This window comes from Staurois parvus, unplaced genomic scaffold (assembly GCF_062004578.1).
Source record: "Staurois parvus isolate SC_StPar_1 unplaced genomic scaffold, SC_StPar_1.0 ptg000012l, whole genome shotgun sequence".
Lineage (NCBI taxonomy): Eukaryota > Metazoa > Chordata > Amphibia > Anura > Ranidae > Staurois > Staurois parvus.
The window spans coordinates 1,084-289,441 of record NW_028317808.1 but is presented as its reverse complement, the minus strand read 5'-3'; the positions used below and the strand labels follow the sequence as shown (position 1 = coordinate 289,441).

Here is a 288,358-nt window from a genome sequence, read left to right as displayed (position 1 = left end):
ATGTTTATTTAGAAATCCTTTTTGTATCTATTACCCCTGAAGAAGATCAAAAAATGGAATGAACGAATTCTGTTGGGGTAATTTTTTGGAATGTTGTTTTGCTGTAAATGTGAGGGAAAATATCCTTGCAATAGTTATCAAAGCTAGTGTTTTTAAAGATAATGTACGTCTTACTAATACCTTTGTGTAATAACGTATACGATCAAAAGAGTTCCTTTTGAGTATATGTGTGATGATCTGTTTGCTGCTTTAAAGTCCCATAGTTCACAGTGAACTAAGATATTCCTCGTTCTATGATAAAGATGTCACAAATCCCAATGGACCAAGGGTTATATCCAATTATTTTATATATAATAGAAATCAAAAATTATAAAAATACTGTCACAACCACCTATAGCAATATATAGATCTCTTCATTAAAGCTACTAACCACAATGCTTACCGAACTGTAAAGATGTCACAGATCCCAGTGGACCAAAGGCTATGCCTAGCTATTTTATCTGTATTAAAAGTCAAATAGAGCTATGAAAATACTTTTACAGCCACCTATAGCGGTATATAGATCTCTTCATTAAAACAACTGTTATTTTCGTCCATATTCATGTTTTGGGCAGTAGAGTTTTCCACAAATGTTGCACTGCAATGTACTTGGCCCATAAGAGTCAAAAAGGGACTTGATAAAGATGGACACCATAAATCCCTATAAAAAAAATACATGCAGTATCCATAACATTAATCAAACACATTGGAGTTGATTTACTAAAGGCAAATAGACTGTGCACTTTGCAAAGTGCAGTTGCACTCTGCAAGTGCAGTTGCTCCAGAGCTTAGTAAATGAGGTAAGGCTTCTCTTTGCAAAGAATACCAAATCAAGTGCAAGGAAAATAAAAAAAACTGCATTTTCCTTGCACATGATTGGAAGATGGAAGTCAACAGAGCTTCTGCTCATTTACTAAAAAACATACTCACCATCATGTACAAAAGGACTTTACTAGGTGGACTAATGAGTCCCACATTAACCCAAAGGAATGCAAATATCTAACAAATGATCTTTTAGTGATGTATAGCAGGACTGAACAAAACAGCCAAGGAAAGTCAAGCAATCCTTATACATGTTATCAATATAATTTATAGCACACATACAGGTCCGAGGTTTGTTGAGCAACCTGGTTGTATCTACCTGGATAAAGGGGGAAGATAGAACAGCACAGCTACAAAGCTACAAATACTGTGTAAGGAGATGGTGTGTCCTGACAACCAACTAGGTTGTAGTAGCAAATGGACGTAGTAGCAATTCTCAAGCTGATGCTTCTGGGAAATCAGGGGTTAACCATGCTCAATAGGTTTCCTGGCCAGTAAATAAAAGAAGGGAGCTGTCTTTCTACAATTAAAAGGTATGACTACCTCAACTTAGGCTAGGTTCACACCTATGCAGTTTTCATTTGTTCCATTTCTGCAGTGCTTTTTGCGTTTTTTGCACATGCGTTTTTGACACATTTTTTATGCGTTTTGCATTTTTTTTTTCAATTTGTTGCTGGGCAGAATAAAACTCAAAACTCATCAAAAATGCATCACAAATGCATCAAAAACGCATCAAAACTGCACTACATGCTTTTCTGCAGCATCTACATTAAAGTCTATAGAACCAAAGACACAACGTTTTGTGTTTAAAAAAAGTCCCTGACCCTTTCCAAAAACGCACTGGGTGAAAACGCAGAGATGTGAACATGTCCCAGAGGAAATCATGTTAAATGGACTGCTGTGTGTTTCTGCAAAACGCTGCTGAAAATGCATAGGTGTGAACCTAGACTTAGGATAGGAGATGGAGGGCCCCTGTAGTGAAGGAACTTTTGTGCTTGGATTCCCTTCCTAGCAATCGGTACCCCAATCTAGGTCCGACTTGCAGTTCAGGGTGTCCTAGGGACCCAGTCTGGAGGTCACAGAAGATGGAGCGAGGGGAATAGAAAGCACGGGTTATGTACAAAGTCGAGCTTCCTGACAAGTTTATTCACACGTGGAGTAAAGAGTTAAAGTGGAAGTAAACCCAGTTTTGTATCTTTTACTGACAGGTAAGCCTTTAATAAGGCTTACCTGTAGGTACTGCAAACATCTCCTAAACGTGCACCATTTAGGAGATATTTACTGTAGAAGCACCGGCGATGTCACTGGCGCATGCACACTGTTGCACATGCAAACTTTATCCCCATTGAGGCTCCTCTATCTGTAGGTTCCACTTGCCATCGAATAGCAAGTAGTTGTGGCTACAAAGAATAACACACCCTCCAGAATAAAGTTCTTCAATCTCAAAGAATAATTAGAAGAAAGGTTCATATGGTGTTGGAGAGCTCTCATGTCCAAATCTTGGGGAACAGTAAAATATAATGTCCTAACACTGCAGGTCATCCACATATACTGAGTACTTCACTGTACGTTCTCCAATTTCCCTATGGCTCATGCACCTTTTTAGCTTTGCATGGCTTTTAACAGCAAATTTTTCAGCATTTGTTGTATGTTCTCATTCTCAAAAACATGCTACATTGCATTTGGGATGTCTTTAACCTCCTCGGCGGTATGATTCTTTCCGATTTTTTGTGCTGAAAGCGGTACCATTTTTTTGCATGGAAATATGTAGCTTTTTATTGTAGGCTGTAATTTTTAGGAATAACTCACTGAAATCTGTATGAACAAGAGTCTAGTAAACATTCTGGATGTGATAAAACTTGAAACACGAAATCATAAATTATAATTTAATAATCATAAAAAAAATTAATATAATAATAATACATTTAATTCAATAATATAATCAAACCAAAAACACTGAAATTTGAAATACAGAGGCAAATTCGCACATCGCTGAGCAAAGTTGCAAAATCGTTTTCAGTGTCTGATGACGAATTTCCCCACGAATCATTATCAATCAATTCTGCAAGTGGTTCTGATTTACTATCACTGTTCTAAAACCGCTTTTGACATAAAAGGGACGCTTTTTGGTCGCCATGGACTTTTCTAAGTTTCCAGGCAGAAAGAACATTCAAAATGCAGGCAGGGCACAGGACAAAGCAGTAGGGACAAAATGTATGTGAAATGCATTAAAACAGCAATGACAGCAAAAATGAAATTTTTAAAAAAATTTCAAATTTCCCACCGGTTCCGGCGCCCGTACATCCCGACGTCACAGGGACCAGAACACGAAAGCTGGATGCCGGCATCGGCCGGAGGAGATGGCCGGGGACGCTGCAGGGGACACATCGCGGAAGCGAAGGACAAGGTAAGTGCTGCAGGGACCCCCTGAGCATGGTAAGCCCAAGTGTAGCTCGGGGTTACCGCTCTTGGTATTGAAATTTTACCCCGAGATACACTCGGGATAACCGCTAAGGAGGTTAACAATGAATGGCACCACAAGCGCAACTTACATGTTTTTGTGTGTTTCACATGCTTTTACAAGCTGTGTGAATGCGGGTAGCACTTGCAAGTGGATCTGTAAGAGTCTGGTGCTGAAACACAAAAACACCAGAAGGGAATAGAGCAGATGCAATGCTTTTTTTTCAAGGTGTATTCACACGTGTGAATGCACACTTCACACTTGTGAATGCACTGCCTGTGATTAGCTGCGAGAAGCAGCCCCATTGAAAGCAATGGGAGGCTGCTGGCTCTCGCAGCTATTTGTTCCCCTTGCATGTTTTCGCTCATGCAGCAATCACATGTGAATGATTGACTCTGGTGTTCAATCACCCCAAGATGGTTAGAGAATAGAGATCAGAGGATAACTCTGCTGGATAACACTCTTTTATGTTGCACAGCCAATTACAATTAGAAACATCACTGGGGTTGGATGACATGTACATTACATTTAAAAGGGATTGAAAGTTAAGAGTTTTTAAATATTACATTCTCAACTGAATCTCCAAAATATTTTTACACTACACAGCACTTCAGTTTCATCATAATTTATTGATTATGAAACAATCATATTTTCATTGTTAACTTGCCTCAGGTCAATTATGCCAGGTCAATTAAGAAAAAAAATCAATTCCTTCTTATCCACAAAAAGCAATCAGATCAATGTCTTGAATCCAAATTTGGTCTTACTAATATTATAAATGTTCATACCTAATGATGCCATACACATAATCAATTGTATTATCTATATTCTGTTGTGTCAATCAATCATTTTGAGTCAAAGATCATTTAAAAACAGCTAATTTATATTTGATTGATTATTATGTTATAATAACTACATGGTCCTCAATAGCTGAAGGAAAATCAATTGTGTCATAAGTTTTATTATTGACATTACCATTACTACCCCATGAGGTAGGACGTTCCCAAGCCTAACTACTTTTATCATAAAAACTCCCATCTATACTAATAGTAAAGCATCCTTTCCTCCATAAGCAATTGATGGTATACTGTATTTACACTCAGTGTATCCATAAGTTCACTTCTAATATTTCAGGGTAAACAATTCTTCAGGCTTAAAAAATTCCAGTTTTTCTCAGTTTTCTCTACTCGCTCACTTAAATCTCTCTGTATTGAAGATGGGACCTTATGCATGATTTATGCAGAGGTAATGCTATACTTGACTCACTGTTTGTTTCCTTTTGCAGCTGCTACTAGGCTTTTTGTGGTGTTTTGAGCTTTACTTAAGAAGGCCATACAGTAGTAGACTTTCAATCAAAAATGCTTGTTTTAGGAATATTCTTTCAATTTTCTAATCGTTAATGGGGTCAAATCGACAATTATTTTCTACCACAGTGAGGAGAAAATTCAGATAAGCATCATGGAATTTTTCTCTTGCTTGAAAGTATTTCTAACAGTGAGTGTGGTTTTTGTTCAGGAAAGTCTATTCATTACAAAATTGAATGTAAAAAGCAAATGTTTTTGTAAAATATATTTGAATAGCATTTGTGATGTCATCGTATGTACTGATGAGAATTTTTGTACAAATGTTTCTTCGAAAATATACTAGTTTATGGCTAGCTTTAATATTCCCAAGTTTGTTTAAAGCTCTGTGTTACTCAAATGTACTTTACCTAAAGCAGAACATCCATAAAAGTCCTCCCTTGCAATGAGGCTGTGGTTAGCAGAACAGCCAGGTAACTACCATCTTGGTATAGATGAGCCAAAAGATTGTCTTATGAGTCCAAAGTCCTAAAACGTTAGGTCCTTTAAGTAACTAGCATCTTCTGAAATTGCATCCTGATGAAAGGTGTCTGTACCTTAAAACTATTACTCTATATTGTGTGTACTGTATGTTTTTAAACAAATATACAGTAGTGCAAAGTCTAATAATAAGCAGGTGGTAGCAGGAGGAGGAGGAGGCAAAAAATGAGGTAAAGGTATGGGAGGTAAAAGTATTTAATAGAAAGAGATGAGGTTAGATTGATGAAAGCTTCCTGAGCTTGTGTTAAAATCAAAGTGATCAAAGATGCAGGTCAGTTTCTTGCATAATTAACAAGAATTCAGAGAAGGGTTAAAGAAAGAAGCAAGATGGAAGAAAACAGCAGAGCCCTCTGATCCCAAAAATAAAGGTTTAAAGTGATACTAAAAGTTCATTTTGTTTCTATTTTGTTTTTTAAATAACAAACATGTTATACTTACCTTCTCTGTGTAATGGTTTTGCACACAGCAGCCCCAATCCAGCATCCCCTGCCAAGTGTCCCTATAGCAAGCTGCTTGCTCTGGGGGCACTCATGCATGCTCTCTCCTGAATTGGCCTTATGTGTCCATAAGACACAGAGAGCATGGCTCAGCCCTGCTCCCTTCTCACTGGCTGTGATTGACAGCAGCAGGAGCCAGTGGCCCCCTCTGCTGTATCTAAGCCAATGAAGAGTAAGAGAGAGGACATTTTGCTGAATCAAAATCGAGTTCAGGTAAGAATAAGGGAGTGCTGAGGGGGGGACCTGCCTGCAGAAGGTATTTTATCTTCATGCACAGAATCCATGCATTTACAACCACTTTAAGTCTGTCCTAAAAGGGGATTTAATAAATCTGAAACCTGTATTGCACATGTATTTAGTGGAAAAGGTAAATCCAAATATTTTATTCCTAATCGAGTTTTGAAAAATTAGACACATAATACTTCTCACTACGTTACTAATCTTGTTAATGCCTGTTTTTTATACAATGAATGGAAAGAATGGTAATAAATACCCTCAGTTTTTCAATCCACTTCAAAACTTTTTATTTAGAAAAGGTAAAATGCATGCAAGACACAATAAGACAATTTTGAATAGTAGTAAATTGGTAATTATACAATAAATATTGTCCAAAAGTAATTTAGTGGGGGTTTTTTACGTATACAGTACATCATAAATTGTTATGCAACTAGGGTTTACATTAGAACACAGCAAAATATATATATTATATATACACTATATTGCCAAAAGTATTGGGGTGCCTGCCTTTACACACACATGAACTTTAATGGCATTCCATTCTTAGTCTGTAGGGTTCAATATTGAGTTGGCCCACCCTTTGCAGCTATAACAGCTTCAACTCTTCTGGGAAGGCTGTCCACAAGGTTTAGGAGTGTGTCTATGGGAATGTTTGACCATTCTTCCAGGAGCACATTTTTGAGGTCAGAGACTGAGAAGGGGCTCGCAGTCTCTGCTCTAATTCATCCCAAAGGTGTTCTATCAGGTTAAGGTCAGGACTCTGTACAGGCCAGTCAAGTTCCTCCACCCCAAACTCACTCATCCATGTCTTCATGTGCCTTGCTTTGTGCACTGGTGTGCAGTCATATTGGAACAGGAAGGGGCCATCCCCAAACTGTTCCCACAAATTTGGAGCATGAAATTGTCCAAAATCTCTTGGTATGCTGACGTCTTAAGAGTTCCCTTCACTGGAACTAAGGGGCCAAGCCCATCCCCTGAAAAACAACCCCACACCATTGTCCCCCCTCCACCAAACTTTACACTTGACACAATGCAGTCAGGCATGTATCATTCTCCTAGCAACTGCCAAATCTAGACATGTCCATCAGATTGCCAGACAGAGAAATGTGATTGGTCACTTCAGAGAACACGTCTCTACTGCTCTAGAGTTCAGTGGTGGCATGCTTTACACCACTACATCCGATGCTTTGCATTGCACTTGGTGATGTAAGGCATCACTGCAGTTGCTTGACCATGGAAACCCATTCCATGAAGCTCTGTATGCACTGTTGTGCTAATCTGAAGGCCACACAAGGTTTGGAAGTCTTTAGCTATTGACTCTGCAGACAATTGGCGGCTTCTGAGCACTGTGCGCTTTAGCATTCGCTGACCCTGCTCTGTTATTTTACGTGGCCTACCACTTCGTGGCTGAGTTGCTGTTGTTCCCAGTTGCTTCCACTTTATAATACTACTAACAGTTGACCATGGAATATTTAGTAGCAAGGAAATTTCACGAATGGACTTATTGCACAGATGGCAACCTATCATGTTACCATGCTTGAATTACTGAGCTCCTGAGAGCGACCCATTCTTTCACAAATGTTTGTAGAAGCAGTCTGCATGCCTAGGTGCTTGATTTTATACACCTGTGGCCATGGAAGTTATTGGAACACCTGAATCCAATGATTTGGAGGGGTGTCCCAATACTTCTGGCAATATAGTGTATCTAATCATATGGATAAAATATATACAGTATATTTTCTTGGAAAGTACTCAAACAGCATCAAAGCCTTTCAGTTTTAAAAATCTTTTACTTACCTTACTTTCCCACTCCTCTGCTTTCATTCATTAAGCTGCTAGTAGCTTACACCAATGTGTGGAGTGCAAACATGACAGCACTAACTGGCTCCGCACTGTCACATAGAGTATATTCTTTGGCTTCCAGTGCTGAACAGAGTGGTGAGGGAGCAACAGAAAGGTATGTACATGCTGGGGGCATGTAGAAGATTTAAATAAAACCATTGTTTTGCCCTAAAAGGGCAAAGCAAAGATTTGTGTTTAGCACATCACCGGGTGATGTGGAAAGTGAGGGAGATCCTTATATCCCAAATCTGGTAGAATTTTCCCAAAGAGCCATATTTATAAGATCTTCAAAAATTCCTATTATTAAATCTTACACCAATCTTTCTCTCCCTATCATCCTCCTTTCTTTCTGGTAGAACATGTCATGCTGGTAGTTTTTTGGAAAATATTACTTTAGCGTTACTACCTAATCATTATGAGGGCCTTCCATTTTTCCATTAGCATTTGCCAATGTGCACCATTATAGCTTTGTCCCCCACATCCTTACCCAAAAATCTGTGCATTCAATCTGTAATATAATGGACCTGAAGAGCACACTGTCATAATTACAATCATGGTGGCACATCATTGTTTTTCTCAATCAGTGTTATTAGTATAAAAGCAATATATAGTGAGCGCTCTCAAATGTATACAGCAGCTAGAACACTTCAGGTAACCACAATACCTTTAAAATATACGCATATCAATACAACAAAGAACAGTGCAGCGCTCAAGAATTATTAACTGGATGAAGACAAACAAGTATATATAAATGTACACATATAAAGTCTATGCAATATCCGCAGTATTGTCTGATAAGATGAATATACTTCCGAGGTATGTACTGCCTTGAAATAACAGCAATGCGCACTCACCAGAAACGCATGGATTATGCGCATATAGGAATAATCATCCCAGGTATCCGATCCAACGAAGACCGAGTGGTGGGCGTCCTGTTCACTGTGGGTCATCAGAAACAACAAGACAGGTCCAGAGGTCCCCTTAAGGCTATTCACACTGGTAGTGTTGATCCCTCTTCTGGCTGGTGAGGGCACCCTTTCTGTTGGAGTAACAGCTCCAAGAAGGAGCCCCAAAAAACAGGTGCCAGAGATAGTGTAGTATGTTCTTACGGTGATTTTATTAGTCAGACATAGCAATAGGGCAGTATGCACATCACAGCAAATGTGTATAGGTAGAAGACAGCATTACTGACCCTAGTAAAGATGGCCGCCGGGCCTCCTCGTGGCTCCGGCGGTAGGAAATGACGTCACGCTCTGCACAGCTCCTCCTTAGGCCTTTCGTGCTACAGGCACATCATCAGAGGGGAGGCTGTACTATGCATATGTCTATGCATACAAAATATAAAATATGGGATAAGGTAACACTGAATACAGAACCACAGTTTTCATTAAGAGCCATTGCCTTCCATATCGAGACCTCCCTTTATGACTTGCAGATAGCCATCTTCTGCAATTTGCTTTTTGAACATCTTGCACTGAGAGTGATTTCCTGCATCAGCTCTATGTCAGATCTTCTCTGATAAGCTGTCTAAAATACATGACATTAAAAGACCTCATCTTTGACAAAATACCAAGGGCAGATAAGAGATTTTCTGAATCTGCCAGGCTTGTATTCTCTGTCGCCTGATATTTTTCTTAACAAACATGTTTAGACAATTCAGGAGGTTTAAATGACTAAACTATCTATAAGGTAGAATGACAACTTAGGAAAAAGCTTTTTAGTCAACTGTGCTTTTTCTTTTATACACAGTTTGTACATGGTCAACATCAATGGCCAAAAAATCAATGTAACCTTAGCTGCGCACAAATATTTTTGTTCGAAAGATTTGTCAATATGGACAAAGCTGGCATGAGTACAGGTGAAAACCTAGATGCAATACTTTAAAGTAGAACTGTGCACTCTGGTTGAAAAAATATTTGTGCTTAATTATAACTGCTCATATGAGTTGAAAGCACAGCTTCAAAGAAAAAAAAAAATTATCACAAAGGAAATGACTTAACCAGGTCATAGATGGGTCAATTTTTTTTCGTTCAAGCAATGGGTTGAATGAAAATAGATGTATATGGCCTAAATGTGCCACATCCCTGCTTAAGTTAAGTTATTATAACAGTTTTTACATGGTGGGACTTTTGAAGCACAACAAAAATGTATATTTAAAACCTATGAAGTTTATCTGTACAAACAATTCCTTTAAAATCAATATCTCAAACAAATGTTATATAAAACCATATTTGGATCACATTACCCCAGGTTTACATTAGACTCAAAATAGCACATATGTATACATGAGCATATTCAGATATTGTTCTCCAAAATCTCGACTCATTTCTTGGAAAAAATCTACTTCATCAGGAGCTATAGGATGAATCTTTCTACATATGAAAACATATACCATTAATACATGTACTTAAAATTACATATCATCCAAACACATATATATAACACATGGTGCTCACAATTTACCTGGTTAGGCCTAAAGTAAAAAAAATGGAGAACTGCCAGAGGCCCAAGCAAGGGGTCAGATACTGAGTGATGGAGTCACACCCCGGATACTGCATGTCAGAAAGCTCAACACAGGTAAGTTAATTAAATGTGTTTCATATCGTGCTAGCAAATTCAATGAAAGGGATATTTACAGGCAAGGTTATCTATGATATAAAAGGAAAGAAAAACAGAAATCTCATAAATGTGAGGAAAGGGGCTTCTTGCTAAACCAGTTGAATTTTCTAAAACCGTGTATTTTTCAAAAACCATGTATGGCCAGCTTTACTATTGATCTGATGTGTCCCCTGTGCTGCTGACTCCTGGCTTCTTGGAATTCTTCATCATCCAACCCACCCCAATCTTCTGATACTGTGGGTGTTGATTGAACGGAGGTAGCTGTGACAGGCTTTCTGTGCCCACCCTTTCTGCTCAGCACCCTTTCTGCTCAGCTCCTCTATTCATAGAAGACATACTACAGCTGAAAGGTCCGCCATCTCCATCATATACAGTGGGCACAAAAGTATTTAGTCAGCCACCAATTGTGCAAATTCTCCCACTTAAAAAGATGAGAGAGGCCTGTAATTGGCATAATAGGTAGACCTCAACTGTGAGAGACAAAATGAGAAAAAAAATCCAGACAATCACATTGGCTGATTTGGAAAGAATTTATTTGCAAATTATGGTGGAAAATAAGTATTTAGTCACCTAAAAACAAGCAAGATTTCCGGCTCTCACAGACCTGTACCTTCTTCTTTAAGAGACTCCTCTGTCCTGCACTCATTACCTGTATCAATGGCACCTGTTTGAACCTGTTATCAGTATAAAAGACACCTGTCCACAACCTCAGTCACACTCCAAACTCCACTATGGTGAAGACCAAAGAGCTGTCGAAGGAAACCAGAAACAAAATTGTAGACCTGCACCAGGCTGGAAAGACTGAATCTGCAATAGTTAAGCAGCTTGGTGTGAACAAATCAACTGTGGGAGCAATAATTAGAAAATGGAAGACATACAAGACCACTGATAATCTCCCTAGATCTGGGGCTCCACGCAAGATCTCACCCCATGGGGTCAAAATGATCACAAGAACGGTGAGCAAAAATCCCAGGACCACACGGGGGGACCTAGTGAATGACCTGCAGAGAGTTGGGACCAACGTAACAAAGGCTACCATTAGTAACACACTACGCCACCAGGGACTCAGATCCTGCAGTGCCAGACGTGTCCCCCTGCTTAAGCCAGTACATGTCCGGGCCCGTCTGAAGTTTGCTAGAGAGCATTTGGATGATCCAGAAGAGGGTATGGGAGAATGTCATATGGTCAGACGAAACCAAAATAGAACTGTTTGGTAAAAACACAACTCTTCGTGTTTGGAGGAGAGAGAATGCTGAGTTGCATCCAAGGAACACCATACTTACTGTGAAGCATGGGGGTGGCAACATCATGCTTTGGGGCTGTTTCTCCGCAAAGGGACCAGGACGACTGATCCATGTACAGGACAGAATGAATGGGGCCATGTATCATGAGATTTTGAGTGCAAACCTCCTTCCATCAGCAAGGGCATTGAAGATGAAACGTGGCTGGGTCTTCCAACATGACAATGATCCCAAACATACCGCCCGGGCAAAAAAGGAGTGCCTTCGTAAGAAGCATTTCAAGGTCCTGGAGTGGCCTAGCCAGTCTCCAGATCTCAACCCCATAGAAAACCTTTGGAGGGAGTTGAAAGTCCGTGTTGCCCAGCGACAGCCCCAAAACATTACTGCTCTAGAGGAGATCTGCATGGAGGAATGGGCCAACATACCAGCAACAGTGTGTGCCAACCTTGTGAAGACTTACAGGAAACGTTTGACCTCTGTCATTGCCAACAAAGGATATATAACAAAGTATTGAGATGAACTTTTGATATTGACCAAATTCCTCTTTTCCACCATAATTTGCAAATTAATTCTTTTCAAATCAGCCAATGTGATTGTCTGGATTTTTTTTCTCATTTTGTCTCTCATTGTTGAGGTCTACCTATGATGCCAATTACAGGCCTCTCTCATCTTTTTAAGTGGGAGAACTTGCACAATTGTTGGCTGACTTAATACTTTTTTGCCCCACTGTATCTTGTTTGTGCTGAAGACTGTGCTGGACTGACTAGATCAGTCACTGGTCATAAGTGGGTGGTTGTGTGGGTGAACAGGGGAAGTCCCTCAAGTCAGTTGTACACAATGGTGGATATTGGCGGTAAACCCTCCTAGGGTTTGGGCTGCTGCCTTTCTGGTATGGCCTTGAGGTCAGTTCCACACTTATACTTGGAATAGTAGAAAAGAAGGAGCGCCCGATGTCCAAAAGAATGCACTCTTGATGGTAGATTAGGAGGCATTTACTGAGAGTAACGACAAATACATTAAGCCAACATATTTTTGGAGAAAAGACTCTCCCTTCTTCAGGGCTGTTGCTGCACGCTATTAAATGGGAAAAATTCCCACGTCAGTTATATATTTTTCAGGTTTCAGAGGAAAAAATGACAGAGTGACCACTGTCATTCCTGGGGCAGCAAACCTCCAAAGTTACAGTTATGACTTTTAAGAATAGAGGAGCTGGGCTGAAAGGGCAGGCAAAGTTGGGCACTCCTGATGAGTGCTTATCACAGCTTCCTCCATTCTATGAACCCTTGATGCATCATAAAATTATGGAGGTAGGGGTTGGGGAGGGATTGATGGAGGAACATTTCAAGGAATCCAGGAGCCAGCAGCACAAGGGGCATATCAGATTAATATTTTTTTTTTTTTTATTTTGTCTAAACCTAGGCTTTAATTATAACAGTTTTCTCTTCAATTTTCACAAATACCTGTCAAGCATACCAGTGGAGTCCATCTATTGCAGCTTCCTGTGATGGTGCGGCAGCGATACAGGATCAAAATTGTCTCAATCAAACCTTGCAGAAAAATCAGCTTCACAGGAAATTACCATGGTTTCAATATTTTTTTTAATTTGTTTGTTTATATTTAGGAGGTCGATTGGTTGTGGTTTGTGGGTAGTAGTTGCTAGGTCTCAGACTACCATTTTTGATCATAAGTTCATTCCCTGTTGATTGAAAGTGTTTGTAATTGCCTGACAATTGACACTTTTATGGCCAACTTTCAGCAGAGTACCACCTCACCATGCTCAGATGCAAGGTCAGGCCCCTTGATGTTCCTTCCTACAATTCCTTGAGTTCCTGTACACACCCAAGGAATATAGGTTTCTCTCTATCTTTCCCCTAAGAGCTCATAGAGATGACACCTAATGAGACAGAAGCAGCTGTGCAAGTGATTTGGAACCAAGTCAGAGGCCCTCCACAATCAGGAATGGCGTGTGGGTATAATGCATGGATCAGTATTCATTTCCATTTATTGTCAGTCCATGTATTGTGTTACTTTGCTTTTATTCATATATACAGTACATATCAATGGGAAAGATTGATAAACGCATCTCAAACACACCCTCAGCTGACCTTAACAGGCTCTCAATTGCAAGTTATTTCTACTTTAAAAACATCTCAAAATATGTTCCTATGACTTACTTTTTTTGGTATACATACACTTTAACTTTAACCTTAAAAGTCCATTTCAACCAAAGTTCAAAATGAAGCCTTGAGATGCATACAAGGAGCCTCCCTGCTGAATAGTACAGGTTACATTTCTGTAGTGCTCCAGTTTACTCTATTGCCCAAGGAAATCTGCTGATCCTGGAATACACTTACTTGTGGTGCTGGTACACCCCTCTTGCTGCCCCTAACATACAGAAAGCCTGAAAAAAATGACATACTAAGATTTTTCTGACAGTCACCAATCAGTCATTCTGCCTTTGAAGTCTAAATGTGACAGATTATGCAAGAAGCTGAGAGAGAAGATGTTACTAACCACATACTTCAAAAGTACATTGAAACTGCTTTCCTACAGACTCTGAGGTGGTCTGTATCTACTGTTGAAGCAATGACTCACATATCAGAATAAGGTAAAGAGTGACATTTTTTATATTAGTACAGCTGCACTCTGCTAGAACACATCAGTCGTCAATATCAAAAACAAAAAAAGGCGCTTATCTCCAATAAATGTGTTCTCCCAAAATCGATAAGATGTGGATTAAAAAAAAATATATATATAATAACTGAGATAGTTAATATAGGCCGTAATCTCTAAATAATCCAGAACACATGCATAAACATTATATATATCAATTACTCGTGAGTGAACCAAATAAATCAGTGAGATAGAAAAATTCAATGAGATAACAAATTCATACAATTACCCCCTTGTGTATTGAACTGTATTGTTACCGTATTGTCTCGTGTACTGTCTCCCATTGTAATGTACAGCGCTGAGCAAACTGTTGGCGCTATATAAATACTCTATAATAATCATAAAATGCATAAGTGAAGTGTCCATTCATATAATTATATAAAGTAAATAAATGAAGGGTCCATTGAATAAGTAATCAGTGCGGTGATGTACTGATAGATAACTTATTTTCCATGTGCCCACAAAACACATGCAATACTGGTGATCCAATAATCCTTCACCATGTGTACTGAGGTTGGCAACGTTCCAGATGCCCATCATAACCAGTGTGTTCAAAATCCACATAAGATTATCATATTGAAGGGGAATGGAAAAAACAGCAGATACTCTCGCAATATTCTGATGATATAGATAAGTGTATCAACCCCATATGTGCTCAAAAAAGAAGAGAAAAGATTGCTCCCATAGTGTGATATGTTTAATGGAATCAATATAAGTACATAAAAGTATTGCACTTACATGGTACAGTGCCCCCCAGGCACAAAAACAAGACACAGATCGAATCAAAGACACAGTGCCACACCGCTCCCTGTATCACAGCCAGCGTGCACTCCACAAGTCGGAACCAATCACCGGAAGTGACGACAGCAGCCAGGCCTCAATGCAATTTGTGGAACCGCGTCATCAGGAAGCACGTGTTTCATGAGCACATGGAAGAGAAATTATCTATCAGTACATCACTGCAATGATTACTTATTCAATGGACACTTCACTTGTTTACTTTATGTAATTATATGAATGGCCACTTCACTTATGTATTTTATGTAATTATATGAACTTTTTATCTCACTGATTTATTTGGTTCACTCATGAGTAGTTGATATATATAATGTTTATGCATGTGTTCTGCATTATTCAAAGATTACTGCATATATTAACTATCTAAATTATTATATTTTTTTTTTCTTCCACATCTTATCTATTTTGGGAGGGCACATTTATTGGAGAAAAGCTTCTTTTTTTTGTTTTTGATATTGATTTAAGGTGGTGTACACTTTGAAGAGCTGCTGTCTCCTTTTGGTTTAAATTCATTCTGCCCGTTTTTTGCTTTTTTGTTTATATTAATCATCAGTGATTGCTTTCATCTATCAATGACTTGCATGATTTGCATGCTTTTCAAGGTTAATAGAGGAAGGCAAGAAGGCATTTCTAAGTGTAGTAATTACCAACAATTTATTAAAAGATGTAGTTAAAAAACATTTACACATCATGAATCATTCCTTGAAGAAGGAGCCGTTTGCGCATGCTCCAAAACACGTCACCACCCCTTTCCTGCCGTCATTTCCGGTATGTGCGTTCCATGCACACAGCGTGCATTCCACGGTGATCCTGGAAGAGCGGTGGCCATTTTGATCCTGCGCTCCAACCTCCCCCTGCACCTACTGGTCGGTACAGCCGACAGTGAGACAGTGACAGGAGCCCTGCCAGAAATGATTTATGATGAGCCTTTCTTTATACACATTCTTGTAAGTGTTTTAAACCGCATCTTTTAATAAATTTCTGGAAATTGCTGCACTTAGAAGTGCCTTCTTGGCTTCCTCTTTCTTTCAGTGCTCTTTCCAGCCATTATTTGTACAGTGACTGTTATCCTCAGTACATCAAGGTCCGATCACGCAGATGCACCCTATGAAATTTCTCCTTTTCCAGGTTAGTATCTCAAAGTTTTGTTGCCAGAGGCAGTTAAGTTGGCCATACTCAAAGCGATTTTTGGCTGGTTCCTGATGAACCAATCAAAGTTCGCTCACTGGGTTCCTTGCCAACTGCCTCCCACCCAATATCCCTTGATTGAATAGTACCGGTATCCTTTACAAAGGGATTAATGTTGATATATATGGCAGCATCTGGACCAATGCAGACATACAGAAAAAGCCACTAAGTGGAGAAAGTTTGAAGAGTTTCATGGCAAACCCTTTAAAGCCCAACTCCAGTAATTATTTATTTATTTATTCATTTTGGAATTCAAGAGAAGAAGTGAGCCTCAGCCTATTATTTTTTTATTGCTTGTCTGTGTGCTTATGGGGTAGATTTCCCCTCGTTTCCTGTCTGGACAGGAAGTCATGGGAAATTTCTTAAATTAACAAAGACCAAAAACACATTTTAGTAGAACAAGGAACAGTTTAAACTGAAAATATTTTTATTTCCATCTGTGCCTTAAATTTCTAGAGATACTCGCACCCCTCTTTAATTGTACAAATATCACAGGGTCATAAATTGAGTGAAAATAACCTGAGATCACAGGTATAAAACCTGATAAAATATGTACTCTTTGTCATGTTGTCCAAAACAAAACAATAAAATTGGCTAGTTAGTCTTTAAGAAGGTATTAGATGACAACTAAAAACATAGAGAAAATGAAATTAAAACAGAGTTACTAGGAATCTATACAAATAATAGTAGCAACAAAATGTAAATGATTATGCTCAAAAATAATTTTAAAATGTACAAACATTTTCATATATCTTTTCATAAAAAATGAGATACCACCTGATGAGTGGGTTGAAATAATTATATTGCTCTACAGCCCTGAGCTTATTTTAACCCATTAAGTTCCTTGACACATCCCATTTTGGGCAAATTATTATCTCTCTATCTGACAGGATAAATCTGAGGCTTTGCAGTTAATGCATAGTACAACATATACCCATGAAAGCAGAATATGTAGGTTATGCGGCTTAAAAGTCTTAGAAGTCTTTCGTGTAAGTAGCTACTGCCATCAAGTGGTCATACAGCATTTCATTTGGCACAGTACTAGTTTCTATACAGAACAAAATAGTGGCCCTTTGGAATCATCAGATAAAAGGGTTATTGTTAAAAGTGTAAATATTAAAAATGTTTAACTGTTCAAATAAATATGGTGCTATGAAAAATGTAAAACTGAAGAGAAAAGTACCCGTTATATTTATTATAAAGTATTTCATCTGCTGGAACAGGTCAATGCAGCAAGATCAACTGCATATTGATTTTTTAAGTGACATTTTCTGTTGTTTTTAACCAAAAGCAGATGTAATGAGTGTTATATAAAGCTAATTTCAAATTTCTTTAATGGTATATTTTTGAGAAAGCTGCTAAAGCTCTTTATCTTGTGTGCATGCCTTTTAATCTCAGTCACAGATTAGTTTTAAAGTCTTCAGCAAAGAAGCTATCTTCAAACTAGGGTACCAGCATCTACCATTTCCACAGCTAACCAGAATTCACATATTCAGATGAAAAATCTCATGACAAGCATGTGATGAGGGTCTGTGATGTCATATAGTATACAGGTAAAGTTTTTAGCATAATTGATATTCTGGCGTACCCATGAGTGCCAGCTATGTTGGTTGAAAGGAAAATAGGAAAATGGAGGTTGTGAACAATAACAATACCCACAGCCCAAAAAAAACCTGACAGTATCTTCCAAATTAAAATAAAGTAAAAACAAGAATACTATGCCCCACTTATGGTTTGCTAGAAGATCACGGGAGACTTGTGGGATACCCATCAGATCCAGGGGCAGACTGACAACTCATGGGGCCCCCCAGGCAATAGGGGATCATGGGGCCCCTGTGTCCTTGCCCAAACTCAAAAAAACCTATGAAAAAGGTACCAGGGGCATCTCATGGGGCCCCCTACTGACCCCGGGCCCTCGGGCAGTGCCTGAGTTTCCAAATGGTCAGACCGCCCCTGATCAGATCCATATACACTATATTGCCAAAAGTATTGGGACGCCTGCCTTTACATGCACATGACCTTACATGGCATCCCAGTCTTAGTTTGTGGGGTTCAATATTTAGTTGGCCCACCCTTTGCAGCTATAACAGCTTCCCCCTTCTGGAAAGGCTGTCCACAAGGTTTAGGAGTGTGTCTATGGGAATGTTTGACCATTCTTCCAGAGGTGTATTTTTGGGGTCAGCCACTGATGTTCGACAAGAAGGCTATTCTCCACTCTATTTCATCCCAAAGGTGTTCTGTCTGGTTGAGGTGCAGGCCAGTCAAGTTCCTCCACCCCAAACTCACTCATCTATGTCTTTATGGACCTTGCTTTGTGCACTGGTGCGCAGTCATGTTGGAACAGGAAGGGGCCATCCCCAAACTATTCCCACAAAGTTGGGAGCATGAAATTGTCCAAAATGTCTTGGTATGCTGATGCCTTAAGAGTTCCCTTTACTGGAACCAACCCCTGAAAGACAACCCCACACTATAATCCCCCCATCACCAAACTTTACACTTGGCACAATGCAGTCAGGCAAGTACCATTCTCCTGGCAGGGAGATTTTTTGAATGGGCTTATTGCGCAGGTGGCAACCTATCACGGTACCACGCTTGAATTCACTGAGTTCCTGAGAGCAACCAATTTTTCCACAAATGTTTGTAGAAGCAGTCTGCATGCCTAGGTGCTTGATTTTATACACCTGTGGCCATGGAGGTGATTGGAACACCTGATTCCAATGATTTGGAGGGGTGTCCCAATACTTTTGGCAATATAGTGTATATGACAGATACAAAACCCAAACAAATTATTATTAAAATCACTTACCAAACAAGGCAGGAATTCATACTAGTGTAAATAATGGTACTTGTGGTGCAGAAAGTAACTCTTAAAAGGTTCATATAAACCATTTTTTAGGAGTGAATCAAAACAGGAAAAGAAGCATAGACCAAGAAGAGGAAGAAGAGGAGGTAGAAGAGTTAATAGAGTCAAAAAAACGATGAATGTAAGACAATCACAGGACATCTTTAAACGTAGTTCTATATATAAGTTTAGAGTAAGAGTTAATACTTAATAAGGGTTTGAAGTTTGCACCTAAAGCTAAGCTGAACAAATTCAAAACATTTATAGATATTCATAGGTTCACTTGGCAACTAGTGCAAAAAAGTACTTTATGCAGAATCCCATTGTTTATAATAATAGAGATGAAGTATATAAACATACTACCTTGAGAAATACCTCTTTATGTAATCCCCCGAGGGCTGGTAATTCACATATTGGAATCTTTAGAGATGTACTTATGCAGGATTTAGAAAAATTGGAGGTTAGAAGTGTCAAAAATGAAAAAGACAGTTTTGTAGGAATGAAAAATCTTTTGGAGAGACAGGATCTGGTAATTAGACCCGTCGATAAGGGGGGAGGAATAATCCTTGGACAAAGATAAATATGAAAGAGAGATGTATAATATCTTGGGTGATACAGAGACAAAAATATTTAAGAAAAATAGTTAACGAGGGTCATAAACAAGTAATTTTAAATAAAAAAGAAAAACCTTTTCTCATTCCAGCGGCCCCTCAGATACCCATTATCTATTTTCTCCCAAAAGTCCATAAGGACCCCAATAAACCTCCAGTTAGACCTATCATCAGTGGAATAGGCTCTCTAACATCAAGAATAGGAGAATATATAGATTCTTTCTTACAAGTTCTAGTTGCACAGACTCCGGCCCATTTAAGGGATACAAAACAAGTATTGAATGAATTGAAAGGTATTTGTGTAGACAGGATACATTTTGTGACAGCTGATGTTGCTTCCCTATACACAAACATAGAACATCCTGATGGGAGAGAGGCAGTTCAGTTTTACCTGAGAAACTATGATATCCCTTCAGCTTAAAAGCAGTTTATTATATCATTATTATATTTTGAATGTCATACAATTATTGTTGGTTCAACAATATGTTTTTCTTGCAAGAGAGGGGGGTAGCTATGGGGGCAAAATTTGCCCCCAGTCTGGCTAATTTATTTATGTCAAAGTGGAATCTGTGGTTATTTTCGATAAACAATGGGTTCATTTACTTTTATATAAGCAATACATTGATGATATCCTCCTTCTTTGGAAGGGGGATGAGTCATCATTAACTGAATATGACCATAATAATTACAACATTAATTTGTCATACATATATAGTAAGGATACAGTCAACTGTCTAGATTTGAGTTTGAGGATTGTAGAGGGAGAAATTTATACAAAATCTTTTTTTTTTAAAACATCTGATATTCCCTTGGAAAGTCGCCACCACCCAATCTGGCTTAAGAATGTTCCTAAGGGACAATTCTTGACAATGAGACGGAATTGTTGTAACATGGAAGATTATATTGACCAAGCCAATTTACTTAAAAACAGATTTTTAGAAAAAGGATATAGAGTCCTTATTAAATTATACTATTTGGGAAGTAGCAAGGATGAACAGAGAGACCTTGTTAGGTCCTCCTAAACAGAAAAAAGAGAATAACATTTTTTACCCATTTATTACTAACTTTTCTGTTCACCATACCCAGGTCAAACAAATGCTTAAGAGGAGATGGGGTATATTGAAAATGGATCCAGTTCGCAGGGAGATCTTGCTGTATCAACCAGAGGATATTTTTAGGAGAGCCCCTAATTTTAGGGACAAACTGGCCCCACATGTACCGTATTTTTCGCTCCATAAGACGCACTTTTTTTCCCCCAAAAAAGGGGGGAAAATGTCAGTGCGTCTTATGGAGCAAATATAGAGCGGCCGGTCCGGTATTTCCACCGCCGCCGTGTCAGAATACCGGACCGGCCGCTCAGCTCTGCAGTGGGACCTTACCTGTCCCTCTATCCAGCGGCGCGCTGTCTTCCCGGCTTCTGTAGTGTGCGTGACAGCCGGGTCCCAAGTGCGCATGCGCAAGAAGCAGTGCTCTTTGTGAATGGTAAGGCGGTACCTGGCACACATGACAGATCCCAGAAGCCGCCGGACCAATCACAAAGCGCATGCGCACTGGGCATCCGGCTGTCCGACGAGCGCCCACACTACAGAAGCCGGGAAGACAGCGCGCGGCTGGGTAGAGGAACAGGTAAGATAAAAAAAAAACTCTGCGGAAGTAAGAGCGGGTACCTGTCAAATTCAGGTACCCGCTCCCCCTCCCTCCCCAAAGGTCAGCAGTCATCTGTACTGTCTGCAGTCTCTGGTCATCCCTGTGCTGTCCGCAGTCTCTGGTCATCCCTGTGCTGTCCGCAGTCTCTGGTCATCCCTGTGCTGTCCGCAGTCTCTGGTCATCCCTGTGCTGTCCGCAGTCTCTGGTCATCCCTGTGCTGTCCGCAGTCTCTGGTCATCTCCTCTACTATGTCTGCAGTCCATTAGTTCAGAATTTTTTTTTCCTGTTTTCTGCCTCTAAAACCTAGGGTGCGTCTTATGGTCAGGTGCGTCTTATGGAGCAAAAAATACGGTAATTGATCCTCCAAAACTCTCACCCTCTTTTTTTATGCATCCTAAAGGATTTTACCCTTGTAATAGTTGCCTGATTTGTACTGTTAATATAACTAGAAAGAAAAAGGTAGTGACTTTTGCTTCAACAGTTACTGGTAAACAATATTCCATAGATACATGTATGACATGTAAATCTAAATATATAGTGTATCTACTGGAGTGTCTGTGACAGAAACAATATGTTGGTAGGACTACTAGAAGGCTGAGAAATTTCCTTAGGGAAAATGTTTACAATATAAATAAAGGGTTTAAAAAAACATAGGTTGCCAGCACATTTTCAGCAACATCACAATAGAGACCCTAGGGGCCTCAAATTTACGGCAATTACTAAATTACAACCCCATTGGAGAGGATGCCACCGTAGAAGAGAGATTTTTAAACTTGAAATGAAATGGCTGTATGAATTACAATCTTCTGCCCCATTAGGTTTAAATGAAGATTGGGATATTATTTTATTGATAACAGCTAATTTTTATATATTATATAATAATTTATTTTATTTTTTTTTATGTTTCTAATATTGTATACATTTTGTTTAGTTTACAATTTTCCCTCTACCAGAAAAACTTCATACCGGTATGTATTTAATATTGTGATTATTAGCTATAATAAAGATATGTAGCCCATCTAATTATTTGATTTATCCTTTCAATATTTTCTGGATTAATAGAATGGGTCTGGTTTTTTGTTATCTGTTAGAATCTGTGAATTGATCTTCAACATGATGGCAACCGTGTCTTGGTCTTTCGAGACTATAAGAAAATGGCGCTGAAACCAGATGTGATGTAATTACACTTCCTTTATACCATGGGAAAATGGCGGTGAGACCAGAAGTGATGTCTCACAATCTGTATAGATGGACCACATATTGATGGTCGCTATTATTTGTTAGTTTATGAACCCCTGAGGACGAGCTGTCGTGTGTCGTGTGAAGCGGCTTTGGGTTGTTAGGCACTATTGCTGGAGGTTATGCCGCCATTCCTAGTGTCTGGCAGCCCCTTATGTAAGTGAACACACAGAGGTTTCTTTGTTTTTTATTAGCTATTTTATCTGTGTATATATGCACTTTATTAAAACTACTACACTATGAGAGATTTGTTGGTGGTTTTTGGAGGATGAGAATGCATGTACTGACATCTGGTGGAGCAGAATATGAGGACTATCGAGTTTCCTGATACACTGAAGGATCGTACCTTGGGAGTTTATTGTAATACAAGCGCTATGGCTGTTCTTCTAAACAGCAACATCTTTTGATGAATTTTCATGCTAGCCATTGGTGGCGGTGACACGTCTGTTGTTCCTGGATCACTGGGTGAAGATTTAGTTTACAGTGGACATTGGGACTATTCTATTCAATATATCACACTGCACAATCATTGATTTGAACAATATTGGACTTATGTACAATATTTTTTGTCTTATGTGAAGTTTATTTTTTTGCACTTGACGGTATTTATCTATTGACATTATTTAATATTTTTGTGTTTAGCACTGCAACTTCTCTTTTTAGCTCATATAAAGGTATATTCCAGTAAAAATAAAACGTTAATGTAGAACTGAAGGAAAAACTTTTTTTTTATCATTAGATAGGAGCAGAGAATCAGTCAAAAACAGATGCATTGACCAACAGGAATAAGACATACAAGGTATTCAATGAATATTACAGAATATGTACTGATGGAGAGACATAGAAATAAGCTGCATACTTAAGTGCCATGTACAGAAAAAGAGAACAAAAAAAAAGGAGAAAACAATAAGTTGCAAAAATGGTAGACATTTAGAGACCAATGACAATATAAACACTAAGAAAAAATTGGCACTATATCAGCATACAGAAAGCGGAGAAGATATGAGATGGAGCCTCTCTGAATGCAGATAGGTATTCCACACGCAGGGCTCTCGATGGAGTCCAGCATAAGGATATAGTATTGCTAGTGCGGCACTCAAAGCAATAATAACAATCAGCACAAATAGCAGAAAAGCAGACAAAACAAAAGGAGAGGAACGAAGAGTAAGAAGACGAAGACAAAAACAAAAAGGGCTCCAGGGGGATCGCAACAAAAAAAAAAATAGAAAAATAAACTAATATGTAAATTTTATATTGTCAGAAGGGACTGGTCGAATCTCGATGGTTGGGCTATATCAAGCCAGGGACACCATGTCTGCAGGAATTTTGTGTGGGTGTCTAACAATATAGCCATCAGTTTTTCGTTAACCATTATGAAGTTCATCCAGTTTTTGACAGCCTCAAAGCTGAGGAGGGGAGTCTTCCAAGCCCTCGCGATCATCAGCTTGATAGCCAGAAATAGGTGTGATGCCAGCTGCCTTTTCGGGACGAAGTAGGCCCACTAATGGTTTAAATTAAAACGCTTCATACGGGTTGCGCTTAATGTCTGTGTGAAACATAGTGCGGAGGAGGGCATATACTCTGATTTTTTTATCACTTTGCATAGAGTAAGGTAGGATTATAACCCCTCTCAGGTTTTTTGACATCGTTGCCTCGTTGCAAAGATTTCTCTTCACTTTCACTTCATTTTCCCCTCCATTCCTATTCTGGTGACAGCCCAAAATTTGGAGTTTTCATTTATGTGCTCAAAATAAGTGTGTGAAACACATCTGTTTGGAGTGCTGGTGACTTTCCATCCTGGTATGGCACTATCTGTGGCAATCACTTGGAGCACCCATCATCACATGGTCGTGTAAAGCTTATGTTTTATAGGTGTTATTTTTCCTCTCCACTCTATCCGAAACTAAAAAAAACTTTGCATTTAGTTATACACTGCTCAAAAAAATTAAAGGAACACGTTTTAACCAGAGTATAGCATCAAGTCAATTAATCTCCTGGGATAGTGATCTGGTCAGTTAAGTAGCAGAGGGGGTTGTTAATCAGTTTCAGCTGCTTTGGTCTTAATGAAATTACCAACAGATGCACTAGGTGGGCAACAATGAGATGACCCCCAAAACAGGAATGGTTTTACAGGTGGAGACCACGGATATTTTTTTCCCTACTCATCTTTTCTGACTGTTTTTTTACTAGTTTTGCATTTGGCTAGGGTCAGTGTCACTATTGGTAGCATGAGGCCATACCTGGACCCTACAGAGGTTGCACAGGCAGTCCATCTCTTCCAGAATGGCACATCAATACGTGACATTGCCAGAAGGTTTGCTGTGTCTCCCAGCACAGTCTCAAGAGCATGGAGGGGATTCCAGGAGAAAAGCAGTTACTCTAGGAGAGTTGGGCAGGGCTGTGAAAGGTCCTTAACCCATCTGGTCTGAAGTACCACCCACCTACCCCCTTAACAGCTTACAGGTGCTTGATCAAAGAGGCAATACAGAAGAGGAAGGAAGTCTTGAGGAACTTAATTCCTCTATGATTTCCTATGGTCACTGTGGAGCAGATGTCTGGCCTCCTTGTGATCTCTGTGGCCATCTTGGGTGAGGGCAGAGCTTAGTTAAGCCCCTGGCTCCCTGATTTGGCATGTATGTGCTAAGTGGCTAGGGAAAGGTTCCAAAGGAGTAGGGAAAGTGCAGGGACTACATCTGCCTCCTTGCAGCAGCTCTCCTATTGGGTTGGACTGGCCAGGCCACACTTCTACCCCTCTCTGTAGGCGCTGTTATCAGCGTCCAAATGCAGGGTCACTGCTGTGAGTTTTGAATGTGTCTCTGAATGTCTGTGTTTACCTGGTTGTGCCTTATTGGAACATCTTGAATATATCCAGTTTATTGCACTCCTCTTCTGTGTGTGTTCTCTCAGCCACCACACCATGCTGCACCTTGCTCACAGGCTGCTGATGGGATGATTTGCTGCAGTGTTGGGATGCAGAGAGGCAGAGTTGCTAACATCTTCTGGTCTGTGGAAATGCCACTAATTATGAATGAACACAGCACACCAGACAGCTATGAGTGCTTGAAAGGTAGAGAATGGCCTCAGCCACAGCTCCTCCCAATAGCCCACACACTCTAATGTGTTTTGCACTGCCCCTGAGGCTTAGTGATAGAAGTATACCTCTATGACTAAGCCCCAGGGTGAGGTGAAACGCGTCAAAGGCTGTGGCCTATTGGGAATAGCTGTGGCTGAGGCCCATTCTCTACCTTTAAAGCACTCAGATTTGTCTGGCATTTGCCAGAGACTGTCGGAGCACTATATTTGCATTTCCACTTAGTCAGGAAACTCCTTAGTATAGGGATTAGGGGTAATGTAATGTAAAAAATGTTCCACTTGTAATTTATTGAGTTACACATTATTTTGTAACTGTTCCCTTATACTTGTTAAAGTGTTTATTACTGCCTTTCTATAATTTGGTTTATTGTTTTACTGTATGATGCACAAATAAATATTTTTCGCCTCAGTCTTAGTGTGTCAGAGGGTGTGCCATTGCCGGGAAGGATACTGACTTTAAGAGTCAGGGAACCCAACTTCTTCGGGGCTAAGCTCTACATGCTTTAATTCCACTGTCAGCATTATGAAACCAAAGTATTTATTGTGTTAGTTCACAAAAATCCACCACTTTTGAAGTCTGAATGAATCAAGTTTATTTCTTGTATGAGGGAGTTGAAAGTCTGTGTTGCCCAGCGACAGCCCCAAAACATCACTGCTCTAGAGGAGATCTGCATGGAGGAATGGGCCAACATACCAGCAACAGTGTGTGCCAACCTTGTGAAGACTTACAGGAAACGTTTGACCTCTGTCATTGCCAACAAAGGATATATAACAAAGTATTGAGATGAACTTTTGATATTGACCAAATACTTATTGTCCACCATAATTTGCAAATAAATTCTTTCCAAATCAGCCAATGTGATTGTCTGGATTTTTTTTCTCATTTGGTCTCTCATAGTTGAGGTCTACCTATGATGCATGTCTACCTAATACATGTCAAAAACCATACAGAGACCTGGTGGCATATTTATATAATTAGCATATCTTTCAATTTTTAACCCCTCCCTATAAAATAAAATAATTTAATTACAGTAATGAAGCACCACGCTGATTGCTGGGTGTGGCCTTAAAAGGGCACAGTTGTATACCACCTGAGCCTTCTCACTTTATATACAGCACATGCCATAGTTCTCTTAGGCACAGATATACTGACACAAACCTCAGCACAATCAAATTTAAAAATGAAACTCCTCCATTACTTATGTTTTTCTGCACACAGCCTACCTTAGGGAGTATATAGTGTATAGAAAGCAGTGGTAAAGAGAATGAAATGTACAGCATAGTGTCTATAGTGTAGGACTCACGAGTGTATAATGCAGAGAGTGCAGGAATCAGAATGCATACCAAGGAGAGCGCAGGGGCCAGGAGTACGCAATGCTGAGAGAAAGAGTAGGGGTCAGCAATGCATATCCCATAGTGTCCACAACTCAGGAGTGTGTAACACAGAAAGTACAGGGCTAAGCAGTGTGTAATACAGAGAGTACAAGGCTCAGGATGTGTAGCATAGAAAGCAGAGGGCTCAGAAGTGTGTAGTGCAGAGTTCAGGGCTTAGGAGCATTTACCATAGGGAGTATAGGACTCAGGAGTATATGACGAAGAGAGTGCAGGATACAGAATACAACCAAAAATGACCTCCTCCTCCTAATATAAATCCCCTCCACCCATCCAAGTCCATAACCCATAAAGTACAGATCTCCCACAACAGCCCTAATTCCACCTTGGTACAGTTTTCCCTTCACAGACCTAAATTTCCTCTCAGTACAAATCAGGACAGTTGCCTCTCCCCCTTAGTATTGACCATCCTCAGTTTTTTTATGCCAGCCCTGCAGCACCCCCCCCCCCCCCTCTCGAGCACCGGACTGCACCGCTTAGCTATGGCACTGCAGATGCTGACACAATTCAACCGTTCCTAGCCTTAGTCGTAGGAAACTATGCATAGATTCCCTGATCCTCATATTCCATTAAGTCAGTGATAGTGCTAATCACCAATGGGATCCCAAAAGCACACATATCTAAAAACATCAACATTATATACAGACATTACTGCAACATTGCATATGAACAAAGAGAAAGTATTAGGTATGGAGATCAATTTTTTACCTGAAGTTAAGACATACAGGCAATCTGGTTTTAAGCTTAAAGTGGTTGTAAACCTCAGACATGAAATATGAACAAATCATCCCCCTCTATAGTGTGTACTTGTACGAATTAAGAGTGTTAATTGTCATTTCTGCCTGCTCCCCGTTCATCTGCTATCAGCATGAATCACTTCTGACAAGGTTTCCTGACACCAAGAAAAAAATGGTGACGGGGAGGGACCTCATGCAGAGTGACAACCTCAGCTCTGTTCCTGTGTGCTGTGTGAAGGGGGTGTGTCTCTTCCCTCCAATCAGTTCTCAGAGCTCTCCTCTCTGGAGTGTGTAATTTTAGCTTTCTGCTCCCTCTTTTTCTAACAGTTTAGATAAGCTTTATAAATTCTTTGAACTAATGTAAAGAAGAGAAGACTGCATATAAACAGCTTTAACTTATGTTGGAGAATTTGTTTAATCTCTGTGTACCACCTGAGGTTAGCCACATCACTGAGTATATGTAAGGGTTTACAACCACTTTAACAGCTTCTGCGCTGCCCTATAGCAGAAATACTGCTACAGGGCGGCACGGGTGTGCAAAATCACATATATATACATGATTTTGCAGTTTCCTGGCCTCGGCAATTCATGGCCTCAGCTGTCAATCACCAGGTCCTGGCCGGTGATTCCCCACAGATCTCCTTGGATTTTCAACGGGGGGAGAGACCTGTATGTAAACAATACAGATCTCTCCCCTGTCAGCTCCTGCTAGCAGAGCCATGTAAAGCAGTGTGCTTACAGTGAAACACACACACAGCCCACATAGTAAAACAGTACACAGTTAACCCTTTGATCGCCCCACATGTGAACCCCTTCCTGCCCAGTACCATTAGGACAGTGTCAGTGCATTTTGTTAGCACTGATCACTGTATTGGTGTCACTGGAGATGTCAGTGACACCAAGTCAGTTCCCCCCAATGTCAGAATGTCCAGCTATAAGTTGCTGATTGCCATCATTACTAGTAAAAAACCCTTTTTTTTTAAATTCCAGTATATATATACCGCCATTTGTAAATACTATAACTTTCACATAAACCAATTAATTTACATGTAATGGGTTTTTTTTTTAGCAAACACAGGAGAAGAATACATTTTGGCCAAAATTTATGACAAAATTAGATTTTTTTAATTTTTTTACTGGACATTTTTAATAGCAAAAAGTAAAAAATATAGTTCCTTTTTTCCAAATTGTCAGTCTTTTTTTGTTTATAGCGCAAAAATTCAAAAATGCACAGGCAATCAAATACCACCGAAAAAAATCTCTATTTTTGGGGAAAAAAGGACAAATTTGTGTGCAGCATTGCATGGCCACCCAATTGTCAGTTAAAGTAATTCAGCGCCATGTTGCTAAAAATGGCCTGGTCAGGAAGGGGGGTAAATCCTCTGGAAGGAAAGTGGTTAAGAATCGAAAAAGCTTCACATTGAGGTAAACAATGGCCTAAATCTCCCCCACATACAGAACCATCAATATGTTCAATAGTGTGGAAGGAAAAAGAATCCATATTGCACCTATGCATGTTTCAAAAATGTTTATCGACATTGGATTTTCAAGACATGGTGGGGCATTGACATGCACAATAATGCAAATACTGTTTCATCTATAAATACATGCTGAGCTGATCATGTGAATTGCACTGTTTTCTTCTGTTTTCTGGATCTTGCTGCAGTGGAAATGTATTGCTGATGATGATTTTTGAATATAGAAACATAGAGGAGCAGCTGAATAGACAAACGGTCTATGGACAAGCTGGTTATTCAGCTGAACATCTTCATAGGTGCCTGTAGTGTGTAAGTTATTCTTGCCAGATACAACATCCATATTTCTGATATAAATAATTTGAATAGTTGGCAAACAGTTAACCGTCATGTGAATTTACTACCTATTCAACTGAGAGTTGTTTCCGTGTCTGTGCTGCATAAGTCATGGGCTGTATGAGCTAATGATAAATGAGTACACCGTCTGTCTCATTGCAAGTACAGATGAGCTCAGAGGTCCTCTTAACTCATTTCTAGCTGGAACGCCTTACTCCGGCCTGCAGATCATTGGAGTACAAGAAATGGGAGTACAGGTTTTGGGTTAGAGAAGAGTTCAGAGGACGTCTGATGAACTCATCTCTAATTGCAACCTACATTTGTGTCTGTGCGCATTAGCCACCAGATGAGCAGGTTGTTTCCACATGTAACACCCTCCTAGATAGGTTCTATGATACATAGACTATAGTTGGTTCCTCTACTTAACAAGAGAACTGTTAGGGAAATCTAATTAGACTTTCTGCTTAACAGAGAGCTGTAATTGTTAGTAGTGCTTGCACAGTGTGCTCAAGTGCTGCTAGTCCAGTCCCTGACTTCCTCTGTATCCAAGTAACCTAGGAAGGTTCTGGATGTATAGATGGAACTCATGCAGTACACTGTATGAATAATAATGCCACTTCAGCCATCCCAGGGAGTGCAGCCCTGATAAATGCTGGGAGAGTGTATTTATTCTTTGGGCATACTGAGCCCTGGGTCTTTCCTGGAGAGGATTGCATCAGCCTGGGAGGAGGCACGCTGCCTCCCCAGGCACCTGCTGTCATGCGGTCTCAGGTGGGGCCTGAAGTAAGAGAAAGAGTTACCCTAGTTCTTCAGTATGCTGATGAGGGGAGCTTTCCACCAAAGATCTGTCTGGTATCAATGGAGAGCATCGCCAAGGAATATTAGAAGGAGGCTACCATTCTGTCATTGTGTCTTGTGAGTTTATTTTTTGCGCTATAAAAAAAAAACGGACAATTTTGAGAAAAAAAAACTTTTTGGACTTTTTTGCTATAAAACATGTCCAGTAAAAAAAATTTAAAAATCAAATTTCGTCATAAATTTTGACCAAAATGTATTCTGTGACATGTCTTTGCTAAAAAAAAATCCCAATACGTGTAAATTAAATGGTTTACGTGAAAGTTATAGCGTTTACAAATGGTGGTATAGATACTGGATTTTTTTTTTATACTAATAATAGCGGCAAACAGCGACTTATGGCGGTGATCAGCAACTTATGGCGGCGATCAGCGGTACTACGGCAGACATTCTGACACTGGGGGGGAACTGACTTGGGGTCACTGACATCCCCAGTGACACCAATACAGTGATCAGTGCAAACAAAAAGCACTGACACTGTACTAATGGCACTAGGGAGGAAGGAGTTAACATTGAAAGACAATCAAAGGGTTAACTGTGTGAGGGGAGTGATTCACTAGGGGGCACGGGGGTGGGGGATGCTTCAATACCGGAAAGTTAAGTTCTGATCTCCGGAACAGTGTGCTAGAAACTGACAGGGAGAAGAGCTGCATTGAAAACAATCCAGCTGTGCCCCGTCAGTGTTTGCCGGGACCCGGCGGGTAATCACCGGCCGGGACCCGTTGATTGACACCCGCGGCCGCGAATGGTACCACGGGTAGGGTGGTCGCGTGCGCCCCCTACCATGTAAACAGGATGACGTTTATAAATGTGATCCTGACTACAGGGGCCGCTTTGCCACAGTAAATGTACTGTGGGTGGTCCCCTAGTGGTTAATGCCCAGTGTTACATTAACCACTTGAGTACCGGAAGGTTTTACCCCCTTCATGACCAGGCCATTTTCTGCTATTCAGTACTGCACTATTTTAACTGGTAATTGCTCTGTCATGCAATACTGTGCACAAATTACATTTTTATCATATTTTTCAAGCAAATAGAGCTTTCTTTTGATAATATTTGATCCCCACTGGGTTTTTAATTTTTTGCGATATAAATGAAAAAATACTGAAAATCAAAAATCAAAACAAAATTTTCTACTTTCTGTCATAAAACATATCCAATAAAATCAAATTTCACCACACATTTAGGCCAATATGTATTCTGCTACATGTCTTTAATAAAAACAAATCCCAATAAGTGTATATTAATTGGTTTGTGTGAAAGTTACAGCTCCTACAAACTACGTATATATATTTGATCCTGATGTACTGACATCCTATCTCATTTTTTTGAGACCTTAGGACAGTACAAATTCCACCCAAATGATGCCTTTTTGGAAGCCAGTCTGAGGCATTTAATAAGAGGCATGGTGAGTTTTTTGAAGTTGTATTTTTTTGTTTTGAAACTGAAGAAACTGAATAAAATTAGTTTTTTGTTCATATTTGATTTTTTTCACATACTGTCACCAGTGCAGTACAGCATCACTGATGTGGCAGTCATCAGGGACACTTGTGACAGTATATAAAAAAAAAAAAAACTTTTTATTCAATTTATAACATTTTTTTTTAATTTTTCATCAGAGTAGTTCAGTGTCACCATAGTAACAATACGATCAGGGGGTGATCAGGGATTTTTTTTTTTACGCTTTATTAAGTGTTCTTGCATGGCAAGACCACTTACTGTTATCTCACATATATATTTTTATTATTATAGCCAAATTTACCACCCTAACTCCTCCCACAGTTTTTACACTACATAGACAGTAATATACCGAAACGTGCGGATTGTTCCCGATTGGTGTGCTATTACTTTGTGGAACGTTTCGCCGAATGGTTCACAAAATATCGGCATTTTTGTGGTGAAATTGGTCCCATAGGAATGAATGGCAGAATGTTCAAAACTAGAGTGTGAGCTGAAAAATCAGGACATGATTTCTAAACTGCCATCACTCCCTCGTTTTGAAGCCCACCTACACAAATCTTATATCAAAACGTTCAGCTATCCTTGCTGCCACTAAAAGCTAAGCCATAGTCCTGATAGTTTTCACAATATGACCATTTGTTTGCAACTCACGCTGCCCATTGACATTCATTGAAACTCCACTCTAGCCACCTCAAATTTGAAGGGCAATATCTAAACTGCGACTGTGCCTTCATTTGTAATATTTCAGAGACATACTATGCATCAAAATGTAGGTCTGGGTCTTGTGATTCTCACAATATAAAGCTCTTCCGTGTAGGATTTATAATTTTTAAACTACAACCGTTTGAAGATGGCAACCGCCAGTGAAGTGAGCAAGTTAGAGCAGTTTGTTTTTAACCGCTCTTCTCTGCCCTTGCTGTAGAGTGAGTTGCCATAGAAACCCAGGTGTGTGAGCAGGCAGCAGAGTGACAAAAGCTAGAGTGTGAGCTGAAAAATCAGGACATGATTTCTAAACTGCCATCACTCCCTCATTTTCAAGCCCACCTACGCAAATCTTATATCAAAACGTTCAGCTATCCCTGCTGCCACTAAAAATGTCCATGGCTAAGCCATAGTCCTGATAGTTTTCACAATATGACCATTTGTTTGCAACTCACAACGCCCATTGACATTCACTGAAACTGCACTCTAGCCACCTCAAATTTGAAGGGCAATTTTTTAATTTGATCAATCAATTGGTTAGTGTAATGTTTACTATCTTTACTCACTCCAAACACTCCACACAGTTACTCTGCCCACTCCATAAAGTTACTCTGCCCAGTCCAACCTTTTCACAGTTACTCCAGCCACTCCAACCACACAACAGTTACTCAAGCCACTCCACCCAGTTACTCCGCCCACTCCAGTTGTAGACTACTGGTGGAGGCAAGAACACTTCACACAATTTCCCCAGAAATTGTAGCTTTTCTAGTTTACTGTTGCAATGATGATCATTGTAATAGCAACGTTTTCAACTCTCATGAATGGGTTAACCATTCATAACAGCTGTGATCACTACTGATCTGTGATTGGCTACAGCTAATCACATGGTACAGGGTGCTGAGATTGGCACAGGTACCATGTGATAGCTATGGGCCATTCACAGCATAGTCAACACAACTGTTATGAAGGAATAAATTCCTAATAGCTTTGTTGATATTGTGATCGTATTAAATGTATGAGGATCACATGATCACCGGGCCCCGAGTACAGGGATCCACCATACACAGCGGTTGTGGGGGGGCGCTTGAACTTGCATTGTAGCATATGTCATTGAAATTATACAAGTAGGACCTCATTTACATGGACAACTTAGGGCTGGTAAAAATAGTTGAATCAGCTGTGGTTTCATCACCCCCGACCACCTAGCTGCAAGTTAACATGGCCACCAGCCCTTTTAGTCCACAATGACACAGTGCAGTGGAAAATATATAGCAGGTCTCATTTGGTGGGCAGTACCAAACTCACAGTCACCAAACTTTTTCTATATGTGTGAATGAATCATGTCACAACTGCCCTGTAACCGCATGTAATGCAGGGTTGAAAACGTGTTCAGGAGACAAAATATTGCCTTTGAACGGCTTGTCAACTGCCTCTGAAAAGCAATCCACTGTGGATTGAGGGGCAGAAATGATGGTCACAAGTGTAAGCCCTATGTCCTGAAAAAAGGAATCTATTTTGATGCAGTTGTTACATATTCCACACCTAGTTCTTCTAAAGCTATCATCGACCGTACTGACAAGGAGGAAGAGAGTGGGGAAATTCTAATCTCATAGTCTGGTAAATATTTTACAGTATGTTTACTTTCACATTATGTGCCAACAAGAGCGGCAGAAAAAAAAGTTAAACCTTGTTATTATTAACCTTCAGAGACACCAATACCTTGCTCCATTGTGTCACAGACTTAGAACGAAAATGACCTCAACATGATTATTTTCATCATTTTCAGCAAAGGGAAGAGAACATCTTCAGCCATTCCCCATGAATGAAACTATCCTCCACTGCAGCTCCGCATATAACGCAATACGATATAATGGACTTCAGTAATGAAAGGTAATTCTTATCACCCACAAACAACAGTTTAGTATACTATACATTTATGTTTAGGTTTTTTTCTTATTATATGTATTCATTGTATTGTATGCATTATTATTATTATTATTTTTATTATTATTATTATTATTATTATTATTATTAATAATAATAATAATAACAATAAGCAGTAATGATAGACATCTGAATCTGAAGTAGTAAATTACATCAAGTTCATTCACTAATTGCCTTTGGTAGATATTAGCAATTAATTTCTGTATGCTTGTTGATATTTCTGCTAATCTGATGTTGTATGATGGCATCACATTTATTCCTGTCAAGATTGAAAGGTCCATGATCAGGGCCCTCCTATTCCTTCTATATTGAAATGTAATGTAATTTTACTGTCTTCCTTTATATTGTAAAGTGCTGCGCAAACTGTTGCCGCTATATAAATCCTGCATAATAATAATAATAATAATACATTTACTTTGAAGGGGTTTCAGCTTTAAAATTGAGAGCCCGAATAAGCAGCAAAATGCAATTTTTCCAATATAGAGACATTTCCAGTTATATTGCTCTATAAGTTATGGACCTAGTCCATTTAAACGCCAGCCTATAACAGGAATAGTCATGATAGGTAGAGCAATTAGTGTATCCAGTGGTATAAAGTTCAAGCTCCCTGTACTCATGATTTATAAGAGGAATTAAACGTGCAAAGCACCATGTTCATCATTATTTCATAATTCTGCATTTCATGTACGTTCACATGGAAAGAGCCATATAAAGTTTAGATTAAATTTAAAATAGTATATACAATATAAATTAACATTTACATTTTTTTCTTTTTCTGAATTAGTAACCTTGTCACCACAGAGTATGTTTGTATGTTTATGTAACTAAAAAGTCCCATTGATTGGTTCCTTTTTTCTGTGGTACATTTCATTTGATTATTTATGGAGCTGTCAATTAGAAAGCGGAAACGCTCAGGACATCTTTCTAGTTCATTAAAAAAAGAAAATAAAAACCCTTGTTAAAGAGTGGGTGCTACAAATGTCCTTTCCGATGACCCATGTCTTTTTCAGAGGTCCCTGGACACTGCAGGTATTCCACACTTTCTGTTGCACGAATACCTGCTCTTACTGCAACTTGCAGTGGTTTCTCCTGCTGGCTGGTACGACACTACAGAATGTACACGTTGGCAAGAGGAACAACTGCTTGTTCAGTGGGACAGTACAATTACTCTGGCTGTTTAAATAAACTCAACCACAGTAGTGTCAATCCTTCTATAGGTTTCTTGACTCATAGGGCATGATTTACATCAATAGAAAAATACAGTAAATAGTACAGTGATTCTCCTCTTCCACGGGGATTGGCCAGGTATGGATACCATGGACCCATGTAACTATGCAAAAATAGCCATAGCTGGAATTCAATTTGAGGCTCAGTTTACACTAGTACCAGGGGCGGAATGACAACTCATGGGGCCCCCGGGCAATAGAGGATCATGGGGCCCCTGTGTCCTTGCCCAAACTCAAAAAAGCCTATGAAAAAGGTACCAGGAGCATCTCATGGGGCCCCCTACTGACCCTGGGCCCTTGGGCAGTGCCCGAGTTTCTAAATGGTCAGTCCACCACTGACTAGTACAACCCTATTATCGTGCAATTTCCAATGTGACTATGCAGTGCAACTTGCTTGCGACTTTCATTCGACTTGAGGAGTCTATGAAACTCAAGTCCCATGAAAGTCGCATCAAAGCACAGGAACCTTTTTGAAAGTGGCTGCAACTTGAGTCACATTGATAGGAACAGCCACAATTGAAACAAATGGATTTTCAATGGTCATGTGACTTTATGTGTCGCAAGTGGCAGCGGTGTGAATCAGGGCTCTAAGTATAACTAAAGGTAAAACTTTTTTGTTTTCATTGTGGATAGAGTGAAGAGGGATTAGGACACCCATCAGGTTTTATTGCTGTCTGTGTCCCTGTTAGGGAGATTCACCTTCTCTATTTGTCCTTTTGACCATTATTACTGAGAAAGTAAAAGAAAATCCCAAATTCTGAGTTGCTACCAGAACAGGAATAGAAGAGAAATCTTCCAATGGGGTCTCTAGTTTTAGGTACCCTGGTTAATACCAAGGATTCCCTGACTTTGGAAGGATGTTCTCTTACTTCCTGTTGTGGCTACAAGACAGGAAATTAATGGAAATCTAACCAATGGGACAGAGATGCGAAAAAACTGACAGAGTTTATAACCCTCCATTATTCTACCCAAAACTGATTTTTTTTTCCTTTAGTTGTAATTTAATGTTCATTTTTAACTGGAATAAACTTTTAAGATATCATAAACAAGTTACTATCTGTTTCTTTAGTGAAGTCAGCTCAGTTGATTTAAAGAAAAAACAAGCTGGATGCATTCCTAAATATACAGAATATAACTGGATATGAACATTTATAAATAATGACACTGGGGATTGTAAACACCTGCAGTGTTCATCATCCTGAAGGGTCCTATTGTGTGCTTGCAGTTATCAGTGGGAAGGAGAGGAGGGAACCAAGGAGCACTGCAGGGGTGGGCACACAGAGGGGCCTGGGCAACAATGTATGATGCACGGGGGGTGATGGGTGCGGCGGGGGGTAATTACTGGAATCGATCCCCTATATGTCTCTCTGCAGCAGCTGAATGCTAGCGGGAAGGAGAGGAGAAGAAGCCAGCTTTCAGCTGCTGCAGAGAGAGCCATACAGTTCCAGTAATTGCATTCCCACTATGCCGGTCACCCTCCCTACACACATCTGATTTACCCAGCTGCCTGGGCCCCCTTGCTGGCCTGTACAGGAGGACCGGTGGTACCCCCCTTATCCATGGCCCTGGGTATAAGATTCTGTATATGGAAGCTGTCTATTTATTCCTTTTTTTTCTGCTGGTTGAACTCGAGTGACTTTAGTTGTCTTTTTTCAACCTATGTAACAATATAAATTAACCCCATTGAATCAGATGGCTTACAGAAACAAGACACTACTATGGCTGAATTTATCCAAACAGCCACAGAAAGAAAAATTGTCCTATCCCACTGAAAATTTCCTCTACAATTTTCTCTATATTTCAAATGACCAAATATAGTATAGTAAAGGTTCTATCATTAAACTGGATGGACTTTTGTCTTTTTTCAGCCAGGCTAACTATGTAACTATGTAAAGGTACAATAAACCACCAGTGGTATCGGAAAAGACAAGTAAAGGTTCCCCAAAAACTGATATTTCAGTATTTGATAGATGCTGGAGAGTTAAACTACCTGACAATTTGTTAAATTCTGTTTAGCTGCTGTGGCCATTATTACGGGTTAACACTCTGCCTGTCCTTGTCGCACCCAGATTCATGAATGCACATCTCTTGTATTTAGACAATAACTGGTGGTTAGGATTGAATGAACACATGTACTTACTAGAAATAAATGTATGGCTTAGAAAAGCTGTAAAGTCAATAAGCTTCCATTTTCTCATCATCCAGACCTAACCAGGGGCAGACTGACAACTCATGGGGCCCCCGGGCAATAGGGGATCATGGGGCCCCTGTGTCCTTGCCTAAACTCAAAAAAGCCTATGAAAAAGGTACCAGGGGCATCTCATGGGGCCCCCTACTGACCCCGGGCCCTCGGGCAGTGCCCGAGTTTCCAAATGGTCAGTCCGCCCCTGGACCTAACTAAATGGCAAATGTTACTTGATGGGTATATGTATCGAATATGTATATTTATTAAAGACAAAAGTTATCATAGATGGCAAGGTAGAATGTTCCCTTATCAGTTAGACCTTTTGACATGTAGTTGCTATCTTACATATTTTTTTTAATACTTGTTCCTTTAGCCCAGCCTATTTCAACCTTATTACAACAAAAGGTTCCCTTGAAATTATTTCAGGTCTCAGGGAACTCAGCTAAAAATAATTATATCAACAGTTATGAATACTTTAGCATTATCAGTAAGAACTAAGATATACTAATCATAAACAAAAAATATGTTGCATGCCTAAAGTGTTTTACACCCAAGGTGGATCCCCCTTCTCTGTCCTACTAAATTGTTCTCAAAATATATTCACAAATTAAACTGAATTGAATATTAATGGACAGAAAGGAAATGAAGAAAGACCCCCTTACTTTGATGGTCAGCGTAGAGCTCCCTTACAAACGTGTGTTTAAAATGGGCTCACGTGCTGCTAGAAAATATATTAGATGTTTGTGGAGCCTTTGCAACCAAAGTATTCAAACACTAGAAACAAAATTAAACTTTTAACAGTGGTTTGCTGCTCCTTAGTGTGTACAATTATCACTAAAAATATAAAATTAGTGCAATGATCATTTGAATAAAAAATAAATCTCGATAACAAATTATACTTCCTAGTGGTATCACCCAAATAACATATCAATGTGTCCCACATAAAAAACATATTATGTGCTCATTTCTAATCAATACTTCTAAATACAGTATAAAACCACATATAGATCAATTTTAAGTCCTCCTATAATATCCAGTGCATAATGTGTCCGTGATATTCAACACAAAATGATAATGTGCTCCAGTGTGTCATCCAGGGAGTCACCAATCCACCAATGGATGCAATGCTCGTTCACCTTAAGAACTGACCTATAAAGGTCAAAATGCACTTTATGTATAAAATCCTTGCAGATCTGCCATCCAGCTATTTACACCAACTTCACATACATGGTCTCTTTAAGAGGCTGCTGCTTATGCCTCCACTTCTGATGCTGTAGCTGGCATGGTCATGAAGGCTGAGGCTGCCGCTCCCTAACGTGTAAGAAGACAACAGTGGCAGCCTCAGCCTTCACGCTCAGAGTGACATCTGAAATGGAGGCAGCAGCCTTTTAAAGGGATCATGTATGTGAAGTTGGTGTAAAAAGCTAGATGGTGGATCCGCAAAGATATTATACCTAAAGTGCATTTTGTCCTTTATAGGTCAATTCTGAAGGTTAGCAAGCACTACACTCATTGGTGGATTGGTGATTTTCTGGATGACACACTGGAGCACATTATCGTTTCCATGTTGAATATCACAGATACTTTGTGCACTGGATACTACATGAGGACTTGAGTTAAAATTATTCTATATGTGGTTTTATATTATATTTAGAAGTAGTGATTGGAAATGTGCATATAACATGTTTTTTTTAATGTGTGACACATTGTTTTAGCATGTGATTGCACTTTTAGTTTTTCACTTATACGTTTTATTTGTGTGATAGTACTAGGAAGTATCATTTAATATCAAGATTATTTTTTTATTTAAAGAAACATCAAACTATTGTTATATTTTTAGTGATAAGTGTACACAGCAAGGAGCAGCTCACCACCCTTACAAAAGTGGTCTGTAGAGACATGCTACTTTACACGGATGGTAAGTGTGTAGAACAGCCCTTAATCTGAAGTTCACTGGGAAAAATTCATTCTTTATTCTTAGTAGTAATTTATCTACTAGAAAAGAGAGAAAAGAGGAGAGGCCCCACTGATATCATGCAGTTGGTTCTGCCAAGTAACATTGGTTTTGCAACTATGTAGACACCATTAGATGGGAGGTCAAATTACCAATGCTCAAGGAACCCCTAGAAACCACTGTCAGGGGCGTATCCACCGCGAGGCAAAAAAAGGCATTTGCCTAGGGCGGCATTTTTCAGGGGGGCGGCGCCGTCCCCGGAAGAAGGAACACACGAGGCAGCTGGCAGGTGACCGACGATGGGGACCAGGTGAGTGCCGGCACTGCATGAGCTCACTCACTGGCTGCTACACTCCAGATCAGCGCAGCTCTTGGGGTCAGAGAAGGTTTGCTCCTGGGCTGAGCCGGGTGACATGTGAGAGATCTGCAGCAGCAGAGAGAGGGGCCGGCTGGTTACAGCTATGACAGGTGCTGGGTGTCAGTGTTGTGTGTACAGAGGGGATGGGAGAAGTATGAGCAGATCTCGGCAGACACATCATCAGGAGACAGCACAGCAAGGAGGAGGATGGAAGGATGGGATCTGCTGCTCCATGGAGCCAGGGAGGACTACAAGTACCAGCTGCACCCATTATCCTGTCTGCTCTGGTCATGGAGTCATAGATCTGTAATTGTACTATATGCATATTGCATCTACTGCTGTTATATAACGTTATAGTGAACAGATTTATGCAGCCTGGAGGACTAAAAGTACCAGCTGCACTGGGAATCCTATCTGATCAGCCTAGTCTCTCTCTCTCTTTTCCTCTCTCCCTTACTATTTATCTTTCTCTCTCTCTTTCTCTCTCTCTTTCTCTCCTCTCTTTATCTCTATCTTTCTCTCCCTCTTTCTTTCTTTCTTTCTTTCTTTCTTTCTTTCTTTCTTTCTTTTCTTTCTCTCCCTCTTTATCTCTTTCTATCTCTCTTGATCTCCTTCTCTCCCTTTTTATCTATATCTATATCTCTTTTTCTCTCCATCCCTCTTTCTCTCTTTATCTTTTTCTCTCTTGCCCTCTATTTTCTATCTTTCTCTCTCTTTCTCCCTCTTTATTTCTCTCTCTGCCTTTGTGTCTCTTTCTCACTCTCCCTCTTTTTCTCTCACCCTCTTTCTTTCTCTTTATATCGCTCTCCCTCTGTCTTTCTATGTCTCTCTCTTGATCTCTCTTTCTCTCCCTCTCTCTTTATCACTCACTCTTTATCTCTATTTTTCCCTCTTTTCATTCTTTCTCTCCTATCTCTCGTTTTCTCCCTCCCTCTTTATCTTTCTCTCTTTATTTCTCTCCCTCCCTCTTTATCTTTCTCTCTCTATTTCTATCTCTCTCTTTCCCTCCCTCTTTCTCTCTCTATCTTTCTCTCCCTCTTTATCTCTCTCCTTTCTCTCACTTTATCTCTCTCTCTTACTTTATATCTCTTTCTCTCCTCTTTATCTCTTTCACTCTCTTTATATCTCTCTCCGTATCTTTCTATCTCTGTCTCTTGATCTCTTCCTCTCCCTCCCTTCCTTTTTATCTTTCTCTCCCTCTTTATCTTTCTTTCTGCCCCTCTCTCTCTCTTTATCTCTCTTTTTATCCTTCCCTTTTACTTTCTCTCCTTCTTTATCTATATTTTGCTCTCAATTTCGATGGGGAGGGGGGGCGCAGATGTTAGTGTTGCCTAGGGCAGCACAAAACCAAAATACACCACTGACCACTGTAGTAACCCTGGTTGAAAATGGCTGCTTTAGTGTGTTAGTACTTGAAATTGTATGTACCTGAAAAATAAATATTTACTTAACATAGATAAACAATAGAGAGCATGAATAATCATAACTCACATTGGCTGCCTAACAATATTTGTGCAAGAAGTCAGATAAAGTACAAAAGTTCAGTTGCGTTATCTGTAGTTACAATTATGTCATATTCTGATCCTACTATATGTATGTTACAACATCAGTCTAAACAGCTTATAGGCAGAATAGATCCAAGGATTAATTTATTTATTACAAGTACTTATATAGCGCCGTCAATTTACGCAGCACTTTACACATATAATATTGTACATTCACATCAATCCCTAACCCTCAAGGGTTGTACAATCTAAGGTCCCTAACCTACATTCATACATACACATACTAGGGACAATTTAGACAGGATCCAATTAACTTACCAGCATGTCTTTGGAGTGTGGGAGGAAACCGGAGTACCCAGAGGAAACCAAGCAAGCACAGGGCGAACATGCAAACTCCAGGCAGGTGGTGCCGTGGCTGGGATTCGAAATAACAACCCTAGTACTGCCAGGCGGAAATGCTAACCATTTAGGATTCATGCAGTTAATGTCATGTTCTGATCCTACCATATGTATGTTGTAGCAGATTGTCAGACCAGGCAACATTTGTAGTGTTCAATTGTCCTCTTTTGAGGATCTGATGCCCACTTAGTTAGCTAATAAGAGTGAAACCTGGTGTATTGTTCTGTTCCTGTAACCCTTCCTCCTCAAGATTCACTGTGTTGTGTTCTAAGGCAGTGCTCTCCAAACTGCGGCCACTGCCAACCTTTATCCGGCTCTTGGGGTACTATTCCTCCCAGTGATACGAGGCACTATTCCTGCCACTGACTCCAACAATGGGTTAATATCTCCTGCACTGACACCAACAGTGGGGCACTATTTCTCCCATTGACACAAACAATGGGGAACTGTTCCTTCCACTAACATCAATGATGGTGCACTATTCCTCCCACTAACACCAACCATGGGGCACTAATCCTTCCACTAACACCAACCATGGGGCACTATTCCTTCCACTGACATCAATGATGAAGAACTATTCCTCCCACTGACACCAATGGTGGGGCACCATTGCTCCCACTGACAACAATGGGGCACTAATATTTCCCCTAATACCAAAGATGGGACATTGTTTACTCCTATTGACACCAGGTCATTTTCTATTCCCACTGGCCAGCTTCCCTAAAGTCTGAAGCACAGTAAACTGGCCCTTTGTTTAGAAAGTTTGGAGACCCCTGTTCCAAAGGAATCACCTTCAAAGCACCATTTTCGGAATGAGTGTTTATTTGAGCAGTTGTGATCTTCCCATCAGCTTGAACAAGTGTGACTATCCTTTTCCAACCTCTCATTAAAAAAGTGTTTTCACCCATAGAACTGACACTTTCTAAAAGCTTCCTTTCTTCCACCATGCAATGCAGATCATTAAGGCTATAAAGCAGGACATAGATTTGGAAAAAATCTCTCGATTTTCTTCCGATAAACGAAAAATCGGTTGGTCGCAAAGCCAATTAGACCACCAATTAGAACGAAAATCGGCAGATAAATTCTTTGTAATTGTCACCTCTACAGGAAATGATGTCTTTTTTTGGGCGGAAATGCTGTCGTGTCTTGGGCAGAAATGCTGTCGTTTGGTGACCTTTTTGTCCCTCCCTCTTTTCATAATCTGCCGGCAAGACAACAGCAATGTTTCGTTCCTACGAATTTTCTTCATTTATTGTAGTAAAATGCCCAAATTAAACCGCAAAAAAAAACTGGCCCTTATAGCGCTTGCTGTGTTAGCACTGGAGGAGAAAGAAATTTTGTTCCTTAAGTAACTTCCAGGTCATCGCACATGCGCATTAATTTGTCGTTTAGAAAATCGGGGTATATTGCCATCAATGGGAAGAAATTCTGTCGTTTTCTAAAAATTTTCCAGCTACAACGATATTCAAAAAGACAAAAACATATGAAAATCCGCAGATAAAATTGCCCATACACGACTAGATTATCGACGGAGTTTAAAGTCGTCCGAAAAATCGAAGGATTTTTTCCAAATCTATGGCCTGCATTTCTTTTAAATGTTTTGGGAGATCAGAAGGTTCTGAGATGCTGCGACCTCCAGATCTACCATACTCTCCAAGAGACCAATCTAATTGGAAAATACCACTATTTCCACAGCATGCTGCATATAGCCTGGATAGGTGTCACTGTAAAATAATAACCAGTGGGGGTTATTTACTAAAACTGGAGAGTCCAAAATCTTGCTCAACTCTGCACAGGATCTATTCAGCTTTCAGGTTTTATTGCCAAAACTTGATAGAAAACACTGAAGCTGGAAGCTGATTGGCTACCATGCGGAGCTGCACCAGGTTTTGCACTCTTCAATTTTAGTACATCAACCCCAGTGTCTGCTATAACTGCGTTTTATTTATAATATAAGGTGACTGAACATTTCTAATAATACATTTGTTTTCACAGAAATATACTGGAAAATGGCACCTGTAAGCCTCAAATCAATCTGGATTTATGTTTGCATTATTCTATTATTCCCTCAGTGAGTATTTGAGGTTGAAATAATTAAGAATTATACCACATTAAAAGCATAAAACAATTTTGCATCCAAAAAGTTTAGTAGTTGCTCAATATATAGCTTAGTAGGTGGTCTCAGCAATCATTATTTGCTAAGCAGAACAGAGCGCTTTTATTCCCCAGTCACACTGGTGCGACTTGTCATGCGATTTGATAGTTTCAAATCGCATGACAAGTCGTACCTTATTGTCCGCAGTCGAAGCGGTCAAGTTGGTGCGACTCCGACTCTGTTGGAATTTCACCAATTTTTAAAGTAGTTCATACACTACTTTTTGCAAGTTCAGTGTAGACATGTGTGCATGAAGACGCACAGATATCTTTCAAGTTGCACCAACATTCAAATGATTTCAATGTCGGATTTAGTGTGACTGAAGACTAAGTTTAGTAACAAACATAAAAAAGAAGACAGCATCAAAACTAGCTCTCACTGAATAGAATAACATTTTTTAAAGAAGAATATCTGGAGACCTGAGAAAGATACCTACCTTGTTAGAAAATAGAAATGGAGAACTAAAGCAGCCCATAGGTGAGTCAGTTTTTTTTCGTTCAACCAGCTGGTTAAATTAAAAAAACTGACTTCATTCCCCCATCCATTCACTTGATGAGCTATTCTATTCTGACAGTGGGGTGACTTCCTCCCCATCAGAATAAACTGATCAGTGCTGCAGTCTATAGCCTGCAGCACTGATCAGGCAGGGAAAACCTGACAGAGTGATTGTACAGAAATCCATCGGTAGATCTACTTCTGTACAAGCACAGTGCCCCTACATGGGTTGAAATTTCCATTTCAGTCCATGTATGACCAACATGTAGCCTCCCTAGTGGTCTGATTATGTTAGTATTTCTGTGCTCAAAGCGATACATTATTTTGCATGGAAATATGTAGTTTTTTTATTGTAGGCTGTAATTTTTAGGAATAACTCACTGAAATCTGTCCGAACAAGAGTCTATTAAACATCCCGGGTATGATAAAATTTGAAACACGAAATCATAAATTATAATTTAATAAATAATCATAAATAATAATAATATAATAATAATAAATTTAATTCAATAATATAATCAAACCAAAAACACTGAAATTTGAAATAGAGCGCCAAGTTCGCACATCACTGAGCAAAGTCGCAAAATCGTTTTCAGTGTCTGATGACGAATTTCCCCACAAATCATTATCACTCAATTCTGCAAGTGGTTCTAATTTACTATCGCTGTTCTCTAGCTGGTCTAAACCCGCTTTTGACCTAAAGGGATGCTTTTTGTACGCCATGGACATTTCTCAGTTTCAAGGCAGAAAGAACAGTAAAAATGCAGGCAGAGCACAGGACAAAGCACTAGGGACAAAATGTATGTGAAATGGTTTGATACAGTAATGTTTTACTATGTGATTTTAGTTATTTAGTGAATGTCACTTTTTTACATTTTTAAATTTCCCATCGTTCCATCCCCGTACATCCCAACGTTGCAGGGAATGGAACCCAGAAGACAGATGCCGGCATCGGCCGGAGGACATTGCCAGGGACACTGCAGGAGGGGCAACGCTGCAAGGTATTCCCGAGTGTAGCTGAAACTTTACCCTGAGCTACACTCGGAAATACCTCCAGGGAGGTTGATGTTCCTGATGTGCCTACTTTACCATGTACGGTACTTGTATGAAAAAGTATCCTGTTCTCTTTGTATTGCTTCCTTTGTGTGAAATTCCTGGTGTTCCTGCCAGTCCTGCTTTCTTATTAAAAACTGACCACCCTAGGCATGAGAGTACAGCGTAGTAATTATGCTAGCTATTCTGTGAACTCAGCCTGTTCTCCTCCAAGTATTATACTTGTCCTGACACGCCCCCCTGCACAGATATTCACTGGGAGGACCAGTGTACTGCTGCCCCCACCCCCACCAACAGATGGTATGTGCCTTTCATTTCTATTTTAAACTGAATGTGTTGTTTTATAAGGTAAGGGTTTACATACAGTATACTCTAAGTCAAAAAGTATGTTCACAAATATGTTTATTCAGTCTAATTTTTTATTTAGCTTTTGGCATGATACAAAGAACATTTGATACAAACTAAACATTTGTTCTCAGTGTGATAGTAATCTTTCTGCGCATCTCAATCTCTGGGCATAGATACTGTAGATATGAAAGAAAATAGAGAGAAAAATACTATGTGTTCTTCTTTTATCATTTGTATCTCTGATATCATTTTTTGCCCATAACCCACTAGGACCTGTTGGTAACAGGACAGAAAAAAATTGTAAATATCTCCTGAAAGTGGGATCTATAAAAAACTAAAGCTAAACAGTGACAATTTATCATTGCCTAGTGACTAGTGACCATTCTCTGGTTCAAGTTAGAGTAAAAAAACATTGGTTGCTTCTTTATATACAATGTAAAAAACAAATTATGCTTTTCTTTTTAAAGGTACTAATAATACTGGCACTTTCTTTTCTGGAGAGACGTAATAATAGGACACGATTTGATGATAAAATACAATTACTTGATAGAAGGTTTGGATTTGTAATGTAAGTACATACAACACATTTCTCATAAAAGACCTTTCAAGTCTACTACAGATATGACCAGTGGCCTAACCTGCAATGGTTTTGACAATGGATCACTGTATGTCTGTCTAAATTCTTTTCTTCATTGTCATTAATAGATCTGCTATCCATTAAAAAACCTGGAAAATATAATATATGGATAGCTGCAATAACAATAATAAGGAAATATTCACTGCCATGCATGTTCTGTGTTTAAATAAGCTATAGGGTACAGGAAAGGTTTTTGTAGCCAATTATAATGCCTGGCAATAACTTAACGACGGAACAGGCCATTCATGTTCTAACTCATTTTTCTGGTCCTTGCATTTATTTTTGATTTATGATCTATCTGGCAATTATTGTATGTGGAACTGCACCCAAAGCTCCTCAGTAGGAGGAATATGGGAAATTATAATTTACAGTGTTCTGTTGCTATCTTTGTGTTTAAAGAATTCACTGTTGATTTAAAGCTGAACTCAAGGCAAACTAAACACACAGTTGAAATACACATTTGTAAACAGAATTTGCAATTAAATCCAGCCACTTTTGTGATTCATATACTCCTACCAAACAGCACAGTCAGGATGAGACAGCAATTTTTGTCTTAGAGGAGAGCAATTTTCCCCCTCTTTATGCTGCTCTACCCTCCTCTCACCATGTTGCATGTAAACAAATGACAGCTAGATTGGCATTTTAGAGTTCCCCTTCCCTCTCCCAGTTTAAAGTGGAACTAAACTGTATGTGAGCATCACAAACTGAAAACGCAAAGAAAGAAAGAAAGAAATATACATGCCTATTTGTTTACTAATAAGGATTAAAAATAGATAATGATGATTAAAAAAGTTTGGTTCTGTTTTAAGCAGGGGAGGTAGGAGGCTGATATCAAGATTCAGGTACTTATGATAGTTGTATGTAAAATATATTTACTTATTATTAATGCATAACTGATTTAAAGTTCTCAACTCCCCCCATCCCTCATGTTTTTTCTCAAGTACCTATAGTGCTGTAGTGCTCTTAAAGCATATACTCACCTACACAGGGAATCTAGCATTTTCACAATGTGATCCACTATTTGGGTGGTACACGGCAGGTCTTGAGTCGCCATCTTTGACCTCTTCAGTGGCGGGGGAAATGTAGCTGTCAATGCCATTGATTGTCAACACAGGACCTAATGCTGTAATATCAGCAGAAGCTGTCATGTAGTCATGTATTCTTATAGTGTCCCCCTCTGGGTACCACGCGGCTGGGCACCTACCACCACACAGCCCCGAGCCCTGTCCAATCCGGCGGAGTCAAGCCTGCCACACGGCCTTCAGCACCCACTGACACCAGACCCTACCGCTCCCACAGACACTGGGCCCCTAGCACCCTCAGTCGCTGGCCCACAACATCCGCATGCACTGGCTCACTTCGCCCACGGACGACGAGCCCTACTGCACCTACCAATGCCTAGCCCACTCCACCTCCAGACATCGGTCCACACCACCTCTTGACGACGACCCTTCAACACCTCCTGACGCTGGGCCCTTCAGCACCTTCAGCGCCTCCCGACGCCGAGTCCTCAGCACCTGACGCCTGGCCTCAGCATCTCCAGTCACCGAGCTGCCAGCATCACCAGACGCCGTGCCTACCAACACCCCCAAACATCGCGCCCTACGACCCCTCCACTCGCTTAACCACCGTACCCACTGAAGACGTGCCGCAGCACCAACGGACTCCAGCATACTGCACACACAGACTGCAACCAGCCAGCTGCTGACCCAGCTGCCCTCCACTCTCACTCTCCCCCTACAGAAGGACTCAAATGGACTCCTCCACAGCGATACAGACTCTCCACATCACCTTGCCCTGACCTGTATCCCTTCACCTCCCCCGACCTGACCAGCACTCCACTCACCCCAACATGCCACCTGCAATCCTCCTCCTCGTATTCCTCTCCTCCATCCCAAAAATCGCCTCCCTCTACTCGCCTACCCCCCCAAAACAGCTCTACATTGCCCCTTCACTTCTCCCCTCTCCCCACTACGGCACTCACCACCTCCTCCTGCTACTCCACTCCCCCGTCGACCCACGTGCCACCACTATCAGACCCACACGCTCCTGCACTTCCCATTCCCATGCCACCTTCCTCACCCTTCTCCTATCCGCTGGGGACATCTCCCTGAACCCTGACCCCTCACCACCTCACCCCCCCTAGGGACCCCCCTGCTCCCGCCAGCCGCTGCAACCCCCTCAACCTCATACCTGTGCCCCTCCTCCCCGCATCCATCCCCCCTCTCTCAGTTGCACTCCTGAACGCCCGCTCGGTTTGCAACAAGCTTACCGCCATCCATGACCTCTTTATCTCCCACTCCCTCACCTCCTAGCGGTCATCGAAACCTGGGCACAGGCCACTGACTCTACCTCCCCTGCAGCACTCTCCTATGGAGGTCTCATCTGGTCCCATTCACCAAGACCGAGCAGTCGCAGAGGTGGTGGTGTCGGCTTGCTCCTGTCACCGCTTAGCACCTTCCAGGTCCTCCCTAACAACCCCTCTCTATCCTTCTCCTCCTTCGAGGCTCACTGCATCCGGCTCTTCTCCCCCCAAGGATCGCAGTGATCTACAGGCCTCCTGGATCCATACCCCGCTTCCTGGATAACTTCGCCGCCTGGCTTCCCTTCTTCCTCTCCTCTGAGCTACCGACCATCATCCTTGGGGATGTCAATATCCCCATCAACGACAACAACCCGGCTACTTCCTAACTCCTCCACCTAACCTCCTCCTTTGCGCTCACCCAGTACACTCAATCCTCCACCCACATCGATGGGAACACTCTGGACCTCGTCTTCTCCCACCTCTGTACCCTCCAGCAGTTCACTAACACCCCCTTCCCTCTCTCCGACCACCACCTCCTCACGTTCTCCATCTCCCCTTCCCCTAACTTCCCCCCCCCCCCAAAGCGCCAAACCATCACCAGCCGCAACCTCCACAACCTGAACCCGGCCCCCCTCCACTCGGATGCCGACCGCCTACACGACAGCATCCTTCCACTGTCATGTCCTGACCTAGCCACCACCACGTACAAAGACTCACTGTCAGCTGCCCTAGACTCTCTGGCACCCCTAACCACATGCAACATCAAACCCAGACCGCTCCAACCATGGCAGAACGACCACACTAAATGCCTCAAACGTCGCAGTAGCGCGCTGGAGAGACTATGGCGCAAAACCAGGTCCCCTCGTGCGTTCTCCCTCTACAAATCTGCCTTCTTCACTTACATCTCCTCCCTCCACGCCGCCAAGCAGGCCTACTTCGTAAACCTGATCAACACCCTCTCCACCTGCCCTCGCCGACTCTTCTCCACCTTCAACTCCCTGCTCTCTCCCCCCCTCCTCCACTCAGTACCTCACTTACCGCCCACGAGATTGCCACTCATTTCCACAACAAGATTGACGCAATCCGTAAGGACATAGTCAACTCACAATCTACCTCCCCACCTAGCCTCCCCCCCCCCATCACCCCCTCATCTCTGACCTTGCAACCGCACTGCCCCCCACCACACCCAAGGCCCCGCTTACCGTAACCCCCCCAGCACTGTACTCCATCAGCCCTGCTACCACTGAGGAAGTCACCAGGGTCTTCTCAGAAGCCCGCCTCACTACCTGCCCCCTGGACCCAATCCCCTCTCAACTCCTCCAGTCACCCCCCTCTTCCCTCATCCGCTCCCTCACCCACATCTTCAATCTCCCCCTCTCTACTGGCGCATTCCCCTCCCCCCTAAAGCATGCGCACATCACCCCCATACTCAAAAAGCCCTCCCTGGACCCCACTGACTCAAACAACCTCAGACCCATCTCCCTGCTGCCACTCACTTCCAAGCTCCTTGAACGCTTAGTCTACGATCGCCTAAGCGCCCACCTAACTGACAACAACCTCCTTGATCCACTACAGTCTGGCTTCCGTCCCCTACACTCCACCGAAACCGCCCTCCTCAAAATCACTAACGACCTACTAACTGCCAAAGGCGACTACTCTGTCCTCCTTCTCCTGGACCTCTCCGTGGCCCTCGACACAGTTGACCACCCCCTCCTCCTTAATAAACTACTCTCCCTTGGCATCAGAGACACCGCTCTCTCCTGGTTCTCCTCTTACCTATCCCGACGCTCCTTCAGCGTTTCCTACAACGGTGCCACCTCCCCTTTCCTCCCCCTCTCTGTTGGGGCCCCCCAAGGCTCTGTCCTTGGACCTTTTCTCTTCTCCATCTACACCTCCTCCCTTGGCAAACTCATACACTCCCACGGCTTCAACTATCACCTCTACGCTGATGACACTCAAATTTACCTCTCCACCCCTCACCTCACTCCCACATTCTCTGCCCGCATCCCTCACCACCTAAACGACATCTCAGACTGGATGTCGCTCCATTTCCTCAAGCTTAACCTCTCCAAAACCAAGCTTCTCGTCTTTCCCCCTGCCCACGCCCCCCCCCCCCCAACCTATCCATCACTACCAACAACACCACCATCAATCCCGCCCTGCAAACCAAAGTCCTGGGCATCATTCTGGACTCAAACCTTTCCTTCCAACCTCATGTCAAATCACTTACAAACACATGCAGGCTCCACCTCCGCAACATCGCCAAGATACGTACCTTCCTTACCCCAGACACCACTAAACTACTCATACACTCCCTGATTATCTCACGCCTTGACTACTGCAACTCCCTTCTCACCGGCCTACCCCAGTGCAAGCTCTCCCCGCTTCAGACCATCCTGAACTCAGCGGCTAGACTCATCCACCTCACCAACCGTTCCACCTCTGCCAGCCCCCTCTGCCTCTCCCTCCACTGGCTCCCCATTGCCCAACGCATCAAATTCAAACTACTAACTCTGACCTACAAAGCCATTCACAACACTGCCCCTAACTACCTCACCAACCTGATTCCCAAGTACCACCCTACCCGTACCCTTCGCTCCTCACAGGACCTCCTTCTATCTTGCTCCCTGGTCTCCTCCTCCCACGAATGACTGCAGGACTTTTCCAGGTCCTCCCCCATCCTCTGGAACTCACTACCCCAATCCATCAGACTGTCACCTTCCCTCCTCACCTTCAGGCGCTCCCTGAAAACCCACCTCTTCAGGGAAGCCTACCCCATCCTCACCTAACAGCCGTTCTCCTTCATTCCTCCTACCACTCCATCCCCCACAGCCACTTCCTCCTGTACCACTGCCCCCTCCCTCCTAGATTGTAAGCTCGAAAGAGTAGGGCCCTCTAACCCCTCGTGTGCTGTTTGCTGTTGCTGTACTGTTTCATGTATTGTCCCCCCCTCTATTGTACAGCGCTGAGCAAACCCTTTGGCGCTATATAAACTCGATGTAATAATAATAATAATAGTGCTCCAATGCTCCAATGCTCCTCTAATCTACCGCTTCTGTGTGGTCAGTCCTTTAGATCTTATTGGGACCTTTAAAAATAGATGGACATTTGGCTTTGCCTTTGGGGCAATCGCAAACAAAGTAATGTCACTCTTTTCTGAAGAATACCTGCCACCAGGTGTGCCACCATGGGCAAAAGGTAGGTATTTTAATTAATGCAGTGATCTTGATTTACTTTGTCAGTGATCTGGCTCAGTTTCAACAAGCCACAGTGATGCACACTATAATAACAGCCAAGGCTTTAACCAACAATTAACTGGTGTTATCAACAAATGTAATGCCAACCAAGAGGCACAACTATAGTAAAAGGGGCAAAGGTCAGGGATAGAGTCTTGATAGGGATGGAATAGGAGCAGTGTTAGGGAGAGGTAACTGACAAGGAGAGAAAGGTTATGTCTGATGCCAGGATCTTGGAACTGTCTCTCACTGTCAGCTGGCCAAATTGCAAGGACTTTGGGGACCTCAGGGCTACCTAGTAATCTGGATACGTCCTGCAAGAGAATGCTCCTCAGACATTCTGTGGTCTGTAAGACCATGTTATATTGCTGCTGAAAAAGTGTCTTGTTGACGAATGTTATCTTTTTGCATGAATAAGTGTGTAACCCAAAACATACATTGCCAAAAGTATTTGGACACCCCTCCAAATCATTGGATTCAGGAGTTCCAAACACCTCCATGGCCACAGGTGTATAAAATCAAGCACCTAGGTATACAGACTGCTTCTACAAATATTTGTAAAAGAATGGGTCACTCTCAGGACCTCAGTGAATTCAAGCATGGTACCATGATAGGTTGCCACCTGTGCAATAAGTCCATCTGTGAAATTTCCTTCCTTCTAAATATTCCACAGTCAACTGTTCGGGGTATTATAACAAAGTGGAAGCAACTGAAAACAACAGCAACTCAGCCACGAAGTGGTAGGCTACGTAAAACGACAGAGCGGGGTCAGCACATCCTGAAGCGCATAGTGCTCAGAAGTCGCCAACTGTCTGCAGAGTCAATAGCTAAAGACCTTCAAACTTCATGTGGCCTTCAAATTAGCACAACAGCATGTAGAGAGCTTCATGGAATGTGTTTCCATGGCTGAGCATCTGCATCCAAACCTTATATCACCCAGTGCAATGCAAAGTGTTGGATGCAGTGGTGTAAAGCACGCCGCCACTGGACTCTAGAGCAGTGGAAACGTGTTCTCTGGAGTGACGAATCACGCTTCTCTCTCTGCCAATCAGATGGACGTGTCTGGGTTTAGCGGTTGCTAGGAGAACGGTACTTGCCTGATTGCAATGTGCCAAGTGTAAAGTTTGGTAAAGGGGGAATTATGGTGTGGGGTTGTTTTTTAGAGGTTGGGATTGATCCCTTAGTTCCAGTGAAGGGAACTCTTAAGGCATCAGCATACCAAGACATATTGGATAATTTCGTGCCTTTGAGATGAATTAGAGCACAGACCGTCTTCTCGTCCAACATCATTGCCTGACCTCACAAATGCGCTTCTGCAAGAATGGTCAAACATTCCCATAGACATACCCCTAAACCTTGCGGACAGCCTTCCCAGAAGAGTTGAAGCTGTTATAGCTGCAAAGGGTGGGCCAACTCAATATTGAACCCTATGGACTAAGACTGGGATGCCATTAAAGTTCATGTACATGTAAAGGCAGGTGTCCCAATACTTTTCGCAGTATAGTGTTTGTGGTTCTATTTCTGTCAACTACCTTATTCCTGTGATCATTCAATTTCTGCAATATAAAATAATGTGTAAGCATCACCACGTTTTGACTCCTCCCAATCCTCATGTATGCTGGTTAAGCTCCACCCATAAGCTGCTTTAGGCTTAGTGGATTCTAGCATGTGATGCTGAGAAGTAAGGTAACAGAAACAAACAGTCAGACCATTGTAACAAGATTTTCCTCATAATTTTAGGGAAAAATACTATATAACATTTTACAACCTTACAACTAAATATCTAGTACAGTAATATTTTATTGATCTCATTACTGCTCTTGATTGTAGTATAGAATGTGTTTGCATATTTGCCATTGCTAGGAGAGAGGGGTAAGAGAGATCACACACAGTACCTCTCCCTTGTCATAGCACAGCTGGCTGTTTACACAGTAAACTGGCAGAGAGGGCAGGCAGATGAGCTGGGGAGGGGGTGAAAGGATAGGTTTCCCAGCTACACACTCCCCCCCACCAAAGAACCTCTGGTCCCCAAAAGAGGGGCAAAGACCATTTGCGTATAATGTCCATAATCTGGCACAAACTCTCAAAGTACATTGGGAGGCAGGTTAGTACATATATTTATTCTGTTTCTGTTTATTTTCTAGCACTTGGCCTTTTAGTGGGAGCTATTGAAGTTGGACTGTCGTATTACCCAATTTTTGCATGTCTGACTACACATAATAAAATAATCGGATCCCTTACAGGATTTCTTTATACTCTTACCTGGTGTGTATTGATTCCATACTTTGCATATTTTTCTATATCTTATAAAGCTGACCATGCTACCTTTTCTTTGCTTTATGCATGCTTGTTTTTCAAGTGTTTGTCTTTGAAATGAAATTATTACATTTATAAGACAGTATGCAATAATAGAGCAATACTTAAAAAGAAAAAAACAGTTGTGGAGTTTAATAAATTGAACTAAGGTACCTGTAGCGATCGGCTAGTAAAAAAGCTGACTGTATCATAGCTTTTTCAAAGAGAATGGATTATGGTATAGTATAAACAGCCCAGGTTATAAAAATGCTTATTATGGTAATGAAATAATTTTACTTTTGTAATGTTAAGTGGAGCTCTGGGCAAACAGCTAAATGCTGTCAGTTGCTCTTTCCATTTACACATCTCCATCACTTTGCATTTCTATAGCCTCTGCTCTGCTGTTTCCTAATTCTGGCTTCCTGGGTTATCTACCTTCTAATTTGACAGAGGTGGTGGTGATGATTGACTATCCAGTGAGCAGGCTGGCATCAGAGAGGTGACATAGGAAGCTGCAAAGCTCCAGCATTTGTGTCACCTGCCTAGCTATGCAGTATGGTAGGAGTGTGTTACTCACAACTCTTGCTGAATGAAACTTGCAACAGGTAGGACAGTCTGCACATATTTATTAGCTGTTGGCTGGGAGTACCATGTTAAGTCTATGTAGGCATGAGAGTATTATATGGGTTTGAATATAGGGCAATGATGGTAGAATTGACATTAAAGGAGACTACAGAGTTTCCTTCTGAACACATATATGATGTCCTATCAACTTGCTTCTTAGGCTGAATCTAAGTAACTGTGCATGCTGCAGATGCATGTCATATGTAGCGTTGCCCCGAAGGAGCAGCTAGATTTTGATTGGGCCCTCCTAAGCTCTATACAGCCAGTTAAAACACATTTTCAGTAAAACAGTCCTTGAGCTTGTTTTTGTTGGTTTTTTTTAAGGGTTAACAAATTGGATGGGGTGTAGTGATATATGGGATGCCTAGGAAACTGTAGAACTTGAGGACAACTTCTTAGCAAAAACACTGTAAAAACTATGGACCAATAATCTGCAACAGTCTCTTTAAGAAGCACTGAGTCCCCTTTGGTGTACCTCCACAAACCCCAGGAGAAGCTCTCCTCATCCACCTGTTTGTCCTGAGGGTATCCCTGAGCAAGGGATTTCAAGATCTGCAGTTAAGTAGTCCCAGATGAGAATTAGTTGGGTATTGCACCGCTTCTCTGGCCCAGGGAATGCAGAAGTACTCATACTGTCCTGTAGCTTAATGGGTCACAGCTGGTTTCAGGCCTTATGCTGGGCTGGCTCCTTCCCTGTTGACAGACTGTCCTCCCTAGGAGACTGTAATACAATGGAGATCCTTCCGTTCAGCACCAGCCTGTAGGTACGCTCCCCTCCCTGGGACTCCCTCCCAGGCTTCATACTCCAGAACTTTCCTTCAGTCCATCTTCCACCTGACTCCCCTGCTGTTCAGGTTCTTCCACATTTAAGGGTTGCTTTTAGATACAATGCCTGGCCTCCTGCCTGATGATTAGCCAGGTTCCCTTAAACATGCAAACAGGCCTCCTCCCCTTCTCCAGTTTCTAGAAGGGTGGGAGTAAAGTCTCCCAGCCTGTCCTGAGGTAACCTCTCTACCTCACTCTCAGACTGACTCATCCCAGGCTTTTAACAAGCCTCTGACTCACAAAACTCCTATCTAGCTAACCTAGAGGATGCTACACATATATAAAATGCATCAACTTCTACAAGCAGCATGAGGTACTGAACAGAGAATAAATCAAAATGACCAGGGAATACAGCAGAACACCTTTATAAACTTAATGAATATATTGTGTATATATCTTTCATTTTGTACTAATTCTAGAAATATTTTCAGGTTTATAGTCACTATGATTGCCATTGTAACATGCCCTCATGGGGAGGTAAGTACTATGGATTTGTATTAGTCACAGGTCCTCTCTAAATTTTAAATGGTATTTTTGCTGTAGATATTTTTAAATGTCTTCACTTACATACTAGAGATTCAAATACAAAGTAGAAGTTTTATTATTTCTCTTTATCTTTATACAGTATATATACAGTATTAATGTGATACTTTTTTGGGGTTTTTCAGAACGTAGGTCAATATGAAAAGGTCATTTTTAATTGGCCAGCTCTCTTGTGCTTGATATTCTTAATGGGACGGTTTGTTCACATATTTATAAAGTCCATTAGAATACTGCTTGGAGCTGACATCAGAGATGTAAGTATGAATGCACAACATTGAAACAATAACATTACCACTGAACAATTTATCACAAGACATTTATTATATCTTTTTCTCAGCATTATCTGCAAAAAACACTGTAAAGTTACATGAAAATATTGGATTCTAGTCACCAGATCCCAATCTTCCGATCTATGGGAAGATTGTGCGACTGGGTGTGATTCTTCTGTCTGATTGGTTTTGTGCCCCACAGATAAGGCTTGTGCTAAAGATTTCTGCACACTGCATAAAACAGAGAGTGATACAAACATTAAAGAAAACATCATGTATAAAGCAGGAGAACTTGCAATGGACTGCAATCAAAATAACTAGTAAGCTGCAGCTTCAGCATTACTATTGACAGGAAGATGACTTCCAAGAACTACGGCAAGCACAAAGTTTGCCCCTTCGTTAATGCCGTGTGTGACATCAAGACTTTGCATAGTTACATAGTCTGGGTGAACAAATGACAAAAGTCCATCCAGTTCATTCATAAAAAAAAGTTATAATCCTATACCCACAGTTGATCCAGAGGAAGGCAAACAAAACTGAAAAACTGAAATGGGATTTTAATCCCAAACCCTATATCGTTTATAAATATATTAAAAAGTAAGGGTCCCAACACTGAACCTTGGGGTATACCACTGACAATCCTAGAACAATTCAGAGTATGACCACTACTCTTTGAATACGATCTTTTTGCCAGTTTTTCCATCCATATTTCACCACCCCTCTGTCCAAGGTTTTGCTCACCCCCTCAGAAAAAGAAATCAGATTTGTTTGACAACTTCTGTCTTTCATGCATCCATGCTGTCTGTTGCTTAAAATATTTTTTTCCAGCAAGAACTCATCTATGTGGTCTTTTATTAAACTCTCCAGTATCTTCCCAAAAATTAAACTAACAGGTCTATAATTACTTGGTAAAGATTTTGACCCCTTTTTAAATATTGGCACCACATTGGCCTTACACCAATCCAGTGGTACTGTGCCAGTCATTAAAGAGTCCCTAAAAATTAGAAACAATGGCTTTGAAATGACAGAGCTCAATTCTTTAACTAGTTGCCGACCGCAGATAGCCGAATGACGGCTGCACTGCGGCCGGCCAGTTCTGAGTGGACATCATATGACGTCCTCCCAGAACGCGCTCTCCTGCGCGCCCCAGGGGGCGCTCACCCGGCGATCTCCGTGATCGCTGTGTCCAACGGACACAGCTGATCACATGATGTGGTAAAAGGCCAATCACAGCGGCCTTTTACCACGTGATCAGCGGTGTCCAATGACACGCTGATCAGAGGGAAATGCAAGTGCCGGTTCTCGGCTGCACTTTCCTCACGCTGTCAGATCGTGAAGAAAGTACTGCCGAGAACCGGCAGTTGTCAGAGCGAGGATCGGCACCGATCATCAGGGCACTGATGATAAGTGCCCTGATGATCGGTGCCCAGCAGTGCCACCCGCAAGTTCCGCCCACCTGTGCCCAGCAGTGCGCCCACTAGCTCCGCCCACCTGTGCCCAGCAGTGCACCCACCTGTGCCCAGCAGTGCACCCACCTGTGCCCAGCAATGCCCCCAGCTGTGCCACTCTGCAGTGTCACACATCTGTGCCCAGAAGTGCCACCTACCTGTGCCCAGCAGTGCCACCCACCTGTGCCCACCCACCTGTGCCCACCAGTGCCACCCATCTGTGCCCACCAGTGCCACCCACCTGTGCCCACCCACCAGTGCTGCCCACCAGTGCCACCCACCAGTGCAGCCCAGCAGTGCTGCCAGTCAGTGCCACCAGTCAGTGTCCAGCGGTTGTGCCAGTCAGTGCCCAGCAGTGATGCCAGTCAGTGCCGTCTATCAGTACCCATCATCAGTGTCACCTATCAGTGCCGCCTATCAGTGCTGCATATTAGTGCCGCCTATCCGTGACACCTCATTAGTGCTGTCTATCAGTGCCGCCTATCCGTGCCACCTCATTAGTACTGCCTATCAGTGCCCTTTAGTGCTGCCTATCAGTGCCCATCAGTGCCGCCTATCAGTGCCCATCAGTGCTGCCTCATCAACACACATCAGTGAAGGAGAAAAATTACCTGTTTGAAAAATTTTATAATAGAAACAAAGAAACTTTTTTTTTTTAAATTTTTTGCAATTTTTTTATTTATAGCGCAAAAAGTAAAGCGCCCAGTGGCGATTAAATACCACCAAAAAAAAGCTCTATTTGTGAGAAAAAAATGATCAAAATTTCATATGGGTACAATGTTGCATGACCGCGCAATTGTCAATCAAAGTGCGGCACCGCTGAAAGCTGAAAATTGGCCTGGTAAATAAGGGGGTATAAGTGCCCAGTAGGCAAGTGGTTAAGGACCTGTGGGTGTATGCCATATGGTCCAGGTTCTTTATTCGCCTTTATACTGTCTAAATATTTTTGGATCATATCAATTGAGAGCCAATGTGGATCATTTGGAGCTCTGTCAATACCATGCCCATTATGGACAAGAGCTCCCCAATGGTTCTTTGTATACACAGAGCTTGAGAAGGTATTTAAATAATTTGCCTTCTCTTTGTCCCCAGTCACCCACTCTAGATTATTTTGTAAAGGGCCTACATGCTCAGACTGAACCTTTTTACTATTAATATATTTGAAGAATTTTTTGGGGTTGGTCCTGCTATCTTTTGCAATCTGTCGTTCATTTTCAATTTTTGTGGCCTTTATTTCCTTTTTGCATATTCTGTTATGTTCTTTGTAATGTTTAAACGATGATAGCGTTCCTTCATTTTTATATTTAGTAAAAGCTCTTTTCTTATTATCTATGGCTTTTTTAACTTTGGCCGTAAGCCACATAGGTTTGATTTTTAGCCTTTTAAACGTGTTGCCCATGGGAATATATTGCAACTATTCACATTAAATATTGTGTCAGTTTTATATTCTCATCATGTTAAAAAACATTTGTTTAGGTATTTGAACAAGATGCTTGTTTTAGTTCTCATTTTTCTTTCTAATATTTTTTTCCAAGGAAGAAATATGCTTTCTACCAATCCATCAAGCGGAGCATGTAAAAACACTCTTCAGAAAACCTGTAACGTAAGTTTATTCAAACCACTTAATAACATTTTAGCTTATGAGGATGGGGAGGACACACACTCCTCGTGCATTACCATAAAAAATGTTTTTATTAAAACCTATAGACAAATGAATACTCACAAAAGAGATGCAAATGCAGACGTAAGTCATAGACCTTTCGGTCTGGGTCAGTGGGGTCCCATCCTGGAACCAAATGGTAAAAACATCTGTGGAGGGCTGCACCTGAGACTGTGGCATGTTATATACATCTGCGGGGAGCACCTGAAGTGCTGGAGTGTTTTATATTTATGATTTGTTTTCAGTTAAACACCATTCATAGCATTTAGCATTTAAGTTCAATTGTGAATTATCTAATTTATGAACACATATATGTTTAGCTTCCCAGTTCTATAGACTACTTGTAATATAAAGAACTGTTTTCCAGGCATTCTGAAATAATAATGTTTCTAGAAAAAGTGTATATCAATAGAAGCACAAGTGCCAAATAATCATAGTCAAATATAACAATAGCAGTAGTAATGTATAGCAAGATGTCATAAGCAGCACAAATGCTTCAAAATGTGGTAATTGTGATGTAATAGTAATAGTAATGTCCAGTGATCACTCACTAACCACAGATTTCAGACCTGTCATCTCATTTTCCTCACTCTCCTTCCATGGACTGTTGGACAGAATAGTTGGAACTGTAGTGCAATAAATACCATAAAAGGGAACATATAAATTATCAGCGAATAACATTTTATAGTGTACTGTTCGACCAACTATATTCTACCCAGCTCCTTACTCTTTGTTCAATCAACTTTTGTTGAGATGGTTAGTGGTCACCCACCACTCGAATTTTGGCCAATTCAGCATAATTCGAGCAGCACATGTTAGGCTTTAGGGTCTGACCTTTCTCTTATGTCTATGATCAGATTTAGTTTATGGTCAACTGGAGAACAATGGTACAAAGAAATGTATCATTTGATTCATATCATTGCAAAGTGAGTCTACCCCTAGACAAATTTTAGAAGTCTGAAAAGTTGGACAGTTTTTTGTTGGTAACGTATTTATATAAGAAAGCTCATTCAAACAAATTATTTTCTAAAAGGAAATGTTGCTAGAAAAATTAGTCTGGAGATTTTTTGACATATTTTACCAGGTGAACATTTTTTATTTCAATATTTATTTTTCCATTTTAAAATAATTAAACCTTTGTGGACAAAACATGAAGCGTCAATCAATATTTGTATACTGTCACTTCTCATTACTGGATGAGGAAAATTTTTTCTGTAGGCTAAATTCATTGGAATCAATTTGAAGACAAAATTTCAGTGATTTCAGGTTTTTGAGGCTTTTTAAGAGCTTTAAAGAGGAACTTCAGTTCTCTGATATTTTGGTCCTGCTTGTTCTTTCTTGCATCGAGATCCATGGTGTGACTTTCCAGATTGGTACAGCACAGTGTATTTTAACCCGTCATACAGCACTTACAAGTGTAAAAAACAGTAGAAAAAAATTAGATTTATTACTGAACATGTATCCTGTCTGTATTACAATAATACATTATAAAGGTTCAAAACTAAATTTGTATAAGATTTAAAAAATAGTCAGAAACGTTTAAGAGTATTTTTTTTATTCATTGCAACTTTGGTCATGTCTATTTTGCATTACTGAAAAAATTTAAAGCTGCAGTTAAAAAAAAATGTAATACCAAATATCAGCACAAGGTGTCAGTGAAAGAACATAGTAGGGAACCATACTATCCTATACAATGATATAATGTAGTTTCCTATGTTTCATATTTAGAAATGCAGAAAATGTGTATGGGGTTTGCTGAATATGTATACAGGACATGCTACTTACACCCTGTACACATGGACTCAAAAGGGGGTGGCCAATGACTCCAAGATGACAAGCCTTAAAGGTGTATGTTCCAATGCAATTGCTATCATTCTTAGCTGGCCCCATGCAATCAATTTTGTCTCTGATTTGAAATGTTAGATCAACAGAATTCCTTTGCAGTGGTCTACTTGTCTGGACATCATTTTATTGGACTGGTTTTGTAGGTTGCATTATATAAACTGAAAATGCTGTTTATATGAGAGACTAAATTGTGCACAAAATCAGACTGTGTGGACCAGGGGCAGACTGACAACTCATGGGGCCCCCGGGCAATAGGGGATCCCCTGTGTCCTTTCCCAAACTCAAAAAAGCCTATGAAAAAGGTACCAGGGGCATCTCATGGGGCCCCCTACTGACCCCGGGTCCTCGGGCAGTGCCCAAGTTTCCAAATGGTCAGTCCGCCCCTGGTGTGGACTGATTTAGCTATGAGTGTCCAAACAAAAGGATCTGGACCCTGCACATATATCACCACTAAAGTTTAGTTACCAGTGCCACAATGCTAGCAGAAATGTCAAATAAAGAGTGCTAAATTATCCCATACATAGTGCCCCACTGGGGAATTTTTGTGGAAGAGATAGAACAAATATTGCATTTAAAGCACTATTAAACCCAAAAGCAAACATATATTGCAGGTCACCAATTCTTAGATGTGATGGCTGCATTATTTTTCTTTTTTAGGCTTTCTATCCTTCATTTTCACCTGGTGATCTGGAAAGTAAGTCTGTTGTTTTTCAGCAGAACAAGCTGTTCTGCAGTTGTATTCGTTAGTGGGATGAGACAAACCATTTACCACTGACAGGGGCGCTTAGAATAATTAGCTTTTATTTATGTAAAACCTTTATCCCAAAAGGAAAAAAAAAACCTGTTGTTGTAAATGCTTAAAAAGTATTAGCTGGAGTTCAGCTTCAATTATTAGTGTATCTTGGGCCCCTTTTACATGGGCGGACCAATTGGGTCCACCTGTCAGTTTTTTAGCCAGACCCAATCAGACGCTCCATTATCCTCTTTGGAGTGCTTGTGTCCGTTTACACTCAACTGCATCCGATCCTATCCTCTAAAAACAGCTAAAAACGATTGAGCGGATCAGATTGCATAGCAGTCTGGTGAAAACGGACAGGCAGTCTGTTTATTACGTCTGACCACCCATAGAGGCAGTGGGCTGTGTCTGTGTCCGCTCTGCGTGAGCGGAGTGGACATGGACCAGCCATCTACTTGCTCAGCATGGATCAGCGGACAGATTCCCCACTGAGAAAGCAGACTCCTTGCAGAGTCTGCCTCATGTGAAAGGTGCCTAAATCTGCTAGTCCATCTAACATTTCCCTTCACCGAGACTGACAATGCTGCTATCCATAGTTGCCCCTCTGCTCCTTCATCCTGAGTGGGGGCACTCTAACACAGGAGGTGAGTTACTGGCCAGATCTCCAGGAGAAAACAGAGGGTAAACTTTTCAAAAAGAAAGCTAATGCAGCCACTACATTTAATAATAGGTAAACTTCAGTATATTACATTATTTTACATTACATTATTGGTTTAATATCGCTTTAAGTTAACTAATGCAGTATGTGTGTCTATACGTAAAATTGTATCTCAAAAAATGACCCACTTTTTAAATTATCAAGGGATAATAGAACAAGAGAACATTTACAGGTCCAAGAAAATGCCTTGGTATGAATATCAATATAAAGGAGTGGAAACACATGGCACAAACAGCTGGAATTCCCTCTGATTGACAGCTGTTCTCCTGTTCTGGAGCAAGGTCTTGACACAGACATCGCTCCATCCCTTTGATTCAGTCTCCCTCACAGATGCGCAACATGCGGCCTGTCTGACTAAAGCAGATTTCTCTAGCACTGTGTTTGAACTTTTCCAAAGCTTATCACCACTACTGGAATCAGTTGGTACTAACAGCCATAAACACTCTTCGCTCTCTCTTCCCCTGTATATTTTCATTAGTTACAATGTGTTTTATATGGTGTATAGCTATTTCCAAAAGGCAAGGAGGACGCTGACATTTTAGCGGAGACTGACAAAGATTTTTCTGTGGCTCCATGTACATTAGTGTTTTTTTAGTCTCCAAGAAGTTGTTATTAGTATTTTGTTCTGCTCCTAGAAGCTAAGTAGTGTTATCCTTTGTGTCCATGCACACTACTTTAGGCTATTAGCATTTTTTGAGCTTCAGCATCTAGGGACAGAAAAAAATTGTTTTTGTAGAGTTTTTTGGAGCGTTTTTGCAGCAGAAAAAAATGCTAAATGCTGCTAAATGCTATTAAAATGCTCCTTACAGCTTTTTCTAGCTTTTTTTCCGCTACATGTACTGTTAAAGTGCTAATAAAATGCTAATGCTCCTAAATGCTTCAGAACGCTACTAATACGCTACTAAAAATGCTATTACCAGTGTTTTTTGAGCTTAAGAAACACTAGTGCCCTCTGTTTTCTCTTGTACTAAATTGTGTTGTAACTGTAATGTCTACCTTCAATTTGTAAAGTGCTGCGCAAACTGTTGGCGCTATATAAATCCTGCTTAATAATAATAGTGTGCAATAGAGCCTTATAGTTACTTCTTCAGCTTCTGATTACAAGCTGGCTATAGTAGACATGGGGCAGTGCACACTAGTCTCTGGCTGGTTGCACCTAGTGCTACACATTCTCCATATATTCATATGATCACAAAATAGAAGGTTATTCTTAGAAAGCCTTTCTTTATTCTTGATCAATCCAATTGGACCTTATACAATGACTGGCCCAACTCCAAGAGGCTATTCACTCCTCCAGACAATTTGAATCCCTTGTACTCAATGGAAGTGAAATTTAAAAGGAATAGACTGTTCCCACTGTGGACCTGACCATTCTTACGCTAAATAATCAATTTACTGTTTCTATTCCTTCCTTTAAACATTCAGATGATACACATTTGGAGATTCCCTTGTCCTGCTCAGGTCCTACCCTACAGTTGGCTATTGCCACTTTGCCAGATGCCCAGACTATTACAAACTGGACTGGGAAACTCAATAGTGAGCGTACTCCTGATATAATCCTATTCTTTCTACAAGATTACAAGTCTTGCCCTCGGCTATAGACGCCACAGTGCGATTCATGAAATCTCCAGAATCTTCCTACTTTCTATGCAAAGCACACAGTTTTATGGTCTAATAAAAAGCTGTCCAACCTTTTGACTTTCCTAGGCCACATTGGAAGAAGAGTAATTGTGTTGGGGTGCGCTTAAAATGCTCTAACAATAAGGATAGCTGATGAGCAGAAAAAGTTGGGCAGCTCACAACTCAATGATCACTGATACAGACAATACCTGAGTAATAAAACTTAATTTTTTGCAATATTTTTTGTTGTAAAAGTGGGCAACATAAAAAAAAGTGCAATATTTGACACTGCTTTTGATAAACTAACACATCAATATCTGGATCAATGGATGTAGTAGCAATTCTCAATCAATTCTCAAGGTTATCAGATTTTCTGGTTTTGCCCTTCATGTGCATCATCCTTGAAAATAGTTGCTCACAAACATAGGTGCTGCCGAAAACTGATTACACGAATAAGGCGTGATTGTGAAGAGGGAGAGATTTTTCTTTGGGAAGATAAAACTTTTTTCTGCCTCATGTGTTCACTAAGCGTAAATGCATTTTTTTTTAAAAAAATCAAACATTTTTAAATAAGTCTACAGTTTTGTGTTGGGCCGCATTCATAGCCATCTTGGGCCACGGGTTGAATACCCCTGGCCTAAAGTCTGGTTGGCTGACCCATCTTGGGAAAGCTGCATGTCCTTAGAAGTAAAGCTTCTCTTTGGGAATATTACACACACCCCTGCTAAATGAATAAATATAAACATATAAAAACTTAGTAAAGTACCCATATAAGGTGACAAAGTGCAAATCACATAAATGACAATCTGTATGGCCAGGTGGGAGGAGGACATTATTCATTCCAGAGAGTGGCCTGAGTTGTCCTTCTACAGACACTACATTGACGATATCTTCTTGTTATGGAATGGAAATGAACAGACTCTTTTAAATTTTTTTGGTACTCTGAAAAACAATGATTTGAATATTAAATTAACCTTTGAATACAGCCTGAGCCAGATTAACTTCCTAGAACTAACATTACATAAGAGGTGGTAGCATTGTTACAGAATCATTCTTCAAGAAGTCCCCCTAGTTTATCATTCTCTGATGTTACTGGATTTTTTCCATGTAACAAATGTGTTATATGCTTGTGCAAGAATCACCGTAAAAGGAAGGTTCATTCATTTACCTCAACACATTCTGGAGAAAACTACAAAATCGACAAGTTCATTACATGTCATAGTCGGTTTGTGGTTTATCTTTTGGGGTGCCCTTGTGGCATGCAGTATATAGGGCGTACCACAAGAAGACTGCGTGACAGATTGAGGGAGCATGTATATAACATGAAAAGAGGTTTCAAGGATCACTCTCTCTCAAAACACTTTAAAAGATGTCACAATAAAGACCCTTCCACCCTCACATTTGTTGGCATTGATATGATTAAATCACATTGGAGAGGTACCAATAGAAGAAGGGCGGTCTCGCAACTCGAATCCAAATGAATTTTTGAGATGGGCACCCTCTATCCCAAAGGTCTTAACGTTGACATGGATCTCAACTGCTTCATTGATAACAGTTGAGACCTTCTATTGTGACCTTCTCATTTTTTAGCTTCATTCATTTTTTAGTTCTTCAGTTTTTTCTGCCTCTGTGTTCCATTCATCCATTTTATTACTCACAATATTTTTATTTGCCATAGCAAATTTTATTTCAATGCATTACCTTTTTTATTTATTTTTCTCACTTATCTTCTATATCTACATGCTATTTTAAGATATTAGATTTTTATGGGTGTTTATATTTATTTATGACTAATGAATATATGAATATATCATTATTTTTAATTATGTTTTTAACATGATACGTCCACATGTTTTTATCGAATTTACATTGTTATTGATTTAATATATGTTTACATTTATTGTCATGAATTTTTATATATGTTTATATTTTTTATTTATGTTATCTTATACCTAGCATCATGAGTCATATATGTTCAATTGAATTGGATTACTATCATGTTTTTGTCCCTATTATACCGACAGCATCAGATTTCTTGGGCACATTAGCACCTTCTGTAATTTTACAGTTTTTTATTTCTTATACTGTATAATTTTAAAATAATTGATACTTGGTATTTCATTTTTATATTCATAATCTTTAAATAGTTACTTTGGATCTTGTAATAATAATTCTCCTTCTGGATCCAGTATACTTTACATTTTCTCCGCATTTATTCATTCATTTGTGCCCTTTATCTGTATATCTGCTGCTTGTTCGTTACTATATGGGTAAAACCGATGATACAATGGTGCCCACGCATGCACGCGGACATCTCGAGCTCCGGCAAAATGGAGGATACAATATGCGCGCGCGCCGCCTCTTCTATAAACAGAGTACATTGACGTCTCCAGCCCTATGTGCATACCCCTCATGAATTTGTGCTATTGCACGAAATGCATAGAGGAGGAGCCACACATGGTGACGTCACACCGCCAAGACCACAAGAAGGTCAGGCGGCCATCTTTCTTTCATTACATGGTCAGTGATTGTGACAGCTCATGTGCTGTATTACTGTTATGCTTTACTCTAAATAAATATATATGGCTCGAAAAGGCAGGGCCCTCTAACCCTCGTGTATCATGTATTGTTTTGCTACTGTATTGTCTCATGTCATGTCCCTCATTCTAATGTACAGCGCTGAGCAAACCCTTTGGCGCTATATAAATACTCTATAATAATATGGCTAAGAAGTACTACACTATGGGCATTCTTCTTTTTGGCTCTGCATGAGCCAATACCAACTTAGAGCCCATTTTGGAGTACGCCAGTTGAGTGGCAGATTACCAGGGAGGAAGGAGATCTCTGGGACCTGACCAGGCTGCTGACTACCTTTAAAGGGGACTTCCGGCCATATATCATATGCAATGCGTATTATGATCTGCCATCTGGTGAGTGTGCAATTTTAACATTCCTTCTGGCACATCACCTGAATGATTATCCACAGACACACGGATCACCTGTTAGAGACTATTCTGAATACATCAGTCACCATTATCCTTGAACTTTTTATGTCTTCTAACAGTGGAGTATTATGACACATACGGCACTTTAATACAGATTGTTATTTATGTGATTTGCACTTTGTCACCTTATATGGGCACTTTACTAAGTTTTTATATGTTTATATTTATTCATTTAGCGCTGTACCCCTGTGTGTGATATTTATCTTTTAAGGTGTTTTATGGTTACCTTTGGTGTATCAGCTGCTTATTGTTTTTTGGCGCTCACTTCTTTTTTCCTTTATCTTCTCTTTGAGAATGCCCTTGAGGAATACATTGAATCAGCTACTGAAGGAAGGGGGTTCCTGCCCTATAATCCGCAAACACATCACCCTATTAAATGGGTCTTCTCTAACATAAATGTACCATCTGTTCACTCCTTCCAGGCATTACCACCTACTGTAGATTCTTCCTTTCTTTGCAGACCTTCCATCTCTAAGTATGCCGGTCCTGCTCAAGAGCTTTCTAAAAGTGTTACTAAACCCAAAACAGTAAAATTAGTATGTATGTGCAGTGTTATGCTTGTTATACTCACTGTGGAACCTAAGGGGTTAATCCTCCACACTATAAAAAAATGTTTGATTCTGTCTTCTCTGATCCTCCCCTTTTCCCACAGTTCCCAATCCACCTGTTGATAGTACAGAGCCCTAGGAGGCACTCTGCACATGCTCAGTTTGGCGTGATTTGCTAGAGAGTTTTTTTTGGGGGAGGGTGCATGCGATCAAAGCACAGGGTCAATCATCACTGTCCAGACAGAGGGTCAGAGGTCATGCAGCCTCATAGGACAGTCAGAGGAGAATGAAATATCCTCCTACAAGTGTTACCCAGTGCTCAGTCGGACACTGACAGAAGTCACAAGACTGCTGAATACCACTGATAAGAAAAGGTATTTTTCAGTTTATATTTACTACAGTAATTGCATTTCCATGTTCTGTGTACTGTGGGAGACCAGATATGGTGAATGCAAGGTCATGGGTTTAGTAACACTTTAACACTGAAGGTTCACCTTCATCTCTGGAGATGAGGAGGACATCTACTGACATTTGCTGCAGCCAGGAACAGAGGCATCCTGGCATTTTATTTCACCTTGTGTTAGAGAGGTTCACAATGAGTCTCTATTACTGTCATCTGTTTCTTTCCACTACCCGTTTCCACTTACTGCTTCACAAAAAGCAGACAGTTTCCTTATACCCCCTTGCAGCTTTACAGTCACAGGGGTGGTCATCTCCTTCCTGTTTAGTATTCAGTAATAAAAAATTACTGGTCCCTAGTCTGTCACACCTTTCTCATATAGTATATATACAAAAACTTTGACATTTAAGAGAATGTTATTCTATGTGGTTGAATTACCACCTTAAAAGTCCCAATAACCAAAGAGTTTTGCCTAAATCCTTTCCAATTAGGAAAAATTACAAGAACGTACTAAATTTTAGACAGGGACCCTTGTTTGTTTAGGGATGCACGTACAAGCCCTAAAGCATCTGTCTTAATTGCTTCAGTAGGCTCCTCAAAGGTCTAATTGGTCTGTTTGCTTTCCTGTAGACCTGCCACTATATCTCTCTGTGAGATTTTTTACCTTTAAAAGAATACACTAAGTGATATGCTATACTCCCTATTCATTCACACAACAATGTAGTTCTTACATTGCTGAACCAATCACTCCATTCTGGGGTCCTATTTTTTAGACCCTTATTTACACCTTGAACAATTTTATCCCAGGGTTCTTTGGGGACTTTTAACTACATAAGCCCTGAGCCCAATTCTATAAACCGCATGCCCAAAGGCTAATGCTCACACTTCTCCCTTTTGATTGATCCTGCATCCTTCTTTGGCTCCTTCCCCAATCTTGCACAGTTCAGGATACCTGAGTCTAATCCTGGCATTCTCCTTCAGTATGATATTTCCATGTATGTATGCTCCAATGTTCAGGAACATACTTCCACTGGCATGCTTCAATTACCCCTCCATGAGAATTTTCCCAGGTTATGCTGATGGACTCTTTGAGACAGCAGTGCTCGAGTTTCTCTACTCAGATTCACTGGAATTTTTATTCTACCCTCCACTACCTAGAGCCTTCTTTAACTCCTTTTTGCTGTAACACATATCACCATGGCTTACAACCCTCAGACTTGCCTTGAGCTCCAATAGCTCCTTCCCTCCTAGGTTGTGGATTGACTAATGGGATGAGAAACTAACCTGCTCCCACCTTCTCAAACACTTGGTCTTTGGTACTGGTCGACTCCATTTATTAGCTTAGTACTGGAAAATGCTGCATTGCCCCTGTTCTCAGTGCTTCCCATATGTTTTTGTTCCCCTTCTACATGCAATCTGTAGGTACCCCAGCACTTGCCTGCCTCTCTCACCATACATCTACAGTTATAGGACTTCTCTACAGACTTTTGCTCAGAGATCTCCTAGCACCTCTAATGCAGTGATATTAACCAGTTGGGTACATTTCAATCTCTACATTGGGTGCCCCTCTTTCCATAGGACATGCAAGTTGCTCCCACAATCTGCTGTAATCTTTCATGTGTGGTAGTTGTCAGCTAGTGTGAGGATAAGGAATCTCAATCCAGAACATGTTCCAGTTTACCCTCCAGCAACTTCTTTTCACAGTTACAGTTTCCATTCATTCCCATCCTGCAACTGAGTTACAGTTCCCATTCAACTCTTACATACCTAGCGACTCTAATTGCTACATTCTACATTAATTTTGTATTACTAAGAATGCAGCAGGAAAAGTGAGATTCCTTTGTGTTTCTTCAAAAGGTCTGAATTAAATAACTCTTTTATGTATTTCTCTCCAATGGAATCCATAAGAGTATCAACAGCCAGTTGATTATCAACCCTCTGTCAATCACTGGAAGCAACAATATCAATATTAATCCTTAAAGTGTATCTAAAGGCATTTATTTCATTTTTTATAGAGTAGGGAAGGGTTAGAATCTCTGTAAGGTATTTATTGCCATCTGTGTTCCTGTAGGGGAGATTCAGGTTATGTGCCTTGGACTCAAACTGAGGAAAAATCCAAAATTGTTAGTTGTCTATGCTTGAGGTGATTGTAGCCGTATTAGTGCACTTGCGACTTGTTTCTGTCTTTTAGTTGTCTATGGAATGTGAATAGAGGGAAGATCCTCCATTGGGTACACTTACAGTGACAACTGTCTATGAGAGGAGAGAGATTTCCTTCCTTCCTGTTATGTCTTCAGGAGAGGAAATTAAGGCAAATAGCTCCAATGGGATATAGTCACAAAACTGACAGGTGTTTTACCCTTTCCTACTCTATTATAAAGTTTGGAATTTGATATACAATTATTAGTTTAATACATTCTCCATTCGGAGATCTGTTTACCATTACCTTTTCTTTTTCTCTTTTGCTATATTTTTTATGCTCCTAACATAAAATATTACTTTTTGCAGGGTGCAGAAAACCTGGTTTGAAAAGAAAATATACACTTGGGATCCATTTTTTAAGTTTCCGAGCAGAATGATTGGTACTACTGTCCTGTCATTGTTTTGCCTTTACATTGTAAGTCACAGTAGACTGTCTTAAATTAGCTGAGGTTAATGTACACTACAGTATTCCAAACACGCTTCTTATTAGGCCATTAAGGTTGTAAAGGAGCCACTTAGGTTGTAAGCAGTGTAAAGGGGTGATTGTTGTATGTACTAATGCCCATCAATTGCACTCAGACAGCCTTCATTCTTTTCACTTTGCATTCCACAGTGTTAAAATGAATTTGTTTTGTTGCATCTGTCTGGGGATTCTTTTCTGATTTGTGTTGTGCTGAGCATATGGACCAAAGAAGGTGCTGGATGCAGTTCTGTTTTCAGAGCTTGTAAGGAGGAATTCTAAGGACAATATCAGAATAATGCGTAGCCATGCTGCATTTTTCCTAAAATCTTCCTCCCATTTTGAGCCTAAGCAGATTAGCATAGAAATTTTGGGCCCTTTTCCCTGTCACATGTGCATTACCTGGGAACTTACTGGATATTACATAGCAATACCAGAATGTTGCTCTGGTTGCTGGGTCATTACCAGAACGGTTACATCTCCGGAGAAGTAAGTTTTTTGTTGTGTATGTGTATGCAGGTAAATGTATGTTATATGTACACGTATGCAGTGTGTATGTACTGTATGTTGTCTGCATGGGTATGTTTGTATGTATATGCAGTGTGTATGAACATTGCATGAATGTGTATGGAATGTGTGTGTTGTATACATGTGTATGCAGTGTGTGTATGTTTATGTACAGTATGTTATATGCATGTTTATACAATGTGTATGTATGTTGTGGGCAGTGTACATGTATGTTGCATGTACTGTATGTGTATGCAGTGCGTATGTACAGTTGTGTTCAAAATAATAGCAGTGTGTTGAAAAAAATGAATAAAGCTCAAAATCCTTCTAATAGCTTTTATTTCCATACACACAAATGCATTGGGAACACTACACATTCTATTCCAAATCAAAACATGAAGAAAAATATATCAAATTTGTGTTGTTCCTCTAAACAAAATTGAAGAAAAGTGAATATTAGACTGTTCAAAAAATAGCAGTGTTTGTATTCTTCTTTACAAACTCAAACATTCACTATATAAACTGAAAAATGTAACTGAAAAATGTTTGAAGATTTTGCTTTCCTTTGAATCACTTAATTAATATTTAGTTGTATAACACTGTTTCTGAGAACTGCTGTACATCTGTGTTGCATGGAGTCAACCAACTTCTGGCACCTGTGAACAGGTATTCCAGCCCAGGATGATTGGACTACATTCCACAGTTCTTCTCTATTTCTTGGTTTTGCCTCAGAAACTGCATTTTTGATGTCACCCCACAAGTTTTCTATTGGTTTAAGATCCAGGGATTGGGCTACCCACTCCATAACGTCAATCTTGTTGGTCTGGAACCAAGATGTTGCACGTTTACTGGTGTGTTTGGGGTCGTTGTCTTGTTGGAACACCCATTTCAAGGGCATTTCCTCTTCAGCATAAGGCAGCATGACCTCTTCAAGTATTCTGATGTATTCAAACTGATCCATGATCCCTGGTATGCGATAAATAGGCCCAACACCGTAGTATGAGAAACATCCCCATATCATGATGCTTGCGCAACCATGCTTCACTGTCTTCACAGTGTACTGTGGCTTGAATTCAGTGTTTGGGGGTCATCTGACAAACTGTCTCCGGCCACTAGACCCAAAAAGAACAATCTTACTTTCATCAGTCCACAAAATGTTGCGCCATTTCTCTTTAGGTCAGTCAATGTGCTCTTTGGCAAATTGTAACCTCTTCAGCACGTCTTTTTTTCAACAGGCTTCTTGCAGATAGCTTGGCTTCACATAGGTGTCTTCTAATTGTAACAGTACTCACAGGTAACTTTAGACCTTCTTTCATCTTTCTGGAGCTGATTGTTGGCTGAGTCCTTGCCATTTTGGCTATTCTTCTATCCATTCGAATGGTAGTTTTTCGCTTTCTTCCACGTCTTTCAGGTTTTGGTTGCCATTTTAAAGCATTTGCCATCATTTTAGCTGAGCAGCCTATCATTTTCTGCACTTCTTTATATGTTTTCCCCTCTCCAATCAACTTTTTAATCAAGGTACGCTGTTCTTCTGAACAATGTCTGGAACAACCCATTTTCCTCAGAATTTCAGAGAGAAATGCACTGTAACCAGCATGTACAACATTTGCTGCCTTCCTTCCTTAAATAAGGGCAATAATTGCCACCTGTTTTTCAAAGAATGAATGACCTCACTAATAGAACTCCACACTGCTATTATTTTGAACATGCCTCTTTCAATTAGTGATTCAATTACACAGAATCAGCAGCATGCATGTCATGACTGTTGGGTCTGTTGGATTTCTATTTCTCTACTACACCTGCTAGTAAATTATTTGCAATGTAGAAATATAATTTCTACCAAAAACAGTGATTGATCAGGTTAGTGATGTCTGACTGCTAATATTTTGAACACAACTGTATGTTGTGTGCATGTGAGTGCCGTGTGTATGTATGTAAAATGCATGTGTGAATGTGCCTATATGTAGTGTGTATGTATGCTGTATTTTGTTTATGAAGTATGTATATATGCTGAATTTATGTGTATATGTTGTATGCATGTGTATGTATGTTGTATGCATGTGATTGCCCCGTGTATGTATGTTGAATGCATGTGTATGCATGTAAATTTATGCAGTGTGTATGTATTTTTATGTAGTGTGTACTTTTGTTTGTACACCCCTCACATTTTTGTAAATATTTTATTCTATCTTTTCATGTGACAACACTGAAGAAATGACACTTTGCTACAATGTAAAGTAGTGAGTATACAGCTTGTATAACAGTGTAAATTTGCTGTCCCCTCAAAATACCTCAACACACAGCCATTAATGTCTAAACTGCTGGCAACAAAAGTGAGTACACCCCTAAGTGAAAATGTCCAAATTGGGCCCAGTTAGCCATTTTCCCTTGTAGCAAAGTGTAATTTCTTCAGTGTTGTCACATGAAAAGATATAATAAATATTTACAAAAATGTGAGGGGTGTACTCACTTTTGTGAGATACTGTATGCTGTATGTATGTATATGTGTGCAGCGTGTATGTATGCCACTTGTAATATGTAATTAGCTGGAATGACAGAACTAGCAATCATGCACAAGGGAGTTAATTCCTCCTGGCACCAAGCCCGCCGATAATGTATACGGAGCTGTGTATGGGCAGTTCAGTGCACATTCTACAGACACTTGCAAGCAGAAAGGTAAGAAGGTTTTATTGCAGAAGAGGCACAGTAAACTAAAGCTCACTCTTTAATCAGCTGAAATGGCCATATCTTTGTGCCGTATGCTTATGAACACCACAGTAGTGTAGTATGTCAAACAATTAAAGCATTTCTAAACCCCAGAACCAAAAAAATACTAAATATCACATCTACAGTGAGGAACAGAAGTATTTGAACACCCTGCAATTTTGCAAGTTCTCCCACTTAGAAATCATGGAGGGGTCTGAAATTCACATTGTAGGCGCATTCCCACTCTGAGAGACAGAATTTTATAAAAAAAATTCAGGAAATCACATTGTACATAAGTACTTGAACACCTAAGAAACAGCAAGAATTCTGGCTCTCAAAGACCTGTTACTGTGCCTTTAAAAAGTCCACCTCTACTCCACTCATTAATCTAACTTAGTAGCACCTGTCTGAGCTCTTTAAAGACACCTGTCCACCCCACAGTCAGTCAGACACCAACTACTACCATGGGCAAGACCAAAGAGCTGTCAAAAGACACCAGAGACAAAATTGTGGACCTCCACAAGGCTGGAAAGGGCTATGGGGCAATTGCCAAGCAGCTTGGTGAAAATAGATAAACTGTTGGAGCAATTGTTAGAAAATAGAAGAGGCTAAAGACGACTGTCAGTCTCCCTCGGACTGGGGCTCCATGCAAGATCTCACCTCGTGGGGTATCACTGATGATAAGAAAGGTGAGGAATCAGCCCAGAACTACAAGGGAGGAGCTGGTCAATGACATGAAGAGAGCTGGGACCACAGTTTCAAAGGTCACTGTCGGTAGAACACTACGCCGTCATGGTTTCAAATCATGCATTGCACGGAAGGTTTCCCTGCTCAAGACATCACATGTCCAGGCCCATCTGAAGTTTGCCAATGACCATCCAGATGATCCAGAGGAGGCATGGGAGAAAGTCATGTGGTCAGATGAGACCAAAGTAGAACTTTTTGGTCTAAACTTCACTCGTGTTTGGAGGAAAAAGAAAGATGAGTTGCATCCCAAGAACACCATCCCTACTGTGAAGCATGGGGGTGGTAACATCATGCTTTGGGGGTGCTTTTCTGCGAAGGGGACAGGACGACTGCACTGTATTAAGGAGAGGATGAATGGGGCCGTTTATTGTGCGATTTTGAGCAACAACCTCCTTCCCTCAGTCAGAGCATTGAAGATGGGTCGTGGCTGGGTCTTCCAACATGACAACGACCCGAAGCACAAAGCCAGAATAACTAGGAGTGGCTCCGTAAGAAGCATATCAAGGTTCTGGAGTGACATAGCCAGTCTCCAGACCTAAATCCAACAGAACATCTTTGGAGGGAGCTGAAACTCTGTGTTGCTCAGCGACAGCCCCAAAACCTGACAGATCTAGAGGAGATCTGTGTGGAGGAGTGGGCCAAAACCCCTGTTGCAGTGTGTGCAAACCTGGTCAAGAACTACAGGAAACGTTTGACCTCTGTAATTGCAAACAAAGGCTTCTGTACCAAATATTAACACTGATTTTCTTAGGTGTTTAAATACTTATGTTCAGCAGTGCAAGACAAATAAATTCTTTAAAAATCATACAATATGATTTCCTGAATTTTTTAATTCTGTCTCTCAGAGTGGGAATGCACCTACAATGTGAATTTCAGACCCCTCCATGATTTCTAAGTGGGAGAACTTGCAAAATCGCAGGGTGTTCAAATACTTCTGTTCCTCACTGTAACAGTACTTAGATATGGCCACTGCATTACTTTTCATTTTAGGCTTTTTTTAGTTTATTTTTCCCTGGTAATCCTACCAGTAATACACTTCCAGTCCTAGGATGACAATGGTCACTCATGATAAAGGAGCAGTGTTGTCATCCTATGACAGGAAGTGTTTTATGACTAAATAACCCCCTCTCCTCTTCCTCTGTACCATACGGGGGAGCTGTTCTGTAGTCCACTCAGAAAGCTGTGGATAATGCATAACAGTCTGCAGAGCAGAGAGCAATGGAGTTATCAGCTGACAACATTTCTGGGAGAATCAACAGGTATTTTTTTCACATGAATCAAAAATATATAACAAAATCCTTTCAATGGTTTATTTACCGGTCAAAGAACAAAAAAGATAAGTTCATTGTTAGAGTTTGTATACACATATTAATAATAATGTACTTTTTTTAAATGCCTTTTGCTCTGTCCACAAAGAAATCACTAATATGAGATCCTGTACCCATGTGCAAAAAAAAGCAGAGTCTGGTGCTTGCCCTGCAGCTATCCATGTTTCAATGCTTTCCATGTTTCTGGGCTGAAAGATAGTATTGAGCTGAATTACTCTATACATACAGTATGAGCAGTAAGCAAAGTAAGCACAAATTTTGTTTTACTTTGTGTGCTGATGAAGGGCCACCCACGGCTTGAATTTTGATTGATTAAGAAGCAATTGGCCAAAATTTGAGCCAGGTATCGATAGGTAAAGAAGATACTGAGCATAACAACCAGAGAACAAAAAACTGAGAGCTACCATATAGCTGGCTCCTGCTCTTTGGCTCCAGGGGAAGTCAATTCACCAGGCACTATTAGGTAACAAACGTAAGGTGATTAATGTCAACTATGTTGGTTTATTAAAAGAGCTTTTGTCATTTAGCTTTTGCTAATAGTGCTAAAAGTGCTAAAAGTACTTGCCCCAATGTATTTTATTAAAAGTGTAACACTAATCACATTAAAATAAGGTTTTCCTTTTAAAGAAAGCAACAACTAAAAAAAAAAAAGAAATAGTTGTCGCTACATGAATGATTAAGTATATGATTTTTTTGGGACACTTATATGGCATTGATGGCATATAATGGACAAGGCTGTTAAAGTAAAGATATTTCTTGTTACAAAATGAAGAAATATATAACACAATGTAATGATATTAGATAGTTTCAGTTGTTAAAATGTTAACGAATTGTGTTTTCACACACTTGTTTTAATTGCTTGTTTATTTTTTCGTACTTCCTCTTCAGTTTGTTACTATGGAGTACAGTGCATTTATCTATATTGCAAGACTGATCCACAGTTGGGAGACACAGATGGAAGAAATGGCACCTGATGTATCTTGGGTTTCATACAATACCACCCTTGCCTCCTTTAAGGAGTTTAGGAGCAACTTAGTAGGTAAGCAGCATATCCAATATTCGTATTTTAGGCATAATCCTGATTGATCTAGTGCTTTTCTGTAAACAATGCCCATTTTACAGAATCCCCTGCTCTTGGGCAATTGTCATAAAATATGCCTTCGATATTTATAGATGTAAAATAAATTTTAAACCTTCATAAACTCCCCTTACCAGATTTCCTTGGTATGAGGCAGCAATGAAATGAGAATAAATTGCATATTTTCACTTTGTGGCGCAGTGACTTAAATAAAAACCGTAAGCTCACACCAAGGCCCAGAAAGTGGCAAGAGAAGACAAAGACCTTATTATAGCATGTCTTGTATAAGCACTCTGTGCCTTAGAGTGGATATATCCTTTTAAAATCAAATTCCAGCCAAAATTTGTTGAATAGTGTGAACCTTTGCATGGTATTCTTGCCCTCTGTGTCCTCAGAGAAGATTTTCAGGCAATGAGTGTCATTAAAGTAGTGTAAACCTTCATTTTTTTTTACTAATAAACATCTTATACTTACCTGCTTTGTGCAATGGTTTTGCACAGAGGAGCCCCGATTCAATCCCTTCTGGGGTCCCCTGCTCCACTTCTTCTGTGAATGCCCCCATAAGAAGCCATTTTCTATGGGGGCACTCATGTGGGCTTGATCCCGAGCTGCGCTGCCTGTGTCTATAGACACAGACAGCACGGCTCAGCCCCACTCCCACTAGTCACAGAATTTGATTGCCAGCAACATAACCAATGTCTTTTTTTTATTTGTTGGGAGTGTGGGACTGCTGGTGACACCATCAAAAACCAGGGGTCTCCAAACTTTCTAAACAAAGGGCCAGTTTACTGTCATTCAGGCTTAACAGGGGGCCGGACTGTGGCAAGTGGGAGTAGAAAATGTCCTGGCATTAGTGGAAATAAGCAGTGTTTCTTCATTAGTATTAGGGGGAGGAATAGTGCGCCTTCATTAGTATCAGTTAAAAGAATAGAACCCCACCATTGGTGTCAGTGGGAGGAATAGTGCCCCATCATTGGTGTCAGTGGGTGGAATAGTGCCACATCGTTGGTGTCAGTGGGTGGAATAGTGCCCCATCGTTGGTCTCAGTGGGTGGAATAGTGCCTTGTATCAGTGCAAGGTATAGTGCCTGAAGGGCCAGATAAAAGTCAGCAATGGGCTACATCCGGCCCCCACGCCACAATTTGGAGACCACTAGTTTACACATTGATCTATTTTCATTTCCAGCACTGTATAAATTGGTCACAACCATCATCTTGCATTCCAAATACAAAGAATCATTACTAAGCCCCACCTATTCACCTGACCTGGCTCCTTTTGCCAAAGCGATCTGGATTGTTATGGGAATCTGAGATTCTAATACTGGCTTGTCATCTCGGAGGAATGCACTGTATTGTTGTGTTACACTGTGACCACACAACATAAGCCTAAAAACATGTATAAATAAATGAACAATAAACACTTAGGACATGTTCATTCTTAAAGTAGGTTAGGGTGAACAATATTCAATCAATGTAGAATAAAGAAAAGTAAGCGAGCACTACCTAAAAGAAAACAGCTGCTAGAACACCAAAAAGGCAAACAAATAAAACCTTCCAAAGAGTATATCAATAAAAAAGGTGCAGCGCTAAGACATAATGTACAATATATGGCATATAAATCACTTAAAGAGCAAAATTACTAAGTGCAAAAAATGAGATGTCACCAAATGGTGAACGTAATGAGTAAACGTCCCAAATGAAACAGCCCACGTGAAGATATAATATGATCTCAATAATTGTGCGTGGAAAACTGGTCCGGGGTGGCAGATGATAAATCCAATTAAATGGATTGCGCACTCAACAGAAGTGTGTAAATACACGCATTTGAGATATAACCTGTCTCATCAGGTATTACTCAGGTCATCTGCTCCCAGGTCAGGTCAGGTTCCAACACCTTCTGGTCACATCTGAAAAGGGTGCTCCGGGTGTCCTTGAAGTGTATCACCGTCTGGGGTCACCTTTAATGCAGGCTCTGCAAATGACGGCACTCACAAGGAGAGACCAATAAGGGACACCACATAGCGTGATACTGTATAGGGAACTTTATTCCATCAAAGAAGGTGTAAAACAATAGTATCAAAAGTATCAAATAAGAAAGAACACTGACCATATGTTAATCAGGATGGCCACCAGCAGTGGCTAGACGTCCAGTTGCTGTAGCCCCTCTGACGCGTTTCGTGCTAAGCACTTAGTCATAGGGTGCAGGGCCATCATTTGCAGAGCCTGCATTAAAGGTGACCCCAGACGGTGATACACTTCAAGGACCCCCGGAGCACCCTTTTCAGATGTGACTAGAAGGTGTGGGAACCTGAATTGACCTGGGAGCAGATGACCTGAGTAATACCTGATGAGACAGGTTATATCTCAAATGTGTGTATTTACGCACTTCTGGTGAGTGATCAATCTATTTAATTGGATTTATCATCTGCCACCCCAGACCAGTTTTCCACGCACGATTATTGAGATCATATTAGATCTTCATGTGGGCTGTTTCATTGTGATGTTTTACTCATTACGTTCACCTTTTGGTGACATCTCATTTTTTGCACTTAGTAATTTTGCTCTTTAAGTGATTTATATGCTACATATTGTACATTATGTCTTAGCGCTGCATCTTTATTATTGAAATATTCAATCAATGGTCAGGCAGAAAGGGCAGATAAGACACTATGGTGCAGATGCTCCTGGGAGCCACCATCTGCTGTGTATGAAACCAATAGAACGCTCTTTGTAGTAATAACTGATTTCTATCACCTTCTCGTGTAAAAGGTGACATATGATCTACCACCATACCTCTAAGATCTGAGTCTGTTTGGTGTGCTTGTACAAAATGTACAGCTACTGGTTTGTCAGGATTGGTGGGTTTCTGCAGGCTGTGGCTGTTAAGGTTCACCCTGATGTCACTGCGATGACAGAATATGAATGAAAAAAGAAAGATTAGAGTACTACAGATGTTACATTTTTCAGCACTGTCGCACTTTGAATAACAATTGCGCATTCATGCAACACTGTACCCATATGACATTTCTATCATTTTTCACACAAATATAGCTTTCTTTTGGTGGTATTTAATCACCACTGGGGTGTTTTATTTTTTGCTAAACAAATGAAAACAGACCGAAAATGTTGAAAAAAAAAGGTTTTCTTAGTTTCTATCATAAAATTTTCCAAGCAGGTAATTTTTCTCCTTAACTGTTGTGCGTTGATGAGGCTACACTGCTGGGCACTGAGAGATAGCACTGATGGGCGCTGATAGGTTGCACTGATGGGCACTGAGGTGGCACTGATAGGCAGCGCTGATGGGCACTGATAGGCTGCGCTGATGGGCACTGATGAGGTGGCACTGGTGGGCATTGATAATGAGGCACTGATGAGGCTACACTGATAGGCAGTAATGATGGGCACTGATAGGCGGTAATGATGGGCACTGATAGGCAGCACTGAAGGGCACTGATAGACAGCACTCATAGGTGACACAGATTGGCAGCACTGATGTGCACTGACTGGCGCCACTGATGGGCACTGATTGGCAGCACTGATGGGCACTGATTGGCAGCACTGATGGACTCTGATTGCCATTGATGGGCACTGTTGGGGCTGCATTGATAATCAGTGCCCTGGTTATCAGTGTAGATGTCTCTTTTCACACTTGCTGATTATCGGCAGTACTTTCCTCACGTTGTGACAGCATGAGGAAAATGCTGCAGATAACCGGAAAGTGTCTTTACATGGTGATCGGCTGTTATTGGACACAGCTGATCACGTAGTAAACGGCCACTGTGATTGGCCCTTTTCTGTGACATGTGTCCAAAGAACACAGCAATCACAGAGAGCGCCAGGTGCGTGACGCAGTGGGCATGCAGGGGGCGCGTTTCTGGAAGGACGTCATATGATGCCCTCCCAAAATTGGACGACCGTACTGTGTCCGTCATTTGGCTATAGCACGGTTAGCAAATGATTAAATGCACTTTTTTAAATTTATCAATTGGATCACCATAGAACAATATTTTTTTAATTGCTACTCCTTCGATAAGTGTGCAGTGGCGATTCTTTTACGTCACTATATTACACTCTGTCCATGCCCATAGGTATAGGAATGCACAATTTGTTTTACACTGTTAGTGACTGATCACTATGAAAGCCAATCACAGGCTATCACAGCAATCAAACAAACAGAAACCAGTGCAGCGCTAAAAAATTACACAGTGTAAAAATGAAAAAACATTAAATAATAAATAATTTTTGGTGATGATAATAAATCAATAATTGATATTAGGGATAGCAAATATAGGTGGATGAAGCGCTATGATTGGTGCAATAAAGTGCAACTGTGAAAGTCTTAAAGCAAAGAGTGTTCATAAGGTATTGAAGACATGACACAATCGGGTAAGCGAACAGTGCTGCAAATGGGTCCTATTGCACAGGTGGTGTCAAATTATTCCACGTGGCTTTATCTGTGTGGGAGATTGATAAAAATGCACACTCAACAGATGCGCATAATTAAAGCGCAATATGTTGAACAAGAATCTGCAGGAAGCCCCGTTTAAGTGGACCAGACAGACAGCGTGGGAAAAGGATTCCTCCTCTGGATATGAGACTCCTCTGCAACCGCCATTCCACTAGGGTCCTGGGAATCATTAGCGGGATGACATGATCTGCTAAATCTAGGGTGGGCCGGTCACAGCAATCAGATGATCAGGAAGCGGTCCTCACAGTTTCAGATCGTTAGTGCGAGACCTGGAGCTCTCAGTAAAAACTCAGACTCTATGCTGGGAACACTGTGCAGCACACTCTCGGCACAAACATAGTAGCGCAGATATGCGACCCTACGGTTAAACACCCACTACTGGGAGGCCGCATTATTGCGTATGCAAAAAGGGAAGGAATTAAAATGCTGAGGTCGACCGGTAGAGTGCTGGTTCTCTTTTTTACAGGTTTTTGGCTGCCTGTGTCCCCATTAGAGGAATACACCCTCTCTATTTGTTCTGTTCAGGGGCGGACTGACCGAGGGCCCAGGGTCAGTAGGGGGCCCCATGAGATGCCCCTAGTACCTTTCATAGACTTTTTGGAGTGTGGTTTGAGTGTGGGTGAGGACACAGGGGCCCCATGATCCCCTATTGCCTGGGGGCCGCATGAGTTGTCAGTCCACCCCTGGTCCTGTTTTACCATTTTTTGCCGTAAGTGAAAGTAAAGGACAGATTTTAAGTGATCCCCTAGTTCTGGTGATCGTGTTGACTAGCAGGAAATTTCCTCACTTTGGAGGGATTTCCTTTCACTTCCTGTTGAGGCTCTGGGAAAGGAAGTGAATGAAAGCCATCTCATAAATAGGACACTGAACACAGGGGTTGTAACCCCCCATTACTTTAAACAAAATAAATTTAGTGCCTTTAGTTCTTCTTTAAGCATTTTGCTTGAGGTGATTGTAGCCGTATTAGTGCATTTGCGACAGAGATAATTGAGTACTGTCCGTGATACTTTTTTTATTTGCACTAACATACAATTTTGAGGACAAGCTTTTGGGGTATGTCCCCTTCTTCAAAGTCCAAACAGTACTATTACCCCCTCTGTGTGAGTGTAGTATCCCCCCCCCCCCTCGCTTTTGATGTATCTTATCTGTAGCCTTTTTCTTTTCTTTTTTTCAATCCCTTCTAACATTCTGCTTAAACTTTGTGATTTGTAATAGTACTGTTTGGACTTTGAAGAAGGGGACATACCCCAAAAGCTTATCCTCAAAATTGTATGTTAGTGCAAATAAAAAAAGTATCACGGACAGTGCTCAATTGTTTCTGTCTTTAAGCATTTAAAATTTTATAATGCCCCAAAACAAATATGTAATATACTGCAGCTTACCAATCATTAGATGCGGTGGCTGCATTTGTTTTTCTTTTTTGGGCTTGTGTGTCATCTGCATAGAGGTGATAGTTGAAGCCGTGGGAATGTATCAGTTTGCCAAGGGAGGAGGTGTAGATAGAGAAGAGGAGGGGTCCGAGGACAGAGCCTTGGGGGACACCGACAGAGAGGGGGAGAGAGGGGAAGGTGGCAGCATTATAGGTAATGCTGAAGGATCGTTGGGATAGGTAGGAGGAGAACCAGGAGAGAGCGGAGTCTCTGATGCCAAAGGAGTGCAGTTTAGTAAGAAGGAGGGGGTGGTCGACTGTGTCGAAGGCCACGGAGAGGTCGAGGAGCAGGAGGACTGAGTAGTGGCCATTAGCTTTGGCGGTTAGCAGGTCGTTAGTGATTTTAAGTAGGGCGGTTTCGGTGGAGTGTAGGGGACGGAAGCCAGACTGTAGTGGATCAAGGAGGTTGTTATCAGTGAGGTGGGCGCTTAGGCGATTGTAGGCTAAGCGCTCAAGGAGCTTGGAAGTGAATGGCAGCAGGGAGATGGGTCTAAGGTTGTTTAGGTCCGAGTGGTCAAGGGAGGGTTTTTTGAGTATGGGGGTGATGTGTGCGTGCTTTAGGGGGGAGGGGAATGCGCCAGTAGAGAGGGAGAGATTGAAGATGTGGGTGAGGGAGCGAATGATGGAGGAGGGGGGTGACTGGAGGAGTTGTGAGGGGATAGGGTCCAGGGGGCAAGTGGTGAGGCGGGCTTCAGTGAAGACCTTAGTGACCTCCTCAGTGATAGCAGGGCAGAAGGAGTGGAGTGTTGGGGAGGTTATAGTGTGCGGGGCGTTGGGTATGGTGGGGGGCAGTGCGGTTGCGAGGTCGGAGGAGGGGAGAGTTGAGGGGGTGATGGAGGGAGGGAGGCTAGGTGGAGAGGTAGATTGTGAATTGACAATGTCCTTACGGATTGCGTCAATCTTGTTTTGGAAATGATTGGCAATCTCGTGGGCGGTGGGTGATGTCCTGGGTGGGGTGGGGGAGAGAGCAGGGATTTGAAAGTGGAGAAGAGCAGGTGGAGAGGGTGTTGATGAGGGTTACGAAGTAGGCTTGTTTGGCGGCGTGGAGGGAGGAGGAGTAGGTGAGGAAGGCGGATTTGTAGAGGGAGAACGCTCGAGGGGATCTGGTTTTGCGCCATAATCGCTCCAACGCACAACTGCGTCGTTTGAGACATTTTGTATGGTCGTTCTGCCAGGGTTGAAGCGGTTGGGGTCTGATGTTACGCATGGTTAGGGGTGCCAGGGAGTCTAGGGCAGCTGACAGTGAGTCGTTGTACGCGGTAGTGGCCAGGTCAGGACATGACAGTGGAAGGATACTGTCGTACAGACGGTCAGCTGCCGAGTGGAGATGGGCCGGGTTCAGGTTGCGGAGCTTACGGCTGGTGATGATTTGACTCTTTGGGGGGGGGAGTTAGAGGAGGGGGAGATGGAAAACATGAGGAGGTGGTGGTCAGAGAGGGGGAAGGGGGTGTTAGTGAAGTTGTGGAGGGTGCAGAGGTGGGAGAAAACGAGGTCCAGGGTGTTCCCATCGGTGTGGATAGAGGACTGTGTGCACTGTGTGAGCGTGAAAGAGGAGGTTAGTAGGAGGAATTGGGAAGTAGCCGGGTTGTTGACGTTGATGGGGATATTGAAATCCCCGAGGATGATGGTCGGTAGCTCAGAGGAGAGGAAGAAGGGAAGCCAGGCGGCAAAGTCGTCCAGGAAGAGGGATACGGATCCTGGAGGCCGATAGATTACTGCAATCCTCAGAGGGGTGGGAGAGAAGAGCCGGCTGCAGTGGGCCTCGAAGGAGGAGAAGGATAGGGAGGGGGGGTTAGGGAGGACCTGGGAGGTGCTCAGGGGTGGCAGGAGCATGCCGACCCCACTGCCCCTGCGACCACTCGGTCTGGGTGAGTGGCCTCCATAGGTGAGTGCTGCAGGGGAGGTGGAGTCGGTGGCTTGGATCCAGGTTTCAGTGACTGCTAGGAAGTTGAGGGAGTGGGAGACAAAGAGGTCATGGATGGCGGTGAGATTGTTGCAAACCGAACGGGCGTTCAGGAGTGCAACCGAGAGAGGAAGGGTGGAGCACAAGAACAAATCCTACTGACTGTAAGTCATGAGCCTTGGTGATTTTTCTGTTTTTGTTTTGATGTACCCGGAGTGTATTTGTGGGCTTTAAAATTGTGTAGCTATGCCCTTTATGCAATAACTGTTTGCTTTGTTGAAAACTATTCCAAACCATGTGTTTAGCTGTCCCCAAAAAATCTGTCTGGCACCTATCCACAGTTATAGTGGCCTGTGATGACGCTGCAGTTAGAACATGGGCTTGATTGTTCATTGTGTTCACTGCAAACATCCAGTCATTTGAAAAATAAGCTGTGATTTCTATTTCTTTAGTTAGATACTGTATCTCTGCCATTAAAAAGTATAGACTTTTTTTGCTTTTTAAACAATACTTCTAATGTACTTGATGACTCAAAGTACCAGAAAGGCTTACACTGACCATATATTATTCCTTTTTTTTTTTTATCAACCTGTGGGCTGATTGAAAAAAACTGACCGGATTGCCCCATCTTCACATTCGAGCTGGATGGGGAAATCCACCCAGCTGCAGTATTGTAGTCAAACAACAGGACTCCCCCACTGTCAGAATACACTAATCACTGCTGCAGCTGATTGGCTACATGTGCTGAGTGAACACAAGTTTTCCAGTAGTCCTGTTCAGGAGGAGTTGATCACTAGATTGACTCCTCTGCAATGGAAATGGCCACAGACTGAAATTCCATCCCAGAATTTTGATCCACCTATGGCCAGCTTAAGTTTAGTAGCTAGCTGTTAAACAAGAATGTAAGAACATATTGGCACATTGATTAGGGAAAATAATTGCTACAGACAAAGTATGAATAAATTTGCCATTAAATGAAAGGCTTTGTATTTTTTTCTTCCTCAGGTGTCTGGTTTTTCACTACCTTCTTATCATGCGCAGTTACTGTGTCATATATCTTTCACATTTTAGTCTGCTATAGGTAAGATCTTGATGTTTAGAAATTAATTCTTATTTCTATATTTAATGCTGCCATGTTTAATTTGATTATAATTGGTTTATTTGAGCTTAAAACATTATGACTTGGACATTATTTTTCATGTGTAAGGAAATTGGTTCATTTTAGCACTTAACATTGCTGGTTAAAATTACATATATTTATTCCATGATGTATAAAGATGTTTTAGATTTAATAGTCATCATCAGTGCAGTCTATGGAAGCTATGCTTTCTGTGGTTTTGCAGATGGCTTTTTGTTCCTTTTAGCCGAAATTACAACAACCAGACGGTTAGAACTATGAAAGTAACCTGTTCTTTACAGCAGGCCTTGAAATTTCCACTCGCCTGCTCACATTGGCGAGTGAAAATTACGGCGGGGCGAGTGTGTCCCCAGGGCCGTCTTGCTGAGCAGGCTCAGAACTCAGGGCCGGATCTGTCACTCGCACTGGGAGCCATCAGACTGCTCAATAGTTGAGCAAAGTGAAAGCAAAGGAAGGAGTGTGTGCTGTGCTCTCTGCCTCCCCCTAGAGTGCAGTACCCGGCTCTGTGAGTGAACAACAAAGTACTGCAACTTTTTATAGGGCTGTGTGTGTGTATTTGTATGTGTGTGTGTGTGTATTTGTATGTGTGTATTTGTGTGTGTGTATGTACATGTATCTGTGTGTCTGTGTGTATGTACATGTGTTTGTGTGTATGTACATGTATGTGTGTGTACATGTGTCTGTGTGTGCGTGTACATGTGTGTGTGTTTGTGTATATGTATGTACGTGTCTGTGTATGTATGTACATGTTTCTGTGTGTATGTACATGTGTCTGTGCATGTGTATTTCTGTGTATGTACATGTGTCTGTGTGTATGTACATGTATGTGTGTCTGTACATGTGTCTGTGTGTGTATACATGTGTCTGTATGTGTGTGTGTGTACATGTGTCTCTGTGCGTGTATGTACATGTTTCTGTGTGTGTATGTGTGTGTGTGTGTATGTACATGTCTGTGTGTGTACTGGTGTCTCTGTTTGTGTGTGTGTATGTACATGTGTCTGTATGTAAACCTACATGTATGGGTGGTTTGGTCAGGTTCAGGATTATGTGGTTGTTATGGGTGGTAGAGTATGGGGCATTTGAGGTACTGCTGGGTTGGATAGTAGGTAGGATATACATGGTAGAGTTATGGTTTTGTGAGTGAAAGATTATGGGGGGTTATGGTTGTATGCGGTGCATGGTCTAAGTATGATGGAGTGTTTAGGGGAACATTGGAGGCCCTGATGTAATGTGGGGGAACTCGGGGACCCTGATGTAATGTGGGTAACATTTAACAGTGTCATTTCATGAAATAATTTACGAGGGCGTGTTTAGGGGCGGAATTAGCGGTGTAGCAGGGTAGGGCTTGGGTGGGGCAACTGGTGGCGAGTAACTCTTAAGGCCTGGCTTATAGCTCACGACTTGAAATTTTAAGCCCTACTTTACAGTATCTTCAGGTGTGTTTTGGTCCAGTCACTATTATTGCTCAGATACTAATAAAGATTCAAATAAAAATCTGGTTTTGCACCATAAAATAAAACAAGTTTTTTTTTTTTTTACAGAAAACATATGAAGAGACTCTGGATTGGAGAAAAGGGATTTCTTCCTATAAAATATCACAAGCCTTCACCTTCTGCGTCAGTTGTAAGTTTTTTATTAGTGTCTAGCACTCCTCCTCTCAGTGTGGTATGGAATGACCACCCTAACCTACCTACATAAACAAACACAGAAAAAATAATTAGGGGGAGTTCAGCTGGAGGTGGACTGACAACTCATGGGGCCCCCGGGAAATAGGGGATCATGGGGCCCCTGTGTCCTTGCCCAAACTCAAAAAAGCCTATGAAAAAGGTACCAGGGGCATCTCATGGGGCCCCCTACTGACCCCGGGCCCTCAGGCAGGTCCCCGATCACGTGCTGGTCGCAGTGAGTTCCCAGAGCTGAAAGGCATAGTTCCAGTGTCCACCAGTGGGTATATACCAGCAGATCCCAGTAATTGGGTTCCACCTTTTGCTGGCTGCTAGGAATGTATATAACCCCACCCATGATCTGCATCTTTAATTCAGTGTTTTGCCTGTTAGTCAGATACCTGCTTGCTGGTTTTTCCTTGTGTGATCCTGTACCCTGCTACCTCTCATCTGCTCCCCTTGTTCCAGATCCCAGTCCAAGTTCCCCCTTCCTGACCTTTCTTTGCACCTACAGTTTTACCCTGTTATTCCATGCTTCCCTTTTGTTTGTATATATTGTATGATAGGCTATCTAGTTAGGTTTTCTGTCACATGGGTACTGTTCACATGTATATTCTCACATTTGTATATCGTTTGCTATTGTTGGACTGGGTTTTGTTTCACTAATAATAAATCTTACTTAACCAAGATTTACCCCCCTTAATGACCAGGCCATTTTTTGCTATTCGGCACTGAGCTATTTCAACTGGTAATTGAGTGGTCATGCAATGCTGTACCCATTGGAAGTTTATGTCCTTTTTTTCACACAAATAGAGCTTTCTTTTGGTGGTATTTGATTACCAATGGGTTTTTTATTTTTTGTGATCTAAACGAAAATTTTGAATAAAAAAACAGTATCTTTTATTTTTGGTTATAAAAAATATATAGTAAACTCGAAGTTAGCCATACATTTAGGTCAAAATGTATTCTGCTACATGTTTTTTGGTAAAAAAAAAAAAATCTCAATACAAGCATAATTGGTTTGTGTAAAATTTATAGCGTCTACAAACTATGGTATATATATTGGAATTTATGCAGCTTTTACTTTGACTACCTATCACATTTCTTGAGGTGCTAAAATGCCAGGGCAGTACAAACACCCCCCAAATGACCCTTTTTTGGAAAGTAGATACCCCAAGGAATTTGTTGAAACGCATGTTGAGTCCATGGAAAAAATGTTTTGCCACAAATTTTTGGAAAATGACAAAACTGTTTTTTTTTACACAAAGTTGTCGGTTAAATGATATATTGCTCACGCATGCCATGGGTATATGTAGAATAACACCCCAAAATGCATTCTGTTACTTCTCCCGAGAATGGGGATACAGCATGTGAGAGACTTTTTGGCAGCCTAGCCACATACACGCCCCCATAATCCAATGACCATCTCCAGGCTTTCAAAGGGCATAGTCCTCATATGACTTCCCCACTACCTATCACAGTTTTGAAGGCACTAAAATGCCAGAATAGTACAAAAAACCCCACATATGACCCCTTTTTGGAAAGTAGACACCCCAAGGAATTTGATAAGAGGCATGGTGAGTATTTTTCAGATATAACTTTTGTCACAGGATTTTGAAAAAGAAAATAAAAAATACACTTTTGTTTTCTTTCTTCAGTTTCAAAAAACTTGTGGCAACAAATGAAATCTGCAAAATACTCACCATGCCTCTTAGCAAATATCTTGGAGTGTCTGCTTTCCAAAAAGGGGCCATGGGGGGGGATCTGGGGTCTGTTTGACTCTAGATCTCTCCTCTGCCCTTAAAGCACCTGATCACACCAAGATCGGTGTGATCAGATGCTTTCCCAATTTAAAAATGGTGCTGTTTATATCCAGGGAAACAGAAATGATTAACTGCTTGTAGCTTCTGGTTTCTTAGACCATAGAGATGATTGGAGGCATTCAAGTCTCCAATCAGCTCTATTATCAGCCAGCGGAACTGCCGGCTGCATTTTTGGGTTCCCCGGTAGGACGGGACAGCCCAAGAAAACCTTGAAAGGTGTGGGAGTTCCTTCCCATTGCTTGTAAAAGCAATCCAGTAGCTAATTAGCAGCTGGGATTGTCTTTACATGAAAGCAGACCGCCTCCTGAAAAAAACAATATCAGGTTGATATCTGTAGCTGCAGGCATCATCCTGGTATAACCACTCAAAATCCAGCAAAGTACTAGTACGTTGCTGGTCCATGTTGGGCATATATGTAATAGCAGAGAACAAGGGCATATGATGAATCGGATCTGTGGACGAAATGACCGCAATTCATTCTTTTTTGTAATGAAGAAACTGTGATTAATTTCAATGTGATTTGTCTGGCAAGAGCTGAATTTGGGTGGTCGGTGATGTATTGTGCATATAAATTGCTTTGGCCCACAATCAATTGATACAAATTTTCTGTGAAAAACAGCTAAATGCTAGTGCTGGCAGCAAACGGGGCTGATCCTGCTAATACTGCGTTTTTGAAGACATTATAAAAAGGAGGCACTAGTATAGTTCTGTTCGTGATCAATATATTGATCTGTACAAACACTATACTAGTAATGGCGGTGATCAGCAACCTATAGCGTGAGTGGGATAGTGTGTGGGCAGCCTACCGCTAGCTGACCCTGGCTGGGAGGAGCGATAACCTGATGCTATCTGATGTCGCTAGTGGCAGCAATACAGTGATCAATGAAAATTTCTAATTACTGACACTGTAATAATGTCACTGGCTTGGTGAGGAGGTGATCAAAGGGTTCAAGGATACAATCACCTGTTGGACAAAAATAATAAATGCACATTTTTTTGCAGGTAAAAAAAATGTGCATTTATTATTTTTGCCCAAAGGAGCCTGTAAAGCATTGCGCCAAATGATCAGTAGATCGCTGATACCATGCAGGTCTCCTGCAGGCCTGTCAGAATATCTGCTTGCCATGCGGGATGTACGGTCAAGTAGATATACTGACAGGACGCTTCAATGAACTACCACGGCACTCCACAAAACGGTTCCAAAGGTGAAATTATCTTTTATTAGGGGTGATCAAAGAGTTAAATGTGCTAATCTAACGTGTGTGTAAAATGTTGTGCTTTTGTTCTTCTCTCTCTGGATGTCATCGGGGGCAGCGGGGGGCACATGTATACGCACGCACACCCGGAAATAGAAAGTGATGTAAGATTACATCCCTTTTCCCAGAGCTGCCGTTTGCCCACACATTGTTGGCAGGGGGGTGGCAAGTAGCTTAAACATTTTTCTCTCAATTGTTTTTTTTTAACATTATTTAAAACATTTTTAGAATTTTTTTGTAATGCTTTCATCAGAGTAATGCAATGTTACCATAGTAACATTGTACTACTCTGGGGGGTGATCAGGGATTTTTCTTTTTTTTTTTTTTTTACAATTTGCATTGCATGAGCAATGAAGATCCTTGCTCTGCAATGCAAAGCTTGCTTTGAACTGTCATGAATTTGTTAAGTTCATGACAGTTCAATATAATAGTGATCTGTGATTGGCTCTAGCTGGTCAAATGGTACAGGGTGCTGTGATTGGTCCCATGTGAACAGAAACAAAGCTTTTATGAATCAGATTCATAAAAGCTTTGTTGTCATTGTGATCATGTGATCACTGGGTCTCAATTACCGGGGTGTGGGGGGGGTAGGGTTATGTGGGGCACGTAGCGCTCACCTGTGTTGACAAAGAACCAGTGACATACAGGTACGTCGCTAGTCTTGTAGCTGCCACCCGTCCGCTGTAGATTGTGGGCGGGAGGCCCAAAAGTGATTAAATCCTAATCGGTCTGATTCCTGGTTCCTTGAGTGTAGCTCACTGATCTGGTGATACCTTCTGCCACTGGATACCTAAGCTCAGTATCTTTTACACAAGTTTTTATTCACATAGCACAAATTTAAGTGATTCTAAAGGCTTAGATTAAAATAAAAAACATGTCTATACTTACCTGCTGTGTGCAGTGGTTTTGCACAGAGCAGCCTGAATCCTCTTCTCGGGTCTCCTGCTAGCGCTCCTGACCCCTCCCTCCTGTTAGGTGCCCCCACAACAAGTAACTTGCTGTGGGGGCACCCGAGCATGCTCACTCCCCAGCCTCTGCTTCGTGTGTCAACTCACACAGGGAGCCATGGCTGGGCCTCACCCCCTCTTTCTTCTCATTGGCTCACAGGCTGTGATTGAAAGCTGCAAGAACCAATGCCTCCCACTGTCTCAGCCAATGAGGAGAGGGAGTCCCAGGATAGCCGAGACTACAGTGCACATCACTGGACCGAGAGAGGGGGTTAGGTGAGTATTAGGGGGACTGGAGGAGATGCTGCACATAGAAAGTTTTTTACCTTCATGCATAGAATATATGAAGGTAAAAAACCTTGAGCCTTTACAACCACTTAAAAAAAAAATTGGTGCTTGCTCTTTTCTGAAAACCTCTGCTATGCAAAGAGGGTTGAGAAGTTAAAGTTTATCCGGTCTGTAGTGAGCTAGAAAGATCTCATTAGCAGTTGTAAACTAAATTTGTCCATTGTCTGCCCTAACAAAGGGTTAATGATCTAGAATCCTGGCTTCTGCATTGTATGTTATTTAGGAAAACGCACTGTGTCATCATTCTTTATCTGGGGACAGACCCATATTGAAATGGTTCAGAGTAGAGTGCAGTCTGCCCAGAGGTCTGCTTCAATTTTTTTTGAATGCTGTGGAAACCCATAACAAGCATATAGTGGTGTTTTTTAATGCAAAAGTTGAAATGTACTCTGAAGCTCCATTCACACTATATTTTTTCAAATCTTTTTTTGGGCATCATGCATGCCATGATTTTGTTTGTGCAATCGCCACGCACAAAAACATGCCGGGATCGCAGCAAAAACGCCCTGCTTTTTCATGTGCCATTGCAATGAATGGCACCTGAAAATACTATTGTGCGTTTTCACACTTTTACAGCCCTTTTTGAAATCGTGAGCAGAATCGCAGCGATTTTGCCTACGATTTGAAAAAAAACTAATTTGAATGGAGCCTAAGGCGGGGTACCTACAAGTGTCAAGGTTTTTACTTTTATGCTAACTCAGAAAAAGAATTGTCCATTTTACTATTTCTGAAAGCGTGGGAATCAGACAGGTACAGCAAAAATAGCCACGCATTCTTATAGCTAAGATCAAATGTCATATGTGTTCTTATCAGTGTCCAGTAGGGGGGCTCCGTCATCATTCTGGCCTTTTGGTTAGAATGGCTGGCTGTATAGTATCCCTGCTTGTATGACGGAAATCCTGAGGGACCTTCCCCATGGGAAGAAATCCAAATCAATCGTCTATCGGTGGGTGTCGGTAGTACTTCCCTAAGTGTGGAGGGACCTGAGGGGCTCAATGTCTCCTGATTTGAGGGGTGCTACTTTTTCTGGATATGGGTTGGGAAGACAGAGAACCTGCAGTGTGAAGCTCCATCTGAGTGGTGACCCGGCAGTGCTCCTATTACTATGGGTTTGGGACCTTTCAGTTTGCACACTCATTTGTCCCACACTCTATGCCCAATGCTCAAAAAAGTATACAAGCTTTTTCGGGCATATTCAGGCATGTTTTTTGTCCTATATACTTAAATGGTAGCACCTGTAAACAGGCAATATGTAGGTTTCTGCATAAGTTTTTGTGCATGAAGAACTCCTCTCCACTTTTAGAACTGCTCTCCTCCCCTCACAAAGCCCAGGACACAAACTCCTTGAAGTTTGGAACAAATGCCTATAAAACAACTGTTATACACCTGAAGAACACCCCAAAAAAAGTGCAAAAAAACACTTACAAAACCCCAGGAATCCAGTATGCTCTACTCAGGTGTGCATGCAGGCTAAAAAAAAGGTTTTGGAACCATATCATAATTGCTGTCTGCTGACTGAGCTGAGATAACCAAATATAACATCAGTTTCTAAAGGGAGCCTGACGTGCGCAGCACAGTGCATGTTTGCATCACGTGAAAGATGCATAGACATCCCTGTGCATCGCTAACCTAAGGAAGTATTAAACCCCCAGCATTTTAAGCTTCACACAATAAAATAAACATTCCCCAATTAAAATTCTTACCATGGCACTTGCAGTTTACAACTTTCAATGCTGCTTGCTCTTGCTCTCTCAGCACTGAACCCTGAAATTCTGGTCTTTACAGGAAAATATTACAGTGGACAGTGCAGCCTGGAGTCAGTCTGTTAGCTTGGAGAAGGGAAGGAGAAGTAGGAGGGAGGATCATTGCCATCCTAGGCTATGGGGCTGTATGTTGTTATTGATGCACACAATGTAGGGAGACACAACTCTAGTCCCATGTAGAGGGTGGCTCTGTAGGGTGACACAAGTGAAAGGAACCACCCTAAAACAGGAAACCTTGGGTTTGTTCCACTACTGTTCCTTTTTTCAGGTGACACACACTGTCTCTCCTACAAATAAAGCCTTGTTTAAAACAAAACAGCAATAAGAAGTTCCTCACAGGCACTACTCATTCAAACCTGCCTTTATAGTGTGAATGTGATTGGTGATATAGGCAGCAGAGAGATAGGAACTTTCACTGCACGGGTTTTTTTCAAAGTTCACTCCATGTGTAGTACTGCCTGGATTTCTGCTGCAGTGGATTACACAGAACTCAGATTAAACTCTATCTCTAAGGTAATCTAATGTTGGATAGAGTGGGTAAAGGTTAAACCCCCTGTCAAGTTGTTATTGTTGTTTGTGTCCCCATTGGGAAGATTCACCACTCTATTTGTACCCATGACCATTGTCAGTTAAACTGAAAGTAGGGTGATATCCAAAATGGTAAAATCATCCCTATAACAGGGAACACCTGTTCCAGGGAAATGTCTCTAAGAGGGGAATTCCTCTCAGTTTGAGTTTCTTCTAATATTCTGTTATGTCTCTGGGACAGGAAGTGTAGTGACATTTCCCCAATGCTACAAAGACAGCAGAAAGTAAACTGACAGACAGTGGAGTCCCTAGGTGAGTGCCGGCCGCACCATGACACCATCATAGGAGGTGCAGGAGCAGGATGCCAGCAGAGCTTCTGAGCTCTGTGAAGGTCCTGGCCAGTTATTGGGGTGATGCTGGATTCCCAAAACAGTGACAGCTGCCCCCCCGGTGTAGCGGTAAAATGAGTATCCCGTGAAGATATGTATCCCCTGAAGCAAATGCGCATGCGCCGGTTTCAGGCCGAAGAAGCCAATCCCCGATTTTAGCACAGAGCTGCCACAGTTAGCCCCTTACAGGCTGCAAGCCACTGATGCTGATCTCGTGGATCAGTATGGATTGCAAGATCTCGTTAACCGCATATAGGTTCAACCTATATGGGGTTAACTGATCGTGCAACCTATAGTGATCCACGGGATCAGCTTCAGTGGCTTGCAGCCTGTAAGGGGATAACTGTGGCAGTTCTGTGCTAAAGTCGGAGATTGGCTCCTTCGGCCTGAAACCAGCACATGCGTAGTTGCTTCAGGGTATACATATCTTCATGGGATACTCATATTACCGCTACACCGGCACTGCTCCTTCTTCTCTGGAGGGGTGACACCACCCACGTGTTACCGCTCCAGGTGCCACCAACCCTAAAGACGCCTCTGCTTACAAAAGTTGTAGTCCTTCCCTAAATGTATATGGCTCTACATAATACTTTACATAAATTGAGTAAAGTTTCCAAATTTAGCACAGTTATGTTTTTTGCTAGATACTACTGTATTAGCAACTCACATATTGGTTTTCTCTGTTGCCTGTAATACTTTTTTAGCCACTGCACATTTATTGGTTTCAGTTAGCAACATAATTACATACAAAATACGTTATACCCAACTATATACTGAAATTCATAAGTATATTTTGATAATAAAAATGACTGTTTCTGATTTTTGTCAATTTGCAGGCTGCTATAGCAAGGTATACTGGCTGGCAAGTAGCGTACGTTTTATGGGGTAAGCCTTTTGTGCTAACTAGAGAAAAAAATCAGTGGTGTTCTGTTCTTTAGATTGATTATATTTTTGTCTTATATTTCAGGTTATTTGATACTACACATAATTCAGAGCATGTTTGGCATGGCTTTTGTGTATACAGTTGTTGTTCCAATAAAATCTGGACAAGCTCTGATATTGTTTAAAGGTTTTGGAATCACCATGTAAGTATAATTTGAATTGTGAAACTTTATGTGGTACAATAGCATATTTTGTTTTTTGCAGAGAACTGTTCTCCCCACCGATGGACAACATTATGGAAAGAGTGGGCCTCCCCCAGTGCAGCACATAAAACTCATTGCTAAAGAGCTGAATGAAGCACTTATAAAGACCAGTGACAATTAAATCAGAACTAAAGGGTTTTTTTCTAATCCAAACACTCAGTTTGAAGTTGCAAGTTAAAATCTGTGCAAGCTTGCATACTAGCAAATGTGTTCTACCGTACGCGGTAAATGTCATATTACCTGTATTCCATCTTGTAGAGCCTGTTCATCAGCATTAGTTTGCGGTGATGAAGCAGTGCTACCATCTAATGGAAGTGAAGTAATCATTCCTTCACAGGAAGTTTTTGTATTCTTTGCCAATAGCTGGGTGTGTACTAGGGTGCTTCAATCCTCTCTCCTGCTCTTTTATGAGCCAAGTTGTACTTGATTAAAAAAAAAGAACTGAAACCAAGAGGTCACAGAGAATCTCAGGTCCTGTACTGTGGGTAAGGCACAAAACGCAATGTTTTACAAGTGTGAACACAATCACTAACTTTTCTGTTTGCCTAAAGGTGGGAATACACGATTAGAAAATCAACCGATCGGTCATCCGACGACCGAGAGGCGTTTGTTAGTTGGTCGAAATCGTGGCCCACATTAACCAATTTAAAAAAAAAACGTTCGTAGGGCAATACGTAGTGTTGACGTCTTCCGTACAAGTGGAAGTGATGCAGTGTGCATGTGACCTTGTAGCCACGCCCTTCTGGCCGGAACGAGCGATATACACAACAATTAACAGCAATGAATATAATATAGTTTAGTACATTAACTATATACATAAATAGTGATACATAAAATATAATATACATAATTCTGGTTTCATTATCTCATCAGGCCAATCTACTTTTAACATTTGGATTTTTCATTCGTGTTTATGAAGATTCCTTGGACACAGGGGCGGACTGACCATTTGGAAACTGGGGCACTGCCCGAGGGCCCGGGGTCAGTAGGGGGCCCCATGAGATGCCCCTGGTACCTTTTTTCATAGACTTTTTTGAGTTTGGGCAAGGACACAGGGGCCCCATGATCCCCTATTTTCCAGGGGCCCCATGAGTTGTCAGTCCGCCCCTGCTTGGACATAAACATCTGGGTCATCTTCCGCTCATGCATGATACCGTCATACCACCACAAAATCGGTCGTTCATATGCGAAATGTCAAAAGTTTTCACGGCTGTTCAACCAGATTTTATCGTTATTGGTTAAAACATCCTGCTCATCAACGAAGAGAAAATCGTTCGATCAGTGGTTCTGTGAAATTTTTCGGACGATTTTCTTATCGTGTGTATGGGCATTAGGGTTGTCACCTCATCCCTTTAAAACTGAACACATATTGATTACACAGGTTCTGTGGCTGATTAAGGTGGCAATTAAAATCACTTAGTGCTTCTTCTGCATCAAATTATTAATATGTGTTCAGTTCTAAAGGGATGAGGTGGCAACCCTAGTTTGCATTAAAAAAACTTGTTTAACCTCTTGCTACCCAGCGTACCTATTCAACAGTCCTGTTCAGCAAGCAGCTATACCAAGATTATAGCTGTAGCTGCAACCATGATCTTGGTATTGCTTTTTTTCAGCCAGCAATTGGCTTTCATGTAAATGTGATTCAAGCAGCTTTACAGCTGCCTAATCACTATTACACTGTTGGGCAGCCCCCTCCTGCTCCTGTTGTGGTGGTTCCTTGGCTCTCCCATTTTTCCGTGATAAGCGGTCAAGATGGCTGCCCACAGAGGAGATGGAGGAAATGTCATCACTTTCGGTTTCAGAGCTGTCATTTCCTGGCTCTTACAACCAGGAACACAGCTGATCAAACACAGTCTGCAATTAATCAGCTGCTTTGAAAGACAGGGGAAACATTAGGGGTCTAAAAGGCCCCTGATGTCACCATAAAGAGTAGCTATCACTGCCCAAAGCTATCACAAGGGGGATTGTTCACCCCTTTGTGATAGCTATAAAGTTAAATGAAAAAAAAATGTATAAAAATACACATTTAAATAAAATAATATTTAAAAATATAAAAGCACCCCCAACCCCATGCATGTACATGCAAATGAAAACACGTACGTAGGTCCCTGGATCTTCTCCCCATACCTGCTGCCACTATTTGAAGAGATTGCGGTTCTCAATGAACTACCAGTGCGTTGGTAAGCACTGTGGTAGTTCATTGATGCTTCCTGTCATTGTGTAACTTCCTGCCTGAGCAGACAGATACACTAACAAGAAAACAACGTATTTATCTAGGTCAAATAATGACCTTCAAAACACAAACTGCACTATGAAAATGTGAATATCAATAAAAAAAATAAAACAAATAATCTGCTGCCACATTACACTGCATAAAATAAATAAATCATATTTTGTGATTCCAAAATATTAGTGCGACACTCTATAAATAATCATGTGATAAACAACTAAAAAGTCCATACATTCCAGTCCTTTAGTGATCACCACGTGAATTTAATCAATATTTCCAAAATCACCTTGTGAGTATCCAAATACATCTTCAATTGTGCCGTGCTCCCCTTTCAGCTGTGCACTCACCAGAAATAATTGCATTCCATTCTCATGGTTGGCAATTGCGCTTTTGTATACATATTCCTCCAAAGGAAAGATAATCTCTCAGGATACAATACGATTCCTTCCATTAATGGTTCAAATTCTCCAGTGTATTAATACCTCTGATGGATACTTCCCACAAACATCACATAAAAAATAAAAGATAGAGACCTGACATGGTGCAGTACAATTTAAAATCATTTATTCTCTGCCCGAGAATCTTACTTACAAGCAGGGGCGGACTGACAACTCATGGGGCCCCCGGGCAATAGGGGATCATGGGGCCCCTGTGTCCTTGCCTAAACTCAAAAAAGCCTATGAAAAATGTACCAGGGGCATCTCATGGGGCCCCCTACTGACCCTGGGCCCTTGGGCAGTAACCGAGTTTCCAAATGGTCAGTCTGCCCCTGCTTACAAGACATCTGAATAAATCAAGCCCAAAGATATGAGTATATCAGTAATATCAGAGAGGCAAGACCGCACAATGCTCACATCACTGCCGGTCCTCGCTCTCGGACAATCCTGCGTCACTTCCAGTTCCGTTGTCCGTCACTTCCGGTTGCCGCTTAACCAATCACTGATGCGTTTCATCACTTCCGGACTTAATCATAGGGAGTCCACTAACAATCTGCAAGACTCTGTTTCCTCTTGTACCAAATTGTATTGTAACTGGAATGTCTACCTTCATTTTGTAAAGCTCTGCGCAAACTGTTGGCGCTATATAAATCCTGTATAATAATAATAATAATAAAAAGAGCCCTGCGTCTACTGATCATGGGTGCAATATTATACAGGCTCCTAATAAAAAACAAAATGCACATTTTTTATGTGTAAAAAAATATGCATTTTTTTTATGCAAACTTTTTCTTAAAGTGTCACCTATGGACAATTTTAGGTACCATGGTTTGTTGCCATTTCACAAGCATGCACCATTTTAAATTTTGGCAGGTCTGGTATCTGTTTACATGATGCAACATATTCTTTTATATTTAAAAACAAAAAATGGGTATTATATTGTGTTTGTGTGCATTAAAATTTTTTAAAGAGCATTTTTTTTTTCCTGAATTTTTGTTTTTTTGTATTTAATGACTGCACAAATATTGTGTGATGTAAAATATTGCAACAGCTACCATTGTATTCACCAGAGACTTTGCTTTCAGAAAATACATAATAATGTTTGGGGATTCTAAGTCATTTTCTAACAAAAAAAAGCAGATTTTAACATATGTGTGAAAAATGTCAGAATTTCGTTTTTTTCTGGCTCCTTGAATGTTTTTCTGAAATTCAGCTTTAAAGTGGTTGTAAACCCTTACATATACCCAGTGAAGTGACTGGCCTCAGGTGAAACACAGGCTAATACATAGAAATGAAACAAAACCTCCTGCATATATTGCCCCTATTTATTTGCAGCCTTCTTTAACCTACATCCATTCAAAGTGCATGATTTACACTGGACCTCTCAGCTCTGAAATGCAGGGAGCAGGAGCTGTTGGTACACCAGTGATAAGAGCTCTGAGAGCTGATTGGAGGGAAGGGACACATCCTGTATGACACAGGAACAGAGCTGGGGCTGTCAATCAGCTGGAGGACCCTCCCCGTCACCATTTTTCTCTTGGTATCACGGAAAACGTGTCAAAAGTGACTCATGATGATAGCAGAGGAACAAAGCAGTTGAAAAAAATGACACCTGGTGCTCTGGATTGAGACAAGTACACACTATAGAGGGATATGCTTTGTTCATATTTCATGTCTGAGGTTTACAACCACTTTAAATTAGTTCTATACAGGTCTCTCCAGTGATGACAAATTATTTTTATTTTTCAAATATAATTCTGTGAAGTTTAAAATTACAATAATTCAATTACGTTTTTTTCCCCAAGCCTTACAATTTTAATCGTTATTTTGCTGATGATCCTGCAAGTTGTGTTAGCGGGGCAATTCTTCCTACAAAAGAAAATATCACCAGAAGATAAAAAGAAGCCCCTAGCTCTAAATAACAGGTATTGCTTCTACTCAATAATTTGTAAATGCAATCTATAATATATAATCTTGGGAACGACACATTTATAAATTACAAGTAACCTCTGAGGAGGTTCCATACCAGCATAGCAAAGGCTAACATCCATTGCTTGAGGTGTCTATTATTGTTATTATTATTATTATACAGTACTTATAAAGCGCCAATAGTTCACTCAGCGCTGTACATTACAAAGGGGGACAGAACATGTGACAGAACAATACCAATACAATGCAAAACATGAGGGGATCGAGGGCCCTGCTCTTTCGAGCTTACAATATAGACCATCTCCCTGAAGTTGTGCTAGTTCCAGGGCAAGTGTATTATGATATGAGATAACCACGTTCTGAAAGCCAGTAGTGAGTTAAGCAGTTTATTATTCTTCAGCCACTCTGACAGGTCATAAGAAACAACCTTAAGAACGTAAGAACCACATTTAGGAACATGCATTATGTGAGTTTTCTTCATGTTCATAAAGAATGTGACACTTGGCACTATAATCATTAGTGTTGGGCTTCATGTGTGAGTCGAACATAAGTTCGGCTTGAACATGGGTCGTTCGTGTGTTCCGTGAACACAAGAACAATAAGGGCGTTCGGTGGGCTGTTCGCCCACCACACCCCACAATGCACTGCACCCTGACAGTGCATTGTGATTGGCAAAAGCAATGCACCTGACCTGTGGTCAGGTGCAATGCTTTGGCCAATCACAGCACATGATGTCACAAGGGGGCATTGTGACGTCATCACACTATTTAGGAACGGTCATCCCGACGCAGCTGTCAGATGGCCGGGAGACAGCGCCGAGAGCAATACGTTTTTTTTTTCTTTTTTCGGGTTGGCTGTGGTGACGAGCATGGTAATTGACATTGGATCTACTTTGGGAGAATTGTTTTTAATTTTTGACTTGTCAAAGACTGTCTCTTGTCATTTTTACACTCCACTTTTGTTTTGTGAATGGGTAGCACTACCAAGTACCCCATACTCATTCACAATTTTTTTTTTATTTTGGCGTGGGGGTTCCCCTCAGAATCTATACCAGACCCGAAGGACTTGCGGTTTTTCTTTACATTTTTTAATTGCTGGGCAACGCGAGCAATTCTTTTTATATCCAGCTGTCAGCAGGGAACCACGCTGACAGCGGAAACAATAAAGAATGTCTTCACTACTAAAATACTGCGTGACTTAATAATATAACTGATGCAGTATTTTAGTAGCTGTGTAGTATCTTACCACATACTCAGATGCGGTAAGATACCACTTAGTGAATTGTCCCTGTTCGATGTTCGCGGTTGAACTTCGAACTTTCAGAACCGAATAGAGGGGGTGTTTGGCCCATCACTATTAATCATTAACATAATAATACACCTATTCTTTACCCTAGTATCAGTTATGAATGCTTCTGTAATAAAAATCTCTTACATAAATAACCAACTATGATCAAAGCTACATCACAACTCTTAGTTCTACAAAAATCAATTACTGGATTGTTGGAAGAACAATCATTTACTACTCTAGTGTAGAACTACCCCCTTAGGAGTCCCTAGAGATTTGGGTCCACCTATAGTCCTGCACAGCCAGGCAACACGCATTTCCTTCAGACCTTGCACACAGGAAACAGTAACCGAGTCCTTGAGCTTGTTTTTTTGGGATTTTATTAAGGGGTATAGAACATAGATGGGGTTGAGGAGTGTATGGTATGCCCAGAGTAACTGTAAACTGAGGACAAACTCCTTAACAACAATGTACAAGTCCAATAGACAAAAATCCTCTTCTTGGAGAGCTGTCCAGCCTCTCCTGGTATACCTCCTCAGATCCCAGATGAAATCTCCTCTTCACCTAGCTGCCTGAGGGAATCCTTGAGCAAGGGGGCTCAGAATCTGCCACTTTAGAATCATCAGTCCCATATGGGGGCTAGTCACTTTCCCACCAGAATGCCCTCTTCTCTTATCTGGCCCAGGGTGTGGGGAATTACTCATTCCTCTCCTGCAAGCTTGTGGGTTTATGGCTGCTTCCAAGCCACATGCCAGACGGCTGCTTCCTAGGTTGTCCTCTCTCAGGAGACGATTGAGGGTGAGAGATCCTCCCTTCCAGCTCCTCTGCCTGTAGGTAGGCTCCTCTCCTGGACCCCCTCCCAGGCTCCTCACTCCAGCCTGCTCACTCCATTTTCCACCCAAACTCTCCTGCTGCTGAGCAGGCTCAGTCACTCCTAAGGGCTGTCCCGACCCCATGCCAAGCCTTCTGCTTGGGGATTGGCCAGGATCTCTAAAGAGTGCAGACCAGCTCTTCCTCTGTCCCTGCCCACTGAGTTCTAGAGACTTCTCCAAGTCTATAGATCAGGGGGAGGCATCAGAGCCTCTCAGTCCTGACCCAAAAACCCCAAAAACTAAAAAAATAGTCTTCTAGCTCCCCGTAGCTAACTAGGATAAAAAAGTGGATAAAAATGATTCTCAGCATCAAAGCAAAATGCAGCTCAGCTACTGTATGTACAATTGTTATTGTATTGCTAATTATTTACTGCTTTAACTACTTTTTTTCTTTTTAGGAAAGCCTTCCATAATTTCAATTATTTCTTCTTCTTCTACAATGTAATCCTTGGTTTGAGCGCTTGCCTTCTTCGACTCTTCTGTAGTTTGATTTTGGGGACTTGGCTAATTGCAAGAATTGATAGGACAATACTGCAACGTGGATATGAGGCAGCTGACATGGGTAAGGTATTTGATTGGTGAGGGTGATAGTTTTCACATAGAATCCAAGTGGCATTAAACTTTTTCCCAGGCCAAGATGCCCTTTGCTTTCTAGTAGGAGTCTAGGCAACAAAGATGGGAAAGGGCTGTGTTGCATGTATATATACATTTGTTGGGAATCAGGTGTCTGGTTAGAATTAAATTATTAGAAGTAATAACTTTGGGGGGGGGGGCTTGCAGGGAGGCACAAAATTATATCTGGAGATCAGAAGCCTGGCCAAGATTAGTCAAACTGGAAAGTACATTTTACTAATCTTACTAAAAATCACCTATCAAGTTTTGATATTGTTGTTACTCTTTACATTTTTATATTTCAAATTCATCAGTGCTTTTATACAGTTTCAAGCCATATGATAACTAGTCTATCATCTGTTTCTGCTAGAATTATGAGCTACAGCAGCCTGCCATCTGTAATAATCTTTTTGACACCATGAAAAAGCTTTGTGAATCAAATGTTGTAATGTACAGCACTGAGCGAACTATTGGTGCTTTATAAATACTGTATAATAATAATAATAATGTTAAAATAAAAATGGAAAAAGTCTAGGTTTTATGAAGGCCTAAACCTTGCCTCTTCTGATTGTTTAAAAGAGTTTTTTTATGTAATTATACCATGTCCAGGCCACTATTGGCATGTGATGAGTGTTACTGCGATTTCCTGAAAAAGGTCCAAATGTCCTCAAGACCTAAAATTCACCCTGGACCCTGGTCCTGAGTAATTGATTTTTAAACTTTAACATTAAAAAAAAGTGCAGCATAAAAAAGCAGTATAACCAAACACCTCATTACATCTTTTTAATGTTTAGAGGGGTTAGAAAAGATATTCTCTATAATACAGTATGTTTTGATTGGAAAATCAGACATTTTAGACCACTATGATTCACATCAGAACTGCTTGCCTCCCCATACAATTTTATCAGAGTGCAAAATCAGCTTAAAGCAGGTCGGGGGCAAGACAGGGGTCATTTGAATGTAAAAATCACCTGTCTATAGGTTCTGAATGATCTCATAAGAGTTTCAAACTGATGTTGAAAGAAAGCTACATTTACTCAACAAAACAGCATCAAAGTCCATAGACACAGAGGCCATCTAATGTTTCTGAGAAGCTTAGGAGTGTACTGAGCTACTTACTCATGCAGAAAAAATACCCGGGAATAACAAATCGGAACTAAACCCTCCCATTCTTTACAGTCAAGAAAGCTGCCATCAGCCTATGTTTGATCTGCAGGTGCCATGGTGATGCAGTTATAACACCAGCAATTTGATGGCTTGACAGTTCAGTTTAGAGCATAAGAAAATGTGAAAGTTATCATTCATGGCATGACTAGAATGTAGTTGTGTTGAGAAACAGGTAAATAAATGGGTTTAGTTCTGCTTTAACTCGCTTAAAAAAAAGAAACAACTAAACATTGTGAAAATAGTGCTTTTAGTCAAGTAAATACGAAAACCTTTATTGCAATGCTGAGAATGGCACAGCACATCTGAATTAAGTCATTTCTCTCCCCTAGCAGACATACATGTGTCTTAGCTAGTCAGTTCATCCAGGCTACCAAAGAGAACATGGGCTGTGCTTTGGTATTAAAAACTGTCATTAAAGCACTATATATTAAATGTTTACTATGTCCAAAAAATTATTTGCTCAACCATTTACATTAGCTTTAACCTTCTGAAGAGCAATCTTCTGTGCATTGCTCTTCAGAGGGCATTTGACAGGCGGCAAGGAAGCTTTATATCACTTTCTCATTGCCTGTTTTAACCTTTGAAAACTGAGCCACCATGCTGCATTGCACGTAGTTGCAAGTTGCGGCGTGGCCCCATTCAATTTTAAGGGTTGGGCTTGCAGGCAGTACTGCCCGCTGATCACAGCAAGGGGGGGGGGGTCATTTTTGCCATGCTGTGTGGCAAAGCATTTCGATCACTGCATGTGTATGACCCTGTCCACTCCCAAGGGGGAGTGGTTGGGAAGCAGTGAAAATGCAGCTCAAACGTGTTTTTGCCACCCCCAACTGCAAATGTAAATGAAACATTACACCTAGAAAAATAATTGACCAAAACCCATTATCGGTTCTCTTTAATATGTATAAGGCAATACAAGTTATATATTGGAAATACTGAATAATTCTTTTGAATTTTTTTTAAGGTTACAAAACATGGATTGGGATGATATTTGTGGATCATTATCATACAAATCCAGTTCTTGTATGTTTTTGCAACATTCTTCTTACAACAAGAGCAGAAAAAAGATTGAGCGCATTGTCAACACATTGCAATTGTTCATCAGGTAAGTAAGATTAATAACTCCTTTATGGTTTATAACATCATTTCAGTCACCAAAAGTGATCATATTGTCAACATTGTGACATTCTAAATCATGATTTGTGGAATTTATTGGGGGTAAAGCTTTTGTGCCACTTTTCTGGTGTTAATCACTCACATTCAGGGGCGGACTGACCAATTGGAAACTCGGGCACTGCCCGAGGGCCCGGGGTCAGTAGGGGGCCCCATGAGATGCCCCTGGTACCTTTTTCATAGGCTTTTTTGAGTTTGGGCAAGTACACAGGGGCCCCATGATCCCCTATTGCCCGGGGGCCCCATGAGTTGTCAGTCTGCCCCTGCTCACATTAATGTATTGCACCAACTTTATGAAGCATCTGCAACACGTTTGGTTCTGACAGCGACTTGTGCACCAAATTCAGGTAGTATTAAATTTCACCACTTTTACATTGGGGTGCAATGAATGCGCCAAATTCAAAATATAATATTGACAGTTCGTGTCTTACAAAAATGGAGAACGTTAAGACCAACTCTCTTTTGGCATACAAAGAGAGAAACTGGTGCATACAGATTTTGTGAAAGTGCCCTGTGTGCTTTTTAAACGTGGTACAGCATGCTCTAAGGTACATGAATTTGGCACTTTCTGCACCACTTTTAGAAGACATTAGACAGGGGCGTAAGCACAGGGGTCGCAATTGCGACCTGGCCCCATGCTTTAAGGGGCCTGTGCGGCTCCCTTGTATACCTGAATAGGAAGGAAGGCAGGGGCGGCATGCAGAGAAAACAATTCCCTCCATTTTCCTCCTACAGCTGCTGATTGCATGCTTCTTGTCCTCTACCTCCTGAAGGCATTCAAGGTCCGCAGGAGGAAAATGGTGGGGATCGGTGTCTCTATATGCCTCCCCTGCTACCCCTCCTATCCAGCTTTATTCTACTGCCCTCAGGCCCCTGTGCTCTCTCCTGGCCCCCTATATGCTCTCTCCCGGCCACCTCTTTCCCCCTGCAGCTCTGCTGGTACTGTGGCAGGCGCAGCACCCTTTGGTGCCTAGTGCGCTGTGGCATTAGAAAAATTATGCAATTGCTGTTTCTTTGTTTGATTAGACTGACTTTACTCTGTAATTCCTCCAATGCCGCTCTATGGATGCAGTAGGTTTAAAGAGCACACCGAATACTTTAGTTAACTTCTTTAATAACTTCAATCTTCTTCATATAACTGCTTACAATGGCTTATTTCTTTCATATTACAATGGTTCAATTCGTATTACATTGGGTTGATTCCATAGATTGATAAATTCGTTAGATTTTGTAAATTTGTTCGATTATGATTACTCTACAGTGACTTGATTCATTTAATTCGTTATATTCGTAAGTTCGGTGGAACTACAAGTAAAACACACACAACAGTTTTACACACAGATCTACCTGCACTGTTAAACAATAGAGGAACACACAAGTGCATTAAATACCTATTTGGCCTTCTCTGCTCCATAAAGCTCTTCTGATTGGAACTGTCTGTTTCCTCTTCTGTCTGGTGAGCATGTGTCTCTAGAAAATCCTAGCAGGGAGTTTTACACAGGCATAAATGTGAAACTGGCTGGGATTGGTTAAGGCTCTGTACAGTATGAGGCTGTCTGTGATTGGCTCATCTTTAACTAACTCTTAAAGGCATATTTTCCTTTTCTGCTTCTGCTAACACAATGAATATATAAATGTCATATAACAATCAAAGACATAAATCACAGCAATGATTCTGCTTTTGGCTTTAACATATGTACATATATACTGTACTGAGGTTATTGGCAGGTTTGGTATACACATATATGTGAACCATATTAGCAACCTAGGACTGGTCTTAGCTGGCCAGCTATAGGTACCCCCAGGGGAAGGGGGCGGTAGATATGTCATTTACCAGCCCCTTCCTTGTCTGAATTGGTAATGATCACTGACTCAGTCCATTCAGAACTGAAGCATAGTAAACTGTCTTGTCCATTTATTCTGTGCAACTGAGGCTGCAGAGATGGAGATTGAGGGTTCTGCCCTCAATCTCCTTTCTCTGTCTTAAAGGGGGAACATGAGAGGTCTGTTTAGACCCCTGATATCTAACCAAAGCCCCCCAACAGGGCTCTTAAAAAAATAAAAAAAAATAACATGGAAAAAAATGGTAAAAGATAATAAAAAAAATAAAATAACAAACATAAAAAACTACTGACACCAGTGGTGGAACTACCAGGGTCACAAAGGTTGCACTTCTGACCAGGCCCTGGTGTTCCACTACCAGGATTGGAGGATTGGAGGGTTTCTTACACCAGGGCCCAGAAGGTTACACTTCTGACAAGAGAGACACTTTTGCAAAGTCTGTGCCAGTCTTTACAGTATGAATTCCAGGGATACTCCTAAAGTGTATCAATGCTCAATTTGTGGCATAAACCTATGCTAACAGTTTTTCCAGGATGGCTATCTAGCTAAAAGTTAGTGTATTTACAATGTGCTGAATATTTGGAGTGGTTAGAAAGGGATTGCTAATATTCCTATACTTATACTTGTGAGCAAGGCCTACTCGCCCATGCACACACAACCTTTTTTTTTGCTCTCCTCCTTCTCTGGTGTACATACTCACGAATGCCTGGGACAAGGCGGGCCACTTTCATGTTGATACAGCATGAAAGTGACACCTCCGAATTCAAAGTCAGCTGCACACCCAGTGCAATTGTATCACAACCTAAAAACTTGCTGTGTGAGCCACACTGTCCCATGATACATGAATCCATATGGAATGTGACATTTTGAAGGGGACACTGCTGAGCATATGTCCCATTCCACCAGTCCAGCCTTCCTATCACCTCACTCCCAGTGATAGTCTGTGGTTTTGCCATGTACTTGAATGAAGCCTTTTATTTATTTATTTCAGGTACTTATATAGCGCTGTCAATTTACGCAGTGCTTTACATATATATATTGTACATTCACATCAATCCCTAACCCTCAAGGGGCGTACAATGCTAAGCTCTTGCATGCATGACTTGTCTTGCTCAACTACTTCCATACCTACGACTAGTTCCCTAGGGCCTCTGATATGCAGATTTGATCTCGGTTCACTGGGTCACTGACCACTAGGGAGGGGAAACAGCAAGCCATTCCCCTCACTATGCAGAGGACCTGTCACCCCTACTGGTACTGTAAACCCGCTGTCTAGCTCTCATGTCACCCCCTTTTGAGCTTGTTGCCCTTAGCAACCACATATTTGCTACTTCACCCCAAGTGTGCATAACAAGTCCTGTTCTTTGCAATACACTGTTGGGTAGATTTACTAAAACTGGTGCACACAGAATCTAGTGCAACTGTGCATAGTAACCAAATTAATTTCTAACTTCAGTTTGTTCAATTGAGCTTTGACAATTAAACCTAGAAGCTGATAGGCTACCAGGCACAGCTGCACCAAATTCTGTGTGCACCAGTTTTAGTACATCTCCCCCAGTGTAGCATCATGCACCCTTTGTAGTAACTTCAGACCAGGCATTTGAACGTTTAACAACTTTACTTGTAACACTACAGCAATACAGTCCCAAGTGCACATCAGTCCGACTCCCAGTCCCCAGGCTGCCTAGGCAAACTTTTCAGGTAGTACTCCATAGTCGGAAGAGTTCTTGGTATGTAGATTCCCTTGCCGGGTAATTGCAAGCTGCTGTTGGTTACATCTTACACAGAGGGCCTTTTGATCCTTTTCCTGTGTGGCCACATGGAGACCCCCAACCCCAAATCCCCCCCCCTCCCCGAGCAGCGCCTTCCCCCTATTTATATGCATCACACGGTGGAGGGCAGAGACCAGAAAAAGACCAGGAAAAACACAGGACCTGAGTTAAGCCCTTCCAAACCTGGGCAGCCTAGAAATCCTGTCTAATAGCAGCACCATTTGTAAGTACCTGCTTACACACTGGTTCCATTTTACAATGCATTTAATATTTTTTAGATGAATTTGCTTGAAGTTTAGATTTAGTTATCATCTGAACAGCTGCATTATTATTATTATTATACAGTATTTATATAGCGCCAAAAGGTTTGCTCAGCGCTGTACATTATAGTGGGGGGCAGTACATGAGACAATACATTAACAAAACAAAACACGAGGGGTTCCAGGGCCCTGCTCTTTCCAGCTTACAATCTAGGAGGGAGGGGATAGTGGCATTAGGACAAGGATAGGAAGCAGCCTTTTAGCAATATGTACTGCATATGGAGCCCTTGCACAACTGAACTTTAATTTCTATGGTAATCTTTTTTGCAACATTAAAATGTTACTAAACCCACAACAGTAAACTCAGTCTGTACAGTATATGAAGTAAAGCATGCTTGTTATACTGACAATCCACTGCATTGTGTAAAAAGTCTGTTTGATCCTATTTTCTCTGATCCTCCCCTTCTTCTACTGTCCACAATCGATCTTCTGATAATACTGAGCTCCAGGAGTCACGTGCTCAGTTTAGTGTATATTGCTAAAGAGTTTTTTTTTTAATTTGGGAAGGTGCATGTGATCAGCACAGGGTCTATCAGCACTGTCCAGACAAAGGACCCCTGTAGCTTCATAGGACAGTCAGAGCAGAATGAAAACTTCTCCTACAAGCTTTAATCTATACTCAACTGGACACTGATAGAAGTCACAAGACTACCCTAACTGCTGATGAGAAAATGTATTTAGCAGTTTATATTTGCTAAAATAATTGCATTTCCATGCTCTGTGTACTGTGGGAGACCAGATATAGTGAATGCAGAGTTCTGGTTTTAGTATAAATGTTCCAAAATGTCAGATGTTTTACAATTGGTAAACTGTTTTGCCTTACATTTGTTGATGTTTGGCATATGAATATTTTAAGGCTTTTCATAGTTTCACCATTGGAGAGACCCTCAATTCTTTCGTTCAAAGTATTTAGACCATATAAATGGGAAGTTACAATGTGAGGCCAAAAAGTAAGCCCAAAGTAAATTGAGTTTGAGAGCATGATGTCCAGCTGAGTTTCAGCCATCCTGGAAAATGATTTCTCAGGAACCGTGGGTTATATCCAGCATTTACAACTCCTTGAAGCATGGATGGCAGCAACAAAATAATATCTAAGAAGAACATTGAGCTGCTCACAAAAGGCATACAGTATATCAAGTATGTCATCTGGGTATAGCCATCTTCAGGTATATTGTAGCCTGAACTTTTTTTTTTTTAACACTGAAAGGAGGTTGAATTTACCAAAAGGATGAATGCCTCTCAGTTTTCTGTCAAGGGATACCTTCATCACAGTCTCCTAGTCATAATGCAAGTGTTGAAAAAAATTGCCCCTTTGTGTAATAGAGATCATTGAAGCATGAACATATTTAGTAATCCAACAGAAGTACTGATTTACCTGTTCTGTTAAGGTATATCTAAGCCCAAGGACAAAACTTTTATATGTTGCAGATTACCTGTCATTAACAGCGGCAGATTCATTAGTTTCCTTTTTCTTTTCTTTTTCATTGGTAATCATCCTGATTAATGTTGAACAGTAAGGTTTTGACACAAAATAACCAGCAAGCAATATTATTTTTTGGTCTTTTAGGATGTACACAGATGATCATCCATTTACATATGGAATCTTTAGACTTTGGTGCATGAACAGAACTATGGTTTAATTGGTATTGCTGAATCTTGGCTGCATTCTTTCAATGACTGGGCCATTAATGTTCCTGGCTATGCTCTCTTTCAGAGATACAAAATAAAAAGGAAAGGTGGTGGTGTCTGTCTCTATGTGAGAATTGATCTCAGTGCGAATGTGTCTCTGTGTGAGAATTGATCTCAGTGCGAATGTGGAAGAGGACCTAGTTGATGGAGAGTGGGATGAGGCTGAAGTATTATGGGTGGAACTGCACATGGGGATGCGTACTACAAAGGTAATCATTGGCGTTTGTTATAGGCCTCCCAGTGTTAATAAGGAGGTGGAAACTCAGCTCCTTGCACAGATCAAAAGGGCTGCAGGGGCTGGGACAGTGATAATAATGTAGGATTTTAACTACCCAGAAGTTGATTGGAGTAATGGTACTGCAGGAACAGTTAAAGGGCAAACATTTATAAACCAATTACAGGACAATTTTATGGTACAGTTCATAGAGGTCCCAACTAGGAATGATGCTCTGCTGGACCTGGTAATCTCAAACCATGCAGAGCGTATTACGAATGTCCATATAAAAGAACGTCTGGGTAGCAGTGACAATAATATGATTTAATTTATTGTTAGCTGTAAACATCAAGCACATACGGGAAAAATAAAAATGTTCAACTTTAAGAGAGCTAATTTTTCCAAGGCTGAGAGCTGCTCTCCAAGACTTAGACTGTTAGGGAATATGGGCATCGGTGACCACAACACAGAAATGGGAGTTCTTCAAAAAGACTGTATGTGACAACACTGCAAAATATATTCCCACGGGCAACAAATTTAAAAGGCTAAAATTCAAACCTATGTGGCTTATGGCCAAAGTTAAAAAAAGCTGTAGTTAATAAGAAAAGAGCTTTTATTAAGTATAAAAATGAAGGAACGCTATCATCGTTTAAACATTACAAAGAATATAACAGAATATGAAAAAGGAAATAAAGGCCCCAAAAATGAAAAACGAACGGCAGATTGCAACAGATAGCAAGACAAACCCCAAAAAATTATTCAAATATATTAATAGTAAAAAAGGTCAGGTTCCAGCATGTAGGCCCTTAACAAAATAATCTAGAGTGGGTGACTGGGGACAAATAGAAGGCAAATGTATTAAATACCTTCTTCAGCTCTGTGTATACAAAGGAGCATGGGGGAGCTCTTGTCCATAATGGGAATGGTATTGACACCAGATGATCCACACTGGCTCACAATTGATATATTGTTTTTTAATTTAAATATTTTATTGTTTTCAAATCACCATATTAAATGTACAAAAGCTAATAAAACAAACAGTATACATTACACATTTCTGTCATAACACTCCCCAGAAATAACCTTAATCTCGGTGACCTTTTACCCCTCCCCTTACCTATTCCCCCCCCCACCCTTTGATTATGCATTTTTAACTTCATTCTAGAAATCCTGAACCTTAGCTATTACTGGTATTATACTGTACTATATTTATCCCCTTTCCCTTCTTTTCCTCATTTCACATATTCTAGGTATACCTCTGAATTTTTAAACTGTACCCACTTTTCCCAACTTGTAGGAAATACCTCCATTTTATTTTCCTCCATATGGTAAAGTTCCTCCATTCTATATATCTTCTCCACTCTTTCTCCCCAATCGTTTATTTTCGGTGCCTGTTGTTTCTTCAAAAAAACTTGGGTATCAGTCCCTTCGCTGCATTTAAATAATACAATAATCCAGTTTTTTTTATATTTTTTAACCGAAAACTCGGTACCAAAAAGCAGGCAAGTCTCAGGGTCGTTAGGAATATTTACCTCTGTTATTTCCTGAATTATATTCACTATGCCCTCCCAGTATTCTTGAATTTTGTGACACTCTCACCATAAGTGTATCATTGTACCTCTCTCTTCACATCCCCGCCAACATAAAGGTGAGTTATCTCCACTTATTCTATGCGCTACATTCAGTGTAATATACCATCTTACTAAACACTTATAATTCATTTCCATTTCCTTCATATTTACATTCCCGTGAATTAAACTATATATTTTCTTTCACAATTGATATGATCCAGAAATATTTAGACAGCATAAAGGTGAATAAAGAACCTGGACCGGATGGCATACACCCACGGGTCCTTAAAGAATTGAGTTCTGTCATTTCAAACCATTGTTTCTAATTTTTAGGGAACCTGTAATGACTGGCATACAAAGAACCATCGGGGAGCTCTTGTCCATAATGGGCATGGTATTGACACAGCTCCAGATGATCCACATTGGCTCACAATTGATATGATCCAAAAATATTTAGACAGAATAAAGGTGAATAAAGAACCTGGACCATATGGCATACACCCACAGGTCCTTAAAGAATTGAGGTCTGTCATTTCAAAGCCATTGTTTCTAATTTTTAGGGACTCTTTAATGACTGGCATAGTACCACTGGATTGGTGTAAGGCCAATGTGGTGCCAATATTTAACCATTTCAATACCGTGCAATTTTACACCTTCCTGCCCAGGCCATTTTTCAGGTTTCAGCGCTCTCACACTTTGAATGACAATTGCGCGGTCATACAACATTGTACCCAAACTAAAATTTTATCATTTTCTTCACACAACTAGAGCTTTCTTTTGGTGGTATTTAATCACCGCTGGGGTTTTTATTTTTTGCTAAATTAACAAAAAAAGACCAAAAATTTTGAAAAAAAAACACATTTTTCTTTGTTTCTGTTATAAAAGTTTACAAATAAATAATTGTTCTTCATAAATTTAGGCCGAGATGTATTCTGCTACATGTCTTTGGTGAAAATAACCCAAATTAGTATGTATTTTTTAGTTTGTAGGAAAGTTATAGAGTTCACAAACTATGGTATAGATCTGAATATTGATCAATCCTGAAGTACTGACAGCCAATCTAATATCTTGAGGTCCAAGAATGTCAGAACAGTACAGATATCCCCCAAATGACCCCTTTTTGCAGAGTAGACAGTCCGACGTACTTCATAAGAGGCATGGCGAGTTTTTTGAAGTTGTATTTTTTTGTCATAATTTTTCGGAAAATTAAAAAATTAAAAAAATTATTTTCACTATTTTTTTTTTTACATACTGTCACCAGTGCAGTACAGCGTCATCATATAACTGGCATGGCGGTGAACAGCGACACTGACTGGTGACAGTATGAAAAATATATATATATATATATTTTTTTTTTTTTATTATATTTAATTTTTTATTACATTTTTTTTTATTTTTTTTAAGATTTTTTTTCATATTTTACTATGACCAAAATAGTACAATGTTACCATAGTAACATTGTACTACTTTGGGGAAGTGATCAGTATTTTTTTTTTTTTTTTTACACAATTTGCCTATAGCAAAGAATTACTTTGCTATAAGCAAGCATTTACCTGAATGAAGTCGATTCATTCAGATTTTTTTTCATATTTTACTATGACCAAAATAGTACAATGTTACCATAGTAACATTGTACTACTTTGGGGAAGTGATCAGTATTTTTTTTTTTTTTTTACACAATTTGCCTATAGCAAAGAATTACTTTGCTATAAGCAAGCATTTACCTGAATGAAGTCGATTCATTCAGCTTTTTTTTTTTTTTTTTTTTTTTTTGTGCTTAGCTGTGATTTGGTCACAGCTAATCACATGACATGTGCATGTGATTAGCTGTGGCCATTCACAGCTAGGCACTAGTATACAATGGATGGCATCATGAATGAAGCCACCCATTGTATACAACTGTCATGTGACCTGCTGTGATTGGTCACAGCAGGTCACATGGTACCGGCAACGGGAGCCGGTACTCGGATCTGTCATCGGCCGTGTCCGAGGTGCACGGGCGGTGACAGATCGCACTGCTGCGTCGCTCTGCAACCGCGCAAACCGCGCATGTGCGGGAGCACGCCAAATGGCGTGCACCCGGAATACAGGAGCACATTTGAAGCCGCCAAACGGCCATTGGCTGGGCGGCTAATGGTTAAAAAGGAGTCAAAATCTTTACCAAGTAATTATAGACCTGTTAGTTTAACTTCTATAGTTGGGAAGATACTGGAGAGTTTAATAAAAGACCACATAGATGAGTTCTTGCTGGGAAAAAATATTTTAAGCAACAGACAGCATGGATTCATGAAAGACAGAAGTTGTCAAACAAATCTGATTTCTTTTTATGAGGAGGTGAGCAAAACCTTGGACAGAGGGGTGGCGGTGGACGTGGTATACTTGTATTTTGCAAAAGTGTTTGACACAGTTCCCCACACACAGCTAATGTGTAAGGTAAAGTCTACAGACTTGGAAAAATCAATATGTAAATCGATAGAAAACTGGCTAAAAGATTGTATTTAGAGCGTAGTGGTTAATGATTCATACTCTGAATGGTCTAGGGTTGTCAGTGGTGTACCCCAAGGTTCAGTGTTGGGACCCTTACTTTTTAATATATTTATAAACGATATAGGGTCTGGGATTAAAAATCCCATTTCAGTCTTTGCAGATGACACCAAGCTGTGCAGTAGAATAACGTCCTTACAGGATTTGTCCAATTTACAAGCTGACCTCAATGCACTGTTTAATTGGGCAACTATGTGGCAAATGAGGTTTAATGTTGATAAATGTAAGGTTATGCACTTGGGGGCTACGAATATGCATGCATCATACATACTAGGGGGAGTACAACTGGGGGAATCAATGGTGGAGAAGGATCTGGGAGTTCTGTTAGATCATAAGCTTAATAATGACATGCAATGCCAAGATGCGGTTTCTAAAGTGAACAAAATCCTCTCTTGTATTAAAAGAGGTATAGACTCCAGAGAGAGAGATATCATATTACCCCTGTACAAATCATTAGTAAGACCTCATCTGGAATATGCAGTTCAGTTTTGGGCACCAATTCACAGAAAGAACATTGGGGAACTGGAGAAAGTACAGAGAAGGGTAACCAAACTGATAAGATGCATGGAGAAGCTCAGCTATGAGGAAAGATTAGAGGAACTGAATTTATTCTCTCTTGAGAAGAGGAAATTAAGGGGTTCAGTGGTTCATATAGTGAACTCGGTGTAGAGCTATTCACCCTGAGGTCATCACAGAGGACAAGGGGGCACTCTTTACATCTGGAGGAAAAGAAATTTAATCTCCAATTATGGAAAGGTTTCTTCACAGTAAGAACTTTGCAAATGTGGAATAGACCCCCTCAAGAGTTGGTTCTGGCCAGCTCAGTGGATTGCTTTAAAAGAGGCCTGGATTCTTTCTTGGATACATAGAATATAACTGGATACTAATATTTATAGTTAAATTTGATCCAGGGAATATCCGATTGCCTCTCGGAGGATCAGGAAAGAATTTTTCCCCTGCAGGAGAAAATTGGATCATGCTTTGCTGGGTTTCTTTTTTTGCCTTCCTCTGGATCAACTGTGGGTGTAGGATTATAACTTTTTTTTTTTTTATTGTGGTTGAACTGCATGGACTTTTGTCTTTTTTCAGCCAGACTAACTATGTACATCCACTAGTCCATAGAAATACACGGGTGATTATATGTAATTATTAGTGGAGCACGACACAATTTTACATATCACTTTTCATCTGTAAATGGACAGATGAAAAATGGACATACGGAACGCCCGTTGTGAAAGGGGCCTTAGGATATTTTGCTGGGAAAGTAATACTGGTGGTTATTATTTACTAAAACTGGAGAGTGCAGAATCTGATGCAGTTCTACACAGAAATCAAACAGCTTCCAGGTTTTATTGCCAAAGCTTAATTGAACAAGCTGAGGTTAAAAGCTGATTGGCTACTGACAGGGAAACCCAAAACTCATGGGTTTCAGTAACATTTTAACTGCTGAAGCCAGACTGCAAAAAAGATGTGTTTATTGTACAAGCATGTAGTTAGAACTTCATGCAGGGAGAACATAGTGTTGGATTCAAAAAGTAGTGCTCTAACTGGCTTGGAAATCTAAAACAATTGTTATGTCCCAGGATAGGCAGAAACCCAGCTATCTGACTTTCTTTGAAGTTCCATCCTTATCACTGGTGGAATTTATTGAGGGGATAGTGGTCATTCAACAGAGGCTTGTCACTTCCATTGGCTCTTTGAGGGAACAGGTCTTCAAAGGCAGAGAGCAATCTTCCCAGCTGGAGATGTAGATAGCATTCTAACACAAGAAATACATCTGTTACACAATAAGACTTCTAATAACAAAACATACATGCAACATATCCCCTTAATCAAAAACGAAGTGTTTGATATATAAAATGGCTGTTCCATTTTCCCCCATACTACCATGCACAGCTGCACCAGATTCAAAGTGCAACAGTTGTAGTAAATCTCCCCCACTGTTAGGTATATATGAAACAGACTGTTACATGGCATCTTTGAGTAGAGTACAGCTGAATATGGTGTTAGAGATCAAGTGCACCCAATATCCTGGGTGACTTTCAATGCAGGGGTGACACACTGTCTCACTGCTTATCAGGGAAGGACTGACCATTTGGAAACTCAGGCAGTGCCCGAGGACCCATGAGATGCCCCTGGTACCTTTTTCATAGGCTTTTTTGAGTTTGGGCAAGGACACAGGGGCCCCATGATCCCCTATTGCCCGGGGGCCCCATGAGTTGTCAGTCCGCCCCTGCTGCTTACAGTAAAACAGCACACATCACACAGTTAACCCTTTGATCGCTCCGCATGTTAACCCCTTCCTGCCCAGTGCCATTATTACAGTGTCAGTGCTTTTTATTAGCACCGATCACTGTATTGGTGTCACTGGGGATGTCAGTGACACCAAGTCAGTTCCCCCCAGTGTCAGGATGCCCGCCGCAGTCCCACTATAAGTCCCTGATTGCTGCCATTACTAGTTTTTAGCAAAGACATGTAGCAGAATGCATTTTGGCCTACATTTATGACGAAATTGGATTTTTAAAAACATTTTTACTGGACATGTTTAATAGCAAAAAGTCAAATATAGTTTTTTTTGTCAAAATTGTTGGTCTTTTTTTTTATAGCGCAAAAAATAAAAAACGCACAGGCGATCAAATACCATCAAAAGAAAGCTCTATTCATGGAAAAAAAAGAACGTAAATTTCATTTGGGTGCAGTGTTGCATGACCGCGCAGTTGTCAGTTAAAGTAACGCTGCGACATATCACAAAAAATGGCCTAGTTAGGAAGGGGGGTAAATCCTCTGGAAGACAAGTGGTTAAGGCCTCTTCACACAGGTGGTTAGATTGCAGCTTTTAGAGAAACTTATTTACAGCAGCTAAATGCAGACAATGCATCCCTATGGCTCCATTTACACACTGCATTTAGCAACGTTTTCATAACATTCGGTTTTATGCCTTTAGGAAAAATAAAGTTGACAGCGTCCAGTATCGCAGCTATCTGTACATAAACACAGTTAATGGCAGTACAATGAAAAAATAGGTATACAGTTGCATTAGAAAAGGCAAAAATGTACTACCGCAGCTAAACGCAGCCCCATGTAAACACACATAATCGCAGATAAATGCAATGTACAAATGCAAGTGATCTCTGCGCTAGAAGTGTTGGAATTCCAAAAAAAAAAATGCATTGACAAGCAGCAGAACAACCGCCCGTGTAAAAGAGGCCTTACACTTAACTTTTATTCTGTCAACTCATAAAATAAATAAATAGTCATTTGAATGAATATAGAAAGTACTTCCTGTATATTAGAGCATATTCAAATTACAATTCTTGTTTTGTTTTTTGGGGTTTTTTTTAGTTGATAGAATAAAAGTTAAATGGATAAGTTCACCTTTAGTAACATCCAGATGGTTTGAGGGCTTGTGGTAATGTTATATAAAGGTAAGAACAGCAAATCACCTACCATCTGTGGCAGGGTACAGCTGACTGTGGTGTTACCCTATGTTCACACCTAAGCGTTTTCTGCAGCATTTTGCAGAAATGCAGTACAGTCCATTTAACATGATTTCCTATGGGACGTGTTCACATCTCTGCGTTTTCACCCGGTGCACTTTTTGGAAAGGGTCAGGGACTTTTTTGAACACAAAACGTTGTGTTTTTGGTTCTATAGACTTCAATGGGAACACTGCAAAAAAGCATGTATTGCGTTTTTGCCACTTTTGTATGCGTTTTTGATGCTTTTTGCATTTAAAATCTGCCTAGCAACAAGAACATTTTTTAAAAATGAATTAAAAAACCCTGCAAATGTGGGAAAAACACAAGTGCAAAAACGCAAAATGCACCGCAAAAACCACTGCAGAAACGGATCAAACGCAACCTGCATAGGTGTGAACCTAGACTTAGAGCTCCAGGTGTGCCTTAAAGCAACAGCAGCCTTGTAGGTGAACCAGAAAACAACCACAGTGCAGTTAGATAGTCAGTAAGCTGATAACAAGGTGACAGATTACAAGCAGGTTGATGGCAGGCAGGCTAAAGACAAACTGGCAGATGACAAACAGGCCCCAGACATTCCAGGCAGAGCATTGCCATTTACATGCAAAGGTCGGGTCAGTCAGAATGGTACAAGAGATAGAAACTCTATCAAAAGCCCACAGTACTGAGCGTGTGAAGTTCAAACAATGTTCTGGTCAGTGATCCTAACCCTAGGTTCACACCTAAGCATTTTCTGCAGTGTTTTGCAGGAATGCAATACAGTCCATTTAACATGATTTCCTATGGGACACGTTCACATCACAAAAGTTGCGGTTTTGGTTCTATAGAATTTGTGATTTTCATGAGATGTAAGCCATAATCATCCCAATTATGACAAATCACAGCTTGAACTATCTTGCTTTGCATGTAATGAGTCTATCTCATATATTAGTTTCACCTTTTAAGTTGCATTACTGAAATAAATAAACTTTTGCACGATATTCAATATTTTTGAGTTTCACCTGTATAACACTGAGATTATGTAATCTTTTACATTTAGAAAGAAAGGTGCACATAAGTGCAGCCTGCTAGCCAGAAATTGTAATTATGAGTTATTCACATGCACTAACTTATAATAAATCTAACTTAAAGTGTATGGTTTTTAGAATGATTTTTAGTTTAGTAATATCAAATATTTACAAATACACTATTCAATCCCTTTAAAGAGACCCTATCACCATCCTATAACCATCAAATAGGATCTGCATATGTAGAGCCCCTAAGGTCATCACCTCTCAGCATCCCACAACAATAAAAGACTATAAACCTTTAACAGCATGGCTTATCTTATCCTGATTACATTCACTTTGATCCATCAATTTGAACTTTTGGTTTCTAAATGTAGAACTTTACTTCATATAACTCATGTAGTGCAGGTCAAATGTTTTGTTTTGAAAAGAGCATGTGCTCCACTATACAGTGGGGATCGAAAGTTTGGGCACCCCAGCTAAAAATTTGTATTAATGTGCATAAAGAAGCCAAGGAAAGATGGAAAAATCTCCAAAAGGCATCAAATTACAGATTAGACATTCTTATAATATGTCAACAAAAGTTAGATTTTATTTCCATCATTTACACTTTCACAATAACAGAAAACCAAAAAATGGCGTCTGCAAAAGTTTGGGCACCCTGCAGAATTTATAGCATGCACTGCCCCCTTTGGCAAGTATCACAGCTTGTAAACGCTTTTTGTAGCCAGCCAAGAGTCTTTCAATTCTTGTTTGAGGTATCTTTGCCCATTCTTCCTTACAAAAGTCTTCCAGTTTTTTGAGATTTCTGGGTTGTCTGTCACGCACTGCTCTTTTAAGGTCTATCCATAGATTTTCAATTATGTTGAGGTCAGGAGATTGTGAAGGCCATGGCAAAACCTTCACTTTACGCCGCTTGATGTAATCCCCCGTGGATTTCGAGGTGTGTTTAGGATCATTATCCATTTGTAGAAGCCATCCTCTCTTTAACTTCAGCTTTTTCACAGATGGCATCAAGTTACCATCCAAAATTTGCTGACATCTTATTGAATCCATTTTTCCTTCTACTCGTGAGATGTTCCCTGTGCCACTGGCTGCAACACAACCCCAAAGCATGATTATCCAACCCCATGCTTAACAGTTGGACAGAGGTTCTTTTCATTAAATTCTGTGCCCCTTCTTCTCCAAACGTACCTTTGCTCATTCCGGCCAAAAAGTTAAATTTTAACCTCATCGGTCCACAGAACTTGTTTCCAAAATGCATCAGGCTTGTCTATATGTTCATTTGCAAAGTTCAAACGATGATTTTTGTGGAGAGGACGTAGAAGAGGTTTTCTTCTGATGACTCTTCCATGAAGACCATATTTGTACAAGTATCTCTTTATAGTGGAATAGTGTACCACAACTCCAGTGTCTGCCAGATCTTTCTGGAGGGATCGTGCAGTCAAATGTGGGTTTTGAATTGTTTTTCTCACAATCCTGCGAGCTGTTCTGTCTGATATTTTTCTTGGTCTTCCAGATCTTGCTTTAACTTCCACTGTTCCTGATGACTGCCATTTCTTAATTACATTCCGAACAGAGGATATTGACATCTGAAAACGCTTTGCTATCTTCTTATAGCCTTCTCCAGCTTTGTGAGCGTCAACTATTTTCAGTTTCAGTTTTCTAGACAACTGCTTAGAAGAACCCATGGTGCTGATTGTTGGGGCAAGGTCAGATGAGTCTGGGCATTTAAAACCTTTGAGATTGACATCACCTGGTTTTCCCAGACGATGATTGAGAACAATCCATGACACTGGCAGGTCTCAGCTTTGCAAAGGGGGCAGTACAAGATATTAACTCTGCAGGGTGCCCAAACTTTTGCAGACGCCATTTTTTTTTTCTGTTATTTTGAAAGTGTAAATGATGGAAATAAAATCTAATTTTTGTTGACATATTATAAGAATGTCTAATCTGTAATTTGATGCCTTTTGGAGATTTTTCCATCTTTCCTTGGCTTCTTTATGCACATTAATTCAAATTTTTAGCTGGGGTGCCCAAACTTTCGATCCCCACTGTATGTGGGATGTCATCCTGTTTATCAGAAAGCTTTGCTGTTTAGATTATTACAAATTTAGAGTTGGCTATACATTATATCTTTTTCTTGTACCATTTTGTTTTTTAAATTTACAAAACCATATAATATGAGGTCAAACCTAAACACTTTCAATTCGTATGCAATCAGGCAGGCCCTTGCACTATATAGTTAAATGTAAACCTTAACACTTTTGCGCCAGCGCCTCCTGGCCCTTTCAGAAGCCAGGAGGTGGGCGGGGTTTTAGAGTCATGTGACCGTCGTGATTCGCTGTCACAGCGGTCACATGATCGGAAAAGGTCCTGATCGCAAGGGGGGACCTTTCCATGAGTCACGGATATATGTGCTGGGAGCGCGCCGCAGGGCACGCACTCTAAACACATATGTATTTTCTAATGGCACGCAAATATGCGGCTGCTCGCTGTCAAGGCCCAGACGCCAAGAAGCCACATATTTGCGTGCACTCGGTGTCTAGGGGTTAAAGCGGAGCTCCACCCAAAAGGGGAAGATCCGCTTTAAGCCTTTTTCCCCTGCTCCCCACTTCTGCTGCGCAAGCTCTAAATTGCATCGCAGTGCACCTTTGGGGAGCGGGTACCCGAATATTATTATTATTATTATACAGTATTTATAAAGCGCCAATAGTTCGCTCAGCGCTGTACATTACAAAAGGGGGACAGAACATGTGACAGAACAATACCAATACAATGCAAAACATGAGGGGATCAAGGGCCCTGCTCTTTCAAGCTTACAATCTAGGAGGGAGGGGATGGTGGCACAGGAGGAGATAGCTGTAGGGGATGGAGTGGTAGGAAGAGTGGAGGAGGTCGGTCAAGTTAGCAGGGGGTGGGGTAGGCTTCCCTGAAGAGATGGGTTTTCAGGGTGCGCCTAAAGGAGAGGAGAGTAGGTGATAATCTGATGGGTTGGGGCAGGGAGTTCCAGAGGATGGGTGACACCCTGGAGAAGTCCTGGAGGCGGGCATGGGAGGAGGAGACCAGGGAACTAGAGAGAAGGAGGTCTTGTGAGGAGCGGAGTGTGAGTGCTGGGCGGTACTTTGATATTAGGTCAGTGATGTAGTTCGGGGCAGTGTGGTGGACGGCTTTGTACGTCAGTGTTAGGATTTTGAATTTGATCCGTTGCGCAATCAGAAGCCAGTGGAGGGATTGGCAGAGGGGGGTGGCGGAAACGGAGCGGTTGGAAAGGTGAATGAGTCTGGCAGCCGTATTCAGGATCAACTGAAGCAGGAATAGCCATCGGCGAGGCAGGCCAGTAAGGAGGGAGTTGCAGTAGTCGAGTCGTGATATGATGAGGGAGTGGATGAGTTGTTTAGTGGTTTCTGGGGTTAGGAACGTGCGGATTTTGGCGATGTTGCGGAGGTGGAGTCTGCACGAGTTTGTTAAAGATTGGACTTGGGGCTGGAAGGATAGGTTGGAGTCCAGAATGACACCAAGTACTCTGGCCTGCAGGGCGGGTTTGATATTGGCGTTGTTGGATGTGATGGAGAAGTCAATAGGGGGTGGGGTCCGGGCTGGGTGGAAGACAAGAAACTCGGTTTTGGAGAGGTTCAGTTTAAGGAAGTGGAGCGACATCCAATCTGATATGTCGCTCAGTAGGTGTGTGATTCGGGCAGAGACCGAGGGGGTGAGGTGGGGGGTTGAGAGATAGATTTGTGTGTCGTCGGCATAGAGGTGGTAGTTGAAGCCGTGAGAGTGTATGAGTTGGCCAAGGGAGGAGGTGTAGATGGAGAAGAGAAGGGGCCCGAGGACAGAGCCTTGAGGGACCCCAACAGAGAGGGGGAGTGAGGGGGAGGTGAAGCCGCAAGCTGTCATAGCCGGGTGCCCACACTAAAGATGCCGGCACCAGGGAGAGAAGACAGCCGGTGAAACCAGCGGTGGTGAGGACACCGCTGGACCGAGGGACAGGTAAGTAGCTGTATTTTAAAAGTCAGCAGCTACAGACTTTTATTTTTTTTTTTTCAGGTGGAACTCTGCTTTAAAAAAATTGAATGAGAAAATTGTATAATGTGTGGCAGCCTAAGTCTCCATTTACACATTAATGGTGACATGGGAAAGTGTGTTATTTTGCATGAAAATGTGCAATATTCTGCCATAATTACACCCCAAATGCACCAGACAATACTTTAAATTGCACCGAAGTGCATGGTAATGTGTTGTGGTGCGATTTAAAAAACGGTGTTCGTTCTTCTTTTGTGCGATTGCCACACATTAAAATGAGTGAGCAGCCCTAAACATGACATACCAAAACATGCAAAAATGCAGGCGCATTGTCACGCTTGCATGATGGGAGGCTGAAAGTTCTTGCAAATGTGATTTGGATAGCTAGTCATCTCTTTGATTTACAACAAAGATTAAAAAAAAGTTGCCTAACCAGGCCACCTGCTCTGCAGCTTGGTTTGTGAATTAAAGTGACAGTGAACTCACATTTTGTATAATATAAAATAAATGCAATATGTTTAAATATACTGTAAATAGAATGTACTTTCTATCTCCCTCTTGCTTTGTTTCATCCCTCAAATGTGAGCTTTTTCTGTTATTCTTAGACTCTTGTGTATGTGAATGTAGCTACCCTTTCTTTCTTGCCCCCGAGATGGACTACACATCCTCATGCAGACATATTCAGCTATATGGGAATTATAGTAACCATAAAGCAGATCATGTGACCAGAAATAACGAGCATTACTCGCTCTACAGTATTAAGTATGAAGTGCATCACTGGAGGATAGAGAGCATGTACAGGACAAAAAAGCTTCACAACAATGGCAAGAGACTTAAAAAAATCAGAGCAATGGTATACTTGATATTTTAGAACAAGCAGTGTAAAAAATTATTTAGTGTCACTTTTATCCAAATGTAGAAGGAAAATAGAAAAACCTGAACTCTAGTCAAACAGACATGTGATATGATGTGAGAACAGATTTGTAACGCTGTTCATCTAGTTGTAATGTAGAGGCATTATTTCTCCAATCACCAATGTTCACAGTTGTTTTCTTTTCTGGTCATTATTTTTTATTACATTTTAATTTCATGATTATATAGGACATGGCTTCTAAGATTATATATTTACATCTTACTGATCATGCTGATGTACCACAAGCTGTAGATAAAAAAAATGGTATACTTGGTACAGAGTCAGTTGGCACAGGACTGTAAGACTGGGAGGATATGTGGGACTACCCCTTCTCACAACTGGTAGCCTGTAGAGATAGATTGGTTCAATTTAAACTGTTACATGGGATATATACGCCTCAAAAGTTAAATAGAATTTTCTAATCAGTGTCGGAGATGTGTAAGCGGCTCTGCTGATTTCAGACAAGTCTTTTGGTCTTGCCCAAAAATTCAAGATTTTTCCTCCGAGGTTACTGAGACACTCATCGCTCAGTTGACTTCCATAGTGGTTCCCTTGCATTTTGACTTGTTTACTTGAACTGCTAGGTCGTTTGGCGCTTTGGAACCTTATAATTTTATTGCTTTTCAATGCCCGGAAAGCTATCACTTTGCAATGGAAATTGACAGAGGCCCCCAACTTTGAATTGCTGGAAAACCTTAATCAATAATATTGTACCTTTATAAAATGCCAACTATTTGCAGGATGCCCCCAAAAGTTTAATAAAGTGTTGAACCTCTGGCTTAACTCTCCCTCTAGTAATGCATTATGAATATCTTGTTTTTGCCTAGTGGCTAATCCCGCTTGGTGTTTGTTCATCACAGTTCAGTTGTCCCATTATGTCTGTTGCTTGAATTAGTGATGAGAATGCCACTTTTATTTTTGCTTATTATAATCTCTCCTGATGGGTATTTCGTAGATGGTCTGCCTGAATTTTAATAATGTGCACTATACTCATGTACATTGCACTGAGCAGAAAACTTTTTAGTGTTTTAGAATTTATTGCTATGTAACGTGGTTCTGAGCTGGGATATCTCCCGAAGCTCTATTTTGTAATACTTAACCTTTACAAAGCTCAATAAAAAGAATTTGTTAAAAAAAAAAAAACTGTTGGACTGTAGACATGGCCATCCAGGGATGCCATATCTTAAAAAAATTGTTTTGAGCAGGCCCTACCTCTATAGATTATCATATATCTTGGAATCTGAATTCACTTGATGATAAGCTTGTTGAGGAGTTGGGGGAACAGCAATTTTCCAGTTTAGAATAGTCTTCCTGGCTTGAAAAAGAATCTGAACTATTTGGCAGCTCAAATCTCTCAACTGTCCATGCTTCACGCTAGCACTTATATGCCACTATGGGTACTTCTGGGACTACCCAACTGTGCCCCAACTTCCTTGCAAGCCTTGCTTTGGCTTCCATGTAAATTGCATCCTTCGACTTTAAGCCATATTATGCTTCACAGTCTGTGGACATGGGACTCTCTTAGGTATTTGGGCAGCCTGATGTCCCCTTTTCTGCCTCTTCTGCCAATCACTCATAAATCCCATCTTTGCCTCAGGTTTAAGACACCCTCATTCTTTCTCCTGGTGGACCTCCCATGGCTTTGCAAAGGTGCACAGCTTCCTAACCCGCTCATTTCCATCCTGGGAGGCCCTCCAAGAGACACATGAGATCCCACAATGAGAACACTATCATTATCTGTAACTACGACATTGGATTTCATCCCTCCGTCATACTTCCAGACATCCTTATCGCAAAGCACCCTTTGAGCACATTTGCTCACATTCTCCGGGGTCCCCTGGTCTTATCTTGACACATTAGGCCTCTCTCAACAGCAGGACTTCCCTAACATCCCTTTCTTATGTGGCTCAATGGGAGTGAGAGCTTGGTTCACCTATCGAGGGAGAGGACTGGAGCAAGGCCTGGAAGATGGTGGTGAAATGCTCTTTCAATAAAACTACCCTCGAAGCCGCCTATAAAGTTCTCCTGCAGAGGTACTGGGTCCTGGCTCGGAGTGCTCATACCTGCCCAGGTAGTAGCAACATGTGTTTCAGCAACTGTGGCCAGTGTGGGGACATCCTGCATACTTGGTAGTTGTGCCCACATTTGATAGGCTTCTGGTCTAGGGTTTTTTACCCTGCTGCAAATGCTGTTTTATATGACGGTGCCAAGTATGCCAGATTGGCCCTTCTGCATTGCCCTATTTCGGGCCTTTTCACACCCCAGCAAAAATTGTCTTCGTATCTCTGCCAAACGAACTATAGCTCAGGCTTGGAAGACTTCCTCAGTTGCCTTCCAGAGTGTGAAAACCCAGATGACTGCTATGATGGTCAATGAACAGTTGTCCACCATCTGCAAAGATTCACATCCAAAATTCTTTAAAATTTGGGAACCCTGGATAAACTATTCCTTCCCATTCTTACCTCCCACCAGGTATGGCCTCGTATAGTTACTGCCCGTGCCAGTCCTGGGTCCGTGATACCCTTCCTTTCCTGACTTTTCTTCTCTCTCTTGTTCTTCTCTCTTTCCCTACATTTTCCTTTCCTCTTTTTTCAGTCTGTATCCTTCCTTATTTCCCTTTTTCAGGATGATATTTGTCTATGAGGTGACAATCCCCACTGAGGACAGCTGGGCGATGATAGTTTCATTGATTTTGACTTTCCTACTAGTCTACCTTAGTTATGCTTAGAACTATGCTGTTGAACCGGGTGGGATTTAAACCATTTATGGCCAGCCTAAGTCTGCGCAAAACAAATTGTTAATCGATGTGGATGTTTTTGAGCACTTGTACCATGAGGGTTTCAATGAAAAATTCAGTTAGTTGTACTATTCATATAACATACAACTGCTAAATTATCTGGATATTATGAACTGAAACTCCTCATTCGTTCATTACTTCTTCAAGTGTCAGAGCTATCCTAGCATACTTTGTGTGCATTTATCTTTGAATTATCTTAAAAGTCAGCCCTGTGCTTCAAATTGTATCACAACCTGATTTCAAATACTGTCTGCCATTCTCTAAGGCAGACCTTGGCAAACTGTGGCCCCAAGGCCACCTCCATCCCTTTTTTATGTCCTTATTCAGCCCTTGATGCCTTCACTGTCAGCATGCTTCTCTGAGCCTGTAAGCTTCCTCAATGCTGAATATATGTGGTGCCATATAGCACCTTGTTATGTTTGTGGCCCTTTTTAAGTTTTAAATAAACAAATGTTTTAAAAGAATAAGGCACTGTTGGTCTTTTATATTTTTCATGCTGAGCGGAGGAGAAGGAAGTGCTTGGAGAAGGTGATTTGTTTTACCTTAAGAGAAGACTCCTCTTCATGGTTCATCGCCATCCCAATCCAATTTAAAAAGAACTAAAAGGACACACAAATTTTAAACACCCAGTCATTTATTCTTTTTGTTTTGTTTGTTTATTAATTGTTTTTTGATATTTGAGAAGCGTGGCACTATTATTTATTTTGATGATATGGCACATTGATATGGGTGTGTTTGTGTTGGCTCCTTCCCCTTTGAATTGATTTTGGTTTATTGTTATTTGATAGCTGCTTGCCAGATTTTGTGTTTTAAGTTTCAGATCTGCAGTGTGTTGTGCTGGTTTGTTGTGCATTGTCATACGCTGTGATGCCCAATAGAATAATTTGTATTGTCTATTCATGCTGTTTAATGTTTCTTTCTCAATAGGACCTCGCACATCCATTAAAGCCAGAACAAGATGGCTCCTCTTTTACACACTTTTGAAAAATCCCAGACTTATAATACAAAGGAAGCTAAAAGAAATGTGTGACAGAGACATGGACAATACTGTGATACAATCCAGACTTATCCAGGCTTCTGTAATGGAAGCTGAAATAAGAAGTAACCAAGAAAAGCCAGTTGATCTAAATAATGTGGAAATCAGGGAAAGACATTCAATACTTGAATAGTCTCTGCCATAGAACAAAAGGTGTATTTAACATAACCTTGTAAAATTTGTTATACAGTATGTGATGAAGTATAATGTACAGTATATATTACAGAAATAACACAGATATCAATAAATATACTCTACAGCTAAGGCACAGTTCACAGAGCACTACACTGTGTTAACATGATTACCTGTTGATGTTTTGGAGCACTGACCATGACAAACAGAGGAAGGTATTTTCAGAAGGTATTTGTGATGTTTCTGCACATTGGAAGGTACGCATTAATCAAGGACATAATTTTAGCCATAGAAGATCATGCAACTCCTATGGGGCTCAGCAATGTCTGGGTGCATAGTGCTAAACAAGGAAAATGTAATAGGTTCCTCCATACACTCTATGCAATTTCCCTCTGTAGCTACTGTATTTTGACAGCTACCCCCATCTGCTATTAAAATGCCCAAATGATGGTTGCATCCGATCGGATCCAGCTGCTGTTTGGCTGCCAATTTTACTACCCAAACTCCTTGGAGTTTTCAGGAGGATGTCAGGCAAGAGGGTGGCAATAGTGTCATCCTCTGATTTAATTTTGACATTTTCATTAAAAACCTGTTGAAATTCGAATAGTGTATGGCTACTTTAGGTCTGAGATCTTATATGCCCTCCATTCTGCATTAGGGATGAGCTTGGGCGTTTTCGGATGCTCTTTCGAACCCACATGGCCAAGCCTGCCAGAAAACTGTGGCCTGTAATAGGCCAATCATCTACAGCAGGGGCTTTCCCTGCCCCACAGCAGCATGTATACAAGGGGTGTGCATATGTGTGGCTGTGGGGTGGTGAATGCCTTGAGGGCAAATGACTAGCCCAATACAGGTGGCAGCTTCCTGGCAGACTCAGCCCCGTGGGCTCAAAAGAGCATCTGAACATGCCCAAGCTCATCTCTATGGTGCACCAGTGTGCTAGTACTAAACCTATTTGTAGGCAGGTGCAGTCTACAGTCTCCACTGCAGGTAGCGCTCGTCTGTACCAGCAGTGCAATTGGAGAAGGAAGTCAGGAGAAACTGGGTTTCTCTATGGCTTCTCCTGTATCCTGGAGCAGTGGTCTGGTTGGATGTGCTGGATCCAGGTGACCCTGGTGGCTATCTTGGGTAATGCAGACTCTTTTTAAGTCTCTGCCCTGGGTTGTGGCATGCATTTTGCAAGTGGATAGTGTAGGGACAGGTTACAAGTTTGTCAGGGACAGCACTAGTGGTAGGGAGATGTAAAGAGTAGGACCTACATCTGCATTGTCAGGAAACTCCCTTTTGGGTCGGTCTGGCCAGGCCACACTCTTTGACAGAAACTGTTGACAGCTCGGACCTACACACCACTGACTTTGTTCTGAACTTTTGTTTGTACTGTTTTATAAGTTCTGTAGTACATTGTTTTGGAAATCTGTGTTACATATCCTGGTCAGGTGGGACTTGCCAACAGGCTTGTTTGTACTGTTTTATAAGTTCTGCAATACATTGTTTTGGAAATCTGTGACTCTGTGTGTTTTCTGCTGCTGCACCACGCTGCGCCTACCCAATACTCTGTATCCAGGAACAAAAGGAAGCAGGTCAGAGGTCAAAATGCATAGCTAGAAGCAACCATTGGCAGATTTGACACCATTGGACTGATTTACTAAAAGTGGAGAGTGCAAAATCTTGTGCAGCTGCACATGGTAGCTAATCAGTTTCTAACTTCAGCTTGTTCATTTAAGCTTTCACAAAAAAAAGCTCAAGGCTTATTGGTTTATATGCAGAGCTACACCAGATTTTGCAATCTCCACTTTTAGTAAATCAACCCCCACGGATTCAAAAGTTCAAGTGGATCTCAAAAATATAAAAATAGTATATGTACTTATTAGCAAGAAAATAAAGCTTCCTTCCGTCCAATACTGTGTACATGTCTCTGTGCTATAGTACTCTGAAACCAGTGTTTCTCAACCTTTTTTCAAACAAGGCACCCTTTAAAATTATGGACAGTCCTGAGGCACCGTTCAAAACTATGGACAGACTTGAGGCACCCCATTCTAAAATAGGGTGCCTTTAAACTGTCCATAATTTTAAAAGGGCACCCCATTCTAAAATCTGAAAAACTTTTCTAATACTTTTATATAACGCAGCAACATCCACACATGTAGGACACTCAACATTGGAGGTGATTTATTCTTCCAAAGTAAATACACTTTTGCACACTGGTACTGATTAGTATTCCAGTGTTTCTCTTTTCTTTCAGTTTTTCTCCATCACTGAGCTAATGTGACTCCAGCACTGACGGAGAGGGGCAGGGGAGGGTTAAACTAGGATGCTGTGCAGGCAGCTGACATCCTCCTTATCAACTGATGATGTCATTGGTTGTCAAAGATGTCGGTGGCTAAAAGGTCGTAATGGTGCACAGCGAAAACATATGGCTTTGCCAAAGCACCCCTAAAGAAACCTCAAAGCACCCCAGGGTGCCTAGGCACCCTGGTTGAAAAAGGCTGCTCTGGGCATAGGGTAGTACTGAGTTTACTGAAGTACATTCAACATTATGTACAGTTTGTGTAAAAAAAAGTTGTGGTAAAAAATGTGCTTTTATGATTTAGTTTTGTTTTGGAGCCTGTAAAGTATTACACCAGCAATCAGCAGATCGCTGGTGCCATGCAAGTCTCCAGCAGACTATCAATTTAATCTGTGTGCTCATGCCTTGAACTACCTTACACTGATAGGAAGACTGAATGAACTACAACACCTCTCCACCACGCCGTGATATTTCATTGAGAACTACAAGCTGACATCCGCAAAAGATATTGGTACTTGTAGTTCATTTTTTCACAGAACTCTGTGAATGAATGACACGGCTGTGACAGTACAAGAAACTACTCCCTGTACTGCTGTCACAGGGAGTGGGGCCCTAAAAATAGGTGTAACATGTTCCCAATTGTAAACTTATCCTTTAAGGGGGACCGTAAAAAAAAAACACAGCACAACTACCTGTCACCACCTCGCAACCGCAAATGTAAATGAGCCCTGAGAGGAGTCCTTTACTGGCATTGTTAGATAAAATACACCACTCAAAAAAATTAAAGGAACACTTTGAAAACACATCAGATCTCAATAAAAAATATCATGCTGGATCAGGGGCGGACTGACAACTCATGGGGCCCCCAGGCAATAGGGGATCATGGGGCCCCTGTGTCCTTGCCCAAACTCAAAAAAGCCTATGAAAAAGGTACCAGGAGCATCTCATGGGGCCCCCTACTGACCCCGGGCCCTCGGGCAGTGCCCGAGTTTCCAAATGGTTAGTCCGCCCCTGTGCTGGATATGTATACTGGTATGGGTATTTACACTGGGTAATGTGTCAGGAACATAAGGATGCCCCATCGTTTGATGGAAATGAAAATTATCAACCTACAGAGGACTGAATTCACAGATACTCCAAAGATTAGAGTGAAAAAATAATGCAGCAGGTGAGTCCACTTTGCTGAAATTTGCACTTAGTAGTTTGTATGGCCCCCATGTGCTTGTATGCATACCTGACAACATCGGGGCATGCTCCTAATGAGATGACGGATGGTGTCCTGGGGTATTTCCTCCCAGATTTGGACCAGGGCATCACTGAGCTCCTGGACAGTGTGAGGTGCAACCTGGCATCGTCAGATGGACCGAAACATGATATCCCAGAGGTGTTCTATTGGATTTTGGTCAGGCGAGTGTGGGGGCCATTCAATGGTATTAATTCCTTCATCCTCCAGGAACTGCCTGCATACTCTCCCCACATGAGGTCGGGCATTGTCAGGCACCAGAAGGGACCCAGGGCGTACTGCACCAGCGTAGGGTCCAACAATGGGTCCAAGGATTTCATCCCGATAGTTAATGGCAGTCAGGGTGCCATTGTCTAGCCTAGTAGAGGTCTGTGCATCCCTACATGGATATGCCTCTCCAGACCATCACTGACCCACCACCAAAACAGTCATGCTGATCGATGTTAAGGGCAACATAATGTTCTCCACAGCTTCTCCAGACCCTTTCACATCTGTCACATGTGCTCAGGGTGAACCTGCTCTCATCTGTGAAAAGCACAGGGCACCAGTGACAGACCTACCAATTCTGGTGTTCAATGGCAAATGCCCATTGAGCGCTGTGGTGCCAGGCAGTGAGCAAAGGGCCCACTAGAGGATGTCGGGCCCTCAGGCCACCCTCATGAAGTCTGTTTCTGATTGTTTGGTCAGAGACACTTACACCAGTGGCCTGCTGGAGGTCATTTTGTAGGGCTCTGGCAGTGCTCATCTTTTTCCTCCTTGCACAAAGGAGCAGATACCGGTCCTGCTGATAAGTTAAAGACCTTCTATGGCCCTGTCCAGCTCTCCTAAAGTAGCTGCCTTTCTCCTGGTATCCCCTCCATGCTCTTGAGACTGTGCTGGGAGACACAGCAAACCTTCTGGCAATGGCAAGTATTGATGTGTCATCCTGGAGGAGTTGGACTGCCTGTGCAACCTCTGTAGGCTCCAGGTATTGCCTTATGCTACCAGTAGTGACACTGACCCTAGCCAAATGCAAAACTAGTGAAAAACAGTCAGAAAAGATGAGTGGTGAAAAAATGTCAGTGGCCTCCAACAAAGCAGCTGAAACCGATTAACATCCCCCTCTGCTACTTAACTGACCAGATCAATATCCCAGGAGTTTAATTCACTTGATGCTATACTCTGATTAAAAAGTGTTCCTTTAATTCTTTTGAGTAGTGTATTTCTTTTTAGAATTTAAATTTGCATGGAACCTTCTGACAGCTAATACACTTTAGTAAAGCTTGCCATACATGAATGGAAGTTTAGCCCGTTCATCAATGTATGGCCACCTACCCGCTAGTTGAACAAAAATAAAAAGTGACTCATCTATGGGCTGCCAATACAGCGATGGTATAATAAGACTCTCTAGCCATAGCAGGAAAACTGACTGCCTATATCCCATCAATATGCAGTGGCAAAATGTTTAAACTATTTTAGTGCAATTTTGCAAATTTATGACTGTGTATCTTGTACTAAAGGGCACAGAAAAGGATCAAAGTCAAAGACAAAAAGTGTGTTTTTGGAAAATGATAAATTATAAAACAACAGGAAACGCTATGGCAATATACTACCTTTTTTCATCACAGCAGATAGCTCCTTATAAGTTTATTGTTTTAGATAATAAGGGCAGTAGTAAGATTTGACTCAGGCCTGTCTGACTTCACCTCACCTTTTCTGGCCGAAGCTGACAGTTTTAACACTTTAAACAGCTGTTATCTAGCATATGGATAAGTTGTCTGAGACTCTTGAGAATCTTTGCAGCTCTAGTCCAGAGCTCCAAAAACTTTTCAGTAAGAGGGCCGTATTGTATATTTTCCAAATACCCATTGGTCAAAAAAATATATCTGTTCTTCAAATGATTGATTAAATATGTTCCAAGAAATAACTTCATATCAGTCCCCCTTTACTCATTAGAGTCCCCCCGTACATTAGGATCAACATCACAGTCCCCCCTTACATCAGGGCCCCCCTCAAAGTCGTCATCACAGTAATCAGTCGGGTTTGAGAGGTAGAAGCAGAGACTTATGCCTGGTATATACTATAATTTTTTTTTTTTCGTTCAGCTCAGAGGGCTGACCAAAAAAAGAGCTAGGAGCTTGCAAGGAGGTTTCTGTACTATGTGATGTTAGTACAGTAATCTCCATGGTAAACTATTCTGTTCTGACAGGGGGACTGTCCAACCGCCAGAACACACTGGTCAGTGCTCGCAGCCATTGATTGAGAGCACTGATCGGAAGCCGATTAGCAGAATTTTTTTCTAGCATGCCTGTTCTACAAAAGCCAGACGTTTGGCCCACACGAAGCATGCACACTGTGAGTGCGAACTGCAGCAGCTATTAGTGGTGGCCAGGGGCGGACTGACAACTCATGGGGCCCCCCGGGCAATAGGGGATCATGGGGCCCCTGTGTCCTTGCCCAAACTCAAAAAAGCCTATGAAAAAGGTACCAGGGGCATCTCATGGGGCCCCCTACAGTGCCCGAGTGCCCGAGTTTCCAAATGGTCAGTCCGCCCCTGGTGGTGGCTGTGAGATTTTTACAAATCAAATGCCAGTGGTGCTGCTGTTTGAATGTAACTGCTCATCTGCGAACAGAGCCTCCGAATGACCCTAGACACACACAGTGTGCTTCCAAGGAGGCTTTTCTGCTGAGCTTCTGGTAACGCACAAGCTGGATGCAGCTAATTGGCCAGTTTGTATGCAGTTTTAAATAAATGCAAATCTGTGCTAGGGCAAAAAGTAAATTAAAATTAAACAAAAAAAGAAGCTGCCTCTATTCTCTGATACAAGGAACAAACTGTATAACATTTTTAAAGTGCAGTGCTATAAAAAAACATATTTAGTTTAATTGAGTGAAAAAAAAATTGTTGTAATTCATCAAACCATATACAGTGTATAACAACAACCCAGTGCAACATATATGGTAGTACAAATATGTATAACAATAATTGCAGCCGCAGCATCTAATATCCTGCAAGAATAATGTGCAAATAAGCAATGAAGTGCAAACACCTAAAAAATTTGAAATTATGTAACTATCAGTACAACTTAGTTCAATGTAGAGTAAATATGCCAATATCTACATCAATTACAACACCAAATATTCTGTAAAAAAAATCATGTGCAAGTGAGCATAAAATGCAAAAGCCTTGACATGCACAATAACTAATGCTAAAAAGAAAATATGTTGCACTGCCCCTTTAAATATCAAAAACAGTGCACAGTCATCACTATTACCTTAAAAAAACATGAATACCCGCCCTGCTTCACGTGTGATAAACAAAATATCAAAACCCACAAAAATAAATAAACACTATGTTCAACTAGAAATATTTGCAATAAAATGTATTAAACGTCCATACTGGCCTACAGAGTCTTTTTGTGACACAATCCTTCAATGAAGTGCTCCTCCTTTTTTATTATTATTATTATTCGGGACTTCTACAGAGCCAACAGGTAGCGCTTTACAATAAAAATGGAGACAGTACAGCTACAATACAATAAAAACATGAGGATTGAGAGGACACTACTCAAAACAGTTTATAATCTAATAGGGTGGGGGATGAGCTGATGGAAGTAAAAGTGAACAAATAAATATAAATGGAATAAATGTCTATTCGGAGGTGTGATAGGCTTCCCTGAAGAGATAAGTTTTAAAGGTAGCCAGAGTAGGAGATAGCTGGACAGATTGAGCTAGAGAGTTCCAGAGGATGGGGGAGGCTCTGGCAAAGTCCTGGAGACAAGCATTGAAGGAGGAGACAAGGGAGCTTGAGAGCTGGAGGTCATGAGAGGAGCGAAGAGGACAGTTTAGGTGATATTTGGAGACAAGATTAGTGATGTAGGGCAGCGCAGTGGCTAAAAGGTTAACACTTCCACCTGGCAGTACTAGGGTCATTGGTTCAAATCCCAACCATGGCACCACCTGCCTGGAGTTTGCATGTTTTCCCTGTGCCTGCGTGGGTTTCCTCTGGGTACTCCGGTTTCCTCCCACACTCCAAAGACATGCTGGTAGGTTAATTTGGATCCTGTCTAAATTGGCCCTAGTATGTGTATGTATGAATGTGAGTAAAGGACCTTAGATTGTACGCCCCTTGAGGGTTAGGGACTGATGTGAATGTACAATATATATGTAAAGCGCTGCGTAAATTGACAGCGCTATATAAGTGCCTGAAATAAATAAATAAAGTAGCTCACAGCAGAGTTGTGGATGGCTTTGTATGTTGTTGTTAGTATTTTAAATTGAATTAGCTTGGCAAAAATGGAAGCCAGTGGAGGGATTGGAAGAGAGAGTTGGCAGACACTGAATAGTTGGTAAGGTAATTACTAATTGACACTGATACCAATTAAAAAGAAAATCCTGACATTTGACCTTGACATTTGACCCTGACCTTGACCCAAACACTAACCCTGGCACTGAACTAAAAAAAAAATAAGTCAGCAGCTACAAAAACTGTAGCTGCTGACTTTTAAAATGCAGCCACTTACCTGTCACTCGGTCCAGCGGTGTCTTCACCATGGCTGGTTTCACCAGCCGTCTTCTCTTCCTGGTGCCGGCATCTTCAGTGTGGGCACCCGGCTGTGACAGCTTGCGGCTTCACAGCCGGGTGCCCACTGCGCATGCGCGAGTAGTGCTGCGTTTTGCGAATGGCCCCGTAGTCTTCTGGGACCTATCATGTGCCCCAGAAGACTACAGTGGGGATTGAAAGTTTGGGCACCCCAGCTAAAAATTTGTATTAATGTGCATAAAGAAGCCAAGGAAAGATCTCCAAAAGGCATCAAATTACAGATTAGACATTCTTATAATATGTCAACAAAAGTTAGATTTTATTTCCATCATTTACACTTTCAAAATAACAGAAAACAAAAAAATGGCGTCTGCAAAAGTTTGGGCGCCCTGCAGAATTTATAGCATGCACTGCCCCCTTTGCCAAGCTGAGACCTGCCAGTGTCATGGATTGTTCTCAATCATCGTCTGGGAAGACCAGGTGATGTCAAGCTCAAAGGTTTTAAATGCCCAGACTCATCTGACCTTGCCCCATGTTAGATTTCTAGAGTTGTGAGAAAACTCTATTAGTATTTCTAGGTTCTTGTAGATGGTTGTGGGAAGAAATCCTTATGGAAGCCAGTTCAGAATAAGCAGTGTGACTTTATTTGATCACACACCAAAAAATACAAAGTCAATAAAAACAGTAAATTCAGATATATGTAGCTTAAAATGAAATAAAAATAAAGAATATAAGTTGCTTGTTCCTTGAATATTAGAAGAAAATGTAGTTCCTTTGAATAGCTTAGATAGAAGATTTTGGCCTAGCTTGCTGTTCTTTGTTCAAGCATGCCATGTGCTCCTTTGTGTAAGTGTCTGAAGTGTAGGTATGTCTGAATGAAGTGAAGTGTAGAGTAGATAATAGCTAACTGCCTCTCTTTCCTTGAAAAGCTACATACTTAAAATGCATGAGAAATTGAGTCCTCCCATTAACCTTTGTTTCAAATTCGCGGACTCCTTAAACACTCCCCTAGTCACTCCCAGCCTAACTGAAACATGTGTTACTTATTCAAACCACCAAGTCATTATCATGATTGACATGCAGACTATGAAAGAGGTCTCTGAAGTTCTTATGTTACATACAACTGTCTGAATACATGATTTATGAATACAATTTAAACTCTCAGACTCATTATAAGAACTCAAAATAAGGTGTATGTTACATAGACTAGGCTTAAAGAAAACATGAATTTAAACCTCTACTGATTACCTTAGCTCAGACACAAATAATTCACATCTGTGACCACTCAATTTCAAAACCTCGCATTCACATCCAATTAAGAGGGTATTCTCTGCTAGGCATATATCAGAACTACTAAAGACCAAATTAAAGTTTAGATATTAAAAATTAATATTACACCCCAACAATCAGCACCATGGGTTCTTCTAAGCAGTTGTCTAGAAAACTGAAACTGAAAATAGTTGATGCTCACAAAGCTGGAGAAGGCTATAAGAAGATAGCAAAGCGTTTTCAGATGTCAATATCCTCTGTTCGGAATGTAATTAAGAAATGGCAGTCATCAGGAACAGTGGAAGTTAAAGCAAGATCTGGAAGACCAAGAAAAATATCAGACAGGACAGCTCGCAGGATTGTGAGAAAAACAATTCAAAACCCACGTTTGACTGCACGATCCCTCCAGAAAGATCTGACAGACACTGGAGTTGTGGTACACTATTCCACTATAAAGAGATACTTGTACAAATATGGTCTTCATGGAAGAGTCATCATAAGAAAACCTCTTCTACGTCCTCACCACAAAAATCATCATTTGAACTTTGCAAATGAACATATAGACAAGCCTGATGCATTTTGGAAACAAGTTCTGTGGACTGATGAGGTTAAAATTGAACTTTTTGGCAAAGGTACGTTTGGAGAAGAAGGGGCACAGAATTTAATGAAAAGAACCTCTGTCCAACTGTTAAGCATGGGGTTGGATCAATCATGCTTTGGGATTGTGTTGCAGCCAGTGGCACAGGGAACATCTCACGAGTAGAAGGAAAAATAGATTCAATAAAATTTCAGCAAATTTTGAATGGTAATTTGATGCCATCTGTGAAAAAGCTGAAGTTAAAGAGAGGATGGCTTCTACAAATGGATAATGATCCTAAACACACCTCGAAATCCACGGGGGATTACATCAAGAGGCGTAAACTGAAGGTTTTGCCATGGCCTTTACAATCTCCTGACCTCAACATAATTGAAAATCTATGGATAGACCTTAAAAGAGCAGTGCGTGACAGACAGCTCAGAAATCTCAAAGAACTGGAAGACTTTTGTAAGGAAGAATGGGCAAAGATACCTCAAACAAGAATTGAAAGACTCTTGGCTGGCTACAAAAAGCGTTTACAAGCTGTGATACTTGCCAAAGGGGGCAGTACAAGATATTAACTCTGCAGGGTGCCCAAACTTTTGCAGACGCCATTTTTTTGTTTTCTGTTATTTTGAAAGTGTAAATGATGGAAATAAAATCTAACTTTTGTTGACATATTATAAGAATGTCTAATCTGCAATTTGATGCCTTTTGGAGATTTTTCCATCTTTCCTTGGCTTCTTTATGCACATTAATACAAATTTTTAGCTGGGGTGCCCAAACTTTCGATCCCCACTGTATGTTGAGAGAGGGGGAGGACAACTTCCGATAACCTTAGGCGATCTCAGCAGAAGTGGGAGCGGGTACCTGTCAAATTCGGGTACCCGCTCCCTAAAGGTGCCAAGCCTTAACGGGGAACAGGGAGCGGGAAATAATGCATCAAAGTGGAACTTCCCCTTTTGGGTGGAGCTCTGCTTTAACTGTCCAAAAACAAGTGAATCCACACCTACATGTGCAATGCTTACTCACCTTGAAACTTGACCTACAAAATATACAGCGGGTAAAATAAGTATTGAACATGTCATAATTTTTCTAGGTAAATATATTTCTAAAGGTGCTATTGAAATGAAATTTTCACCACATGTCAGTAACAACCCATGAAATCCATACATACAAACAAACCAAAACAAATAAATTCAGAAATTAAGTTATGTGTAAAAAAATGGAATGACACAGGGAAAAAGTATTGAACATATGAAGAAAGGGAGATGCAAAAAGGCATGGAAATGCAAGACACCAGCTGAAATCTATCAGTAATTAGAAATCAATACTGCCCCTTGTTAGTGCAAATTACTATCAGCTGGTTCAGTCTCATCTGATGGCCTGTAAAATGGTTTCTCATTATCAAGGTGTCACTAGTCATTAGTTGCAGAAGGTTTTCTAAAACTTCTGAATGTTCCAGTGAGCACTGTTAGGGCCATAATCCGGAAGTGGAAAGAGCATCATTTCACCATAAACCGGCCACGACCAGGTGCTCCTCGCAAGATTTCTGACAGAGATGTGAAAAGAATTATCAGAAGAGTTGTCCAAGAGTCAAGGACCACTTGTGGAGACCTTCATAAAGACCTGGAATTAACAGGTACGAATGTTTCAAAGAAAACAATAAGTAATGCACCCAACTGCCATGGCCTGTATACACGCTCACCAGGCAAGACTCCATTGCTGAAGAAAAAGCATGTTGAAGCTCGTTTAAAGTTTGCTACACAACACTTAGACAAGCCTGTGAAATACTGGGAGAATATAGTCTGGTCAGATGAGACCAAAATTGCACTCTTTGGATGCCGTAATACCGTAAAATGGCACTGCACATCACCCCAAAAACACCATACCAACAGTGAAGTTTGGAGGTGGGAACATCATGGTGTGGGGCTGTTTTTCAGCATACGGTACTGGCAAACTTAATCCCATTGAGGGAAGGATGAATAGAAAAATGTACCAAAGACATTCTTGATAAAACTTTGCTGCCATCTACCATCTAAACAGTGGGCCAAAATCACACCTGAGCAATGCATGCAGCTAGTTTCTCCATACAGGAGACGTCTTGAAGCTGTCATTACCAACAAAGGATTTTGTATGAAGTATTAAATAAATTTCAGTATTCAATACTTGTTCCCTGTGTCATTCCATTTCATTACACATAACTTAAAGTGTTACTAAACCCACAACAGTAAAATCAGTCTATATATGCAGTAAAGCATACTCACTGTGGAACCTCAGGGGTTAATCCCTGTGTATACAGAATGTTTGATCCTACCTTCTCCAATACTACCCTTCTTCTACAACCCTCTAAAAATCTCCTGATAGAAGAGAGACTTGGAGCCAAGCTGCACATGCTCAGTTTGGTGTGTATTGCTAGAGAGTATTTTTTTTCTTGGGAGGGTGCTTGTGATCAGCACAGGGCCAATCAGCACTGTCCAGAGTGTCAGGCATCCTGGAGTGTCACAGGGAAGAATGAAAACTCCTCCTACAAGCTTAAAACAGTGCTCTGCTGGACACTGATAAGAGTTATAAGACTGGTCCAACCGCTGATGAAGGAGGTATTTAGCAGTTTATATTTACTACAATAATTGTATTTCCATGTTCGGTGTATTGTAGGAGACCATATATAGTGAATGCAGGGTCCTGGGTTTAGTTACACTTTAATTTCTGAATTTATTTGTTTTGATGTCTTTGTATGTATGGATGGATTGCATGGGTTGTTACCAATGTGGTGAAAATTTCACATCAATAGCACCTTTAGAAATACTGTATATTTACGTAGAAAAATGGTGACGTGTTCAATACTTATTTTACCCGCTGTATAGGTCAAATGCGTTAGATTTAACAGTAGTTGCAGATCGACCTCCAGCTCTTAGCAGCTACTTCTTCTTTAGGTTTTCTTCAATTAAACTAGCCCTGTTGCTTCCAGTATAGATGTAGCTCAAAGAAAAAGAAAAATCTTGTAGTGCAACACCATAATTTTAAATCAGTGATACCAATATAAACGGCCAGTAAGAGTGCTTTCAATAAGGTGCTCCAGTGCTCATATGGGTTTATTCACAATAGTGCTTCCATTGTAGTGTTCATGTGTCCTACAAAAAAAAGAGAATTGCCTGTGGTGCACCTTCACAGATCAGGTGCTGTTAATGAATTCAGTGAAACAAATCTCTGCTAGTATTTGAGTAACAAGGTGGTCTACTCATTGACTGAAACTTGTAACAACTTCAAAGTAAACACACATGATACAATGTAACAAATTCTTCATACTGTGGCATTTGACAATAACCGTAATCCAGGAGGTAAGGCTGTATAACTAGACATTTATACAAACACTATATGGGACCAGGCTGCCAACTCCAATCTGGCTTGGGAAGTAGGGTGGCCACCTCATCCTTTAAAACCAAACACATATTAATTACACAGGTTCTGGGGCTGATTAAATTGGTAATTATTATTATACAGGATTTATATAGCGCCAACAGTTTGCTCAGCGCGTCACAATATAACGGGAGACAATACAGTTCAATACAATAGGGATTTGAGGGCCCTGCTCCTTGGAGCTTACAATCTAGGAGGGAGGGGCTAGTGGTACAAAAGGTACTAACTGTGGGGGATGGACTGGTTGGAAGAGTAGAAGATTCCAGTATTAGCTGAGGGCAGGATAGGCTTCCCTGAAGAGATAAGTTTTCAGCGATCGCCTAAAAGTGAGCAGAGAAGCCAATAGTCTGATAAATTGGGGTAAAGATTTCCAGAGGATGGGGGAAGCTCTGGAGAATTCCTGGAAATGAGCATGGGAGGAGGAGACAAGGGAGCTAGAGAGTAGGAGGTCTTGCAAGGAGCGGAGAGTACGGTTTGGGTGATATTTAGAGACAAGATCGTTGATGTAATTTGGGGCAGAGTTATAAATGGCTTTATACGTTATTGTTAATATTTTGAATTTTATCCGTTGGGCAATGGGAAGCCAGTGGAGGGATTGGCAGAGAGGGGTGGCAGATACAGAACGGTTAGTAAGGTGGATGAGTCTGGCAACAGCATTCATGATATACTGAAGAGGGGATAGCCTGCGATGAGGTAGGCCAATGAGGAGGGAGTTACAATAGTCAAGGCGAGATATGACAAGGGAGTGAATGAGTTGCTGAGTGGTTTCAGAGGTTAGGAACGGGCGTATCTTGGAGATGTTGCGGAGGTGAAGTCTACAAGATTTGGACAGTGATTGGATTTGGGGCTGATAGGACAGATGGGAGTCTAGGATTACACCTAGTACCCTGGCATGAGGGGAGGGACTGATGATTGTGTTATTGATCTTGATGGAGAAGTCAGGGGAGGGGGCACGGGCTGGAGGGAATACTAAGAGCTCAGTTTTGGAAAGATTGAGTTTGAGGAAGTGGAGTGAGATCCATGCCAATATGTCACTTAGTAGGTTAGTAATGCGAGTGGAGACTGAAGGGGTGAGGTGAGGGGTAGAAAGATAGATTTGTGTGTCATCAGCATAGAGATGGTACTTAAAGCCGTGGGAGTTTCTCAAGTGACCAAGGGAGGAGGTGTAGATGGAGAAGAGAAGGGGTCCAAGGACAGAACCTTGAGGGACCCCTACAGAAAGAGGGAGTGAAGAGGAGGAGGCACAGTTATAGGTAACACTGAAGGAGTGCTGTGATAGGTAGGAGGAGAACCAGGAGAGAGCAGAGTCTCTGAGGCCAAGAGAGTGGAGTTTTTTTTGAGGAGGGGATGGTCAACCGTATCAAAAGCCGCAGAGAGGTCAAGTAGTAAGAGTACGGAGTAGTGGCCATTGGTTTTAGCCGTTAGTAGATCATTAGTGAGTTTTAGTAGGGCAGTTTCAGTGGAGTGTAGAGAGAGAAAGCCAGACTGTAAAGGGTCAAGAAGGTTGTTGTCAGTGAGGTGGGAGCTCAGGCGATTGTAGACTAAGCATTCTAGGAGTTTAGAGGTAAATGGCAGCAGGGAGATGGGTCTTAAGTTGTTCAGGTTGGTGGGGTCCAGGGAGGGCTTTTTAAGTATGGGAGTGATGTGCGCATGCTTTAGAGAGGGGAGGGGAAGGCACCAGTAGAGAGGGAAAGACGCAGATGAAAGCAAACTGTTGTAAACAGCAGTGGCCAGGTGAGGGCAGGACAGGGGAGATATTCTGTCATAGAGTTGGTCAGTCACAGAGTGGAAAGGAGCAGGGTTCAAGTTGTGAAGGTTTCTGCGGGTAATTGTTTGCTGCTTGGAGGGATAGGTGTTTGAAGATGAGGACATTGTGAAGGTGATGAGATTGTGATCAGAGAGAGGAAAGGGGGTGTTTGTGAGGTTGTAGGGAGTGCAAAGATGGGAGAAAACAAAGTCTAATGTATTCCCATCAGAGTGAGTGGAGGACTGTATACATTGTGCTAATGCAAAAAATGAGGTTATGTTGAAGAGTTGGGATGTAACCGGGTTGTTGACATTAATAGGGATGTTAAATTCTCCAAGAATGATAGAGGGTAGTTCAGAGGAGAGAAAGTAGGGTAGCCAGGTAGAGAAATCATCCAGAAAGCGGGACACCAGTCCAGGAGGCCAATAGATCACTGCAATCCTCAGAGAAATGGGAGAAAACAGCCGGATGCAGTGAGTCTCGAAAGAAGAGAAGGATAGAGAGGGAGGGTTATGGAGGACTTGAAAGGTGCTCAGTGGGGATACAAGAAAACCAACCCCACCACCTTTCCGACCACTGGGTCTGGTTGAGTGGGTCCAGACAACGCCTCCATAGGAAAGTGCTGCGGGGGAAGCAGAATCTGCTGCTTGAAGCCAGGTTTCTGTAATTGCTAGTAGGTTAAGGGAGCGGGTGACAAAAAGGTCATGGACAGAGGTGAGCTTATTACAGACAGAGCGGGCATTCCGGAGCACACATGAAAAGGGGAGGGTGGTTTTTGGGAGCACGGGGACCGATATTAAATTGAGGGGATTGGGGCTATTCCCAGAAGAAAGAGGATGCCTGGTGTGGGGGTGAAATAGTGGAGGACCAGGGTTTGGGGAAATATCCCCAGAGGTTAGGAGAAGAAGGGTGAGGAAAGTAACATGGGAGCGGGATGTACACGAACGTACGTGCCTTCCAGTCCTGTTGTTTGGGTCAGCAGGAGAGTGAAGTATCAGCAGGAGGTGATGAGAGCAGTAGTAGGGAGATGGTAGCAGTGAGGGTGAGATGTACAAGTTTTGGCGTGGAGCAGAGGGATAAAGAAGTGAGATTTTGGGAACGCAGGAAAGTAATATGAAAAGGAGGAGTAGAGGAGACATAGTAAAAGGTACACGGAGTGGGACTCAGACTCAGACTAAGAGATGTTTCCCAGGGTGTTTGCTTGCAGTCTGTCCAGCATGCAGTAGAGTTTCTTGTTGTTGTATCTTCCTGCTGCTTGAGTTATCCTGCTTTACTTCAACTGCTGTGTTTAACTGCTTCTTCGCACTCCATCAACGCAGCACCCACGCAAGAGCAGCACCCCATCAGTGACTGTGCCCCCCTAATAGTCGTAATTAAACTCACTTAGTGCCTTATCTGTATTGAATCAGCCTCAAAACCTGTATAAATAATATGTGTTCGGGTTTAAAGGGATGATGGGGCAACCCTATTGGGAAGACTGATATCTGAAATGAATTGAAGGATTTTGTGTCAAGAAAAGAATCTGTAGATCAGTGTGAACATTTATTACATTTTATTGCAAAAAATTGTAGTTGAACACAGAGTTTATTTATTTTTGTGGTTTTGATATTTTGTGTATCACACATGCGCATGAAGCAGGGTGGTTATTTGTGTTTTTTTAAGGTAGTAGTCATGACTGTGTACTGTTTTTGATAATTAAAGGGACAGTGCACCATATTTTCTATTAGTAGCGTGGGGGTACACTGCATTAGTGGTAGCAGCAGTCCGTTATGTATATATATTTTTCACGCTTATGCATATATTATATATATATGTCTAATATCACAATTGTTATTTGATATAGCAGCGCATAGGTGTCACATGCTAATTATACAAATAAGCTATTAAGTAAAACCTATAATAAGATATATTATGGACTCTATTATGGATATATATGGACTCTAAATGCAACAAGCTTTCTGCCCCCATCGCCAGTGAGAATGTAGCCTTAAAGTAAATGTAACCCCTAAGGCTGGCCATACATTATACAATTTTCTTGAGAATTTTCCTTTATATTTAAAATTAACTAAAACCTAAACAACACTTTCAATTGTATCAATTAGGCAGGCCCTTGCACTACATAGTTAAAGGTAAATCTAAAGGAAATTGGACAGAAATTGAACAGAAAATTGTAAAATGTATGCCCCTCATCTTGTTGAAATGACCACCTGATACGGACTGAATCTGTAGTCACATGCACATGCTCAGTTTTGTGTGTATTGCTAGAGAGTTTTTTTTTCTTGCGAGAGTGCATGTTATCACAGGGCCAATCAGCACTGTACAGACAGAGGCCAGGGGTTCTGCATCCTACTAGAGCAGAAAAAAAACTTCTCCTACAAGCTTTAACCAGTGCTCTGCTGAAGTCAAAAGACTGCTCTAACTGCTGATGAGAAAAGGTATTTAGCAGTTTATATTTACTAAAATAATTGCATTTCCATGTTCTGTGTACTGTGGGAGACCAGATATAGTGAATGCAGGGTCCTGGGTTTAGTAACACTTTAAATGCACGCATAATTATATGGGAAGATTTTTGTTGAAATAAGTGCTCTGTTGGCAGGTTCTCTTAAAAAAAATAACAAAAAATAATTCCATGTAGAAAAACAAAGCTACTACATCAGAGGAGAGAAAGAGCATGTGAGGGGTTCTGAATCATAAATAAAGCTCACTCCTGTGATGGCGGAGGTGAGCAGTAATGACTAGGCCTCACTTAGCAACATCCTGGAAGTACTTAGTGCCTGGTCACACTGGATTTGAAATGGCATCTAATGAATGTGAATATCAGTGTCTTAACATGTGCGATTTGCTGCAGCGTGATTTTTAAAGTAGTTCTTGCATTACATTTTCTGCTGTTTTGTTGTGATTTCACATACATAGAATATAATGGAAATTGCACGGCAAATTGCAAGAGATTGTTCAAAATCTTCACAAGCAGCAATAAAGTCTTCAGAAATCGCATCTGAAATCGCGATGAAATTGCACACAAATTGCGCAATTTTAAATTGCAGCAGTGTGACCGGTGACTTAGCAACATCCTGGGAGTATTCCTGTCAGGCTTCATGCATACCTCCAAACATTTAGAGATGGGAACGAGTGACACCTATTAGCAAAAGTATGTAGGCATAGGACACGCTCCCTGCCACACACCCATTAAAGGAGAGTTATACAAAAAAAAGGTTAAACCCACAAGTGCTTTTTTTTTACCACTACTATTTTTTTATATTGTCTTTTGAAATTTACGAATGCAGCAATTTAGAAATTGGATGAATGGTTTAGCACTGTGAAACACTTTTTGATAGATAAATAGTGCATTTCATATACAACCAGGGATTTTTTTTCCTTAGAGAATAGGTGCAGGAGCTCCCCCTTCCTAGTCACCTCTTGTCCCCGCCCCCTACCTACCTCCAAGCACTGTCCCTTAGTTCCTCACCCTACCCACCTCCCATTACTTTTTAGAGAATGCACAACCAAGTATCATTTTGAGGCACTAAGAAATGTGCATGGAATGTGTTAATGATAACAATAAAGCAGTAAATTAACCGCATCCCATCCGCCCTATAGCATAAATACTGCTACAGAGCAGCAGGGGTGTGCAAAATCACGTGATTTTTGCACAGCACAGCCATCCAAAGCAGTGTGCTTACAGTGAAGCACACTGACACAGCCCCCTAGTAAAACACTCTCTGCACACAGTTAACCTTTTGATCGCCCCTCATGTTATCCCCTTCCTGCCCAGTGTCATTAGTACAGAGTCAGTGCTTTTTTTTTTAGCACTGATCACTGTATTGGTGTCACTGGGGATGTCAGTGACAACACATCAGTTCCCCCCAGTGTCAGAATGCCTGCCGCAGTCCCACTATAAGTCGCTGATTGCCGCCATTACTAGTAAAAAAGAAAAAGAAAATTCCAGTATCTATACACCTTTCCCTCCCCACTCAAACATTCACTGGTTACCCCCATACTTAAAAAACCCTCACTGGACCTCACCTGTCTGAATAACTTAAACCCATCTCCTTGCTCCCATTAGCCTCCAAGTTTCTCAAAGGCCTCGTTCACAACCGTATGAGCTGCTACATCACCGACAACAACCTTCTTGATCCCCTACAGTCTGGCTTCTGCCCACAACATTCCATTGAAACTGCCCTACTAAAACTCACTAACAATCTACTAACTGCTAAAACCAATGGCCATTACTTCATACTCATACTCCTTGACCTTTCCGCTGCCTTTGACACAGTCGACCACCCGCTCCTCCTCAGTAAACTCCACTCCATTGGCCTCTGTGACTCTGCTCTCTCCTGATTCTCCTCTTACCTTTCTCAGTGCACTTTCAGCATCACATACAACTCCTCCTCCTCTCCTCTTTCCGTTGGGGTACCCCATGGCTCTGTCCTTGGGCCCCTCCTTTTCTCTCTGTACATGTCAGGGATCCCCTCGATCCCCGCCGCGATGGTCCCGGCGCAGGCGCAGTATGCCGCCCTGTGCAGGGACTCGAGCACTGGGTCCGGGCCGGCCGCGGCGTTCGAGTTCGCGCATGCGCAGTAGAAGCCGCGGCCGCCCGCTGGGCACCAATGGCAGCGCAGGGTGGGATATTTAAACGACCCTGAGCTGTCATTCAGTGCCTTCTGGTCTTACCTGTATCCTGTATCCGTGAACCTGTGTATTGTAAGTTGCTGACCCGGATTGTACCTGTCCTTGCTGTATTTCTCCTGCCCAGACCCTTGCTTTGCCTGACCTCTCTCCTGAATGCCCCCTATTGGATTTGACCTGCTGTTGCTGACCTGGCGTGTGACCCGACTATTCTATGCCCGCTGCCTTGTACCTTGCCGTCCTCTCTGTTACCGACCCGGCCCGTCTGACCTTGCTCATCCATCCATCCATTCCGTGCAGCGGGGTCTGCTGACCTCCTCATATCAGACTCTTCCCCGTGGGAGCCCTTGGCGCATACCACTACCACTGACGGACGCACCCAGTAGCCACGACCTGGTCTCAGGGGGCTCCAAGTCCATCCCCACCATCAGGGGCCCTGGTGAACAAGCACCCTGGGACTTAGACTCCGTGCGCTGGGGACGCCTACTCAGTGGAGTGCTAGTGGTACCGCCAGGCGGTCCCTTACAGTACCAGAAGGCCATGACTGAGTCTAGAGGAGGGCCCTCGCCGCTTGAGGAGATCTGCAGGCACCTGTCTAACTTGACGCAGGCCGTATCGGCCCTGCAGGACAGATGTCAGCAGATTGAGAATCACTTCCAGACCTGCACTATATCCGTTTCTGCCCCACAGGCCGCGGTCCCCGCACCCCCGGCCGTAGCAGCCCCTGTACCGGTTTCTGGGGCATCCGCCCCACTCCCGGCGGCCGAACCCCGAGTACCCCTACCGGAACGGTTTCACGGGGACCGCACACGCTTCAGGTCATTCCGTGAGTCCTGTCTCCTCTATTTTGAGTTGCAACCACGAACCTTTGTGACTGAATCCGTGAAGGTGGGGTTCGTCATCTCCCTCCTGCAGGGTGAACCCCAAGACTGGGCCCACCGACTGCGGGGAAAAAATGACCCTCACCTTAGCTCGGTTGACTTTTTTTTTGACGCAATGGCCATCCTATACGATGACCCACAGCGGGCAGCTTCTGCTGAAGCTACTTTGTACACGCTCCGGCAAGGCCGCCGAGCGGCGGAGGAGTACGCGTCTGAATTTAGGCGCTGGATGGGGGACACACGTTGGAACGAGTTTGCTCTCCTGCATCAGTTCCGTATAGGCCTATCAGAAGGCCTGAAAGATGAGCTCGCCCGGGTGGAGGTGCCTGAGACTTTAGAGGACTTAATTGCACTGACTATTAAGATTGACCGTAGACTGCGGGAACGCAGGTTTGAGAGGTCCGGCCAGGGTCATGGAAATCCCTGGGGGCCATTTCAAGGGCCCAGTCAAGCACCTAGGCCAAACATCCAGAACCGGCCACCTGGAGATATCCCTGAACCTATGCAACTCGGCCTGGCGCGGCCTAAACTATCTCCAGAGGAACATCAGCGCAGACGATCCCAGAACCTGTGCCTCTACTGTGGCGAAGCTGGTCATATGGTACGATCCTGCCCGCAGAAACTGAGTAAGTGCACCTCTTCTTCCTTGTCCATTGGCAATGTTAGTCCATCCCAATACTTAGTGGTGCCCCTTTCCTTTCAGCTTCCGGAAAGGACCGTGGAAATGTCGGCCATAGTTGATTCGGGGGCATGCAGCTGCTTCCTGGACATTAAGTTTGCTCACCAGCAGGGTATTCCTCTCCAATTGAAACAGAAGGGGTTCAATATTTATTTGGCTCACGGTTCCCGGATAAAATCAGGGGTGGTGAACCAGGAAACCCCCTCCATCGCCACTGTCATTGACGGCCAGCACCAGGAACTGCTCCGCCTGGATGCTATAGCTTCACCCCTCTTCCCAGTCATTTTGGGGCTCCCATGGTTACGGGCCCATAACCCCCAAATTGACTGGGAGACCGGAGTAATTTCGTTCCCTTCTCCATACTGTCGGGTATACTGCCGCACTTCGGGCCCGGGGGTCCCCCAAATCCTCCTGTGCTCTGAGGGGGAAGCTGAATTAAAACAGGTAATCCCGGCAGCCTACCATGAGTTTCTAGATGTGTTCAGCAAGCAGGGAGCTGATACTCTACCCCCCCACCGCCCTTATGACTGTCCCGTTGACCTGTTACCCGGTTCAGAAATTCCTTTTGGGCGAATCTTCCCCCTTTCAGAGCTCGAATTGGGAGCCCTGAAGGAATATATCGAGGACAGCCTCCAGAAGGGGTTCATCCGCCCCTCCACTTCACCGGCGGGGGCGGGAATTTTCTTTGTTGAAAAAAAGGACAAAACCTTGAGGCCGTGTATCGATTACAGGGAGTTGAACAGGGTCACGATAAAGAACCGTTACCCACTGCCGTTAGTACCAGAATTGTTCCAAAGTTTAAAAACAGCAGTGGTTTTTACAAAGCTGGATTTGAGGGGAGCATACAACTTGGTTCGCATAAGGGAGGGGGACGAGTGGAAGACGGCCTTCCGCACCCGCTTCGGCCATTTTGAATATTTGGTCATGCCGTTCGGGTTGTGTAATGCTCCGGCCACGTTTCAACACTTTGTGAATGACATTTTTAGGGACTTCCTGGATGTCTTTGTTATCGTCTATCTAGACGACATTTTGATTTTCTCCCCTTCCTTGGGGGAACACAGAATACATGTAGCGAGGGTATTGGGGCGATTGCGGCAGCATGGGTTGTACGCCAAGGCAGAGAAATGTTGTTTCGAACAATCCAGCATTACTTTCTTGGGCCTGATCATCTCCACCGTGGGGGTCGCGATGGATCCCCAGAAAGTCGCTGCAATACTGGATTGGCCTGAACCCACGGACAGGAAAGGCGTCCAACGGTTTATTGGTTTTGCAAATTTTTACCGAAAGTTCATCAAGAACTTCTCGGGTCTGGTCTCCCCCATTACTCAGCTAACCAAGCTGGGAACCCGGTTCAGATGGACAACTGAAGCTCAGAAAGCTTTTGAAGCCTTGAAGAAGTTGTTCACCTCGGCACCCATTTTGGGTCACCCAGACGCCGCCCTGCCCTACATCCTGGAAGTGGATGCATCGGAGAATGCGGTAGGTTCCATTCTCTCCCAGCGGAAGGGCACCAAGGAATTGCTCCATCCTGTAGCTTTCTTCTCACGGAAGCTTACCCCAGCAGAGAAGAATTATGATATCGGTGATCGAGAGCTACTGGCGATCAAAACGGCATTAGAGGAATGGAGGTACCTGCTGGAAGGTGCTATGCACCCCATCTTAATTTTTACTGATCACAAAAACCTAGAATATCTGAGAACCGCCAAGCGTTTACGCCCGCGACAGGCAAGATGGGCACTATTCTTTTCTAGATTCAACTTCCACATTACGTACCGGCCTGGATCAAAGAACACTAAGCCAGATGCGTTATCACGTATGTACGAGGACGCCAAGGAGACCCCAGTACCCGACACCATCTTGTCCTCGGGAAACTTCTTGGCCCTTCAGTCGGACCTTCGTTCCAAGATAATGGAGGCATCCACAACCGTCTCTACCTCAGCCGGAGGGCTCCTCCAGAACAAGGGGGGACTCCTATGGAGGGAAGATCGGATTGTGGTGCCGGAGGAAGCCCGAACCATGGTCTTGGGCCATTGCCATGACCACCCGATGGCGGGGCACTTTGGCCCAGAAAAGACCCTGGAACTTCTCCGACGCTCCTTCTGGTGGCCGGACATGGCTAAAGATTGTAAGGGCTATGTAAGGTCCTGTATCACTTACCAAAAGAATAAGCCTTCCAGAAACAAAGTTTGGGGTCTGCTGCGACCCTTACCGATTCCTGAACGGCCTTGGCAAAAGATATCGTTAGACTTTATAGTCGAGCTTCCGCCATCACTAGACCACACAGCAGTCCTGGTGGTCGTAGACCGCTTGTCCAAGATGGCCCACTTCATCCCGTTGAAGAAAACCCCCTCGGCAGCCGAGACTGCGCGAGTTTTCATTCGTGAGGTAGTAAGGCTGCATGGGGTCCCCGAAGACATTGTCTCAGACCGAGGGGTCCAGTTCACGTCGAGATTTTGGAGGGCACTGTGCAAAGTCCTGGACATCAAATTGTCCCTTTCCTCTGCATTCCACCCTCAAACTAACGGTCAAACCGAAAGGACCAATCAGACCCTGGAGCAATACTTGAGATGCTACACTTCATTTACTCAAGATGACTGGATGCCACTTCTCCCCCTAGCGGAATTCGCATACAACAATGCCCGTCACTCAGCGACGGGCCAGTCCCCGTTCTTTGCCAACTATGGGTTTCACCCTGTCTTCCTCCCGGATTTGGTCCCGGAATGCCCAGTACCAGCATCGCAAGACGTAGTAACGTTTTTCTCCACGAACAATAAGAAGCTTCAAGAGGCCATCAGTCGGGCCCAGGAAGACTACAGGAAGGCATTCAACAGGAAACGGAGGGGAGATCTTGTGTTGCGGCCTGGGGAGAAGGTTTGGCTAGCGACGTCCAATTTAAAGATGCTTTGTCCGTCGAAGAAATTGGGACCCAAGTTTATAGGCCCCTTCTGCATTAAACGGATGGTCAACGAAGCGGCCTACGAACTCGTCCTTCCTGACACACTCAAAATCCACCCAGTCTTCCATGTGTCTCTGCTGAAGCCAGTAATCCCAGATGCCTTCCCTGACCGAGAATCTAGACCCCCGGAAGCCATAACGGTCGAGGCTGAGGAGGAATTTGAGGTGGAATCAATCCTGAAGTGCCGAAGGAGGGGGGGCCAGGCCCAATTCCTAATCAAATGGAAGGGCTATGGCCCTGAGGACAATTCCTGGGAACCAGCCCAGAATGTCCATGCACCTAGACTTGTCCGGAGGTTCTTTCGCGATCCCCCGTGGTGGAGAGATCGGGTGGGCATCCGGAGGTTGCCCGTAGGGAGGGGGCAATGTCAGGGATCCCCTCGATCCCCGCCGCGATGGTCCCGGCGCAGTATGCCGCCCTGTGCAGGGACTCGAGCACTGGGTCCGGGCCGGCCGCGGCGTTCGAGTTCGCGCATGCGCAGTAGAAGCCGCGGCCGCCCGCTGGGCACCAATGGCAGCGCAGGGCGGGATATTTAAATGACCCTGAGCTGTCATTCAGTGCCTTCTGGTCTTACCTGTATCCTGTATCCGTGAACCTGTGTATTGTAAGTTGCTGACCCGGATTGTACCTGACCTTGCTGTATTTCTCCTGCCCAGACCCTTGCTTTGCCTGACCTCTCTCCTGAATGCCCCCTATTGGATTTGACCTGCTGTTGCTGACCTGGCGTGTGACCCGACTATTCTATGCCCGCTGCCTTGTACCTTGCCGTCCTCTCTGTTACCGACCCGGCCCGTCTGACCTTGCTCATCCATCCATCCATTCCGTGCAGCGGGGTCTGCTGACCTCCTCATATCAGACTCTTCCCCGTGGGAGCCCTTGGCGCATACCACTACCACTGACGGACGCACCCAGTAGCCACGACCTGGTCTCAGGGGGCTCCAAGTCCATCCCCACCATCAGGGGCCCTGGTGAACAAGCACCCTGGGACTTAGACTCCGTGCGCTGGGGACGCCTACTCAGTGGAGTGCTAGTGGTACCGCCAGGCGGTCCCTTACAGTACCAGAAGGCCATGACTGAGTCTAGAGGAGGGCCCTCGCCGCTTGAGGAGATCTGCAGGCACCTGTCTAACTTGACGCAGGCCGTATCGGCCCTGCAGGACAGATGTCAGCAGATTGAGAATCACTTCCAGACCTGCACTATATCCGTTTCTGCCCCACAGGCCGCGGTCCCCGCACCCCCGGCCGTAGCAGCCCCTGTACCGGTTTCTGGGGCATCCGCCCCACTCCCGGCGGCCGAACCCCGAGTACCCCTACCGGAACGGTTTCACGGGGACCGCACACGCTTCAGGTCATTCCGTGAGTCCTGTCTCCTCTATTTTGAGTTGCAACCACGAACCTTTGTGACTGAATCCGTGAAGGTGGGGTTCGTCATCTCCCTCCTGCAGGGTGAACCCCAAGACTGGGCCCACCGACTGCGGGGAAAAAATGACCCTCACCTTAGCTCGGTTGACTTTTTTTTTGACGCAATGGCCATCCTATACGATGACCCACAGCGGGCAGCTTCTGCTGAAGCTACTTTGTACACGCTCCGGCAAGGCCGCCGAGCGGCGGAGGAGTACGCGTCTGAATTTAGGCGCTGGATGGGGGACACACGTTGGAACGAGTTTGCTCTCCTGCATCAGTTCCGTATAGGCCTATCAGAAGGCCTGAAAGATGAGCTCGCCCGGGTGGAGGTGCCTGAGACTTTAGAGGACTTAATTGCACTGACTATTAAGATTGACCGTAGACTGCGGGAACGCAGGTTTGAGAGGTCCGGCCAGGGTCATGGAAATCCCTGGGGGCCATTTCAAGGGCCCAGTCAAGCACCTAGGCCAAACATCCAGAACCGGCCACCTGGAGATATCCCTGAACCTATGCAACTCGGCCTGGCGCGGCCTAAACTATCTCCAGAGGAACATCAGCGCAGACGATCCCAGAACCTGTGCCTCTACTGTGGCGAAGCTGGTCATATGGTACGATCCTGCCCGCAGAAACTGAGTAAGTGCACCTCTTCTTCCTTGTCCATTGGCAATGTTAGTCCATCCCAATACTTAGTGGTGCCCCTTTCCTTTCAGCTTCCGGAAAGGACCGTGGAAATGTCGGCCATAGTTGATTCGGGGGCATGCAGCTGCTTCCTGGACATTAAGTTTGCTCACCAGCAGGGTATTCCTCTCCAATTGAAACAGAAGGGGTTCAATATTTATTTGGCTCACGGTTCCCGGATAAAATCAGGGGTGGTGAACCAGGAAACCCCCTCCATCGCCACTGTCATTGACGGCCAGCACCAGGAACTGCTCCGCCTGGATGCTATAGCTTCACCCCTCTTCCCAGTCATTTTGGGGCTCCCATGGTTACGGGCCCATAACCCCCAAATTGACTGGGAGACCGGAGTAATTTCGTTCCCTTCTCCATACTGTCGGGTATACTGCCGCACTTCGGGCCCGGGGGTCCCCCAAATCCTCCTGTGCTCTGAGGGGGAAGCTGAATTAAAACAGGTAATCCCGGCAGCCTACCATGAGTTTCTAGATGTGTTCAGCAAGCAGGGAGCTGATACTCTACCCCCCCACCGCCCTTATGACTGTCCCGTTGACCTGTTACCCGGTTCAGAAATTCCTTTTGGGCGAATCTTCCCCCTTTCAGAGCTCGAATTGGGAGCCCTGAAGGAATATATCGAGGACAGCCTCCAGAAGGGGTTCATCCGCCCCTCCACTTCACCGGCGGGGGCGGGAATTTTCTTTGTTGAAAAAAAGGACAAAACCTTGAGGCCGTGTATCGATTACAGGGAGTTGAACAGGGTCACGATAAAGAACCGTTACCCACTGCCGTTAGTACCAGAATTGTTCCAAAGTTTAAAAACAGCAGTGGTTTTTACAAAGCTGGATTTGAGGGGAGCATACAACTTGGTTCGCATAAGGGAGGGGGACGAGTGGAAGACGGCCTTCCGCACCCGCTTCGGCCATTTTGAATATTTGGTCATGCCGTTCGGGTTGTGTAATGCTCCGGCCACGTTTCAACACTTTGTGAATGACATTTTTAGGGACTTCCTGAATGTCTTTGTTATCGTCTATCTAGACGACATTTTGATTTTCTCCCCTTCCTTGGGGGAACACAGAATACATGTAGCGAGGGTATTGGGGCGATTGCGGCAGCATGGGTTGTACGCCAAGGCAGAGAAATGTTGTTTCGAACAATCCAGCATTACTTTCTTGGGCCTGATCATCTCCACCGTGGGGGTCGCGATGGATCCCCAGAAAGTCGCTGCAATACTGGATTGGCCTGAACCCACGGACAGGAAAGGCGTCCAACGGTTTATTGGTTTTGCAAATTTTTACCGAAAGTTCATCAAGAACTTCTCGGGTCTGGTCTCCCCCATTACTCAGCTAACCAAGCTGGGAACCCGGTTCAGATGGACAACTGAAGCTCAGAAAGCTTTTGAAGCCTTGAAGAAGTTGTTCACCTCGGCACCCATTTTGGGTCACCCAGACGCCGCCCTGCCCTACATCCTGGAAGTGGATGCATCGGAGAATGCGGTAGGTTCCATTCTCTCCCAGCGGAAGGGCACCAAGGAATTGCTCCATCCTGTAGCTTTCTTCTCACGGAAGCTTACCCCAGCAGAGAAGAATTATGATATCGGTGATCGAGAGCTACTGGCGATCAAAACGGCATTAGAGGAATGGAGGTACCTGCTGGAAGGTGCTATGCACCCCATCTTAATTTTTACTGATCACAAAAACCTAGAATATCTGAGAACCGCCAAGCGTTTACGCCCGCGACAGGCAAGATGGGCACTATTCTTTTCTAGATTCAACTTCCACATTACGTACCGGCCTGGATCAAAGAACACTAAGCCAGATGCGTTATCACGTATGTACGAGGACGCCAAGGAGACCCCAGTACCCGACACCATCTTGTCCTCGGGAAACTTCTTGGCCCTTCAGTCGGACCTTCGTTCCAAGATAATGGAGGCATCCACAACCGTCTCTACCTCAGCCGGAGGGCTCCTCCAGAACAAGGGGGGACTCCTATGGAGGGAAGATCGGATTGTGGTGCCGGAGGAAGCCCGAACCATGGTCTTGGGCCATTGCCATGACCACCCGATGGCGGGGCACTTTGGCCCAGAAAAGACCCTGGAACTTCTCCGACGCTCCTTCTGGTGGCCGGACATGGCTAAAGATTGTAAGGGCTATGTAAGGTCCTGTATCACCTACCAAAAGAATAAGCCTTCCAGAAACAAAGTTTGGGGTCTGCTGCGACCCTTACCGATTCCTGAACGGCCTTGGCAAAAGATATCGTTAGACTTTATAGTCGAGCTTCCGCCATCACTAGACCACACAGCAGTCCTGGTGGTCGTAGACCGCTTGTCCAAGATGGCCCACTTCATCCCGTTGAAGAAAACCCCCTCGGCAGCCGAGACTGCGCGAGTTTTCATTCGTGAGGTAGTAAGGCTGCATGGGGTCCCCGAAGACATTGTCTCAGACCGAGGGGTCCAGTTCACGTCGAGATTTTGGAGGGCACTGTGCAAAGTCCTGGACATCAAATTGTCCCTTTCCTCTGCATTCCACCCTCAAACTAACGGTCAAACCGAAAGGACCAATCAGACCCTGGAGCAATACTTGAGATGCTACACTTCATTTACTCAAGATGACTGGATGCCACTTCTCCCCCTAGCGGAATTCGCATACAACAATGCCCGTCACTCAGCGACGGGCCAGTCCCCGTTCTTTGCCAACTATGGGTTTCACCCTGTCTTCCTCCCGGATTTGGTCCCGGAATGCCCAGTACCAGCATCGCAAGACGTAGTAACGTTTTTCTCCACGAACAATAAGAAGCTTCAAGAGGCCATCAGTCGGGCCCAGGAAGACTACAGGAAGGCATTCAACAGGAAACGGAGGGGAGATCTTGTGTTGCGGCCTGGGGAGAAGGTTTGGCTAGCGACGTCCAATTTAAAGATGCTTTGTCCGTCGAAGAAATTGGGACCCAAGTTTATAGGCCCCTTCTGCATTAAACGGATGGTCAACGAAGCGGCCTACGAACTCGTCCTTCCTGACACACTCAAAATCCACCCAGTCTTCCATGTGTCTCTGCTGAAGCCAGTAATCCCAGATGCCTTCCCTGACCGAGAATCTAGACCCCCGGAAGCCATAACGGTCGAGGCTGAGGAGGAATTTGAGGTGGAATCAATCCTGAAGTGCCGAAGGAGGGGGGGCCAGGCCCAATTCCTAATCAAATGGAAGGGCTATGGCCCTGAGGACAATTCCTGGGAACCAGCCCAGAATGTCCATGCACCTAGACTTGTCCGGAGGTTCTTTCGCGATCCCCCGTGGTGGAGAGATCGGGTGGGCATCCGGAGGTTGCCCGTAGGGAGGGGGCAATGTCAGGGATCCCCTCGATCCCCGCCGCGATGGTCCCGGCGCAGGCGCAGTATGCCGCCCTGTGCAGGGACTCGAGCACTGGGTCCGGGCCGGCCGCGGCGTTCGAGTTCGCGCATGCGCAGTAGAAGCCGCGGCCGCCCGCTGGGCACCAATGGCAGCGCAGGGCGGGATATTTAAATGACCCTGAGCTGTCATTCAGTGCCTTCTGGTCTTACCTGTATCCTGTATCCGTGAACCTGTGTATTGTAAGTTGCTGACCCGGATTGTACCTGACCTTGCTGTATTTCTCCTGCCCAGACCCTTGCTTTGCCTGACCTCTCTCCTGAATGCCCCCTATTGGATTTGACCTGCTGTTGCTGACCTGGCGTGTGACCCGACTATTCTATGCCCGCTGCCTTGTACCTTGCCGTCCTCTCTGTTACCGACCCGGCCCGTCTGACCTTGCTCATCCATCCATCCATTCCGTGCAGCGGGGTCTGCTGACCTCCTCATATCAGACTCTTCCCCGTGGGAGCCCTTGGCGCATACCACTACCACTGACGGACGCACCCAGTAGCCACGACCTGGTCTCAGGGGGCTCCAAGTCCATCCCCACCATCAGGGGCCCTGGTGAACAAGCACCCTGGGACTTAGACTCCGTGCGCTGGGGACGCCTACTCAGTGGAGTGCTAGTGGTACCGCCAGGCGGTCCCTTACAGTACACCTTCTCCCTGGGTCAATTGATAACCTCACATGGCTTTTAATACCGCCTCTATGCTCATGACACCCAGCTCTATCTCTTCACTCCCCAGTCCACCCCTCAATCTCCTCACGTATCACAAATCTACTAAGCGACATATCAGCATGGATGTCACACCACTCAATCTTTCCAAAACCAAGCTTGTAATATTTCCTCCTCCTCGATCCCCCACTCATGACTTTACTATTAAGATCAACAGCACAACCATTGGTCATTCCCCTCACGGCAGGGTGCTAGGCATAATCCTAGACTCTGACCTTTCCTTTGGGCCCCACATCCAGTCACTGGCTAAAATCTGCCGCCTCAACCTCTGGAACATTTCCAAAATCCGCCTCTTTCTGACCAATGACACCACAAAACAACTTGCCCATGCCTTGGTTTTATCCTTGATTACTGCAACTCCCTCCTCACCGGTCTACCGTTACACAGGCTATCCCCCCTTCAGTCTATTATGAATGCTGCTGCTAGACTCATACACCTTACCAGCCGATCAGCGACTGCTGCCCCTCTCTGCCAATCCCTTCATTGGCTTCCACTAACCCAACATATAAAATTCAAAATACTAATCACAGCTTACAAAGCCATCCACAACATTGCCCCTAGCTACAGCACCAACCTCATCCACAGATATCGCCCAAATTGCCTGCTCCGCTCCTCCCAAGACATATTCCTCTCTAGCTCCCTTGTCACCTCCTCCCACGCTCGCCTCCAGGATTTCTCTAGAGCCTCTCCCATCCTCTGGAACTCCCTACCACAGTATGTCCAGTCAGCCCCCACCCTGTCTGCCTTTAGGCGATCTTTGAAAACTCACTTATTCAGGGAAGCCTACCCCACCTCCACCTAAGAACTGTACTTGAATCACCTCCACCAGATCATCCCCCGCAGCTATCAACTTTTATATCACCTCCCCCTTCCTTTAGATTGTAAGCTCCTCTAGCAGTGCCCTCCTATTCCTTCTGTACTGAAATGTATTGTAATTGTACTCTCTCTCTTGTATATTGTAAAGTGCTGCGCAAACTGCTGGCACTATATACATCCTGTATTATATTAATAATTTATGGGAAAAAAGGACGTAAATTTCATTTGGGTGCAGTATTGCATGACCATGCAATTGTCAGTTAAATTAATGCAGCGCTGTAACGCACAAAATGGCCTGGTCAGGAAGGGGGGTAAATCCTCAGGAGAGCAAGTGGTTAAACCACCCCCAGCAACAATAAATCCCACACAGATAGAACCCCCCTGCAACAAAATACCCCCAGAAAAAAATAGCTCCACCCCAGCAACAATGACTCCCCAGCAAAAATAGATCCCCCAGCAAACATAGAACCCCCCTGCAACAAAATACCCCCCAGGAACAATAGCTCCACCCCAGCAACAAGGACACCCCCCCAGCAACAATAGCTCCCCCAGTAACGATAGAACCCCCTGCAACAAAATACCTCCCAGAAACAATAGCTCCACCCCAGCAACAATGACTCCCCAGCAAAAATAGATCCCCCAGCAAACATAGAACCCCCCTGCAACAAAATACCCCCCAGAAACAATAGCTCCACCCCAGCAACAAGGACACCCCCCGCAGCAACAATAGCTCCCCCAGCAAAGATAGAACCCCCTGCAACAAAATACCTCCCAGAAACAATAGCTCCACCCCAGCAACAAGGACCCCCCAATAACAATAGATTCTCCAGCAGTCAGCGTCAATAGACCCATCCCTCAACAGTAGATACCTCCCAGCAGCATAAGAAAACCCACCAACAACAGACCCCCCCCCACCCCAGTGACAATAGATACCCCAGCAGCCAGCATCAATAGACCCTCCAGCACCCCTGGCCATTACATACATTCAGTACTGGAGGTGCCTGAACTGCGTTCCCCCGCCTTCCCACTGAAAAAAAGCCCTGTATACAACTATATAGATCAGACCAAAATGAGGAACAAATGAGGAGGAAGGAGGGACAGAGGGACTTTGTTCCAAATGAGGGACAGTCCCTCAAAATCAGTGGCATTTGGAAGCTATGTTCAATAGGTACGTAAATGGCCTATACAAGTACATTATTCTTCTTTAGTCAGAGACACATAGGGGGTTATTTACTAAAACTGTAACGTGCAAAATCTGGTGCAACACTGCATAGAACCAATTGGCTTCCAGGTTTTATTGGCACCACTTCATTGAACAAGCTGAAGTTAGATGCTGATGGACTACTGTGCACAGCTGCACCAGATTCTGAGTGCTCCAGTTTTAGCAAATGCCCATAGTTTGTTTTTATTCACAGGAGCCCCTGACCTGCATTGGCAGTTCTCTTTAGGATGCCGGCAGCTGCTCCCCAAGCTGATTGAAGAAATGGCTCGGGTGAGGACATTGCAGGAGCCCTGGACAGGTAAGAGTCCTTACCGCATATACTCGAGTATAAGCCGACCCGAATATAAGCCGAGGTACCTATTTTTACCACAAAAAACTGGGAAAAACTATTGACTCGAGTATAAGCCGAGGGGGGAGGAATAGTGCACCATCGTTGGTGTCAGTGGGGGGAGGAATAGTGCCCCATCGTTGGTGTCAGTGGGGGGAGGAATAGTGCCCCATCATTGGTGTCAGTGTGGGAGGAATAGTGCCCCATCATTGGTGTCAGTGGGGGGAGGAATAGTGCCCCATCGTTGGTGTCAGTGGGGGGAGGAATAGTGCCCCATCGTTGGTGTCAGTGGGGGGAGGAATAGTGCCCCATCATTGGTGTCAGTGTGGGAGGAATAGTGCCCCATCATTGGTGTCAGTGTGGGAGGAATAGTGCCCCATCGTTGGTGTCAGTGGGGGGAGGAATAGTGCCCCATCGTTGGTGACCCCTGCTCCAGGCTGGGCTCACTCGCTCCCTCCCTCTCCCATGGTACACACTTACCGGTCAGATGTCTTCCTTCTCCGGCCGCTCTCCTCCTCTTCACTCGCTCGATCTTCGCGGTGCCGTTCGGCTCCTCCTCTCCAAGCTCCACCTCCTCGCTGGTGATTGGGCGCCTGTGTGCCTCTCCTGAGCTACAGTTCCGGCGGCCAATCACCGGCGAGGATTGATCCCGGGGGTGTGTCCAGATGACAGGGACGGCATGTCATCTGCAGACGTTGACTCGAGTATAAGCCAAGGGGGTCGTTTTTCAGCACAAAAAATGTGCTGAAAAACTCGGCTTATACACGAGTATATACGGTATATTAACAGTCAGCAGCTACAGGATTTGTAGCTGCTAATTTTTTTGGGGGGGGAAATGGATCTTTGCTGTAATAATGTTTTCAGCCATTTTTCTGTCTGTTGGATATTGGCTTGTAGGACCTTGAGCCCGGGTTCACACTATACGGTGCAGGACACTGCATGTAATCACACAGGAATTGCACTGCATTCTTGGGTGAATTACATGAAAATGTCTATGCTGTGCGATTGTATGGCACAAATCGCATCGCGTCTGCACCAAAAAGGTGCAGGACCCTTTTTTAACCAATTCAATACCGGGCAATTTTACACCTTCCTGCCCAGGCCAGTTTTCAGGTTTCAGCGCTCTCACATTTTGAATGACAATTCCGCGGTCATACAACATTGTATCCAAATTAAAATTTTATAATTTTCTTCACACAACTAGAGCTTTCTTTTGGTGGTATTTAATCACCGCCGGGGTTTTCATTTTTTGCTAAATTAACTAAAAAAGACCAAAAATTTTGAAGAAAAAAACATGTTTTTCTTTGTTTCTGTTATAAAAGTTTGCAAATAAATAATTGTTCTTCATAAATTTAGGCCGAGATGTATTCTGCTACATGTCTTTGGTGAAAATAACCCAAATTAGGATGTATTATTTAGTTTATAGGAAAGTTATAGAGTTCACAAACTATGGTATACATCTGAAAATTGATCAATCCTGAAGTCAATCTAATTTCTTGAGGTCCAAGAATGTCAGAACAGTACAGATATCTCCCAAATGACCCGTTTTTGCAGAGTAGACAGTCCGACGTACTTCATAAGAGGAATGGCGAGTTTTTTGAAGTTGTATTTTTTTTGGCATAATTTTTCGGAAAATAACAAAAATTAAAAAAATTAGTTTCACTGTTTTTCTTTTACATATTGTCACCAGTGCAGTACAGCGTCATCATATAACTGGCATGGCGGTGAACAGGGACACTGACTAGTGACAGTATGAAAAAAAAAAATATATATATATATATATTCTTTTTTTTAAGATTTTTTTTCATATTTCACTATGGCCAAAGTAGTACAATGTTACCATAGTAACATTGTACTACTTTGGGAAGTGATCAGTATTTTTTTTTTTTACACAATTTGCTCATAGCAAAGAATTACTTTGCTATGGGCAAGCATTTACATGAATGACCGATTCATTCAGGGTTTTTTTTTTTTGTGCTTAGCTGTGATTTGGCCACCGCTAATCACATGACATGTGCATGTGATTAGCTGTGACCATTCACAGCTAGACACTAGTATACAATGGATGGCATGAATGAAGCCATTCATTGTATACAACTGTCATGTGACCTGCTGTGATTGGTCACAGCAGGTCACATGGTACCAGCAACAGGGGCCGATACTCAGATCTGTTATTGGCCGTGTCCGAGGTACACGGCCGGTGACAGATCGCACCGCTGCGCGGCTCTGCAGGAGCGCAATCTGCGCATCTGGCGTCCACCCGGAACGCTGATGACATTTGCCAGCCGCCATTCGGCCATAGGGCGGGCGGCAAATGGTTAAATCTGCGCCTGATTCGCATCGCATGGGTGTTCTAATCCACGTGATGTGATTTCTGCCAATCGCATTGTTTTGCAATCTGTTTCAGAGGTGTCATTAATTTATTATTGACACCCACACCAGACCGCATGAACTCGATTTAATTGCAATGCAGTGCAGGAAACGCACAGGATTCACTGAGGGAGATTTCTGCTTGTACTTTTTATTATTCAGCCAGAACAAAAAAAAAAAAACTGAACGGACTCCCCCACATTTGATATGGGTGCCGGAAATCTCCTTGCGATGTCATAGTATTCTGACAGCAGGACGCCCCAGCTGTCAGAGTACACTGAGCAGCCTTGCAGTGGATTGGAAGATTTACCAACAAGCCACTTCATGAAATCTCTATTGGTCCATACATGGATTGAAATGTGGCTGCTATTTGTTGAACTAGCCCAATTTTGATCCATACATGGCCAGCTTTAGGAACTGAAAGGAAACCGCAGAGAAGCTGCAAAGCATGCTGGGAATCCAGGAAATTGTGGGAAGAGATGCCATTAGGCAGAACTCACAACATGAAAGGGTTTTTTTTTAAAAAAAACTGATTGTGAAAAGGAAAGATTGCTTGTATTTCTATTACACTGCTGATGTGTGAGGGGACTATTACATTTCCTCTAAACACAAGGGACCAAAAGCCATCCCATGGCATGCTGTGAGGACAGGGCGGTGCCATGGTGGCACGCCAGTGGTGGGCGTGTCCTGGCGAAGAGGCGGAGACGGGAGTGGGAAGACGAAAGTGAAGTGGATCAGTTGCGGCTGAGAGAGCGGAGAAACGAAACCGATACGGGAAGAGAGGGGCGGCGGGGATTGGAGCACAGCCTTCTCCCTGCCGGCACGTCACTACAGGCTCCGGGACCACGGCGGCGACAGGCGGAGAAGGGCCTTTTGATCCTGTGTAGGTGAGAGAGGAGGCGCTGACGTACCGGTGAGTACATACGGCCTGGACCTGTGTGTTGGCGTTCGTACAACGGCTTCATGTTCTGTCAGGAATGTCCTTGTCATGTTCATCTGATGAAATCCTTGTCTGGGGTTCGGGATCTGGTGATTAGACAGGCAGATGGATGACTGGGTGTGGTGGGGATGCACAGGTGTGCAGGAATGCTTGCCCCTTATTGGTCAGGATGTTACACCCCCCCATAATGTGATCCCCTGAAATATACATACCCATCACTGTGTGTGTTTCATTCGCATCCCTAGGGTTGTTGTCGCCCAGTGCCAGAACACTTGGTGACACCCTCTCCGATGATCCCCGCAGGATGGATGGGATCTGCAGATTAGGCATAATGGATTGGAGTCTGATCCATTATCCTCCCCAATCCACAGATCCGATCCATCCTGCAGGGAGCGTCAGCTTGCAACCTATACGGGGTTAACTGATCTCTCCAGGAAAGGTAGGTTTTTTTAAAGCAAGCCGACGATCCTCGCAAGATGGATCTGCGGATTGGGAGGATAATGGATTGGACTCCGATCTATTATGCTCAATCTACAGATCCCATCCATCCTGCGGGGATCTTCGGCTTGCTTTAAAACTTACCTTTCGTGGAGAGATCAGTTAACCCCGTATAGGTTGCAAGCCGACGATCCCTGCAGGATGGATCAGATCTGTGGATTGGGGAGGATAATGGATTAGACTCCGATCCATTAAACTCAATCTGCAGATCCCATCCATCCTGCAGGGATCATTGGCTTGCTTTAAAATTTACCTTTTCGTGGAGCAGGTCCGGGGTCACCCGTTGCGGCACACACCCCCCGCGCCTGCCTAGGGATGCACCTGTTTAGGAGATTACATTATAGGGGGGTATATAGTGCTGGATTATCATTGGGTTATCATCATCTGATGTTTATAATGTAAGGCTGGCCATACATTATACAATTTTCTTGTACAATTCTTTCCTTTGGATTTACCAAGACCATATATTGTGAGATCAAACCTAAACACTTCCAATTTGTATGCAATCAGACAGGCCCTTGCACAGCATAGTTGAAGGTGAATCTAAAGGAATAGAAAAATTGTATCATGTACAGCCAGCTTAAAGTGATACTAATGCGTTGCAGATAAAAAAAATAAATAACATGTCATACTTGTTCTGTGCAGTAGTTTTGCACATGGCTGCCCCCTATTCTTTTCAGGTCCCTTGCCAGCACTCTGGCATCCACCCCCCATGCCCCCAGAGAAAGCTGTGTGCGGGCTCACTCCCGAGCCACTGCTCTATGCTTCCATAAGTCACATAGAGCTGCTGCTCTCCCAGGTCCCCCTCCCCCTGGCTCTCTCCTCATTGGCTCATTGACTGTGACATCCAGTGGGCTCTCAGCCAGTTTGGGGAGAGAGTCCCCATACAGCCGAGGCTATTGTGAACATCACTCAGAGGGGGCTCAGGTAAAAATGGGGAGGGGGGCTGCTACACACTTTTTTTTTTGCCTTAATGTATGCATCCATTCTGCATGAAGGGAAAAAACCTTAAAGCGATAATAAAATACTAGATTGTAAGCTCTAATGAGCAGAGCCCTCTGTTTCCTCTTGTACCAAATTGTATTGTAACTATAATTTATTTATTTCAGGTACTTATATAGTGCTGTCAATTTACACAGCGCTTTACATATATATTGTACATTCACATCAGTCCCTGACCCTCAAGGGGTGTACACTCTAAGGTGAATGTCTACCTTTATTTTGGAAATCGCTGCACAAACTGTTGGCTCTATATAAACCCTGTATAATAATAATAATAAAAAAGGTTCTTTTTTATTATTATTTTATTTTTTTTAACCACTTGCCTTCCCTACTTTAACTGACGATTGCACGGTCATGCAATGCTGCACCCAACTGAAATTTACGTCCTTTTTTCCCCACAAATTGAGCTTTCTTTCGGTGGTGTTTGGTCGCCCGTGCAGTTTTTATTTTTCGCACTATTAAAAAAAAAAAATAAATAAACAATTTTGAAGAAACAAAAACAATATTTTTTACGTTTTTGCTATTAAACATGTCCAGTAAAAAAATTTTAATCTAATTTTGTCATAAATTTAGGCCAAAATGTATTCTGCTACATGTCTTTGCTAAACAAAAATCCCAATACGTGTAAATTAATTGGTTTATGTGAAAGTTATAGCGTTTACAAATGGCGGTATAGATACAGGAATTGTTTTTTTTAACTAGCAATGGCGGCGATCAGCGACTTATAGCAGGACTGTGTCGGACATTCTGACACTGGGGGGAACTGACTTGGTGTCACTGACATCCTCGGTGACACCAATACAGTGATCAGTGCTAAATAAAAGCATTGACACTGTACTAATGCCACTGGGTAGGAAGGGGTTAACATGAGATCAAAGGGTTAACTGTGTTCAGGGAGTGTTTTACTAGGGGGCTGTGTCCCTGTTCTTCCCTGTAAACACACTACTTTAGATGGCTGTGCTGTGTACAGCCATCCAAAGCATGTGTGCCTGAGCTGACAGGGAGGAGAACTGTTAGTAAACAAAACAGTCCTCCTCCCTGTTGGAGATGCTCAGTAATCACTGGGCACCAGCTGGTGATCACCAGCCAGGACCCAGTGATTGACTGCCGCAGCTGCGAATGGCGGCGCGGGTAGGGCTCGTGCGCGCCCCCTACCCAGAAATGAAAAATCGTGTGTATATATATGGGATTTTGCGCACCCTTGCCACCCTGTAGCAGTATATCTGCTTTAGGGCAGCGGGAAAGCGTTTAAATAGCAATCGTTATACTTACCTGTTCTGTGTAGTGCTTTTGCACAGAGTAGCCCAGATCCTCCTCTTCTCAGGTCCCCTGCTGGCGCTCCTGGCTCCTCCTTTCTGTTGGGTGCCCCAATAGCAAGCAGCTTCACACACGGAGCTGCAGCTTGACCCCGCTCCGTCTCTCTCCTAACTGGCTTGACTGGCTGTGATTGACAGGCTTGCTGTCTCAGCCAACAAGGAGGTAGAGACCCGGGACAGCCGAGGCTGCCGTGTACGCTGATGAATCGCAATGGGGCTTAGGTAAGTATTGAGGGGGTTGGGGGCACTGCTGTACACAGAAGGTTTTTTTACCTTTATTCATAGAATGAGCCTTTACAACCACTTAAAGTGGCCTAACCCCTGGTTCAAATATATGCGGCCATGCGGGTCGCATTTTGCACGAGCACCAGAACCCATTCATTTGAATGGACTCCTGTGCCCATGACATGCAGGGAATAAGTCCCTGCACTTCCTTGGAAAACGCAGCCCACACGGGAACCTCGGTTGCCAGTACGGTTGTGTTTCCCAGTGCGGGCGGCGTGCCATTAGAACTAATGGCATTCGCCCACAGGTACGCATTTCTCTGTGTGGGTGGTGCAGCTACATGGATTTTCGTGCGGATCCACAGCGGCACCACCTGCACAGATGTGAACCTAGGGTAAATGATATTTTTTCAGAGAAAAACATTAGAAGTAGTGATCGCAGCTGCCAGCAGGAGGATGAGGAAATCTTGCAGATTTCTGCCTCGCAGGTGACAGGCTGCAGGAAGTGTAAACGGGGCACATAGAAAAACATTCTTTTCTGTGTGCCCTTGCAGAGAGTTTTTTTTTTTTTTTTCTTTTCTTATGCAAAAAACACAGCTCTCTGCTATTGCGTGATTGGGTACTAAAGCAGAACTGAACGGGCACTGAAGCAGAACTAAAGCTATGAGTTTAGGCGCCATTCACATATAAGCATTTTGAAAAGCAGAATCGCGATTTTCAAATGTCAAGCGTCTTCAGGTGACATTCATTTCAATGGTACCTAAAAATGTGGGGCAATTCTTCCGCGACTGTTGTTCAGTGTGTGTGTGTCACCCAAAAGTAGTTCTGGAACTTCTTTTGGGTGACATGCAATTTGGTTTGCGTGACAATCGTGGCAGAATCGCCCCACGTTTTTAGATGTTACTGAAGTGAGTGGTACCTGAACACGATGTGCCATTTGGACATTTTTAACAGCGTGTTTTGAAATCGTGGGGAGGGAATCATGGTGATTCCACTCGTGATTCAAAACACCTATTTGTGAATGGAGCCTTAAGGTGCAATGCACAAGCGTGTTTTTTTTTTTTTTTGTTTTGTTTTTTTAAGTTGCGTTTTAAAAAAATGTTTAGCAGCATTAGCATTTTTACAGTGCATGTAGGAAAAACTTTTAGGAGAGTTCAGCGGGTTTTTTTTTTGCTGGCAAATCGCTTCCAAAAATGCAAAAAAAAGCTGTTTTTTTTTTTTTTTTTTTCTTTGCTGCTAAAAGCTGAAACTTGAAAAACGCTTCTAGCCTGCTGTAGTGCGCATGGACACATAGAATAACACTATTTGCTTCTAGGGGAGAAAAAAAACGCTCATAACTAGCTGCTAAGAGCTTAAAAATAAGCTGGTGTGCATGGAGCCTTTGGTTTAAAAGAAAATGTTACATGCTGGGAATGAGACCGGTCACATTTTGCTTGTGCTCTCAATCAAACTGTCAAACTATCAAATGCCTGGATTAACCGCTTCCCAACTGCCCTATAGCAGATATACTGCTACAGGGCGACACGGGTGCGCAAAATCCCGTATATACGTGATTTTACATTTCCAGGTGGGGGGTGCGCGCTCCCTATCCACGCCGCCATTCGCGGCTGTGGCTGTCAAGCACCGGGTCCGAGCCGGTGATTACTCGCCAGTGCCTGGTGATTGCCGAGCATCTCTGATGGGGAGGAGAACTGTTTGTAAACAAAACAGTTCTCCTCCCTGTCAGCTCTTGCACACTGCTTTGTATGGCTGTGCACAGCACAGTCATGCAAAGCAGTGTGATTACAGTGAAGCACAAACACCACAGCCCCTAGTAAAACACTCCCAGCCTCCCAGCACATGGTTAACCCTTTGATCAACCCTCATGTTAGCCCTTCCCTGCCCAGTGCCATTAGTACAGTGTCCTTTTTTTTTTTTTTTTTTTTTTTTCTTAACACTGATTACTGTATTGGTGTCATTGGGGATGTCAGTGACACCAAATCAGTCCCCCCCCCCCCCCCCCCGAGTGTCAGAATGCCCGCCGCAGTCCCTCTATAAGTCACTGATCACCGCCAGTGCTAGTAAAAATAAAAATCCCAGTATCTATACCGCCATTTGTAAACGCTACAACTTTCACGTAAACCAATTAACTTACACGTACTGGGATTTTTTTACCAAAGACATGCAGCAGAATACATTTTGGCGTAAATTTATGATAAACATGTCCAGTAAAAAAAAAATAACATTTCAACAGCAAAAAGTAAAAAATATTGTGTTTTTTTTTGTTCTCAAATGAAGTGAAAAAATTATGCAGCAGGCTAGTCCATTTTGCTGAAATTTCATTGCAGCAACTCAAAATGTGTACTCAGTAGTTTGTATTGCCCCCACGTGCTTGTATGCATGCCTGACAATGTCGGGGCATGCTTCTAATGAGACGACGGATGGTGTCCTGGGGTATTTCCTCCCAGATCTGGACCAGGGCACCACTGAGCTCCTGGACAGTCTGAGGTGAAACCTGGCGGCGTTGGATGGACTGAAACATGTCATGCTGAATGATGTTACAGCCAGCATAACGTTTTCCACAGCTTCTCCAGACCCTTTCACGTCTGTCACACGTGCTCAGGGTGAACCTGCTCTCATCTTTGAAAAGTACAGGACACCAGTGGCAGACCTGCCAATTCTGGTGTTCAATATCAGATGCAAATCGAGCTCTATGGTGCTGGGAAGTGAGTACAGGGCCCACTAGAGGATGTCTGGCCCTCAGGCCACCTTCATGAAGTCTGTTTCTGATTGGTCAGAGACATTTACACCAGTGGCCTGCTGGAGGTCATTTTGTAGGGCTCTGGCAGTGCTCATCCTGTTCCTCCTTGCACAAAGGAGCAGATACCGGGCCTGCTGATGGTTTAAGGACCTTCTACGGCCCTGTACAGCTTTTCTAGAGTAACTGCCTGTCTCCTGGAATCTCCTCCATGCTCTTGAGACTGTGCTGGGAGACACAGCAAACCTTCGGGCAATGGCACGTATTGATGTGCCATCCTGGAGGAGTTGGGCTGCCTGTGCAACCTCTGTAGGGTCCAGGTATCGCCTCATGCTACCAGTAGTGACACTGACCCTAGCCAAATGCAAAACTAGTGAAAAACAGTCAGAAAAGATGAGTAGGGAAAAAAACGTCAGTGGCCTCCACCTGTAAAACCATTCCTGTTTTGGGGGTTGTCTCATTGATGCCCATCTAGTGCAGCTGTTGTTAATTTCATTAACACCAAATCATCTGAAACGAAATAACAATCCCCTCTGCTACTTAACTGACCAGATCAAGATCCCAGGAGTTTAATTGACTTGATGCTATACTCTGATTAAAAAATGTTCCTTTAATTTTTTGAGCAGTGTAATGTATATGTGTGTGTATGTATATGTATGTATATGTGTGTATATATATATATATATATATATATATATATATATATATATATATATATGATAGAACCTGGTACATATCAGACTCAGAGATGAAAATTTTAATTTTACCACTTGGCAACCGCGCTATAGCTGAATGACGGCTACAGCATGGTTACCCAGTTCTGGGAGGGCATCATATGATGTCCTCCCAGAAAGCTCCTACGGACACAGCTGATCACGTGATGAGGTAAAAGGCCAATCACAGCGACCTTTTACCACGTAATCAGCTGTGTCCAATGACATAGCAGATCACGGAGTAAATACAGTTGCTGGTTATCGGCAGCAGTTTCCTCACACTGTTACAGCGTGAGGAAAGTACTGCCGATAACTGGCAGCTGTCACAGAGCAGATAGGCACTGATGATCAGGGCCCTAATGATAGGTGGTACTATAGGGCACCAATCAGTGACCATCAGTGCAGCATCATATGTGCTATCTGTGCCACCTCCTCAGTGCTGCCTGTCAGTGCAGCCTCAACGCACATCAGTGAAGGAGAAAAATTACCTGTTTACAAAATTTTATAATAGAAACAAAGAAACTTTTTTTTTTTCCCCAATTGTTTGCTCTTTTTTTGTTTATAGTGCAAAAAATAAAAAACCCAGTGGCGATTACCACCAAAAGAAAGCTCTGTTTGTGTGAAAAAAATGATAAAAATATTATATGGGTACAATGTTGCATGACCGCGCAATTGTCATTCAAAGTGAAAGCTGAAAATTGGCCTGTGCATGAAGGGGGTATAAGTGCCCAGTTGGCAAGTGGTTCAAAAAAATAGAAAAAGACCTAAACACGGTTTTGCAGATTTTCAGACCGGATTGCAATGTATTATTATGCACGACAGATTCCCTTGTCATAGGCAGGTAGCTTGATACAAGCTACCTATGCCTGCTGTCACTTATGCTGGCCATACATGAACCAATTTTTCCTTCGCCTTCCAGGACAGCACACCCGAGAGATGAGAGGCGCCTCCCTATAGGAAACGCAATCAATTTACAGCTGTTATAAATCCCCTTTCTCGCCCTCCGGTATTGATTGTGTTTCTCCCTACAAGGGAACGTTTGTTGTATTTGTGACCAGAAGACTGGGGAGGGTCGGATGGTACCCCTGTGAGGCAGGCATAGGGAGACCTGGGAGGGCTGAACTAACCTACAGGCTCGTTCCTTCTCACAGGTCGCCCCCAGTTGGCACCAGCACTTCGGTCTGAGGGGAGTGTGACCATCACTGTAGTGTGTTGAAACGGCGCCCGGTTGCTGTCTCTTTCTCTTCCCCCACATGGTTCCAGTGCTCACTGGATTGAAGGAAAGAGGGCTTGCACTCCGAGCCTTGTTCTGGCATCAGCAGGATTTTCCAGCCATGTGAGCGGGGCCATGAACACGACTCGACCCGTAAGAGGAATGAGGGACGCCAGGGTATGAGGAGGACAGCAGGGCGACTCACAGGGTTGGCTGACTGCAGATGCCAGGTGTGCCATCCTGGGCTGAGACCGGGCTGAACCACCGCATGGAAAAGGAAGAGGGGATGGTAGCTCTGGTGACTGCGGGCAAGTCAAAGTTGGGACTCAGTGAGTGCCTTTCTTGAGGGAGGAGTGCTAGGAGGGGAGAGGGGGCCCAAGTGGACCATGTCAGGTCAGACCGGGTTGGTAATCCCCCCCCAGTTAACTATATGTTGAAGCCCGGCAGCCAGAGAGGGATAGGAAGAGAGAGACTAAGAATCCCCGAGCGGAACCCAGGAGACTCCTGATAGACCGCCTTCTGTACCCGTGGGCTCTAGCTACTCTAGGAAATGTGGTTATTGTGGGCAGAAGCTAGCTCCCATCATAAACCATCTTACTATAGATGCATTAACAAGCTAGCAGGGAAAGAGGATCAGGCTGGATGAAAGATTTCCTAGCATCTATGCAAGTGGAGATGGTAGCCACCATCCAGTCTTTTCGAGGGTTACCCCCTAAGGAAGGGCCGTCCTCATGGGAAAGCCTTAATTCCAGTGGGAGCCCCAGTTTATTCCGCCCGTCTTCCCAGATGCTTCCTCCAGCCTAAATCAGACCACAGCTCAGGGGAGGAGGTGGACCTAAATCTGGATAGTGAGGCAGGTGAGATTAAAACTCGCAGGCACCTCTTTCTGCTGGAGGACTTGGAGAGCCTCCTTCAGGTGGTTGACACAAGAAATCCCAGAAACCCCCGGAGAGACCTTGCAGGACAAAATATATAGGGACCTAGTTAAGGCCCAGGCTAGGGTGCTCCCCTTACACCAATCCCTAAAGGATTTAATCCTACATGAGTGGAAGGATCCTGAGAATGGTCAGACCTAAGACTTGGAAAAGAAGGTTCCCCTATGAGGAGGAGGAAGATAGATTATTTAAGCTTCCGTGGTTGAATGCTGCGATAATGCGAGGTCTGATCTCTCTGAGGATTCAGGGAGCATTAAGGATTTGATGAACCAAAGGTCTGAATCCCTCCTAAGGAAGGCATGGGATGCTAAAAATACAGACTTTTAGATGGAAAGACTGACCAAACACCTGTCGAAGCGGGCCAAGTCAGATGTAGTGTTAGATTCCCTCTCAGTGACGGGGAAGGCAGTAGCCTACCTTGCGGATGCTGTGGTCGCAGCCTTTAAAGCCTCAGCTAAAACAGTTGCACTCATTGATTCGGCCAGAAGGGCCATCTGGGTTGAAGAATGGGAAGGTGACTTAACTTCGAAAAGGTAAACTATGTGGTCTCCTCTTTGAAGGCTCCCTGCTGTTTGGCCCAGGATTGGACAGTGTGTTGTCCATGTCCTTTTTGAGAAGTTAAACCCAAGAAGGAAAAATATGAGATTTGTTTTCGTGGCCCCTCAGGGCAGAACCAGCAAAGGGCCAAAAATGAACCAAATAAGAAATGGGGCAGTGGGAGGAAAAGGCAAAGGAGCAATTTGCTTTTTCCTCCCCAGGTGCCAGCACTAAAGAAACCAAGTGATGTAAGGATCGGTGTAGGGGGCTGCCTGTCACATTTTGCCTCCCAGTGGGAGAAACTCTCAGACACTGCCTACATCAACTAGTACAAGATGGCTATCGCCTGGAGTTCTGATCAAGGGCCCACAAATGATCTCCCTAACCTGCCTTTCTTAGGACACCTTGAAGAAGGAAGCTCTCTTGGAAGGAGGTCAGGAGCTGGCGGAACAATTGGTGGTAGTACCAGTACCCAAAAGCTGACAATACCAGGGAATTTACTCCCACATATTTGTTTGCAAACCTTCAGGAAAATACCGCCTAATTATAAACCTCAGAAACCTGAACAAAGTCTTGGTGTACAAAGATTAAAAGATGTAGAGTATTTACTCAGTATGCAAAAATCTCCTTAGAAAGGAGACAATGCTGGACCTCAAGGATGCATATTTGCATGTCCCAATTCATCCGGAACATCATTCACACTTAAGGTTTGTAATAGTAATCGGGGAAGAAACAGTCCACTGACAGTTCAGGGCTCTTCCTTTTGGACTAGCGGCCAGTCCATGGATTTTTACAAAAATTCTAGCCGAAGCAGTGGCACTCCTGCACCTTCAGGGGATATCCCTGAATCCCTATTTAGACGATTTTCTAATCTTTGGTCCCTCTGCTGTCCAGGTGAAGGCAGACACGGGGAGGGTGATCACCACCCTGGAGTCTCTAGGCTGGATAGTAAGCATAGAGAAATCCTCTCTTGAGCCGGAGCAGGTCAAAACCTTTTTAGGCTATGTGGTGGACACGAGCTCAAAAACTTTTTATCGAGGGACAAGGTGCAGAAGATAGTCTTGTCAGTGAGGTACCTGATAGTCTCCTTCCATCTCCCCAAGGAAGGTCTTGAGGATGCTGGGTCTGATGTCGGCAGCCATCCTGGCCATAATGTGGGCCCCCGCGTACTTGTATGCATGCTTGACAACCTCTGGGCATACTCCTAATGAGATGATGGATAGTGTCCTGGGGTATTTCTTCTCAGATTTGGACCAGGGCATCACTGAGCTCCTGGACGGTCTGAGGTGCAACCTGACGGCGTCACATTGACTGAAACATGATATCCCAGAGGTGTTCTATTGGATTTAGGTTAGGCGAGCATGGGTGCCATTCAATGGTATCAATTCCTTCATCCTCCAGGAACTGCCTGCATACTCTCTTCACATGAGGCTTGGGATTGCCTTGAACCAGGAGGAACCCAGGACCCACTGCCTGACAATGGGTCCAAGGATTTCATCCGGATACCTGATGGCAGTCAGGATGCCATTGTCTAGCCTGTAGAGGTGTATGCATCCCTCCATGGACATGCCTCCCCAGACCATCTCTGACCCACCACCAAAACGGTGATGCTGAATGATGTTACAGGCAGCATAATGTTCTCCACAGCTTCTCCAGACCCTGTCATGTGCTCAAGTTGAACCTGCTCTCATCTGTAAAAAACACAGGGTGCCAGTGGCAGGCCTGCCATTTCTGGTGTTGGCAAATGGTGCCAGGCAGTGAGCACAGGGCCCGCTAGAGGATGTTGGGCCTTCAGACCACCCTCATGAAGTCTGTTTCTGATTGTTTGGACAGAGACATTCACACCAGTAAAGCAAACAAATGAAACCAGCGCTCCAATCCTCATGCAAACTTGAAAGATAACTGGATGCCAACCGAAGAGGTGCTGCCCTTCAAAGATCGGGAAATCTGACCACTGGTAAAAAAGAACAGACAAGGGCGCACTCTCATCGTGCATTACCATGGTACACCACGTGTTTTAATGAATGAACAAATGGATGTATACTCACAAACCAACGAAATTAAAAGCAGTGTATAGGGTCCACAAAAAAGTCACAAAGGTGCTGTGTCTAAATGCGGATAAACTGACGCATTTCGGGGGCTGAACCCCCTTCCTCAGAGCTAAAGCTCTGGTTTTAATTTCGTTGGTTTGTGAGTATACATCCATTTGTTCATTCATTAAAACATGTGGTGTACCACGGTAATGCACGATGATAGTGCGCCCTTGTCTGTTCTTTTTTAACATTCACACCAGTGACCTGCTGGAGGTCATTTTGTAGGGCTCTGGCAGTGCTCCTCCTGTTCCTCCTTGCAGAAAGGAGCAGATACTGGTTCTGCTGATGGGTTAAGGACCTTCTATAGCCCTGTCCAGCTTTCCTAGAGTAATTGCCTCTCTCCTGGAATCTCCTCCGTTCTCTTGAGACTGGGAGACACGGCAAACTTTCTGGCAATGGCACGTATTGATGTGCCATCCTGGAGGAGATGGACTGCCTGTGCAACCTCTGTAGGGTTCAGGTATTGCCTCATGCTACCAGTAGTGACACTGACCCTAGCCAAATGCAAAACTAGTAAAAAACAGTCATAAAAAATGAGTAGGAAAAAAAGTAAGTGGACTTCACCTGTAAAACCTACCTTACCTTACCTAACCTACCATGGGGTTGTTCAGTCCCCTGTCCTGTAGGTCAGGAAGTCCTTTCTTTCCCGTTTTTGGACTATTATCCCAATGGATGCTGGCCTCTCCAGCCGGGGAAGAGTTCTGAGTTTGTGATCTGCATGAGAGCATTGGATTCCAGAGGAGGCTTGCTTGTCCATCAAGCCTTGGAGCTGTAAGCGTTCAGGTATTTCCCTGGGGTACTGGATGCACCTTCCCCGGGGTTGCTGATCAGGGGCCGATGGACGATGCCGCCACAATGGCCTATGTCAATCAGCAGGGTGATCTTACGGAGTCCTGCCTTGCCAGGTAGATGCTCTGGTTGTGGTTTAGGTGGGGAGCCCCGGGCAGATGCAAAGACACTGCTGGTGGTGTTGTGGGGCCTGTGTCATCTCATTCCAGTCCGTCCTCTAAGGCTGCTCTATAGCGACTCCAGACTGGTATGTGGAACACAGTCTTGGTGCAGCTGGTCACAGTTGCACCATGGAGATTGCCTCAGTAGGAGGACCGCGAGCCTTAGGTTTTAGGCTCCTGCCCTGCGTTAGTCTTTGGCCTTGGGGGCGTGTTTTTTCCAGGCCAGCTTTTGTGAAACAGGGTGTTGTTCCCCATGTCGTTGGTGTCTCGCGTGTATGTCTCTTGGAGGATATATCATTATGCCTGAGAGGCTTATATGGCCTAGTGCAAGGCTCTGAGTGTCCTTTCATGCCCTTGGGTGCTTTCTCTTCTTTAACATGGTATTGACTGAATTCTTGCCTTAAGTACCATTACAAGTCCACTTTTCTGCCCTTGCTGTTTTGTTTCAGGGTCCCTGGGGTGCATACTTCCTGCTTCGCACTTTGAGTAGGGGTTCATCATCTGGCGTGCCGTGTGCATTCCCTGTTACCATCATGGAACTTACAATTGGTGTTTTTTGTAAAGCAGGTGTAGGATGGTTCTTCATTGGTGCCCCTTCTTTCTACCAAAGGTGGTGGTGGGCTTTCGCCTGAGGACATTGTCCCTCCTTTCTTGTGCCCACGACCGTCGCATCCTGAAGGGGTTGAGTTGCAATTCTTGGTTGGGGTTCAGGCAGTTTGTGTGCCTGTCCACCGCTACCTCCTGCTGGAGGACACATTCTCTTTTTATGCTCATGGACAGCCTGGCAGCCTCCAGTGCCACAAACTCCCATTTGATCTGGTGGATGCCAGTTCCAAGTGTGCACTGTTAAGGGGAAGGCTTTGCCCTTTGCCCTGACAGCACACTCCTCTTGGGAGGTTATTGCATGCGGTGTTTGTCGTCTGGCACCTGTGTCTCAGGATTGCAACTTTCTGGTGGTCTGTGTGCAAAGTTTGCAAAAATGTTCCATGCATTTACAGATGCTTGTTTCAGCTGAAGCCTGATGCATATGGCTCCTTGTTTGCCCCTGTAGGGGTTGTTTGTGTGGTTGGCACAGTTGCCGGGTTGCTACAGTTGTCTTTTGGTTTGTCCACCCCTCTTTGAGGCACTGCTTTGGGATATCCCTATGGTAAAGTTTTAGAAGAAGCTGTGTCCGTCAATGAACGAAGGAGAAAACTGCATTATTTTTTTTTTATTTGTTCACTGTAAAATCCCTTTCTCTGAGTTCATTGACGGACACAGCACCCACCCTTTGGTTGGATTTTATACTTCTGACACTGCTTTTGTGACTAACTGGGTTGCCTATAGCAGAGAGGGGGTTTATACCAGCTAGGACTGTCCATAGGTGGTCTGAGTTCTTTTCGGCCTAGTGTCTTCCACCTGTAGGTGGCGGTATAACCCTATGGTCAAGATTTAGAAGAAGCTGTGTCTGCCAGTGAACGTAAAGACAGGGATATTATGGTAACAATATCATCTTCCAGGGCAGAAGACTCCTCCCACCTAGAAACAGGAAACACATCTACCATTACAAAAAAAGAGGAACATACCCCTAAGCCTCAGTTCCTGTGTTTCCTTTGGGCCAATAGGAGCAGCAGATGTTTATTTTCTTCTTGGCTGACATGCTTCATGCAGGAGTCTCTGCATGAAGCTGTCAGTTCCGCCGGCTTACCATACAGATGATCAAGGACTGCAACGTCCTCAATCATCTCTGTGTTATAAAACTAAAGACAGCAAGTATTTTGTCAATTGCAGATTCTACAGGATGTAAACAAGCCTTCATTGGCTTGTGAAAGCATCTGATCAAACTGATAATGGTACAATACATGAGGCTGTACCAGCACTAGATTCTTTTACATAAGGATGTGTGGCCGTTTTTTTTTATAGTGTTCATGTTCTGTACAATAGTATATAAAGAGCCAGGTTGCTGTATATTCAATATTTATCTTTTATATGGCTTTAACAGCAGAACATGGTGTTTATAAGTCTGTATGAATGTTCTGTTCTGTTACTGCTATAGGCTCTTCACAACTCAAACCAGTATAACAACCCTTCCTATGTTCCTGGAGGTGGTTGAGACTTCAAACACCTGACATTTACATTAAAATTTGAGGACAGAGATATCGCAAATGCAAGCTTGTACAATCTGATTGTCCTTACATATTGCTCACCTGCAGTTTTAACTACACATGTTTATGCCAGAGCTCAATATGTTCTGTTGTTGCTGGCTGAGAAATAAATGGGAAAGTCCCAAAACTTGATTCCCTAGAAGAGGACACATTTTACATCCCGAGGGTTTTTAAAATTTTATTTTTTTTGTAGATTTAAGGGTTTCCCGTATTCCCCATTACTTCCTATAGTGATCAAGGGCCCGTGAGGGAATACCTAGCATTTCCTCGCAGCCTTTTATATTCAAGGAGCCCTTTGGAGTTGCCATGCTACACAGTGCAAGACTCCTCATAGGATACTTCCAGTCAACAAGGTTCTAATATATCAGGGCCCAGTCCTGCACCCCCAAGTACCAATGCATGGGTTTGTGACCGATGGCAGTCTAGAAACTTTTTTTTATTATTGTAATCGGGGGGTCATCTTTTCACCCCTTTTGTACACTCATGGACAAAGGAGTTATTTGTTTAGTCCATTATTTGGACACATTAGGGTTGTAGTGGAAGTCATGGTCTAGCTATCATGGAATCTTGTCAGGTATAAGCCTTATGGAACCGGTTCTGCAACCAGTATAAACCCACCCTAATAGGTTATTTCTTGCTAATCCTCTCAGATGCTGCCTTGGAAGAAGACTTGAGAAAACAGAGTTTGGTATCTGGTAACTCATTTTCTGGGAATCTTCCAGGGCAGCACTGCTTCCCATCCCTATGCTTCTATTTTTTTTAGAATTTTTAGTTCGCATTCTGTGGTAATATGAATTAGTGGGGCACCAAAATTAAAATTCTGATGCCGAAACTGATGCTGAACATTCAGAATGCATGTGGCTGAAAAGCGAAACCGAAATGTCTGCATATGTGGGAGCCCCCCCCCCCGCTATTGCATTTAAAAACCGGCACAGACATATAGTGACAGCCAGTCCCTGTACACACTGCTCCTCTCCTGCCTTTCTCAGCCCACCCCCCCCACATCTGCAGTACACACAGTCCCCTGTATCGGCACCTGTATCGACTAAATTTTTCCTATCGGCACAGTGCCGATTAGAGGTATTTTCGACTGATGTTTCTGTGGCCGAAATTTTGGTGCATCCCTAATATGAATATTTACCTGTTGTTCCTTCGGTACTTTCATAGTACTCGGTGTGCACAATTATTAGTTAAGTTGTATTTTTGGGGACTAATTTTATTATTGAACAACTATGGTGTGTTCGGTCATTCCAAAATGTTAATAAACCCCAAACCTGAATATTTAAGAAAGTGTGAGGTTTTGGCTTTCTTAGTAGAATATCTGTGTAACTATTAGTGTGCAGAATTATTATGCAACTAAATGTAAAACAAAAATGTCTCCATCTCACTTGTTTATTTTCATGTGTTAAAGTGAGAATAATGGAAGGGAATGAAAGGCACCAGGGTGCCGATAGTGTAGTTTGGTTTATTAGGAAGACATCAATATACAATAAAATTTACTCACAAAAGTCCGAGGTAATGGGCAGGTAGTACTGTGAGCAGTTCCTATCCAGGTGGAAGCTGTAGGATGTCAGAGCCTCAGTGGTGAAGCAGTGCAGGAAGCCGAGCCACCACGGGGACAGAACTGTAAGCAGCTGTCAGGCGACCTGTCAAACTCAGGAACTCTGTAGTCAATGGGGACAGGTTTTGGAGGCATTTCAGAGGCGTCATCCAGCCTCCTTAGGCTACACCCTCCCTCATTCCACAAATACACATCACCTGATATGCTTAAATCCAATAAGCATAATAAGTTTATACAGCTTGGAGTTGGACAATATGCATAAAAACAATGATTTGGTCAAAATACAGTGCCTTGAAAAAGTATTCATACCCCTTTAAAATTTTCCACATTTTGTCACATTACTACCAAAAACATAAATGTATTTTATTGTGATTTTATGTGATAGACCAACAAAAAAGTGGCACATCATTGTGAAGTGGAAGGAAAACGATGAATGGTTTTCCAAATTTTTTAAAAATACCCGTATTTTCCGGCGTATAAGGTGACTGGGTGTATAAGACGACCCCCTAATTTTCCAGTTAAAACATAGGTATTGGGCTCTACTCGCCATATAAGTCTAACCCCCTTCCGAGGCAACACCATTTAAAAACATCAGATTTTTTAATTGAAATGGTTATGACTTACCGGTACTTAAAATCCTTCAAAATGCTCATGTTCATCCTCTGACATCATAAGTTCATGAATGACATCTTGTGATACATTTGTAAGACAGTCATCATATGGATCAAATTCCAAATTAGATGGTTACCACTGGATGTGTGGTAATACGGTAGCTTCGGCTACATACAGTATACAGTATATATACAGCCCGCTGGATGTGCAGTAATGTACATACAGTATACAGCGCTGAGCCAAGCTGGTTCAAAACAAATGTCCCTATGACAGATTAATAAAGCTCAAAATCCTTCTAATAGCTTTTATTTCCATACACACAAATGCATTGGGAACACTACACATTCTATTCCAAATCAAAACATGAAGAAAAATATATCTCTTTGGCAAATTGTAACCTCTTCAGCACGTCTTTTTTTCAACACTGGGACTTTGCGGGGGCTTCTTGCAGATAGCTTGGCTTCACATAGGTGTCTTCTAATTGTAACAGTACTCACAGGTAACTTTAGACCTTCTTTGATGTTCCTGGAGCTGATTGTTGGCTGAGTCCTTGCCATTTTGGCTATTCTATCCATTTGAATGGTAGTTTTTCGCTTTCTTCCACGTCTTTCAGGTTTTGGTTGCCATTTTAAAGCATTTTAGCTGAGCAGCCTATCATTTTCTGCACTTCTTTATATGTTTTCCCCTCTCCAATCAACTTTTTAATCAAGGTACGCTGTTCTTCTGAACAATGTCTGGAATGACCCATTTTCCTCAGAATTTCAGAGAGAAATGCACTGTAACCAGCATGTACAACATTTGCTGCCTTCCTTCCTTAAATAAGGGCAATAATTGCCACCTGTTCTTCAAAGAATGAATGACCTCACTAATAGAACTCCACACTGCTATTATTTTGAACATGCCCCTTTCAATTAGTGATTCAATTACACAGAATCAGCAGCATGCATGTCATGACTGTTGGATTTCTATTACTTTACTACACCTGCTAGTAAATTATTTGCCATGTAGAAATATCACTGTTCAATCCATCATCCGAAAATTAAAAGAGTATGGCACGACTGCAAGCCCACCAAGACATGGCCGTCCACCTAAACTGACAGGCCGGGCAAGGAGAACATTAACCAGAGAAACATCCAAGAGGCTCATGGTAACTCTGGAGGAGCTGCAGAGATCCACAGCTTAGGGGGGAGAACTATTATTCGTGCATTCCATAAATCTGGCCTTTATGGAAGAATGGCAAGAAGAAAGCCATTGTTGAAAGAAAGCCATAAGAAGTACCATTTACAGTTTGAGAAAAGCCATGTGGGGGACACAGCAAACACCTGGAAGAAGGTGCTCTAATCAGATAAGATCAAAATGGAACTTTGTGGCCTAAAAACAAAACGCTATGTGTGGTGGAAAACTACGACTGCACATCACCCTGAACACACCATCCCCACCGTGAAACATGGTGGTGGCAACATCATGTTCTGGGGATGCTTTTCTTCAGCAGGTACAGGGAAGCTGGTCAGAATAGATGGGAAGATGGATGGAGCCAAATACAGGGTAATGTTAGAATAAAACCTGCTAGAGACTGCAAAAGACTTGAGACTGGGGCCGAGGTTTTCACATTCCAGCAGGACAACGACCCTAAACATACATCCAAAGCTACAATGGAATTGTGTAGATCAGTGGTCTCCAAACTGTGGCCCATGGGCCATATTTGGCCCTTTTTGCCTGCCTTTTTCTGGTCCTTGGAGCACTATTTCTCCTACTGATACAAGACACTATTCCTCCCACTGATACCAACATTGGGGCAGTATTCTTTCCACTGACACCAATGATGGGGCACCATTCCTCCTACTGACACCAATTATGGGGCACTATTCCTCCCACTGACACCGATGATGGGGCACTATTCCTCCCACTGACACCAACAATGGGGCAATCTCTTGGTTTCTTTAATACCAAAGAATCACTGTTTACTCCCTCTGGCCATAGTCCCCTAAAGTCTGAAGAACAATAAACTGGCCTTTTGTTTAGAAAGCTTGGAGACCCGGATGTAGATCAAAGCGTATTCATATGTCATAATGGCCCAGTGAAAGCCCAGACCTAAATCCAATTAGGAATCTGTGGCAAGACTTGAAAATTGCTGTTCACAGATGCTCTACATCCAATCTTTTTATAAGCCTTCTGTAATCGTCAGTTAAGCTGGCCATATGCAGGTAGACGTTTTTGTCCTAAATTAATGATTTTGGAATGATTGTTCAATTTTCTAAGATACTGGTTTCAAACCAGTTGTCGTGTTTGACTGTAGTGATGAAAATATTGAAGAAACGGGAAGGAAAATGTTTTTCTCAAACAAATTCCTAACCGTAAATGTATTATTCGTTTGGGAAATTCCATTCATTCTATAACTGAATGTTAAAAAAAAAAAAAAAATTAAATACTTTTGAATGACACTTGCAAAGTTTCTAGTGGCATCATCAAATGTACTGATGAGTATTTTTATACAAACTACCATTGCCATCTTTAGCAGTTAGCCGGTCAAAGTTTGAGGTACTGTACTGTGCCGTCGGTATACACGAGGAGCAAGGAGAGCACAGATATTGATTCATAAACTGTGCTCCTTCTCTTGTGATTTCAGAGAACATAGTTAACGCAGTAGCGATGGTAACCTCTGTCAGTGTTTACCTTTTTTGGAAATTATCTTATTGACTATTGTCTAAACTTTACCCAATACAGTTATCTAAGTTTAGCAAAGTGAGTCTTTTTAGTTTTTCAGAAAGCCTGTTTAATTGATGGACAGATGGCTGTTGAGATGGATGGGCGGTGAATCAACAGCTCCACATCTCAGCTTTCGTGGATTAGATATTGTAATCCTTTTAAACATCCATACATAAAATGCAAGGGACTCCATTATTAAGCTAGTATGTCCCCTACTCCGATTTGTAATCACCCGAATCATGCATTTTTTTTTTCTTCTGTAGGTACCTACAAAGCAACTTGAGTAATATGACATGCATTTACCTGCTTGTAGATATATTGTTCATGTTAAACTTTCTGCATCGATAATGCTGGCCTTGCAAATCATAGTAACATCCCCCCTCAAAAAAATTTTTGAGGCCCCACCCCCACATATACGCATGTACAAACGTAAAAGCAAACTGGGGCGCCTACACATGAAAATGTTGCTTGCGATACACATGTTGCATATCACAGTGCATGCCAGAATGAGAGCAATAATTCTAGCAGCAGACCTCCGTAACACTATACTGATGACCTATAAGGGGCATTAGAAGTGTCGCCTGTAGAAAATATAGGGTACTGAAGTACGTCGCCATTTCACGAGCGCGCACAAATTTAAGGTTTTACATGTTGGATATCTATTTACTCGCTGCAACCCCATCTTTTAGATTTTACAAAAAAATAGAGTAATGTATTGCTTTTTTGTGTCCTAAGTGTATTTTTTACTGAACTTTTGCGGTAATATCATGCGACATAGAAAATTGGAACTACCACTAATTTATTCCCTAGGGTGTCTGCTTTCAGAAAATATGTCATGTTTGGGGTTTTTTTTGGTGGTAATCTTCACACCTAAAATGATTAAATGATTTTTTTTAAACTTGTGCAAAAATGGCTCTGGCAGCGAAAGGTATAAAGGATAAGCCAGACACTCCCCTTTCCTGATGAGTACCCAATCGGTGCTCATTACACTGCAAGGTCTCTCTCCTCCCTGCTAGTCCCTGGGCACGGTGCTGGATACCGTTAACAGGAAAATGACAAGACATAGCACTGAGGGTGGCAATCGCTTTGCAATATTGTATAGACTGAATCTAATTGATGAAAAACAAGATATATAATGTATCAAAACAACAGTGATCATGCAAAGGGGAAGCTAGAGAATGGCAGGAGCAGATTTGAAAGCTGAGTATATGTAATTAAGTTGCTGCTGGCAAATTGAGAAGTACAGGGGTGTGGAAATTTTTGAAAAAACTATTTGTCCAGGGACCAAACCAGTGTCCCAATCTACTTGTCCCTCATGACAATCTGCTTGTCCAGATAAAAAATAAATACATTTTAACCAAAACCGTATTTAAATTGGAGGTGATTTTAGGAATGTCCGGGGCTTTTTAAAACATAAGGGGCTTAATGGCAACGTAAACATGCAATATTTTTTACATTATGCTGTTTATCTCCTCCTCCCCTCCCTGCCTGTCTCCAGCACCGCACCCGAGGACTAGCCGGGAGGAGAGAGACCTTGCAGTGTAATGAGCACTGATTGGCTGCTCCTTAGGAGAGGGGAGTATCGGGCTTATCCTTTATCCCTTTTGCTGCTATAGCCATTTTTGCGTTTTTTACACAAGTTTAAAAAATCATTTTCGGCCTGAAGATTACATAAAACCCCCAAACATTATATATTTTTTGAAAGCAGAAACCCTAGAGAATAAAACCTGTGGCAGTTCCAATTTTTTATGTCGCATGATATTACCGCAAAAAAAATTACAAGTTAATTTTATGACACAAAAAATCAATAAATTACCCTATTTTTTTGTAAAATATAAAAGATGAGGTTGCAGCAAGTAAATGGATATCCAACTTGGCAAACCTTACATTTGTGCGCTCGTGAAATGGCGACAAGCTGCAGTACCCTATATTTTCAATAGGCGACACTTTTAAAGCCCCTTATAGGTCATCAGTTTACCGTTTATGGAGGAGGTCTGCTGCTAAAATTATTGCTCTCATTCTGGAGTGTGCAGTGATATGTGACATGATTATCGCAATCGATGTTTTCATGCGTAGACGCCCCAGCATGTACTTTTATGTTTATGTGCGTATATGTAGGGATGGAGGGGCCTCAGGTTTTTGTTTTTTGTGGGGGGGGGGGGGGGGAGTGGTTTGTGATTGGGTGTAACTTTATATTATTTTTTTACAATTAAAATAAAAGCTATTTTTTTTTCTTTTCATCATGTCCCCTATATGATGATTTTTGGTGATCGGTTCTCTTTATTGAGACATCCAGGGTCTAAAAGAAGCTGAACAATATGGTAGTGTGACAAGGGCACTCCTACCTGAAAAAAAGAAGGTTACTAAATGATCCACGCGGAGTAATATGAATTCAAAAAATCCAGGCAATACTTTATTTGATCACATAGATCATAAGGAGGTTAAACATGAGCACGGTGAACATGTCAAACAAAATAAAATCATGTTAAAAAGCACTTGGCGTCTTCATTATAGGGTCATCTTAGCAAGTAGAGCACCATATAAGGCAATATAGAGTAATGGTGAGGTAGTTTCGCCTAGATTTCCATGGATTTCCAGCTTATATTGGAGTAAGCCATGTATTCAGCAGATATGTTCCCAATATATGTCAGGAGCCTCCTGGTATATGGAAGCTGGAATACAAAAATACACAATGTGTATAAGAAAATGTAGGAGCTGAATCGCATCCAAGCCTCACCAAGCCTCCCTCTACAGTAGTTCGTGGACACTTCTATTACCTTCTCAGTTATGAGACTGTCATACCGACTTCTCAAATGTAGGGACTTCCTGGGTAGCCACCCCAAATGAAACAAAGTCCACAGTACCAGATGATTCTGAGGATATATATAAAAAGATAAGTGTATATATTACAGGCATCAAGTAACCCCTGAAAATAAGAACCACAATATGAGTATATTACCATCAATAAAGATCAAGAAGACTCCCGTCGACTTGAAATAGGATCAGGTCCTTGATGCTTGTTTAGAGATGTATAAGGGGGTGGGAAGCCAGGTAGTCACAATACGTAAATTCCAGACACATATAGTGTATATATAGCAGGCCGTGTGTACCTGAGTCTATATACCCAATGAAGGGTTTCCAAAAATTACTCAATCTGAGAGAATTGAAGCGGTTTCATTAGGATATGGCTGTCACAGCATACAGTGCCAAAAAATAGGATAGCGTGTATATATATATATATATATATATATATATATATATATATATATATATATATTATCCTCCAAAGAGGATTTCCAAAAAATTTCCCGAGTATGCAGGGTAAATTAGGCCCGTATAACATGCCTTCTTAACTCCATAAATGCTCTATAAATCTAAACAGCTGTAAGCTTAAATAACTTGCCACCAGAGGAAGGTATATTCCCCTGGGGGATTGCCGTTTGTGAGCCGCTGTAATAGTAGCCTTATGGTAGTTTTTCAGAGGGCCTCGTGCCTTCCTAGCAAGGAGCTGTGACACCGCCGTTCCTTCCCACCTCGTGGGCGCCGCACCCTGTGAAGACGCCGAGCGTAGTGACGTCAATACGTTGACGCGTTTCGTCCGCCAATCACCGCAGACTTCGTCAGAACTGGGAGGGGACTTCAGTCCTTTGCCTTATATAATGCACTAATTGCATACCAAAGAATCTCCACCTCGCCATCTTGTGTTGAAAGAGTATCACTACATTTGAAATATCCAAAGTGAATTAAAACACATATATTAAATTTTAAATTGACTGCTGGCAATAGCAAGGGGAGACCATATTACTGTAAATCAGATCATCTTTGAAGAGGATACTGGAAAGAACTTATTATTATAGTGATTATTATTCAAAGAGGGAGACATCCAGACAGGGTTCAATTTCCTAATTTTAATATTGATCTAATTATTATAGGAGTTTAATGTATAGTGGGAATAAGGAGAATCACATAGTTAGATTCATACTTTCTCCAGATAAACCAATATTTCATTCCCATATATAGTGCCCCAGTACAGGTTATAACTCAAGGTATATTAAAGGTTCCAAGAAATTCAATTCAAAAAAACTCCAAAATTGAGTTCTGTGTTTAGACCATATGGGACAAGTGCACCCAGGGTATAAATCCAGAATTTTTCTTTTTGTAGGAGGACTTTATCAAAGTCCCCCCGACGAGCTGAAATATTCAGCAGGAAAATCCCTTTCACTTTCAAACCTTCTGTTTTACCCCCGTGTACTTCTTTGAAGTGTTGTGCCAGTGGGTTCTCTTTCTCTCCCTTTCTTACATTCCTATTTTCATTTCTGATATCTCTCAGGTGTTCACCAATCCTAGTCCTGAGGTTCCTTTTTGTTTTTCCTATATACATCTTCTTGCATGGACATTCTATCATGTATATTATTCTACTACTGGAGCAATTAATAAAGCTTCGTATCTGGAATGCCTTAGATTTATCATTGTTGAAGAACTGATTAGACTTATGTACAAATGGACAAATTTGGCAGTGGCCACATGGGAACATACCACATAGGCCAGTCCTCCTAGTTAACCAATTTCTTTGTGGTGCCCTCTGAAACTCTGATTGTACTAATATATCATTTAAGTTCCGAGCCCTTTTCGCTACCATTTGGGGGCTCTCCCCTACAACTCTTGCTATCTGTGGATTTTGAGTTAGTAAGTACCAATGAGAGTCCAGGGCCTTCTTAACTTCCCCCCATTGTTTGTCCAAATTTAGTTATGAATCTTACCGGTTGATTTGCCGAATTCGCCCCTGCCTTTGATTTTGATTTATTTATAAGCTCCTCTCTTGTTCTACCAAGGGCTCTTCTTTTTGCTCTTCTTAGGGTTCTATGTGAATAACCTCTTTCTCTAAACCTCTTGTAGAGCTGAATAGATTCATTTCTATATTCAGCCTCTTCTGTACAGTTCCTTTTTATTCTCTGAAACTGACCAATGGGTATTCCCTGTTTTAAACTTTTTGGGTGATAGCTATTAGCATGTAAAAGTGTATTGGCCGCTGTTTCCTTTCTAAACGTTTTGGTGACTAATTTATTTCCGTAGATAGAAATTGATAGATCCAAAAATGTTATTACCTCTCTATCTACTGTGTAAGTAAGTTTGATATTCCTATCATTCTCGTTTACATGGAAATAAATTAGTCAAATTATCGAATGGATAGAAGAATAGCCAAAATGGCAAGGACAATCAGCTCCAGGAAGATCAAAGAAGGTCAAAAGTTACCTGTGAGTACTGTTACAATCAGAAGACGCCTATGTGAAGCCAAGCTATCTGCAAGAAGCCCCCTCAAAGTCCCACTGTTGGAAAAAAGACGTGCTGAAGAGGTTACAATTTGCCAAAGAGCACATTGACTGGCCTAAAGAGAAATGGCGCAACATTTTGTGGACTGATGAAAGTAAGATTGTTCTTTTTGGGTCTAGTGGCTGGAGACAGTTTGTCAGACGACCCCCAAACACTGAATTCAAGCCACAGTACACTGTGAAGACAGTGAAGTATGGTTGTGCAAGCATCATGATATGGGGATGTTTCTCATACTATGGTGTTGGGCCTATTTATCGCATACCAGGGATCATGGATCAGTTTGAATACATCAGAATACTTGAAGAGGTCATGCTGCCATATGCTGAAGAGGAAATGCCCTTGAAATGGGTGTTCCAACAAGACAATGACCCCAAACACACCAGTAAACGTGCAACATCTTGGTTCCAGACCAACAAGATTGACGTTATGGAGTGGTCAGCCCAATCCATGGATCTTAATCCAATAGAAAACTTGTGGGGTGATATCAAAAATGCAGTTTCTAAGGCAAAATCAAGAAATAGAGAAGAACTGTGGAATGTAGTCCAATCATCCTGGGCTGGAATACCTGTTCACAGGTGCCAGAAGTTGGTTGACTCCATGCAACACAGATGTACAGCAGATCTCAGAAACAGTGCTTATACAACTAAATATTAAGTAATTCAAAGGAAAGCAAAATCTTCAAACATTTTTCAGTTTATATAGTGAATGTTTGAGTTAGTAAAGAAGAATACAAACACTGCTATTTTTTTTGAACAGTCTAATATTCACTTTTCTTCAATTTTTTTTTAGAGGAACAACACAAATTTGATATATTTTTCTTCATGTTTTGATTTGGAATAGAATGTGTAGTGTTCCCAATGCATTTGTGTGTATGGAAATAAAAATTATTAGAAGGATTTTGAGCTTCATTCACTTTTTTCAACACACTGCTATTATTTTGAACACAACTGTAAGTCCCGCATGTTTCTCTTTAAAATGAAGTGCCAAGGGATTGCTAGGTATGTGTGCAGTACTTTAAATGCATTTCTTAATCGATACATAACAGGACTAAAGGATCTTTACATGGAGTATCTTTATTTTATATGCCCTTAAAGAATATGTAAACCCAGCATTTCATATTCCTGATATTTGCCTGCTGTAGCATGTACTTGTTTGAAAAAGTATCCTGTTCTCTTTGCATTTCTTTTGTGTGAAATACCTGGTGGCCCTGCAAGTCCCCCTGCTTTCCTATTTCAGGCTGACCATGCTAGTAATGGGAGCACATCCATCCCAGCTTAGTCAGTTTTCTGATTGTGCTGTTAGCACCCGGCCTGCCTATTCTTCAATTGGCAAGGCTTGTGCTGACACACCCATCTGTGCAGCCATTCACTTGGAAGATCAGTGTACTGTGGTTTCTCCAACCCCCAACTCTCAAGCCTCTTATGCATCTGAGAACATAAATTGTGATCTCTTATGTTTTTTCTAAATCTATACACAAATGTTTTGCCCTTTTTTTCAACTGGATGTATGCGTGATTTTACAAGGTAAGGGTTTACATACTTTTAATGTGGTTTTTTTTTTTTGCCTTATAGCAACATGTCGGAATCTGAAAAAGATCTTGTAGCAAAGATGCTGCGGGCTGTCTTGCAGTCTAACAAAAATGGTGTGCCTTTTCCTCGACTACAAAGTGAATATAAATCCCTTACTGGAGAACATATTCCATTCAAGGAGATGGGCTTCCAAACGCTTGAAGCATACATTAAGGCCATCCCAACAGTTGTAAAGATTGAAGTCAGCCGTACTGGCGAGGTAAGGTGTTCTGCCAAACATTAACCTTAACTAGAAGATCGTTTACTGAAGCACTGTGACAAACCATCACTGTGTAAAATACTGTTTTCACCTTTTTTATATCCATTTTGCATATCTGTACTTATGATCTCCTCCAGCCCTTTTTAGCCATTTATTGTCTAAATGCATGCTCAGCTGTGTCAGATGCACATCATTGGTCAAGGCATCAAATTGTCAACTGGGCTTTAGTTCTTGAAACCTAGAACCATTGTTTTACAAATGCCCTTGTATTTTTTTCTAGCAGTATTAAAACTAAAAATTAAATGATTGACGTGTTTTTTTGTTTTTTTTGTTACAGAAGGGACCCTATTGGTCTTTTCTGTCATAACTGCTTCTCCCTGCCTGTTGATGTTTATGTACACTGAGCTGATCATGTGCAGCTCACAGTACATTTTGACGCAGCTCTGGGTGGAGACGATAGGACTGTGCAAATGCTCGAGAATGACATCATCCCATAAAACTAAGTGGCCAAAGAATTGGAGCCCGAAAGATAGGGAGACAATGAAAGTGACCAATGGGAGCATTCCCACTGGAGGGGATCTTTCAAAGGGAAGCTTGTCATAATCTGCTAATGAGCTGGTTATTTTAGCTTATTATGACTAAATGCTCCTGAGGGCCCATTTTTTATTTTATATTTTGCAGAGGTTTAAGCCTGCTTTTAAAAGATCACCTTTTGGAACATGTTACGTGTTCCACCCATGTTTAGGGTGGAACATGAAACATGGACCAGTTCCCTCAATTGACCCTTCATTGTGACAACAGGTGGGGAATCCTCTTCCCACACCCGTTGTCACAATTCAAAAATAGGTGACCGTGTGGGGCTCCACCTACATCGACACATCATTCATTCACTGTTTCCTGTGAATGCATGAACACAAGTACCATCAGCCATTGCAGCTGACGGCTTGTAGCTCTAAATCAACTGCCAGGTCGCTGGTGAACAGTCAGCCCATTTGAAGGTACGATCTGAGAGCTGCAGTGCTTATCTGCAGAAGTCTGACATTGCGCTCTGATCCATAGATCATGGGTGCAATGCTTTCTAGGCTCCTTGGGGAAAAATAATGCACGTTTTTTGCAGGAAAAGTTAATTTTATTTTTTCCCAAAAGGTGAGCTTATCCTTTTTAAAGTGAGCACTATTCAAATAAATTTTTAATACAGGCTATATATTTATAGTTGCTTATAGCTGAGATCCACCGTTTCTATTTTTCCCCTTCTCTTTCCAGTTGTAAGACACACATTTTATGAACTGACACCCAAAATTGTTCTTCACAATCAAGATTCTGCTGTACTAATGCTTTCTATAGGAGCAAAATATGTTTCTTTTTTTTTTAGCTCAGCTTGTTAGTCATCTTGTAGAGATCTTTTTCCAGGATTGTATTTCACTACATAGCATATTGACAGAGTACAATCGGTCCCAAACTGTATGTAACTTATTAGCATCACTATGCTACTTATTTTGGAGCAATGGCTCCAAAGCTGAACATTGGGGCACACCGTAGACCAGAGCATGTATCGTTGATCTTAGCTTTGAGTGCAGGCTTTAAATATAAGTGTGTCTAGCTGTTGAGTTCTCCCAATCATCTGTAGCGGTGCATATTCATATGTGCAATGGAGGACTAAAATTGAAAGTAAACACTGCCCAGACAAAGCCAGGAATTGCAGATGTAGGGACTGTGCTGCTTCAGAGTTCTGAGGGTTTGTTTTTTTTTTTTTTTTGTGGTGGACACATGGTTAATTTTTAAATTGAGCCTTGGTGTCCTTTATTTATTTCTTCCAGTTGTATACAGTAATCGAACATTTAAACTCTGCACTTTGCCTCTGTGCAAGAACATCTTTAATAAAGACTGGTCACTGCTGCTCCCTCTCCTTGTACAGGGTGACAGCTGCTTTTACTTTTATATGATCATAACTGGGTTTGACAAGGCATGATGTGCAGAGTTGCCTTTTGTGGCTATTGAGGAAGATATTCATAGGAAAGAATTTGTACATGGAGTTCAACTTTAAAAGGTTGATCTTTGGCTTGCAACATCCTGCACCTCACTAGTAGTTAACACCTTCCCGCCCAGGCTATAGTAGACTGACGGCCGTGCGGGACACTCCTTGTTGTGACTGGGCGTCGTATGACCTCCTGTCAAAATGAGCCGCCCGCGGGGCGGCGCGATCTGTCACCGGCCATGTCCATGGGACACAGCCGATGACATATCACTACTCCGGCCCGTTGCCAGTGTCATGTGACCGCTGTGACCAATCACAGCAGATCAAGTCAATTGTAAACAATGGATGGCTTCCATCCATTGTATATAATTATGTTATTAGCTGTGACTGGTCAAAGCAGTCACATGATACAGACAGGGCCAGTCACAGCCCATCTGTATCATGTGATGAGCTTTGCCCAATCACAGCTAATCACAACAAAAGACTGAATGAATCCGTTTCATTCAGTAACAATGATTGCAAATATCAATGAAATACATTGGTATTCGCAATCATAATGTGTTAAAAAAAAAAAAAAATCCTGATCACTTGCCCAGAGCATGGTAACATTGTATTGCTTTGGTCACAATGTGTTGGAGAAAAAAAATAGTAAAAAAAAAGAAAAAAATAATTAATCAAAAATAAAAAAAAATAGAAACATTTGAAAAAAAATACAAATTAATTTTTATTTTTTTTCCATATTGTCACCAGTCAGTGGCTATGATCACCGCCACACCAGTTATATAAAAACTCTGGACTAGACTGGTGAGAATATGTTAAAACAAATTGTGTGGTGTTTTTTTTGGTGGGTGGGGGGGTTGTTTTTTTAATGTCTACATTTTCCAAAAAATTACAACCTCCAAAAAACTCACCATGCCTCTTGCTAAATACCTTGAACTATCTATTTTCCTTTTCCAAAAATGGGTTGATTTGGGGATATTTGTACTATCCTGGCATTTTCGGGCCTCAAGAAATTAGATGGGCTGTCAGTACATCAGGATTAATTAATTGTCAGATATACAGTGGGGATCGAAAGTTTGGGCACCCCAGCTAAAAAATTGTATTAATGTGCATTAAGAAGCCAAGGAAAGATGGAAAAATCTCCAAAAGGCATCAAATTACAGATTAGACATTCTTATAATATGTCAACAAAAGTTAGATTTTATTTCCATCATTTACACTTTCAAAATAACAGAAAACAAAAAAATGGCGTCTGTAAAAGTTTGGGCACCCTGCAGAGTTAATATCTTGTACTGCCCCCTTTGCCAAGTATCACAGCTTGTAAACGCTTTTTGTAGCCAGCCAAGAGTCTTTCAATTCTTGTTTGAGGTATCTTTGCCCATTCTTCCTTACAAAAGTCTTCCAGTTCTTTGAGATTTCTGGGCTGTCTGTCACGCACTACTCTAATGTAAGGGCAGAGGAGATATCTAGAGTCTAATAAGACCCCAGATTTCTCAAAGAATATGACAATGCCCATTGAAGTTATAGGGGATATTTGCATTCCCTGTGATGGCATTAAAAGTGCTAAAAAAAAAAAATTAAAGGGACAGTGTAAAAATAATATAAAAAATCAAAATAACGAAAAAAAACCCCACCCTTGCCTCCCTGCGTGCTCACCAGCAAGTGTTGACCCCGTGGCGGTCTGTAAACAGCAGTTGCACCATGCATGTGAGGTATCACCGCAAACATCAGATCGAGAACAGTAATTTTAGCACTAGACCTCCTGTGTAAATATAAATTGATGACCTGTAAAGACTTGTAAAGTGTCGCCTATCGATAATATTGTGTACTTTATTGCCATTGCACGGGCATGCACAATTTTACAGCATGCATGTTTGATACAATATAAAAGATGTTACGCTGAGTAAATAGATACCAAACAATTGACCAATATATTGTGTTTTTGTGCATTAAAATTCTAAAAAGTGTATTTTTCCCCAAAAAATTTGTGTTTGAAAAATCGCTGTGCAAATACTGTGTGACATAAAAAATTTCAACACCCACCGTTTTATTCTTTAAGGCCTCTGCTTTAAAAAATATATAATGTTTGGGGGTTGAAAGTAATTTTCTAGCAAAAAAACTGTTTTTTTTTCATGTGAACAAAAAGTGTCAGAAAAGGCTTGGTCTTCAAGAGTGGGTGATGTGTGGCATAAGCTTCTAATGTTGGCCCTGAAATGCCAGGATAGTAGAAGCAACCCCTCCAAATTACCCCTTTTTGGAAAGTAGACACTCCAAGGTATTTGCTAAGAGACCTGGTGAGTGTTTTGCAGATCTCATTTGTTGGCACGTGTTTTTGGAAAATGAAGAAATCAAAAAAATTATTTTTTCTTTTCTTTTTTTTTTCTTTTTCAAAACCCTGTGACAAAAATGATATCTGTAAAATACCATTCCTCTTATCAAATTCCTTGGGGTGTCTACTTTCCAAAAAGGGGTAATTTGGGGGTGGTGTTTGTACTATCCTGGCATTTTAGAGCCTCTGAAACTGTGATTGGTAGTGGGGAAGTGATATGAGGAAATACGCCCTTTGAAAGCCAGGAGGTGGTCACTGGATTTTGGGGGCCTGTATGTAGCTAGGCTGCCAAAAAGTCTCTCACGTGGTATCCCCATACTCGAAAGAAGTAGGAGAATGTGTTTTGGGGTGTTATTCCACATATACCCATGGCATGCATTAGCAATATATCATTAAAGTGACAACTTTGTATAAAGAAAAAAAAATTGTCATATTCAAAAAAATTTGTGGCAAAAACTAAAATGTTCCAGGGACTCAACATTCCTCTCTGCAAAATCCTTGGGGTGTCTACTTTCCAAAAAGGGGTCATTTGGGGGGGGGGGGGGCTTGTACTGCCCTGGCGTTTTAGAACCTCAAGAAATGTGATAGGTGGTCAGAAAGTAAAAGCTACGTAAATTCCAATATATATACCACAGTTTGTAGACTCTTTCACACAAACCAATTAATATACGTAATTATAATTAATATGTATTGAGATTTTTTTTTTTTTTTTACCAAAGACATGTAGCAGAATACATTTTAGTCTACATTTATGACTAACTTTGAGTTTATTGGATATTTTTTATAACCAACAGTGGAAAAAAAAAAAAAAAAAAATATATATATATTATTTATTTGCAAAATTTTATAAAACGCTTTTTTCAAAATTTTTGGACTGTTTCATTTGCAAAGCAAAAAAAATAAAAATCCCAGCGGTGAATAAATACCACCAAAATAAAGCTTTATCTGTCTCAAAAAAGGGTAAAAAATTCATATGGGTACAGTGTTGCATGACCGCGCAATTGTCATTCAAAGTGTGATAGCGCTGAAAGCTGAATATTGCCCTGGACAGGAAGGGGGTAAAAGTGTCCGGACAGGAAGTGGTTAGGCAGTACACTTCCCATCCTTCTTGCTGGAAGCTCTGACCTTTCATTGAGTGACAATTAGGAATTATACCCAACATAACTTGCATCTTCCTCCATTTTAAGGAAAGATTAAGAAATCCACTGTAATCACTGGTCGGTTCTGATCAGTTTTTCAATTAAAATGCATCCCATTAAGTCGTATGGAACTCTTCACACCAGTCAGTTGCGTTTTGGCTGCTTTCACACTGCTCAGTTTCAAAAATATGATAAAAGTGCATAATTAGTTTTTTTAAACAACTGATCAGTGTGAAAGGGTCCTAACATGCACCAAACACACACCAAAAATGCAGCAAGCTGGACTTTTAGGGCTTGTTCACACCATATGCAGAGACCTGGTTTTTTTTTTGTTTTTTTTTCACTAGAAAAACGCAGGTGTCTGCAAGACACACAAAAACAATTTTTTCCTATGTGTTGGATTCACACCAAAATGCAGGTGTAATATGTGGTGCAGAGCTTTGTGGAGTTATGCAGCAGAACATAAACTGAAAGAAAGGGACATCACCACTGTGGACTCCATAGGGGAGATCTAAAATTGGTGCACACAATACCTGGTGCAGCTGTGTTTATTAATCACTTGCCATCCTGAGGATTTACCCCCCCCCCCCCTTAATGACCAGGCCTCTTTTTGCTATTCGGTGCTGCACTATTTCAACTGATAATTGCGCTGTCATGCAATGCTGTACCCAAACAAAATGTACGTCCTTTTTTTTCACACATATAGAGCTTTCTTTTGGTTGTATTTGATCACGTTCGCTTTTTATTTTTCACACTATAAACGAAAAAAGACCAAACATTTTTAAGAAATATACTTTTAGCTATAAAAAGTATATAGTAAACTCAGTTAGTCATAAATTTAGGCCAAAATGTATTCTGCTGCACGTTTTAATAAGTGTATATTGATTGCTTTGTGTGAAAGTTATAGTGTCTACAAACTATGGTATAGATAATGACATTTACACAGCTTTTATTTTCTGACTGCCCATCACATTTCTTGAGGTGCTAAAATACCAGGATAGTACAAACACCCCCAAATGACCCCTTTTCGGAAAGTAGACACCCTAAGCTATCTGTTGAGAGGCATATTGAGTCCATGGAAGATTTATTTTTTTTCCACATGTTTTTGGAAAATGACAAAAACATTTTTTTTTTTTATATACACAAAGTTGTCATTTAAGTTCTATATTTCTCACACAAGCCATGGGTATATGTGGAATTACACCCCAAAATACATTCTGCTACTTCTACCAAGTATGGGGATACCACGTGTGTGAGACTTCTTGGGAGCCTAGCCACATACAGGAGCCTGAAATCCAATGGCCACTTTGAAAGCCTGAAGATGCGTAACTTCCTCATTTCACTTCCTCACTACTTATCACAGTTTTGGAGGCCCTGAAATGCCAGGATAGCACCAACCCCCCCCCCCCCCCCAAAGACCTATTTGTGGAAAGTAGGTACTCCAAGGAATTTAAAAGGAGGCATGGTGAGTATTTTTCATCTCATTTTTTTCCCACAAGGTTTTGAAATATAAAAAAGAAAAAAAAATGTTTGTTTTCTTTCTCCAATTTCCAAAAACTTGTGGCAACAAACAAGATCTGCAAAATACTCACATGCTTCTTATCAAATTCCTTGGGGGTGTCTACTTTTCAAAAAGGGGTCATGGGGGGGGGGTTAGTGCTATCCTGGCATTTCAGGGCCTCCGAAACTGTGATAGGTAGTCAGAAAGTGTAATGAGGAAATAAAGCCCTTCAGAAGCCTGAAAGTGCTTATTGGGTTTCATTGTGGGGTCCTGTACATGGCTAGACTGCCAAAAAGTCTCTCTCGTGTGGTATCCCCATACTCGGGAGAAGTAGCAGAATGTATTTTGGGGAGTAATTCCACATATACCCATGGCATGTGTGAGCAATAAATCATTTAAATGACAATTTTGTGTTTTAAAAAAAAAAAATATATATATATTTTTTTTTTTTGGTTTTGTCATTTTCCAAAAACTTGTAAAAAAATAAATTCTTCTATTGATTCAACATGCCTCTCAGCAAATAGTTTGGGTTGTCTACTTTCCAAAAAGGGGTTGTTTTCGGGGGGGATGGGGGCATTTTATGCCCAGTATTAGATGTTTATGCCACACATCGCTCACTCGTCTAACCACCTGAAGACCAAGCTTTTTGTTCACATGAAAAAAATCTATATTTGTTGCTAGAAAATTACTTTGACCCCCCCCCCAAACATTATATATTTTTTTAAAGCATAAAATGGTGGGTGTTGCAATTTTTTATGTCACATACTACTCTGCAGCGATTTTTCAAACACAAATTTTGTGACAAAAATACACTTTTAATGCATAAAAACACAATATACTGGCAAATTATTTGGTAGAATATAAAAGATGATGATATGCTGAGTAAATAGATACCAAACATGACATGCTTTAAAACTGCGCATGCCCCATGCAATGGCGACAAACTGTATAAATTTTTAATATCCATAGACAACTCTTTAAAAGCCTTTACAAGTTACCATTTTAGATTTACAGAGGAGGTCTAGTGCTAGAATTACCGTCCTTGATCTTCTGTTCGCAGCGATACCTGCCATGCATGATGCAACCGCTGTTTACATACTGGCATAGGGTCAATGTTCGTGCACGCAGGTGTGCGCACGGGGGGGTGATAATACTGTCACAGGGAATGCAAACGCAGGGGGGCGCGTGCAGGGAGGCAAGGGTGTTTTGTTTTTTTTTTTTTATTATTTTTACACTGTCCATTTAATTAAATTTTTTTTATCACTTTTAATGCTATCGCAGGGAATGCAAATATCCCCTGTAACTTCAATAGGCATTGTCATATATTCTTTTTGTTTTTGTTGTTAGAAATCCGGAGTCTATCAGACTCTAGATATCACCTCTGCCCTTACATTATCTAATCTCACCAAGATCGGTGTGATCAGATCCTTTCCCAGTTTACAAATGGCACTGTTTAAATTCTGCGAAACTGAAGTTATGAAATGCTCGTAGCTTCCGATTTCTTAGGCTATAGAGATAATTGGCAGAAACACCGGCTGCATTCTCAGATTCCCCCGATGGCACAGGACTGCCCCAGAATGCCGTGGAAGGCAGCGGGGGAGGGGGGGGCATCTTCTCCCACTGCTTGTAAAAGCTATCCTGCAGCTAATTAGCCACAAGGATTGCTTTTACATGAAAGCCGATCGCCGGCTGAAAAAAACACCAGGATGATGCCTGGTATAACCCCTCAAAGTCCAGTGATGTACCAGTATATGTATGTATGCTGTGTGTTGTGGTTTTTTTTTTTTGGTTTTTTTGTATGCAGCCTGTGGGCTGAATGTAATAGAGAAGAAATCTCTGCAAGAAAAAGTGTGTGGTATGCCCACCATTAGACTATACCGCCCTGTATCCACACACTTCTAATGGTGGGCAGACATGAAATGTGCCAAAAAATATTATAAAATATATATGCCGAAGCAAAGGGGCCATCCACCCACTTGCCACCCCAGGCCCCCATGCTTTGGCATATATGCTCTTTTTTTTTTTAACTGCGGATGAAAAATCTCATTCAACAGCACTGCACACACCTACTTATGTATATTCTGAGCCCAAGACCCTGTTGCTGTGAAAATAAACAAGTCGGTGCTGCAGCTGAATGACATCCTCATTTCTCAAGTAGGCTTTTTCCCTCTTTCTAAGTCGGGTATTTACAAGCCGTTGGGGGAAGTGCCAGCGATTAGGTTGCACAGTGCCACATGCACCAATTCCAAAAATGTCTAAATAGTGGCACACTTGAATAAAAATTGTCCACATATAAGTGGTACCCCATATGGAAAAAGGATGACACCAAGTCCCAAACTATGTAGCCACTGCTCCCCATGTAGTCTGGGCATCCGTGGGGCTCCACGTGACTATCTTTTCCCTCGTAAATCCGAAACTTACTTGTATAGCCTGTTGCCCTCTCACAGATCTTACACATCTTGACCCCATATCTGGCAAACTTGCTGGGGAGAAATTGTTTGAATGCAAGGCAGCCAGAAAAATGAATGAGGGACTCATCAATGCAGATGTTTTTGCTTGAGAGTATAGACATCTGCAAATTTTTGATTTAGGTGATTTACGAGGGGCCAAATGTTGTGGAGCCGGTCAAATTCAGGGTTACCCTGAGGACGACAGTGTGTGTTGTCATTGAAATGCATAAAACGCATTAAACTCTCTTATCTATGCCTGGCCATGGCAGCAGAGAACACTGGCATATGATGAATCGGGTCTGTGGACCAATTCAACCGCAATTAATTTTTTTTTAGTAATGCCCATGTTGAGTGTTAGGCCCAAAAAAACTTTAAATTCAGAAACCATAATGGGTTTCCATGCAAATGGTCTGGCAAAGTTTGAATTTGGGTTGGCGGCGATAAACTGTTGTGCGTGTAAATTGCTTTGATCCACAATCAATGCATACAGTTCTGTGAAAAACAGCTCCAAAAAATCAAGGGGAGTATTTAAATTTGCAGTTTCCACCTGAATTCCGGGTTGGTTGGGCAGTGAATGAGGGAAGTACGGGTGCTGCAGAATTTGTGAGCTGTCAATTGGGGTTTGCAAGCACATCCAGAAGGATACTAGGGGCTCTACGAGCCTGTGTGTGAATTCTTGGTGGCTGCGGGACATTACTTGTGCTTGCCACTGCACTTATGGAACTCGCCATGTCACCAAGTGATACTGCAGTGCTGGCATGTGTAAGACCAGGATGTACTAGGCTGCTGGTGCTCGCCAGTTCACCTGAAGGTAGAGCGGCGCTTGTACTGGCACTCTGCTGCATATGAGAGTCACACAAATTTACCAGCAAGTGCTAGCAGAGATCAGGCCTGATCCTGCGAACACTGCGGTTTTGTGTGCAATGTATCAAGTGACAGTGACCTACTGACACTGCACTTGCTGGGGGAGAGGGGGGGGTAAGCGTCGGGGTAAATGCAGGTGCCGGGGCTGATCCCACTAACGCTGCGTTTTTGGGGACACTATATTAATGTGAACACTGGTATAGTGCTGATCTGTTCAAAGATATTGATCCATTCAGACAGTATACTAGCAATGGAGGTTTATTGTGTATGAGCGTGTTCCTGGCAATCAAGGGGTTAGATGTGATTACTGGTTTACTGACCGGCAATCTGACACTATCTGGGAGGGGTACGAAAACTATATATACGTGTATATATACACATGATTTTACACACCTGTGCTGCCCTGTAGCAGTATTTCTACTATAGGGTGGCCCAAAAGCAGTTAAACATGTCCAGTAAAAAAAATTTAAATCAAATTTCGTCATAGGTTTAGGCCAAAATGTATGTGTTTGCTACATGTGTTTGCTAAAAAAAAAAAAAAATCCCAAAATGTGTAAATAAATTGGTTTATGGGAATGTTATAGGATTTACAAATGGCGGTATAAATACTGGAATTTTTTTATTTTTTTTTTAGTAATGCGGTGATCAGCGACTTATAGCGAGACTGCGGTGGTCATTTTGACACTGTGAGGAACTGGGTGTCACTGACATCCCCAGTGACACAAACGGTGATCAGGGCTAAAAAAAAGCACTGACACTACTGTACTAATGGCACTGGGCAGGAAGGGGTTAACATTAGGGGCGATGAAAGGGTTAACCGTGTGTTGGGAGTGTTTTACTAGGAGGTGGGAGGGTATGTGCTTAACTGTAAGCACTCTGCTCTGAATGGCTGTGCACAGCCATCCAGAGCAGTGTGCCCAAACTGACAGGGAGGACAACTGTTGGTAAAAAAAAAGCAGCCCTCCTCCCCGTCAGTGATTGTCGGTAATCACTGGGCACCGGTGGGTAATCACTGGCCGGGACCCTGTGATTGACAGCTGCGGGCGCGAATGGCGGCGTGGGTAGGGCTTGCACGCGCCCCCTACCCGCAAATGCAAAATCGTGTGTGTGTGTGTGTGTGTGTGTGTATATGTGTATATGTGATTTTGCGCACCCGTGCGGCCCTGTAGCAGTATTTCTGCTTTAGGGCTGTCAGGAACCGGTTAAAGCGGTTGTTCATATGTTTTGGTCACGGATTTCCTATTTAACGTTTAATATGTAATGAATATAAAAACCCTGTATTCTGGTTGAACCCATAACTAATCTTTTGTTGTTTTTGGTTTTTCATTTTTGCTAGATTAGGGACTCCCAGATTATTAGTATAAGCACCTTGAGGCTGTAAAGTTTTTGGTGGTTTTCAATTAAGCTTTGACAATAAAACCTGGAATCTGATTGGTTACTATTTACAGCTGCACCAGATTCTGTGTACTCCAGTTTTAGTAAATCTCCCCCCATGTGACAGGCAGTGGAAAGGAGAACAAAGCGGGCACTGCCTGTCCCGGTGTTCTGACAGCAGGGCCGCAGATCAGGGGGGCAACAGGAAGAAGCGGATTGTGGACAGGAGGAGGTGATTGGTGCAGGGGGGGGCAGAGGAGGGTCAATTACAAAAACTGATCTCCTGTGTGTCTTGCTGCAGCCAGCTTCTCCTCTCCCTCCTGCTGGCTTTCAGTGTGGCTTCAGTGAGGCACACTGGAGATCGGTTCTTGTAATTCCCCCCCCCCCCTTCCCTCACTGCACGGATCGCCCTCTCCTATTCACCATCAGATTCTTTTTGCTCTTTGTATATATTAAAATATATCTCAAAACCATGTCCAAAAATTATGCTTGGGCCTGACCTGAATCTACCCCCTTATCAATACGTTTGTACACCTATTCGGTTCGTGGACCTTTTTAATTGTTTTAAATTCAAAGGTTGCTACATTGCTGATACACTTCAGAGCAAGTGTTGTATAGTATCAAGCTTATCCAATGCTTCCAGGTAAGGCAGTTTGTATAGCAGGAGTGGTTTGAATCATCCAAATTATTTCCTGTCGGGGAGACCATTAGAGCTGTCCTGGAGTCTGTTTTCCAGCTGGCAACGCCCACTCCCAAGTCCAGATGGCTCAGGAACATGCCCCTCCTGCAGTAATTCTCCACATACAGATAAAGATAAGACAAGTTCTATGCTCTATGTGGACTGTGCGTTGTTTCTGTTTGAAATGGCAACTATCTTGGGCTGAAACTTTGTATCTCTTTGATCGCAGATCAACAGAATGCCACCTAGGGGTCCCTGGGTGACCCATTGACACTCCACCTGCTACAGTAGGAAACTTGAAATATCATATGAGAGAAACAAAAGGGATATTTAACTGCTGGAGTCCTGAACAGAAGCCAGTGGATTGTTATGTCTTAGTAATTGCTATTTACCTCTAATTACCTTATTTGTCAATTTCAGGTTATCTGCCATGCTGTGGTCTGTAAGGAAACCGCCCATATTGCTGCTCTTGTGGCACGTCAGAGAAGTTCAAAAAAGAAATCCGGAGGCCAAGTGAACTGCCAAATGAGGCTGAAGTATTCTGCCCCCATCATCCACTTTGGTAATAAGAATTTTGGGTTCGAGATGGGCTGTTAAACTAGTTCCAGTCCAGGCTAATTCTGACATTTCTCTCCTACATGTAAAAAAACATTTTTTGCTAGAAACCTACTTGGAACCCCCAAACATTAAATTATATTTTTATTAAACAGAGGCCCTAGAGCGGGTGTTGCATATTTTTATGTCACGAGGTATTTGTGTGTGTGTGTGTGTGTGTGTGTGTGTGTGTGTGTGTGTGTGTGTTCAATCGGCAGTTTTTTGGGATAAATACTGTAATGAATTTTAATGCACAAAGACAAATTATAGTACTCAGGTGTTTGATAAAACATAAAAGATGATGTTGTGCCATATCACACTTTAAAATTGCGTACCTAACTATCCACAGGTGATGCTTTAAAAGTCTTTGCAGGTTACCAGTTTAAAGTTACACAGGAGGTCTGGTGCTAAAATTATTGCTATCACTCTGACTTTGACATGTATAGTGCGATCACTGTTTACATACGCGTGCAGGACCGACATACTTTTTCGCATTTGTGCAGGGGAACGGGGGCTCTTAAAATTGTGGGGTTTTTTTAGACTGTACTTTTTCGATCACTAATTGTTATTCCAAGGGATGAACAACATCACTTGTGATAGCGTGGGCCATGACAGGTCCTCTTCATCGAGTGATCTGGGGTTAGTTAAACCTCAAATCTCTCCTCTGGCCTTCAAAGCATCTGATCAAATTGAGAATGGTTTGATCAGATGCTTTCAAAAGCCAGTAACAGCTTGTTTACATGAAACAAAAAGTGATGAAATCCTCGTCACTTTCAGTTTCTGACATCACACAGTGGGAGGAACAACATCGGTTCCTCTCACTTTGTCCCAGGAACTGGATGCCGCTGGTCACATCCTTGCTGGGCTCCCCAATGAAACAGGAGAGGGGAGAACCCTTCCACTGCCTCTAAAACTTTTCCAACGACTCTATATTCGCTAGGATTACTTTTACATTGAAGAGAATTGCTGGCTCTAAAAACATGAAATTTCACAGCGGTAGCGATGACCGAGCTATCACCCTTCCCATCCAAGGATGAACCGTTACATACTATAATTGGGAAGTGGTTAATCTTGAATATGATTAAAATGAATTTAGCATGTGCAATTATTCACCTTTTTAGAAAAAAATAAATGAATGCACATTTTTTTGCAGTTAAAAAAACGTGGATTAATTATTCTTGTCTGCAGGAACCTGGAAAGCATAGCACCAGTGATCAGCAGATTGCTGGTGCCATGCAGGTCTCCTGCAGACCTGTCAGTATATCTGCTTGCCCATACGAGATGTACGAGCAAGCAGATATACTGACAGGAGGAATGAATGAGCTACCACGCTTCATAGCGCCATGGTAGTTCATTGAGGACTAAAAGCTGACAGCCGCTAAGGCTGTCAGGACTTGTAATCTCTCATTCACAGATGACTGTGAATGAGTGACGCGGCCGTGTAAGCGGAGCACCGCACGACCGTGTGACCGGCCACCACTAGCTATCAAAGCGGGGGCTGGTCTGATCCTAACTTGTCACACGTTACACCCTGAATATGGGTTTAATGTTACGAAAGGTGAACTTATCCTTTTATATCTGAACTCCAGGAAGATATATAAATGTACCTTTTAATCCTTGAAATAGGACTTGAAATAAAAAAGTGAAGCTTTTCTGTCTTATAGGGGAGCATTTAGTAGTAATACCTGTTACTAAGTAGTACCCTAAAAATTAACCTTTCCTAATCATACAGTACAAGACACAGGCTCTTTTACTCATAGACTCTGGATTATATGCAGCTACCATCGTGGGACAACCCATATAACCCCTCCTACTACAGGCAATCTTCAGGTTACACTGTTCAACAGGTAAAAAGTTTTGGGCATAAAATTAGCTAATCTTACATAATTTTGGGGTGCTGAAAACGAAAATGACCCTAAAAAATGTTGATTGGCTCTAGTTTCCACGATATATTCACCCATCTAATGACGTAAGCCATTCAAAATTATGATGCAACTTCAGCTGCATATTGCGCAATTGATACTGGTGACCAATAGAAATATGCATGTATACTGAGATGATGCAATATTAGCCTTTAATTGCATCACTTCACTGCATAAAAGCTGCAGTATCTGTAGCTGATTGGAGTTCGTCTTTACATTTCGTTTTCTGCTTATATAGGCTACTCAGTAATGCCTCGAACTTGTGTGAATAAAGCAGATAATTTCTGCTATATCTGCGGTGAAATAACTTTTATCTCACAAAAAAGGAGGATAACAGGAATGATTAAGAAAGCCTACAATTTGTATTTTGGCTGCAAGATAGGAGACCAGGACAAGAGCTGGGCACCACATATATGCTGCAATTCTTGTGGGACGGCACTGGAGCAATGGTTGAATGGAAAAAAGGCATCTATGCCTTTCGCTGTGCCAATGATTTGGAGAGAGCCAACAGATCATGTTAGTAATTGTTACTTTTGTATGGTGCCTAAAGCAAAAGGGCTAAATAAGAAGAAAAAGTTATCTGTGCACTATCCAAATATTCCATCGGCAATACGTCCAGTTCCTCATGGAGAGGGGCTACCAATTCCTAAAGCACCAGAATCCTTCGTGGTTGAGTCAAGTGAGGAAGAACCTGAAGCGTGTAGTCACGTGCAGTTGTAAGAGATAGCCCTTTCCTCGAATACAAGAGAAAAGCCAAGAGAAGCAAAACCGACACAAACTGAAGACAAAACTAGTGAGAATCCTAAGTATTAAAATGATTCAACTTAGCTTATGGCTATCATTTTTCTTGGTAATCCTATGCAATATATTATGCCATTTAGGCTTTGTTATGTAGTCAATATCACTTGCTTTATATTTGTGGAAAGATATCTATCTATATAATTATTGTGCATTATGTAGTCATTACGCCTATAGTAGAAAACTTTCCGTTTACAGAAAAACTAGAGCCAATTGACAAATTTCATTGTTATATTTGAACTCAGAATGTGAAATTCATTAAGAAATGGATCCTTTTGTTTCCAAAACTGGCAAAAAATAAAAATTTGTTGAACAGTGTTATTTATTGTTCGTGTTCCTAGGTGAAAGATGACCCCTCTACTGTGAATAGGTTTTTGGTGCATGCTTGCTATTCCTCTTACAGAGAGTTCAAGATTTTCTTGCTGAGAAATTCTTTTCTCAAACTAGGTGCACCTACAGCCACTGAGGCTGCTACTTGCAGCTTTTAGATTGGGCCCCCTGGGCACTGTACCCAGATTATGTCATATGGCAGAGGCTGATGCATCCTGTATTGTGCCCTCTAGCACTGGTCTCCCCCTTGGTCCAGCAGTACAGTCCCTGAAAATCCCCCCCAAGGAGGATGGTATGTACCCTCCTGGAGTGGGCTAATCAGGGCTTCCACTTAGTGGTTCTATTCTGGTAAGGAGCTCCCAGAGCGCTGGTGGTGGTGTCTGGAACTAAGCCCCTTCCTGCACGGGGTGACACACACCCCCAACCTTGCTCATGCGTGTTACAGCCATAGGATGCTGTACCACACTTTTCCCCATTGCATTGAAAATTCTGTTTCAGCCCTACTGCGATGCAACACATTCAAGCAGGCAGTAGTCCAAAGCTATATGCACAGCCTTAGAGGTGTTTCCTCATAGCTTTTGGAACCATTTTGAGTGCATGCCTTGCCTAAAGACAGGCAGATCTCTTCTGCTTCAGACATAATCCTGCTCCACACTGGACCATGGTCTGAACGCAACCTTCACCAGGTTATCCAGCAGCCATCAGTCATGGTACACAGGTTGGCTGCAACCCTTCTGCTCCACAGCACAGGCCGTGAGTATCCCCTCACCCAGATGGCAGACGTTGAGCTCAAGGGTAATGGGATGTGGGGGCAGGCAAACAGGCCAACACACATTGGGAGCGAAGCTTTGGTAAGGTAAATCAGGGTTCCTCTAGTAATTCTGCTTGAGGCACTATGGACCTTAGCCTCAACTCCTCAGTGTCCCCCCTAACCTGCCAGGTGCCCTCATTTCCTTTATTTAACTAGAGAGGAAATTTTTGCTTCCATAGCAAAGCTCCTGGGCAAGGTACCTGTCAACGGTCAGTGTTCCTTGTTGCGTCATTGTGACTCTACCATCACGGAAGTGTTGCTGTCCCATGAGGTTGAAGATGTGGAAGGAGAGAAGGGGAAGCTCAGTCGGATGACACTTCCTAGGAGAATCAGTCAAACACGGTATCTCTCAAGCCGAAGCAAACCAGTTTGTGATTTTCATGATCACAGTACACGCTTGTTTGAAGTTAGAACCATCTCCACCTACTGGGCCTAAAGTTACCAGCATGAGTCTCTTCCCAAACCAAATAAGCCCATTAAGGCATTTCCAGTCCAGTCGTTAGTACAAGCCATTCTGTACAAGGAATGGCTGTAGCCAGAGAAGATGTATACTCTTCCCAAGAATCAGCAGTACCCTGTCTGAGATTACAAAAAAAAAAATTATATAGTGTCCATGCAGCTGATGACTAAAATCTCTCAGTTGCTAGCACCCTTTTGATTCACTTCACAAAATTAAAAAAATAATGTGCTGCGCTTATCTGCTATAAATAAGATACTAAACCATATATAACAATTATATGTGAAAAAATTTGGTATATTGGGTCATACAAAATACACAGACCGATACCAATAAAGTTTAAAAAAAAAAGCTCAAAACCTGCTCATAATTGTAAAGAAATTACTGCCTGGTATAAGTGGACTGTGCTCTTCACCCAGACATCTTCAATCTGTTAGGTATGACATCGTAGTCTCCAGGTTCAACAACAAACTACCTCTGTGCTAGGACCAAATATTTCATATTGCTGGCTTTGGATGCCTTGATTACTCCCTGGTCTCAGTTCAGACTAGTCTATACCATTCTCCACGTGCAAAGATTTACTATTGTACCTGGAAATCCTTTCTTGCCTGGTTTGAACAGTAAATTTCTTGCCTATGCCCTTCAATCTGACCTTCCTAGAATTAGGTCTTGGCCAGAACATTACCTTAAGCACTTTGAAAGGACAGGTTTTGGCCTTTTTCATTCTTTTTCAAAGACCTCTGGCTTTGCTCTCCCTTGTGAAAACCTTTATTCTTGCATCAAGTCGCCCTTGTAGCACCCTGTCACACCCTGTTCTTTCCTCAGGCCCTCAAAAGGGGCACCCTGCTTCAAAATCCACCATTGCTTGATGGATAAGAAAACGATTGCTAGAGCTTACACTCCCAAGTACAAATCTATACTTCTTTTACATGCTCATTCCACCTGATTGGTGGGAATTTCCTAGCCATTCTAGCACCAGACTTCTGTAGCCCAGCTGTTCCTCTGTTCATACCTTTTCAATGTTTTACCAGGTGGCTGCCCAGTCTTCTGTGGAAGCAGCTTTCAGCCGCAAGGCTCTTGCAGCAGCACTCTGAATTTGGGTCCTTTGATCACTGCTTTTGGACCCATTGGTAGAGTTCTATGTGCCTAGTTGTTGCCCACCCTTCTCATTCATTGTTATGGGCATCCCAGGGTCTATGAATACTTTGCCTGTCTCCCGTGCTGTACAATTAAAAGGAATTTTGACTTACCTGCAAATTCCATATCTTGGAGTAAAGTACAGGACGTAGACTAACCTCCGTTTCATTTCTTGTTTTGCTACAAAAAGTGACAACTTACAAAGTGGGTTAGTTCATTGCCATTTCACGAGTGTGCACAAATTTAAGATTTGACATGTTGGATATCTATTTACTCAGTGCAACTTCTTCTTTTATATTTTCCAAACAAATAGGGTAATTTATTGCTTTTTTTTTTGTGCCCTAAAATTAACTTGTATTTTTTACTGAAATTTTGTGGTAATATCATGCCACATAAAAAATTGGAACTGTCACTATTTTATTTTACCATTTATTTTACCACTAATGTTTGGAGGTTTTATGTCATCTTCAGGCCTAAAATTATTTTTTAAACTTGTGCAAAAAACGCAAAAACGGCTCTGTCAGCGAAAGGGATAAAGGATAATCCCTGAGGAACAGCCAATCAGTGCGCGTTACACTGCAAGGCCTCTCCCCTCCCTGCTAGTCCATGGGTGCAGTGCTGGAGGCAGGGAGGGAAGGAGGAGATAAACAGCGCAATGTTAAAAAAATAAACGTTTAAGTCGCCATTAAGCCCCTTTTGTTTTTTTAAAGCCCCAGATATTCCTAAAATCACCTCCAATTTTAAATACGGTTTTTGTTCAAATTTATTTATTTTTTATCTGGACAAGTAGATTGTAATGCGGGACACGTAGATTTGGACATTGATTTAGTCCCTGGACAAGTAGTTTTTTTTTTTTTTCTTTGTTTTTTTTTTAATTTCCACTCCCCTGTATGCGGGGAAAAAAGCAAGGACCTTAATGCATTGTGCACACTAAGTGCTCACTCATAAGGTTTTTTATTTCTTTTATTCAATTAAGCATTTATCATGCGAAATGTGGTAAGGTTGTTGGTTGTTCCCTGTATATGATGTGTCCTCTGCAAATTGAATAAATAAATATACTTACTGATTTATTTAAGCTACAGCCATGGATCCATTTGTATGATTTTGGATTTGGTTGCAGCAGGACCAGTCTGGGAACCAAGGCTTATATTGCAAAGTGAGACTCAGAGCTAGTCTCCTTTGTAGAAATCCAGTTGTGTTGCCAAGTATGCTAGTTTTAATGAAAATATTTTGTACTGGCACTATTATAAGTTCTGCCTTTGTTTTCAGCTTACATTAATGAAAATACTGTAGATTGGTGGAAAAATATATTAAAAATATAAACTTCATCTAGAAAGTTTTGTATCTCATCAGAGTGGCTAAGTGGTTAGCACTCCCATCTGGCAACACTAGGGTCGTTGGTTCGAATCACAACCATGGCACTACCTGCCCAGAGTTTGCATGTTCTCCCTGTGCCTGTGTGGGTTTCCTTGGGGTACTCTAGTTTCCTCCCACACTCCAAAGACATGCTGGTAGGTTAATTGGCTACTGGACCTAGTATGTTTATGTATGAATGTGAGTTAGGGATCTTAGATTGTATATGCTACTTGAGGGTTAGGCACTGATCTGAATGCACGAATGTGTGTGTGTGTGTGTGTGTGTGTACATGTATGTATATGTGTGTGTGTATATATATATATATATATATATCTATCACTGCATAAATTGATGGCCCTATACAAGCACCTGTAATAAATTTGTCTTGTACTGCACGTTGTCTAGCTCTGTGCTTTTTGGTAAAAAAAAACTCATGTTCCTTGATCATATTTGAATAAATATTTTCTTTTGTTACAGGTAAACCAAACGCAATGCTTAGGAAACCAAGCTTTCCACCCCAGCCTGATAGATTTGTGAAGAAGCCTGTAATGCCATCTGTACGAGCAAAGGGATCTGTATGGAGTGGCCAGCCACCAGCAGACCCTGGTCCTCAACGCTCAGCCCTGTTGTGTGGGGCAGGACTTCTAAAGGAGATGCCAGTGCAAAGGCACCAACCAATTAGCAGGTAGAAATGCACAAATTAATATAGTTGAGTGATGTTCTGTTAGGGACACTGTCTTTGCTCATGGGTGCCAACTGCAAACTCACTTTTTTACACCTATTTGTATTACCCTTTGCTTAATTAAAAGCAATTTTGGCAATAATTGTATACCTGCGCTTAACTAAACTACCTAAGAGCTACTGTATCAGGTGCCCTCTGGTGTCAGAAGAAAAAAAAAAATAAAAAAAAAAATAAAATATATATACAGTCAGGTCCATAAATATTGGGACATCGACACAATTCTAACATTTTTGGCTCTATACACCACCCCAATGGATTTGAAATGAAACTAACAAGATGTGCTTTAACTGCAGACTGTCAGCTTTAATTTGAGGGTATTTACATCCAAATCAGGTGAACGGTGTAGGAATTACAAGAGTTTGCATATGTGCCTCCCACTTGTTAGGGGACCAAAAGTAATGGGACAATTGGCTTCTCAGCTGTTCCATGGCCAGGTGTGTGTTATTCCCTCATTATCCCAATTACAATGAGCAGATAAAAGGTCCAGAGTTCATTTCAAGTGTGCTATTTGCATTTGGAATCTGTTGCTGTCAACTCTTAAGATGAGATCCAAAGAGCTGTCACTATCAGTGAAGCAAGCCATCATTAGGCTGAAAAAACAAAACAAACCCATCAGAGAGATAGCAAAAACATTAGTCGTGGCCAAAACAACTGTTTGGAACATTCTTAAAAAGAAGGAACGCACCGGTGAGCTCAAAAACACCAAAAGAATCGGAAGACCACGGAAAACAACTGTGGTGGATGACTGAAGAATTCTTTCCCTGGTGAAGAAAACACCCTTCACAACAGTTGGCCAGATCAAGAACACTCTCCAGGAGGTAGGTGTATGTGTGTCAAAGTCAACAATCAAGAGAAGACTTCACCAGAGTGAATACAGAGGGTTCACCACCAGATGTAAACCATTGGTGAGCCTCAAAAACAGGAAGGCCAGATTAGAGTTTGCCAAACGACATCTAAAAAAGCCTTCACAGTTCTGGAACAACATCCTATGGACAGATGAGACCAAGATCAACTTGTACCAGAGTGATGGGAAGAGAAGAGTATGGAGAAGGAAAGGAACTGCTCATGATCCTAAGCATACCACCTCATCAGTGAAGCATGGTGGTGGTAATGTCATGGCGTGGGTATGTATGGCTGCCAATGGAACTGGTTCTCTTGTATTTATTGATGATGTGACTGCTGACAAAAGCAGCAGGATGAATTCTGAAGTGTTTCGGGCAATATTATCTGCTCATATTCAGCCAAATGCTTCAGAACTCATTGGACGCCGCTTCACAGTGCAGATGGACAATGACCCAAAGCATACTGCAAAAGCAACCAAAGAGTTTTTTAAGGGAAAGAAGTGGAATGTTATGCAATGGCCAAGTCCATCACCTGACCTGAATCCGATTGAGCATGCATTTCACTTGCTGAAGACAAAACTGAAGGGAAAATGCCCCAAGAACAAGCAGGAACTGAAGACAGTTGCAGTAGAGGCCTGTCAGAGCATCACCAGGGATGAAACCCAGCGTCTGGTGATGTCTATGCGTTCCAGACTTCAGGCTGTAATTGACTGCAAAGGATTTGCAACCAAGTATTAAAAAGTGAAAGTTTGATTTATGATTAGTATTCTGTCCCATTACTTTTGGTTCCTTAACAAGTGGGAGGCACATATGCAAACTGTTGTAATTTCTACACCGTTCACCTGATTTGGAGGTAAGTACCCTCAAATTAAAGCTGACAGTCACATCTTGTTCGTTTCATTTCAAATCCATTGTGGTGGTGTATAGAGCCAAAAATGTTAGAATTGTGTCGATGTCCCAATATTTATGGACCTGACTGTATATACTGTACATGGAACTTGTAGCTATTCTGAAATCTTCCTTTTGCTTTTAACAGTTCTGCTTTTTTTATTTCTAACATCCCTGTTAAATTTCTAAATCCACCCTTGCTTAAGGAAAATATAATCGATTAAATAGAAGTGATTTACCCCAAAATAACTTCTGTCCTCCAGTGTTGGGCAGTAAAATATTTTACATTCCCATTGTTAATCTACCGTAGTTATCTTCCCATTGAGCCACTTACTGTGTGTTTCAGTACATTGCATTATTTAGTTTCACCTCTTTGTCAGAAGAGATTATGCATGTAAAAAAGCATACTATTTGCTTAAAGAGAAATCTTTGAAATGCAATGTACTTAACAAAAACAGTGTGTGCTTGTGATATTTACCACATTTGTCTGTGTTCATGAAGCTTGGGAGCAAGCTTACATGTGCTTCAGTAGCACTTTTGTTAATACTCATTACATGGGTTCCTTTCATTTTAAGCTGATGCAGGCCTAACTGGAGACTAGTTTGGCATGCACATTTGCTTAAATCATCTTTTTCCATTTTGTGTTTGTCACATCAGATAGTATAGATGTCTGTCACGTGCTTTCATTGTCCGTGTGTGTAGTAATCCCCCTGGAAAATTTGGGACTAGTTGTTTCAAAGCATTGGCACTAAATGAATGCAAACTGATTGCAGATCTGTTTGTACCAAAATGTGTGTTAAATTTTAACGGGTCAACAGAACACTACAAATAAAGTGCAGAGTTTTCAAAACCGCTTAATTTTTTTTCATAATACTGATTTCTGGAAATCTTTATGGCAGCTGTGGCTAGTTAAGTCTGAGCAATAGCAACTGTACCATTTACAAGTATAGTTTTCTTCGGAAAGAGTATTTTTGTTAATTGAGAAATAGTCTTTGTATTACTGTCTCTGACAGGCTTGAAAGAAAAGTAACTGTTCCTCCCCGATTTCAGAAAAGTGCAAGCCAGCCTATGTTTCAGCAAACCACTACAGATTCCAACGGTAAGTTGCCACAAATCAACTGGTGTTTATAGACATGCAGCTTAAACTGACCAAATTTTGACAAAAAAATTCAATACGATATAACAGTCTGTGCAATACTACCTCCTTATTCCCAACTTCTGCCAGTTTTATTTTTTATTCCCCAGCTGTTCTGAAAGTAAAATCACAGCTCTGACTTTGATACTTGCCTCCTCCTAAGTTCTGTCCCCCAAAGACTAATTCATGGTTCAGTGCTTTTTCCCACTTGTGTGATTATAGGGTGTCGTGGATCCAGCTCCTGAGAGCATGTCATGATGGTGCCCTGCATTCACGGTACCCTGTAGCAGAGAGCAACGCTGACATAATTATGTTTGCAATGCTCCCTGCATCATTGGAGGTTACCCATTACTGGATTAATGATTGGAAGACCACACTTCTCTCCCTAATCTGCATGAATTTAACATCTATGGGCAGTCATCTCACTTGAAAGAAACCTTCTAAAAATCGGGCTCTGAGGATAGAGCCACCTCCAAAACAAATCAAGCTTCTGAAAGAGCACTTCAAGTTATGTTGGTCCACCTTGACCATTAAATGCTTGGTATGTCCAACATGAAAGAGACATTTCCTTCTTGAATTTTCCTACTTTGCTTCACAAAGTCAGCAAGCTGCTCCAAAAATGGGACTCTGGGATGTTTTCCTGGATTGGTTGGTCTAATATTCTCAAGATGTCCATTCTTCCAAAGTTCTTAAATCTGTTGTTGGTTTCCTTGTGTGGACCAACAAATGCCCAAACTTAAACTACGCCTCCTTTTCCTCTCCTTAGACTCAAGTAGCATGGCCTTACCAGATCTAAGTACCACACAGTTTGCCACCCGGCCAAGCTAAAAGACTGGTGCAGACACAGCGTAAAACTATTTCTTGTGCTCCAACAACCCATTTACAAATTGCCATTGAAAAACCTATCCTGCTGTTACCCAAAAGTCCCTCCACACCTGAAAATATGCCTCACAATTGGACCTACCGCGTACATTTGTGCCAAAGCCATATGGTCTCTCCCTGGCCTTATCACCCTTGTATCCAATAATAGGTAAATCTTGCCTTTCCTTCCAGGCTTAAGAGACAGTCCATACCACCCCCTATTGCTGAGCAAAATTTAGCAGGCATCTTACTTTTTCTCTTCCAGATACTGGCCCACAGTGGAAGCACTCCCGTCTCCCTTGGGGCTATTCCACTTTAGCCTGTGGCAATTTCTACCTAACCCTCACAGTACCAACGGATATTAAATCCAGGTCTTACAAAACACCATCCCTCTGTCATAAATCCTGAAGTAAATGACCTCTGCTGGCATTGCAGTTTTGAAATTTAAGCTATCCTCCACAACTTTTGGTTCTGCTCCAAGCTGCAGCCCTTTTGGTCCAAGGTTAGAGACATTTCTCAATAAAGATGAGCCTTTACCCTTTTTGTTACACCTCTTTTCTATCCCAGTTAAGACCTACCATAAACCCATACTCTGACACCTCAATGCTGCCAAGTCCTGCATCCTGTTGATGTAGAGAGACCCTTCACCTGCCACAATCACCATGTGGATTTGCAAAGTATAAGAGATCAGGTTGATGAAAGATCTTGTTCTTTCCTCCCCCAAAAGCATAAAATCTTAATAATCAATGCAATTTTTGTTCTTTGAGGAAGACAGAATCCTCATTCATACAGTCAGGTCCATAAATATTGGGACATCGACAAAATTCTAAAATTTTTGGCCCTTTACACCACCACAATTGATTTGAAATGAAACTAACAAGATGTGCTTTAACTGAAGACTGTCAGCTTTAATTTGAGGGTATTTACATCCAAATCAGGTGAACGGTGTAGGAATTACAACAGTTTGCATATGTGCCTCCCACTTGTTAAGGGACCAAAAGTAATGGGACTATTGGCTTCTCAGCTGTTCCATGGCCAGATGTGTGTTATTCCCTCATTATCCCAATTACAATGAGCAGATAAAAGGTCCAGAGTTCATTTCAAGTGTGCTATTTGCAGTTGGAATCTGTTGCTGTCAACTCTCAAGATGAGATCCAAAGAGCTGTCACTATCAGTGAAGCAAGCCATCATTAGGCTGAAAAAACGAAACAAACCCATCAGAGAGATAGCAAAAACATTAGTCGTGGCCAAAACAATTGTTTGGAACATTCCTAAAAAGAAGGAACGCACCGGTGAGCTCAGCAATACCAGAAGACCACGGAAAACAACTGTGGTGGATGACCGAAGAATTCTTTCCCTGGTGAAGAAAACACCCTTCACAACAGTTGGCCAGATCAAGAACACTCTCCAGGAGGTAGGTGTATGTGTGTCAAAGTCACCAATCAAGAGAAGACTTCACCAGAGTGAATACAGAGGGTTCACCACAAGATGTAAACCATTGGTGAGCCTCAAAAACAGGAAGGCCAGATTAGAGTTTGCCAAACGACATCTAAAAAAGCCTTCACAGTTCTGGAACAACATCCTATGGACAAATGAGACCAAGATCAACTTGTACCAGAGTGATGGGAAGAGAAGAGTATGGAGAAGGAAAGGAACTGCTCATGATCCTAAGCATACCACCTCATCAGTGAAGCATGGTGGTGGTAGTGTCATGGCGTGGGCATGTATGGCTGCCAATGGAACTGGTTCTCTTGTATTTATTGATGATGTGACTGCTGACAAAAGCAGCAGGATGAATTCTGAAGTGTTTCGGGCAATATTATCTGCTCATATTCAGCCAAATGCTTCAGAACTCATTGGACGCCGCTTCACAGTGCAGATGGACAATGACCCAAAGCATACTGCAAAAGCAACCAAAGAGTTTAAGGGAAAGAAGTGGAATGTTATGCAATGGCTAAGTCAATCACCTGACCTGAATCCGATTGAGCATGCATTTCACTTGCTGAAGACAAAACTGAAGGGAAAATGCCCCAAGAACAAGCAGGAACTGAAGACAGTTGCAGTAGAGGCCTGGCAGAGCATCACCAGGGATGAAACCCAGCGTCTGGTGATGTCTATGCGTTCCAGACTTCAGGCTGTAATTGACTGCAAAGGATTTGCAACCAAGTATTAAAAAGTGAAAGTTTGATTTATGATTAGTATTCTGTCCCATTACTTTTGGTCCCTTAACAAGTGGGAGGTACATATGCAAACTGTTGTAATTCCTACACCGTTCACCTGATTGGATGTAAATACCCTCAAATTAAAGCTGACAGTCTGCAGTTAAAGCATATCTTGTTTGTTTCATTTCAAATCCATTGTGGTGGTGTATAGAGCCACCCTATACTGCTACAGGGAGGCAGGGCTGCGCAAAACCGCACGTGTGTGTGTGTGTGTGTGTGTGTGTGTGCGCGCGCACCTGTGTGTGTGTGTGCGCGTACGTGTGTGCGTGCGCGCGCACGTGTGCACTTGTGTGATTTTGCACTTCAGGGTAGCTACCCATGCTGTCAATCACCGGGTCCCAGATTGTGATTCTCCACCTGGCACCCGGTGATCACTGAGTATCACTAATGGGGGAGAGACTTGTATGTAAACAATACAGATCTATCCCCTGTCAGCTCCTGCACATTGCTTTGTATTGCTCTGCAAAGCAGAGCAATACAAAGCAATGTGCCGACACAGTGAAAGACGCACACAGTTACCCTTTGATCGCCCCAGATGTTAACCCCTTCCTGCCCAGTGCCATTAGTACAGAGTCCAGTGCTTTTTATTAGCTCTGATCACTGTAATAGTGTCACTGGGGATATCAGTGACAGTCAGTTTCCCCCCAGTGTCAGAATGCCCGCCGCAGTCCTGCTATAAGTCGCTGATTGCCACCATTTCTAGTATAAAATAAATATATTCCAGTGTATATATACCGCCATTTGTAGATGCTATAACTTTCACGTAAACCAATTAAAAAGTGCAAAAAATAAAAATGCACAGGTGATCAAATACCTCTGAAAGAAATCTTCATTTGTGGGAAAAAGACATAAATTTCATTTAGGTGCAGTGTTGCATGACCGCGCAATTCTCAGTTAAAGTAATGCAGCTCCATATCACGAAAATCGGCCTGATCAGCAAGGGGGGTAAATCCTCTGGAGGGTAAGTGGTTAATGTACCATAATATGCGTTTATTTTATCAAGTATAAATCGTTTTCTAAAAAGGGATTAACGCCCAATCTTTTGTTTTTAATATTTATTTTATATTAAGAATTGTTTTTTCTGTTACCTTTTTATATTGGTTGATTTGCATATATTTGCTGCTTTATATTTGTTATTACTACTAGCTGCTTAGCTTGAGTGGTTGATAGGAGTTTTTGCACTGTTATAATCTTCTTTACAACATTCGTAATTTTATAAATGTGGGTGTGGATGTACATGTATTGATTTTTTTAAACTGGTACATTTTTGTAATAAAGTTCATTTTTAAAAATATGTAGGTAATGTCCCTGTCCATTTTGTACTACATCTGCCCCAATGTATAGGATGCCATTTCTGGCTGTATTAGTTTTTCTTTTTCCCCTCTTTCACCTGGTGATCTCTCCAGTAACACACACTTTTCTGTATTATAAAGACACAACTCTGAATGAAGGAGTACAGAGGCACCTTTGTACAGCAGCATTGTCAATCGGAGGTTAAAAGCACCTGCAGATTTAACACATTCCCTCCCACCCAGTCTATAGTAAAGTGACACCTGGGCGGGACATTGGTCGCTCTGGGTAGACGTCCTATGGCATCTTCCCCAGAATGTGCCTCGCACATGCTCCTCTGGCCTGGCGCAATATGTCACCCACTGTGTCCACTGAACATAGCGGATGACAGATCAGTGTACCGGCTCACTACAGGTACCATGTGATTGCTGTGGCCAATCACAGCTGATCACATGACAATTGTACACAGTGGATGGCTTCCATTCATACTATTCATTGGGTCAAAAAAAGCGTCATTTAGGCGATGTTTGTATTGTCCTGGCATTTTTTGGCCTAAAGAAATCAGATAGGTCATCAGTACATCAGACTTGTCCGATTTGATTTTCAGATATACAGCAAGTAAAATAAGTGTTGAACGCGTCACCTTTGTTGTAAGTAAATATATTTCTAAAGGTGCTATTGCCGTGAAATTTTCACCACGTCGGTAACAATCCATACAAAGAAACCAAAACAAATAAGTTCGGAAGTGTAATAAAATGGAATGACACAGGGAAAAAGTATTGAACACGCTAACTGAAATTTAATAATAATAATACTTCATACAAAATCCTCTGTTGGTAATGACAGCTTCAATACGCCTCCTGTATGGAGAAACTAGTCACATGCATTGCTCAGGTGTGATTTTGATCCATTCTTCCAAACAGTCTTCAAATCTTGAAGGATCTGTCTGCCTCTTCTATGAACTCTGATCTTTAGTTCTAGAAGATTTATGTTCTTTCTTTGAAACCAATTGAGAGTTTCCTTGACTTTGTGTTTGGGATCATTGTCTTTCTGAAATGTCCGTCCTTGTTTCATCTTCATTATCCTGGTAGATGGCAGCAGATTTTTATCAAGAATGTCTTGGCACATTTTTCCGTTCATCCTCCCTCCAATAATATGAAGTTTGCCAGTACCATATGCTGAAAAACAGCCCCACACCATGATGTTCCCACCTCCAAACTTCACGTCAAATCTGACCAGACTATATTCTCCCAGTATTTCACAGACTTGTCTAAATGTTGTGCAGCAAACTTTAAACATGCTTCAACATGCTTTTTTTTCAGCATTGGAGTCTTGCGTGGTGAGCTTGCATACAGGCCATGGTGGTTGAGTGCATTTCTTATTGTTTTCTTTGAAACAATTGTACTTGCTAGTTCCAGGCCTTTCTGAAGCTCTTCACAAGTGGTCCGTGGCTCTTGGACAAGTCTTCTGATAATTCTTTTCACTCGTCGTTTCACTGGTCGTGGCCAGTTTATGGTGAAATGATCTTTCCACTTTCGGATTATGGCCCCAACAGTGCGCACTGGAACATTCAGAAGTTTGTAAATCCTTCTGTAAGGCTATCCATGTTTTGCAACAATAAGTTTGCAATCTTGAGAGAGCTATTTACTTTTATCCATCATGAAGATGTTTCTTGTGTGACACCTTGGGAATGAGACAGCTATTTATAGGCCATTAGTTGAGACTGAACCAGCTGATATTCATTTGCATTGACAAGGGACAGGACTGCTTTCTAATTACTGATAGATTTCAGCTGATGTCTTGGCTTCCGTGCCTTTTTTGCATCTCCTTTTCAATGTTCAATACTTTTTTTCCCCTGTGTCATAGCACTTTATTACACATAACCTAACTTCTGAACTTGTTTTGATTCCTTTTGTATATATGGATTGCATGGGCTGTTACTGACGTGGTGAAAATTTCATGTCAATAGCACCTTTTAGAAATATATTTTCTGAGAAAAATGGCGACATCTTCAATACTTATTTTACCTGTTGTATATTTTATAACTTTCCTATAGACTAAATTAATATACACTGATTTGGATTATTTTCACCAAAGAAATGTAGCAGAATACATTTTGGCCTAAGTTTATGAAATGAAGAAAGCTTATTTGACAATTGCGCCGTCATGCAACACTGTACCCATAAAAAAATGTTATTTTTTTCACACAAATAGAGCTTTGTTTTGGTGGTATTTAAAGCAAAGTTCCACTCACCCTGTCAAAAAATAAAACCTGTCCCTCGGTCCCATGGTGTGTCCCCTGCAGCCCGTTTCACTAGCCATCCTGTATTCCAGGAGGCCGGCATCTTCAGTGTGGGCACCCGGCTGTGACTGCTTGCGGCTTCACAGCCGGGTACCCACTGCAGACGCGGGAGTAGTGCTGCGCTTCATGAATGGTCCTGTAGTCTTCAGTGTTGGCACCCGGCTGTGACTGCTTGCGGCTTCACAGCCGAGTACCCACTGCGCATGCACGAGAAGTGCTGCTCTTTGTGAATGGTCCTGTAGTCTTCTGGGACCTGTCACGTGTCCCAAAGGACTACAGGGAGGGAGGACACCTTCCGCTTCCGTTTGCCTAGGAGATCGGACCAGGGAACGGGTACCTGTCAAATTCGGGTACCCGCTCCCCCCCTGCCCCCCAAAGGTGGCAATCCTTAAGGGGGAGCGGGGGAGCAGTTCTTAAAGTGGAACTTCCCCTTTTGGGTGGAGCTCCACTTTAATCACCACTGAGTTTTTTGTTTTTTTGTTTTTTTTGCTAAATAAACAAAACCTGAAACTTTTGAAAAAAAACTACTCTTCTTTTGTTTTTGTTATAAAATTTTGCAAATAACATTTCTTCATAAATTTAGGTCAAAATTTATTCTGCTACATTTCTTTGGTGAAAATACTCCAAATTAGTGTATATTATTTAGTCTGTAGGAAAGTTAGAGTCCACAAACCATGGTATATATATATCTGACAATTGATAAATCAATGTACTGACAGCCAATCTCCTTTCTTGAGGCCCGAAAACGCCAGCATAGTACAAATACCCCCCAAATTACCCATTTTTTTTAAATACAGTCCAAGGTATTTAGTAAGAGGCATGGTGAGTTTTTTGGAGGTTCTAATTTTTTGGTACAATTTTTGGGAAAATGTAGAAATTAAAAAAAAACATTTTTTTTCTTTACATATTGTCACCAGTCCAGTACAGCGTGATTATATAACTGGTGTGACGGTGATCTTGGGCACTGACCGGTGACAGTATGTAAAAAAATAAATAAAAATAATTACATTTAAAAAAAATTTTTTTTTTTGGTCCCATGGACACAGCCGATAACAGATCGTGTCGCTGCGCGGCCCCGTGAACGGCTGCTTTTGCCAGGACGTCAAATGACGCCCAGTCACAATAACGAGTGTCCCGCCCATCTGTCAATCTGCTATAGGCCGGGCAGGAAGGTGTTAAATGCAAAAGTGGAAGAAAAACATATCAATGTGAAATCAGTCTTAGAAATTTAGTAGCAGCAGCATGCTTTTTGTATCATTTGTCATGATGTGGTTAAAAATAAAAAAAATTAGCCGTTTTACAGTATAAAAATAAATCAAAGGGTTAACTGTGTGCAGGGTGTGTTTTACTATGGGGCCATGTGTTTGTGCTTCACTTTACTATGAGGCCATGTGTTTGTGCTTCACTTTACTATGGGGCCGTGTGTTTGTGCTTCACTTTGCACACTGTGCGTGCGTGTGTTTGTGCTTCACTTTGCACACCGTGCCGCCCTGTAGAAGTATTTCTGCTATAGGGCGGACGGGAAGCTGTTAATTTACCTCCAGTCTGTCAGCCTCCTGCTTCTTTGGGTTCAAATGATGATCTTCCCGGCATAGGTCCCTTAACATCATTTTCTTCTCCTGTCCTGGACTACATGTCCCATGAGGCATTGCTACTCACACATTCACAAGTTCTCAAAATTGAATGAAAGGTCTACTGAGCTGCACTGTGCATACTTGCATGTAAACAAATAATGTATACTGTATGCAGGCCAAGTAATCAGCTGACCAACTAATTGATGATAAAAATAGTTGACAATTTATTTTTATAATTGATTATTTTAGATTATATGGGTTAGTTGTTTCAGCCCAGTGACCAAAATCCATCTTCTCTAAACAACCATCTACAGTATTGTGAACCAGAGCCATAGCTTATTTACCTTTCTGCATAAAGCAAAATTAGATGTATTCCAATAGATTAAAAGTGTATATGGGCAAATGCTTTTTAAAGTGTATCTCAACCCAAGAACAATGTGGAGCTGCATTAGTTTTATTTTGTGCCCTCATTTTCACCTGGAGATCTTGATAACACCTCTGTCCTGGGGTAACAACTTAATCACTGTACTGTATCTAACCCTAGGCTGCTTGCTCATGATGAGGACTACAGAACAGTCTCCTTCTACATCTCCAAAACATTAAAGGAAGATTTTCTGTAGTCCAGCAGGGGAGAAAATGGTATTTTTCTGTTTTTGTTTATGTGTGTGTTTATAAAGAAACAAGACATAGGGAAATGTGTATGTATTGGAGAGATGTACTGAATGTTTTGAATTCTTTATTTTGCCCTGACATATACTTTAAAATGTATTTGACTTCACTATCCAGTATTTTACAGTATTAGTTAGACTATACTTTTAATTCATACCTATGTTAAAGGAAATCTATAGTCACAGCATATACTTTGTGTTGCCATTACAATGTTGATGTTATGAAATCAGTTATTTTGGGCAATCCAATATAAGCTTACATGAAAAATCACATTTCATGTTGTGAGTTCTGCTTGTCTAATGGCCATCTCTTTCCACAACTTCCTGGATTCTCTTCTGCTGTTTACTTTCAGATTATAAGGACTATGTATCCCATGGTATTTTGCTGGCTGCAAGCAGCGATTTCTGTACTGACTCCTCTCAGCACCTTCCTCCTCTCAGCACCTCCTTATGTCAGAAGGCAGGCTCTGAGAAATGTATGACACAGCAGTGCCTACTCATAGGACATAGTGAATATTCAAAGTAAATGCATGATGATAGTTACAACATTAGTTTACAAACTTCAAAGTTGTTCAGATTTAGTAGGAATAGACTAGAAATAATTTAAATACAATGTAGCAATGAATATAGTTTTACATTTTGACTCTAGATATGCCTTAAATACATTTTTATGCTTTGTTTTAGCTAATGAGATGCAATCTGGCAAACCTGCGCTGCTTGGTAATTTCCATCCAAACCTCTTAATGATTCAGAGCAACCTGCGTGATTTGTTCAGCAAGCATGGTAATGGTATTCCACTGTCCAGGTTGTCTCAGATATACAAGGAGACCTTCAAACATGATTTGAGTGATGAACTGCTGAAACAGATTGTTAATTGGACGCACATTTGCACGGTATGGATCAGTAGTTGTGCGCATTCTGTTTTTTTTTTTTTTTTTTTTTTTTTTTTTTTTTAATGCTGTAGTGTATTCCACTTTCATAGCAGCAACTGTTTACTTTTTTCCTCCCCCCTAGTTTGCAATAGTTTGTCATTGTATACTGTTTGAAAATGCCAAGTTTGGGAGAGCAGGAACTTCACACTACTTTGTCACCTACGGGCCTTTCTGTTTACTAAATATGTACCAATTTTCAGGGTTTTTAATTAAAGCATTTTTTAAGGCTACATTTACACCAGCGATTTGGGCCAATGCGTATTGTAGCGGCATGAATCTTCTGATTCCTGCTGCAGCTCTGAGCAGCAAGGTGCAACCGCCAGCCCTGTTCACTACAATGAAAGTTCACCAGCGGTCGCAGTGATTCGCAGCAGTCTTCACAGCCAGAGATTACCTACAGTAATCACTGAAGGTAAATGTTTGCTGTGCATAGAACCACGAATAGCTGCAGCCACTACTGACCTGTCATTACAGTAAATGGGTCTGGCGGTTGCATTTAGCCAATTCAAAATAAAACATTGTAATAGTTTAAACTTAATAAGTGCATACATATGCCCTTTGAAGACCCTCACCGCTCTGAAGGGCGATCAAAATTTGAAAAAATCATTGAATAAACTGAGTGATTACAGTAATCATAAATACGTGTAAGAAACCGTGATATGTGGTCAAAGTAACCTAAAATATCATGCGTTATCCATGAGCCTTTTGAAGACCCTCACACATCTGAAGAGTGATTGAGGTTGAGGATAGGTCAAATCTTAATGTTCAAAAAATTCACCTCAAATATACATAAAGGTTAATAGAACATTTTCAAAAACAATAACAAAAAGTCCATATAGACATAAACCATAGTTCATAAGTATGAAGAAAATTCCACAATCAATGGTATTATTGTAGACAATGCTGTAAGTGCAAATGTACATAAACTTGCTTCAACTGGTCACCAGAGTGCACACCACCACCAAAGTAATGAATATAGGCTTACCAGAAATGGAGACCCCTTAGTTACAGGGGGTCCCAACCAGCTTTATAATGTAGAGCACTGGCAGGCTTCCCGTATCACACCCCAAAACATGGACCTTCCCCGACTCCAACTCAAATGAAAACTCAAAGTGTAGTGCCAGACAAGGTCATGAAAAAAAAACATGTCTCTCTTAGTGCAATACGTATGAAAAAAATTCTTTATTTGCGCAAATAGGATCCTACTTACAAGCTGTAGAACAATTAAAATCATTCACATGAACTGTATCCAAGATGGCCAACAGCGCAATAACGGATAATGGAGGCTCTGCCCGACATGTTTCGTCATCAAAAGACGTCCTCTAGGGGCTACATTTAGGGGCTGCATTTAGCTGCTCAGAGCTGCAGCAAAAATCAGAAGATTCTTGTCGCTACAATTCGCACTAGTCTAAATCGCTGGTGTGATTGTAGCCTTAGCTACAATCTCACCAGTGTGGATTTATTTGTGGGGGGTTTTTTTGTTTTCATCTTTTCCCCTGGTAATCCTAGGAATGACACAATTCCTGTCCCTGAGGAGCTTCCCTTATTCACTGTATCTATATGAGGAGCCATGGTTGTAATCCAGACTACTCTCCTGATTTGAGCAACACTGGTCTTCCTGTCCATCTCCATTACACAGGGGAACGTGAATTAATACTTTGCTATTGATAGCTTGAATGGAAAATAGCAGTGTTTGTGCTTTCAGTTTGGCACTGCATTTCTGAAAAGATTAGTTGGTATTTTCTGTACTTGTTGAAAATATTCTTAACCTGAAAAATGAAGTTGCAGCCGCCAAATCTAAAGACTTGGTAAGCTTGCAATATGTTATGTTTTTGGTTTTAGATATTCTATTAAAGGTCGTATTTTTAGGAACATCATTATCTATATTTACTATTGCCATAGCTGACTATCACTTTCTTATCCTGTGAAATCCCCCTTTTTATAAGCAGTGGTTATCAGTACCACATGCCTTCTTGGTGACATCTATATCTGTTGGCTGTACATTTATTTTAATTAATCTTAAGTGCAGATCTTTCTTTGCCATGTTAATGCACATATTGGTGCCCTGCCACCACCTGAGAAAGACCGCACCTTGGTTTCTTTAAATCCGTTACTGTGCACAATAGAAGTGAATACTTGCTCCATAGGTGCCTCTAAGGCAAATGTAGTCTATAACGAGGTGTAAACTTGAGTAGGATAGGCTGAATTAAGCCACAGATAAGAGTTTTGTTTTTCCAGTTTAATTCTTGGATGACTGTAGAAGTTCAGACTGTTTGGCCAGCTGTAAATAGAAGTATTTGGGGAATATATTATTGGTCCTGTTGGAGGTTTTAAAAGAGAATTGTGGCCAATGCTTTTTTTTGGCCATATGTCTCTTGTGGATCACAGGATTGCACTAATTTTGCTCTTCTGTGGCCCAGAGTCGGCTTATAGCGGGCTATTGCCTACTATCAGTTGATGTGGCAGAGCCACTCCAGGCTCTGGAAAGATCCTGAAATCCCTGACTGATTGACAGCTGGCTCCACTTCTTGGTGTGCGGCTGAGAGGCGAAGCCAGCTGCGCCTGCCCCTATCCAGCCTGGTGTTTCGGGTAGGGGTTGGGGAAGCAGAGCGAATAGCGGTGACTGACAGTAACTGCTTTCTGCTCTGAGAGGGCAGAGAACATCATGATCAGTTTACTCAGTTCTTGGTCTTAGAGCTGACTTGGGACAGCTGTAGCATTACACTGATGCTGTAGCAGAGTTGAATATGGATGTTTATTATTTTTTTTTAACCACATACTTCTCCTTTAACCTAATATATTGTTTCTCTGGTGAACTGTAGTATTCTCACTTTGCCAAAATCTGATTGTAAACTTTGGCAGGGTTCAAGTTTTGTACATAACTGTTACCCCGTATGCTTGTGTCAAGCTTTACTGTTGATGTACCTGAAATGTTTCTTGAGCAAAGCAGGTTATTGATTTTTTCATTCTATTGTACTCTGATCATGTACATCTTTATCGTCCTTGTAGTTTTAAATTATTCTAATGCTCAGTTAATTATGAATATCTTTAGTATGTGTATAGCCCACTGCCATAATGATATTCCACATATATATTCAGGTGCAGAGGCCTATAAACAACAAGAATGAGATCATTCTTTGCTCCACTTCAAAAAAGCCACAGAACACCCAGAAGATTACCCAACAACACACTAATGATCAGGTTAAACCAAATGCGTCCCCTGGTGCTTCAAAGCAGGCTTCACCAGCAAAACTCAGCGCTAATACAATACCAAGTGCTGAGCTTAAGCAGAAAGTTTCTGAACTCTTGTCGAACTACAGCAGTGGTCTCTGGTTACATGCACTGCCCAAAGTTTTTGAGGACACATTCAAAATAACCTTTCCTTCGAATACTTTTAAGGTGAAAGAACTGTCTGACATTTGCACTATCCAGGTCATTTCTGAAAATCCTTACAAGGCAATTCTCTATGCAAAGCCCACTGAAATTGTGGGGAAAAATCTTAACACCTTGGTCAATGTGAAAGTTGAAAAACAGGAGGAAGACCCATCCTACATGGCACATTCAGGAGATGAGCCAGATGCTCACGTGATTACTCCACCATTGGCTATTCCATCAGAAGTTTCCCCCTCTGTTCTTGTGGTGGAATTAAACAACACAGAAGAAGTTGTCATCAGGTAATTGTTTCTAAAGATTGACTATGCTGAGGGAAAAAAATTGAATCCGGTGTTAGAGAAATGTTTATGTAATTGATTTATAAAGTTGACAGGTGATTTAGATTGTAAGCTTATATGCGCAGTGCTTACATGTATCTTGCTGTATATGTATTGCTATTTTCTTTATTGTGCATACACAAGACACAGAACACCTCTATTAATCCTTACTCAGGGGATATGCACCACCTACAGGTGATTGGACACTGGCAAAAACACCTCCCATACAGGAAGTACTTTGGGATTTTCACTAGTGTCTGAAAGTGATGGTCACTGCTGTAGAACTCTCTGCACAATGTTACTAGATTCGCAGTGGTTCCAACAGGGTCAGGTTATTGGTCCTATCTGGATCCATTCCTCCAGCTATCATTGCATAGAAGAATGGTACCTGACTCCGCATCAGTTGTAGAGAACGAGATGCTGGAATTGCAGCCAGTCAATGATGAACACTGCGTATACAAAACTCTGCTGTAAAAACTGACAAAGTGTTTTCCGCTGGGTGCTATACAGGTCCAGGGCAGTGGATCCCAGCAATAGGGATTGAGTCTCTGAAGGTCCTATTAGACATTGACTGCTGTGATGGATGAAGGTTTGATCTCTAATTTCAAAGAAATGGCTTCTTCGGCAGAAACGGAATGGTGAGCTCTGGGTAGCCTTCTGATGCCTGTAGATTACTGTCACCCTTGTTTAGGGGTTATTCTAGCGGCCTGTATTTGTTTCCCTCCCTTGCTCCCCACTAGGGGGCAATGGTTTTACATAAGTCTGGGAGCTGCTTATCTCCCGTTGGTTGGAGACAGTTTATGCCTGTTCCTATATAATGCTCTGGTAGCGAGCTTCTGTGCAGCGATTTGTTTTTAAAATTTTTTTTAATATATTCAGCACTGTGGGGTGGACAGAGTGGAAGCGTTCTTCCTTCCACCATATTTGACGCTTCAGTAGAGGCGGAGTTTGGTTGCAGCAACCATTTTGCTGGCATAGGTAAGCTGTACAGTAAAGCCGTATATGTTCTGAGGCTAAATGGACACAAAATTAGCCATGGCAGCACTGGGAGGGGCATCAGAGGAGACACAGGGTGGGCTTCCCAGCTTCGTGGTCCACAGGTCACATATGCACATCTATCGGAGGGGCAATGATATTTTTATGCTTTTGCTTTAAAACAGATCCAATAAAATAAAATTTCTTCATAAATTTAGGCCAATATGTATTCTGCTACATGTCTTTGGTAAGAACAAAAAAATCCCAATACCTGTATATTGGTTTGTGTGAAAGTTATAGCTCCTACAAATGGCTATATACTGGAATGTTTATTTATGTATTTTTATATACTAGTAATGGCGGCGATGAGCAACTGATAATGGGGCTGCGATAGTACTACAGGCATTATAACACTGACTAACTGACATCTTCTGTGACACTAATACAGTGATCAGTGCTAATAAAAAGCACTCTCGCTGTACTCGCTGTACTAATGACAAAGGACAGGAAGGGGTTAACATTTGGGGTGCTCAAAAGCTTAAGTGTGCGTTAGGGAGTTATTTAACTGTGTACTGTGTAGTGTTTTACTAGGGAATGTGCTGGTTTTTGTCTCCTTGCTTTGCAGAGAGATTAAGAACCAGCACGTCCTTGTTGACAGGAGAGAGATTTGTGTTTACACTCACAGATCTCTCTCCTGTCAGTTGCTCCGCTGATTGCCAAGTCCCGAGCATGAATCGCTGGTTGGGCTCTGGTGATTGACATCTACAGGAGCCAGTGACAGTGCATGTGCACCCCCTACCTGGAAATGCAGAATCTCATATACAGTGGGTAAAATAAGTATTGAAAAAGTCACCATTTTTCGCAGTAAAATATGTTTCGAATGGTGCTATTGACATGAAATTGTCACCACATGTTGGTAACAACCCATGCAATCCATACATTCAAAGCAGACAAAAAAAATGTTCAGAAATTAAGTTATTTGTAATAAAATGGAATGACATAGGGAAAAAGTATTGAACACGCTAACTGAAATTTATTTAATACTTCGTACAAAATCCTTTGTTGGTAATGACAGCTTCAAGATGACTATTGTATGGAGAAACTTCCACAGAACAGTCTTCAAATATTGAAGGTTCCGTGGGCCTCTTCTATGAACTCTGATCTTTTGCTTCTTTTAATAGATTTTTTATTGGATTCAGTCAGGTGATTGGCTGGGGCCATTCTAGCAGCTTTGTTTTCTTTTTTTGAAACCAATTAAGAGTTTCCTCGACTTTGTGTTTTGGATCATGGTCTTGCTGAAATGTCCACCCTCGTTTCATCTTCATCATCCTGGTAGATAGCAGCAGATTTTTATCAAGAATGTCTTGGTACATTTTTCCATTCACCTTTCCTTCAATGACATGAAGTTTGCCAGCACCATATGCTGAAAAACAGCCCCACACCATGATGTTCCCACCTCCAAACTTCACTGTTGGTATGGTATTTTTGGGGTGATGTGCAGTGCCATTTAACCTCCAAACATGTTGTGTATTTTGGCATTCAAAGAGTTCAATTTTGGTCTCATCTGACCAGACTATATTCTCCCAATATTTCACAGGCTTGTCTACATGTTGTGTAGCAAACTTTAAACAAGCTTCAACATGCTTTTTCTTCAGTAATAGATTCTTGCGTGGTGAGCATGTGTACAGGCCATGGTGGTTGAGTGCATTACTTATTGTATTCTTTGAAACAATTGTACCTGCTAATTCCAGGTCTTTCTGAGGTTCTCCACAATTATTTTCTTGCGAGTAGCGCCTGATTGGGGCCGGTTATGATGAAATGATGTTCATTTCACTTCTGGATTATGGCCCCAACAGTGCTCACTGGAACATTCAAGTTTATAAATCCTTCTATAACCAATGCCATCAGTATGATTTGCAACAATAAGGTTACAAAGATCTTGAGGGAGCTCTATGCTTTTACCCATCATGAGATATTTATTGTGTGATACCTTGGTAATGAGACAGCATTTTATAGGCCATCAGTTGAGACTGAATTAGCTGATATTAACTAGTTGCCGACCGCAGATAGCCGAATGACGGCTAAACTGAGGCCGGCCAGTTCTGAGTGGACGTCATATGACGTCCTCCCAGAACGCGCTCTCCTGCGCGCCCCAGGGGGCGCGCACCCAGCGTTCTCCGTGATCGCTGTGTCCTACGGACACAGCTGATCACGTGATGTGGTAAAAGGCCAATCATACCGGCCTTTTACCACGTGATCAGCGGTGTCCAATGACACGCTGATCACAGGGAAATGCAAGTGCCGGTTCTCGGCTGCACTTTCCTCACGCTGTCAGATCGTGAGGAAAGTACTGCCGAGAACCGGCAGTTGTCAGAGCGGGGATCGGCACCGATCATCAGGGCACTGATGATCAGTGCCCTGATGATCGGTGCCCAGCAATGCCACCCGCAAGTTCCGCCCACCTGTGCCCAGCAGTGCGCCCACTAGCTCCGCCCACCTGTGCCCAGCAGATCACCCACCTGTGCCCAGCAGATCACCCACCTGTGCCCAGCAGATCACCCACCTGTGCCACTCTGCAGTGTCACACACCTGTGCCACTCTGCAGTGTCACACACCTGTGCCCAGAAGTGCCACCTACCTGTGCCCAGCAGTGCCACCCACCTGTGCAGCCCAGCAGTGCTGCCAGTCAGTGCCCAGGGGTTGTGTCAGTCAGTGCTGCCAGTCAGTGCCCAGCAGTGCTGCCAGTCAGTGCCCAGCAGTGATGCCAGTCAGTGCCGTCTATCAGTACCCATCATCAGTGTCACCTATCAGTGCTGCATATTAGTGCCGCCTATCCGTGCCACCTCATTAGTACTGCCTATCAGTGCCCTTTAGTGCTGCCCATCAGTGCCGCCTATCAGTGCCCATCAGTGCTGCCTCATCAACGCACATCAGTGAAGGAGAAAAAATACCTGTTTGAAAAATTTTATAATAGAAACAAAGAAACTTTTTTTTCAAATTCTTTGCACTTTTTTAATTTATAGCGCAAAAAGTAAAGCGCCCAGTGGCGATTAAATACCACCAAAAGAAAGCTCTATTTGTGAGAAAAAAATGATCAAAATTTCATATGGGTACAATGTTGCATGACCGCACAATTGTCAATCAAAGTGCGGCAGCGCTGAAAGCTGAAAATTGGCCTGGTAAATAAGGGGGTATAAGTGCCTGGTAGGCAAGTGGTTAATTTGCACTGACAAGGGGCAGGATTGCTTTCTAATTACTGATAGATTTCAGCTGGTATCGTGGTTTTCCATGCATTTTTGCTCCTCCCTTTCTTCATGTGTTCAATACTTTTTCCCTGTGCCATTCCATGTTATTACACACAATTTAATTTCTGAACTTTTGTTTTGGTTTCTTTGAATAGATTGCATGGGTTGTTACCAACGTGGTGAAAGTTTTTTTAATGTCAATAGCACCTTTAGAAATATATTTGCTGAGAAAATGGTAACGGGTTAAATACTTATTGTACCGGCTCTGTGTGTGTGTGTGTACACGTATGTATATGTGTGTATGTATATAGATTGATAGGTGTATGTGTATATATATGTATGTATGTATGTATATATGTGTATATATATATGTGTGTGTGTGTGTGTGTGTGTGTGTGTGTGTGTGTGTGTGTATGTATGTATGTATGTATGTATGTATATATATATATATATATATATATATATATATATATATATATATATATATATAAACATGATTCTGCAGACTTGCTGCCCTGTAGCAGTGTAACTACTAGGGGGCAGTTGGCAAGTGGTTATGGATGCAGCTGACAAGCGTTTGAAAACTTTTCTAAAGGTGTCTTTTGCCTTGGTGAATGCTGCATTACAGCCGGCGGTTACAGCTATCTTTTACTTTGCTGTAGATGCCTACACTGCATATGATTCTTTGGCTGAAATGTTGGTCTGCACAATTACCCTGCAGGCAGCTGTTGGCTAGTTCTCCTTTTCATGGGGAATGGTTGTATGGGCCAGATTTGGATAATATATATAAAAAATTCCAGTTGGTAAGAGTTCTTAATCTCTTCATAAAAAGGATAAGAGCTTGACTCATAGGGCAGCTGCTCCTCTTATTTCTACTAAGTTTTCCATAAAGCAGTCTTTTTGCTGCTCTCAGGCCTTGTCCTCCCAGGGTGAAACCTCAGTCCAGTTTTTTGTAATAAAAGGTCCTGGGCCTCCAAACCACCACAATCAGACTGTAAGACTCCCTCTCAATGAATAGGGGTCCCCACTCAATAAGGTTGGAGGAAGTTTGCAGGATTTTGCAGAACTATGGCAAAAGGATGTAGCAGATGAGTGGGTCTGTTGTACACTTGCTTAGGATTCCAAATTGGAATCCCAAAGTTTTCCTCCTCCACACTTATTGCTTTCAAATGTTTCTATGAATCCGCAAAATAGATTTTGCAGGCCCTTGGTCCCCCTCTGATCCACTTCTAGGGAATGAAAAGTTTCTCAGTGTTTATTCAAACCTCCTTACAGTTACAAAACTGAACAGTGATGTTTGTTCTAGTTTGAATAGGGGGATAAAAATTCAAAGGAGATAAATCTCTACCTGCTTCCAATATATATGGACTTTATTGGCACACCTGGAGACACTATTGTATAAAATCAAAGTAAGTTTTATATTATTATTAAAATAAAGCACCACATATTAAAAAAAAAAAAGAAAAAAAACATATCCAGAAGATTGTATCCTGAAAAGATTAATACCCTCTACTAGATTAGTACACTAGCTAGCCTGAACTCCTGTGCACACATACAGTGGGGCAAAAAAGTATTTAGTCAGCCACCAATTGTTCTCCCACTTAAAAAGATGAGAGAGGCCTGTAATTGGCATCATAGGTAGACCTCAACTATGAGAGACAAAATGAGAAAAAAAATCCACACAATCACATTGGCTGATTTGGAAAGAATTTATTTGCAAATTATGGTGGAAAATAAGTATTTGGTCAATATCAAAAGTTCATCTCAATACTTTTCTATATATCCTTTGTTGGCAATGACAGAGGTCAAACGTTTCCTGTAAGTCTTCACAAGGTTGGCACACACTGTCAATTCGAGTATTGCACTGGATGGTCTGGCAGGCAGACATAGAGGCAAAAAAAGGGGTGAAGATAACCCTCTCTATTTTAAGGTGATAGTTATAATCAGTCCTATATTGTTTCCCTTAAAGGTATTAATATCCATATATTCCTAATCTAAAACTCCAGTGGAGAGAGGTTAGCTCCCCACCCCCCTTTCTTTGCCTCTATTTTCACTTGCCAGACCGTCCAGTGCTAAACCTTTTTAATTGGTCAGTATTATATTGGAGCATACTCTGTAACTATTGAAACATGTTGGATACTATATATGATTTTTGGTGGTTATTACATGTACCTTGCATATTTTTGTTTTATACTTAGCTGGTATCTACATACCCTCCTTGTCCTGATGATGCTAAACTAAATTTATGTCCTTTTTTCACACAAATAGAGCTTTCTTCCGGTGGTGTTTGATCACCTGTGCACTTTTTATTTTTCATGCTATAAACAAAAAAATACCAAAAATTTTGAAAAAAACTATATTTACTTTCGGCTATAAAAAAATATATAGTAAACTCAGTCATAAATTTAGGCCAAAATGTATTCTGCTACATGTCTTTGGTAAATAAAAATCCCAATAAGTGTATATTGATTGCTTTGTGTGAAAGTTATAGCGTCTACAAACAATCGGTGGTATAGATACTGCAATTTACGACATTTTTTGCTATACAGCGCTGCACAACTTTATCTGACACTTGCGCGGTCATACAATACTGTACATAAATTAAATTTATGTCCTTTTTTTCACACAAATAGAGCTTTGTTTGGTGGTATTTTATCACCTGTGTGCTTTTTATTTTTCACTTTATAAACAAAAAAAGACCGAAAGTTTTGAAAAAAAAATTTCTCATTTCTGTCATAAAAATATCCAAAAAAACTCAAATTTCGTCATAAATTTAGGCCAAAATGCTAAAATTATATATTGCTTACACAAGCCATGGGTATATGTAGAATTATACCCCAAAATACATTCTGATACTGCTATCAAGTATGGGGTTACCACATGTGTGAGACTTTTTGGAAGCCTAGCCATATACAAAAGACCCCTTTTTGGAAAGTAGTCACCCCAAGAAATTTAAAAAAAGGCATGGTGAGTATTTTGCAGATCTCATTTTTTTTCTCACTTTTTTTTTCTCACAGAGTTTTGAAATATAAAAAAAGAAAAGAAAAAATGTTTTTGTTTTCTTTCTTCATTTTTGAAAAACTTGTGGCAATATTCAAGATTTGCAAAATACTCGCCATGCTTCTTATCAAATTCCTTGAGGTGTCTACTTTCCAAAAAGGGGTCATTTGGGGGGTTTGGTGCTATCCTGGCAATTCAGGGCCTCTGAAACTGATAGGTAGATAGGAAGTGTAATGAGGAAATAAAGCCCTTTAAAAAAGCCTGAAGGTGCTTATTGGATTTGGGGGTCCTGTACTTGGCTAGACTGCCAAAAAATCTCTCACATGTGGTATCTTCATACTCGGGAGAAGTAGCAGAATGTATTTTGGGGAGTAATGCCACATATACTCATGGAATGCGTGAGCAATAAATCATTTAAGTGACAATTTTGTGTAAAAAAAAAAAACAAAAACAAAAAAACTTGTGGTAAAAAAATAAATTCTTCTATTGACTCAACAGGCCTCTCAGCAAATAGTTTGGGGTGTTTATTTTCCAAAAAGGGGTTGTTTTGGGGGGTGGGGGCATTTTATGCCCAGCATTAGAAGTTTATGCCACGCATCACTTACTCTAACCACCTGAAGACCAAGCCTTTTCTGACACTTATGGTTCACATGAAAAAAAAAAATCGGTATTTTTTTGCTAGGAAATTGCTTTGAACTCCCAAAAATTATATATTTTTTTTTAAAGCAGACATCCTAGTGAATAAAATGGTGGGTGCTACAATTTTTTTATGTCATATAATACTCACACTGCGATTTTTCAAATGCTAATTTTTTTTAAAAAATACACTTTTTTACTTTTGATGCACAAAAACACAATATATTGGTCAATTATTTGTTATACTATAATAGATGATGGTATGCCAAGTAAATAGATACCAAACATGACATGCTTTAAAACTGCGCATGCCCCGTGCAATGGTGACAAACTGGATACATTTTTAATATCCATAGACAAGTCTTTACAAGTGGGGGGGAGGGAGGTGAGAGGGGAGGGGGAGTAGGAGGGAATGGGATGGAGCTATTAAAAACACTCTGCATAAGGAGGAGTAGTATACAAGAAGTATGGAGGATATACGGTTTATAACATATAACGTAAATGGGTTGAATTGTCCTGGGAAGAGATTTAAGTTATTTAGGGAATTACAACATAGAGAAGCTTTGGTAGTCTTCTTGCAGGAGACACATCTTGAGATTAAGTCAAATATTAAGTTGAACACTAGAAAATATCCAACATGGTTTTATGCAGATTCCCCAATTAAGAGAGGTAAGAGAGTGGCAATAGGGTTTGCAAAAAACATAAGGCATCCGGCTAATGTGTCCTGTCCCTGTGACGTCGGGACGTACGGGCGCCGCTGGCGGCGGGAAATTTAAAAATTTTAAAAAATTTCTTTTTTTTTTTTTTTTTTTACATTTTACATAGTAAAACATTGCTGTCTCAACCGATTTCACATACATCTTGTCCCTAATGCTTTGTCCTGCACCCTGCCTGCATTTTGTCTGTTCTTACTGCCTGGAAACTGAGAAATGTCCATGGCATCCAAAAAGTGTCCCTTTAGGTCAAAGCGGTTTAGATCAGCTAGGAGAACAGCGATAGTAAATCAGAACCACTTGCAGAATTGAGTGATAATGATTTGTGGGGAAATTCGTCATCAGACACTGAAAACGATTTTGCGACTTTGCTCAGCAATGTGCTAACTTGGCGCTGTATTTCACATTTCAGTGTTTTTGGTTTGATTATATTATTGAATTAAATGTATTATTATTATTATTTTTTATGATTATTTATTAAATTATAATTTATGATTACGTGTTTCAAATTTTATCCTACCCAGGATGTTTACTAGACTCTTGTTCGGACAGATTTCAGTTAGTTATTCCTAAGAATTACAGGCCTACAATAAAAAAAACTACATATTTCCATGCAAAAAAATGGTACCGCTTTCAGCACCAAAAATCGGAAAGAATCATACCGCCAAGGAGGTTAAAAAGGGACGGTTGATAGTGGCGGGGGATTTGAATCTCTATATGGATCCACAGATGGATACGACCTACTCTGTGCATCGAGAGGGAGGTGGGTCTCTGAGAACCTTAAAAAAGGTGATGCATGAGTGTCAACTAGTGGATATTTGGAGAATAATGCATGGAAAAGAGAGAGACTATACCTTCTTCTCTAATGCACACGAGATGTATTCGAGATTGGACTATATAATGGTAGATCATCAATTTATTGAGAGGGTGGTTAAAGTAGAAATAGACGCAATGACTCTCTCAGATCATGCCCCTGTTACACTGAAAGTAGGGTGGGGGAGGCAATTGACAGGTGGTGTAGGATGGAAAAGCTAAATGAGGCTCTTCTACTGGACCAGGAGATTGATCAGAAGATTAGGGAGGAGATGCAAAGATTTTTTCAGGAAAATGAGACGGGATGTGTCGGTGGCTACAGTTTGGGAGTCCCATAAGGCCTACATAAGAGGTATATTGATTGTGTCCGGGGTAAAAAAGAAAAGGGAAAGGAGAGAAGCTGACGGGCCTCTTAAAAGAAATATATGACCCGGAGCAGATCCATAAAAAGAGAATAACAAGGAAGATAAGACAGAAGGTAACAAAAAAGAAGGAAGAACTGGAGGTATTGATGGAAGAAGAGAGGAGGAGAGTATTTAATAAATTGGCAAGGGAGAGGTATAGATGGGGAGATAGACCAGGAAAATATTTAATGAGAGCCTTGAGGAAAAAGAAAAATAGGAATTATATAGAAAAAATAAGAAACCCCAAGTGAGAAATGGCTTACTCTACTAAAGAGATCGCTAAGGTGTTTAAGGAATATTATAGCAAGCTGTATAACATTAACTCTCAGGAGTTAGTAAATAAAAGTGGAAATGGGAGTAGAGAAAAAAGGGTATATTTAAAAAACACAGGACTACCGAAGTTAAATGAAGATCAATTGAAGTCCCTGGATTCAGAAATCACGCAGATGGAAATAAAAATAGCATTGAAAAGTACCATGGTGGGGAAAAGCCCAGGCCCAGACGGTTATACTGTGAGGTACTATAAAAAATATAGTGAATTGTTAATACCTAAATTGAAGGATTATATGAACGCCCTGGGTGGGGAGATGGAGATAAGGTGGGAATCACTACAGGCCCATGTGGTGCTTATTCATAAGGAAGGGAAGGATGCTTCTCAGTGCTTTAGCTATAGACCAATCTCACTTTTGAACATAGATACGAAGTTATATGCCAAGGTTTTAGCAAATAGGATGAAAGATTTAATGTCAGAATGGATTCAGGGGGATCAGGTGGGATTTTTACCAGGGAGGGAGGGTAGAGACAATGGGATTAGAACTCTGTTGCTTATCCAGAAAGATAGTAAGGGGAAAACCCCGGCAGTGGTGCACTCGATCGATGCTGAAAAGGCATTCGATAGAGTAGACTGGAGCTTCATGATGGATACCCTGGAGATTATAGGAGTGGGAGTTACAATGAGGGAGTGGATAGAAAAATTGTATAGAGAACCCTCCACGGTTATTTTGGTTAACGGAGAAAAGTCGGAGCCTATTGAGATGTCTAATGGAACAAGACAGGGATGCCCACTGTCCCCATTGTTGTATGTGTTGTCATTGGAACCTTTGCTGGCAACAATTAGGAAAAATATGGGCATAAAAGGAATACAGATAGGAGAAATTGAACATAAAGTGGCTGCCATTGCGGATGACCTGTTTTTCTACGTGGGAAATCCTAGGATAACACTCCCAAATTTAATGAAGAGCTTAAAGGAGTATGGGGAGTTATCAAATCTGAAAATCAACCCAACAAAAACTGAGATCTTAAATGTAAATCTTCCAAACAGTGAGAAAAAATACAAAAAGAATTCCCTTTTATATGGAAAGATAGAGAGATAAAATATTTAGGGTTTAAACTTACTGCTTCATATATGAATTTGTATAAATTAAATTATATTGCACTATTAAATGAGATTAAGGAGGAATTGTCTTGGTTAGGGCGCATGAATCTGATAAAAATGGTAATAGTACCTAAAATCCTGTATAAATTTCAGATGATCCCAATTAGACTCCCGGAGGATTTTTTTAAAGTAATTAAAAAGATAAGATATATTTTGAAAAATAAAAAACCTAGAATATCTTACGATTTGATGAGTAGAAGTAAAGAGAGGGGAGGATTGGGAGTGCCAGACTTCAAGAGGTACTATAGTGCAGTAGTTTTAGCAAGAATTTATGATTGCACACACAACCCAGAGGGGAAAAGGTGGGTCAAAATTGAAAACGTATTAATTGGAGTTAATTTGAGTAAAATCATATGGGTACCCGCACAATACAGAGGTTTAAAAGATACCACAAGTGTGTATACAATAAATGTTTTAAAGGTTTGGGATAACTTGCACAAGTTTATGAAATGGGATTTTAATTCACAATTAATGTCATTGAGGAATATGGAGTATTTTCCACCAGGCAAGGAGGAGAGTGTAGGAAAATGGTTTAAAAAGGAGAATATTCAATTAAGGGACATTCTGGATGGGCAGGATTTGAGAACACTTAAGGATTTAAAGAAGGAAAAAAGGGAACTTTTTATTAAGATAGATGAGTGGAGATATCACCAGTTAAAACACTTTGTTGAGTGTCTTCCGAAACCCCTGAGAGTGAGAAAGGATTTGAATTCGTTTGAGAGGTTGTTAGAATTACGGGGAGATGGGAGACGGGGCACGGCAAAAATTTATAGGATTCTCACTGAGTTGGACACGCACATAAAACCAATGTATATAGTAAAATGGGAAAGGGATTTGGGAATAGAGATAGATGAGGATAAACAGAGGAAAATATATAGACTCACACACAAAAATGTAAGCATGAAAGAGGTGGAGGTAAATTATAAGTGTTTGACAAGATGGCACATTACACCGAATGTTGAATATAAAATGTGTGGGGAAAGAGCACCAGAGTGTTGGTGGGGGTGTGGAAAGATGGGTACTTGGTATCATATATGGTTGGAGTGCCCAAAGATTCAAGGCTTTTGGGAAATAATGGTTAATTTAATAGGGAAAATTTCTGGGATAAAGATAGGATTGGATCCAGAAGTGTGTCTACTACATAATAGTTACCAGTGAATAAATACAAGGATTTGTGTGTTTGATACCTAAGTTTTGGCATAGCTCAGAGGTGCCGAGAGAAAAGGATTGGGTAGAGAGAGTGAATCAGATATGTAGGATGAAGAAATTGTATTATATGCAAGAAGACAAGATGGGGTTATATTATAGGAGATGGGGAAAATGGGAAGATTTTGTGCACAAAACGAAGTATATGAAGCAATAGGAAGTGACATGTGAAGTTATCCTTTACCTAGAGAAAGATGCAATGGAGGAATGCAGAGTGCGTGCGGGGGGAGATAGAGGGGAGGGGGGAATGGACATAAAAGATAGAAGGGGATATAATTAAGGTTTTTGTATGTTATATGAGACTATTGATGAAATGTTTTTTCTTTTTATATGTAAAATTTAATAAATATTTAAATAAAAAATAAAAATAAAAGTCTTTACAAGATACCATTTTAGATTTACAGAGGATGGTCTAGTGTTAGAATTACTGCCCTTGAGGGTGCTTTTGTTTTTTTCTTTTTTTTTTTTTAAAGTTTGATTTTTTTTTTTTACACTGTCCCTCTCATATATTTTTTTTTATCACTTTTGATGCAATCACAGGGAATGCAAATATCCCCTAAAACTTCAATGGGCATTGTCATATGTTCTTTTTTGAGAAATCTGGGGTCTATCAGACTCTAGATTTCTCAGGACATTAGATAATGCAAGGACTCTGCCCTTACATTATCTAATCTCACCAAGATCGGTGGGATCAGATGCTTTTCCAATTTACAAATGGCGCTGTTTATATCCTGCGAAACTGAAGTGATGAAATGCTCTTAGTTTCCGATTTCTTAGACTATAGAGATGATTGGCACCATTGCGATCTCCAGTCAGCTCTATGGTCAGCTGGCAGAAACACCGGCTTCATTCTCAGGTTCCTCCGATGGCACAGGACTGCCCGAGGAAGGCCGTGTAAGGCAGCGAGAGGGAGCATCTTCTCCCGCTGCTTGTAAAAGGAATCCAGCAGATAATTAGCTACTGGGATTGCTTTTATATGAAAGCCGATCGCCGGCTGATAAAAAACATTCAACATGTGGGCTGAATTAAAAAAAGAGAAGAAATCTCTGCCAGAAAAAGTGTTTGGATTTGAGGATTGGGCCACAGCACCGTCTGGATACAAAAGGGCCATGATGATCTCTTCCTGGAATTTTAGGAAGGGTCCACTTCATCCTTTTGCTTTGTAAATTACAAAAGCGTTCTGTATAGTCAATTGAAATAAATAGACACCTTTTTTGTACCAGTGTCGAGCTTTCCGGGAAACTAGGTACAGATTCATCATTTGATCGTTGATGTCCACCCCTCTGATGTTAAGGTTATAGTCATGGATACCATGTTAATTGGGACTGTCGCGTCTGCGTGAATGGAAGACAGGACAAAAACATCCCATTTGTCCATTCACTTCACTGCGAGCATATCCTCATTCCTCAAGCAGACTTTCTCCCCTTTTCTAAGTCGGGTATTTACATGCCGTTGGGAAGGCCCGGTGATTGGGTCGCACGGTGCCACATGAGCCAATTCCAAGATTGTACAAATGTCTAAATAGCTTCACGCTTGTATACAAATTGTCCACATATAAGTGGTACCCCTTACAGAACAAACGCGACACCAAGTCCCAAACTATCTTGCCACTGCTCCCCATGTAGTCTGGGGGGGCTGTACTTCACTGTCTCTTCCCTTGTAAACCTTAAATTTGTACATATAACCCGTGGCCCTCTCACAGAGCTTATACAATTTGACCCCATATCTGGGATGTTTGCTGGGAATGTAATGTTTGAATGCAAGGCGGCCAGTAAAGTGAATGAGGGACCCATCTACGCAGATGTTTTGCTGGGGCATATACACATCTGCAAATTTCTCAGTGAGAGGGTTTATGAGGGGCCAAATTTTGTAGAGCCTGTCATGTTCACGGTCACCCCGAGGATGACCAAGTGTGTTATCACTGAAATGCATGAAGTGCATCATCCTCTCATATCTATGCCTGGTCATGTCAGCAGAGAACATGGGCATATAATGAATCATGTCTGTGGACCATTATGACCGCAACTCACTCTTTTTTGTAATGCCCATGTTGAGGGTTAGGCCCCAAAAACTTTTAAACTCGGAAACCGTAATGGGTTTCCATGCGAATGGCAAGGTATAAATTTGGGTGTGCGGCGATATATTGAGCATATAAATTGCTTTGGCCCACAATCAAATTGTAAAATGTTCTGTGAAAAACAGCTCTATGAAATCAAGGGGAGTTATATTTGCTGTTTCTACCTGAATTCCGGGATGGGCAGCGAATGGGGGAAGTGCGGGTGTTGGAGAATCTGTGGGCTGCTAATCAGGATTTGCAAGCACATCTAGAAGGACACTAAGGGCTCTATGGGCCTGTGTGCGAATTCTTGGTGTACTGCAGTTATGGGACTCGCCACGTCACCAAGTGATACTGCAGGTGAAAAAGACCAGGATATACTAGGCCCCTGGTGCTTGCCAGTTCACCAAAAGGTAGTGCGGCACTAGTACTGGCACTCTGCTGCATATGAAACAAGTCATGTGATCCTAGCACTTCAGCTTCATGTGGTCAGGTACGCCTGTTCGTAACAGGGATCTCTTCTCCATTGTCTGAGCTACTTGTCAGGTGCCGCTGCTGTCTACAGGTTCGTATTCTGAGATTGATTGTGTCAGGGAGTCTTCCCCTTCGCTCTCACATGACATGCTCAGAATCCTGTAGGTCTCTTCACTAGTGTACCGTTCGTTGGACATTTTGAACTCTAAATTTACAGGTACCTAGTGCGACTCATGGGGAAAAAGAGCACCTGGTTGTCAGGGACTGCTTGAACCGCTACAAAAAAATTTACCGGCAAGTTCTAAAAGAGATCAGGTCTGATTCTGTGAACACTGCAGTTTTGTGTGCAATGTATTACAGGTGACAGTGATCAGAAATTATACTAACACTGCACTTCTTGTTAGGGGTTGGGGGGAACGTTGGAGCTAAACACTAGTGCTGGCAGCGAATGGGGATGATCCTGCTAACAATGCGTTTTTGGGACACTAATACTAAGGGGGCACTGGTATAGTTTTGTTCGTGATCAATATATTGATCCGTACAAACACTATACTAGCAATGATGGTGATCAGCGACCTATAGCGTGAGTGCTATAGTGTGCAGGCAATCTAATGCTAGCTGACCCTAGCTGGGAGGGACGCTAACTGACCCTGATGCTATCTGACATCGCTAGTGGCACTAATACAGTGATCAGTGAAAAATACTGCATACTGACACTGTACTAATGGCACTAGCAGGGGCAATCAAAGGGTTAAATGTGGCAATCAAGGGGTTAAAATATCTCTATCTAACGTGTGTGGGTGCAGTGTGCAGCTTTTACTCACGTTTGATGTCTGTCTTTTCTCTCTGGAACAAAATGGTTCCAGGGAGAAGAACCAGCTAGATCCTGTGCCTGTATTTACAAATACAGGCACAGGTGGGTTGGGGGGGTGCGTTCGCGCTCTAAACCAGGAAGAGCAAAGCGATGTATGGGCATGTTGATTTGCCTGCAGCTACCGTCCGTCTGCTGTACATGGTGGACAGGAAGCGGTTAATGTGTTATATTTTAATAATATTGTAATAAACTTACTTTGATTTTATGTAATAGTGTCTTGTGATGTGTCAATAAAGTCCTTGTATATTGGAAGACAGAGATTTGTCGTTTCTTCTGGATTTTTCTCCTCCTTTTTCCTCCTTTATAATTTTGGATGTGGCACTTTGAAAGTCTCTTCTATTACGTTTGTTCTAGTTTGGCTCTTAACAAGTTTCTCCAGGTAGAAAGTTTCACGTGGAACTAGTACGTATGGGTATTGGCTTTTTCATCCAGGGGATTTCCTAGCATCCATGTTCACAAAGATCTGGGCTCCAGTTTTGGGCCTCCTAAGGACCCAAGGGGTTTTTATTCTGGGGTACCTGAATATTCCATTTTGTTTGAGGTGATTATAGCCGTATTAGTGCATTTGCGACAGAAACAATTGAGTACTGTTCGTGATACTTTTTTATTTGCACTAACATACAATTTTGAGGACAAGCTTTCGGGGTATGTCCCCTTCTTCAAATTCCAAGCAGTACTATACAAATCACAAAGTTTCAGCAGAATGTTAGAAGAGATGAAGAAAAAAAAAAAAAAGAGGCTAGAGATAAGATACAGCAAAAGGGAGGGGAGAATACTACACTCACACAGAGGTAGTCAAGCTTCAGCTAATAGTCATAAAACTGTTGGATAATGAGTGAGGAATCCCATGTCCAAATTAAGGCCGTTATCTCTTGTGTCAAATAGAATTATCATTCTTAGTTCAAAAGTTTTTCTTTCCTGACTGGATTTGAAATTTCCTTTAAGAACTAAAATATTGAGGTCTCTCATTGTGTGGCCTGGTTGTGCGAAATGGTGTCCTACAGGTGTGCAGAGGTCATCTTCTTTATGTTCCTTGATAGTATGTCTGTGCAAATTCATCCTTGTTTGCAACTTCTGTCCTGTTTCGCCAACATAAGATCCTTTGCTGCATTTTCTGCACTGGATAAAGTACACAACATTACTAGAGGTGCAGCTGTATGATCCGGTGATATAGAAGATACCTTTTGAGTGTCTGACGCTTTTTGATGGATTGATTTGGTTGCACAGTTTGCAGCATTTCTTTTAGCAGGGTGTGCTTCCATTATTTGTGACATCTTGAAGGAAGTTTCCTACTGATTAGTTTATTTCTGAGGTTGGGTTGTCTGAAGGCCAGTATTGGGGGTACCTGAACTAACTGCTTCTCAGGAAACAATCTATTTATCGTCTGGAGCACAGCGTGCCTCTCACGGTATGCACTGTAGATAGGTTTGGTTGGTTCCTCATTCTCCAGAAATTGGCATTGGTGTCATCCTGTTAAAATATCTGGGCTTGCGCCTGGACACCATCTCCAGGCAAAGGTGATTCTCCCTCTCTCTTGCATTAAGAATTCAAGTGGCTTCTCTTGGGGCACTGAGGCGTTCCTCAGTTTGTCTCGGCATGAAGGTTTTGGAAAAGATATTTGCCTCATTAGAGGCGATTACCTTTGCTCAGTTTCATTCTAGACCTCTGCGGTGGAATGTTCTGATTGCATGGGGCAAGGGCACACAGTCATTGGACCGCCCAATGTATTTGAACTGGTGGATGGTTGGAGGCAGGGAAGTCTTTTCTCTCTTTCTTTGAAAGTGCTGATGGACGCTAGTTTAACTAGTTTGGGGAGGGTTCTGAATCACTTTTCGGTGCAGGGTACTTGGTCTCTGCCTATTATTTTTCTGAAACTGTGGGCGATCTGCCTGGTTCTCTTTTGGTCACACTAGCTTCAGGGTCTCCTGGTAAGGGTTCAGTTGAAAAGTGCCATGACTGTGTCATATAGAAATCAATGGTGCACCAGGAACTGAGCAGCCCAGAAGAATGTGAACTTCATGTTGTCCTGAGCAGAGCTCCATGAGGCAGGTGGACCTCATCAGCTGCCGGCACTAGGGAAAAGGGCCCTCCTGTTGGAGGTGGTCAGGGCTCTGTTAGCAGTGGGGCATGCCAGATGTGCATCTGTTGACATCCAGGTTCAATGCAAAACTGGACATGTTCTTCTATGACTAGGGATCCTCAAGCATTTGCAGTAGATTATTTGTTGATGCATTGGAATCAGTCCACTCTGATGTGTACCTTTCCTTCATTACAGCTTTTTTTAAGTCTGATTCACAGAATTCAGGTGGAGGGAACACTGGTGATTTTGAATGCACCAGTTTGGCCCAAGAGAATGTGGTTTTCCGACATCATGAACATGTCGATAAACAATCTCTGGATGCTTCTGACCCACCCAGACCGCTGTTTTCAAGGTCGAATCTTCCATCCTTTTATGGTCAATGACTTTAATGGCATGGCTATTGAAGGCAAAATCTTAAAAGATGGGGGGGGGGGGGGTGAGGCGGTCATCCCCACACTTTTGAGCCAGGTAAGATTTATCATGGGGCCTGGACATCCGGTGTGGCCTGGTGTGAGGCTAGGAGGTTTCATCCTTACCAGTATGTTGTGGGCCATATCTTGGCTTTTCTCCAGTTACTGGCCTTGAGTACAATCAAGGGCCAGAGTTCGGCTATGGCAGTCCTATTTCAAAGTCCAATTGCTATTCATTCCTTAGTGCGTGCCTTTGTTCAGGGTGTTGTGCATATCGTTCCTATGGTCAGGCTGCTTTTGACTCGATTGGTTTTCAGTTTGGTTCTGTCTGTTTAATAGAAACCACCTTTTGAGTCAGTTTGAGACCTTCCCTTATTCCTTTTGTTTGTAGGTTGTGTTCCTGGTTGCCACTACTTTGGCATGAAGGGTGTGTGAACTAGTGGCCTGCTCTTGCAGAGAGCTGTTTCACCCCCCCCCCCCCTTTTTTTTTCCCTTTCCTCACCCCATCCCTCAGTGACTGGGGAAAATGTCTTACACACTGCGGATGTGGTTTTGGCTGTCTGAAATGTATCTGAAATTGACTTCCACAATCAGACTGTTTGTCATACTGAGAAGACCAAAGAAGGGTCATGCTGCTATCAAGTCTACTTTTTAACAGTGAATTAATGAGCTAATCTCTCAAGCCTATGCTTTGAAAGGAAAGGCTTTGCCCTTTGTGGTGGTGGCTCATTCTTCCAGGAGTGTGGGAGCTTCCTGGGCTATCCGTCATCAGGCTTCAGTCTAAGGTCTGCAAGACCACAACCCAGTCTTCAGTTCACACTTTTACAAGGTGGATGTGAGTGCTTCTGAGGATGCTGCTTATGGTCCAGTGTTTTGCAAGCTGCTGTGTAGGTCCCTTGTGGCCTGTTGGTAGTTTCTCTGTCTCCCTCCCTTTATGGGCATTGCTTTAGGGCATCCCTGTGGGTAAAGGTTAATAGAGCTGCTCCGTGTCCTGCGATTTACAATAAAGAAAACTGGGTTCTTGACTTGCATGTCAAATCCATTTCTTGGTGTACATCACAGGACACAAAGTCCCCTCCCTTTGCAATGTATGACTTGCTACAAAACTGGAAGTACTTGCGGCATGGGATGTCTTACTGTCCTATTTCCACTGTCCAGTCACCTTTAGGTGGCGCATAACCCTGTGAATAAGGATTCGTTGCCAGTGCTGTTTTTGCTGTTTTTAAAAAACGTTTTTGGCCCCAAAATTACATAAAACCCCCCCAGAAATGTGCATATTTTCTGAATGCAGACACCCTAGAGATGAAAAAAGTGGTAGTTCCAAATTTTTGTATCACATGATATTAGTATAGCCATTTATTAAACAAAATTTCAGTAAAGAAATGCACTAAAGTTTATTTTAGGGCACATAAACACAATATATTACCCAATTTTTTGTGAATTCTAAAAGATGAGGTTGTGTCGAGTAAATGGATACCTAGCATGTTGAGCCTTAAAATTGCATGTGTCCATGAAATGGCAACAAACTTTTGTATTCTATATTTTCCGTATGTGATACTTTAAAAGCCCTTACAGGTCATCAGTTTAGAGTTAACTCTGAATAATGGGCCTAGAATTCTTATTCTCACTCTGACGTGCACACTATTATATAACGTGTAGTGCAAACAACTTCGTGTATAAGCAAAGTGACACCAGAACCCAGAAGTACAGTTTTACACATCGCTTGCGGGTCATGGGAGGTAGGGAGAATCTGCGAACAGACATTCGCTGATCTCCCTCCTGTCTGGCTGGCCACGTCCGCCGATGGGTGTGCAGAGCTTGGGAAAAGTGTGGGGGGAGCCAGCACTCACAACTGACCGCTTTCATCGCACAGCCAACAGCACCTTGTCATCGCCATAAGGTTTATAGTAATCACAGTAAAAGGGTAAGTGGAGCTGCTCTGTGCCCCTTGTCTCCAATAATTGGTTTTTACGGGTAACTAAAAAATCCAGTTTTTATGGTGCTATATAATTTAATTATATACCAACAAGTGAAAATCAGTTATACCCTTTATAATATGTGCCTCGTTTTTTCTTTGAATATTGAAAATGGTGTATTTGTCCTATGGAATTAGGCAACATAACTTCTTAATAAGGGTTCATATAGATGGCTTATTAGGTTACTCTGTAATGAGAGAGATATAGTGGCTGCCTTTTAACAAACATGTTGCAAATGAACATTAGAAAAAAATGTCATAACTTCTCTCTATACACCTGCTTTTGTAGTGTTTATATATACGAAAAACAGTCCTGAAGTGTGCACATGCTCTCCAATGCTCTTTTCACAAGTGCAACCCAGAAGGATCCTATTGAGACTCTTTACAGTATGCTTAGCATTAGTCACGCATTTTCGTACACTATGAGGTAGCTGCTCATGAAATGAGGGCCACACTGCTACACAGAATTAAATAGTCAAAAAAGGGGTTCTTTAAGAATAAATGTGAATTTGTGAGCCATTTTACCCTAACCTCTGGGGGCATATTACGCAGGATATTGAGCCTGTAAGTCAGGGTGTTGGTGTCAACCTGTAAGTAATCCTCATTACTCTGAGTGGTATCTTCAGCCTGATACTAGTTTTTGTGGTCAGGTTTTCGTAGACCAGGCGTCTTAATAGTGGGGCCGATGCTTTACTTTGCTATACAGCGCACACGCTGGTCTACTCTGTAATTATTTGATAAATCAGTGTGTGTTTTTGTTAAGATATCAATTTTTCTTTGAAAATAGTGTGCATGACATTAGTAAGCACATATGCACTCATATGTACTCCTTAGGTATGTGGGTGAAGACTATTCTGCTGCACAAGAACGCATGGAAGATGAAATGAAGGAATTTTACAGTAAAAATTCAAATCCTGTGCCATCATATTTACTAAAGTTGGGGCAGCTTGTGGCTGTAAAAGCAGACGAGGATGCATGGCTACGTGCACAGATATGCAAAGTTGAAGATAATAAAATCAAGGTAAGCACTTTAAACTCTTGAAAGGGTTTGTTTGGCTGTCTGGGTATTATTTGGCATGCGAGAAGTGAGGATACAGTGCTTCCAGAAAGTATTCACAGCGCTTAACTTTTGCCATATTTTATGTTACAGCCTTATTCCAAAATGGATTAAATTAAAAAAATTTCCTCAATATTCTATAAACAATACCCCATAATGAAAATGTCAAAGTCCGTTTTGAAATCTTTGCAATTTATTAAAAATAAAAAACACATGTACATAAGTATTCACAGCCTTTGCCATGACATTCAAAATTGAGCTCTGGTGTATCCTGTTCCCACTGATCATCCTTGAGATCTTTCCACAACTTGATTGGAGTCCACCTGTGGGAAATTCAGCTGATTGGACATCCTTAGGAAAGGCATAAACCTGTCTATATAAAGTCCCATAGTTAACAGTGCATGTCAGAGCACAAACCAAGCTGTGTAGTCCAAGGAATTGTCTGTAGACTTCCGAGACAGGATTGTATCAAGGCACAGATCTGGGGAAGGGTACAGAAACATTTCTGCAGCATTGAAGGTCCCAATGAGCACAGTGACCTCCATCATCCTTAAATGAAAGAAGTTTGGAACCACCAGGAATCTTCCTAGAGCTTCCCGGCCAAAATGAGCAATTGAGGGAGAAAGGCCTTAGCCATGGAGGTAACCAAGCACCCGATGGTCACTCTGAAAAGCTCCAGCGTTTCTCTGTGGAGAGAGGAGAACCTTCCAGAAGAACAACCATCTCCGAATTACTCCACCAATCAGGCCTGTATGGTAGAGTGGCCAGATGGAAGCCACTCCTCAGTAAAAGGCAAATGGCAGCCCGTCTGGAGTTTGCCAAAAGGCACCTGAGGTACTTTCAGACCATGAGAAACAAAACGCTCTGGTCTAGTGAAACAAAGATTGAACTCTTTGGCCTGAATGCCAAGCATCTTGTCTGGAGGAAACCAGACACCGCTCACCACCTGGCCAATACCATTGGCCAGTGAAGCATGGTGGTGGCAGCATCATGCTTTGGGGATGTTTTTCAGCGGCAGGAAGTGGGAGACTAGTCGGGATTGAAGAAAAGATGAATGCAGCAATTTACAGAGACATCCTTGATGAAAACCTGTTCCAGAGTGCTCTGGACCTTAGACTGGTGTGACGGCTCATCTTTCAGCAGGACAACGACCCTAAGCACACAGCCCCCATAACAAAGGAGTGGCTATGGGCCAACTCTGTGAATGTCCTGGAGTGGCCCAGCCAGAGCCCAGACTTGAACCCGATTTGAACATCTCTGGAGAGATCTGAAAATGGCTGTGCACCGATGCTCCCCATCCGACCTGATGGAGCTTGAGAGGTACTGCAAAGAAGAATGGGAGAATTGATCAAAAATAGGTGTGCCAAGCTTGTAGCATCATACTCAAAATGACTTGAGGCTGTAATTGGTACTAAAGGTGCTTCAACAAAGTATTGAGCTAAGACTGTGAATACTTATGTACATGTTTTTTTGGGTTTTTTTTAATACATTGCAAAGATTTCAAAATGAACTTTTCACGTTGTCATTATGGGGTATTGTTTGTTGAATGTTGAGGAAAAAAGTGAATTTAATCCATTTTGGATTAAGGCTGTAACATAACAAAATATGCAAAAGTTAAGCGCTGTGAATACATTCTGGATGCACTGTATTGATAAACACAATGTACATGTTTAGTGAAATTCATCCAATAAAGGGCAGCTCTGATATCAGCAGTTCTAGATGTGTAGTTTTCCCAACCTAAAATAAGATTAGCCCCCTTCTTTTCTGACCTATCCTGGATCTTTCCTTTCGATTATTCTGTTTTTAATCTTTTTTTTTCTTTTTTCGCTTCTCTTATTGTTGGTAAATATCTATATGAAACTGCCTATGTTTACTGACTGATGGAACATTTGCTACCCTGTGGGGATGGTGTTTCCTGTTTACAACATCATCGGCTAATGTTTTCTTATGTGCCTATATATTTTATGAACATGTTTGTTCACCCCAACTCTCCATGTAGGTGGGCAAATTTTCTATTTCTGTGTATACCAATTTTTCAATAAAAATATTGAAATATAAAATAAGATTAGCATAGCTCAGCCTGTTATATTAAATGTCAACACCATTTCTCTTTCATTCATTGACACACATCACTTAAGGTTGAGTTCTCTTTTAGGGAAGGCGTTAGAGTCCCTGTAACTTTCAGTACTCAAATGCTATGCAGATTTAAGGTCTTTACTTATGACACATATTTTTACAAGTTTGTCTACAAGGCCTGGGAGCATCTGAAGTGTCCCTTTGTACTTCCTAAATTCTAACCGATGACAAGAATACCATCCTCCCTCATTTGAAGAAGGGGATGGAGCCACTATGGAAGCCAAGACTTTCCTTTTCAGCTTGGTATTGGATTTTTCGTTTGGCCCCGCAGGCAGTGCCAAGAGTTCCTGGCCCCACAAGCCCTGCAAGGCTGTGGATAAGTCTCTTTAGCTTGAACATACGCCCCCACCCAAGTCTGGGCTGGGAGGTAGTCTTTGCTGTTTCTTGGAACCATGGACCTTTCTCATTTCTGACAAGTGGGTCCTAGACCTGGTGACGTATGGTTACAAGACAGAGTTTCATTCCTTTCCACCAGAGAAAATCATTCCTTCCAATCTTTGCCTCTCACTCCAGCATCTTCGGGTGCTGTTTGAGGTGGCGCAGTGATCACTCTGGTTTTAGAACGGTTCTGGGGTTTTTACGCCAGTCTGTTCACAGTTCCAAAGAAGGATGGGGTGCATCAGATTCTGGACCTCAAGGCCTTGAACTCATTTGTGCGAGCTCAGAAGTTCAAGATGGAATCCATTCACTCGGTGGCCTCCCTTCATCAGGGAGATTTCCTGGCTTCTGTATCAAGGACCCTTGGCTTTACTGAGTGCAGATCATGTCAGACTAATCTGATTGGATTTTTTTTTTACTATATTACCAATGTTTTGGACCAGGGTGGTGCTGTGGGCATAGCATATCTTGATTTCAGCAAGGCATTTGATACAGTTTCACATAATGATCTAATACAAAAGTTGTACAAGCTAGGACGTAGCCCTTGAGTGGTTCAGTGGATATGCAGCTGGATAAAGGATAGATACCAGAGTGTGGTTGCAAATGGGGTTCACTTGGAACAGAGACCAGTCACTAGTTGTGTACCACAAGGCTCTGTACTAGGTCCTGTTCTATTTATTCTATCTGTAAGTGATCTACCTAAAGGTTTGTTGGGTAAGATATGTCTTTTTGCTGATGACACAAAGGTGTGTAATAGGGTTGATATCCCTAGAGGTGTCTGTAACATGGAACGTGATTTGGCATTGCTGGAAGATTGGTCAAAAAATTTAAAATTGCAGTTCAATTCTAAATGTAAAATAATGCACCTGGGGAAAAAGAATCCCTTGAGAGAGTACAACATTGGGAATACAGCACTTCAGAGGACAAGGACTTGTGGGTACTTATTTCAGATGATTGCAAAATGAGCAAACCGTGTGGCCAGGCAGTGGGGAAAGCGAATAGAATTCTAGAATACATCACTAGAGGGATCACCAGCAGGAGAAAGGAGGTCCTGATTCCCCTATATAGATCTTTACTGTAATTAGACCTCATTTAGAATACTGTCCAGTTCTGGAGACCTCACTTACAAAAAGATATTGATATAACGAGTCCAGAGACAGGTAACAAAAGTGGTGAAAGGTCTGGGGGATAAAACGTATCAAGAGAGACTTCAGGAGGTTAACATGTACAGTCTGGAGGAAAGAAGGGAAAGGGGAGACATGATTGAAACCTTCAAATACCTCAAGGGGGTGAATAAGGTTCAGGAGGGCAGTATTTTCAACACTTAACCAAAATCAAGAACACGGGGACATGACCTTAAACTAACTGGAGGAAAGTTCATAACTAATCTCAGTAAGTACTATCTTACTGAAAGAGTAGTTGATGCTTGGAATAAAGTTCCAGTAGAAGTAGTGAGCCAGGCAACAGTAAAACGTCAAGCATGTTTGGGACAGGCATAGATCTATACTCAGACAAAAAAACACACCAACACCAAAATCTCACACAAAAATAAGACAAAAAAACCAAGCAGACTCGATGGACCACTCTGTCTTTTTCTGCCATCACTTTTCTGTTTCTTTTTTACTTCTTATTAATAATAATAAATTTCATCTTATAAAAACCAACATAATATATATCACTACAAGTACATTTTCTAATACATATTTTCCCCAAGACTCTTCCCCAATACATCCCTCCTCCCACCCCCATATTTAACCCCCCACACTTTTTCCCATTCTCCAGATCCCGCCCCACCTCCATGTGAATGAAGTCCTTTATTAAAAGAATTTCCCCCAAAGTAGATCCAATGTCAGTCACGATGCCCGAACAAAGAAAAAAAAAAGGCTCAGCTCCGACACTGGCTCCTGGCCGTCTGACTGCTCCACTGGCCTGACAGTCCTTAAATATGTAAGGGTCGGGGCCAGCCGGGGACATCACGTGTGTGACCCTGCCCTTTGTGGCGTCATCAGCTGGGGCATGCTAGGTCAATGATGTCAAAAGGAGGTGGTGATATCACTGTAACCCCTCCAAAAGCACACCCCCTCCCCCCATGTTGAGGGCATGTGGCCTGGTATGGTTCAGGAAAAAGCACTTTTTTTTTCTCCACATTGCTAGACCGGTCCCTACAGCCTCTTTTCCTAACCTCCCACCCCCCCCTCGCTACGTCTCGGGGTTGCAGGTCTTTCAACATCATTGCGTACAGGGTAGAACCTATAGTCCTGCATTGGATGTGAGGGTGCAGAGGGAAATTCTGTATTTTGAAATGTAGGTGAGAAGAGGTTGCTAGGGTAGCAGAGGATCGTGTAAGTAAAATTGCTAAGAAAAAAAAAAAAAATAAACCAACCCTTGCAGTACAGATGTAGTCCCACTGCAAGGTAGGATTTTTACTTCCCCTGGCCTGGCATTGGGCTTTAACCAGTTGTGAATCACCCCATGTACTTTTGCTGAGGCAGGGCAACCGCTGTGCTTTGGATCACATGTACGTGATCCTGCATCTCCAAGGAGGGGGTGTGCCATCTACCCCATCTGTGCTGTCAATCTGTACAGCACAAGTCGATCAGCAGGTCCCAGCCAATGATTTATGATCAGGACCTGCTGATCAGCTCAGCAAATGATAGTACAGAGTTTACTAGTACAGAGTTTACTGTTTACTAACAGCACGGGGCTCTGTACATGGAGCAGAGATGTGGCTTTTTTTTCTCCCTGCGAAGCAGAGAGGAAAAACAACCCCATTTCTTGATAAAAGCACCACACATTACATTTGTTAGGCACTCCGTTAACCCTTTGATTGCCCTTAGATGTTCACCTCTTCTCAGCCAGTGTCATTAATACAGTGTATGGTATTAGCACTGTATCACTGGAGATGTCAAGTGTCTGTTCCCACACAGTGTCAAGATTGCCTGCTACAATATCACAGTCCCACTATAAGTCACTGATCACTGCCATTACTAGTATAAAAAAGAAATAACGTTTCTCTATTTGTGTCTCTGTATGTATATATTTGTCATTTGTGGTGGTGAGCAAATATCACCAAAAGAAAGCTCTATGTGTGGAAAAAAAATTATATAAATTGTATTTGCGTACAGTGTTGCATGACCGTGCAATTGCCAGTTACAGTATCGAAGTGCCAAATAGCAAAATATGCCCTGGTCATGAAGGGGGTAAAAACCTTCTGGAGCTTAATTGGTTAATGGAAGGCTCTTTGATTAACCGCTTCCTGACCGCTCTATAGCCAAAAGACAGCTACAGTGTAGTCGTCTAGTTCTGCGAAGGCATCAATGGACATCCTCATAAAAGCACGCCCGCTGTGCCATGCACCTGGCGCGCTCTGTGATCTCTCTGTCTTTCGGTGCCAATCACAGCAGCCCTTTACTTTGTGATCAGCTGTATCCAGTCACAGCTGATCACAGTGTAAATACACTTGCTGGTTATTGCTGGTTATCGTCTTTTCCTTGCCTCAGTGCTGTCACAGCGTGAGGAGAGCTGGTAATCGGGAAGTGTAGCAGGGGCATGTACACAGATAATCAGGGCACTGATCATCAGTGCCCTGATTATCAGTGCCCATCAATGCTGCCCATCAGTGCCTCCTCATCAGTGCCTCCTCAATGCCACCTATTAGTGCAGCCTGATCAGCAAACCTCTGTGCAGGAGAAAAATTACTTAGAAAATTTTTATAACAGAAACTAAGAAAAATATGTTTTTGGTTTTTTTTTTTTCAAAACTTGCCGGCTTTTTTGTTTGCCAAAAAAAAACCGTGGCAATGAAATACCCCCAAAAGAAAGCCCCATCTGTCTCAAAGAAATTATAACATTTGATTTGGGTACAGTGCCGCATGACCGCTCAATTGTCATTCAAAGTGCGACAGTGCTGAAAGCTGAAAATTGGCCAGGGCAGGAAGAGGGTAAAAGTGCCCAGCATTGTGGTTAACCTAAGGAAAGAAAATGCCTTATGTATTCTGTAATGAGTGCTATTGGTTTGTAACTTTGGTGGCTCAATGAATCTGTTTGTTCAGAATTATGCAGTTTTTTTTTTATGTCTTATTATTTGTCATTCCTAATTTAGTTTCTTGCATGTTTTGTTCCATAGGTTCTTTATGTGGACTATGGCTTTAGCGAAGTGGTTGACAGCATTAAAGTCAGCAGGTTGAGCACACCATTCTATTCTCTTCCGTTCCAAGCCACAAAATGCAGACTAGCAGGTAACTAAATTTAGTCAAAAGATTTAGGGCTCGTTCACACCATGGATCACTCATTCTGCAAGGACACAACAAATTGCATTTTTCTATTTGTGCCCCGTTCACACTATACCACTAGTTTCACATCCAGATTTTTTTCTGCGCAGGAATTTGCATCATGTATAAAACTCTTTAGAGCGAGCATGTAAATTGATGTCTTTGCAAATGAAATCTGTGCGTCAGTTTTCATCAGTTTTGTTGCATGTATGGTGTGAGCGATGCCTCAGGGCTCATTCATATCATACCATGGTGCGGAGACATCAGTTTTTTTTACATGCGTTCTGCAAGGGCACAACGGAATTAATTGTTCTCTATGAGCCCTGTTCACACCACAACACTAGTATCACGTGCAGATTTTATTCTGTGCAGGAATCTGTAACGTGTTCAAAACTCACTGAAGCGTGCATGCAAACTGATATCTCCACAAGTGAAATCTGCGTGCCAGTTTCCATCTGTTTTTCTGCACATACGGTGTGAATGAGGCCCTAAAAGCATTCTTTTCACATAACACAATGGAATTGTAGCAAATGTAACCTATGTAGAGGTGGTAATGAAGTATTCTGTATTTGTTTACGGTTATAATATGCATGTTTATAATTATTCTACAGACTCTTAACAGGACAGGGTCTTCATTAGTCTGTTTGCATGATTACACTGATCCTTAGGTTTCATGATTGCTCCTATCATTCTTGGATTTTACAGTAGTACATAAGTGTAGTGTTCAGTATAGTCAATTTTGAAATTTTATCTGTTTTGATATAGAATGTAATATTCCCTCCCCCTTCCAAAAACAAAATAATAATATGGATAGTTAAGTGGCTTAGTGGTTTGAAAAGTGATATTTTGCCAGTACCTGGTTCAGTTTCCACCAGGAACACTACACGTTCTTTAGATGATAAGTAACGTTGCATTGCTGAAGCAGGAAAAAAATCAGGTCTGTGCAATGTGACAGAGTTGTGTTAATTACAAGAGTAATTGTACAGAATTACAGATCTTTGGCAAAAAAAAGTCACTTCTGTATTTCAAATGTAAACATACACTTGGTGAACATCTATATGTTTATAGGAATACAATATACACTTGTGAACTCTCTTAATAAAAAAAAAAAAAGGCTAACAAACCACAACTTTATAATAAATAAGTGCAATCTGCCATATGAAAAGCAAAAACCAGACATTTAAAAAGTGAAAAAAGTGCTCAATCCAACATATTTTCTCCTAGATTCAATCAAATCTTGAAAGGCAGTGAGCAAACGTGATTCCTCCACCAAATAAATGATGAGCCTCTTACCAAAAATATTGATCTCACTTTCCAGAGATCAAAACACGCTTGTGTGCTCGTACTCCAAACTCATCTCACTGATGGTATACTTGCTCCGTCTCCTCAGCAATGACAAACGCCACAAGGAATCATCTTGTGCAATCAACGGGTATTCCCTCCGGAGGAGGAGATCAAAGGATCGCAATGGTGTTATATCCTAAAACAATTTTTTTTTTTTAAATAAGCAGACATTTACTCACAAACATAAGAAGTATAGGAACACATAAGAAACAGACACCAAGGCCACGAGTGTCATCATGTATATGACATCACCGGGTAGGCCTGCCCAACATGTTTCACTACCAATCCGCATCATCCAGGGAATGGAGCCTTTTTTGTATTAAGAGGGTTCACAGGTGTATATTGTATTGCTAAAAATGTAGAGATGCGCTCCAAGTGTATGTTTAGATTACTAGAAGGTTATTATTCAACTTGTTTGGGAGCAGCACTCTATGGTTTTTGTTTCACTAAGCGCAAATAATTTTTTGTAGATTATTGTATTTCAAATGTACTTTGCAGGCCTAGAGCCAAATAATGAGTCATAGGTGTTCACTGGGTGTTTCAGCCGGTCACCATGATCCACTGGACCATTATGTTTAGAGAAAGTCTTTATTGGGGAAGGGGGGGTTTGCAATTTTTTTTTTCTTTCTCATTTAACCTCTATTTCAGTGTTCTTCAGTGTTGTGCCTGTCTTAGCAATAGTTATAGTTTACTTAGAGTCAATTTACCCAAAGGCTGTAGTAATTTGGTCATTACTTTAAAACAGGGGTGTCCACCCTTTTTTACAGAAGGAATGACAGGCACGAAGTGATGCAGTCCATATAGTAGTGAATAAATGGATAACATTCCAGATGAGGCAGGGGCAATCCAGTAAGCACTAGGGCAGGCTGCAATGGAGTGAAGCAAAACTCTAGAGTAGAGGAATAAAAGCAAAAGACGCAGATCCTCTAAGTGTAGACTGTACAACAGTTTATTAATTAAAAGGTAAGTATAGCAACTTACATCTTCATATAATAAACAGGCTCATAGGGATAAGGTGCAGTATGTCTGTCGCCAGATGTAAGGACAGCTTCTGGAGAAGAGGAAGCTGGCCGATAAGAAGGAGGCGCTGCACTAGGTAAGGCATAGATGGTAAAGCCTGGCTGGGTCTCCAATATGTCCAGAGGTAGTGGTGTTGGGCGTCTGATGTCATCGGGATGTGACGTGTTTCTGAGCATGCGAGGGAACCAGTGTGGGCCAGAGCGCTCTTTCATCAGGCATAGGGTTGAGCATAGGAACAGGAGGGGAGAGGGAAAGCCCTAAATAGAGCGATGGAGGATGATGGATAGAGCCAGGTGCGGGGAGACACAGGGAAAATGTGTGACAAGACAGCGGAACGATGTCTATCTACGGGACATAGGGAATCCAATTATGACAAAACACAGTAATAAAATATGTATATAAAATGATAAAAAAACAACAAAAGATCATCATAATACACAAGAATATTAAACGTGGTAAAAATGACAATAATAGAAATGACTCATAAGGGGATAAATTAAAAGGGGAGAGGGGGGGGGACATATACATATATATTTTTTATATGAAAAAGTCTACTCTAGGCAGAGAGACAAAAAATGAATATATATATAATACAGTAAAGGATTAAAAAAGTGTGAAATTGCAATAATATATTAATGGATATACAAACAATTTTAGCAAAGATGTTTTATACATACAACGTTATTAACTGGAAATGCAAGCGTGTGTATGTATATGAATGGATCAAAGGACACTGGTGTCATCCGTCTCCTCAAGCATGTATGACTATGAAGCCTGGAGTAGTTAGAGCAAATGCATTTAGTGTACTATCTATCCATCACAGTGCTTGCCAAGGAACATAACCACCCTGGGGTATTGGGGTATAGGTACCCCAAGAAAGTAGTGGTAATGTTACAATAGAATATTATCTCGAGATGTGGTTATATAATGGTGGCAATCTCCAGCTCCTCATTAAGGCCAGCTGGGGACAGGGTGTTAAGGGCATGTATCCAGAATGTTTCCCTGTGGCAGAGCCTGTGGAAGCGCTCCACCTCTGGGAGATGGTGGGATATGATCTTAACAACCCAAACCTTAAGTCCAACAGTGGATTTGTTATGGGTGTCTAGAAAGTGTCGGGGGACAATGTGCTCATCTTTTCCCCCTTTGATTAGGCGATGATGGTTGCCAAACCTGCAACGAAGGGTGCGTGTAGTGCGACCTACATAAAGGAGGCTGCAAGGGCACCTGAGGCAGTAGATAAATGTGCATGAGCAATTCTAAAAATCTGTGAACTTATGATATTTTCCGTTGTGGTGGAAACCCTTTTGGCCATGTTATATAAAGAGGCATAAATGAATTGGAATAACTTGCGAGCCACAGATGTGACAATTTCTAGAGGATCGCAAACATGAAACACATAACTACAACTGTGTATGGAAATATCTACAAATATATGTTGCGCTCCTAAATATTTCTCAATAAATAATAATTAAATTAATGCCATTAAATTAATTCAAATTATGATGCAAACAACTAATAAGAGTGTATGAATACCAAAAAGATATTTAAATAAATTATTAAAACGAATTAATCACCTTCAAATCAATTTCAAATTAATTCCACATGATATACTCCTCTAAAAAAAATGATCAAGTGCTCATTAATCATCAATTAGTGACATAGTATACTTACGAATACCATCAATTTCATTTAAATTCATAATACCCTCATTTAATTTAATTAAAAAAAAATGTAAACCAACTTATAACCCTCAACTTAATCACATTTAAATGATCCCCCATAAATAAAAATAACCAAATGCTCATAAATCATTAATTAGTGATTAATATAATTCCAAATATCATCAAAATAATAGTCCCATTGAATAAAAAATTTATAGTGACTTGGTGCTGCTTGTTCTTCAATTAGTGACTTTTGTGAATCCTTCAAATAGGGAAGATGTGCGCTCACCTCCTTTAATGCCTGCAATTAGGCTATACACGCTTTCGGTTCACTTCCCCTGGAACCTGCTAGACATATACTTTCCCTGGTTAAATAGGGAGATCCTTCCTTTAGGAGTAATGGATATATCCTCTGATGGCTGATTATCCCCTCAGGGATTACTCACTCCTTTTGTTATCCCAGACCTCCTAATTATCCTCTCCTTATGTTTCTCCGCATGCAAGAAGAAATTGAAGACATAGTGCTTTACCTTTTAAAACTTTTTATTCCCACCATCCAAGTATTAAACTCACATTGCACAGGTTTAAGTATCGCAATATCGCATTGGAAATCCTCTGCTGGCCTCTCTGAGTCATACACCTGCCGTCTATCGTGTTGTGCGGCTCCTCTCCGAGTGATGACGTAGCCCCTCCCCTACGCGTTACGCCACCAGTCACGTGGCTTCATCAGGGGGTTGTGATAGGTCAATCACTCTTCCATTGCCAGCTTATATATATCTCGTCCTCCATTTTCCCGTAGATGTACAGGAGGCGGCCATGTTTTTGGGGTCAATTGGAAGGACAATCCCTCCTTCCCTTTGGCACATTTGAGTAAGGATAAAAAATGTTGTTTTAATAATTATATTTTTTATTATTTTATTATGTCTTTTTATATTTTTATTTTTTATTTATTTACTTTTTATTTTTAATTAAATTATGTTTGATTTTTTGATTATATATAATTATAATTTGTTTAAATGTTATCATTATTTGCATCATATAATGTATTTATGCCATTCTGTAATTGGCATACCCATTTTAAAATCGTTATATGTATCATTAAAAGGTTGCAATGCACAGTAAAAGAAGAGGTTGTTTAAATCCAGGCAGTCCGATGAGTCATATGCAAAGTATCCTTCCGAGATAAGTAGCATAGTAATTGAAACAAATGTGTCAAAGGGAAGGAGGGATTGTGCTTCCAATTGTCCCCAGAAACATGGCCGCCTCCTGTACATCTACGGGAAAATGGAGGACGAGATATATATATAAGCTGGCAATGGAAGAGTGATTGACCTATTAAATTGATTTGAAGGTGATTGATTAGTTTTAATAATTTATTTAAATATCTTTTTGGTATTCATACACTCTTATTAGTTGTTTGCATCATAATTTGAATTAATTTAATGGCATTAATTTAATTATTATTTATTGAGAAATATTTAGGAGCGCAACATATATTTGTAGATATAAAGAGGCATGTTTTGCAGCGGCCCTTACGGCACTGATACATGCCTATAATGGGAGTGGCGAATAGAGAGGGTGCAGTGTTAGGCTGCACAGATTTTAATTTACTAGGGGCTACTTTTTTTAGATTAGGAGCATTTCTGTAAATGATGGTAGGTATGGGAGAAATGATATCTTTTAGGTGGGGGTCTTGTAGAAGGATATTCCAGTGTTTTCTTAAAATGTTTTTCATTTTTTGATGTTTCCCATGGAATCTGGTGGTGAATCTTACTGCATGGTCAGGGTCCTCTAAAGGTCTGTTGCTTTTGAGTTTGCCAGATAAATAGAAGTTGTAGGCTTCTTCTACAAGTTTATCAGGTATCCTTTTTTTGCAAATTTTTTCTTGAGGGTGAGACTTAGTTCCTTGTAATCAGTTTTGTGCAGATTTGACAAAGACAACAAAACTGACTTTTTGGAATGTTGTTTATCCAAGTGGGGTAGTGACAACTCTGATAATGTAAATAGGAATTACCGGAAGTTGGTTTGGTGTAATTTTTGGCTCAGTTCTAGGTCTAGAAAGGCAAGGTGGTCTGGGTTTTTTTCAAATGTAAAATATAAACTAAAAGAATTATTGTTGCAGTGAGTGACAAAATCATCAATGAGGGACGGAGACCCGTCCCAGATGATAATGATATCATCTATATATCTGCCCAAAAATGTGAGGTGTGCCACAAATGGGTTGTTTCGCCAAATGTATAGATGTTCCCAATAGACCAAAGGTGGCTCCCATGGCAGTGTCTTGTAATTGAAGAAAAAAGTCCCCATCAAAATTGAAATAATTATGCGTCAAACAAAAATTGGTGGCCTCAAGTATAAAGTCAGCTTGTTTGGGGTTGATGAGGGGGTCATCTGATAGGAAGTGTTTTAGAGCCATGAGTCCCAGATGGCGTGGAATGGATGTATAGAGTGAGCTGACATCTAAAGAGGCCCAACAGTAGATGAGGTTCCGGTTGTACAGTGTGAGTAATTGTATGAGGTGGGTTCCGTCCCTGATATACGACTGCAAACTCTGGGCTAGGGGTTGTAGGAAAAAGTCTACGTTTTGTGAGAAACCGTTGATGATGCTGCCAATGGAGGCAACTATGGGTCTGGCTGGTGGGTTAGTGAGACTTTTGTGTACTTTTGGGAGGTGGTAAAAGTAGAGAGTTTTGTAGAAAGTGCTGAATCAACCAGGGATTTAGCTAGCGGTTGGAACTCGGGTAAGGGGTTCTTTTTTGAGTTTGGTGTAGGTGGCAGAATCTGAAAGTAGTCTGGTAGCTTCAGTTATATATTCAATTCTGTCTTGAATAACTATACCACATCCCTTGTCTGCAGGTTTGATGTTAATGTTGGTATTATCCATAAGATTGTTTAGGGCTGTTTTTTCAGAGGGTTCGAGGTTGTTGGGTTGAGATTTTTTTGTATTACATAGTGTAAGTAGATCGGAATAAACAGCTTTGTAAAAGCTCTCCAAAAAGAGACCCTTGGAGTGGGAGGGAAAAAAAGTTGACTTGGGTCTGAAGGTAGTGTGTGTATTGGGTGGGGAAGTGGCTAAATGTTGGGTCAGAAGATCAAGTTCATCTTGGTTATCATCGTGAAGCTATTGGAGTATGAGAAGGTTATCTTGGTCAAAATCAATGTCAGGTGGTAAGGCAGGAGATACCGGGACAGGAACATTAGTATCCGATGGAGTGAAATCTGTTTTGAGAGACTGGATACGATAATACCTTTTTATGGTTATTTGTCTAATAAATTTGAATTATGTGAACGAATTAGGACTGGTGGTGCGGGCAAAATTAAGACAACGTTTGAGGAGGGAAGCTTCATCTGGCAAAAGGTTATGGGAGGAAAGTTTGAAGATTTTTATAGTCTGCAAATTTTCTGCAGCCTTGGTTTTCGTTTTTGTCCCCCTCTGCATCCTCTTTTGTGAATTTTCTTTTTAGATTTTTGTTTGAAGGGGGACTTTGGGATAAAGGAGTAGGGGTATGGATGAGAGCAGTCTCAATTCTCGATATAGAGTGGTTGGTGGGTGAAGCAGTAGTCTCATTATGATGAGTAGATGATCCATGGGCGATATCCAATGGGTTGTGTAAAGGGTGGCCAGTGTTGTGGGAGTCTGGGATATGAAGGGAATTGCTGTTATTAGTAGAAGAGGAGGGATGACAATGGGCTGTAGGGTAGTTAACTGAATTAGACGTGGATGAAGTAACGGCTCTAGAAAGAGAACAAGTGTTGCAAGTGGAGTCCCCATCATTGTTCTCATGTGGGGAGAGTTGGAATTTAATGGGGGTGGTTCTCTGAGTGGAACTGGAAGGTAGTAGTGTCTTGGGAGGAGTTTTTGGAAGATGGGAAGGCAGGAGGGAGAGGCTAGAAATATGGGGGCCACAGGGATGACGTGGGCGATTTTATAGGGTGTACAATCGACAGATCCATGATAAGGAGGGAGGGGATATTCTGATGGTGTTTGTTCCAAGTGAAGACTATATTGGAATTGTAGTCATCCAGGTCTCGACAGAATTTGTTTGGTTTTAATTAGGTGTTCTTTTTGAGAGTGTTCAGCCAAGAAGTGGGAATAGGGATGTTGAATTCTGTGATTTCAGTGGCTAACATTTTTGTATTTGATCGGCCAGTTGTTTGACCCTGGAGTGTCTATGGGTATTAAGTATGTCTATCCATTTTGATGTGCAAAGCTCACACAGCTGTCCACTCTTTTTGGGTGTCGGGTCAAGAAGGGACAGGTTTTTAAAATTCCAAGACCTCTAAGGGTTATTTTGAATGATCTATAATTGTGTAAGAAGAATTCGTCCCGCCATTGGGTATTGGCGGAGTGGATAATTCTTTCCAATTTTTAAGTGTACAGAGAGGGGAAAACATAGTGTTGGGTAGGACAGAGTAGAGGTCCTCTAGCGTGCCGTATTTATGCGTTTCTATGTCAGAATGAAGATCCATATTAGGGAAGAAAAAAAAAAGTGGTGGGGGGGACCGCAAGGGGGAAAGAGGGATAAATGAATAATGAAGGGTAACAACCAAAACAAGTATGTGTACGAATGGGTGGTCAATAAATGATGACAACGAACAGTTAATACAGCAAATTATATAGAAATTCTATATAAAAGGAGACATGGAAAGCAAAACATAGTTGCTGCACTGAAAGGTTTCAAAAAAGTCTGTACTAAAGGAAAGACAGGCGCATAATGATGCAGTCCATGTAGTAGTGCATAAATGGATAAAGCTCCAGATGAGGCAGGGGCAATCCAGTAGCAATAGGGCAGGCTGTGATGGAGTGAAGCAAAACTCTAGAGTAGAGGAATAAACGCAAAAGACACAGCACCTGAGAAACTTGTAGAAGAAGCCTACAACTTCTATTTATTTGGCAAACTCAAAAGCAATCGACCTTTAGAGGACCCTGACTATGCAGTAAGATTCACCACCAAATTCAATGGGAAACATCGAAAAATAAAAAACATTTTAAGAAAACACTGGAATATCCTTCTACAAGACCCCCACCTGAAATATATCATTCCTCCCATACCTACAATCGCTTACAAACATGGAGATCATATCCCCCTTATGTATTATACATGAAGATCATATCCCCCCCAAAGCCCCTAATCTAAAAAATAAAGTAGTTTTTTACTAGTAATGGTGGTGATTCGCAACTTATAACGGGACTGCGGCGGGCTTTCTGACACTGGAGGGAACTGATTTGGTGTCACTGACATCCCCAGTAACACCAGTGCAGTGATCGGTAATAACAAAAAGCACTGACACTGTACTAATGGCACTGGGCAGGAAGGGGTTAACATGTGGGGCGATCAAAGGGTTAATTGTGTGCTGTTTTACATAGTGGGCTGTGTCTATGTTTCACTGTAAGAACCCTGCTTTTCATGGCTGTGCGATGCACAGCCATGAAAAGCAGTGTACAGGAGCTGATGGGAGAGAACTGTATTGTTTACAAACGGGAAGCAGTTAATTGTTTTTGCACCATTTATCATTGTGCACATTTTATAACCTTTTATTTACTGTATTTTATAGGCTTGGAAGCTTTCTGTGATGATCCTGTTCTAGTGAAAGCAGTAGAGGCTAAAGCATGTGGTAAAATTCTTGCGGTAGAGATACTGCAAAAGACAGAAAAGCCTCTTGTCGTACTGTATGATACATCAGGAGATGATGATGTAAATATAAATTCTATCTGTCTGAGGCAATTATGTGATCACTCTCTGAGCGTACAGTTGAAGGTAAGCGATCAGACTTCTGGTTTTGGACTAGTTTATAAAAACAAACTTCTGTAGCTGGCATGTCAGAAGGTTGCCACATCTGGTGTTGTTGAAAGCTTACCACAGACCTTTGCTTTTTATTTTCGAAAATATAATGGCTTTGCTTCAAAATATCCTTTTAAAAAATTTGTTTCTATTTTTGGCAAAAAATACATGTTGGGTTTTCTTTTTTTTTTTTACAAATTCAGGTGAACTCCTCCTACACAAATGTAATTGTGACGAATGTTTGTTCTGATGGTACCTTATTTTGTCAAATTCCATCAAAGGGCCTATCCAGACTTTCTGAAACGTTGCAAAAAGTTGAAAGCCACTTCAATTCTAAGGTATGCTAATGTTGTGGAATGTTTTTTATCAATATCTTTAGGGTGCCTAATTATAACAAGAAAAGGAAAACCTTATGAGTGAGATAAAAAGTATAGAACTAAGTGTGTGTGTATATGTGTGAACAGTCACAGCACACCTACAGCGCCTCCAGTATTGTGACACTTCATGGGGTGACTTTCCAGTTAGGTGTTTGGCCTTGGCAGACAGTCCTCTTAGCTAGATGGCCTATCCCATATTGGATTAACAGGTATACTGACCCTTCAGCCAGCCAGGGCATTGTGCAGAGATGCAAATCCCTCTATTAGTAGGGAGGACCACAACATGATTTTCCCTGTAATGGCTCTCCTAAGGGTCAGATAATCTCTGAATCCCTGCACTGGAGGGGCCCAAACTCCAGTTCTGTTTGTTGGGGGAGGAATATTTTGCAGCCATTTCTGGTTTGTAAGACCAGCTCTTAGGGGCCCTCTCTGAGTCTTGAGTCCATGAAGACCCTGTGGGACATGCTCACCATGATGTTGAGGATTGGGCTTTCTGACTCTGCTGCCAGAAATTGCATGTGCCTATGTGGTGGAACATGTGGAATTTTCCCCTAAAAGTGTTCCTGGTTCTTTTGAGGCAATGCAGGCTGGTATCTGTGTGCAGAGAGAAATGCCACAGTACCGATGTTTAAAAAAGGTGGATAAAATCTAGCATGTGATCCCTGATATAGTCAAATTTGCATACAGGGAATGTAGTTCTGGAGTAGGTCCCCAAACATAAGTTAAATTAAGTAAATTAATCCACAAAAAACCCATGTGCAGCTGAAGTAGACACTGCGTATAGTGCAAAATGTTTAGTCATCACACATAGTGACTTTCTCAAGCAGTGCAGCGTAAACCAGTCCTGTCTGGAGGAATATATAGACCAAAATTGTGCCACTTTGCCAGGGGACAGCAGAGGCATGGCTTCATGACATGGCTAGAAGGAAACTAGACCAGTCAAGGACTCCCATATAACACCTGCCCAGTCTGAGTTAAAGCACTCCTTTCCCAGCAGCCAGAAGTCTGGCACTTAGGGGGAATCTTCTCTGCAAGCCCCACCAACATCTCTATCCCTCTCAGGCAACTTCTGACACTTATTCTGATCTGGAGCTTCTTGGACCTGTTCATTCTCCCCCCCCCACCCTGACTGCAAACAGATCATCTGACAGACTGAGCACATCTGAAAGCCCTGATCTGTACTTTCCCAACCAAGGCAGACATGGAGGCGCTCTTTCATCTGATTGAAGAGACCCACAAGCAAGACGAAGCTACTCAGGTCCGAGGTGGCAGACTGGCCATGCCTCCCATACCTATTGACTATCAGTCATGTAGATGCACATGGAGGAACTGGAAGAGCGGAGCCACTGTGACAACTTGTGGATCCTAGGCCTCCCCAAAACTACAGCAGCCAAGAACCTTCATGACACCAATATTGCCATCCTCCACAAGGTATTGAACATTGCTCACTACAGAGAATATCAAGCTAGAGCTCTGGGCACCAGATCAGCAGACCCAACCAGACTGAGGGATGTCTTCTGCCACCTACACTGGTTTGCATAAGGAATCAATTCTTTGGAAATCATGGTTCATGGGGGCTGTGGACTTTGAGCAGAGTTTAAAATTCTCTAGGACCTTTCCAGAGCTACGCTACAGATAAGAGCCTTACTACGGCCTCTGCTGGACAAGCTTCGCCAACTGGAACTTTCCTTTCAATGGGGGTTCCCATTTCACTTGATCATCCGAAAGGGCAATGCTTCTTTCTCTCTTCAGAGGCATGCAGACCTTCTGGATCTCTTGACCTTCTAGGAGATCGATCGGTTCCAGGTGCCAGACTGGCTTCAGCCACTCCATGGACAAGGCCTGTCACCAAGAAAACCCAGACCTAGACACAAGCTTTGAACCCCAACTCCTGTAGCTGTACGTGAATCCTGACCCTGCCATAATACTGCTATGAGCCGTAGAGCCCTACCTGAAAACGTGACACTATCCATCTATCCATCGGTGAAAGCTAAGACAAATGGTTTCTTCCTTGCAGTGTACAGTGCGCACATGGAGGCTTGGTTCATTTATTCTCTCCCTTGTGCGTCTCCCACCCTAACCCCGCCCACCCCAATGCCATGGAGGCTTTCCCATTGGGGTTGTATTAATGTTACCTCTTAACTGTTCTATAGCATTGCAGTGCTTTACTCTTAGAATTTCCCTTGGTCATGACCTGCTCTGTGTTCAGCCGCTTTACTGTTCTTTAAATGGTAGTTCTTTACTGTTCTGTATTCTGGCTTATATGCTTTCCTATCATGCAACTCGGAATTATATTTTCATTGTATTGTATTGCCCCTTTTCAGGGCAACCAACCTGCCAATGGAAGTGTGTCTATACTAGCATACCTGCCCATTGAGGTTAGATCCCATACATTGCTCAGGCAGCATACTATGCAAGTTGCTCGTGCTCAAGTACCCACATACGCTGTCATTTCTAATATCTGAATACCAATATGTTTTTTTTCAGTGGCAGGTACTGGATGGATAAGCTCTGTGGTGGAGCTTATGTTAATTTTGCTTTAGGGGTTGTAACGGGTCTCTTCCAAGAGGATGGCATGTTGGGACCCTGAATTAAACTGGAGGAGTCCTATACATTACAGTGGGTGGCCTGACAGTGGGTGGGGGGTGTTTACCAGGGTCCGTGTGGTCCCAAGATGCTGGGCTGAGATCCTCATTGGGGACACAACATTTAGTATTCAGATATGTTAGCCCATCTAAGTGACCTAGCTGCTGAATTGGCTTCGTTCACAACTGTAATCGGAGTATGTATATATCCGTTGGTATTACTTCTCAGTTATTGACCCCACTGCTGCACTGGGTGCCAGGGCCTGTGTTGGATCTAACAGTCCTGGCTCCATGTTCTCACCTAGTTCACAGCCATGACTTCCAAACGTTAAGAGGGTCTGTCTATGTGATCTAGAGTTGGACAGTAGGCATTTTAGAGTTGATCGAGTCATAGTTTGAATTATTTGTCCTTTGAAGATTCTTTCCATTTGGTTGTTCTTAGTTATGCTCCTGTTCCTGTTTGTTTACGGAGCGTATGACATCCATGTTACTACATACTGTACAAGGTGTCTTTTGGTTGGGAGAGGGGTATCTCTCTCTGAGCTATCGCCAGTCTCTCCTACATATGCCTACACTCTCGAGGCCAGCGAGCCACCAAGTCATGAGTGCCTCTAGAGTATATCCAGGAGTTAGTTTTTCATCCACTTCCTTCTTCTTTCAATAGCCTTCTGCTAACCCTGTCCCCCATGGGTTTTTTTTTTTTTTTTTTCAGAAAGATGGAATACTCCTCTTTACGTGCAAAAAATCAATATGTTCCAATTACCATAAGCAAGGGTTTAAAATTGACAAGATAGTACTATACTTCCAGCAGGATACATAAAATATTTCCACAATGTACAGAAACATGTTGGAGATGTTGGGAAGTGATAGGAGACAGGAGGCATGTCTTTTGGCCATGTAGCTTCATACCTTGTGGACTGAAGTACGCTGCATTATCCAGAGATTTACATTCAGAGATCCTTCAGGACACTGCCTTTTTCCTGTTACACCATCATAAAACCCCAACTAAAATCTACAGACGTTCAGTTGTCCCACTCCTGGTGAATGCAGAAAAAAGCTGTATGCAAATTTTATGGAAAGGACATCAAGCACCCTAGATCACCGTCTGATTGGCAAAAATTGTGGAAATCAACAAGGTGGAAGACCTGATTACAACAGCGAAGGGCACGCATGAAAAATTATTGAAAAATGTTTTCTCTTGGCATGAATTTGTGTACTCCCCTGACTACAGAACTCTACTGGATACAACCAGCACTGTAGTTTGTGGACTGGTGGACCCACAAGACTCAGGTGAGGGGACTGCCCTCCCTCCCTTATTTTGGCTGACACTAGCGTTCCTGTACCATCTGTTCTCTGTTGGAGCTCACTTACCCCCCTTTTTTCCCACCTTTTCACGCATCCCCTTTTTTTTTTATTAATTAACAGGGAGTTATACGTGCTATGTTGTATGTGGTAGCAGACTTTGCTCCCTTAACCGCCTCCCATATAAGGAAATGAGGGGCGCAAGGCGGTTCTCTCATTCTGGGAGGACGTCATATGACGTCCTCCCACTCTAACCACACTTGAGCTGCGATCGGTGGTGCGCTGTGTCCATCACCGATCAACGGAAAAAGCCGAAGACGTCGGCTCGGTCATGTGATCAGCTGTGTCCAATCACAGCTGATCGCATGTAAATAAGGAAATGTCGGTTATCTGCATTTTTCTCCTCACAAGCTGACACGCTGACAGCTCGTGAGGAGAAGAGCCGGTAATCGGCTTTCCTCAGAGAGGACATGTACACTGATCATCAGGGCACTGATGATCAGTGTGGCCCCAGCAGTGCCAACTGTCATTGTCCATCAATGCCAGCTGTCAGTGCTCATCAACGCCACCTGCTAGTGCCCATCAGTGCCACATATCAGTGCCTACCAGTGCACATTAATGCCACATATCAGTGCCCATCTGAACTGCCTTTCAGTGCCACCTAACAGTGCCAGTCAATGCTGCCTAACAGTGCCAGTCAGTGCCGCCTATCAGTGCCATATGAGTGCTGCCTTTAAGTGCCCATCAGTGATGCCTGTCAATGCCCATCAGTGCCACCTACCAGTGCCTCCTCATCAGTGCCCATCACTGCAGCCTCATTAGCGCACATCAGTGAAGGAGAAAAAGCACTTATTTACAAATTTTTATAACAAAAACCTAAGAAAAAACTTTTTTTTTTTACATTTTCAGTTGTTTTGGTTTGTTTAGCAAAAAAATAAAAAACCCAGAGGTGATTAAATACTACCAAAAGAAAGCTCTATCTGTCTAAAAAAAAAATGATAAAAATTTAATTTGACTACAGTGTTGCATGACCGTGCAATTGTCATTCAAAGTGTGACAGTGCTGAAAGCTGAAAATTGGCCTGTGCTGGAAGGGGGATAGGTGCCCTGTAGGTAAGTGGTTAAGCATGTACTGCCATGATAGGCCAGCTGACCAGATGCAAATACTTTTTGTTTTCATATTGCTTGCATGACTGTTATTATGCAGTATAATTTGATATCCTGACTTTTCAACCAAGCAGTATCTACAGCAGGTAAAATAAGTATTGAACACCACCATTTTTCTCAGTAAATATATTTCTAAAGGTGTTATTGACATGAAATTTTCGCCACATGTCGGTAACAACCCGTACAATCCATACATACAAAGAAACAAAAACAAATGGGTTCATAAATTAAGTTATGTGTAATAAAATGGAATGACACAGGTAAAAGGTATTTAACATGCTAGCTGAAAATTTTTGAATACTTCCTACTAAATCCTTTGTTGGTAATGACAGCTTCAAGACACCTCCTGCATGGAGAAACTAGTCACATGCACTGCTCAGGTGTGATTTTGGTCCATTGTTCCACACAGACTTAACCCCTTGACGCCGATCACACGCAAATATGCGGCGTCTGGGCCTTGACGCCGAGCGGTCGTATATTTGCGTGCAATTAGAAAATACATATATGCTGAGAGCGCGCGCCCTGCGCACTCTCAGCACACGTGTCCGCAACTCCCGGAAAGGTCCCGATCTCCCCTTTCGATCGGGACCTTTTCAGATCATGTGATGGCGAATCACAGCAGTCACATGACCCTAAAACCCTGCCCCGCCTCCCGGCTTCTGAAACTCTTAAAGGGCCAGGAGGCGCCGGCGCAAAAGGGTTAAAATCTTAAAGGTTCTGTGGGCCTCTTTCATGAACTCTGCTCTTTAGTTCTTTCCATAGATTTTCTGTTAGGTCCAAGTCAGGTGATTGGCTGGGCTATTCTAGCAGCTTTGTTTTCTTTCTTTGAAACCAACTGAGAGTTTCTTTGGCTTTCTGTTTGGGATCATCTTGCTGAAATGTCCACCCTCGTTTCATCTTCATCATCCTGGTAGATGGCAGCAGATTTTTATCAAAAAAGTCTTTGTACATTTTTCTATTCATCCTTCCTTCAGAGATATAACGTTTGCCAGTACCGTATACGGGAAAACAGCTCCACACCATGATGTTCCCACCTCCAAACTTCATTGTTGGTTTGGTGTATTTGGAGTGATGTGCAGTGCCATTTGACCTCCAAACATGTTGTGTATTATGGCATCCAAAGAATTCAATTTTGGTCTCATTTGACCAGACTATATTCTCCCAGTATTTCACAGGCTTGTCTAAATGTTGGGCAGCAAACTTTAAATGAGCTTCAACATGCTTTTTCTTCAGTAATGGAGTCTTGCTTGGTGAGCTTGCATACAGGCCATGGTGGTTGAGTGCATTACTTATTGTTTTCTTTGAAACAATTGTACCTGATAATTTCAGGTCTTTCCGAAACTCTCTGCAAGTTGTCCTTGGCTCTTGGACAACTCTTCTGATAATTCTTTTCACTCCTCTATCAGAAATCTTGTGAGGAGCACCTGGTCTTGGCTGGTTTATGGTGAACTGATGTTCTTTTCACTTTCGAATTGTCCCCAACAGTGCTCACTGGAATATTCAGAAATTTTGAAATCCTTCTGTAACCAATGCCCTCAGTCTGTTTTGCAAGGTTGCAAAGGTCTTGAGAGAACTCTTTGCTTTTACCCATCATGAGATGTTTCTTGGCGAGAACCTTGGTAATGAGGCCATCAGTTGAGATTGAACCAGATGATATTATTTGCACTGACAAGGGGCAGGATTGCTTTCTAATTTTCAATAGATTTCAGCTGGCGTCTTGGCTTTCCATGCCTTTTTTGCACCTCCCTTTCTTCATGTCTTCAATACTTGTGTCATTCCGTGTTATTTCAGATAATTTAATTTCTGAACATTTTTTTTTGGTTCCTTTATATGTATGGATTGCATGGGTTGTTGACATGTGGTGAAAATTTCATACCAATAGCACCTTTTGAAATATATTTACCGAGAAAATGGTGATGTGTTTAATACTTATTTTACCCGCTGTATACAATTATGTTGAAAAAAATGTTTTGGTTTACCTATAAAAATCCTTTTCTTAGAGTACTTCACAGAACACAGGAATCCCTTCCTTTGTGTTCCTCAATGCTTGTTACAAAACCAAAGCTTTGCTTACTTGGGAGGGGTTAGACCTAGGCAGGGAATGCAGCCTTTATTGGCCACTGTCTATTCACCCGAAAGTGAGGACATAACCCAAGTAGTAATTAACACGTAATGTTCTTCAAGTAAAGGCTTTTACAGGTAAACCTCAAAATCCTCATTTTGACTTTAGGTCTGATTTACAGCTGAAAGCCAGTTACCCTAATTACGGAGTGTGAAAATTGAATCTTACATCATTCTTGGTCATTTTGACTATCTTGTGCTAAATTTATGCAAACATATGGGAAGCAATCTAGGTATGTTCCCAGAGTCCAGTATTCCTCATTAACATTATTATTTTTATTTATTATTATACAGTATTTATAAAGTGCCAACAGTTCGCTCAGCGCAGTACATTACAATGGGAGACAGAACATGCAACAGTACAATAACAATACAATGCGATACACGAGGGGTTCGAGGGCCCTGCCCCTTGGAGCTTACAATCTAGGAGGGAGCGGATAGTGGTACAGGAGGAAATAGCTGTGAGGGATGGAGTGGTAGGAAGAGTGGAGGAGGTTGGGAATTATCAGGGGGTGGGGTAGGCTTCCCTGAAGAGGTGGGTTTTCAGGGTACGCCTAAAGGAGAGGAGAGTAGGTGATAGTCTGATGGATTGGGGGTAGGGAGTTCCAGAGGATGGGTGACGCCCTGGAGAAGTCCTGGAGGTGGGCATGGGAGGAGGAGACCAGGGAACTAGAGAGAAGGAGGTCTTGTGAGGAGCAGAGTGTGCGTGCTGGGCGGTACTTGGATATTAGGTCGGTGATGTAGTTTGGGGCAGAATTATGGACAGCTTTGTATGTCAGTGTTAGGATTTTGAATTTGATCCGTTGGGCAATCGGAAGCCAGTGGAGGGATTGGCAGAGGGGGGTGGCGGAAACGGAGCGGTTGGTAAGGTGGATGAGTCTGGCTGCCGTATTCAGGATCGACTGAAGCGGGGATAGCCTGTGGAGAGGCAGGCCAGTGAGGAGGGAGTTGCAGTAATCCAGTCAAGCATGCAGGGGATAATGGTGTTTTCTCTCTAATCATGCTGAGTGTGTCTTGTTTTGATCACAGCTCTTGCATGACTAAACCGTATCTGAGCTACTGTTAAAACCCAAGTTTAGTTAGTCCCGGTAAAGCCCAAGTTTTTTTTTTTTTGTTTTGTTTTGTTTGTTTTTTTTTTAAGCTGCACAAGATATGGTACTTAAATTGAATGAGAAGTGTCCCTTGTGCTGGTGGCTGCTCTTTGTTTAAATTATTTGTCCTCTGACCCCAATGAAAACCGCTCTACCAATGGAGGAGGTGTAGCTTTCATTTATCTGCCTGTTCTCCATACATAGAGCATTTTTCTTTGCTGGAAGCTACGAGGTGGCATCAGAAAGTTTCAAGACTAGTTGTTTACTTTTTATCTATGTTTACACACTATCGCCTTCAAAATAGTCCTCTTGCACAGCAATAAAGCATTCCCAGCATTCCTGCCACTTCTAAAATGTGTCCTGGAAGTATTTTTTTTCAAAGAGCATCAAGCCAGTTCTGTAATTTGCTCTGAATCTCTTCAGTGTTGTGTAAAGGGCAACCTTTCAGCTGGATCTTCATCTTTGGGAAGAGGGTGAAGTCCGCAGAAACCAAATCATGTCATATGTCTCTGTGGCAGATTTGCCCAGTTTCACAAAGAATTTCACGTTTGCACTTTGTTCTAACTTGCTGTCCATGATGAAATAACAGACATGGTAACGCATGTGGTCAGAATAGCACCAGTTGCACAGCTCCCGATGTAAACAGGATGATGTCTTTTGGCACACTGACTTATAAAAGTCGGTGCTCCCTGTGACTGCGTGCAGCCTTGTGCCGTATGGGCAAGCAGATATACTGACCGATCTGCAGGAGACCTGCATGGCATCAGCAATCTGATGATCGTTGGTGCAATACTTTACAGGCTCCTGCAGCCAAAAATAATAAATGCACATTTTATTTTTACCTGCAAAAAATATGTCCATTTATTATTTTTGAGCAAAATGTGAACTTATCCTTTAAGCTTTAACCACTTCATGTCCGGACACTTTCACCCCCTTCCTGTCCAGGCCAATTATCAGCTTTCAGTGCTATCACACTTTGAATGACAATTGCGCAGTCATGCAACACTGTACCCATATTAATTTTTTTAGCAATTTTTTGAGACAGATAAAATTTTATTTTGGTGGTATTTATTCACCACTGGGATTTTTATTTTTATTTTGCTATATAAATGAAAAAGTTCAAAAATTTAGAAAAGTGTTTTTCTTATAAAATTTTGCAAATAAATAGTATTTCATCATAAATATTGGCCAAAATTTATTCCGTTATATTTTTAGTAAAAAAAAAAAATAACCCAAATTAGTTTATAACCAAAAATGATAATTTTTAAACTTTTTTTTTAATTTTTAAAAAAAGTTAAATATTTTTTTATTGATTTTTTTTTTTTTTTTGTTTTTTTTTACATACTGTCACCCTAGCACTGCAGTGTCACCATAGAGACACTGTACTACTTGTGGGAGGTGATGAATATTTTTGTTTTTTTTTTTTACACGGATTGCTTTTACACCCATAAAGGATGTAAAAGCAATAATTTCTCCTTCTCTCTGGCTGCATTCTTGCAGCCATTGAGAACTACTGTGTGAGCTGTGATTGGTTACAGCTTGTCACATGGTACAAGGCTGTTGTGAATAGCCTTGTACCATGTGACCTCTGTGATCATTCACAGATTTCACACGTAGTAAGGAATGTCACAAGTGACATCTTGTTTACTACTCTGCATGTGATCACTGATTGGCCAATGGGAGGTGGTTAATACCACAGGCAACACTTAGGGAGGTAGGTAAGCTTAACTGGCATTTAACCTCCCTGGCGGTATGATTATTTCAGATTTTTGGTGCTGAAAGCGGTACCATTATTTTGCATGGAAATATGTAGTTTTTTTATTGTAGGCTGTAATTTTTAGGAATAACTCACTGAAATCTGTCCGAACAAGAGTCTATTAAACATCCCGGGTATGATAAAATTTGAAACACGAAATCATAAATTATAATTTAATAAATAATCATAAAAAATAATAATATAATAATAATACATTTAATTCAATAATATAATCAAACCGAAAACACTGAAATTTGAAATAGAGCGCCAAGTTCGTACATTGCTGAGCAAAGTCGCAAAATCGTTTTCAGTGTCTGATGACGAATTTCCCCCACGAATCATTATCACTCAATTCTGCAAGTGGTTCTGATTTACTATCGCTGTTCTCTAGCTGGTCTAAAACCGCTTTTGACCTAAAGGGACACTTTTTGGACGCCATGGATTTTTCTAAGTTTCCAGGCAGAAAGAACAGACAAAATGTAGGCAGGGCACAGGACAAAGCACTAGGGACAATATGTATGTGAAATGGGTTGAAACAGCAATGTTTTACTGTGAAAAATGTGTTTTGAAAAAAATTACATTTTTTAAAATTTTCAAATTTCCCGCCGCCCGTACGTCCCGACGTCACGGGGACCGGAACACAGAAGCTGGATGCCGGCATCAGCCGGAGGAGATGGCCGGGGACGCTTCAGGGGACACATCGTGGGAGCGAAGGACAAGGTAAGCTCTGCAGGGACTCCCTTTGCAGCGCCGCATGGTAAGCCCGAGTGTAGCTCGGGGTTACCGCTTTTGGTACTAAAACTCTACCCCGAGCTACACTCGGGAATACCGCCAGGGAGGTTAAAAGCTTTTAATTGAAGCAAGCAGATTCTGCAGTTTATGCTATTTTTCAGCAACCTGCTTGATGTGGCTTTTGTTACATTCACTATAACCAACAGTTGCACATAGGCAAGGTAGGATTCATACTAGGTAGATGAAATTCAGAAGATAGTCACATTGTACATTGTTTGGTATATAGTTGCCCAGAGGTAACCATTCAAGCTTGGTAGATAGCCGGCCCTTCCTGATGATGGTCTTCCTGAGGTTCTATATAGGCAGCTTGATTATTATGCAGTCTTGTTGATATGTCTAATTAAAGAGTAACTCCACTTTTGTTGATAAAAAAAAAAACATTTCTCTCTGGGTTTTCTATGTACATTGCAAGGATTTTAACACACTTTGTTGCAGATTCCTACCTTTTTGGTATTCTAAAGAAAGAGCTGTTTGTGTGTGTCCATGTGGAGAGTGAATCTGTATGGAAGGGATTTTATAATTATCAATCAGCTGCTGCAACTGCAGGGCTCTAATGAGGAAAATCACAGGGTCTGCATCCCTTTAGATGAGATTGCCCTTTGGGAGTATCTCACCAAAAATAACTTTGTTGCAGGATATGCCAAAAATCTGACTTTTATCTTAGTGCAGACTTCTGGGAAAATCAGTGAGCAAATCACACAAGCAGGAAATGTTTCTTGGGTGCGTTCTGTACACCACCTGTGTACAGAATGCCTCCAAGCAGTCATATTACATTGCATTTTACAGAAAAGTACAGCGCTTCAGATTGAAAAGGAAAGCTACAATTCGTTACAATATAACTTGTGTCATTGTATACGCTATATTATTTTTTTAAATTTAGCTTTTTGGTTAATGCTAAAGTGGGGGTTACCCTTTAAACTTTATCTACTGACTGTAAAAGCAATTGGAGTTTAAATGATTTAGTAGTCATTTATCTTCTTAAAAATCATTTTATGTAATGCACATTTGTTGGCTTTTTTGGGCATATGTTGAACATGCAGTATTTAACATTTTTTTTAATGTATAACAGTAGAAAATGATGGAAATATTTTTGTTTAATATGTTATCAGTAAAAGATGGAAATATTTTTGTTTACTAGACTGTCTCTTCGGATTTATTTGTTTCCCTTCCCTTCTGCGGAAAGATATGCTTGTTCCACAACAAGGGAAAATGGGCACGTGTGGAGGTGAGTTTTATCATGTTTTTTCATGTAAATATGTAAATTTTCAAATCTAGAAATGACCCTGTCTCAGTGCAGGGAAGTTGGCTTTCTCATTTCTACAAATTAATCAGAAATTTGATCTTCTGGTTAACTGTGCAAACTCCTTCCCCCCCACACCCCCAACCAAATTTTATCTCCCACAAATGATCTTTCTGATGATGCGTCTTCATCTCTAACCTCTGTTGTAACCTGGCCTTTTTCTTGAGACTGGCATAGGGACAGTTACAGACAAAGTGAAATGTCAACATACAAGGCTAGTCCCTGACGTGTCACCTCTCACAGTATATTGTGGGTGGTTCTCCTCTTCTTTTCAGGGTAAAGAGTGACACAATTAGGCTGATAAGTACTTGAGAATGTTCACACAAAAACAGTGAAGATTCACTTCAATTATCCAATTTTGTGCAGATGAAATAAATTGAGAATTTGCTTACACATGATTGGATCAATTGTTTTCTTAATTGCACACCTTCAGGTGATGACTCTGGCAAAGTTGTTAGGACAGCCTTTATAAGCCTTTTGTGTGTGTGCGTGCGTGTGTGGTTTTTTTAAATTCTTCTGTCCTTATGTGATGAACATCCTCTCACAACCGAGATCAATTTTTGGCTTGTAATTCTAAAAATTGTATTGGGACCTTGCCATATGGAAGAAGTTGGGCCAGCTTGTAATTTTGCCTTTGGCACTCACTCTCAATACAGAAGTGTAACATGGTGCAGTTAGCTGCACAGTGCTTTACAGCTCCAAGGGGTTAGTGGTGATTGGAATTCTGGTTGTTCCAGTCCCTGAGGACCACCTCCAAGAAGGAGCTTTTTTTTTTTTTTTTGTGAGGTTCCACTCTTTACACAGCAGCCTGTTGGTAGTTCCTGGAACCCGGATACAGGGTGGGCAGTGAGAGTACCTAGGCTGGGAACAGCGTGTCACACGTGGGCTATGACAATTTCCAATAGGTTGTTGTAGCCATGGTCTTGCATGTGCCACTTTATAAGGCTTGTGAGCCACTTTTCACAGGCTGGGGACATTTTAGTGCAGCACTCCCCCTGACTCCAGGTGACACCTGAGCACATGCTATGCTACAGATGAGTCAATACAGCTCTAGCTGTTATCCTACTCCAAGATTGTGGCCCAAGTCTCCACAACAGCTTTCACACAGAACAGCTGCATCCCTTATGCTCCTCAGCTACAGTCTCTGCACTAATTAAGGTTGTGAGTATCCCTCTGGAGATCCCCCCCACATTATGGCAGACGTCAGAAGGGAAATGGGAAGGAGAGCTGTCCAAGGCTGTATCACACTGATGCACCTATTCCGGTTGGGCTGGGAGTGCAGCTGTCTTCTCATGCAAGGGCCATAATGAGATCATTTAGAGTTCCTCTCAAAACTCTGCACCTATGTTTTCAGACTTGTGCTAGTTTCCTGTAAACAACGTTTTTAAACCTAGGCGGTTGCAACAGAAGTGGGAGCAGGTACCTGTCAAAATCTGGTACCCGCTCCCCAAAGGTGCCAATTTCTTGCCGGGGTCAGGGAACCAGTCCTTATTTGCTATTATTACTGGTATTTATACCACGCTATCAATTTACGCAGCACTGTGTGTGTGTGTGTGTGTGTGTGTGTATATATGTATATATATATATATATATATATATATATATATATAGTATCTCCCAGAAGTGAGTACACCCCTCAAAATTTTGTAAATATTTTATTATATCTTTTCATGTGACAACACTGAAGAAATGACACTTTGCTACAATGTAAATTAGTGAGTGTACAGCTTGTATAACAGTGTAAATTTGCTGTGACCTCAAATTAACTCAACACAGAGCCATTAATGTCTAAACCGCTGGCAACAAAAGTGAGTACACCCCTAAGTGAAAATGTCAAAATTGGGCCCACAGTGTCAATATTGTGGGTGGCCACCATTATTTTCCAGCACTGTCTTAACCCTCTTGGGCATGGAGTTCACCAGAGCTTCACAGGTCACCACTGGAGTCCTCTTCCACTTCTCCATGATGACATCACAGAGCTGGTGGATGTTAGAGACCTTGCGCTCCTCCACCTTCCATTTGAGGATGCCCCACAGATGCTCAATAGGGTTTAGGTCTGGAGATATGCTTGGCCAGTCCATCGCGTTTACCCTTAGCTTCTTTAGCAAGGCAGTGGTCGTTTTGGAGATGTGTTTGGGGTCGTTATCATGTTTGAATACTGCCCTGCAGCCCAGTCTCCAAAGGGAGGGGATCATGCTCTGCTTCAGTATGTCACAGTACAGGTTGGCATTCATGGTTCCCTCAATGAACTGTAGCTCCCCAGTGCCGGCAGCACTCATGCAGCCCCAGACCATGGCACTCCCACCACCATGCTTGACTGTAGGCAAGACACACTTGTCTTTGTACTCCTCACCTGGTTGCCACCACACACGCTTGACACCATCTGAACCAAATAAGTTTATCTTGGTCTCATCAGACCACAGGACATGGTTCCAGTAATCCATGTCCTTAGTCTGCTTGTCTTCAGCAAACTGTTTGCAGGCTTTCTTGTGCATCATCTTTAGAAGAGGCTTCCTTCTGGGACGACAGTCATGCAGACCAATTTGATGCAGTGTGCGGTGTATGGTCTGAGCACTGACAGGTTGACTCCCCACCCCTTCAACCTCTGCAGCAATGCTGGAATCACTCATACGTCTATTTCCCAAAGACAACCTCTGGATATGAGACTGAGCACATGCACTCAACTGTTCTGAGTGGAACCTGTCCTGTTAAACCACTGTATGGTCTTGGCCACCATGCTGCAGCTGAGTTTCATGGTCTTGGTAATCTTCTTATAGTCTAGGCCATCGTTATGTAGAGCAACAATTCTTTTTTTCAGATCCTCAGAGAGTTCTTTGCCATGAGGTGCCATGTTGAACTTCCAGTGACCAGTATGAGAGAGTGAGAGCGATAACACCACATTTAACACACCTGCTCCCCATTCACACCTGAGACCTTGTAACACTAACGAGTCACATGACACCGGGGAGGGAAAATGGCTGATTGGGCCCACTTTGGACATTTTCACTTAGGGGTGTACTCACTTTTTTTGCCAGAGGTTTAGACATTAATGGCTGTTAGTTTGAGGGGACAGCAAATTTATACTATTGTGCAAGCTGTACATTGTGGCAAAGTGTCATTTCTTCAATGTTGTCACATGGAAGATATAATATATTTACAAAAATGTGAGGGGTGTACTCACCTCTGTATGTATGTATATGTGTGTGTATTTTTTTTTTTATTTATTTCACATTGACACCAGTCCCTCCCTCAAGGAGCTTACAATCTTAGGTCCCTAACTCACATTCATACATACTAGGGCCAATTTAGACAGGGTCCAATTAACCTACAAGCATGTCTTTGAAGTGTGGGAGGAAACTGAAGTACCCGGAGGAAATCCACGCTAGCACAGGGAGAACATGCAGGCAGTGTCAGTTTGGATTCGAACTGCCGACCCTAGTGCTGCTAGCAAAAAGTGCTAACCACTTCGTCCTTAAAGCAGAACGTCCCCAATAATATCTTTGGCAGGTTCTCAAGGTATTCCCCTTATATATTCAGGTAAGAGGTTCGACCACTCTTTTATTTATCTCTGCTCTATCATATTACTCATGGAAAGAAGAAATCTCATAGTGTAGTATATTCTATTTGTTGGATATAAACTTTCAAAATAAAACTACTCACAAAACAAAAATCATTCACAGCTTTTCTATATAATAAACTGAAAGGTAGTGCGCTCACCAAAAGTATATGACCCACTACACATGCATAGGTCCAAAACCTTATTCATATAGATGGTAACAATCATTCATAACCCCCCTATGGTGTATAGACAAAATGGGTAGGACGCTTTCCAGAAATTATGACCCACTAGTTTTATGTAGGTCAAACGCGCTTTTCATAAGAATTCCAGTTTTTCAAGCTTTTTATTTTTACCTTCTATAAATCCACCGTTGGTTTCATCCAACCATTTCTCAGGAGCAATTATAAATGAAAAGACAGACAAAACAAAAAGCGAAAATGGGACAATCGTGCAGTATATCTTGGTTCAATTAGTTACCACAAGCACTTTATATGCTTACACAATAACCCACATACGTTGTTCTTTTAAGAATACCAATCACTAGTGTCTGCAGTGACAAAAAGACCACTGTACAATTCTCCACATACTGTCCCTTTAAGAGGCAGGATCACTTATGCTCTGAATTGAAGGGTTACCATAAAAAATATATAGTAACAGCCCACCATACAACTCTGGTGTACTGTCCCTTTAAGAAAGGTATATATAAACCAGCAGCCCATAAGAGAAAATCTCCTTCAGAGTTTTATCTTGTATGAACAGGAGGTCTCTTTGAAGCCAATTCCCAGGCTGCGAGTCAGCCATCCATTATTTTTTTGCACTAGTTAGTATGCAGAAAGAAAGGAACCGATAATGTCCTGAAGAAGTCACATGACAAAGCGCTTTGACCGGACATCACATGCACACAGTAACCGGGAGTGCAGCTTTTAATGTATTTGAAAGAAACTGTACCCATTTCATCTGTTTGAGAGTATAATACCTAATAGAAGTGCTTGTTTTTTGTTTTTTAAAGTGCTGCACTATGGGCTCCTTTCTTTTTGTACTGTTTTTTTCACAGTGAAACATGAGGGTTTAAATTATTGAATATGTTTATGGTGTTCATTCCCTTGCAGATAACAAGTGTCCACAGCAGTCGCACATTAGATGTTCAGTTTTTAGATTCTGGAACCATTGCTTCTGTGAAGGTGTCTGAACTGAAAGAAATTCCCTCTCCATTCCTGCGAGATATAATCTCAATACCACCTCAGGTACTCCAACTGTTGCAGTGGATTGTTGTACCATTTTATCTTCCTCCTAACTGTCCTTCTCTCTTTAAGTGGCGGTTCACACTAATGTAGTGCGGAATTCACTCTGATGTTTGTACGTTTCCTGCACCGCATCAAAATTGCACTCCATTCAAGGGAGCCACTGTGGGTGTGTATATTAACACCTCAAAATTGGTTTGCAAAACGCAGTGCAGTTTGCAGAATTGGATGGCATGGGTGTGAACACGTGCGATGTGCCACACCTCATCATTGTGAACTGGCATTGAAGACCTTTTCAATCTGTATGTTTTAAGACATTGTGGTCAAGTAAAAATATTTCTCTTATGTTCATTGAGGGGCACAGCTGTTTCTTCTTTGCCCTTTAACAAATGGTTTTATAGCCCCATCTACAGGAGTAGGACACTAGGCAGAAATAGCTGGGCAGTCCTCTCCGGGCATAAAACCCCCTCTCTGCTATAAGCAACCCAGTCATTCTGCCTAGTGTCTTCAGGAGTATGGATGTGATGTTTTTACTGGGACTTGTGGTCCCATGGCTTTTTTGCTTTTCTTTTTTTTTTTCTGGAATTTTTCTTTTTCAGCGGAGATCTATCAACACTGGGGCTGGGCGACAGACTGCATAATCTAGATCCAGTGGTCACCCAATTCTGACCAGCAAGTGAGTACAGGCCGCTAGCTCCACGTTCGTTTTGCTGTGATTGTGCCCCATCCTGGACCAAGGCAGCCAGTGAGTTAAACTTCTCATGGGGACACACATGACCGTGTTAGTGTTACCCTTGGCCAACAGCCCCCACTTCGGTGGAGAGGAGGATCTGTTGTGGGATCCATATCCACATGCTCCAGCTAGATTGGTAAGTGGATGCCCCCTCCCTTCCATCTCTGGATGCGGCATGAGACGTGAGTACTCCCTGGGGTGGTCGGTCTGTATGTGGTTCTCCTCCTCCCCAACAGGCCTGGGTTTCTGATCCTATCATCCTCCCTCCCCTGCTTGGGAGCATTGGGGATGTGCTTTTGGGGCATTCATGGAGTCACAGTACCTAATGGTGGCGGCTAGCCCTTCCAGAGGGAATCCACCAGTGCGTTTGGATGCCCCTGCCCCCCTCCCGGGGTCATTATGTGCAGAGCCTTGGGGATGTATGGTGCTGGCTTTAGAAACTGGCAACTGAGGTATTCTTTCCTGTGCTGCTGCGCTCAGTTCATCTCCCCCCCCCCAACAGCGTACCCGTGGTCGGGCTGTTGGCAAAATTTAGGCTAGGGATTTACGACCTACTGGAGCTGGTGAAAGGTACCTGCCCTTTTCCCCGGAAGTAACTTTCTCACGCGCTCTGCTGTGTGTTGGCCCATCCCTCCTTTACTGATGAGCAGAACAGTAGGGGCGGGGTTCAGCAGGCAGCACTTTGCAAAGACTGTTGCGCCCCCATGTTTCTTATGGGTATGTTTCCTTCAGGTTTCCCTGCCGTTGCTGCTTTTGCTTTTCCTGCTGGAGGAGCGATTTAAGGCTTGTGCTGGGTTCAGATGTGTCTGTGTGTCCTGTGGTGCTGCTCTGCACTGTTCCAGGGGCGGAATGCGGTGAGTGGCGGACGCAGGATGGCATGGCTAAGTGGGTCTCCTGGCCATTGTACTTAGGGGAGAAGGCTTCATCTGTCACCATTCCCTGTGGGAATAGACGCGGGGGCCACTCCACTAATGGCGGTACCCCTGCAGGCCTGGAGATATATTCTTTCCATGGCTGTGGCGTTTTGTTTGTAGCGGCTAGCTGTATTTTGGTATCTTACCAATTTGTGGAAGCCCTTTTGGAAAAGCGGATCGCTTCATTTGTAGTGGAACCACACCTCCAGATTTTTCACAGCATCCAGGTTGTTGGTGGAGGAATCCCTGCCTTCCAAAGTTCCCTGCGGGACCGTAGGCGGCAGCAGTCGTACATACTTTGTTACGTTCACCTGCAGGACACTGTGGACAGTATTGGTCAAGGCTTTGATGCCCCTGGCATTTAGGGAGAAGGTCGTTGTGTTGTGGTAGGTTTGCCTTGGGGAAGATGCCCCCAGTGTCTAGAGAACTGACGGACCAGTCCAGAAATTTCTGGTCCAGAAATTAAGCTACACTGGAAAACGCACACAGGCACAGGAAGAACATGCAAACTCCAGGCAGGAGGTGCCGTGGCTGGGATTCGAACCAACGACCCTAGTTCTGCCAGGCAGAAGTGCTAACCATTTAGCCACTGTGCTGCCCATGGAATGTTCCTTTGCTTACACTCTTGCAGAAGGTTGCCTTCCTAGTTGCTATTGTTCAGCAGGTGTCTGAGTTGACAGCTCTGTGTTGTAAGCTGCCCTATTATTAGCCTTATTTGGCTATTCCCTTCTATTCTACACTGAAGGTGGCCTTGGCTTTGCACTTGAATAAGGACATGTCCTTTCCTTGTGTCGTTGGCCATCGTAACCTCAGGAGATGGTGTTGCACTCCTTGGATGTGATTCAAGCATTCCTCTCTTTGACGGCCACCTTCCAGTGGTCTGATTTTCTTTTTGTGCTCATGGATGGTCCGAGGACAGGCATGGTGGCTTCTTCTACCACTATTTCCTGTTGGAATGGCACATGAAGGTGCAGGTGTATGCTATTACGGGGCGGGAGCCTCTCTTCCCCGCGATGGCGGACGCCACTAGGGCGGTTGATGCCTCATGGGTGTTTCAACTTCAGGCGTCTGTTTCTCAAGTTGCAAGAAGCGACCTGTTCATCTGTGCACACATTTCCTAAATTAATAATAATAATAATTAAAAAAGCGGTTTCCGTGTTGGCATCTTCTGATGCTAGCTTTGGCCACTATGTTTTGCAGACGGCTGTTTAGGATTCCTGGGCACCTCTTGGAGTGGTTCAGAATGTTGGAATGTTGCCCTGGGGTTTTTCTCCATTAGTTGATTTGCCCACCCCTCATTATGGCACTGCTTGGGGACATCCCTTTTTGGTAATGAATAAAGAAAAAACATCAGTCAATGTCAGTCAATGAACATCAAAGAAAACTCTAAGAGTTCATTTACGGACACAGTGCCCACACCTCTATGGAGTTTTCTGCTTTGACACTACCTGTGACTGACTGGGTTGCCTATAGTAGAGAGGGGGTTTTATAGCCAGAGAGGACTGCCCATAGGAGGTGCCGAGTTTTTGTCTGCCTAGTGTCCTACTCGTGTAGGTGGTGCTACCCTGTTGGTAATGTATAAAGAAGAAACAGCTGTATCTGTCAATGAACTCAGAGAAGGGGATTTTACAGCGTATAACAAAAATTCCCCTTTTTCCATTTTGACATTTGCTAGTGCAAAAAAAGCATCATACACCTGAAAGAGCTTTGAACAGCTTTGAATTTGATTTTAGGCAATGCAGCCATACACACATACTGCTCCGTAAATTTAATACACTTGTTTAGCGATCCTGAATGAACTTGGCAGTGATAGTCATTTTCACTACTTTCGTTCTCTTACAACCAACTGTGCGGACTTGAGTTGTAGATGAACAGCTTGGAAATGTCTGACCTTGTTTAAGCAGGTTTTGTTATATATAGGAGATAAATGGTCCATCGTAAAATTGCCATTTTTAATTTATTTTTTTTTCAGTTAACTTTTTGTATTGACATTGATTAATTCACGATTTGTGCTGCAATAAAATTATAAATGGATGATTGAATGAAAAATTGTGTGTATGGCCAGCATTAAAGTGATTGCAAAGGCTAAAGTTTTTGTTTTTTACCTTAATGCCTCATAATCAACGTAAAAAACCCTTCATGTTTTGCACCCCCCAACCTCCCCCAAATACGTACCTGAGCCCAATCTCGATCCTACTGTTTGCCCTAGAGCAGTGATGGCGAACCTTTTTGAGCCCGAGTGCCCAAACTGCAACCCAAAACCAACTTATTTCTTTTAAAGTGCCAACACTGCAATGAAACCTGA

At 41.9% G+C, this 288,358-nt stretch overlaps 2 protein-coding genes and 1 long non-coding RNA gene across 5 annotated transcripts; 2 read left to right on the top strand and 1 right to left on the bottom strand.

Moving 5' to 3' along the window:
* The first annotated feature begins 34,367 nt into the window (after positions 1–34,367).
* On the top strand, positions 34,368–131,359 carry LOC149473654 (stimulated by retinoic acid gene 6 protein-like). Of its 3 annotated transcripts, none has more exons than XM_089674548.1 (18): positions 34,368–34,538; positions 44,215–44,290; positions 46,738–46,838; positions 52,280–52,410; positions 54,593–54,713; positions 56,624–56,669; positions 56,861–56,989; positions 59,988–60,055; positions 71,493–71,601; positions 77,823–77,973; positions 86,817–86,892; positions 88,491–88,572; positions 96,504–96,552; positions 96,635–96,752; positions 101,285–101,404; positions 103,966–104,129; positions 106,308–106,448; positions 129,615–131,359. In XM_089674548.1, exons 1-18 carry the CDS (start codon positions 34,471–34,473, stop codon positions 129,854–129,856), a joined length of 1,992 nt encoding a protein of 663 aa, XP_089530674.1. In that variant the 5' UTR covers positions 34,368–34,470; the 3' UTR covers positions 129,857–131,359. The 3 variants fall into 3 exon arrangements, with proteins under 3 accessions (XP_089530674.1, XP_089530660.1, XP_089530667.1); XM_089674534.1 differs by lacking the exon at positions 34,368–34,538 and adding an exon at positions 40,455–40,621; XM_089674541.1 differs by lacking the exons at positions 34,368–34,538; positions 56,861–56,989 and adding an exon at positions 40,455–40,621.
* A 34,264-nt stretch (positions 131,360–165,623) lies between these two features.
* On the top strand, positions 165,624–284,436 carry LOC149473652 (tudor domain-containing protein 7-like; the record flags this gene model as incomplete). The annotated part of the gene is made up of 13 exons (XM_089674769.1): positions 165,624–165,902; positions 192,073–192,289; positions 205,021–205,162; positions 212,483–212,690; positions 215,491–215,576; positions 225,214–225,422; positions 228,561–229,135; positions 250,302–250,488; positions 257,164–257,275; positions 266,890–267,092; positions 267,320–267,454; positions 279,445–279,531; positions 284,275–284,436. Coding segments are annotated over exons 2-13 (2,319 nt in total), but the record flags the coding sequence as incomplete, so codon positions are not given.
* LOC149473653 (uncharacterized) lies at positions 187,562–188,053 on the bottom strand. The gene is made up of 2 exons (XR_016312392.1): positions 187,948–188,053; positions 187,562–187,842 (listed from the first exon to the last, which is right to left on the bottom strand). It is a non-coding gene; the product is annotated as an uncharacterized LOC149473653 (long non-coding RNA).
* Positions 284,437–288,358: the final 3,922 nt, after the last annotated feature.

Coding starts and splice junctions, on each gene's coding strand:
- LOC149473654 (XM_089674534.1), top strand. CDS start 40,470: ATGAGCAGATCTCGGCAGACACATCATCAGGAGACAGCACAGCAAGGA. Junction 40,622..44,214: donor GGTCATGGAGTCATAGATCT/GTAATTGTACTA, acceptor TTGTTTTCACAG/AAATATACTGGAAAATGGCA. Junction 52,411..54,592: donor TGTGCCACCATGGGCAAAAG/GTAGGTATTTTA, acceptor TTTATTTTCTAG/CACTTGGCCTTTTAGTGGGA.